This window comes from Cygnus olor, chromosome Z (genome assembly GCF_009769625.2).
Source record: "Cygnus olor isolate bCygOlo1 chromosome Z, bCygOlo1.pri.v2, whole genome shotgun sequence".
Lineage (NCBI taxonomy): Eukaryota > Metazoa > Chordata > Aves > Anseriformes > Anatidae > Cygnus > Cygnus olor.
In genome coordinates, this window is record NC_049198.1 from 16,309,883 (window position 1) to 16,598,240 (window position 288,358).

Below are 288,358 nucleotides of genomic sequence, written 5' to 3' on the forward strand. Positions count from 1 at the left end.
TCATTTGGTGACAGACATTGGATGAGGGAAGGAGGCGGACATCATCTGGAGATAAACCAGTAAGAGGGTTTTGTCTATCAGCAGCTGTGCATGAGCCATCAGCAGCTGTGCACACACTCTTCACTGTTTTAGGATAAAATCATACAGGGAAGTATCACTCCAGATGGGTAAGGCTTATATATGCTAGCCCTCAACCAATCAAGCTGTAAGCATATTCCTTCCCATCCTGATCACTGCCCAGCCTCCAGCAATCCATCTTGGTGCATCTCTGGTTGCCATCCTCTTCCACACTAACACCATGTTAATGTTAACACCTTCCATGTTTAGCAACATGTTAACATCATATGAACCTTATATGTTCCAGTGCGCTGGGCACGAACAGCATTAGAGGTAGAATTGCTGAGAAAAGCTTTTACATCCAGTTTTGAAACACAGCTCCCCAGAACGCCTCATCTGCACCGTGCAAATTGTGTTGTGTATTTTTGCACTTCTCCATACAGTTTAATTTTTTTATTTTATTTTATTTTTTTTTAAAGGAGGAAACCAGATAACAGCACAGTGAAAAATCCTGTTGAAAATAATAGAGCCAAGCTTGGGAGACTTTGCTAATTCCCTATTAACATATTCTTAAGATGCAAAATGAAAATTGTGTTGCGAATGTGTGAAAAACAAACCTATGTCAAGGACCAGATGTGGACCCCCAGCTCTCAGCCACCTGTGCTTAATACACACCTCTGTGGTTTCGCAGATGTGCATAATGTTATAGCTCCCGTAGTACCATCTGCAGGTATCGATCCTCCATCATCATGTAACCCAAGTAAACTCGTCCCCTTTAGGGGTAAATATCAACATCTGCCACTTTTCAAAGCAGAGACCAAGGCGCTCACAGTTTGTAAACAACCACGTACCACTGACAGGTTTGGGAGTACCTGATGTGCTTTCAGATGCTACCTCAACCCACAGCTCCCCACATATTACACACTATTGTCAGTCCGCACCTGAGGTTTTGTGGGATCTTTCTGCCCCTCTGCCAAACATCCCCAGGATAACTTGTGCAGATACCCAAAACAACGTATGTCGTATTTCCTCTTAGCCTACTCTTACGGTATGCTGGAGCTAGAAACACCTCCTGCTTCCCATCCAGCAGCCTCTTCTCTGCCAGCTGCCTCCCGGCAGCCTCTCAGCTACAACTGCAGAGGCAGAGCAAGCTGAGCTCCGGATCCACGGTTACACAGGAACATGTCGACGTCCTCGTGGCCCACGTGAAAAGCGCCCACCTGCACGCGGCCTCACTGCCATTTCACACCTGGCTGGGTACCAGAGGTACCCATCCCAGACCACGCGTGGACACCGTTACCTGGCCGCCCCCAGCCCTTCAACCCACGTCCCGTGGGGGAAATCAGCGCGGAGGGGGCGAGCCCCCACCTCCAGCCGCCGTTTCCCGCTCGGGGTCCCTCTCACCTTTCCCTCACCCGTTACACACGAACCCATGGGGAAGCCCCCCCACTGCCCACGGGAAACCCCCTCGCCTCTGTGGAGAGAGGTAGGAGCCCGGTCGGTGAGGGGGGCCGGTCTGTGAAGTTCGCCGGCCTTGCCCCGTCCCTCCCCACCCCGCCCCGTCCCCTCGTCCCGGCCGCCCCAATCCCTGAAGGACTCCGGGGCGCTCAATGTCAGGCGGGCGGCGCGGCGCGGCCGCCGGCAGGGGGCGGGCGAGAGGAAGCGGTGCCAGCCCTGCGCTGGATCGCGGCTCAGTGTCGGCGGCGCTGGCCATGCCGGGCGGCACGGCGGCGCGGAGCTGAGCCCAGCCGAGCCGAACCGAGCCGCTGAAGGGCACCGGCACCAGCGGCGGCACCCAGGCATCCCCCACCCCCCCCTCCTCCCGCGGCCGGGGCGCGCAGCATGGAGGCTGGGAAGCGCAGCTCCTCTCCCGGCAGCCGGGACGAGGGCAGCGCCAACGCCTTCCCGGCCAAGCCGGCGGCCCCGGCGGAGAAAGCCCAGAGCAGCCCCGGCGGTGGGGGCAGCGGCGTGAAGGAGCATGGCAACTCCGTGTGCTTCAAAGTGGACGGCGGCGGCGGGGGCGAGGAGCCCGCCGCGGGCTTCGAGGATGCCGAGGGTCCCCGGCGGCAGTACGGCTTCATGCAGCGGCAGTTCACCTCCATGCTGCAGCCGGGGGTCAACAAATTCTCCCTCCGCATGTTCGGCAGCCAGAAGGCGGTGGAGAAGGAGCAGGAAAGGGTTAAAACTGCGGGGTTCTGGATCATCCACCCCTACAGCGACTTCAGGTGAGCGCGGCGCTCCCGCAGGGGCGGCAGGCGGCCGGGGCGCCCCACACGGCTCCGCACCGACACCCGCAGAAACTTCGCCGGGCTCCGCCGCGCCCGGCCCGACGGGCGGCGGAACTGCCGCCTTCCCCTTCCCCTTCCCCTTCCCCTCACTCTCGGCGCTCTCCGGCGTGCTGCACCGGGGAGGCCGCGGCGGGGCCGTCCCGGGCCGTCCGGGCGGGCAGGGGGCGGTGGCAGCACCCAGAGCCGTGTCGGTGACACCCACGGCCGCCGGAGGGGCGGCTTTGGTGGAGCTGGAGGGAGATAACTCTGTCCAAGCTAGCGCAGCGTGCCGGGCTGGTGCTCTCAGAGGTACCCCGGTACACGCTGCGCTGGGTTGCTTTGGCGGTGGGTTGGGTGTGTGCAAAATCAGACTGATCTTGTGAAAAGCTGGGCAAATAAATTCCCGGGAAGAGGTATTAAAACTGTGTCTTAAATGAAGGATTATTTCATTTTACTACGCAGGCCAGCTGCCTGTGTGCCTTTATAAATTTACCGCTCTCTGGTATTTGCTGAAGAAATACCAGTGTTGCTAAGCATATTTGATCAAGAGCTTGAATTGACCACTCTGCGTATACATAATAAGTGAACCACACTGGAGACCCTTTTTTAAAAAAGGAAAATCCAGTACTTTCAGCAGTCACATACATCTCTTACACAAAAATAGGCTGAATAGAACATGCTCCAGGAGGAAACGCGAGGAAGTACTCACAAAACCGAGTTTCTGTAGGACTGTTTGGGATGAAGTGCTGGGCAGCGAGCTGTGCTCGCCACATGCTGTCAAGTACCAGAGCAGGGTAGGGCACGCACCTCATCCTGGCTTAAAATCGCTGGCTCCCTGGAGGCCGGGGGCAGCATCAGCTCCTGGAATACCTTTCCCCTTGCCTGCCTGCTATGCTGCACCAGCAGGTGCACCAAGGGGGACAGCCATGGGTCCTCCCGCTGCCTGTCTGCTGGCAGGAGGGCAAGCAGCAGGGCACTGTGGCTCTGGTAGCCTATTGCCTTCCCACCAGTGTGCATGGGTGACTTGATTCACGTCAGGATGCCATTAAAATGAATGAGGTTATTACTGGGAGTCAAGTCTCTTGTTTTGTTGTAAGCTCAGGGTCCAAGCAGGGTACACTGCCCAGTGATGTCTTGTGCAGGATAAGGTTACAAATTGTATTTTGTGCCATGCAGCTCTAAAAGGTGATATATCAAATAGTTGATACACATTTTGATTGTGTCTCATTATACAAATATCTTCTAATGCTGTCCCGATTCTTCCTGTGGGAAGGTTTAGAGATCATAGCATACGTTTACTTCTTTTTTTTTTTTTCTTTTTCTTTTTAGTAGGAATAAGCAACACTGCACCCTTTCAATCATGTCATCCCCATATTCTTAAAGTAACTGTATTTTCGGGGGGGGGGGGGAGGTATTGTGTATTTATTTTATTAGTATTAAAGTGTTTGATTCTTGAAAGAAAGTTCATAGTTCTTCATATTTTTTCCAGACTCAGATGATGTGGGCTTATCCAAACCCAGTTCTTTATCCAGTAGGACAGTTTCAGTGAGAAATGTGAGCTGCTTGTGTCAGTTCTCCTGAAATAATTGTAACCGTATAAAGGTACTACTCTTTTTGGGTGCCAGTATTTATAGACATGAGCAATGAAGTTGTACTATGTAGTAAATTCATCTTCCTATACAGGAATAAGGACAGTGCCAGTCAGAACATCCTGACAGTGTCTCTGTTCCAGAGTAAAGGCATCTATAAGGGTGGAGTTGTTTTGATGTTTTTGCATTTTGTAAGAATGTAATGCTTGTACGTAGACAAGCCTTAAAGCTTCCAAAGAGTCAGAGGTATTCTAGTTTCACTGTGTTAATGTGGATGGCACCAAGGGAAAGAACTAAATTTTCTATCAGTGTAACAACGAAAAGGTAAAAAGACAAATGTTTCCCAGTATCAAAATGGGAACACTTAGGGTAAACTTGTAAATGTAACTATGACTAGGATATTTGTAGCACGTGAAAATGGACATTACTGTAAATTTTGAATACACGCACACTTACGGGAATGATGGGTTATCCACATATGAGATGGGAAAACTCTGATATGGGCTCCTGTGGATTCTCATCTATTTCTGTTTTTCTAGTTCCAAGTGCTTGCATGCATTTGCTGGAGTATTTTGATGCATTTGGTTAGTTACTGACCTCATTCTCTCCTGCTATTTATAAATTTTTTCCTGTTTATTGACACTGAGCAATTTGGCTGCGTGGTGTAGGGGGACACAGGCAGTATCCCTGTGCCCTCATGTCACCCTTTTTGGTGTGTGCAGAAGTGTGCAAATTGTGAAGAAACTCAGGGCTGTATGAATGTACTCTCATCCTTGCTGGGCTTGGTGTCTACTTTTATGGCTCTTTGTTCTGCCTGTGTTTCAGGGATGAATTTGCTCTTTATCACACAGATATATCCTTGGAGAATTGAATACCATAAATATTGCATAATATTTCCACAAGGGAACTGTTTTGTTCCTGGTTGTCTCTTCCCAGTTTTCTGAGGTTAACGTCTAGTGTTAAAGCTGTTACGTAAACTGAGCACCTAATGCACACCCAAGGACCTCTATTTGTCTCTTCCCAGCTGTGACTGCTGCCTCTCAGAACCTGGACAGCAATTCTGTGCAGTTGCATGAGTCACAAAATCTATCAGTGGTAGTGTTTATTGCAGTCCTGCATGCTTGCTGTGAGATACCAGGAGCCTTCAGCTGTACCTGCTTGTGTGTGTAAGAGCAACCCTGGGAAAGCATTGCGGAGCCAGCCACAAAACAAAGCAGCACGAAGGCGGGGGGAGACCCCAGCAACTGCAAAGGCTTCTGGGGCTGCCATAGGGGTTTCATGCATTTCACCGCATATTTATTGTAGACATGGGATTTGGGTGATTTCTTTATTTTACAGACTCCTGGTATCATTGGAAATTAATGTACTGTGGCCATTTTTCCAGATGAGTGCTTGGTGGCTATCACTCAGGCACATCATGAGTTTCATGAACTCTCAGATGGTTTGCATGCATGTGCCTGGCCTGTTGGGTCTGGCCCTATGGCATCTCCCTGTCAATGAGTGCACAGAGAAACTCACCTTATCATGGAAATCTTCCTTTCATTACTACATCAGCTAAGGCATCTGTAGTATGTGCGCTAAAAACAAAACAGAGATGCTACTACCTCCAGAGTCACAAGGGAGAGGAATGTTTTAATGAGAAAGACTGAGTGGTACTAATGTGTGCGAGTAAATGTAGCCTGCATGCTCTGATGGTTACAGTTTTCAATTAGGTGTTTCAGAACAGGCTTTAACTGGAAGTGGGGACTGAAATTTTAATTGGCTTCAAGCTGAAGTCAAGTCAGACTGTGATAGAGAGTTGCCTGATGGTGTGGTGGGTCAGGAGGTGTAATGCAGGCAGTGGTGAAAGTCTCTTTCCTGTGTAAGGTGAATACAGAGTATGAACTCCTGTGCAACAATAACAACAATCTATTGCCATTTTGTATTGGGAGAGTCCCTCTAACTAAGGTCTCCTTTATACAAGAAGCACAAAGCCCTATTTTAATGATAACGGAAAAGAAAAAGCATAGTTAATTCTAGAACTTACAAAAGAAATTTTCAAAAAATAGCGAATGATACAACTATGCCAGATTTGAAACTGGAATAACACATGAATTTCTTAAAAGCAAACAAACAAAGCTTTTTGTATACAAATTTGACAGTTATAAAAACCTCTGAAGTTTATCACATAAACCCTTATAAATCATATAAATTTCTATTGATCGTACCTTGTAACTAAATTTAATGTAAGCTTTTTATGTGTTTCAGTCACAGTGAAAGACACATTAATGTTTGTATACATCTAGTTACTTCCAGAATTGTTGTATGTTGCCATTAAAAAAGAATTATCTTATTTTGTACAGTTTTATCCATCCATGTTGTCATGCACACATGCAGCTTTTTTCAGTTAAATACAAGCCAAAGTGTAAGTCATAATAGTAATGCGCCTCATGGTATTATTATTATTGTTGTTATTATTATGAATTATTATACTTCTGTCCATTTTGAACTTAAATTTGCCTTGTGCATCAGTCTTCTTTTTGGCTTGTATGTACCTTTTGGACCTGCCTCAAATACCAGCAGTCACCCTGATGTGGTGGACTCTGCATGTTATGGGCAGCTCATGTACATATTTCTAAAGTTTGTGTCTGTATTGATTTGAAACTTGTTCTTCTTTGTCTTCGCTCTATGTGTTATACCTACAACATAGTTTAAGAAGCTTAGGGTAAGCACTTTGTCCCTCTCATTTGTCACATGTCTGTAATGTCTCAGTTGAAGCTAATGAGCTTTATCTTTTTGTGAGCTGTTACCTACTTAGGTTTATACAGAGCCGTAGAGTTGGGAAGTAATACGTGATTAAGACAATGTTTTGTGTCATACGTATATGTGATTTGTATAGTTATATGTATGTAAAATCAAGTATATAAATTATGTTGGTTAATATTAAATAGATCAGTTACAAATTAGTGTTGGTTTTAAAGAATATATTATGTCACTGATAGTTTAGGAGTAGGAAATAGCTGTAATTTCAGATTCTAAATGTTTTGTTACTTATGATTAGTGATAAGGTTTTGTTACTATATTGACACTTTGAGTTATTTCCTTATCGTTAATTGAGGATTTATACATTCTTTTACAAACTGATTTTTTTTTAGTGTACTTGTTTTTATGACAGAAGTACAGTTTAGCTGGGGTTGTCTTTTATATATCATTTTCAAATGGTATCATGGCATTAAATTTTTAATATTTGCATTAAAGAAAAACTTCTTCCCATTAAACTATTCCTATTACATGTGTATTCGCTCTTTGTACGTCACTAAACATAGATAAACATTCAGTATTGAAATGATCATTAGCAGTGTATGGCATTTGATTTACAAAATTCAAACATTTTAGCACGTTACTTTTGTAAATGCCCCAAAGGATAGAATGAAAATTTTGTAGCATTAAACTAAATAATTAATTTATAATGTCAGAAAACATTACTTTCCAACAGTAAGTTATATATTAAGCTTTATAATAGTTCTCCAAGTAAAACGCAACTCCCATCAAGGTAGGTGTTGCCAAGTAAGCAGGACCAAAAATAAGCAACAAAATATTCTCTTGGAAATGCTTTGATATAGAATATGGGCCAGATATGAATTTGATTCTTTTTCATCTTCAGTTGCTATTATTTTTAATATTGAATAATGTGTCATCATTGTCCGTCACTGATTCATTTGTTGTGAAATAGGTGACTAAAGCTAGCTACTGGCATTTGGTTTTATACTGGTTGTAAGCATGCATGAGTGAAAATAGATGTATAGAAGTGTGTGTTGTGCCTTTGGGCTCCTGAGGGTCTTGTTTTCTAGTGTCCTTTGTGATTTTCTTCAAGAACCACAACAGAAAGCCTGCTGAATCCACCTGAGGTTGGTGCTGCAGCCACTCACGTTCTGTGCCTCTAGGGGACGTGGGGAAGATTATGCTTCTATTTGTGCAAGGAAAGCAATTTGTTTTACTGATAGATCATGCTTCTGTCTCCGGATAATGTGGAATTATAATGCATCATTTGAGCTCACATCCGTGTCCAACATTTCACAATTTTTATTATGTCCATTCTAGTCCTGGAATAACAGTCCATTTATTGCATTTTCTTTCAAAATTTTAATGTTACATACATGAGAGTACGAAGTAGTATCTACAGCAGAGAAAACTCAGTAACTGTAACTTGAATAAATAACTCCTCCATTCTCTGATATACATTTAATTTAACTAGGGTTGTTTTGAAGTTCATCAGCAGTAGTGCCTGCCTATGAGGAAGTAAACAAGTACAGGATACTTAGTTTTAGAACATTCAACTTCTTCATAATCTAAGTAAAGGTAATTGTGTGTGTACTGACTTTGAGATATGGGTGAAACCAAAAACCAATCCAGTGGAAAACCAGCACCCCAAACCAAAGATAAAACTACCACAAACCAAACCGAAACATTACAGAATTCCTGTGATTAATCTAAAAGATGATGTTTTGGGGAACTTCTATGCAAGTCTTTAACCTTTGACCTGGGCTCAACACCATGAGAGGAATTCTACAGTTTTCTGATATTTTTGTTGTTTTGAGTACAGGGAGAAAAAAAGTACTTGTGTAGAGAATGATAATCTTAATAAAAATTTGGATCTCATAAGATCAAAATCATGCTTGGGCTTGTGGGGAAAAAAGTACCTATTCTGTATTCCCATTGATTATTTTAGCAAGACCACGAATTTTTGAATGCCTACTGCTACTTTATTTGTTAACTCATGAAAATAACCAATGCTTATAATTCTTTTACATCTTTTTGTTGTTGTTGTTGTTTTTGTTTTGTTTTTCTATTTTGTTTCTTGGGCTTGAGTATATGGAGGGAACTGTGAATTAGAAAACTGTATAAAAATGTGGCATAATAAATAAAGATCTGGATCTAGGATTTGTTTCAGGATTTTTAATGATCACAAAGCTGAGTGAAAATGCATAATGTTTGATAAGTTGCTTAGGCTTGTTTGTGCTTACATAATCAAGTCAAAATTTCAGAGACATAGTTTCTGATTGTTCAATTTGGGGTAGGCTTTTTAGGGTACTCAGACACAGGGATCTCAGATAAGATGTCACGTAAAAAGTATGAATATCTACCTGTGCTTTGGTATCTTCCTACGAGCAGTGACATTGCAGAATTTAATTAAACTTTGTTAGCTTTTTTTGAGCAGCTAGGTTTGAAACCAGCAGAAGGCAAAATACTATTCTTAGGGAGGAGGGAAGAATTTGAAAGTTAGATAAATTTGCTTCATTTGGATTTAAATAAGCAATGTCTATTCTCATCTGTGCACTCAACTGAATGCTTGAGAGCTTCTTCTATGTCAACATGTGATTTTTGAGTGAAGAAACTCTTAACCTACTTTGCAATGTTTAATTTTTAACCTGACAGTATAGTTCTTATTAATTGCTTGAAAGTCCTTTAGCTGTCTATTCCCTGATTCTTTCCCAGAGGCGTGATTTAATTTTAAAAGTCATAGTGTATTCAGCTCTAGTTATTGGAGGACTCGTTCTAGACACGTAGTAAGGTATGTTAATGACCAAAAACTGTATCAGCTACAGTCAATGTCAGTACTACTTCAAGGACATTGTCATTTAGCTTCCATAAAATCTCTGCTAATATCTTTTAATCTGATGATAGTCAGATTCAGGCAAGCTGCATGATATTTTGAAATAATCTTACTACCTCGGTTTGCAATGCAGCTGGAACAAGTCTAGAGTAAACATGTGTTTAGAAGATGTTAATTTGATTACAAAAGAAATGCAGTCTGTAGCCATTATATATTTAAAAAAACCCACAAACAAAACAAATCCAAAAAACTGAACTCCCCCTAAAACCTGTTCTTACTTATGCCAGTGAAATCCCTATGATTTGAATTATACCATACAGTTAGGAACATAATTTGGTTCTTATTTTATTAACTTATGTGCTGTTTATGGTTGTCTCACCTAACAAAGCATATTAATTAACAATTTGCTACATTATTGGAATTTAGTGTGTTGATGACATTAATACATTTTGTATCTCTACAAAAATAATTTATTAAAAAATCATATAATGATATTTTGTTTTCTGCTGAAAAAAACACATGTAGCTTTATGCTAACAGTCAATGCTAGTTAAACACAGAAAATGATAGTCCAGTCTGGTATTGTCAGGAGTAAGTGTCTCTTTATTATCTCTTTACTATTTTGAACTTACGTAATTTAAAATAGCCAATCTATGTAAAAATTATTTAGGCTGCATTTTGTTTTATGTGTTATTATTTTTTTCATCCAGTTCTTAGTCTGAAATCCACTGAAGCTTATGCTTGTGTTAAACCTTCAGTATGTGAAAAGCCCCACAGAAGAATAACTTGACTTCAGTGTTCTTGAATCAAACCGTCAAATTACATATGTACCATGTTCCGGTTGCCTCCAGATTTTTTTTCTCCTGTCAGCAGAGTAAATACTGATGCACTGATATTTTTTTGTCTGGTTCTGTTGCAGCTTACAATAACTTCCCAGACCTACACTTCTCTTTATGTCATGACAGCAGTGAGAGACTGTGTTGTTCTGAAGTTACCTCAACCTTGAGCAAATCTGTAGATCGCAGTGAATTTAGGGTAATATATAATAGGATCCTAATGATAAATGATTATTTAAACTTGCTCCAGGTCGCAGGTATGGGCACTATACAGAACCTTTTTAAGATACATACAGTAAGATCTATCCAATTCTACTGTGGAGATGGAGTAGGTGTATGGATGGAAGACCAGGATACAGCTGGAAGACCAGCTTGCAATCAAGCTTCACATGACTGCTGAGAGGTTTTCCATCAGTCACTCTTGTGTGACTTCTGTCTATCTGTTCATGCCAGGAGAACTTCTGATATGTGACTGGTAGAGAAAATACTGTGAAACAAGTAGTTGGCAATACTGCCCTCTAAAACCTCTTAACTGTTATTACCTCGCAACATGTGCTATCAAGCTTCTGGGTTCCCCAAATACATCCTGGGCTTGGTTCCTTGAGATGGCTGTGTCTGTGCTTGTTTGCATTTGATTTCTCAGTGGAGATGACACAGCCAAGTTTGTCTATCAGTCTGGTTCACCTTTGCCAGACAAGCTCAGTAGAAAAGCAGAGATTTTTTTTTATTATTATTTTTATTTTTTGGTCCAGCTAGGGATTAGTCTGTAAGGCAGAAATTCAGAATCAAAACATCAGTGGCAAAATAAAACAAGCATATCCCTCAATCTTCAGCTGTTAATTTGGGACCTTTCTCATTATTCACCTTACCAAGAATATTGTGAATGCCCCATCCCTGAAAGTGTTCAAGGCCAGCCTGGATGGGGCTTTGAGCAACCCGTTCTAGTGGGAGGTGTCCCTGCCTATGGTAGGGTTGGAATTAGATGATCTTTAAGGTCCCTTCAAAACCAAACCATTCTATGCTTCTATGAATATTTCTGAGATGTCTTGTTTTTCAGAGCTGTGTGTCCAGTCTTCTTGGAAACTGCTATCTGGGTGACTCCCTAAATACCACTTCCTGCTTTTTCTGCCTTTTATTTAAATAACTTATTATGGTCTAACTCTCAGGTAGTGAAATTCTGCTTATAGACATCTCAATCTGAAAGGTAGTAGGAACATAGTGATCTGTCTGTGACAGATCAGCTGGGTGATATTGTTTTAATTTTTTTGTTTTTGAGGACAACAACTTCATTCTGTTTCTCCCACTCCATCCCTTCCTTAAGATATAACAAATCATTTTATACAAATGGAAATGACACACCGATGGTTTTATTGACATTTTTTAGCCCTGCTACGTAGTTCCCATTCTTACTGAGTCTTCTAGCTAGGAAATACTGAGCTGTTGGGCTAACTTCTCCCTGGCATTTTGAACTTGTCATTCTTCACAGGGTCTTGTAAGCAAAGAACTTAAAAAAAAAAAAAAAAAAAAAAGTAATTGCAAGCATAGTTCCCATGATAGCTTTCTGTTGAGAATGCAACTGACACAACTGAATGTGCTTTTAAGGTAGACCTAGTAAAAAGATGCATTGCCCAAACAGTCCCTTCAGCCCATCTATTGCCAGCTTGGGAATTCTAGTGTTGCATACATCTATCACATTAAAGATGTAATTATGAGAAGCACACTTCTGTAATGCAGAGGGAGTGTGTTATCAAGAGAAAGCACTGCCAGATGGCAGGCGATCTAAAAGAGCATTTTAAAAGGGTCAAAATCGAAAATGTCTGAAATCCAATGGCTTATTAAGCAGTAGACGTTGCGTGTGTGGGACAAGTGAGAGATAAGAAACCTAATTTAGGTGCCCACATGATCAAAATTGACTTTTAATTGCATACATTCTGTCGGTAAATATCTGAAATGCATGTTTTTATTAACTTGTGAATGTTTATTGAAATTGGAGCAGAATATTAAGTGCAATGATATACTGCTGGGTGTTAAATTCGAGTAGGGTTTTTACATGTATTTATTGAAATTTTGAATTATTTTGGTGGGTGATCTCTCTGAAACAGGTGGAAAAAAATCTAAAAACAATTTCAAAGTATTTGATGTTGGAGTACCTAACGATTTTATTATTTCATGTGCTTTGCTAGATATGAACTAAATAAATGATAACTGAATCAAATTAAACTCTTCGTTTTAGTGACCTATTTAAGGATATAAGCCATGAGTTTTAAATTTCTTGCTTCTCTTTTAAACTGAAAACTGAAGCTGTTCTTGTTTCCTAGGCGTGCATTTTCCTGTAGTCTGCCTTTGTGCCGTCTTTTGCATGCTGGCTAATTTTCCTTTGGTGAGAGGTAATTCCTGTTGAGATGGATATCTGCAAGACTCCTCAGTGCTGTCTGATCTGAAGCCAGTGTTACTCAGTAATTTCCACCACCACCCCACTCATTTCTGAGGACTATATTAACATCGCTAGATGTGACCAGGGATGTTTCTGTTGTTTCTAAATTGCAGCCAACTTTCACATTCTACACAAGATCAACTAAATGTATTTTTTTGTGGAAGGTCTGTAAGAGCTGCAGTGAACTTCCACTCCCATGCTTGCTCCCCACAACATGACAGGGTTCAGGCTTGGAAGGAGAGCCAACTGTACAGCCCGGAAAAGCAGGTACCAGGAGACTGCACATAATGGTAGCAGGTGTTGCTGCTCTGGGTACTGATTGTTACCTTCTTTTTTTTTTTTGACCTAGTAATTCCATTAAGTGTCACTGAATTGCAGCTCATCTTAGTATTGAATGTACATACTGTTTTTCACTGGCAAAATGAGCGAACAGAATATGATATTGAAGTTGGTTTCATGTTTCCAGTACAAAGTTTTCTATTTCTGGAATGGCTTTGAAAATGTAAATTTTACCCAGGGCTCTGAACAGTGTGTGCAAATCTACAGTATGCTAGGTGAAGATCTGTGATGGAGGTTAGGAGCCTATCCATCTTTGGATGTCAAAAGAAGCTGGGGACGCAGGTACTTTAGGCATCTGGACTCTGCAGCTGAATACCTTTCACAATTCTAGTTATGAGGAGCTGTAAATGGCAAAACTGATTTTTAAAAATAGCAACCAATGGGTTTAGTGTATTCTCTGAATTAATATATCAGAATAACTTAAATATGCTTCCTATTTTATTTCATTCAGATTATATATTTTAATTGTGCTGTTTGTCTATCAGTATTTTTCTGAGGTATTTTTCTATCAGTATTTTTATTCTGATGAGAAGTTCTACCAATAAATTTTCACCCTAAATTTCTTTGTTCTCGGCCAATGAATTATTAACATCTCTTTGTCTTTTCTAATTATTGCCCTTCTTTATCTTAAATTTCTTTGAATAGTTCATCACTCACTGTGCTCCAAAAAAGTAAGCACAAATATTTGACTAAATTAAATTTTGTCTTTCTGAGGGAATATTGGATTGTAGCTAAAACATATTCTGAGATCTCCAAAGTAAAATGTTTTAATTTGCAGAAAGCCAGAAACCTATTTATTGTACGTAGACAACTTCATTTTGCTTGAATGTGGATGAAAGATAAAGATGGGCATCTGGCATTTTATTTGTCATGGTAAAGGGAAGCTCTTTCTGTTTTGGTGTTTCAAAGCAATAATCATCTGTCTGCAAGGTAGTAAGTAGCTACGTCGTTACTTTTGCTGTTGGTTATCCTTCAGGTCATAGGTCCCTGACCAAAGTTTCTTATTTAGAGCAGCTTATCAGTGGCTACTATTACAGGCAACTTTGCTTGCAGGCACACACTTTCCCTTGTCGCCCCCAACCTGCATGGCATGCCTGATCTCCAGAACTAGCCTGGGGGCTGCGCAATCCCAGAGGGGTATGGTGGAGTGCTTCGTGTGAACTCCTGAATACTGAAGATGGAGAAGTTCTACACCAAGAGGTTTCAAAGTCAACTGTGAAAAACAAAGCACCCTACCAAATATGAAGCTTGCTGGTGAAGAAGTAGATTATTAAATAATTTCCCTTTTATATTTTTTTCTGATAAATATTTATAAGAGAATGTTGTAAAAAAGTCTATGGTAAAGTTTGAATAATTTTTCAGATCTTAATATTTCTATCAATCTTTTATTTTTTTCAGGCTGAAAATGACATGTTACTCTGCAGCTCAGAGTAACATGTGATTGCCATATTTTAATAAAAAAATAAGGGCAACTGCAGAGAAAAAAAACTTTATCCAATAAACATATTTTTTATAACAACTTTACTTCCGATGGTTCTGTCTCAATCTAGATAGAATAGAAACTTTTACTAATTTATGTAGTGGTAACAAATGTCTTCCAGTGGTTGAAAAACAATTTCATATGACTGAATTAAAATAATTAGCAGATATATTTAAACACAAAAATTTAGTAAAGGTTAAGTTTTTAGAAATGGATCTTGAACATCCACTGCAGTGCTGTGTATACCTGTGAAAAACTGCAATGGAAACTCATTTTTTAATTACATCTGTGGGAATAATATGCCTAGCAGTACTGCTTCTGGCAAAGGTGTATCAGAAAGAGAAAAGCTCTCATTGCATTTCATGTTGAGGCAATTTTTACTGAGTTCCTGATGTTGCAGGTTATCTCTTGTTTTGCAGATTGAAAAATACCTAATAAACATGTGTGCACAGGGAGAATGTTGGTCTTTAAGGGGATGGCTTTTTTTTTTTAATTTATTTTTTTTTTAGAATAACCAAAGCAATCTTATTGAAAAAGAGCCTTCTTTGTTTCCTTATATTGAATTAAATTGCAAAAAAGCTGTTCAGCAATAGCATTGGGTTGCACTGTTCATAAATCTCAGAGATGGATTTTACATACCCAGAAACTTGCTTTGTATTCCAAACCTCTACCCTTGGCTGAGTTTCTTGCAACTGCATTACAAGAGGTTTTCCTTAGGCCTGACTGTGCGGAGCTTGCTGAAGCATTAGGGAGTGAAATAGCATGAAAAGGAGACAAGAGAAGCAGAAGTAAAACTATAATATCATGGTTACTTAGGCCAGTAACTAGAACATCTTTGAACATCCTATATTCTCTTCCTTGTTTGCTTTTCTGTTCTGGATTTTCCTTTTTGTTTTAAACAAGTGAATAGCAGGTCTATCTGATTGATGCTGGTGCTGTCTAGCAGCATAATGAGCTGGCTTATTTTGGTGGTGCATGTAGAGAGCTATGCTGTCAAAAGGATGATAAGATTGGAGCATTAAGTATGTAAATTGGGAAATCTTAAAGAAATGTTAGCGTTGTGTTGCATCCATTTAAATATTATGGAAGGCAAATGGCTAACAGAGGGATCTGGATGCCAGCTGAATAATGAAACAAATGGAGGATTCTGAATATGGTTGGTGTGAGGAGTAGAAGCCTGCACAAGCTGCTTTTCCTGGTAGGGACAGGTGTTTCAATGCATGAAGTGTGAAATTTTGTTTTGAGAGAAAATGGTGGGTGAAACTTGATATTGAACTTCCTAGCTGAGCATTTACCTTCCTATCCATGCATTAGCACAGAACTCGCAAGGTGCGTTGCCCTGCAAACAGGGTATTGTAATGTGGACGCATGGGGAAAGGCTTAAGCTGGCTTGTGGAAGTCTACATCTGTCATTTCTTGAAGTATTTGGTGAGGTATGAATTGTATTTTCAGTTGATTTTTTTAGTGATATAAGTAAATTGATACAATGAATTCGGTTTACAAAATACCAACTGAGACTAATACCATTTTCAGCTTGTTTATTGGAGCTTGTATATGAATGCTTCTGTTCACTGGTCAGCTCAGGAATGAAAACCATCAGCCCAGATGTTGAAAGTATAGACTAGTTTCTATCGTGTGGAGGAGAGGATTTGAACCTTAACATTTACTTTGCATTGCACTTCTGGCATGGATATTTTCAACATTGTTATCACCTCTCATAGTTATTATGCTTTGACAGAGCAAAAAAGTGGGAAGGACTCTCTGACCTAGTGGCTACTTTACCTGGGGAGAGGTTATTGGTTTCTGCTGTAGTTTATATCTGCTAAGTGAAAGGAGAAGATATCAACAGCATACCTCACTCAAGGAGATAACAGTGCCTTTTGAAGCCAATGATTTACTGCAGTGTGATATTCATGGATTACAAGAAACCAACCTACTGATCTTTAGAACCATACTTCCACTTATTTTGAAGGAAAGGTTGAAAATATTGTTTCATTGTCAATACTTGCTTTTGTATTTGAGGAAGATCAGTCATAAATAGCTGTAAAAGTGAATAATAATATAACTTGATATATTTCTCCTAATTTGATTACTTACTCTTGCATTAAAATCTAATACATCTGTGTAGATACATAAGAGGCATATGAATACTGTCAGGTATATTTGTTTTTACTTACGATGTAAGAATAAAAAGTCTGAATAGGTAATCCATTCACTTGTTTCACACCTGTCTGTAGTTCTTCTAAATGCATCTGTTTTTTTTTCCCTTGAATTTGAAGACCACCTCATTTTTTTTAGTTAACATAGTGCCCAATCTCTCCTTCAATTAACTTTTCCAAGAATGATAAACCATGTTCAGCTATTTAAAGTTGCTTGTCAGTTTGTACTGTATCTTTGTACAACAATATGCACAAAGATTTTTTTTTTCACCTGAAAATCAGAACTGAATTGTTAGTATATTTGTCAAATGCCAGAAATCTTGGTGTGTTGTGTTCGCTAAGTTGATACTCATGTCTTGTTTTTGTTTTCAGAGGTATTCACCTCAGAAAAGCTAATGGTCACAATTCACTTGGTGGTCACAAGCCAGTTCCTCACCAATAGTCATGACTGGGATGTGTCAATAACTACTAAGGAATGTTTTCCCTGTCATCTCTTCTCCTGCTCCTTCTCTGAAGATAGAAATGGACTTTTCTCCATCAGCAGAAGCTTTAAACATTTAAATATTACACCGATAGCTGGGAGATTTAATTGGTTAAAAAAATATTAAAAAGCAATATTAATTCTTATTATTCTGACATAATCAGTAGTTAGCATATTAGTTGGCATGTTAGCCATAAGGCATTTGCTGTTTTCTGCACTTTTTTGAGAATCTCTAAGGCATAAAAAAAAATAAATAAAAACGCTTTGACAAGAATTACAGAAGGCTTCTCCCAATTTAAGCCTCTCAACTTTTACTTCATATAGAGGCATCCTAAATGTCATGTTTTTAAATGGCACTCCTAAAATTTCTGTCACTACAAAATTCTTAATTAGTGCAAGTGCTCCAACATGAGATACAAGATCATTTTGCAGCTGAAATATTCTTGGATCTCCATCTCTTTCAGAGTTTTTCTCATTCCTGTGAAGTGGTCCTTTCTAATTTGAGAACACGAATGTTTTTTTCCCTTCTCCCCAGTGATCTGCTACAGAAATTTGCTGACACTTAAAGAGTCAGAGTCTGGCAATTAGTGATTGATTTATCAATGGCAATATGAATTCAAAACACATCAGCTGTAGTGCCTACACAAAATGTTGCTTGATACTGAGAGGCTATGGTCCAACATTATGAACAGAAAGAGTCTGGGGAAGACGTATTACTTGTGAGGCATGTTGGAAGCATTGAACAGATGCAGTTTTGATGATCTGAAATATTTATGGATTGGTCTGGCATACAGGGCAGCACAGATAGGTCCAACCTTTTCCAGCAGCAAACTCAGTTGTGTGTCCTGACTCTTCCCCTGCACTTTTTCCTAGGTGGTAGATGTTTGGACAGGAGCACTAGCCTGTTTTTTTTTTTTTTTTTTTTTTTTAATTTATTTTTTTTATTTATTTTTTTTAATATTTTTTTCGCCAAGGAGTGAGCCTGAAGGAAGGAAGAGCTGTGCAAAGGTGAGGGCATTCCAGCACATTGGCAGAGCTCCTCCAGGAGCAGTGCACTTCTCTTGCCCAAGGTTAGATGGAAGTCAGACTTTAATTCTTTCTACTGTAATTTAATAAGTTTCTCAGGAGGAAAACCAACTGCAAACAGCAGATGTATTCAAGCACTTATGGTAGGGGATTATTGGCTAAAACCAAAGAGACTCATTATTAAATAATATTGCCATGTTACATAAATTTCTCTTTGTCCTCTCCATCCTCCTCTCCGACATGCAGTGAGGGTAATGCTACTCTTCTGTCTTTATTTTTCCATCTCAGAACATGAGACTTAATCTGCTAAGGCCTGTAAAATGCTATGAAAACTTTGGACCAAAGCTATTGCATCAGTACTAATAAGTACAATTCTTTTGATGAAATGTCCCATCCACTACCTAAGTTGAATTCACTAAAAATGTACTTATATAATAGTTTAATAGAAATCAGTCAAATTTACAATCACTGTCTGTGGACAGTACTGCAACTTTTCTTTTCTAGTAATCAAGGCTGTGATGCACTCAAGCTTTAAACTGAATGAAATGCCATAAGCAAAGCCTTTCAAAAGTAGCAAATTGCTGTTCATTGGCTTCATTGGGTTCTGATCAGCTTCCCCAAGAGCTACATTCATCTAATCATTTGCCTTATGCATATAATTGCAACTGAGCTAGAAACTGCAAATCTCCAATGGTAATTGTGTTTTCTTATCCGGTAAAACTCATGAAAAAAAAAAAAAGTTGTATGAAACTGTTCAATTTGCTGTTTTTTAGGTACAGTCTATAGCTGCATAAAACAAAAAAAAAAAATGTGGATTCACCAGTGCTGAATTTTATTAATTTGTCTTTGAATTCATTTTCTTATACTATGCAGAAAATTGCATCAATATTTAAAAAATAACAGTAAAGCACATAGATTGTATCTCCAAGCATATATGGCTAGTCTTGAAGTGAAGGACTTCGGTATTGGTTTAACACCAAATGAAGTTTTCAGACCATCCAAAGTCTTCATTATTATGATTGTAATTAATTTTATTTTAATTGATTTTAGTCTGAAAGAGAATACAGCCCTTGGGCTGGAAGATTGCCAGGTCCAGCACTGCTTGTAATTTGTGCTGTGAAACTGAGTTTTCAGAACTTCAGCCTCATCCTAGACTCACCCTTCCCAGACAGGTAGAGAAGCCTTTCTGGAGCTTTCCTTAAGTCAGTGAAAGTTCATTAAGCTTGATATGTTTTAAATGAAAAAAGAATAGCCAATTTGGAAGATATTTTCAAATGAGACTATCACAGGCTCCTACTTAGTAATAGTATTACTACTTAATATTTTTGCAGTTCAAGATCAGCACTTGAATTTCAGGAGGTGCTCTTAGTACTCTATTCTACTGCTTTAAAATAGGTAGGAGTAAGGCATGAAAGGGACTGTTTCAACCTTGCAAGATTCCTCATTTGCATTTCTTAACAAATTGAAAGCAGTCAGAGAAGAAACAGAGGGAAATAAGAAATATAAATAAAATTTTCAGGAGAATATTTTCTCTTTAAAAAAAGCCAAACCCAACCTTTTGCCTTCCTAAAACTTTGCAGAATGAAGTGTAGTCCCAAAGCTGGGAAAAAACAAGAAACCTTGAAGAATGAGTACATTCAGATGAGAAAAAGTTTTATCCACGTAGAAGAAGAACATAACTGCAGAAGTAACCTGTTTTCCAGCAAAAAAACTGTCAAATCTGAAGAGCAGTGAAACTTTACTAGTTATTTTAACATATTTGCGTTAATGTGATCACAGCGCTAGGCTAAAGCAGATTATATGTTTGGAGAAATAAAAAGATTGCTTCATTTTATATCATCTTTCATGTGATACATCCAGAGGTCAGAACTTGTAAGTCACAGAAGCACTTCACAATATGTTTGCAATATTTAAACATTAAATTCTCCTTCCATGGAAGATATTGAATGCAATATTTCTGGTAAAAAAAATGTAAGGAATTTTATTTACATGCTTTTTTTCCCAGAAGAAACATGGGTGGGTGGACACCTGTGTCATCATGAAAAATAACTCTGGGTCCCTGATGAACACCGTCCCTTCTTCCTCCTTCTGTCCTCTCCAACACATCCCAGTGATTTTCTGAAAGTTGCAGATGGTTTCAGGTGTGTTTAGCTTTGCTCTCTGTTACTAAAAGAATAAAATTAATAGAGCTGCAAAGCAAGAGAAAGATGACATGTCCTGTGAGAATCAAATTCTGATATGACTAATCCCAAGTTTAGTACTTGTTACACTATGCTGTAATAAAGATTTAAATTACTGTTATTTGTACTCAGATTTGTCCTATATAAGATATTGATTTCTCTGTAAGGTGAATTGGTGATCCATGAAGTAAAAGAAATAAAGCTATGTTTGAAGGTGAGAGGAAGATGTCAAGTACTCATTTCACTGAGCATCTGCTAGCTGATCAAAATATTTAACTAAAGAGGAGACAAGTTTTCCATGGAAAACTTGTGAAAATTTTCTACAGTTCTTGATTCCCTGACTGTGTAGAGTGAAATTGTGTCTGGATAAGGTCTGGACTGAAAGATATTTTATAAATAATTTGAATATCTTTTTCATTCCTTCTAACATTTCAGCCTTCTAACATGGCTGATGAGTATTTGTGACTGAATTTCATGAAGTTTTTGTGTTGTTTTGTTTTAATACTCAAGTTTTCATGATCTTTCTGGAAACTAGAAAGCTGTCATATTAAGCAAAGCCCTGACTCCTCTGTAGCCTCCAGTCAAAACACCTAATACCTTGGAGATGCTGTTAGCTCTGCTGCTTGATTTGTGAGACTGCTGATAACTTCTGCTAGGTCAATGCAGGTGTACCATAAGGATAATCATTTATCAATATGCACAGATTCAAGGACAATGAGACCGTGTCAATGGTCAGCATCCAGAAAATAAAAGGAAATGCAAATCTCAATGACTTCTGACACCATTGTATATACAAGTTATACAGCAAATTACCTAGTTCAGAGCTGATTTTTTTTTTTTTTGTTCTTTAAAACACAGCTTTCTCTGGGTTGGATATATAAAGCAGAAAATAAAATTCCTGCTAGAATTTATAGTGCATTACATTATTAAGCTTGATACAAACATTGATTAATTAATGCTAAGGCTTTTTTTTATCACTTCTTTGGAAGGAACTCGTTTTAAACAGACTGTTTGTCCTGTTCTTGAGAACTAGTAGCAATAAATAAACCACCAAACTTTCAGCATGTTCTGGAGATGTAAAAAACACCTTGTCGTCAGTGTGTTTGGAAAGTAGAGAAGATAAATTATGAGTGAAAAGATCAGGGAAAGAGGACTGGATTCAAATAGTTATGTCTGACAATATCATAGTAATTGTGTGACGTTTTCCTATATAAAATGGCTCCTTAAAATATAGAAAAATATTCTTAAAACTGTGCTTTTTTACTGTTTCAGAACTTAGACTTTTTTCACCTATAGATATAAAAACTGTGAGAACCATTTCAAATGTTTCAGTAATAATTGAGTGCAGATTTCAGTGCTGATAACTGTGGTTTTGGTTAATGGCAACTAGCAGTAGCTGTACTGAGTACAGTATCTGTACTGAGCTAGCTTTGAAGGATCAGTAAGCTCTATAGCCATTTGCCATGGGTAGTCTGTGCATGTCATTATGAGCTTTCAAAGTTTTTGTTATGCTAGGTTCTTCTTTTTTGCCTCCTTCTGAACAAGTTTGTGTCATAGGCTTATCACGTCCTCGCTTTTTGTCAACGTGCTTAGTACCTTATATAAATCTGCAACTTTGAGGCTGTAAGCTTTAAAGATTTATAAACATCCTCGTGGGGGTGGAGGGAAGCAGCTAAACCAAATAAATAGTTCTAAAAATAGCTTGAAACAAAGGGTTACTCTGTGTCTCAATAGCAGCTCCTTGCATGGCCTTCTGAAGCTTTTCAGTTGGCTCTCAAATAGGTGAATAGTAGGATGTTCTGAACTGCTGGGCAAGGAACGCATTGTATTACTTTCTCTGCACAGGATACGGAGGGCAAGACAGGGAATTACATCTATTTTTTCTCACCTGAAAGAAAAATATCATATAATGTGGTCAAGAAAATGGCATTTGGAAACATTTTCCTAAAGGAAAACATATGATTCATTTCTAAATGAAAAATGAATCATACTCTAATAAGACTTTTTCTAGCTACATAATCAGATTATACTGCATTGCGCACTAAAATCAAAATACAAAACTGATGCAATCTCATAGACCTTGGCATTAGATTTTATTTTATTACTGAAGCCCTGACTTAACACAACTTTTGCTGACATACAGCATCAGGAATGCCAGTGTGTTTTGTATAACCACAGTGCATAATGATCCTTTAAACTGGATTATTGTAGGATAAAATCAGCTGGTTTGGTATTAGATTTTTTTTTTTTTTTTTTTTTTTTTTGGGTGGGGTGGATGGTTTTTGTGCAGCTTTGGTTAGCCTCAGTTACATAACTACTCTTATGGTTAGGCACTTATGATCTGAAATCAGGGAATACTTTGATTAGGAGAAAGGTACAGATACACGTACATCTCTTGTGATTATTTTCTTGTTATTTCCCATTCATTTTCAGGATTCCATGGAGAAGTATGTTCCTTAAAACAGCTTTGAGAAAAAATTTGGTTGATAGCTTTGTAAAAGCACTTGTGGTAATTTTACCTATGGGTCTTAGTAGCAGTGATATATAAATTTAGTGTCTCCTTCTGTATGGTAATTCTAGATTATTGAAGAGGTATCTAGTACAGCAATAAGCCTATTAGTTAAAGAAATGAGGAGATAAATATGGAAGTCTTTGCTAGTGTGCAGGTATGGTGGGTACCATCAAATTTTGAGCTCAAATACATTTATAGCAGTTAGTCTTCACATTTGTTGCAAAATTGAAAATGTGTAAGACAGAAATCACATTGTTGTACATGAGGAATAAACTTGTAAAGTTTATTTTATGCTATTTCTGAGTGTCAGTTAAGGTACTTTGCTATCTACTCTATCAAATGTAAGTCAAGCTTGGTCTCTGTAGCCTTACCCTGGAATAAAGAATTTTAAAACTGGGAATTCTCATGCCACCCTCAATCCTATGCCACTCTTCTTTTAGTGTGTTCAGTAACAGTTGTTTATTTTGTATTCTTAGGTTAGCAATTTGTGAACTGAGAAATATCTTCAGGATTAAGCTTGAACTACAGGGAATTTATAAACCCTGATCATTTGGAGAATACAACAAGCCATCTGTAGAATCTAATATAACCTGTATGCTGTGTGCAAGTTTTGCAAAAACTAAACATGTGGTTCTACATGTGGTTCTGAAACATTCTGTGGCCAATTAAACTTTTATAATTATCACTGATTGCCATGAACATTTACCTTGTTGGCAACCAGGCAGGCAGTGCTGGATGCTGTGCTGGTGACATGTCCACCACCAAAAACTCACTGCAACTGATGGCCCCAGCAGTCAGGTCCTTGTGAAGCCATTGCTGCCTCTGGTCTTCTAGAAAGGCCACTGAGTCCAGGGGGAACAACAGTTGTTGACTGGTTTCTGTGCCTTTCCAGACTGTTAAGCTGAACAGATCATGCTGCCTTGCTTACTTCAAATGTTGAGTGTGTATAGTTTGTGCTATCTCGCTGTTACTGAATAAGGTATCAGTGATTTTTATGGGGTTGATCTGGAGATGTAGGGATGCTGATGCTTTGCATGGGAATGTATGAAAGTCATAGGATCACAGGATAATTTAGGTCAGGAAGAACCTGTGGGAGGTCATCTAGTCCCACCTCCTGTTCAGCGTAGGACTGCAAAGCTAGATCTTTTCTCAAACAGAACAAGAGGTCATACTTGGGGTTCGTGCTTTCCTAGGTTCAGTTTCAGTTCTTTTACTGACCAAGATTAAATTTCTTTGACAATCTAACATTCAGGAGTCAGCATAATTTTCTTAGAATCTGTTGGGTATATATTACTGTCCCCTGAAAATCTTCCATCAGGATGGATGTGTGTTCTATGTAATAGGCAGTTTTACTCACTGTTATTATAGTAGATGATAAAGATATGAGCCTGGCTTTTTGCCATTCTGTATCAAGCATTGTTAGCATTCAGAGAGGAGCATTTAGGTGATACTGGAGCAAAATAGTGAAATGCAATATCCATTTTATACCATGGAAGTTGCAACTTGTTATTTCAGAGGTAACTTTTTAGCTACCTCTGAAAGATGATAGCCTGTCAGGTTGTAAAAATGCATGGAAGTTCAATTCAGATTTTAAAAGAGGATGAAAGTTTTGTTATTAAGCAATTTTATTCATTTATTTATTTATTAATTTTGCTTCAGCGCTTTTTTTTTCCCTTCCTGTGATTTTATTCCAGCACTGTAATGGCATGAATGCCATTATTCATAGAGGCACTTACATTTAATATGTTATCCGTTAGATATTTGGGTTTCCTTTTTGACAGAAGCCATAAAAAATAAATAAAAATACTGCATTGCTAAAGCACTTGTGATTGGCAAGAGACATCCATTTTACTTATATAAACACGCTACTAATAGGTTTTGACAGGGGTCTGGAGAATTCTATTGAGTGCCACACGCATACCTTTCAGATGGAGTGATAAGCATGGTACTGTCTTTATCCTAGATACATATTCTTGAGAAGGAAGGCATATAATGAAGAGCATTAATTACTTTGTCTTTAGTGACTGTGAATATACTAAATGAGTTAAAACAAAGTTGTATCAGAAAAAAAAAGTTGTCCTAGCATTAACAAGATCAAGCATCTGCCTATATGTAGTATCTCTATACAAAAGCATAGTGTAATTGCTAACCCAAAGTAAATACACACCTAAAATGTTAGCACATTTGGGCAAAACTGACACTGAGTTTTAGTACTGTAAGTAATTTGTACAGAGCCAAAAATATGCCTGAAGTGAAGTTGCTGGTGTGATAGGGACCGTTTTTCGAAGCAAGTTATACCTCATTGCATCAACCATTCTGTTTCTTCCATTTTTTCAGGTTTTACTGGGACTTAATTATGCTCATTATGATGGTTGGAAACCTTGTCATTATACCAGTTGGAATCACATTCTTCACAGAACAAACAACAACACCATGGATTATTTTCAATGTGGCATCAGACACTGTTTTTCTATTGGACTTGATCATGAATTTCAGAACTGGGACTGTTAATGAAGACAGCTCTGAAATAATACTGGACCCTAAAGTCATTAAGATGAATTATTTAAAAAGCTGGTTCGTGGTTGACTTCATCTCATCAATACCAGTGGATTATATCTTTCTCATTGTAGAAAAAGGAATGGATTCAGAGGTTTACAAGACAGCAAGAGCACTTCGTATTGTGAGATTTACAAAAATCCTCAGCCTGTTACGTTTACTACGCCTTTCAAGACTGATTAGATACATACACCAGTGGGAAGAGGTAAGAAATACAAATACATCATTCACTTCTGTTCATATAAAAACAAGAAAATCTGGTCAGGTCACTCTGTAAAGCTGTGGAAGAACCAGAATGGGAATAAAAGCTTTTTACTCACCAGGTAGCATAATTATGTAGACATGCTAGTAGAAAAGCCTTTTTGGTAGAAAGCACAGAGGAGTAACCATCTTCTGTCTGCTAACCACAGAAACAAAAATTATGTGCCATCAGCACAATGAACTTGGATGGTCTCCTACTGAGAACATCAGAAATTTTAGCAGAAACCTAAAGCTGCCTTTGAGTTTTGTGACTAGCATTTAGCCTCAAATAAACACTCTTGTAATCACATAGAACTTAAAATACATGTTCGTATTTTTGTTTGATACGAAAAATTGAAACCACTTATAATTGCGTACATTTCCTAGAACGCTCATTGTTTAGAGGCTGAATACATTGAATATTGACCTTCTTTATAAAAATGGGTATTTCAAATTCTGAATCATTTCCTTCTAAACTGTCAACTCCACTATTTCTAGATGTGACCTTATGCTGCCTGCCAATTTGGTATGGTGACATTTCCAGGAAGTTATGGCATTCCCTAATTTGGCATGCCCATGTCTAGGAAGTGTTTAGAGCTTTGGCACATACCATCATGATTTAAGCATTTCATTTCTTGCCTGTCTGCATTTCTGCAGTTTTAAATATCATAATATGTTTTAAAAGGAAGTGCTAAAAATGTAGGAAAAATAACTGCTGTTATCTAAATTTTTTTTTTGCAGCAAGTGTGATGAGAATTATTTTGTAAAGTGTTTTCACTGAAACACTATGAAGATAGATTTACATAAATTTATTTACTTATTTTAATAAACATTTAGTTAATTAAATAAATATTGGAGAATTATTTGCTACCATTTCTGGTGCTTTTCTGCTATATACTCCCTTTTAAAGTAATATGCTCACTTTGCAGTTTAGCAGAAACCTCAGTGCTACGCCATCTCACAAATAAATATTTCAGATTATATTGAAAACAGCATGAAGCTGAATGATATTAAGTATCAAACGTGTAATAAATTTGTAGTTCTTTCTCAAAAAAATCCTGATATAGGTCATTATTTTTATTAGTGTATTTTCTAAATTCTACTTTGCCTTTCTGTAATGCAGTGTAACCATATTTTTGACACAGAAATGGAGCACTGCAGTTTTGTATTCGATTGAACTAAGGCAAATGATTAAGCATATCTAGCAGTTCTACCATAAAGCTATGCTTTTTTTCTCCTCCGTGCTTTACAGAGAGACAACCTTCTGAAATGCATTCAATGACATTATTTCGTGGCAGCTTAAGTTAATAGCTATAAAGACCTACTAAGCAGACAAATTAGTACTTTTCCCCTTTCTCCTCTGTTGCCAATGATAATCAGGTATTCTAAATCAGAAATAGTTGAACCTAGCACTGAGTGGGAATAGAAGTCACCAGAGGGTCTGGTCCTACCAGCAATAACTGTTTTTTGGCCCTTGCAATCTGTAGCCCGTGGCTGCTGGTTTCTCCTGGCTGCTTGATTGTAACTTCACCTTTTGCTACCCTGGTGAAACTTAGGAGATATTTCTGTATGATATTTTATTTGCAAAGTATTAAAACATGAGTGGAGTCCATCTTTTCAGGTTTGATAGCATATTATAATACTCCCTGGCTGTTCTCAGGAAGGTGGAAGGGGATCTGAAGTATTTTTGTTCCTGGTTTTGAACCTTCAGTGAAGTAGCAATGGGCTTCTTGGCTGCTTTGAGCAAGACCTCTGCTAGCTGGGAGGGCATGTGGGTATGGTGAGATGTATGTGGAATGAATAAGATTCTGATAAATCCCAAAATGGCATGTGTACCAAAAAAAAAAAAAATAAAAATCTGCTTTTCTCTAGTATTTTATGGATATCAGAAATGAAAGCAGTCATATGGATTTTTGTATTTGGCTTCTGTTATCACAGTAGTTGATTATTACTTTGAATGTGGGGTGTGAAACTGTTATGCGCAGTGATCCATTACCACTTTGAAGAAATCATATGTTACAGCACTGTAATGTTTTAAAACAGCAACCTGTTTGGACGAACTGGATGAACTTTGCTGAATTAGGAAACAATAGATGGATGATCCCACAGTGGCAGTCAGTGAGACCTTTGCTGATGGTACTCATCTGTTCTGTATTCTGTGTTCATATGCGCTACAGAGAGCACCTGTTCACAAATCTTTATGACAGAGCTGGAGCCTGTTTGTGTGTGGTTAAATGGATTGAATATTTTTCTCATATTTTCAATGACATGTTGGTTTTAACCAACAGATAAATTTGAAATACTCTGTATTGATATACAAAATAATGAGCATTATGTCAAAAATAGAGAGGATAGTCAGCAAACTCTTTTATCATAAACTGCCAAGTGTAGACTTTCTGGGAAACTGATGAATGAACAAATCAGGTTATATAACAGGACTGTTCTTCCACTGAAGTATATATATGTCCTCAAACAGGTTGAAATTGTTGGAGCTTTTCCTTTTTTGGTATCATTAATTTGAACTTCAGTTGATTAGTTGGTTAGTGTCCTGAACATTAAGAGGAATAGGCAAAAATGTTAAAGATTTTTATAAGATACTTTTGAAACATGGTTTATTTATTTCCACATCATTTAAATCAATTGAGTCAGTATCAAGCTGCGAACATCCTCCATGTGGAGGTAAATATTGTATGCGTTGAAGAAGCTTTCTCCGTAATAGTTATGAGTGAACAGAACTGTAGATTGTAGTGCAATATATGTGAAATGATTGATACATTGGTCGGGTGTGAATAGTTTATCCAAACAAATAACTTGGTGGAAACGAGGAGAAACATTTAAACGAAAGTACAGGGGATGTGTTGGCAGGAATTCATTTACTGAATCTGCAAATACACATTGTCTTAATATTGTTTTTTAGCTACTGGATTGAATATGCCAGTCACTTACAACCCAGATGTTAAAAAATAGCTCATACACTTACTTAAACAAGGTTATGTAATACAACATGCCTGGAAAAGTTAGCTATTTAAATTGCTGATTGCAGAAATTACTGTACAAGTGGGTTTGCTTTGTTTTTGTTTTTAGCTTTGTTTCCAAAAACAAACAAAACCCAACAAAACAAACAAAACAAAACAGAAAAACAAAGCCCAAATACAAACTACTGAATCTAATTCTTATTTACTTTAACTTTAGGTAAAGGATTTCCAGGAATCCACTATGAGAGAACCACTATCAGATTCCTGATCGTTTCCTGATCAGGAAATGAATATGCTGAGAACTAGACAGTGGATAGCTTAAAAGCAAAAACAAAAACAAAAACAAACAAACAAACAAACTAAAAACATATTGCTTGAAATAAAATGGAAATTCTTGAATGGTGAGGTTCATAAATCGTTTTTTGGAAAATACTTCTAAAAGAGATTCAGAGTGTTTAAGTGCCTGACCCCTGAACATTTTATGTAGATTTGCATGCAACTTTTAAGTTTTTTTAGTTACAAATGCTCACAGATAATTGAACAATTAAAAATAAGATATGCAGAATTAAGAACGAATATGCTGTTAAAAACAACTACTTTACATTCTCAAATATAAATTCAACATTTTTTTCTGCTGTGTTTCAATTAAGGGATGTTAAGTGATATACCACTTTACCTTAAATTTGCCTGTGATAAAAGTTTACTTTATTAAATTCTTTATCAAATAATTTTCTCCAAAACTCCTTAAAAACAAAATTTTAAAAGCTTTGCTTAAAGCTATTCTAATCACAGGACAATATCTAGTAGATGTATCAGTAAAAAACAAACAAACAAACAAAAACTCATATTCTTAAAATGTAACCTAAATATTTCATTCTGTGATGCCTGGTATTTAGGATTAGAATAGATTTTAAGGTGACTAAATGTTTTTTGCAAGATGTGCAAAGGTTATGTTTTGCAAACATTCATCCAGTAAAATATCCGATAATGAGGAATTGCATCATTTCTGATTTTGGTTTGATTTGTACTGAAATCTGGTTTTCAATTTGGCTAACATTTTCAATGAGCGTACAGAAGCATTTATAAGCATTCTAACTATTGCTAACACTCAGGTGTTTAATGAAAGATATTCCCGGGATTTCTGAGCATATCACACATAGTGTCTTACCCTACTCTTTACTGTTTTATTTCTAATAATCACAAAAATGCAGAGCCAGCATAGCTTATAGCATTCAAGCAAGCTTGTATTTAAGTCTCACCAAAGTGCTTAAAAATTAAGTAAACGGAAGTGCTTTTCCAAATCAGGTTTTGTATTAATTAAATGTGCTGCTTCCATGTTACACAGTCCTAATTGTCCTCGATCACCACTAGGTGTCCTCTCCTTGTTGTTCTGCTTATTGCTAACTGTACAGAAATATGTATTAACAATATACGATGTTGAGCTATTGATTGCTGCCTAAAAAAGAAATTGTAAAAAGTGCTTGTGTTACCTGGTTGACAGAAGAGGATTAGTATGTGAACAGCATGCTGTTTCTGTGGTAGGTATGCAGATGACATTTGTCCCATCTACAAAATCAAACTGCTTCTTCTTTCCAGTATAGCTTGTAGAAAAGTCAAGAGTTTTTGTCTCTTCTGATCACTGACTAGGGAACTGTGTGGGAAAGGAGAGGATGAGTTAAGTGGGTACTTGGATGTGTTGGATAAAAACATATATGTTTATTATTGGAATTATTCATTTTATATCAACCTAACAGGACTGTGCCTACAAGACATGCCTTTTTCTCTTTCATGATGGTTTTATATAGAGTTACTTACATTTTTAATTAGCAGAAATGGGAGGTGACATAATGCTTTTTCTTTCTTTTCGTTCAGTTTTAATTCCTCTCCTCTAAGGCAATAGTTTAAATTATATACTCAGGGCCCTGTAAAGTTGTGTCAATTAGTGAAGTACTGCAGATAAGGATACCAGTACAGGCTGAGAGCATTTTTAAAAATAAATTAGCATACAGTAGGACATACTTTTTTTTTTTATTATGGATGCATCAATTAAATCTGAGTTGTCTAGCTCATAGGGAGTGGGGAGGAGGACATTTGGTTAAAAAATCTGGAGGAAAAGAAGACATAGGAGAGCCCACCTTCTCTTACTGGCAGGCACAGAGTCTGTGAAATTCACCAAAAAACAACAACAACAAAAAACAACAAAACAAACAAACAAAAACAAACAAACAAACAAAAAACACCTGTTCTGATATTGTCAGCCTTCCTACCATTGAAAAGACTAAAGTAGGAGAAAATTACTATTTCCTGCCAAATTTCTACAGGCAGGAAATAGAAAATCTTTTCGGAAATTTGTGCTTGAAAACTGCCTCTTATGTACAAATTAGTGAACTTGTGTCCTCCTACATAAAACCTGTGGCTGGGAGCAGGTTGTGTGGATCAGTGAGGAGTACCAAATCCCTGAGTTCAGCACCTTTTATTTATTTATTTTATTTATTCATTTTTTTAACAAAGTGTTCCCTAGCAGAGCTATGTAAATATGCAAACCATGGTGAGTTACACATTTTGTTGTTTAGTAAGAAGATGTTTAGTTGCATATATACGTCTTACGCAGTTGACTTCTACTGTGTGCAGTGCTGTATCTGCCATGTCTTCTTGTGACTTCCTCCTTGTTCTGCAGTTGTCCCTACCAGATGAATGCTTGACACGTGCTGAAAAGAAACATGCTATATGTTTGCAGTTTGAATAACAGTCTAAAAGTGCTTCTTGCTCAACATGGCTATGGTAGGTCAACTCTCTAGGTTCATCGTGGCACAGGGGCCCATCCCTATCAGATGGATGTTGCTTTTATCCATTGCATGGTATGATAGAGAGGCCCCACATTTTGAGAAGGAAGGGATTTGAGAAGGTTGGCGCTGTTTTTTAACCAAATGTCTGTCTTGTTCTGAAATGTGTTTATACTCTTTTTATAATGGGACAGGAACAAGTGTTGTTTCACCTGTAGGTTTGATAAAGTACTTGATAAAGTATTTATTTATTTATTTATTTATTTTGAAGATTTTCTTATTTTGGATGTGGATTTCAAGCATGCAGAAAGCATTTGTTGTTGTTGTCGTCCATGCAATGTTCCTGATGGCAACATTTTTTGGCAAAAAAATCTTTTCTGTTTGGATGTGAACTAGCATATTATAGGCACTCAGGACTGGGCTATTGCAGTTTCTAGTTCAAGCCATTCCAGCTGATCATTTAGAAACGTTAAATAGCATGCAGCAGAGGATTGCTTGCCCAGTTCCCTTGGGGGAACACGTTCCCTTTGTGTCTGCGAGTTGCACTGGCTGTTAGGTCGTTACGGGTAGGATTTGCAGTGCTGGTATTCCTCTGTAATTTGATTGGGATGTTACCTAATGGATAGCCTGTCTCTGGCAGCAATTGAGAACAAGGTATTTTATCTGCAGACACTGATCCTATAGAGCCAGAACCCTGCCTGTTAGCCCTTTTCTCTCTCCACTTAAAATTAGAGAGTATAAAGGCTGTTTCTCTGATAGTGTTGAGGGTACTTATGCTGGTTTGACTGTCTAATTCTAGTTTACTAATTATCATTTGCTTACATATGTAGAACTGAAGTGATGGAAAAGATGCACAAATGGTACATAAATTCCAAAATAAAGCTTTATATACTGCGGAAGAATATGTGAATTGAAACATTTTCATAATAGTAAAAGTCAGTCTCATGGTGTATAGATATGCGAGCCTGAGTGCTATTAAATATTTTTTTTTCTCTGTCATGTAGCTTACAAGCCTTTTCTGTGTGTTTTGCTGAACAGGGCACCTAATACAATCCATAGTGAACTAGTGGTGGTTCAAATGGGAAGTTATAGTGGCTCTCATTTCCTGCAAACCTTTATTCTTATATGGAACTATCCAAATTTTAACATTAGATGAGTATACTGTGCTTGGTTCTGCCATGCTTTTTTATGAATATATCATATTTTCATGTATATCAATGAAAATTATTTGAGAACAGTATATACCAGTGAAGCTAAAGCATACATGGATGAAATATCACTGATGTAGACAAAGGAGCATACTGAATTTTTTATTTGTTTGCTCTTTTAAATTCTGTACAACAGTAGGAAAATGTAACTGATAGTGACAATTAGAAGACATTATGATCCATGCTCTCCTAATAATAGAATACTAACTGCCAAAAAAGAACAGCGGATTTGTAGAGCAGGCAATTACTGAAATGCAAGCAAGACAGAATATTTTGTTTTTTAATTTCCTACTTTACGAACTAAGCATAATAACCTTCATAGAAAAAATAATTAATCTCCACACAGAGTAAATAGGAAGTGTTATGAGTGTGAAGTTTCTCACTTCATCTTTTTAAACTGATTTTCAGACTGTGCAAGCAGAGCTGCCTTTCTTGCGTGTGTGCACCGAGTGAATAATTGTGTGCTGCTGGTATTTTCTTTAGGAGATAAACCATGCAGAGCATGGCCTCAGATAAATCTCCCTGAACTGAAATACTGGAAGATAATTTTTTCTTCTTTGTATTGCTTTTGTATGGCTTGTATAATAACAGACCTGTTGCTGCTGGTAGTCTTGGATGTAGATGACCTTTGTCACTAAGAAGATGGGCTGACTCCTGCAGTAGCACTTCTCAGTGATTCCTGGCAATCAGTTTTCACAATGACCTGTGTCAGCCTCTTTGACACAGAAATGTAACAGAGCTTTTTTTTTTTTTTTTTTTCCCAAAATAAGTTTTTTTTAAAGTCAAATTTGTTGTTTATTAATTCTTAAGTCATGCTTCAAATTTGGACAAGAGCCTCTCATTCTTCCATCCTAAGCTTTTAACACAGGTGAAAAGCCCTCTTGGCTTCGGCAGGGTGATATGTGTGTGCCCTGTGTTAGGAGAGAGGAGGGCAGGGGATATTCAGCTCTCAGAGCTGCTGGCTTCTCTCCAACTCATCCCCCTCCTTACCTGGACCTGAAGAGCTGTCAAAGAAGTGGCGACAGCCGAAGAGCTGTTTGGGCTGCTGGCCCCAGCCTGGCTTGCGGTTCATGGCTGGGACATCGCGATACTGCAGGGTCCTTCTGATTGCTCTCACCACAGGCTCCCATTAGTCCCCCATGGTGGTGAGATGGGGAGTCTATGAATTGGAGTTTTCATTTTTTTCCAGTGTATTTTAACAAGAATGACACTTTTTAGTGTTCTGTACAGACAACACAATCCGCTCCTGTATCTCTGTATTCTCAGCTCTGTATTGATTGTGAGCAGTTCAGAATGACTGTTTTCACTTGTTCACATAATACAGCAACAGTGACTTAACTAAAATATATTCTCTGCTTGACACTAATGTCTTGTAAGATCTTTCACTTCTGTTTTTGCTTGCATAATACCAATAGATTTTTGCATGTAAAGAAGTCAGTTAAATAAATACCTTAGATTTGTACCCAGGTTTTCTTGTCTTGGTGTTCTCTTTATGTAGCTGCTAGGTCAAATCATCCTATTGTTAGGGATACGTTATCACTGTTTAATGATGTCTCAAATAGATGTCAATGTCGAAACTGTTCAAATAAAATTTTATAAAACAGTTGGTTTTTTTTGGTTCTTTTCTAGAGAATGCAACAAGATGTCTTTACAAGGCATAGTTACTAATTGAAAGTTGAGGAAAAAATTATATAGGAAAAATAAATGATAAATGTTTACGGGTAGAAGCTGCGTATGAACAATTTTAACTTTTCCCTAACATTTGGCTTTGAAAAGCATTTCAGTTCTTAATTCAAGTAGTTAAGAACTAAAGTGTGGAAAGTTTATGTAGGTTTCAAGGTAATATGTTTGTTTTCTTCTAATGAGAAAGTTATCAGCTGCTGTCAACAGCTTTTTAAATTAAAAATAAAAGAAAACAAAACCAACCCACCAATGTATTCTTCTCTGTTTCTCTGTGGAGAACAGTGTGCTGGTGAAACTGCAGATTTTAATTAAAATGGATTTTGTGGGATAGTATTGCCTCAGTTATCTCAGAAAGGCCTGAGACATCTAGAGAACTTCTGCTGTGTCATGCTGGATAGACTAGCAATGCCCTCTTGCATTCTTCATGCTCTCAGTCTTTTGTGTTCCTTACCTTGTCTGGGCATTTTGTCAAGTAAGAGCAGGACTGAAACAATACCAATTTCACTGCATGTCAGCAGGCTGAGGATCATGTTTTGATTTTGATCAAATTTGACTACCTTCTAACACAATAAAATACCTGGGATGATACTTGTTTAAGAAGGATGCTGCTGTTAGGACTCTCACTGAGGACAATGGAATAGGGGTTTAGTAGTTAATTAGGAGCGTGGTTCTGCTTTACAAGGAAAAAGTGGTCTAAATTAACCACTTAGGGAATAGAAGGCAACTGTGTAAACCTATTTAGAGACTACCGAGGAACTGGGTAGGCAATATAGAAATGCCTTTTCCAACTGAAATTTATATTTTATGAGTAATTTCTAACCTGAATGTTATAGAGTTTATTCCAAATAACCATTACATTATCCCATATGAGTAATATATGACTTAAATATAATTTTGACCTGAAAAGAACAGGCAAATAACCTAATTCAGAGATTGACAAAGCTGTGCTCCTTGCTGCTGAGCAGAAATTAAGGCTGTGATTGAAGTATTGTGCTCTCTTCCCTATCCTGTATGGCAAACGTGCTCTCTTTTTCACTGTTTTCATCATCCTTAACCCAGACACATGCTATGTTGTAGCCTTTCAATGCATCTAGGCTCATAGTGTTCTCCAATTTGTTACTTTTTGTACCTCCAAACAGCTCTTTTTTCCATCTTCTCTGCTCTCTAAACCAATGGCAGCAAAATGAGCTATGCATCTGCTTACCTTGATACAGTGCCTTGTAGTTGAACTGCCTTTCTTTCCAGGAGATAACTGCAGCCGGTGTTACTGATCTGGCAGGGAGCTGCTTCCAGGAGGTGCTGGGTATCATTTCAATCTTTTTTCTCTTTTTTTTTGTGATAAGAGGGTATGTGGTATTGAAGATTCTGCTGTGCACCCAGGTGGTGCTTGTAGGTGAGGAGCTGGAGCAGTAGAGCCCTCTGTGGCAGCTGAGTGGAAGAAACCATCTGTAAAAAGATGAAAGTGGATGAATGGCTGATTATGATACGACTGCTGTCATCTTGCGAGAGCCTTGGGCACCATGCTTCCTGCAGAAAAGAGGAAAAGATGAAATTGTCAAAAAGAAAAAAAAAAGTGGGAAAATATTGGTAATCTGAACAAATATGCATACACATGTTTATGTGAATACATCTCCAAGCGTGTGAGGCTTCTCAAGAATACATATGTTCCTCTCAATGGAAACCAAAGAAAACTGTCTCATCAACAGTTTTTATCTCTTCTGATTAATTCTTCATGCATCATATGCTCAGTTTGCCTTGCTTGACTGAACATATTCAAAGGATTATGACAGAAAAAAAACACACATTTTTAAAAACTGTAAGTTGTGCAGCGGAGTTGATTTTCAGTTCATACCATTAAGATGGTGACATACAAGATTTATAGCCAAAACCCAAAGCTGGAGAGAATATTTCTGTGAATAATTTAGAATGAGTATGTTTTTAAGACTACTCTATTGTGGGATGTCCAAAGTACATTATTCAAAAAATTTATAGTAGTTCTCTTCAAGGTGATCATTTCCTCTCTCAACTAGAGGCATGAATTTGTGTCTTCTTCATCTGTTGCAAAACTGACTGAGCATCCCAGCTAAGAATTGTTTTCATCTTAGGAAATGTAACGTCAGGTATGCTTTTAACAGGGAAGTGGAAAAAACAAACAAACAAAAAACAAAACAAAAAACAAAACAAAACAAAAAAAAAACAAAAAAACAAACAAAGTACAACATCAGCAACAACAACAAAAAACAGCTCAAGTGATTTCAACAGGCAAGGAGTAATTTTTTAGAACTGCTGCATTTTTTTTTTTGATCACCAAGTTTTAAGCTATTGTCCCCAAACAAGTAACTTACATTGTCATACTTTGCTGGAATCAACACTTTAGTAGTTTGTCTGGCTGCATATACACAAGGGTGAGATACTCTTCTTGTACACAGGCTTTCTAATGAAGTAAACCAAACACTGGTTTTCTTTCAGCATTAACCATAAAAACACTCTTTGCACTGTAATTTATTTTGTCCATGGCTAAACCAGTCTAGTGTATCAAAAATGTGGCATTCTCTCTCTTGACAGGACCAGGGGGAATGGTTTTAAACTAAAAGAGGAGAGATTTAGATTAGAGGATAGGAGGAAATTCTTCACTCAGAGGGTGGTGATGCACTGGAACAGATTGCCCAGAGAGGTTGTGGATGCCCCATCTCTGGTGGTGTTCAACGCCAGGTTAGATGAGGCCCTGAGCAACCTGATCTAGTGGGTGGCATCCCTGCCTATGGCAGGGGGGTTGGAACTGGGTGATCTTTGAGGTCCCTTCCAACCCAAGCCATTCTATGATTCTATGATTCCCATGAAAGCCTGTAAAAAATAAAGCATTGGCATTGATGGTTTTCACATTTACTATCTTTTTTTTTGTGTATTAAAATAATTGATTATAGTTCTTGTTGATTCTTGTTCATCAGTTAAGTAAGCTTATACTTGAAGGAATTTGTTTTTCTTTCAGCTGGATGTTTAGAATTGGTAGCTATACTGGGTGCTTTCCTGTGGCACAGCAATTCACATTCAGTCTGCTTCAGACAATTACTATTGCTCTTAAGAGCAATAGAGTCATGTTGATAACTTTGGATTGTGTCTTTGGGAAATTCTCTCTTCCTCTTTTTAGATGTTTATGGATCCTTTCCATAAAGTGAACATGGCCTGAATAGCATAATACAGTTTAATACACAACCTCTTCAGCTGCATGGTAATTTTAAACCTACATGTGTCTCTGACAGCCTAGTTAGAGCTAAGAATTGAAAATTATTGTGACAGTAAAGCAGCATAAATCTGGGGTACTATTTCATATGGAGATATATGAGTGTTTTCTTATTTGACCTCTCAGCTATCTTTCGGTTCTTTATCTAATGAATCAGTTTTTCTCGGTTTTGAACGCTCAGTGAAAGAAAGATGGTCAGTTAAATATTTGGTCCACAAATTCAGCACTGAAATGCAGAAATAAGTGTCTAAAATCAATCTCTTTATTCCATTGTTAATCTGAATAATGATTTTTGTTTCTTGCTTCATTTAGACAGTTTTGAAAGTTACAGTCCCAAGTGAACCATGAGCATGGTCCTGTGGATTTCCTTCCAATTTTTCTAGAATTTTTCCTCTGATGTTACGTGTATCATGGTGCTCTTTAGAAGTAATGATTATGTCATTCATAATTAGAAGGATTTAGCGTAGTGTAGTAGATTACCACCTGAGCAGTGCAAAATAATTCCCCACCAATATAAAATTTTTTTGATGAAATCATGAAAGAGCTCTGGCTTGAGATATTTAAGACTTGAATTTCAGGATTATTATACGTGTTTGAGAAGTCTCATTTTTTTTATTTCTCCTTTTTTGATCTTTTGACAGTGAGCTTTTTGGAGCAGCATTGCACCTCTAGGTCTATGTTCTTGTGCTAAATATACTCAAAAATGTAATAAGATATTAATCACATATGCTAAGCCTATGGGAGAGTAGAAGAGGGGGAAGAAGGAAATCTAGAAAGAGAAGGGACAAGTAACTTCATGCCCCTAAATGACTTTTTTTGTCTATTTCTTGTTAGCTGCTGCTGTCTAGAAAACCAATACTAAATAGTTCAACTGTGGTATTTTCCTTGACTACCCTCTTTTAGCTCAAGCTGTGTTATGGCTGATGGTAACATAGACCTTTTTGAATTGAGTCTGCTGCACGGACATACAGTTTTTGTCTGGAAGCTCATTATTCTTTGCTTTTCCTCTGACTATGTTCTTGTCATTTCAAATATTTGGAAGAATCACTCTGATGAAAAAGAAAGAAGAGTGGTAGTGTCTTACAAGAAGATGTATCTCTGAATTCCTAGGAGATCAAGTATATTCAATGTAACATCTCCTTAGCTGCTGCTAAATAGTGTTTTTATTAATTTTATGAGTAAGTACTTTTTTGGCTTACTGTATTTTCATATTTATTGTTATGGAAAGAATAGCTGATCCTTACAGAAATCATTACTTAGAACTATGTCTGGTCAGTTTAGGCAGTTTAGGGCACTGAGGAAATTTACACTGGAAATCATAATGTCTGATATTTTCCCTCAAGACAGCCTGAAGACTAAGTAGTATTCAACTAGCCATAGCTTAGCTTTTCTTCTATATTCCTTAACAACCACCATGTTTTAATCTGTTTTATATTTTCATACTGAAGTTTTGACTGGCATCTTCACATTTGCGGTTATATTATTATCATGCAATTATTGAATTATTTTGTAAATTACGAAGGAATATTTTTGCTGATTATCATGGCAGGCCAGTTTCTTTGTTCTAATTCTTGGATGCCTGTCAGTCTTTAGTAATTTTGGCTGCTTAGCCAGGTGTAGTTTGGGACAGATACAGAAGCAGGTATATATCTGCCTATAAGGACTTCAGTAGGATCAGGTGCATGCAGATGTCTTCAGGGTTAGACAGCAGCTGAGCAGGACTGTTGTGGTCACTGTACTGACTGCAGTCCCTCACATTCATCTGTGCCATGCTTTAATGGCTCTAATCATGAGTGTCCTACAATATTTGCAGCATTTCATCTCTCTATTTGCATGTATACAAAATTTTGTGTGTGCAGTATTCCAGTTGGCTAGCAGCAAGGGTATATACTATTTTGGGGTATGACTCTTCTTTTTTTTTTTCTGGATAGTTTCTGCTTGAAAATATGATTTAGGAATACAGAGTTACAAATCTGTTGAGTATTTTTTAGCTTTTTCACATTTCTGTTGAGTAAAGTTTATTGAACCACAGTTTACTTTTAAATTGAGCTACAAATGTTCTTGAGTGATCTCTGGCTGTTTTTTCACACCAAGAAATATGCTCCCAGACATTTATTCTGCAGCATCATTTCAGTCACCCATCTTTATCTTGTTGAAGTACCTTAGGAAGACGAAAAGCCTGTACAGTGTGCTCACAGGCAGTGGCTGTGAAAGGTCAGATCTGGTGCAGAACCTGTTGCAGAATTCTAGCTTTGAGTCCATTTCCGTAGCTAAAGATAAAAAACACGTCAGGTTATAGTGACAATTTTTAATTAGATTAACACATATAAGTATACCAAGCAGACATACCCTTATTTATTTGTTTGTTTGTTTGTTTGTTTGTTTATTTATTCATTTATTTACAGTTTGAGGTGAAACAGAGAAAAACAGTTGTCTAAACTTGTCAGATTTGCTTAGTTAAATAGAATATTTTGTACAGGCCATTCCAGATAAACACAAGGAAATGTTAAAGTCATCAAGTTTATTCCCCATTAAACATCTTTGCCTATAACAGCACTACTTTATTTAATAAAGAGAAACAAAAATAAGAAAATCTACCATATTATCTGCTAATGTCTTGAAAGTGAACAGGAAATCTGGAGTCCATCCCTCCTCAGTCTGGTGGACTTACAGCAGGGTTGTCTTGGGATGCTTGGCAAGCTGCCCTACCTGACCATACCCAATTTGTTGGCCTGGTCAGACCGCCTAATGGATGGGAGCACTCACACTGAAGGAGAGGCACCATGGATATATGCAGTTGATGTGGAATGAGTGTTTCATGACACACACAGAAAGGGCAGTGCCTCAGCCTTGACATTTCCAGTCGACATGCTGTCAGCAGATCCATGACATCCCTTATGACACTAAGCAGCACCATCTGAAGCATCCATCTCTTCCCCAAAATTGGGCAGGGAGCCCAGACACACATTAAGCACTGGAGGGCAAAGATATCAAAATATGCTACTGAGGGGCATTCTTAGATTTATCTATTAGAGCTGTTCTCAAGCTCCTAGCCAGTATTAGCATTGGGAACTTGCCTATGTACAGAAGAATTAAGGTGTATGACCTGGAGAGGATGAAAAGATGAAGCTCATTTAATTTTGCCTTATAATATTTTGTATTCAGTGCTCCAGTCTATTCATCTCAATTGAGTTAAGAAAGGCTGCACGGGTGAAAATTTGAGGAGAATTTTCCATATTACTATTGGAAACTCCTGAATCTACTCAAGATTTACCTTGGTGAGCATGTCGACTGCACTGCACAAGCTGGTGTTATCGACAAACTTGCTGGTTTTTCGATTTTTCACCAAAATGACTTTGGGTGCACCCAATTCCACTGTCCATGTCACCAACAAAGATGTTAAACAGTGCTGGTCCCAATACCGACCCCTGAGGAACACCACTCTTCAGTGGTCTCCACTTGATCATTGAGCCGTTGACCTCAACTCCTTGAGTGTGACCATCCAACCAATTCCTTACTCACTGAGTGGTCCATCTGTCAAATCCATATCCATCCAACTTAGAGACAAGGATCTCATGTGGGACAGGGTCAAATGCTTTGCACAAGTCCAGGTAGATGATGTGAGTTGCTCTTCCCCTACCCACCAATGCTGTAACCCCATTGTAGAAATCCACCAGACTTGTCAGGCACGATCTGTCCTTAGTGAAACCATGTTGGCTGTTACCAATCACCTACATATTTTCCACGTGCCTCAGCAGAATTTCCAGGATGATCTGCTCCATGATCTTGCCAGGCATAGAGGTGAGACTGACTGGCCTGTAGTTCCCTGTGTCTTCCTTTTTTCCCTTTTTAAAAATGAGCATTATGTTTCCCCTCTAAGCTTAGCAACTGCATCTGCCAGTTCCCTGAGGACTTGCCGATATATCTCATCAGGTCCCATGCACTTTTGCACTTTCAGGTTCCTTACATGACCTCAAAACTGATCTTCTCCTGCAGTGGGTGGTTCTTCATTATCTCAGTCCCTTTCTTTGCCTTCTGGGACCTTGGCACTATGACTAGAGCTCTTGCTGGTGAAGACTGAGGCAAAAAAAGTAATTGAGTACCTCAGCCTTCTCCATATCCTGGGTCACCAGGTCTCCTGTTTCCTTCCAGAGAGGACCCACAATTTTCCTAGTCTTCCTTTTGTTGCCCATGTACCTATAGAACTCTTTCTTATTGCCCTTGATGTCCCTGGCCAGATTTAATTCTCTCAGGGCTTTGGCTTTCCTAACCTGATCCTTGGCTGTTCAGTCAATTTTTCTGTAGTTTTTTTCTTTGGGAGAAAGAATTAGATAAATTGCTGTAACTAGTGAAAAGAAAATTCCACAACTAAACTCATATATTTTCTTATCTATTAGTAGGGATTTTTTTATTATTATTATTATTCTGTTATTTTTATGTACAGCAATTTGCATAACAGCAGTAGCAACGTATGACCTTGTGTTGTAACACATGCAAGTGGCATGCCAATCTTGCCTTAATTTTGACAGTGGTAGTTAAGACTGTAGGATAATTAGAGGTGGCATTTTATGCCAATACGAGCTTTCAGTAGAGGATGCCAATTCATGGGTGCCAAAACTAATAATAATAAAAAAGTGTCAGGGTACTAATAACAGCTCTTTAGTGATGAAAAACTTTCTCAGATCTAAATATTTTTAATGGGGGGGAGGAAGGGAGAGAGGGAGACAGATGCCAATGAGAACAATGTTCAATAAATGAGAAAACTCATAGAATGCAGGAGAACCAGATGAAGTCCCCACCTGGCCTGTGCTTCCAAGTGAATGGTCCACTGTATCAGATGAGTATCTGCTCCCATTTTATTCAAATGAAGCAGTTCCATTTTGTTCACTAGGCAACTATTTAGGATATAATTTATCTGTTTCTTATCTCAGATATGTGGTCTGACCTGCAGGCTTCTCAATGAGAAATGTGTCACTTACTTTTTTTCTATTCTATTGCAAAAATCTTGGACCTGCTATGGTGCATGTAGAAATGTGTCTGCGTTTTGTCTGAAATTTGTTTGGGATGAGGAGAACTTTCCTGCTCTTTCCTCAAGGCAAACATATAAGCAGGTCTTATGCAGGTCTTATTTCTGTATCCTATTAAAAATTTCAGTATCAAATTTAAGCTAGTTTACTAGCTTACAAATTTAAACTAGTTTACTAGTTTAAATTATCAGATTTAAACTAGTATATTTATTATTTTTCTGCATTTTTCTGCATTGGCATTTCCATCTTATTTCAAATGAAAATTAACTTTTCACTGTTAGCCTTCCTGAGCATTACTCTAAGGTGTTTATAACCACCAGTGACTGAAGAGGTGAAAGCAGTTGCTTTTGAAGTGTCAGCACTGGTAGCTCATGAAAAGATACAGTGCTACAGAACAGCTGCTCATTGCTGCGAAAATGGTCAGTGTTGGTGCACTGTAATAATTCTACTCCTCTTTGTTATTAGCGAACTCTGTGAAGTGACCATACTTCTTAATCTATGTGGTAATGGAATGTTTGCCTACCAGTAGCTGTCAGATGTAAGCAAATTGATGTCTAGATGAATTTAATCATCATATTTTCAGAAGTGTTCTGCAGATAATACACCAGTTCCAATGAGTTTGATATTTTTTGAGTGCTGGTAGAAAGGGGATACAGACGATAAATATACACAAGCAGCTTTTCATAGTCAGAAAAGAGTCCGTCTGCTTTCTTCAGCCTACAGATAGACAAAGAGGATCAGAAAACTTGCTTCAACCTTTAATATTGGGAAACCTGTATTTTCTTGTAAAAATGATGGGCCATAGAACCACAATCCATACAGTAACTTTGACATTTCTATTTTCCTTTTTCTTTCTCTTTTTAATTCCCCCTGCACCCCTCTCCCCCAACTTCTCATTATTGCTTTTTTTTTTTTTTTTTCCTGCCATTTTTCTTGTAGGATTTAATGCAATAGACCATTTTCTTAGCTTGGAAAAATAAATTTGTGTAATTTATTTATCTTATTTATTTACAAGTATTTACAAGTAAGAGACATATATTTGTGTTGTGTGTGTATATTTCTATAGAGCTAGAGTGTAATCCAGTCATGAAGTGAGACAATATGGAAGCAATTTATTTATGTCTCTTGGAAAATGATTGATTTCCCAATGAAGACTTAAGATTATTTATTAGTTCAGCACACTCTGTAGTTACTTGCATTCACTTCTCAAAGCTATTGTTTTTTTTGTATTTAGATGAGGATGGCCTTAATAAATACAGGCCTGCAATTTTCTGTATTCAGGATGTGACTTTGAGATTGCAGCTACAGTTGCATGAGTCTCTTGTTCAACAGTTCTGTTTTGTGAAAGATTTTGTGATTTTGATATTTTTCTTTGCTTCAGTGAAGAAGAAAATATGGAACTGTCAAGTTTACCAATAAGAAGAATAAAGAATATTCTTCAATGCAGCTATAATATTTTAGTTTGACAAAAACAAACAAAAACAAACAAACAAACAAACAAAACATTTGTTTTTCATTTGCATTATTATTTATAAGGTTGTTACATATTTAGTTTTAATTGTGAGACGGGATATTTCAGCAGTGTAAACTTCCCCCTTGCTCCTCCTCCAGAAAACGCTGAAAGAAGTACTGCTCTTTCATTTCCAAAGAAATGTTTCCCAATATGAAACAATTTTGTAATTTTTCATCAGATCTACTACTGAGTCACATATGATCGTATAAACCATAACAGATTTTTATGCAGACTAAGGCAGGTGAGCATACATTTGCTGCAATACAGTGACTCATTTTCAGGAACAGCTAAAACCGTTATAATGCTTGGAACAGTTTGATGCTGTCTGGCTTTTACTTTTCAATTACAGCATACATTATTTAATACTTTTCTCATCTTGACATCTATATACCTTCTTTGCTCTTTGTAACAGGCAAAAGCTAAAAACATGGAAAATATCAAATTTACCACAGAAATGATATTTAGGGAGAACCAATGATGCCCAATATTTATGTCTTAATTGTCCAAGGATTTTGTTGCTTAGAGGTATCTGAGCATGTATAATTGTAACTTAATATGGCATTTTGCTATTTGAAGTCTGGGTGTGTAAATGAGTGTGATTAAGGAAGTATTGTTGTTTCACTTCTTTCATTATCAGAATAGGTTATTCCTTTCCTAATTTCTGGAAACTTTCCATTTTTCCTGTTACCGCAGCCTCTCAGAAAAAAAAAAAAAAAAAAATTATCTGGGCCATTAATGTTACAAACAGGGAGATAAAATAAAGGATTTTCGTACCTAAGGCTTAACATTATCAAGTGCTACTCATTGATATTTATTTTCTAGAATCCAGAATACCTGCTTCAAGTCCCAAGTTCCATGGATGGTGGATGAGGAAAATAAAGCATTTCAGAGCTGCATTTAAAGCAACCCTAAAAACTGAGCGTTCATTCACCTTGACCCAGATGCAGCTGGGTAACTAGTATAAAACACAGAGGACATAGCAGTGCAGGAATCTACCCTTCTATGTAGTCTGTACCACAGTGTTTGAAGCTTGTGTCCTGTGAGATGGAGGCAGATCTTTCAGCCTGAAAAGAGAAGCCACCTCCATCATCATGAAGTCATGATCAATCATGAATCTACTATGCTATTATAGAAAAACCTAGGTATTTACATTTTTAAAAGTATTGCCACTGACAGTCACAGATTAGTTCTGCGAGGAGTTGACTCCTGGTGGTATATATTAGACTGATTTAAGAAGACCTATGAAATTGGCCCTCAGAGAATCAGAAGAAGAAATAGATAGCATTTATTTAAAATACTCAAAATGTTTCAAGTTGAAAGTCAGAATTAAGCTGTACAGGCTGTCAAAGAACCTTACATATCTTGATATTTTATTATTACCTTCAAAGAACCTAAGGAATAGGCAGATGCTTTAGTGAGACTTTATCCACCATAAGTTTATACTGCTGTTTGGCTTTTATATTTTGTTCTTAACCACACTGAATTTTATTTCATTTAAAGCAACAACAGCAGCCCTGCTACCCAATGACTGTATGATATTTCTGGGGCATATTTTCTGTTCTGCTGCTGGTTTTGAATTCACAGCAAATAACACTGGAAATGATTTCAGTTTGGAAAACTAATGTCTGTGTTTAGCTAAGGTTAAATAATGTGTTTATTAACTCGCCCCCCGTGCTTTAAATTCAGTCACTTTCCACTTTTTTGTGCTCTGCTTGACACTAGGTATTCCAACACCTAGATATTATTTTTGCATTGTCCTTTAAATTGCACAATGTTCTGTGTGGACCACAAGAATGCACTAGTGTATGAGCAAAGTATGATTGCATGGAAACAAAACTGGCTGGAGACAGAAAAAAAGCGTAGTGTAAAAAATAGTGTTTCAAAGATGTACATACATAACCAGAGGTGTTGCTCACAATCCTGTCCTGGGTCTGTCCAGGTCAGATAAATGCTGTAGGTGTAGGTAATCCTACCTTCAGACAGTCTGATCCCTTGGAGTGCTTCCAACCCAGGATTCCAGGTGGATCATGAGAACTGTGTCCTCAACCCAAGCTTTGAGTTTACAGCTATGTCTCTTTTTGCTGTTAATCCAAGGTTTACTTTGAATCTTCCTGGTTTCTACAATATTAAATTTCTTCATTTTATTATTGCACAAAAAGAAAATTTAATATTTTATACAGTTTTTTTTCCCCATCTTCCTTTATTTTCTCTTCTCTGCTCCCACTTTCACTTTGTTCATTGCACTTGAAAGTAGAAGACAATGTTTGCTTGTCTTCTGTAACGTTTTGCACAAGCTCCACTGATGTAATATCTTTCTTTGCTGTAAGGCTGTAGGACAGGGTGGAAGCATATGATCTTTGGCTTACAACTGATAAGAGCCAGTAAGAGAGGCTAAACCCATTTCTCAGTGTCTGTAAAGAGTTTTTATAAAATGGACCAGTAAAATGGTTGTAAGATCTTTTTTTGGTAGTTGCATATTCATTTAACATTGATCTCCATTCACTTCTCTATTAAGCTGCTAAACTAATCCTGAAATACAGTTAACTAAAGATTAATATATTCTAATTAATAAAATGGAAGCTATTCATGAAGATAGCAACATGAAAGCTGTGGGAAAAATGCCTTCCCCTGATTTCTCCAGAGTAAGCAATTAGATATTGTTAGAAATTTAATATATATGGGCAAATGTTGTCACATCCATTATTTGAGTCATGATCTTCATCATTCATCAGTTTTCCAATAAATGGAATAAAATCTATGTGTTTTGATTTGTGGCAGAACAAGTGAAATGGATATGAATAAACTGAACACACCCATCAGTATTTTCATAGAAGTAACTAAAAATGTTACATTAGCTCATTAAGAGCCGTTGGAGAGAATCATGTTATTTGGTTTTAACATTGCGTGATTCAAATAGTTAAAGAAAATCTAACCCCCAAGAGGATGATATTATAATCTAATAATGAGCTTAAATACAGTATCACAAGACTGCAAGATGAGAAATAGCTAGTATCACAAGCAGTACAGTTAAATTGCAAAAGCAGGCAACAAAGCCTTGCTTCAATGTCTGTATTATAACGGATAATATAATCCATGCCCTTGTCTCAGCTAAGTAGGGCAAAGACATTCACATCTTATGCAATCCATTCACAAGTTCTTAAGAAATTTTGCATCAAATAGAGTTCTATATTTGTTCATTAATTGTACTATAGCGCTACCTGAAATACTTTATTTGGTATTGGAAGTCACATTGTTTCAGATGCAGTGCCACTTTGCCAATAGCTGCTAGAGAATTAAAAAGAGTGTATTCCAATGAACAATTAAGTTCACTGTAAAGGAGTTTTTCAATACATCCAAACTTAATATACTTATGATATTTCTATTTATACACAGTATTACAAGCTAGACTGAATGTATCAGGTCTATTACAAATACTAATTGTAGGCAAAACTATAAAACACAAGCATAATTATAAAACAGTACAGAACAATTAACAGAAAATGTGTCCCAGTGTACTAGCAGCTGAAATATGTGCATCCTGATAAATTTACTTGTAGAATCAATGGAATGGCACAGATAAGGCCTCGCACCGCTCAGAGGAAATAGAAAAATTATGTATTAATTGTGTGTACATTTTTAATAAGGAATAACAAGCACAAGGTCAGATTCCAGCGACATTGAAAGAACAGTGCCAGTAATTTGCTCTGTGCAAGAGTTATTTTTTTCCACCAGTATTCCATTTAGTGCTCCACTAGAGTGTCAGAAAAATGTAGACTTCTGTTTTTCTGGGCTAACAACAAAAGAGACATAAGGAATGTGACTGTGACTATTCCTTTATTTTCAAGGCAGGAACTACAATGGTTTTCTTAGAAGAAAGAGGAAAAGGGAAAAGTAGGCATCATTCTGTAGGAAAAATTATTTTGTTAGATAGACTTGTCTATCTAGGACATATCTATGACACATTAGAATTTACAAAATTAAGCTGCTGGGTTTTTTAAAACTATTCAAATAGTATACACTCCATTTGGAATACATACATAAATTTTGTCTAAGAATAATGCTGAATACTCTCACTTTTTTTTTTTTTCAGTGTATATACAGAGTTTCCTTTTATTAAATAATATTTCAAATCATATGTGAACTTGCACTATCGATGTTTATATTGAGCTTTCTACTTCTGAGGTTTATGAAACAAAAATGTGACTCTAAAATGTACACTATTGTGTCTGGGAAAGGAAATTTGCTTTTATGATTTTGAAAGTAACCATAGATAATTTTCTAAACAATGCTGAGTGTATAATGAAAAAAAGATGAGTCAAATAACTTAGTAGGATGGCTGCATTAATTATGCTTGCAGTGGGATTCTGTACACTGTATGCTCTTGGCACAGTGAGTTTCTTCTGCAATGAACTTGCTTACTAAACAGGATGCTTGCTGACGTTTGGCTCAGTGGATAAGGCATGAGGTGTGGGGTCTGAAGACCTGCTCCTGATGCTGCTCCATCACTTGGGGAAACAAACTTCACCTTCTAAAATCTGTTTTCTTTTCTCTGCTCATTAAGGTCTTACACAGTAACCAAACCTTTCTAATACGGTAACTCCAGCTGCCAGCCTTTGCTTTCCCTGTTTAACCTCTTCCTTCCTGTAGTTTCAGATTGCCTTGCTGATAGTTACATCTCAGAGGGACACTGTTGCCTTGTGATCAGTACAGGAGTGTCTTACTAGGAGTCGCTTCTGAATGATGAGAAGTTTAAACCTCTGTTGAGTGTCTAGGTTTTTGATGGCCTTGAGCTCTAGCAAAGTGGCCTTGAAGAATTAACCACAAAAAAACTTCTCTTGACACAGCGTTTATGTGAACAGGTAAAGGTGAGGGAACAATACAAGTTCTTGGCTGAACTTCCGACATCGGGGCGAAATATGCATTATGAAGTCGCATTTCCCTTCTCCTGCTTGGTGTCATGGCAATGGGTCATGACTTCCATGGTCTGTCCCTCAGAAGCTCCTTTTGCTCTTCTTCACACTGTCATCTTGTACAGTGCCCAGGATGCAGCTAAGCCCTTGCTTAGACCAATGCATGGCCCAAATTCAGACTTTCTCTGAGCTTATGGAAATGGGAAAAAGCTGTTTAAGATTCAAAAATAACCTAGGGCTTGAGAATGTGCTTTTCTCTGCCTGACTGAGGACAAAGCTCTTCTTCTTCAGATGTTCTTACTTCACTCATAGTGTCTTAATAACAGCAGCATGGATTTCCAAGTTACAGAGCTAGAAATTACTTTTCACCCCTACTGTTGCGTTGTTATATTGTAGTCTGTTATTACCTCAGATGCATTTTATTAGAAACTCGTTTTTTATGTAGAATAATTCAAGGGTTCTTTATTGCTTCCTCAAGTACATGTAAATGAGAATAGAAATACTAATTTCCTCATTTATAAATGATTGCAGAAATGCTAGTTTCCTCATTTAATTCCTGACTGTGCTTAGTTACACTACAGTGCAAATTTTGAGTTACTGAGATATACAACTAATAGATAAGAACTGCTGATATTTGAAGAACAGTCTTATTACAGTGTAAGCACGTTTACTTAATGATTCTGACAAATGATTAGTCCATTCTTCCTAGATTAAGATTATGAGTCAAAATTCATTTTTCGTTTTCACTATTTACATAGCATGTTTCCAGATTTATTGAGTTGAAACTCTTTGGTGGATTATTGCTGAAAGCAATTATTCATCTACAAGAACTGAAAGTGAAGTTGGTCTTCAAATTTCAGCTGATTTTGAACAAATGGGTCGCATGCTCCTGTGTTTCCTGGCCAGTCATATTTTGGGTTTTCAGAGCTGTAAATAACAATTCTGTTTTCCCATGTTCTCTAGTATGAATTTAAAAAGTCGTGCTGTGGAAAATTATCTCTGCAGTGAAAAAAGATGATTGTGAATAGAAGTGAAATGGATTTTATGGAAAAGCAACATTAATATTCACTGAATTTATTTGTCAGTATTCACCTGCTTGTAGGTATAATGTTTTTCCTACAACCACCCATTTGTACTTGTCTTTTGAATCTCGGTGACACCACATTAGCGTGGTCTCTTCACACTTTTTGAAATGGTGAATGAAAGATAAAAACTACTTCCAGTATCCATACACGGATGCCTCCTTCCAAACACAACCTTTGAGAAGGGTCCTTAGAGAAATGGTCTCATAATCCATGTTTCTCTTGCTGCAACATTGTACCCTCAAAGACTCTAGGTGGTAGAGCTGAGGAGGTTACCTGAAGAATTTTTTAAGGCATTTGGGGAAAAACAAAGGCAGTCTGTCCATAGGAGAGTGTTGGAACTACCTGAGAGTACTGGGGTTTTCAGGAACAGGACAGTTCTCTCTCTCTCTCTCTCTCTTTAGACATATATATAGATATAGATGATATAGATAGATATAGATATAGATATAGATAATCTTTTGACTTCTTTTGACTCCATCCTAAACATTTTTTTTTTTTAATGAAAGTAGAAATCTAAGTTTCCAACTACTCTGCTGAACCCTGTGGTTTATTGTGGACTCATCATTTGGGCTCACCTTTGATGTCCAGCATTTTGATCTGTTTAGTTTTCCGTCTGTCTTGCCTAAATTTTGGACCTTGAATTCTATGGAGCAGGGACTGTTTTATTTTTTGTCTGCAAAATACTAGCACAGTTGAGTATTGACATTCAGCTGGGGTTTGCAGAGACTATCGTAATACAATTAGTAACTGCTATTAATAACTTGATCTGCATTCCAATAGCTTGCTCACTGAGATATCACTGTAACCTCTAGGGTTAATAGTTGTTAATATTTATCTTCTATTCCTCTTAGTGCTTGGAGTCTCACGCCAAGAACAGAGTTGTATGGACATGTGGGATAAAATTCATCTGATTACATGTAAATGTCAACTTCTGGGAAACCTTCAGACTGATGTGTTCAAATTATCATAGGAAAATAGTGGAGATTTTGCTGTTTGTCCCTTGTCAAACCCAATACCGTTCATGTATGTCAAACCCAATACCGTTCATGTATTGATATTTTTTTTTAAGCCTGACTTCTATTTGCTTTTCATAACTACATTTGCTTTAATTTAGTTATTTATAAAGGAAAATAAATGAAGTTGCAAATTGTAATGGAAAAAATATGAGAAATATTATTACTGAGTTTTTAAGGTAAAGATATTGTTTCAAAACAATTTTGGATTGAGCGTCTCATAGGTGATTTTTTTTTTTTTCTTCTGTGCTGCTAATAGCAATCCAGTATTTTATTTAGCAAGTCTGACTCTTCTGATAATGAATAGCAGTGGACAGCAGATGTTAGGAAGTGATTCCTGCTAAGTGCTGAGTACTCCATCTCCAGTTTAGGCAAAAAGATGCATGTAACCTGCCAGAAATCCACAAGTTATACCACAGCACAATAAAATTTATTTTGGTTTCCATTTCCTTCTCAATAACTTCCAATGTATGATTTGCTTTTTTGACCAGAACTGATCTTCAAGCTGTTCTTTTCATAAGACTATCATCACCCAAGATCTTGCTCCAGAGATATCAGTTCTGCTCATCATTTTGGATATAAGAAGTTAAGATTTTATTTTTTTCCTTGTGTGTATCTTTACCCTGAAATAGAAGTTCTCACAGAAAGGTCTGATGCTGTCTTTAGCCCCTTCCCAACCCAGGGCTTAACTTCAAGCATGTGAATTAGTTCTATCCAGCTTGAAGGCATTGAAGCAAAGGCTAGGCATGCATGGTAAGTTTTAGGTTACTTACATGTTAAGTTTGGGCTTGATTTTGAAAAAAAAAAAAAAAAAAAAGTTGTGTTTTGTCAAGACAAGACTGTATAGCACTTTGCAAAACAGAGCTGAATGTTAAAAGCCTGGCATAAATTACCATCTTGTTTTTCATACTGTATTTTTTTTTTTCCTGTTTAAAGATTTGAAACATAAAAACTATAGAATCAAGCTGCAGTAGAGTTTAGCAAGTACATATTTCTTTACATAAGCAGTTCTTCAGTATTGCTTAATTTTGATCTTATAAGTTTAGTGCACATTTAAATTTAGCCAATAGCAGTTAGAATTAAGTTGTTTGTCTTCTAACATTGCCGTAGGATCTATGAAGAAGAAACATAATACTGTAGTTACACATGCCTTAATGTTTGACAAGACAAGACATTAATGGCATACTTTGGAAAGTGCATTTTAAAACACAACCAATATTTTTTACAGTACAAGTAAAGAGATTTGCTTAATCTGCCCTATTTTTAAAGTGATTTTGCCGTGTGACATAGGGTATTACTGCTAGAGAACTAGATAAACACATTATAGTAATTAACCTTCCTGGAAAGAGCTAGCTTCTGAAACTTACTGTTCTGAAAAACAGTCACTGTTGAATTATCAACATCTGCTAGATAAAGGCTAATGATCTCAGTATGATTTCTTTTAAGAATATTGGACTGATTTCATTTGGAGGCAAGTGAATTGAACTCAAATGAAATCAAGGAAGCTGAGTCAGTCTTTTTACCCCAGGACTGAATTTGGCACACTTTTTTCCTCCTATGCTTTTTATTAGCTCCCTTACTAAGCAACAATTGCAAACAACTGAGCATCAGAATTCAGTTTCAGACCTCTTAGCAAAAGGAGAACATTGTGCAATTCTTTAGTATGTGATATTTCCAGTCTGACATTTCTGCTTTTTGATTTAGTATAATAATACAACTCTTTACAGCTTTTCCAGCTCAACAGAAGCTTGACATGAAGGGGTTAACATTTTCAAATGTATTCCTGGTCAACATTTTTGTGACATTTGTGATGAACCAGCTGAAGTCTTACCTTGTGTAGTTTTTTGACATATGATGGCAAAGTTTTTAAAATTCCTTGTATTGTTTCACTTTTCTCTGCCTCTTAACAACAACTCCCTTATTTGTTTCTCCCTTTCCTAAGGCTTAAATTGTGTAAAAACTCTCTTGCTGCCTTTGTATTTGTTCTGGTGGCACCTCTTCCCACACCGATCGATTTGAAGCAACACTGTTCTGGATGCCTATCAAAAGAATAAATACTGTGCTGCATGTGAGTGTATTTTAATTGGAATGTGACACAGTAACAACTACTTCAATAACTAGACAGCAGCATAATCTCTCAGTGATTCCTGCTTTTTCCTCTGACTTTTAGAGTGTGCTCCACTCGGAATATTTTACCAGAATCAAAGAAGGTTTAAAATCTTCTCTCCCAACGCACTCAACAGTTCCTTAGAAAGTTGCTTGGCGGCTACAGAAATTTTGCAGCTTCGGTGTCTCATTAATAGAGATTTCTGTCGAGGCTAAGTGAACACTGGATGAAAACTGAAATTGAAACATGCTAATGTGACCAAACTGCTGCTTACCTGGGTGTGAATGCCACATTTCTGTTAAAGCTGTGCCCATGAAAACTATATATATATATGTATATACATATATATTTCAAAATAAAATAAACAATGCTTTACTTGTTTTATTAATTCAGTTTGGGAGGGTTCTTTGGTGATTTTTTTTAAGATAAATTATAATGCCATGGCCTTATTTTAAGCTTAAGGCACTGCTCTAGATTTTTTAGAGATGAGATGTAATTCTGTGCACTATTGATAAGTCAAAACGACCTTTTTCTTTTAAGCTATTAGCACAGCATGGCAGTTAGATGCTCTTAAAAATGCATCATTACTGCTAAATATTAATTGCTAAGATTTCTAATATTGGCAATACTGTGGGCATTTTAGTCTTGGAAACACCTGATAACTTCAGTTTCAGGTTCATCATGAACCTGAGTTATCCAGTATATACACAAACACTCTCCTTACTTACCCTATTCTTATGTGGAAAATAAAGATTCAAAGGGAGTCCATAAATAAAAAAGTAAGTCTTCCTGTCCAAATCATATGTCTAAAGACTTTGCTCATATTTATTCCACATACGTAAATATATTAGAATAGACAAAGGCAGATTTTAATCATCCCTGCTCTGAATCTATCAAATGAATGATACCTTCAGATGCAAAGCAAATTCAAGAATTTAATTGTGATGAATTAGTTTTTGGCTACATGATTTATAAATACAGTAATAAGCATGAGGAAGGTACCAAGTATGAGCTTCTGTGTTTCTTAACAATGTGTTAAAGATGCCACTGTTAGACTTAAAGCAGATTCCAGACAGTGATTACAGCAGATTCTTTTTGATAATGAATTGATTTGAGATTCAGGCTTGACAGGAAAATATCTAAAGCTTTTCACCTAACATGTAGCACACTCTGTTCTGTCTATGTTACCATGGGGAAAATAAATGCAAAAAGTAAATATCCCTTTAGGCATGTTTAGAAGTAAATTTGCCATCCTTTGCTAAAGAAATATATCTAGAGTGTTTTGTCTTAGTAGGATAGGCTGGAACTTTTCTTTAATAGGGCACAGAGCGATGCTTTTCTACTTCCAGTTCAAAGTTAGCATTAAGACAAATTTTGTATCTGTTCCAAATCAAGGTGTTGTTCTAAATGTATGCAAAGCCATTTCTCTCTGGCTACCTGGCAGCTTGCCTCTGAACACGATCTTGGAGACGCACAGCAAGCTCTAAAGAGTCATTTGCCTACTGGGTCTCATAACAGCTGGTACATTCTGAATAGTTAACACATAAAATGTTTTGCTAATGCAAAAGTAAAGGATGCCAGGAATAAAGGATGTACTCCCTAGATGTGTTTATTGCAGTAAACAAACCTGAAAACAAGAAACCCTCAGCCATTCTGCTGAGTTTCTTCCTTATCAGGTTCTTCTCCCAACCTAATGCTGAGGATCTCAGCTGGTGATCATGGATTCAAGAGTGTTCTCTGTAAAAGGGGTTAAATGAGCATAAATGTTTGCTCTGTTTAACTCTTGGCACTTGCTTCATCAGCTCAGAAGAGTAAATATTTGTTCTCCCCATTTATTGATCTTTGCTTTACTTCTCTCCAAGAAGGTGCTTTTTTATTTGGGTCTATCCATAAGCTATGGTTTCACCTCTAATATTTTTAGTTACCAATGTTGATACAGTTTTGATCTTTCAACTGCTGAATATGTTAATTCTGAAGTGTGGTTCTCCTCTTCTGACAGAGTCTTTGTGCATTGCAAGATGTACTTAAACTTTCCCCTCAGCTATTTAACTTTACCATTTAAAAGACACATGTTGCTGCTATGATACCTTGCCGCGTTGCTGCCATGACCAGTCCAGGCTGGATGCTGGTGCTCTGCACAAAAGTCCTCATGGGCCTTGGGGGACAGCAAGGTGCACAGAAGCCTCCCTGGGACTGGCAGCAGTGAAGATTAGCAGCATCCAGTGCTTCTGGAACCCGAGCACAGCAGGAGATGGAGGGAAATAATCCTTCCCCTCTATTCAGCACAGGTGAGAGCACATCTGGAGTACTGTCTCCAGTTTTGGGCTCCCTAGTACCAGGCAGACATTTATGTACTAGAGTAAGTCCAGAGGATTGCTATCAAGATATTTGAAGGGCTGGAGCACAAGTTGTACTAGAAAAAGCGAAGGGCTTTTATTTAAGCTTTGGGGGCCATTATTGCTGTCTACAACTGCCTAATGCAAGTAGGAAGATGAAGCTTTAGGTGCACAAGTATAAAATGAAGGTTAGTGGATGAAAATTGTAATAACAAAGTTGGGTTATATGATTATATATTCGTGTTGTTCTGGTGTTTTTTTGTTATTGGTGGTGTTTTGTTGTTGTTGTTGCTGTTGTTTTGTTGTTGCTGTTTTGTTTTTAAACCACAAGCCTGATGAAACATTGGAACAGGGACCCAGGGAATTTGTGGTGTGTCCATCTCTGGAGATATTCAGAGCTTGACTGGATGTGGGCCTAAGCAACCGGCTGGAAGGATGTGATCAAGGAGTTGGACCAGATGGCCTTTAGAAGTACCTTCCAACTGACGTGATTTTATGAACATTGTTTTTTTAGATTGTTTTTCACTCGCATGCCTTATAATTAATTCCCAGAATTTCAGCTGTTTACTCTCTTAATATCAGTTAAATTTCTCTTGGCAAAATACTTGCTTATACATTGCTGTCCAATTAAAAAAAAAAAAGTGTTGTTTTTTTTTTTTTGTCAGGCTGATAGCAATTTGTCTTCACTAATGCAACAGACATTATGGCAGATGATGTAATTTGGACTTCTTGTTCCTGCTTACAAACTCAACAAAGCATTATTGTTTGTTCCCTTTCTCGCATTTTTCTTTTAAGATAAGCGTCATCTTTTATTCTGCGTTGGTTTCCACAATTGTGTATGCAGTTGTGTGGTTTTGGGTAGATTTCAATTTTGGATTCTAGAGCCCTTTCTTTCTTATTATTTTGGATTCTTTAAAATGTCTGTTGTGTCAGAACACTGCCCACACATCATAAGCCTTCTCTCCTCCTACTCGTTCAAAAATATGCTAGACTCCTTCTTCGGCTTTTAACCAGTCATAAACTCTTCTATGTTTCCATTCTTTTGCTTTTCCTGTTTTTAAAAATATATTGATCACATTTTTTTTTTCTGAGTGTAGTATATATCAAATGTTTCCTGTACAGTTTTCTACTGACCAATTCTTCCTGAGTTAAGTTAAAATTATTAAAAAGTTTTATCATGTTCATAAACGTTTATTGAGAAATATTTTTTCCAAGTCATCCCTTCTGCTGGTATCTATTGCAGTGGATTGTACTTTAAAAAATAAATTGGATAACTTTCTGAATTCAGTATTGGGATGGATACAGCTTGACATGGCTAACTCACCTGGTCACAGTATCCATCTGCATGGATATTCATAACCTTCATGGACTCAGTTCTTCTGTCATCACACAACAGATACGAGAAGGATAGTCCTTGCATATTAGAACACTTCCTTAGCATGAAGAAACATCAGACAACAAATAAATTAAAAGCAACACATACTTAAACAGAACTGTAAAGTAAATTTTATTGTTTGGGTTTGTAAGCTTCGTCTTAAAACCAAATTACACCACTTAAAATCACTCCTAATTGAGCAATCTGATACTGGGCTGTTAATATTCCAGCCTCACCTATTCTGTCTTGTTGAATGTTCTTTTCATTTTTTTTTCTTTTCTTTTTTTTTTTTTAATGGAATAATTTTTCTTAGAATCCAAAATTTAAAAATATATTTTTTAAAATCTCAATGTTTTTGAGGATATCTGATACTTCTGGCAATGTTTTCTGGCCAGACCAGATCTTTGCTATTCTCTGCAATATCTTCTATTCAAGAATGGTCATTCAATACAGTTTATTGTAACTTTTCTTGAGACTTCCTATTTTTGAGAGGATTGTACCAGATCTGAACTCATGCATCAATTCGTATCCAGTGAAGTGAATGATTTCTGTTTTCTCCTCTTTTTCTTCCTTTCTTTTTTTTTTCTTTTTTTTTTTTTTTTTTTCGTTGTAGAAGTGTTGGGCTTAGTAATATAAGAGAATTTGTAAAGTTAAGTTCTGTTACATTGTGGAGTCATGTCCCTTGAGCAAAATGACAGATGTGACAATGTCAATGTCATTTCAATAGCCTATACCAAATACAACCAAAATACATCAAGTCAGCATATGCCCATTAACAAAGAAAAAGTCTATGCAACTTTAGTGCATTTTCTTCCTCCAGATTTCAAGCTTTTATTTCAAGGTGTTAATATGAGAAGACAGAAAGCAAGCTTGAAACTTATGATGATATGATGAAAGTTATCAATAAACAGTAGTGTTCATTAAAAAGAATATTTCTTTTTCCTAAGCATTATAAAAAAATTATATGTGTTGGATTCATGTTGCAATAAAGAGTAGACAACTATAAATAACTGGTTACTTGAGACCAGAACATGTGTAGCAAAGAAGAGTGTACACATTACATGATAGGCCACCTTTGCACATTTCCAGTGTTTGGATACTTTCATTATATATCATTCTAAGCAGTGGAAAAAGATAACCATTGCGTAGTGATACCTGTAAAATATTCCTACAACAGCAATTTAGCAATGGTATTCTGAACAGTCTTTAATCCTGCTTTTTATGAATTAGGCTTTGTTACCCTGGTGATATTGCAGCACTACTTTTGACTAAAACTAGAACTGGTTAGACTGCATTATATTACCCATTCACTTTTTACAGTCCTTAAGCAATATATTTCTTGAGTTTCAGCTGCCACAAATCTTGATATTTAATGGGACAAATTCTCTATAAAGGCTGGCTGAAGAAAAAAGAGAAACCAGTCTATGTCAATTTTCCTTTTTGCTCTCTAACTTCTTTTTTTTTTTTTTTTCTCTATTTTTAAACTTATGCTTTTCTAAATTAATTCAGTATTGCATCTTTGTTGTTCATTTTGGCTGCTCAAATAGATAAGCAATTGTCACCTTTGGCAGTTTGCCCTCTGTCTCTCATTCTCCATCCTGTTTTCTCCGCTGAATTAGCTTACACAAATCATAGCAATTCTGAATTACCTTGTATTCACTGTATGTATCTAGGCATCCACCCACTCCATGTGCTTTCTGCAGTGAGATGTGTTAGAGAAAGGTACGCATATTCTAACAATACCTCAGTTGATCAGCCTGTGGCTCAGCATTTCTTAACTTTGTGGACACAGGGATTTAAGGAAGTAAAGATTCATTCTGAATGTAGGTTTTATACAGCAAAATGCAGACCTGCTAAAGTTATGTTATTGAATTCTATACAGAATCCTCTCTTTAAGACAATTTTCAACCACATCAACTCAGTGCTAATCAGGATACAGTTTAGTCTTAATTAGTATTGCACCTATGAAGCACTTGTCCAGATGTAGAAAACAGAGAATGTAAAAACTGAAAATGATCTGCAAGCTCTACAATCAAGATAATGTGATTTAAAAAAAAAATGTTTTCAAGTGTTATTCCACTGTTATTCTTTACCCAATAATATTTTTGGGGAAAATAAGCATTATTTGCCTAAGAAACATTATTTCTGCTGTCTCCATTAATTTTCATCTATATATATTTTTATTGCACTTCATCGTTTTAGAGTTTGCCTAGTTTATAGATTGTATGCTTTTCTAAAATTATTATTATTATTATTATTTATAATATAAAATGTTCTTGAAGCCTTGTGGTGCTACTTTGACCATTTTAAATTAAATATATTTAGAAACCTGCAATAACACTTCCAGTTGACAGTTGAAGGAAGTACCTAAACATCAAAGCACTGCAGTTTTGAGATGAGACTTCAATTAGAGAACCAGCTTTTCATAACACTTTTTCTGTAACAGATGCTAATGCTATAATCATTAAAATCAGTTCAGTAATTTCTTTCCTAATATGAGGCTTTCCCTGAGTCCAAAAAGCTCCCTTCACTTTATAAAAGCACATAAAGAACAGTGCTGCAGAATTGAGAATTATTATAGTCTCAGTGTTTATGAAGTAAAAAGTTAATTATCGGAAAGGTATTCTTTCAGATTTGACGCTACTAGAAAAGCAAATGTATTATCTCTCATGAGATAAGCTTGGAGAAAGATTTTAAGGCTTCTCTTTGATCTCAATATTGCTGCAAGTCATGGAATCCAAAGGAGTGAGCAGAATTTTGCATATGCTCCTCTTTTTTCGATCTGTGAGTTTCGACCTGTGGTTTTTCGACCTTTTTAGTTGATGTCAACATCAAGGTGAGGTAGCACATCTCCTAAAATCCCTGCTGCTTACATGAATGACCAGTCTCATGTAGGTACAGCAATTGCATGTTTGCTTGAAGACTAAAGCAATGGGAAATATCAAATAAATGCCTGCCCTTAGTTGGATTTTTCAGAACAGTGAAATTCCTTTTTCCTCATCTGCTGTTCTAGGAAAGAAGTAGTGGAAGAAGTGGAAACACAGTCCATGAACATTTTCTTTGCACCCTGTGAATAGTTGCTTCAGAGATTTCTAATTCAAGACACTTGTCTCCCCTCTATTTCACACCGTGTTTCAGGGGTATTGGAGACAAGACGTCGTTCAAGAAGAGACAGGTGATATAGCTGGGGAGTTTTAGCTCAAAATGGCACTTTGAATTTCAGAGATGGTCTTAGAAGGGTTCCCATGCTGTACACAACAGTCATGGATCCGTATGGCTTTCTAATTTTTCTTGCCATTCAGTTTAAAGAAGGGTCATTGAATAAGGGGAACTTTTCGCACTTCATAACTATTGCAACTGCTTTTTTTTTTTTTTTTCCCTTACATATCACAGACTATTTCCTTCAACTTTCTTATGTGTAAAATATTGCTCAAGGGAAGGAGAGCTACAGTATGTATGAACTAATGCCTGCAGCCCCGAGATGCATTATCATATTCATTATCATATTGCTATTAATATGCTAAAGATTAGGTCTTAGTACTACCTATATATCTTTGCAACACATGGGAATCGATATTTAGATCTCAACTGCTTATCCTGTGCATATTCATACTACTCTGTCATAAGCGTTGAAAGTTTTTTTCTTTTTCTAATGTAATTAATCAAGGGTTTGCATTCAGACCTACTGCTGATGAACTGTGATCTTTACCTGAACTCTCAGAATGAAATAACCAAGATAAATTATTCCTCAAAGATAAAGCAGCACACACAGAATTGTAATATTATTTTACCTTGTAGAAAATATTTTCTTATGATCTTATGACCTCTAAATTTGCATTTGAAGTAAAATTGCATGTAAAATGTCTTGTAGCTGCAATGCACATTGAAGTTAACAGAAGCTGAACTGCTGATTTCAATGAACCCAGAAGCAAACTGTATTGTTTACTGAAGGTTAATGAGAGCAGAAAATTGTTGGTTTGTCTGACAGTAGAGCTCTTGCTGCTTCCTTTGTACTTTAGATTTTTCTGTCTAGATCAGATATAGAATAAAAGAGTTTGAGAAATTAGAATAATAGCTGTATGGAATGATCCAGCCTCACTATCTGACACCGTAGAGGAGATATAGGAAATGTGTCAAATTAGCATACTGGGTAGCGTATTCTGAACAAAGATAGATGGAAATGAGAAAGAAATCTGTACTTTTATCTGGTAACAAATAGCAGATAATGCATGTCCAAAATCTGAGTATCCAAAAAATAAGTGCTTGTATTGTGAATGTAAAAAGTTGAAGGAAATATTTTTTTCTTTAATATTGTATTTTAACACTGAATCATGATGGCTTGAAACTTCCTAATGGCTACAGTGAAAATGATGAGAACCCTGCTTCCTCATTCTTTGGCTAAACTCTGGTTGGGTAAAGAAGGGTATATTGAACTTCTCCTCCATATTCTTCTCTGTGTCTTGTTAATATATGTGTTCTCATAAATCTATGCCAGATGGGGGTTTGATATTCTCCTGAAGTTCAAGATCTAAGTTGTTTCTTTCAAAATGAGAATAGAGCTCACTATTTTCTCTTAAATTGTAGCCAGCAGAGACTGTGGTGCCAGAACTTTTCAGCAATAGCCTAGGGCTAGGACGTCTTACCTGGGATCAAGAAGACATAACTGATGGTCTAAGGATCTTTATGTTGGTGACTATCACTTCTCAAAATGGTATTCTCCTGGTTTATGAATGATTCTGTCATGACATAGAGAGAGGTATCAGTTCTGCCTAATGTTCAGATTGATATATTCTTCTTTAACTGATTAGCTTTTGGAATTCAAATCTGAAATCATGATTTCTATGGCTGTTGCTCTCTAAAGAATAGCATGGGGACACTGTAAGTTTATGAAAAATTACTAAATTCTCTGAGACTCTATCTAGATTATTAGGTCTTCAGTACCAAAGTATGCAAGAGCTATTCATATGTGTAGTTGTGGTTGACTAGGGTGAGGTTGTTTTTCTCAAGAATCAATTAATCCTATTCACCTTTAAATAAGCCAGTCCTGGTTAATTAAGTTTATATTTACTTAATAACTTGTGAATACTTAAGTCAGGAGTAAGCACATGTCAAAATGCCATGAAATTTTTTCTTCATCCTTTCAGGACTATAATTGTTTTAGTTGGAGCTGATAAAGAACTGCAAGACACTAAAATTTCACGTTATCTTGCTGTTTATACATTATATTCCAGCCAGGACTAACAGCAACATACTGTGCTATTGAAATCCTCAGAATTTCTACAAAATTCATCCTTTGCTCAGATCCTTGGTTAGCAGGCAGTGTAAAAAGGTATATGTTAAGGGTATCTGAGTAATTAAAAACGTCAATATGCAATACATGAAGACTGTTTGAAATGAAGGATAAAAGTGATAAGCAAAATGATTCTGAATTAGGGTAAGGCAAAACTATTAGGAAATAATTAGCAAACAGAGTAATTGTTAGGGTGCCTTAGGATCTCTGCTTTGGTGTTTACATGGGATCTAACATTTGTGCTAATTAGCAGGTCGAATGTCTTTGTAGAGATATCTCTGGTCAGGATAAGACTTTTCACCAGCTTCTGTCTGCATATTGCCACCACATAACTCAAGCCCACTGGTAATTACTTCTTTCCAATATACAGTATTTAAGCTCATCTTACAAAAAGCTTTAAACAGTCTCCTCTTTTGAAAATATACCATAAATAAATAAGATGGGATTGAAAGAGTAGCTGATCTTTGCTGATCCGATATAGCTGCTGAAATACGTGAAAGTAGAGCTGACTTAAATAGTATTTATTACAAAACAAGAACTAATTTATTAGTTGCATTCTTCTCAGGCTGCTGTCTGTAATTGTGCTCCTGCTATTATCTTTCACGCATCACTCCTAGAGTTTCCTTGACACAAGTATCCACAGGGGCTGCTGAAGATAGTAATTTGCTATTGGTATTAATCAATATTGTTAGTTGCAAGATAGACTTTTTTCTACTTTTCAGGCTTCTGCTTCCTGCAAACCCCTGCCCTTTTCTCAGCACAGAAACAGCTTCTCCCAGCAGCCTGGAAAGCCTTCTCTCCAGCCATTTGACTCATGCTGGTGTCCTGCACACCTGTCGTAGAAAAGAGCAGACACCTTCAGTTTCTTTGGTCAGCCATCACAGCCATGCCTTTAAATGCATTCGGCCATGTGCCAGTGCCCTCTACTTGAATGCCTGGTTCTCAGTTGTATCAGTGCTACTTCTCCCACTAGGAGGGCCTTATATTAAATAGAAACATCCTCTAATTATGGCTTAATTTTTTTCTTAATTTATTTATTTATTTATATTATTTTTTAAGCTATGCCATCTAAAAATTGACAAGTTCTGAAACTACAAAATGTCCTTGAATATTGGGAATCTTTTGCCACTTCAGTTTGTGGGCTGTTTATTGTTTGACGGAAGTCCATTGAAAAAAGCACCAACCTTCCTTTGACTTTTGAAAGCTTTTCGTACTGATAGGGTCTGATAGGTTTGACCCCATCGATACCACTTTTTCAGTGTGTTATTTATTTATTTTTTTGTTTACATATTTTCATGTTAATGATGGTAATATAAGAGCTCCTTTTTATACAATAAATTTTCTTAGGTAATTTGACAAAGTGCGTGTATGTATGTGGTTGACACAGAAGAGTTTATACTGAGAGGGTTGCACCTATTTGATGCCTGACTGAGAGTTTTATTTCATTTTGAATCAGATTTTCTATCTCGATTACAAAATGATGAATGGAAAGCAGCAAATATATTTTGTGTTCAGAAAAAAATGTCTCAACAAGTAAGGATAATTTTTCCCTCTTCTGTCTTCCTATGCAAAACAATTTCAAAATAACAAAGTATTCTAGAATAAAATATTACTTTTTAATCTATCCTGCTCATCTGATTATAGTGGAATTGAGATACAATCACAATAGATTGAAACTCCTCTAGACTTGTTATGGTAAAGGGATGTATTTGTTGATATATACTGCCTTCCATGAAAGAGTACATTTGAAAATGACCACTATAATTTTGATCACTGCATTTAAGAGAAAGCAGGAACAGGCAGAAGTGGTCACTCGGTGAGTCCTGAGCAGAAACAGAACTTTGTAGATAGTGCCCACCGGTCTGTTAGTTATAAGAGAAAGCTTGTTCAATATTGCAAGGATTAAAATTGTATGCATATATTGTACAATTATTATGCCCAGTTATATTAAAACATAGTTCTACTGGTAGAATAAGGAGAGCATGTTTCAGCTTTTTGAATAAATTCTGCAGTTCTTCAATATTCTCAAAGCAAAAGTAAATTTTTATTTATTTATTTATTTATTTATTAGTATGACATGAAGGATTTTTGTGGTGCCTTTATAATTTCAAGACTCTTTCAATGCCAAAGGTGCAAATCTGGAAGATGTAACAGTGAGGATATTTTAGCGAATATTCTAAGTAGCATAAATCAAACATCATTTAAGAAAGACAATGGAAATTGTATTGGAGCAGTGATGGTACGTTAGAAATTCTAGAAAAATCACCTGAGATATAAGAACATATAACGTAGCCTGCATTGGAAAGTATACTGATTTCAGTAAAGTAAACTGAAATTTTGTTTTCTATGACAATTGTGATGGAAAAATAGGCAACATATCCCCAGCTTGCATTTAGGCTGACACAGCTAAGTTTGGAAAATGAGACTTCACAACTAGGACAGATAGTGTAATGGTGATCAAGTACATGATACCGTATAAGCAACTTTTTTTTGTGCCAGCATCATCTGTAAAGGAAGTAAAGTTTTTTTGCTGTGGATTGTATCTTACTTGATAAGGTAATTCTAGCTGCAATGGGAACTCAGCTATTTAACATCTAGCTCCCTTTTGGTATGCCATTTCCTTCCCTTTTTTTTCAGTAATGACTCCAACAGACAGGCTAGACTACTCTGTGGTCAATATTGGGGACCAGGGGAGGAAGGGAGGGGAAAGTTTACAGTAATTGTCTGGGCTACATTTAAAAGGTATGGGTATAAAGGTATTAAAAAGGCAGTTAACAGTTTATTTAACAAAGGGGAAAAAATAATTATAAAGGCTTTTTAAAAATTCCTCTGTTCTCCACAAATCCATATAACTCCCTCCACTGTAGGTGTTTTTTTTTTCTTTTCTTTTTTTTTTTTTTTTCTACAAGACAGCCTAATTGCAACTTTAAGTGGACCTGCCACCTGTTCCATGTTTATTCAATACCAGATCATCCTTTATTTCTTCTCATATGTTCCTTGCACCCAGTAATGTCTTGTGTTTCTTACTTTGAAATGGTCTTTGTACCCATAGTACAATGCACATTAATTTTCTTTAGTCTTTTTGCAGCATATCATGCTGCATTTTATGAGAACTGGAAAAGATCAAACAATTTTGATTTATTTTTAGATTGTCACTCAGTATTGCAGAGTATCAGTTCATAAAGCACAGAAATCATACCACTGTAATTTGATTAGAAATTGCTTTGTTTTCTGTTCATTTAAAATGTTTTTACTCTTTGTGTAAATTGCCTCTTTTTTTGGATTTAGGATCTTTTTGACTAGTGCTTATGGATATATGCATATTCATTCATATAGAGAAAAAATAGCATATTCTAGTAATAAATGTTTATTTGAAACTCATTCTCTTTAAAAATCTCTACTTTTAAAGGCTTCATACTGGGGTTAATTAATTCTCAAATATTTCTTACTGTGTGTTGACAGAATATAATTAACTACATAAAGTTCAAGCACCGCGAATCACTTGATGAATTCTTTACTCTTTTTTATGTTCTAATGTGAGATGGTTACAGTCTAAACTGAAAAAAAAAAAAGCTAGCATTTTCCTGCTCGCTTGAGTGCCCTTGTTACAATTGTCACCTCAGTTTTAAATTTTTATTCCTGCAGTGAAAGGTTGGTCGTGCTGGAGCCAGTGGGTATTCTGCCATCGACTTTGATGAAGCCATGAGGCAGCCTCTTTTCTCCTGGGCCAGAATTCAATCCCTCCTCAGGCTTCCAATGCTATAAAATGATCTTCTGTTAATTAGTTGTTATGTGCCTTTACTCAATGTCAACATAAACCAGTTGCTAAGCATGCAACTGTATTGTATAAAGTTATTTAACACAGCATGAACTAAAATAATACACTTCTCACTTGATACAGGGTATCGTTTTGAGTAATATTTATTGAAGCATCTTTAAATAGTCAGTGTTTGGATAAAATGCTAATTTGATATCAAACACTGTAATCTAGCAATTCCATTAATGACTATTTACAAAATAGCATTCATACTTCTCCTACCTAATGCCAAGTATTTTACTTGGATTTATTTTTTGATATATGTCAAAGTTAATAAAAAGAAATTTTGTCAGAGAAATACATTGCATTGTTGGAATTTCCAGATTTAAAGCCCTGATCCTGTCAGACTGAGACATGTACAGCTTGAGTATGCATTTGTTTTTTAGATTCAACCTTTTTTATATATAATAGGAAGAATAAGAGCAGCAGTTTAGCACTGAAGATGTGATATTGTCCTAAACTCTTTCACAAATGAAGCATATGTTTCTTAGTAGATTTAATGGAGCTTAATATGCCAACAAACATTAATTTAGCACTTACATGAAGAATAACATCACAGCTCCACAGATGTTGCTAGCGACTTTGCTAATGATTTCAGTGAGGTCAGAACGTAGTTCAAGATTGAGAAGTGAAACAAGAACCATTTGACATCGTAAATTTACAGATTTAAAAAATGGTAAATTTGCTTAAGCAAGATTAAGGAAAAATTATAGTCTACATTTCTTGGAAGCTCAAAAATAAGAAATCAGCATCGAAAGGATGCTAAAATATTTTTCAGCTGAGAAGCATCCCCCCCACCTATATCTACCCATTTTATTCCTGCTTGAATCATCTACAGTCATAAGCTTTGTTCTCTAGAAGCTTGGAAAATGAAGGAGGCATACTGGGATTCATATCTGAAGACAGAAAGCTAAAACAGTACTTTTCTCCTGCTATGCACTGGAGTAAGGTGTGTCATGGAATTTCCTGTCATTCTTATTCTTTCATGGTTTGCTTATTCAAAGACGAAATGTTCAGGAATTAGCAATTGTTCATGCCCTGAAGAAAGTAAAAGTAATAATCTCTGTTAGGTGGGTTCATATCCTTATTTTAAATTCCCTAGAAATACAATGTTTTGGAACAACTGGACTTAGGATGGATTCTTTTTTGATCCAACTGTCCAGTTTAAATCATTTTAAGTTAGTGTTCAAATCTCTCAAACTTTATGGTTGTCATACCTAGAGTTTGTTCTGAGCACTGTACATATGTGGTACATGTGTAATACCTTAACAGCATAGGATATTGGTTTGATGATTTAAAATGAAGTTAACTGTCTGAAAGGCATTTTTAAAATACTTATTTGGTAGGCAGTTAATAACCTTTAAAGAGGATTTGTAGGATTTAAGAACAGCTAGTATAAAATTTTTGTAACTTGAGTAGTTTGGTGAGAATCAGAATTATTTAATGTTTTGGTGGTAAGAATTGTTCCACCAGAGCATTATTTGTGATTTCAGGTGTGGTTGGAGTACATTTCAATACCGATTAAAAACCTACCAGAAAATACTGTAGCTTAGCTGTGTTGGTGAAATATCCAGATAGATACCTTTGGCTGAGGACATTTTTTTTTTTTTTTTTTTGTACGCCATCTTCATCCTGCCTTACACACACAGAAAAATTCTAATAGACTAAATCTTTTTTGTGCTTTTCAAACACAAATCTGCAAGATCTGGAATTTCCTGAGCACTCAGTGAAAAATATTTTCATCTCCAAAACCATAATAAAAGGAGCTGTCTATCTAGCCACTCCTGTAACAAATAAAAAACTAAGAAAAAGGCCTCTCAGCCACTCTATAAGCTAATTTACATAACTTTGAAGCAAACTCAGTACTGATACAGGACAGAGAAGTTAGCATATGAAACTGTCACTGACAGAACTTGAAAAGTGTGGATGAAAAAAATCTATGCCAAAATTGTATAAAATGGCATAAAAATTACAAAGCAGTTAGTGAAGACAAGATAGGGAAGGCAAGGGAAACAGCCTTCATATCATATGTGAGGGATCTGGGCAACTCAACTTTCTGAGAACTTGAACTTGCATATCAAAGACAACTTTATCAGTGGTTCTGTCAGTTTTGGAGATGAAAATATTGTAGTTCACTGAGGAGGAAAAAAGTGCTCAGGAAATTCCAAGTCTTGCAGTGGTTCTCGCTGATGACTTATCATCTCAGCAGTAGCACATGGCCATGCCAGTCCAAGAAATCTGCCACTGACAGTAGTGAGGAAGCCTATCCAGGACCCTCAGACTTTTCAGCTTGCAAATTAAAAACTAGAAATGAAGGGCAAAGACGTAACAAATATCTCCATACACTGAGCATCTTAAACATTGCTGAAAATGCTACTCGAGAAATAAAAATTCAGACAACTTAGTGATAACTAACCATAACCTAAAGGATACATGGCCCGACCATGCTGCTGCCTGCTGATCTGAGATACTGTTGCCAACTTACGTAGGAAGGGATAAAGCATGAAGAAGAAAAGCAGATAAAAGCTGAAAAGAAGCAAAGATTATCATTTTAGCCTGATGTCTGTATAGTGGTGAAAAACAGAGAGAGGCAGTTGGTAGAACTGAAATAAAATCCATTTTTGCTGACACATGGGCCAAAAGTGTGATTTTATGTCTCACTAAGATGTGTGTTGACCTATACATTATAGTAAAGCTTTTATAGTGTTGGGATTCTGAGTCAGCTTAAGTCTCCTGGAGAAAGTGAGCAAAACAGAGAATAAAACCATGGAAGATTAAAGGAAGATGGAAGTTTTAAACTTCAATTTCATCCCAAAGCATCTGTTCACTGCAGGAGAATCTACTTGAGATGTCTGAAGTTTTTTTTTTTTTTTTTATGCTATAGAACAGGACAGTTACTTCTCAGTGTGTAATGCCAGGACAATTATGTAAACATCTTTTTTTCTGTACTTTGTTCACAAGACAGTAAGTCAAGGTCAGTTTGGAAATCAACTCACTGTTCCTTTAATGTAGGGTTATTTATTTGAAACCACAGTGGTGGTTTTTTTTTTTTTCTGTGTTTTTTTTTTTTTCTGTGCACATTGGTAACATTGTCTGAATATATTCTTTATGTACTTGTATTTGTAAATATATGGAAACACTCAGAAAAAAAGAAATTCCTCCTAAAATCAGCTAGGGCTCTGAAATGATAAATTTAATGGACTATGCTTTATATAGGTTGTGCATAGAGAGAAATATTTTTGTTTACAAATACCTGGGACCAGCTCAGCTATTCTAATGATAATGCCAAGAAAGTAGATAGATTTCTATATGTCCACTTTGTTCTTTCTGCTGACAGTTGTAGACTGTTAAAATGCAAATCAATAAGAACAATGCTATGGAAAGCTATTAGCATTAAATTCTGATCTTGAAATGCAAAGATTGCACATCAGAATTATTAACAGAAGCATGTAGCAAGATGGATGGTTTCTCCTGCTTCTGGCTGAGTATCATAATAGCACTGAAAAAAGTCCTTGAACCTGTGTTCTTTTCCTGAATGATTATGGTCCTTGTAGGGTAGAGTACTTGATGGGAATACAGATTTACCCCTGCCACTAAATGCCTTCTGCTTTGGGACTGAAGAAGGGAGCTGCTGTAAGCATCTTCTCACATCTGACTTGAACCCAAATAATCCAGCATGGATTGTGATTTGGAGACCCTCTCTGTATAGCAATGGTTGACCAGTCTATAGGTGTATAGCTGTGGTGGGAGATGTAGGAATTTGTTCATTATTTTTACTGGAGCTACCATATTTCTCCCACAGAGAGATGAATGAGTCTGATTAGTATGGACGAGGATCAGGCAAAAAGGAAAGTTCTGTGAGCAATTTAAGAGCAGGTCCAGAGAGGAACAGATAACTGGGTCATGATATAGTGGACTTTTAGAAGAAATGCCTGAAGTGATAGGATGTCTTCTTGATAAACTGCTGTAATACCAAAAGCCTTAGCTTCCATGGAAGATGAACACATTAAGAGAGCTTTGTAATTATAATTGCAGGTATTTTGTGTACTTTGGAAAGAGTGGAGTAAGAGAGAATTAGCTTTTATTTTTATTTTTATTTTTATTTTTATTTTTATTTTTATTATTATTATTATTATTATTTTTTTTTTTTTTTTCTGTAAGAAAAGTGGAAAGATCATTTACGGATACAGATTCTTCCATTCCTGGTTTGGCGTCAGAAATTGTAGTCTGTTCTTTTGCAGATGTGATGAAGAAAAACTGAGTATTTTTCTTTTGTTTCTTTAAGGCAGAAGAACTCCTTATTTGTTCATTGTTGCTAGGGATGAGCACTATTACACATTCTTCATGGAGGGAAAGTGAGAAATAAAGAAAGTAACACCGTATTTGTAAGTGCATAGCACAGGAGAATGTAGGGCAAAAAAATCTTAGTAACATAGCTACATTTATAAACTGGTGATCAGAAGTAAAAGTGCATTTAAAAATGATTGCAAGTAAACGGGTCCTGAAGCAGACAGCTGGATACAGCAATGTGAGCAAAGCAACATCCAGATTTTAGAAGCAGAAACAAAGCTTTACATCTGGTTATTTTTCTAAAACTGAGACAATTCACAGCAATAATAACTGTTCTGTATTTCACTCTTTTTATCTTTGATATCTGACCTCAGGGGCTGAGTTTATAAATCCTTCTATACCCCATGGGAGCATCTCATTGAAGCCAATATGACTGCATGGCATTTCCCTCATGACACTTCCCTTAGGAATAAATGGTGTCATTTATAGTTTGAGCCTCTGAAATTAGTATTTTTCAAGATTTTCCTAATCTCTCTAGAAACTGAGACACTAGAAATGAGACACTTCCAAGGTACGCTATTAGGATATGAGGATTAAAAGGACATGGACCATTAGACTCATGATGACTTTGTGACTTCTGGGAATGCAAATGATTGCTGGGAGAAGGTCATTGGAATCAGGCTGCTAACAAGCTCGATAAACTTCACTGCTCTTCTGTTCTACAGAAGAGTACTAAGCTGCTAATGTAACATCCTAGCATTATTTTTAATATAATAAATTTAAACTTTTAATTGAAATTCTATCCCTTCATTAAAACAAAATCTGTTGTGCTGAAAATTTGTGCTAGGGAAACCTAGGCTATTCTTGTAGACTTTGTCAGATTTGTTAAATCTGAGCTGAACTTAGTATTCATGTAAGTCTCCCATAGGAAATGCTAGCCACCAACTGCCACACTGTTTCTGTTGTCTGCAAGGTAAAGTAGAAGATCTCAGATAGAAAAGAGTAATTGTGCCACAGCTGGATATAATGGAGATGTCAGGTTTAATAATTTGACTTTGCAGGCTGAGAATGTGATTGATTTCACTGAGGCTATTTATAGAATTCAGTATCACTGATACAGAGTTGTAAGAGTTTTGGACATATTTTCCTTGGCAAGCAAGTTTTCTTTTGCATAGAATAACTGCTAAGAGCCTCAGGAGCGACTAATTAAATTGAGGAAGAAATGTCAAAGAAAGGGGAGTTAGAACTCATAATGAATGTCTTCTTATTTGGTTTGGTAATCACTTTTTCTTCCTTGCAGTCTCCCTTCTAGCAATGTCACCTGCTTTATACTTTTATACGCAATCCTTTGAGTACTGTCAATTTTAGGAAAAAAGTGTGGAGAGAAGACAAATTCAGCAAGTCTCCATATTAAATATTGGTTTGGTTTTTCATTTGAAATCTAAACTACAAACAGCTGTTAGCAAGCTTTTCAGAGTAAGCCTGAAGAGACTTTTGTTACAGCCTAAGTCTGTAGTGGTCAGCTTTTCTAATCATCTTTGAGTAACTGAATGGTACCAAAAGAAAACATAGTTGTCAATAATGTACATATGACACAGAATTATGCCATCAGAGCAAGAGGAATTGTCCTTTAGTAATCAGACAATGTTTCCTCATTACTTACAGTACATATAAATATCCATATTCTTTTAACAAACAAGAGCTATGAGACTTAGTTACTTTCTTAAGTACAGAGGCTATATTTGCTTATTCTAGTTGAAAATAGTGATTTTTTGAAGTTTTGTTGAACAAAACATAATTCGTTGTTATCTGTTGTGGATGATTGAGGTTACACAGCACTAAGTTTGAACACCCTGACTAAGCAAGTTCAACACTGAAGTTTACATCTTCATTTTTGCAGTCAATTGCAATCCCAGTTTAAGTACCAAGGATTATCACCTGTTGAAACGAGCAAGTAGGGATGAGTTATTTTTAAAAAACTGGATGGTCACTGGACTGAAATTCCACATTCTCTTAGGGTCCAAACACCTGAAATAGCAGCAATTTTCTAGCTGGGTACTTGTTACTGAAGAACTGCTTTATACTATTCTCATCAAAATGCCAAATGAAATTTCAGAAAACAAATGTTTTCTAACTCATTGTTGGCAATAAAAAAAGGAAAGCTCCATATGTACGTAGGTGCTGCAGAGATCCAAAACATAGTAACCTAATAATCCCTAGTTCAGTAGTTTAATCTAGAGTAAACAGAATATATTAATCTGCAATTAATTGGTAATGTTAATCTATAATCAAAATATCAGGTTGTCCAGAGAGTCAGTAGAGTCTTCATCTTTGGAAATACTCAATACCTGACTGGACACAGCCTTGAGCAACATGCTGTAGGTTACCCTGCTTTGGGCATGGAGTTGAGCTGGGCAATCTCCAGAGGTGCCATCCAACCTCAGTGATTCTCTGATAAATACATAACCTAAGAAAACTTCCTTGGAGTTTCTCAGAAGTCAGATCAACTGTCTCAGAGCATGAAGTTCTATGTGAAAAGGCAGATCTAACTCAGTATTTGATGTGGTTCTGAAAAGTTAAGTGTGTAGTCTCAAGACAGCTACAGTGCAGATTTCAGTGGTTATAATTTATCTTTGTTTTCCAAATGCAAACAATGTGATTCAAATTTAGGCCTGCATGAGGTTAGTTTTCCAAAATGCATGTTTGTCACTATAGGCTAAATCTTTAGAAAAGACAAAAATCTGTTCAGGGACATCTTTCTGAATGCCTAGAAAGCTACACTTATTCAGACCTGAACTGGTCAGAGAATATCCAAATCAAAAAAAGTTATGAAATCAGTGATACATATATATTTCTAATAAGTATTTAAATGAAGGGAAAAAAAGGATAGGATGTTGAATAAAAAATGTCAGATAAGATAGTTGTGAACTGATAAGAAGCCTAAACAAACCAGGGCAAATAGTATTAAACATATTCAATATACATTGAAAAATAAGAAAAAGAAAACCAATGCAACTCAGTAAATTATCAGGGTATTAGAAATATCAGCTCTTTGCCCGGTACTCCTTCGTATATTTATTAGCAGGTTATTAGAAGTATCATCTCTTTGCCCAGTGTTCCTTCATATATTTATCAAGTGTGAATGAAGATATAAAACTTCTGTTCATAAAACTTGATCTTGAAAGAAAGCTGATCGGTGCTATAAAGTTCATTTTAATACAACAGTAAGAAACATAATGGACCTGGAGACAAAGAGCACAGGTTTTCACCCAGCAGTATGGAAGGACTTGTTCTCAAAAGGAGGAGCTGATGGGGTCATTCTGAGAATATAGTTTGTTAGAAAAACTAGTTTGAAGTGCCTGTCTTGACCTCTTTTACCTGAATTCACCCCTTCAGTTGTGCCAATGTGGGTGTTTGTCAGGTCACTCTGTAAAGCAGATCAGGGAAAAGATCTAAGCTCAAAACCAAAATAGACTTTTTATCTTTTTTTTTTTTTTTTTACCCAGTCATTTCCTCTGTCCACTTTATGGCAATGCCTACCACTTCTCTTGAAAGAAACAGTGGGAATATGTAAGTACTGTAAAAAATCTTCCACTTACTGTGTACAGTCCAGGACAAGAGAGGACAGGAAGATTTCTTGAGCTTTTTGGAAGTCTTTGGTTGATAGCGTACCTTTGCCATTATGTATTTCTCGAATTTTTTATCAAAAGCATTGTGTTCAGAGGCAAAATATCTGTAATGTGTCTTTCTGACTTTTTTTTTTTTCCTGAACCTAAGGTAAGGTTCACAATTTGTTATGATAGATCAGTAATCTGTTGAATTCAGTCTCATTTGTAGATAGCTGTGTCATCTGTAATTTTTGGTTTATACCATTATTTATGAACCACATAAATAAAATTTCAGGACTCCAGGATCGATCTCTCGTTTAATTATTATATTTTTCTCTCCTTAGACTTGGGAATTTAGAATAATGTGGTCATGAGTTTCTTTGTGCATATATACAATAACACAGAAATTATTTATAAGTAGAACAATCACAAAGACAGCAAGTTGTGCGAATTGAAAGTGCAAGGAAGTCTCAGAATAGAAACAAGATGCTGCAGCCCTTTTTCAAGGAACATGAGAAAGTGCTGTCAATTAGATCTAACAAGGAAATACTTGTAACTAGCAGTAGGGGAAAATGATAAACAGAATTAACATGGGCTATATCTTCTGCACAAAAAAAGGAAAAAAAGAAGAGAAAACAAAACAACACACACACAAAAAAAAAACAACACATAACTGCCACGTCCACTCCCACCACTGTTAATCTGAATGGATGCACTGCTTTGTCCTGAGCTACTGAGATGCACTTTTTCATATATATGTTTTATACTCTTCTGGAAAGATTTCTGTATGTTCATGGACACTTAGTTCTGCTTCAGTGCAAGTCAGCAAGCTGTCTAAGCAGTTTGTATTTCAGTAGAGTCTCAAAGTGGTAACAGACTGCAGCTTCCCCAGCGCTCCTGCCATTTACGTTTCTTTACACATTAGCTTTTTGTGCAGCATGTTCTGTGTCTCAGTGAAACGTCTTTCCCTATATGAACAGGCTGTGTCCAATCGCATGATATTCAACATGGCTAAGTGCCGGGTCCTGCACTTGGGGCACAAAAATCCCATGAAATGTTACAGGCTGGGGGTGGGGGTTGGGGTGGAGTGGCTGAAAGGCTGCCTGGTGGACAGGGACCTGGGGGTATTGGTCAATAGCTAGGCTGAATACGAGCCAGCAGTGTGCTCAGGTGGCCAAGAAGGCCAACAGCATCCTGGCTGGTATCAGGAATAGTGTGGCCAGCAGCATTAGGGAAGTGAATGACACCCTGTACTTGGCTCTGGGGAGGCCACACCTTGAGTGCTGTGTTCAGTTTTGGGCCCTTCGCTACAGGAAGGACACTGAGTTGTTCAAACTTGTGAAAAGAAGAGCCACAAAGCTGGTAAAGGGACTAGAAAACAAGTCCTGTGAGGAGCTTCCAAGGGAACCGGGACTTTTTAGTTTGGAGGAGGTGGAGGAGAGACTTCATTGCTCTCTACAGCTACCTGAAAGCAGATTGCAGCAAGGTGGATGCCAGTCTCTTTCCTCAGATGACAAGTGAAGGGACACAAGGACATGGTCTCGAGTTGTGCCAGAAAAGGTTTAGATTGGTCTTAGGAACTAATCTGCAAAATTTTTGTATAGCTTCAGACGGAAATAGTGCATGGTATATACATACCCATGGATTCTAAGTTATTTTATTTGCAATTGAACTTAAGTTATTTTGAAGACAGTCTTATGTTAGCTTTTGACTGTCAGTTCTGCTTAGCTCAGCAATATGTACATCTATTTGGTATTTTTCTTCTTTAAGATAACTTTTTATACCTTCCAGCTATTCACAAGTATTGAAAACTTCATGTTCTCTATTTGCAGATCAACTTTAAACATTTCTGCCTTTTCACTTTTTCATCTCTTGCATCTAAGAACTCTTTAGAAAGTTTGAATGAATTAAAGAAGTGAGCACCTGTTGTAGTTTAACTCAGCAGGCAACTAAGTACCAAATGACCACATAGCCATTTGCTCATTCCCCCTGAGTGGGATGGGGGAAAGAAGTGGGAAAAAAGAAGTAAAATTCGTAGGTTGAGATAACAACAGTTTAATAGGAAAGAAAATCCAAGGGAAAAAAAAAAAGAGCAAAACAAACACACAAACAAAAAAGTTGTCCTGGTTCTGTCTCCTGCCAGCTCCTCGTGCACCCCCAGTCTCCTCACTGGCAGGGCAGCATGAGAAGCTGAAAAGTCTTTGGCTCTGTGTAAGCACTTCTCTGCAACAACTAAAATATCTGTGTGTTATCAGCATTATTTTCCTCCTAAATCCAAAATATGGCACCATGGTTAGACCAGATGATCTTGGAGGCCTTTTCTAGCCTTAATGATTCGATGATTCTATGATTTCTTCATGGAGAGGGTGGTCAAGCATTGGAATGGGTTGTCCAGGGAAGTATTGGAGTCCCATTTCCTGGAGGTATTTACTCCCTGGAATCCCACATCTCTGGGGGGATGTGTGAACCAGGCAGTAAGGGATATGTAGACCTGTGTGGTGCCAGGAGTTGGACTCGATAATCCTTGTGGGTCCATTCCAACTCAGGATATTCTATGACTCTATGATATGGTTTAAATGTGGGACTCAACAGGTCAGGCTGATGGTTAGACTTGATGATCTTGAAGGTTTTTTCCAACCTAAATGATTCTGATTCTGTGGCAGAAGGGAAGATTCTCTGGCAGGCTTTAACTTGTATAGAACAGAAAATCAGAGCATTACAAGGAGAAGTAGGGACTAAGGTTGCAGAAGGTCCCTTGCCCTTTCTGAAACTGCCTATTATGGCATGAATTCAATGTACCTGGACCTGGGAGTCAATCAGTTTGCCAGCACAGATCTCTAGGTCTGCCATGATCATTCACAATGAAGTTGCACCCATCTTTCAAACACTCTTTAACGTGTCTCTGAGGTATAATTCCATTTTGAGACCTTAATGAGACCTCCAAATTGAGAGACGTCTCCTAATTGAGACCTCCAAATCAGAGTTATGGGGTCACAAGACAGCTTTTGGCTGCTGCTTCTCTGTTACAGACATCCATGCCAAAACACCTCTGTAAAAGAGCAGCAGTACCCGTGCAAGCTGCCAACTTAAAACAGCCTCATTGCTGAACACTCTCCTTTTTCTCAGTTTACATGGCTTGTTTGTTGCAAAGTCATTAAGCTTCAGCAAAATTGTGATGAGGAAAAAAATGTTATAGGAAATTTGCTTATATATATATATATATAAGCATTATATATATATATAATTGTGAAAAGAGAAGGCACTATAATATTCATGTCTAATGGGCAGGAAAAAAAGGAGTTTTGTTATGAGCATCTCCATGATGTGAGGATGAGAGAGGAGTGATGAAGATTACTTGTCCAAGTCCCTGATGAATAAAGACATATGTATCATGCTTTGATACTCCTGTCAATGCAGTTCAGGAGCTAAAGGAGTGGTTGGTAATTTCTGTACAGACAGAGTTTGTATTTACACACTTCTGTGTGCAAGTTCTTGCTGTGACCTCATCCCTAGCAGCTATTTTCCTACCTGCCTCATCTATCTGGATTGCAAAGCTACCAAATGACACAGAGTCACGCTGGAAATTGATAAGTGAGGACAGTGATACAGAGTTGTCTGAGCTGGCTTTTCCCCTGCACCTCACCATGTGTCCTGTACCCTCTAGGAATCAACCTCCTCAGTCCAAAAGATGTGGTAATGTTGATTTGTTTCCACTGGGTTCAAGCCTCGATGGGGGCTGACTCTGTCCTGCAGCAGCCCTGGGACAGCAGCTTGGGAGCAGTTGGGCCAGGTGTTATGTTGGCTTCTCCCCGCAGCCCTCGTATCTCTGTGTTCCTTTGTGGTTGTGCTTTTCTTGTGTAGCCTAACAGATAAGCACTATAGAGATGTATTATGTTGGGTGCAGCTGCGCACAAAGCTGTGTAAGCTTTTGTATTTACACAATGCAGCTCAGGGTTGTGTGAATGCATGGGCTAGAGTCAGTGCTGCTTTGGAGATCTGTGCCCCTGTGCATTTATTGAGGCCTGTAAAGTGTACCTTTAGTGAAATGGAAACTTTAAGGACAGTATTTTGCTTTGCAGGATGTAAATTATGGTATTTATCTGTCTCTGAAATGGTACATAAAATTCACTTGTGTGTGGTCTGTAATTCCATACAATTATGATGTTTAAAAATGAATTTCTTGCCTCATGTTCATGCAATTTATGCCTTTTTTTCCCCCTTGGACCTAGCTCTGTTGAATAAAGGAGCAAATTTCTTCCAGCTCAGCAAAGTATACATTTGCAACTCGCTGTCATTAAACAGATAAAGCTGAAACATCATGGGGACTTTGCTGTCCCAATCCCCGTCACTATCCTCTTATTCTGCAGCTACAAAGAACATGTTGTTACATAACTAACATAATTTTTACTGTCACAGCAGGCAGCTAGCGAAATGGAAAGCAAGAACTGGGTTATTTTAGTTAGGAAAGAAAAATATATGCAATTATTCAGATTTACTTTATTAACAAATATCAGTGCTGTAATTTGAAGAGCTTTGAAGAGAATTTGTTCTCATCAGCAAAATTCTCATCAGCTCAATTTGGACAATAGTGCAATGGCTCAGGTGTCTCTGTTTCAACTCTTTGGTTTCTGTGAGTTTGTTTACAGTCTTTGTCTAAAGATTGTGGTAGAAGTTTTGGCTATTGTTTTTAAACACAGATGCTTAAAGTAGTTCTGCTATATTCATGTGCAGCTTCCTAAATAGAAATGCCCTGATTTACAAAGGTGTGATCAATTCTAAGTCCTATTGAAATCAATAGGAACTGATGAGTGCTCAGTTCTTTTGAAAACCAGGCCATTTATATATAGGTGCCTAAATATGGCACCCAATTTTGAAAAGCCTGGCTTTAAGATCATATACCATCTTCCTTCTTTTGATATCTGGGTCCCTGCTGCAAGAAAGGGTAAGAAGGGCAATGACAAAACAATTGCAATGAAAAGAAGCAGAGCACCCTTGAATATTTCTCTGCAGTCTGTACCCTGTGATTATAAAAAGAATTTTTAAAATCACTAAAATCAAGTTTCCACAAGTAAAAATTCCTCTCCTGTATTTCCTCTCCTTTGTATTGAGAAGGCAAAGCAAAGTACATGGCTACTCCTGTGCATCAATGTCTGGTAATTACGTTCATAACAAAATATAATTTAGATAGAAGATATAGACAAAAGAAAACAACTGCTGCCAGAACATTACTTCTGTACAGATTTCCTTTTTGCTTTTCATTTCTAACAGAAAAATAGTTGCAGGAGATACAGTTGTGTATAAGCATTCACTTGCTGATTCTTCTGCTTTCACCACTATCATAACAACAACTTTCCTTAAAAAATACTTCAAATTTTCATCAATTTTTGCATTATTCACTCAATATGCTGCAAAACAGCAAAGAATTATGGTCTGTTATCACAATAAAAACTCTGCCAGATAATATGGTTAGAGGCTTTGTGAAGCTCGCAGCATCCTGAGGAACTCATTTCAGTGGTTCCATAAGCATCCTCCTGAGTAAAGCATCCATAGCCTTAAGGCTAGATTCTACTCGTGGTTACACAACTGTCTGAAAAAGCATATAACTGATTCAAGAAATTGATCTCCAGCTGAAGCATTAGAAACAATTATTTTTCATGTTGTGATCATCAGGTTCCAAAAAGAACACACTTGGGATTTATGTCAGGTTTATGAGCCTCCAGGGTTTGTGTTTTTAGGCTTTTCAGTGCAACCATGAAAGTGGGTAACTTGTGTTTTTCAAGCTGCAGCTTGGGAAATGGTGGCATTTATAAAACTAGTTTTCCTGTGGCTTTTTCCATGTGTATAGCTATATTTATTTAATAAGGTGTGATCTCTGAACTTTTGGGGGGTGGTGGCTTATCCTTTAAGGATTTAGAATCACACAGAACCACAGAGTGGTTTGGGTTGGAAGGGACCTTAAAGATCATTTGGTCCCAGCCTCCCTGCCCATGGGCAGGGACACCTCCCACCAGACCAGGTTGCCCAAAGCCCCACCCAGCCTGGCCTTGAGCACTTCCAGGGATGGGGCATCCACAGCTTCTCTGGGTAACCTGTGCCAGTGCCCCACCTCCCTCAGAGTAAAGAACATCTTCCTAAATTTGCAATATTAAATGATGTTTGGGCTGACTTTGTGTTTTTCCTCTTGGTTAAGGAAGAGACAGGAAAAAAGAAGGTGAACTCTCTTCTCTTTCCAGCTAGCTATTTTCCCGAAAGTTGTAGGAAATGGATATACTAAGATCTTCTCTTTTATTCCTTTTTTTTTTTTTTTTTTTTATTTCATTTAAAAGTTCAGTGGCAAAGGGGCACTAAACAATTCACAGAAAAAACAAATCTCTCTTTTTTTTTTTTTCTGCCGAAGATAAAGTAAAATCTGATTATATTATTAGCAAGTGATTCTGGAAGTTGTTGTTTTGAGAAAAAAATGTTACGTTTAATGAAGTTTTGGACAAGGACAGAGAGTGCTTCTTTCAAATGGAGAAGCACTTTTTTTTTTTTTCTTTTTTTTTCTTTATGGTAGAAGACAAATTTTGAGTCTGAATTACAAACCTTTCATGGGCAGAACCAGTAAAATATGTTTAAAATTGAGACTATCTGCAGATCAGGTTTACATGGGCTTAAAGCTTGTAACATTGATGTTGGATCATTGCATTGTGAAGTGCACTCAGGTTTGAAACAAAACCTTTTCTCAATTTGAACAGCATTTTGAAGTAGAGCATGGAAGGTGGAATTGAGTTTCACCTTAGTTTAAGGTGACAAATGTTTCACTTCTGTCAGTGCTTGTGTAGTAATGTAAATGTATTTGAACCATTGCATCCATTCCTGAACTTGTGTAAATTTATGAACTTCAATGAAGTACATGTAATCTCTCTGATTTAGAAGATGTGGAGACATCATTTTGGTGTCCTTGGATGTACTTTGGAGCCCTAGTAAATTCAGACAATCCTTTAGGTTCTTTTAATGGGTTACATGTTTTACTGGGTAAAATATGGAATACTTTCTGGAAAAAAAGTAAAGTCAAGAGAGGTAAGTAATGTAAATTACAAATAATGAAACAATTAAGGTAATACATTTCACATAACCACTTGCACTTTATTCAAAGACCTCAACAGCTTCAAAGACTCTGGCCTTCCCAGTTCCAGAGGGCTGGTTGTGGAAGATGAGTTGGTACCCAACAAATTCTCTGCTTTTCCAGGACACATTTACCCTTCCTCCTCCCCATTCTCTTACTGTTTTGGGCAAATGCTCCTTTGCTTGTCCAGAACAGTAAGTGACCTTGTTGTTCCCATGATGAGGAGCTCTGATCTCCTCTGAGAACTGCTGAGCAGATCAGGGGGAGCTGCGGGAGGTGGCCAGAGCCAACGGCTGGAGGGGCAGCCAGTGGGACACTGCCCCGGTGGGTGACATTGAGCAGCCTGAGAAACTCAGCCAATGCACTTGGGGAAGCCAGGCACCTCTTAGAAATGCAGTTGATTCAAAACTGTCAGCCCTGCCTCTTACATAAAAAGATCTTTTAGTTGGCTGTTTGACTTATTTTTGTGGATTTTTTTTTTTCACCGAGGTCAAGCAGGAGATTCCCTGGTGTAATACTAAATGGAGTCTGGGGGTACGGGCACTGCCGCTTTTGCACTTTTAATGTCGTCTCACTTACCTGCTATGATACACATTGTGATGTGAGTCATGTAAAAGCAAAGTTACAATACCAACCATCCCAAATGCTTTTTTGTGGGGTTAACTGAGAGAAAGGGAAGTATCTGCACATTTGAGAAACCCTGGCAGTGTAGATTAATCTTAGGACATGTAACCATTTTAAGATTTAGTGATTGTCCATGAGGTTTTATTGACATTCTATAACATCTTTCCAGACCACACAGATGCTTGGTTCCTGTTGGCTTTCTCACAGAAAATCTGTTCTCTGTGCTTAGCCTCTCTAAGCCTCTCTGTTGTCATTGTCTTCAGCTGTAATACTGGCCTCACAGCTCAATTAGTTTCAGTGTCACATTGACAGCTTTACACATTTCTGATATGCATTACTTGGAGAAACAGGTTCTCTCTGCAGATAATATTGTTGTTTTAAGAATTATAAAAATACTTAATGACAGGACTGCATGTCCAAAAGCTTGTGCACCTTTCCAGCTACATCAGCTGCAAGCCCTGCATAAATTGTAGCATAGCAGCAAACAGGTTAAGCTATTTTAATTCAATTGGAATAGTGCATAACGCTATTTTTTTTGGAATCCATATTTGTGTCAGTGATATTTGTTAGAAGTTGCCAAATCTGGTAGGCCAAAAAAGGTCAAGGCTGCTGCAGGTCCAGGTACCCAGGTCCAGCCAGTGGTGAGGCTGGACATGTATTCCCAGTAGGTACACATGCACACAGTACTTAAATATATATATACATGTACATACACATACATAAATGCATAGACACACACATATACATACATATACATACAGGCAACAGCTACACAGATCAGTCCAGGCAGAAAACAGTACTCAGTCAAACACAGAATGGCACTAATGGGCTCATCCTGTTCCTGTCTCTTGGAATCTATCTATTGATATCTCCAGCTACTGGGCTCAGATGCCCACTCTGCCCTTTAGCTACCTCTGGATCCTTGGTCTCCCCCTTTTCTGGCACCTGGGCATGCAGACCCTGAGCCCCAGAGCCCTACTCACTCACACACAGACACACACGGACACATGCACACACACGATGGATCCCTGCAATAACTGGGCTTAGAAACCCAGTCTGCCCAGTAGCTGCCCCTGGGTCTCGATCTCTGTTAGCCTGCACCCAAACACAAAGATGTGTACAGGCATGTTTCCCCAGTAGCTGGTCCAGGCTTATCGCACTACCAGTAGTCAAAGCCCTTCCCCACAGTCTCTCCTGTAGCTGTCTGGATCCCTTGGACCTCCAGGAGCCAACTCACAGACCACACGTTCTCTCCAGTATCCAGCACAGACTTAAAGCCTCATTGACATACTTGGTTCTCCAGCCTCCTGTCCTGGTCACCAGCTAGTCCAGCTGGGAGTTTGACAGTAGTATACACCAACATTCACAACCATGAGATGTCTACAACAACTGCGGTTGCTGGCACCATGGACCATGGACATACCTGTGCTCCCACTCCAGCTGCAGGCCCTTAGACCTCCATGCACACATGTGCACATAGATGGCTCTGAAGCCACTTAGAAAAATTAGACATGTAATTTAAAGAAATGGGTAGCTGGTTGTTGGTGGTGATTCCTTCTTTCATAAAACTGCCACCACTTCCAGAAAAAATATATTTGGAAATCACAGTACTAGTGGGAGAGTTGTACTTGCTTTCTCTATTGGCCTCTGGAGAAGAAAAGTGACATTGCAAATGGATTTTTCTACACTCTTCACTTTTCGTGATGGTCACTGAACTGTGAGGATGATGCCTTCTTTCTCTCATTTTAGCCTGAATGCAATTTTCTACAAATCGAAATTAAATGCACCTGAAAGTATCTTCTTCATCATGTTGTCCTCTGCAGCTGGATGGTCATGAATGGTGTGTCAGTTGGGGTCTTCTTATCCTCTGCTATGATGACTGAAAATAGTAAGCAAGAGGTTGTGTAAATAAAGTGGAAAATGCCAAATATTCACAGAAAAAAACAACAAACCAAATCAAAAACAAAAACAGCAAAAACATTAAAATAATAAGCAATGCTGTATATATGTGCAAAATAGGATTTTAGTAAATAACACTTAAAATGAATGATTGCAACATTATTCATGACTGTTCTTGAGAAATTGGATTTTATTAGTTAATACCTTAATGTCAAGCATGAATAAATTACAGTCAAACTTTAGTGCAAAATCATCTCTCATGCACAGAAAGATGACAGCAATGTTACCATCTTGTTACCTTAAGCTGATTGTGAATTCAAACAATGAGACATGATAAAAAGTATCATTTTCAAGTTTTGGTGGGAACTTAGAACAAGACAGAACATAAAATATCAGGCAATGATTTATCAAGTGAGAGTAATGGTGTATGTGATCTTGGATGCCATATGAGATTAGACATATTTTTATTATTATTATTATTATTATTATTATTATTATTATTATTATAATATTTTTAAATCTAAGTTCCATTGTCCTAACAGTCTTAATTTTTATAGATTCGGATGCATATTCTTCTGTCCTAGATATGAAATTCACCCCATAACTACAAGTTTTGAAGTAGAAAATATAACAGAGTTCTTAGACGTAGACTAATGCAGTGTCACAACGATGAGTGATGGCAAATATGTCCAGAGGTCATTTTGTGTATATCCCTGCCTGCAAAGCATTTTCCAGCATCTGGCAGTCATAGTGCATTATGTGGGCAGACAAAGGTGTGCACGCATACCCTGAGCTGTGGGGCTGTGCTGTGTTTTGATGACTGTGGGTGATGTGCATCCATGGCAGCAGTCATCAGGAGGACAAGTTGTGTAATGCATCGGGGGGGTCTGGCTGCTGCCTACCCTGGTTTGCTCTTCTCCTCTCCCCTTTTTGTTTTGTTGGCTTGCAGGAGAACCATGAGCAGCACTGCTGCCCACACGACTTGGCTGTGGGTAGATATGAGGAATTCTCTTGCTGTCAGCTGTTTCCTTGCTTGATAAGATTTATCTCTATCCTCCACTCTAACAATATTATTTGTCCTGTCAATGTGTAAACCTTCTGGATGAGGAGTTTATTCTGATTATTAAATCACAGTGAGGTTCCATGATAATACAGATTATAATAATGTCCTGTTTCAGTGAGACAGACTGCTGATATCTTGTTTTCCGTATTACCAAAGGGACAGCAAGGAGAGAATGAAGTATGTTATGAGCAACTTAGTAGGGTAATTTAGAATCTTATTGTGTTCTGTGCAAAATGATATGTTTCTAAGTGCAAACTAAAAGTCTATTTGAGATTTGTGCTAGGGTTACAGCTGGGAAATATCCTTTTCTTTTTAGCTGCGTGTCTTGCAGCTGGATGTTGAATTGCTTGGAGTCTACTAATTGGCTTTGAGGGTAGACCTGCTGAGAAAGCATTACAGTCGTCCAGGCAAGACATAAAGAAGAAATGTATGGATTAGATTTCTGAATAATTTTTCGACATGGGCAGTATGAATTTGTGACAAACGTTTCATAAGCGTTGACAGGCCAGTTTGACTGTAGCAGTAATAAGCTAAGAAACCAAAGAAGCCAATTTTCCCTTTCCCATTTATTCTGAGATTTGCATTTTTATTTTGTTAATTTTCTTAGGCCACGATAGGAGGATGTCAGTATGATCTTCCACTGTCTGATATCAGTGGTAGATATGTGAACTTAGCTGTGTTTTCTATTTCCACATCAAAACTTGCCAGTCTGCACTACATGGCTTTATATAGGAATATTTACCTGAGTGTGTTTGAGACCATTTTGTTAAAACCCTCGTGAGACCTGTGAGTCCAAATTCAAGCATCAAAACTGATTTAGATACTGGATTCTAAATATAATGTACTCACATATAATGTACAGCATTTGGACTGGTTTTATTTTATTTTATTTTATTTTATTTTATTTTATTTTATTTTATTTTATTTTATTTTTTATTTTATTTTATTTTATTTTATTTTATTTTATTTTATTTTATTTTATTATTTTAGTTTTATTTTTTTTTTCACCATATTTTGTAGATGTGCTAAGGACTTCAGCATAAGAGAATGGAGATGAGGTGCGGGTATGCAACCCCATTTTCTCTCCATCTGCAGCTGTTTGAACTGATGGCAGGAAGAAGGGATCTGCCTTCTGCCGCCTGAGACAGTCGGCAGCTTTCTGCCATCCATGCGGAAGGGGGGGACTCCTTGTAGCTTCCTGTGAGAAGCTGTAATTGCAAGAAGTCCTTATTTTGCTTTGTGGTTGGCCAGGGACAGGCTGCATCTCTCCATGTGAGAAAAGCAGTCCAGGGCTGAAACTTGGTGGTAAAGCTCTCATTTCAGCCAGAGAATCCTGAAATTGGTACAGCACGAGAGCAGCTGTTTTCATGAAATAACAAAATTGTCCTTTAGCCACATACCAGTCATCGTGTATCTTCACTGACTCTGCCGTCATCTTAGCAGATTGCTGGTTATGCTCAAAGCATAGTCTGTAGGTCTGAGACATTTGCTGGTCTCTGGAGAGAGCTTGCTCAGAGACTCCTCATGTATTTTGCAGGATGAATTAAGAAAAGCTGTGTTTATTTTTGTCCTCTGATATTCCTTTTCCCAATCAGAAAGCATATTGATACCCCTAAATGCCTTACTACCACCAACATGTCATGTAGAGTAATCTACCAATCCTTGAAAATGTTTATTTGGAGAGGCTTATCTTGACTCCTTGCATGTTTTATCTCATCCTGCCTATTATTGTACAAATGTTTTTGCTAGGCTGTCCACAGTTGTTATTTATAGACGTTTGTTGTTTGGTCCCTGCTGATTTGCAAGATTCACTTGCTAACTTTTGCATTGCCTTCTGCTGCTTCTCAGTTTGGTCTGAGTGTGTGTCCCACCGAGAGTGATAACAAAGAGTTTATAAACAACAAAGCTCACAAAGCTTTTAGCAGGGTCTTTTCTATGTTGTATGTGGAAGGAGAAACTCAGTTCTGAATTTCTGGTATAATCACTGCCATGGAGTGTCAGAGAACAGGCTCTGAAGAAATAAACAAATAAATGTGTAAAATGCTTCTAATAATCAAAGTAGTCAAAAAGGAAGTGGAGGTGATGAAGAACACTGCTTCTGAAACTGTTTTTCGGTGTGATTGCTGTGCTATGCTACCTTTGCAGAACAGAAGAAGGGGCAAACAGGATGCTAAGCAGATCTACATTGTTTTATTTATTTTATTTTATTTTATTTTATTTTATTTTATTTTATTTTATTTTATTTTATTTTATTTTATTTTATTTATTTTATTTTAATTTTATTGTATTTTAAAGAAAGTCTAAAAGCAATGTTTCAAGGATGGGTACTTATTTAGTTCGAATTTTTAGGTGTTTGTATAACGCCAAAAGATTAGCTCAAGAACATATTTTCCAATATAGTTTTCCCTTTGTCATGTAGGGTAATTTTAGTTGTCCTTAGCTGTTTTCTTCCCGTGCAGGGGCAAAGCTGCCTAGAGTACAGCAGAGAAAGGTTATTTCAGAATAATTGATTAAACCATTCCACTGGAAAATCAAACTAGTTTAGAATGAAATTCAGCTATGGAAATGCCATTACTTTGGTGAATTATTTGGTGATTTGCAGGATCTAGGTGCAAAAGTACTGACTAACTTCAGAGAAGAGAAGTAATGTAATTGAGCAGGCTCTCTGCACTGGTAGGTGATGTAGAACTGAGTCCTCCCCTGAGATGTAACAGTGAACCACAGACAGAATGGATCTACATTCTGAGAGGTGACAAAAAAAACTTTCCAGTGATGCTAACCTGACTAAACATGGTTAAAATGATGGAGAGACCCCTCTTTGTTTTGGCTTTTTCCCACTGAGTTGAGACAACTGCTATTACGCTTAAAATAAGGTGCTTAGGTGCTTGCTAAGTGCTTTCCTGGATTAGGATCAAGGAACCCACACAGCATTTCCAGGATTGGTCTCCAATATAGTCTGTGAAAAATCCAGTATTGCCAGGGACTCTCAGTTAACTAGTCTTTCTTTTTTTCTTCCTTTCTTTTTTTCTTCCTTTCTTCCTTCCTTCCTTCCTTTCTTCCTTCCTTCCTTCCTTTTCTTCCTTTCTTCCTTCCTTCCTTCCTTTTCTTCCTTTCTTCCTTTCTTCCTTTCTTTTCTTCCTTTCTTCCTTTCTTCCTTTCTTTCATTTATTTTTATTTTTTATTTTTAGTGGTATCATGGTTAATGGGATTTTATTGCATTAATATTGCTGTATCATCTTTATGCTTAATAACATAGTATGACAATATGAACACTTATAAATGTCTCTGCAGTCCACACTAGCATTGACATTAGTACTTGAAAGTAAGATTTAAATCCCCCGTCTTGTATTTATGTTACTGGTTCTTACAGATTTCTAAGGGAAATGTTGAATAAATTCTTTGGAGAAATCCATTATAATACACTGTTTCTGAACAGTGCTTCTGCTTTCTAGATAATTTCACTGATTCCTCCAACCTCACAGACATTCTGGTAGCATCTTCAAATTACTTGAGTGTGGAGATGAGTGGGTGAGCTTGATAGTGAGGAGGAAGCTGAGAAAAAAATACCTGCTATGTGGAACATAGATCATTTTTTAAATTACTTGCCTTGTTTTCTTGTAGTTAGCACTGAAGAGGCTGCCACTCCTGCATATGGAAGGTGGTGTGCTTTTTTTTTTTTTTTTAAGGTTGTATCCAATAGAACTGAATGATTACTATGATTACTGTGATCCAATATGATTGAAGCATCAAGTAAAATGATAATCTAGGATAAAATCATTTGTGATGGTCATTCAGGATTTGCAGTCAAAACAATAGAAAGAAATAGACCTGGACATGTATTATATTCGCTATAGTATTTTCTATAAAAAATCTGCCTAAGAAATGAATCAATCCTTATCTGTAATCAGAGATGTATGGTACATGGCTTCTTTTGGTAGCAGTGCACTTTTCATGAATTCTCTGTGTCTGAAAGTAGCTTTAAATAGATTAATCAATTTTTCTATCCACAGTCTTTCCAGAGTAATGCCAAATTATCCCTTATTGACAAAAAAGAATAAGGAAGAGGAAAAACAAAACAAAAGGAAACAAAACAGGCCAAGAATGAAAAACTGATACAGAGTGAGTAAATGCTGTGCTTGACTACCACTTTGGTTGCACGCCACTATTGAGGGGACCTCCCATCTAGTCCATCTAATGTTGGACTGGAGGACATTAAATGCAGACTCAAGCATCAGAAATTAAGTTTCACACGTCAGATAGACCCAGTTAAAATAACGCTTAGTTATTTAGGTTTTTTGTTTTGTTTTGTTTTGGTAAGGTGGGAGTTCAGATGCAGGAGAAGGTGCTTTATTTCCTTCTAATATACTTTTTTTTTTTTTTTTTTAATATTCTGTGAGAGCAAGTTTCTTGAGAGTTACTGGCTGAAACAGAAAGAAGTTAATTTCACAGTGTTCCTGAAATTAGCTTATGCTGCACAGTCCAGCTGATAAAACTGAATTGTATAAGCCTCCTTTAAGACAGATTGTTATTCCAAGGCACTCAGTTAGGAAAAATAAACATAATTCAGGATATTTGAGCTGTCAAAAATTCAAATTCACAAGCTTATGAATACCCCTAGGTGGCACCACATGCTTTTTTTGTTCAAAAGTAAATCAGATAATTCATATGTAAATAAAAGAAAATCATAGCAGCTTAATACACATGATTGTTGACATAAGATGCCATATTTTCTCAAATAAACATGTCTAAAAAGTTTTTTTTTTTTATATATAATAACTCATGGAATAAAGATGAAGTTTGCCTGATATTATACTAGAACTTGGAATTTTGTTATGAAATATATTTACAAGGACTTGAGTTTTTTTTTTTTTTTTCTTTTAAAAAGTATAAACGCTTCTGTAAAATATACTTGTATTTTTCATTTATATTTTAATGCTTTTTAAAACTTCTCTGGAACATCTGTGCCAATAGGGAGAGAAGAGACAAACAGGGCCAGGCTGGTCATGAACACAGGGTCTTACAATAAAACTCAGATATAACAAATTTAAAACATTATGGAGAAATGGTGTTCTTTTTCTACATCAGGTGTCTTAAGATACTAATGAGTTAACACATTCAGTAGGATTTGAAGAAATGTAGATTTTTAAAGGTAGATTACAAGAGTTACATAAGACAAGGTTAGTCGTACTATAAAAATCAATGGGGTATAAACAAACTTAAATTGTTAATCTAGAACAAAGCTAGAATAAATTATCCCAGTTTTAGTTTTATTTATATATTTCTATACATCTATATGTAAGCTCTTTTAATGGTCATTGGCATATCATGAGTGGATTAATTCTTTCTGTCACTGTTGGTGACTGGCTAGGGTTTCACTGTGTTAATTTCTATGTTCTTGTGTTTCCTCTGTTGGCTAGCTTTAACGATGAGCTATCCTAAAAAATAAAATCTAGTCAAGACTGTCCTGTGGGTTTGTGCAAAGACAGATGACCCCTATAAGCCTCTGTCATCTTTGCACACAATGTGAGCACCAGCAATGCAACACCAAGGCATGAAGTACTCAGAAAGATTCATTGCCTGCATCTGTGTGGCATGGGTCCAGGTGTCCAAACAGAGTCTGTCAACAGAGAAGAGGAACTAAGCATGTTATTTCCTGCCCTCTCAGTTGCCCACAGCCAGAGGCAATCCCCATGTAGGTTAGTGCCAGCGCTCCTTTGGGCCTCTTGGTGCATGGCAGTAAGAGCCTGATTGCAAGTAGAGAGCAGACAGCAACCAACTCAACTGCTTTAGTAAAACAACCTAGAAAAACCTCTGTAAGAGTATTGAGGTGCTTAGACTAGAACATGTCTTCCCAGGTGTCTTTTAAATTGAGTGGAAAAGGGAGACTCCTCTTGCTCTAGCAACACCAGAGGACTTTTCCGTAGTGTGTACCCTGGTTCTTTTTTTTTTTTTGAACAGAGTTCTCCTCAGTATGAGCAACCATTATCACTGCACTCTAATTGGTATATTATGTGTACAGTCATACTTATATGTCTGTATTTACATGAAGGCTTTACAAGATGAGCACAAATATCTACTGAATTAATAAGCTTCACCATGTAAAGCAAGACAGCTGAGCTGCTAGTGAAACCAAAGCGCAATCTCTGTGGTAGCACCTCTTAATGGTTATTAGTAGTGGTGATACTGGGCTATTGCTGAAGTAGCACTGGGGAAGGTGGCATGCCCTTCAGTCCTCTTGGCTTGGGTATAAACATTTCTGTGACATTTGGAGTAGAAGAATTGAAATAACTAATGCTGAAAAACACAGAGGGTCTTTCACTGTGTCCTGAAATGGTTAATATTAGTCACAAGCCACTTTTACGTCCAGTGGAGTCTTTCAAAACAGTGTATGTAGGACCTTTGTCACAGCAAAAGCAGTAAAAGAAAAAAATTCTAAAAGCTGATGTGGCTGGAAAAAATAATAATTAAAAAATCACCCAAAAGGCTACTGGATTAAAATGAATTAGGCTATGTTGGAAGACTATTTAGTCTTAGATTATTTAGACTATGTATGGAAGAACAAAATGTTCAGACATCCTGGGTGTTCATTTTATGCATTAAGCTTCATGGTATTTTTTCTGAATCTTTAATTAGCCAGGTCTAGGTGATGTTGCAACTTGCTTAGCAGGGCAGTTTCTATACTTTTGTTAAAATTAGTGTAAAACAAGTAATAAAAATACAAGAAAACTTTGTAATGGGATTGTGCATCCTCTCTATACTGCCTTTCAGTACTCAGCATTTTAGTCTGTAAACTCTGATGTGTATCCAGAAATTTAACTGACAGCAGTGTCCCTTTCCTCTCATTTTCCTTCTAAACAGTGTCTAAGTCCACAGCACATATGAAACAGCATCTGCATATTTTCTCTTAGGTCATCATGTAAGGACCGAGGAGTAATAAATACCCACATGATGATAATCTTTAACTGTTTAGATAAAATTGAGTCTCCCCGTTAATGCTATGTAAACTGCAAAGGTTGCAAAATCTGCTATGTCCCTAGCTTGGTTTTCAAGAAATGACATGTTCCCTGGCATGGTCAATTTTTCTGTCACCGATACAATAAACGCAAGATGAACATCCAATACAGACTGGTGTAGTGTTGCTGTCAGGTGGTAACAAAGAGGTGTGTGTTACGTGCCAGTAGTAGAGACACAGAAATAAAACTTGAACTTACTTTTATTTTGATGTAGAAGATATATGAGGAAATGTTAACGGATCCTTTTGCCATTTCAGACATAAATAAAGTGTGTGATGTGATAAAATGGCAAATAATACTAACAAATTAAAGTCCGTATGAACTACAGCTCTTATGTTTCTGCTGCCTGTCTGGATACTTTCTGGCATCTTACCATACAGTTGTCTCTCCCCCTTGGCTGTCTGTCAGATTCATCCCTCCCAAATCCTTTCTCCTGTAATGGCTGGGATATACTAACAACCACTTAATTTAATTCAGCCATGAGAGGACAGGGAAAATACAGTAAATCTAGGATTCACTGAAGGCAATATCAAACTCTAGGAGCCAAGGGTTTCCCTAGGAGACATGGAGGTATATACATCCTCCAAAGGAGCTCTGTAAATTCTTCTGTAAAAGGCTTTTTGAAAGTGAAGAAAAAGCAGAGTGGGGGGAAAGAACTGTATCCGTGCATGGAATCAGTACTGCCTTTGTACATAGAAATGGTGCTTTGGTGGTGAAACCTTGTTGAGATTGTGATAAAGGTAGAAGATGGGGCTGAAGAGCATAAGGGGTGCGTAAAAACCCTGGTGTTAGTTCTGGCAAACATCACCGTCATAACTCACCTGTATATAATTATGTATATCTATATATACATATATATGTCTCTCTCTATATATGTGTATCTCCAGATGATATATGATATCACAAACATGTTAGTACGTTATATCCAGCATCAGAAAACAAATTGTACACTCTTCTCCCATTTTAACGATTATGCTTGAATGAAATGAAAAGATCTAACTGTACACTAATGGAGTACTGTTTTGCTTGTATCTGGCAGGGAAATACTGAGAGAGCAGATAATTGTTTTATAATTGTGCTTCCTCTGAAAGGAAGAATCAATAATCACTGAAGTGTAAAGAGAAGACAATTCAATTGAAAGGAAAACTAAAAAGTTTGAAGGGAAGATGTTGCAGAGATCTGACTGTGGTATAAGAGGATTTTTAGTCTGTGATTACAAATCCTTTTTCGTCTTTTGAGAATAATGATGCATTTAGTTGGTTAATTATTTTGTTTTGACTTCCAGAGCTAACATTCATTTTACCGTTAGCCTGATGGAATGAATTCTTTGGTTCCTGGGGAAAAAAAAAATAATTAATTATTTATGGTCTTTTATATAAATAATACTTATCTCCATTTTCTAAGACCTCATTCAGTTCTCCACATAACTGTCATGACACCATGACACCACCACTACCACTCCATACAAGAGTAAAGGAGATGGATGAGCATTAAATGTGCCACCTCCTTGTGCTGAATGCACAGGACAGGGTATAGCATGTATCCCCTCCATAGGGATGCTCTGCCTGCTGCGCAGCTCCTCTGCCCTCAGAGAGTCAGCAAGTGCTGTGGTGCTCCTGCCTCCTGCTTCTCAACAGCAAGCAGTTCTGCAATTAGTCTTGTATGGGTATGTGACTGAGCAGGGTAAGTGGAGGTCTTAATTGTAATGTGCAGTATATCACAGGGCGTCCGTTAAAAAAGACAACCTCTTCATTTATTTTTAAGGTGTTTATTCCAGAAATAGAAATCAGATGGTAGCGGTCAAACCATAAAGGTTTTCCCAGAATGATCATGACGTTTCTTTTTTTTTTTTTTTTTTTTCTATTTAGCAGCAGACATTATGACATTTTAATACCTAGAAAACATGTGGGTGACCCAGGATTGATGGCTATTTGTTCTGGGCATCAAACAGGGAATGGTTATAGGAAGAAAGAAAAAAATATATATTTGGCAGGTTGATTTATAAAAAAACGGCAGTTGTTTATTGCTTTTTCTGAGGCTGGGAGTATTAGAGTAAATTCCAGGCTGATGGACTAGCCAAGTGACAGGGTCATTTAGGCAGGTGATAAATTGTCCAGAGTAATTTCAAAATTGTACTTCAGGGAATAATGCCTGATAGAGTAAGTGCTACTACACATCCAGAAGTATTTCAGAAAACTCCCTGCAGCCTGTTTGTATTTCTCAAAGCCTGTCTCTGCAGAACTTGGTAGGCAAAGAGTTTTCTCAGCTCTGTAAAATCATGGCTTCTCCTCTCTTCTCTTTTGCCCTTTTGTCTTATTCTAGTGGTCCCATGCACATGCAGACCCCCAGCTCTAGAGTTTTTGAAATGTTTGAAGCACCTAGTGGTTAGCTGTTTCTGCCAAACCCAATGGTAAAAATAGCTCTCTGTTTCACTGTCACTCTGCAATTGCGTAAATGCTGTTCTTGCTACTCAGCCTCCGTCACAGCACTGTCCCAGTGATGCGAATTACAGCTCTGAGAGCACACAGGATAAATATTTCCAGGATTTTGCCTTCTGGAAACAAAGTATTTCTGTAATTTAGGACTGAGGTAGTAAAGGTGGGATGATTTAAATGCCATTGCAAATTTTGCAAACTCTTCCAACTTTATTGTAGACCTTACAATATTAAATAGCCTTACAATATTAAATATTTTTAATATATTAAATAGCCTTACAGGCTTTTCTCCCTGAGTCTCAGTTCCTGGAGTTGTGGGACCTTGTAAACATCTCAAATTTATTACTGTTTTCTTTTCTTATATCTATTTTTAGTCTTCCACCAATTTCTGGGAGAATTTCAATAGGCATGCAAATATAACTACCCAAAGTATATTCAAAGCGTATTTTTAAATTATTCTCAATGTTTATGGCGTTGCCTAAATCACAATTGTATTTACTTGGAGTTGGCAATATTGCCATGATATGGTAATTGATATGAAATATTGACCTTTTAATGTCAGCCATTGAATGCAATCATTCTGAAGAAGGATGGACAGAGTTGCCTTCTCTAAATTTGAAAACCTTTTCTGGATTTTTTTTGGATGTAATGTTTATGTCTTCTGCGGGAGCATAAAAAAAAAAAAGAATAGAGAGGATATGGCACAGGGACAGGGTTTAGGAAAATAAGAACATTTGGAGTGGACTGAAAATGTACTGTGGGAATACTCTGAGGAACGAGAATAAGAAAGCACAGAAACGAGAGGGAAATTTTGGTCTTCTTGCTGAAAGTAAATCCTTTTCCTCCAGACATTTAGTCACAGAAGAATTTGCCTTTAAAAATGGAAGTGAGTGAGAATCTCACCATCAGTTTGGGATTGCTTATAAATCCATGCAGAGAAAGTAAGGATGCAATTTTCTTCTTAAAAATTTTTACATGATCCTGCTTTAGCAGCTTTTTCTTGTTTTAAATTCTAAATATGAAAAGCAGAAGGTGAGATGTAGGGAGGTTATAACTGTACGAAGTATGGGTGAGACAGAAACAGACTGACAGTGAAAGCAATAGATTGCAACCTGTGTTGTAGAGGAAAGCACTCAAACAGCAACAAGTATAATCTCCATCTTTTAACAGCAATATAAAGGGACTAGAAACTAAAACTATTAAATGTCCCAGAGGATTTTCCCCAAATTTTCCTGCTGTTGAAGGAAGAATAAAAAAAAGAATTTAAAAAAAAAAAAAGGAAAAAAAAAGAAAAGGGCTACATGGGATAACTGGGACTTTCAGTGAATAAGAGTATGTTTGCCTCAAGTTCTTAGGCACAACTTTTGCTTTGTTATGAACCCTCTTCAGTGTCTGCTTGTCATTTAGCTGTCGTCTGTGAGCTATGCTTTAGCTCAATATTCAGTCTGATTCCAGCTGCTCCAGGGAGTCAGCTTCATTGTCAGCAGACAGACAAGGCAGAAACATGGATCTGGAAAAAGGCTGCACAGGGGCTACGGTATGCTATATCAATCAGAAACCAACAGGCAAATGTGGCCTGTTCTTCGAAAATATGAAGCAAAATATGATTTTGCTTTTTGAAGTTAACAAACACAAGTATTGCTCAGTGTTGCACAGCAAGGCTGTGTGCTTGATCTCAGTACAATACTGAACATCCTTGAGGTGAAGAGAGGAGACTCGAGGAGAGGAGAGTCGAGGAGAGTCGAGGAGAGTCGAGGAGAGTCGAGGAGAGGAGAGGAGAGGAGAGGAGAGGAGAGGAGAGGAGAGGAGAGGAGAGGAGAGGAGAGGAGGGGAAAAACTCTGAAGAAGGAGAACTAAAAAGAAGAAATTATTAGGCCTGTAATGAAGACTCCATGTTTTACATCTTGGAAAGAGCAAGGGTTATCATTATACAGTAGAGAGAAGAAAACCAAGCTGCTGACCACAGCATTGAATTGCAGTCTGTGATATCAAGGAAGAGGTAGTGCTAGCAGCAGCCTGCTCTACCTACCATGCTGCAGAAGTGCTTTAATTGCCTAGTATAACTTAACCATGTACAATGTGGAGTTGGGTTTATTCATTAAAAGGCTATGTGAAACGCCATTCACAGACAAAATTCCATCACTTTTCCTGTTGTAGATAATAAGACTTAAGAAAGCATAATAAGGTAACCATAGGTCATCTATGTGACTGCAACCTAAGTTACTGAGCCTTCAGCAACATGTTGTGAGAGTAGGACGTACCCAAAGAAGGCTCGCTGCTGCTGGGCTAACATTGAAGGCCCTTTGCAGAACACTACATGGTATATCTGTATGGGGCAACATGCAGCTGATTTTTTTAACGTGCATTTCCATTTGTAGCGAAAGGCTGCAGGCAAACTGACAGACAAACCTCTGTCAGTAAAATAATCCAAGATTGCAAAGAATGAGTGCACAGAAAGTTTTTCCTGGTGCCGAGTGAAGGATGGAATGAATACTGTTCTGCAGGAGTGCTGGCAATAGCATTAGTTATCAGAAATGTTGATATACAAAATCAAAATACATAAGAGGACAGAGTTATTCCTGGGATGAATGAGGAGGTATGTTGTCTACCACAACCATGAATGGCCAATGGAAGGCATACCCAGAAATTAGTGGAAGACATACCTAGAATTAGCAGTAAACATGTAGACGGTGTTTGCTTGTACTGTGCCCAACATATCTCTAAGGAATCAGTAGCCTTAGAAAATTTGAGTACAAAGATTAAATGTTCAGCTCAAGACTCTTATGGCTGACAGTCAACAGCTGGGGTGACCGTGATTTCAATGAGCTGTAGCAGGGAACCTAAGGCAGCCTATGGTGGCCTAGTGGGGGATTGTGTACTGAAAATGGGGTAAAATATTCTGCAGTAAAGCCTAAGTTTTGATCTTCATCAGATCAGCTAGAAAACAGCAGGAAGCCACTGTTAGCAGCTAGGTCAGCCAAGAAAGACAAGTGCAGATCCATATCTGGAAATGAGAGCCATCACAGTGCACCCGCAGTGGTCATAAACCTAAGGTGGTGATTGCAAGGTTGGAGCCAACCCTGCCGGGGAGATGGTGAGAGGTGAGTTGTCAGTGGAACTCTCAACAGGCTCATCCCATTGCTGTGGTTTATGGTGTGCTGATGATGAGGTTCAGTAAGTGATTGTTCCAGTTGTATTACTGACATTTAGTATACATTTCGGTATAGGCTGATGTCTTGTGCCATTTATAGGGCAATCTGTCTTGTTTCATTATTTGTATGGAAAACTGAAGATAGACAATGAGGTATACGTTAAAAATGTATATTACGAACGGTAAACTCAAAAAATAATTTGAAAGAAATCAATCAGGGGGTGAAGACCACATTTCAGCTCTTCATCATTATAACCAACAGCAGTGAAACATTAAGTCTGAGATGATTGTGCATTAAATCCTGAACAATTTTACACATCAGAAGTATGTATTATTTTAATTGTTATTGGAAACAGACAAAAATCAAAGAAGCCAGATAGGACCATAAATTGTACTTCTTTCCTCATACTGTAGTTCCTCTTTTCTGATCATATTTGTATGCATTTTTTGTCTCTCTCTCCCTCTCTCTCTCTCTCTCTCTCTCTCTCTCTTTTTTTTTTTTTTTTTACATAGACTTTCAATCTGGAGGGACTTTTGAGTGTTCAGACCTGCGTGCAAATTATGTTTTTGGATATGGTTGTATAGACTCACTTTTCTTAATAATAACAGTCATATATTTATTAAAGTTGAACACAGTTATGAAAATAGAATAATTTAGCATCTGAAATTTCCGATCAAGGTAATATATTGTAAAATAAGAGTATATTGTATGCAAATCTTCAAACTAATTTGTTTAAACTGGTGATATACTTCTGACAACCTGAAGTTTTTAACAGGCAACCGAGTTCTTAATTTCTACTGACAAATTTTGATATAATTGTAAAGACTACGATTCTGGTATGCTCTTTCTACTTTCTCAGGCATTAGGATTTTTTGTTTGTTTTGTTGTTCTTTTTTTTAATTAATATTTTTTATTTAACCTTTAAAATTGCAAAAGAGGTCCTCTATGTGATTTTGAGTAACATCTATGTGATTTGTGATTGTAACTGCAGGCTTTATTTGCACTTCCAGGAAAAAAAAAAAAAAAAGTTTTTTTATAATGCAGTTCAATTAGCCACATAATTTTAAGACAATTAATCAATACTGTGAAACATTGACTCACAAGTTAATTTGTTGATATTAGAATAATTATTTATTCATATGTATATCTTTAGATGTTATTCTTTCGATTTTTGTGTGTGCATGTGTGTGAGTATGATATATGAGTGGTTTAATCGTGTTTTCTTTTAGCAAGATTACCAAAATTTTCAAAGGAATAAATGGATTTTCTGTGTTTTGGGTTTTAAGCATCTATCTGAAGAGTTCTGATTTTTGCAAAGTATCATGCACTAATCTTCTGAGTTTATTATACTGAAAATTCTAGATATAACCAGTCTTTCCAGTCTTTTTTTTTTTTTTTTTTAATAAGGATTGGCCTTCTAGGTCACTATAAAAAAAAGTTTCCAATACATTACGGAATTTCAAATATTTTATTCACAGTTTACATTTAATCTTAATAACCCAAATATATCAACATTAAAATGTGACAGCTGTGCCTCATAAAACAACATTCTGGGGCTTTTTTAAAATGAAGGTATTTCCTGCTATTAAAATGAAGCATTCTTAATCAAATTGGTTTCAGAACTCTTATTCCACAAGAAATTTAACATAACAGCTTTTATTTTCAACTCCTTGCCCATTATTTCCATGTTTGGAAGATTAACCTCAATAGCTTCAGTGAGACACCAATTTAAAATCCTCTGGAGAAATATTCCTCATTATTTCAGTTGTTTGCTATTAGATCATTTTGTTGCTGTATTATAATTAGGAAAATAAGTTAGAAGCTCAAAAATGCAGCAGTGTGGTTTAAGGGGTAAGCATCATGTAAAAAGAACTCATGATTTAGGAACTTCAATGAACCATCGCCTTTAATCTCAAATGGATCCTTTTGGGGTTTATGATGATGGTGCTTCTCCTATTTTCAGAAGAAATGTGTTTTCATCCTGTTTGCACAGAGCCTGGAAATTAAAACCTTTATAAAAAGTGAATGATGCTGAGGAAAATGCTGAGGTTGAAAGAGGTGTGTTATAGGTGTCCCATTTATACGATGTCAGTTGTAAAACCATACTATTCTGGGATATGCTGTTACTTTGTTTGTATTTATAAGTTCTCTCTGCAGTCTATCATTTTTGTGCCTATTCATTTTTATTGAATTTCAGTAGAAGGCTTTCTTCTGTTACGGTTATCCCAGACAAACCTAAAACCATGTGATTCTATAAATGCTTTATGTACCTGACTCCGTACATGGATATATACTGGGATGTTTTTAATATTCAGTTAACTCAACAGACAGAAGAAAGAAGCCTGAGTGAGATCATGGGAAGCAGTTTGTGCACTGTTTTGTTGTTGGATCTGTGAATCTGAGAGTCCAGTTTGTGTTCCACCTGTTTTGATGGTGGGTCCAGCTGGCACACTATCCCATAACTCTACTGTAAATACATATCTGAAAGGAAAAGACTTCAGCTTGTTGGGGGTAGGATGCGATTGGCTCTGAAGTTACACTTCAAAAATCGAAATTGGAAGGGTCCAGGATTTGTGAGACTTGAATAATCAAATATGGTATAAAACAATTTTATTGAACATGGCAATTTTTGTGAAGATCATGGTTCATCCAAAGGGTATCCTGAATTTGTCTCAGCATTTATGATACATTTTGTGGTAAACTTCATTATAAAATACATTTCTGATATTTATTGTTTAATTTCACATTTAATAAGGATGACAACAGCTTGTGTAAGCATATTAAAACTAGAGAACTTAGGCTTCAGAAACTCATACTAATTTCAGAAAAATGGAATCAGGTACCTAACTTCATTCCCTTGTATTTGAAATGCTGCAGGCAGTGATAATTTTTAAGATTCATGTTGGTCATTCCATTACCCTTTTGAGAGCTGTGGGAGTCCTGCTGATGGTGAATAACTTACTTCTCTAGTTCACACCGGAGTACATCTGCACATTTATATGAGAAACAGTACCTCTCACTCAGCTGGGAAGATAAATCATAAATAATATTTCGGGCCATTTAGATACTGGCTGTATCTTACAGCTGCCTTCTTTGTAAGATATGACTAATTATAAAAGATAATACATGAAACATTCCTTCTAGCTCAGCTCCACTCACAGAGGTTGAGTTCAGTGGGGCTGTCACTTGAGATACTTTGCCCATCAAGAAGCTTGAGCTGAATGTCAGGCGATGCTGATGCTTGAATTATTGCTGGGAACTGAGCCATACTTCAAGCCAGCCAGCAAAACTCACAATCTCTGCTCATGAACGATTCAAGTATTTTTTGCCATACAGTCACTCTCAATTTTGTACTATAACTTAAGGAGAATAGCTTCAGCAAACTTTTGCAATGGAGATAGCTGTTAATACGGTATATTTGTGTCTTTCTCACAGCTATGATGATATTATTATTTATTATTGTTGCAGTTATGTTTTGCTTCTGTTTTTTTGCTTTGCTTCACTTAATGAAGGTAGAGGCTTAGTCTAACAAGGTATATCATCAAAATAACTGCTGAAAGAGACCCACATCTGTGTAAAAACACAGTGAAAATTAACACTGTGTTTTTTGTTTCAGGATCATGAGATTTGTCAGTCTTGGCATGTTTTCTTAATTGTAGATCTCAAGTCCTCTCTATTTTGATGTCAGAACAGGCTGCACACATTAATCACAACAGGATAATAAAAATACACAGTTTGACAGTGAAGTTATGCCCTCTGTATGAGAGGTAATATATTAATATGGCATTGGCAAATTTATAGTAGAAAATGTGTATTGCAGAATTTATATGGAGTAAATAAATTTTGCTTCCTGGTTATATGTGACCTTTCCAAGACTTGCCTAATTCTTTCAGCAAAGCAGTTTTGCTAATGCTTTCAGGTTTAACCTGGACTCAGCACAATGTCACATTTCTATATTGTTGTGCTGTTTTTTTTTGCTCCATGGAAGCTGGCTGCCATTTGTACATGCCTTGAAGAGGAATAAATTGGAACGTTATTATAAAACCTAATGTCAGATTGACTCCATCTAGAAAATAACAATTTTAAAGGTCACATAAAATAGGCCATTCTCAGCTCTTTTTTTTTTTTTTTTTCTGGATATGTTTGATTAAAAATAGTTTGTTCTGTTTATTAAATCGCTGGTGTTTTCCCTCCAGGGCCAAGTAAAGCAGAATTAGATCTTTGCATTTGTCAGCTTAAGGTCACAAATACAACTAGACTAAATAGTGCTATATACCTTTCCCCAATACTGAATTACCAGTGTTGAATTATTTATTATAAAATTAAGCACAAGCATCAAGAGTCAGTTGAGTGTAAAACATAACCCCAAGGGCATAGCCTGGCATTTCAATCAATGGGCCTTTACATCTACTTTTGCAGATATATTTTCCATATAGATTGTAGAAATGGCCTTTAGTCAGAGTTGGATCAAGCACATAGCGTCCCAAATGATATTTACAAAGAATGTCTTTTGAAATCAATTTGTTGAATATAACGTGTCTAAAAAGTCATAGTTGGATTTCGTTGTTTGAAGTGTATGGAGAGACAGATGCACCAAAAGAGGCATTGTGCACTGTCTTAAAAGTGAAAATTTAGCTCAGGTAGGAAAATTTGGATCCTACAGTTCATAATCTTTGTTTAGTTGCTGCTCTGAGGCATAAACCTAATAATTTTGGACTGACCTAGAGAATGAACCTAAAAAACCCTTGTCATTTTTATAACTGTTATTTTGCCCTGCAGTCTAGCCTGAACTTCCACTGTTGTGCTGAATGCTGCTTTCAGTCTGCTTTCAGTGATTGCCATACATGTGCAGCTATTTCAGTCTCCCTACGGTGGTAGTTAAATATTCCAGGCTCCACACAGCTCGCTTAGTACAAGTGTCATTTCATATAGCCCAAGGCATGATGCAAATCAGAATTTGAAGATTAAACTCAAACTAGCTGTATGATAGCAAGCACTTCTGGTGCTTGAGGTGCAAAAGAAGAAGTATCTGGATCAACTCAGTGATGAAAGATTTTAATATTTTTTTCAGGACATCCGAAGAATTTTTTTTCCCCTCCTGTGGCGGTTAAATTCTGGTAATTTTTAAAAGTTCATTTTTATGTAAGCTGAACCTAGAAGTCAAGTTGAACTAAAAATCACAGCTGAAGGAGTATTACATCCCAATTACCAGAAGGCAGAAGAGATAACTTAGTACGCTCCATAACAGCAGTTCAACAGATTTTTTATTCATTTAGTTAAACTATGTATGCACTATTAACTTAATACGACAGGCCTCAAATACTATTAAACAAGTGTGTTGGTTGGACTGGAACAGTTTTTCTGTCTCAGACTCAGAAATCAGAGCCAGCAAGATCAATTTAAAGCATACACTCCATTATAAGTGTGAGGAAAGAATAGGCAGCTTCCTGCTTCACACATGGGAATCAAGAGACTCATTAATAAAGTGTGAGTAAAAACTGAGATAAAACATGTGAACTCAAACTTTTTGAGCAATTTCTTATTCTTTGTGCGCAAAATTTTGTTAAAATATTAAAGCCAGTTAATCTGTGGTTACATTTCAGCCACTGTCAGGGACATTGTCAGTTCTTTAGGGAAAAATTCAATGTTTCCATGGTATTGAGAAAAGGCTATAAAAATAATATAGGAAGAAATTATGAGTTTTCAGAAGTGAACCAGAATTTATTATTAAGCATATTTTTGAAATGTGTGGAAATTATGAGCAGTATTACTAAAAAAAAAAAAAAGATAAAAAGTATAATCTGAAACTGAAATTAAACTGAGTAGTAAACAAAAAGTGTTATCTATAAAATATTTCCTGATTTCCTGTTATGTGGAATAATAATATAGAAAAGGTTAGTCCTCAAAGGATTTTTTTGTTTCTCCTTTGCAGTAATCTCATGTCTCTCAAGTCATTTTTTGGAAATCTTTTATCTAAAGTTTGCACCTCTTGGTGGTTATGCCAAATATTCAGGTACATACTTAGGAGTCTAAACAAAGTGACCAGATATCCAAATGTGTTTTATAGCTGCAAATCCTGCTTGTTTATGGATGGTGAATGTTTAGTGATAACCTGGCTACTAATATTTAGACACTTGAGTAATGTGTTTAAAAGCCTAACTTTTAAACGCTTACAAGTGTTTGAATACATTGGTTATGAACATTGTCTTAGTAAGGCATCCATTCAGACAGTCAGATATGACTGAGATGTATAGCACACCTGTGCTGTGAAACCAAGCTGAATCCATCTGAGGTCTTTACTTCTTCTGCCCTGCTGGACGATATGCAGATGGGCAAATAAGTGATGTTACCTTTCTGTGCTCCAGTTCCTTTCTTAAAAAAAAAAACACATTTTCCACATCTCCTAAGACTTTTAGGAAGGATTAAATCATTAATGTAGGCACTGTACTTTTTGATTACAAAAAGAAATTGTGTTAAAAATATCACAGAATCACAGAATCGTCTAGGTTGGAAGAGACCTCCAAGATCATCTAGTCCAACCTCTGTCCTAACACTAACAAGACCTCCACTAAACCGTATCACTAAGGACTACATCTAAACGTCTTTTAAAGACCTCCAGGGATGGCGACTCAACCACTTCCCTGGGCAGTCCATTCCAATGCCTAACAACCCTTTCAGTAAAGAGGTTCTTCCTAATATCCAACCTAAACCTCCCCTGGCGCAATTTTAGCCCATTCCCCCTCGTCCTGTCACCGGGCACGTGGGAGAATAGACCAACCCCCACCTCGCTACAGCCTCCTTTAAGGTACCTGTAGAGAGCAATGAGGTCTCCCCTGAGCCTCCTCTTCTCCAGGCTAAAGAACCCCAGCTCCCTCAGCCGCTCCTCGTAACACTTGTTCTCCAGACCCCACACCAGCTTCGTTGCCCTTCTCTGGACTCTCTCGAGCACCTCGATGTCCTTCTTGTAGCAAGGGGCCCAAAACTGAACACAGTACTCAAGGTGCAGCCTCACCAGAGCCGAGTACAGGGGGACAATCACCTCCCTAGACCTGCTGGCCACACTGCTTCTTATACAAGCCAGGATGCTGTTGGCCTTCTTGGCCACCTGAGCACACTGCTGGCTCATATTCAGCTGCCTATCAACCAGTATTCCCAGGTCCTTCTCTGCCAGGCAGCTTTCCAACCACTCATCTCCCAGCCTGTAGCGCTGCTTGGGGTTGTTGCGCCCCAGATGCAGGACCCGGCACTTGGCCTTGTTGAACCTCATACAGTTAAACATATGTTTATACATATGTTATGTATATGCATATATACATATGTTATATGCATATATATGTTATATATGTTATGCATATATACATATGTTATGTATATGTACATATACATATACATATAGTTATGCATATGACTTACTACTTGTTTCCATGTATCATGATCAGTTCGTCATGGAAAAATATAAAACAGTAAGTATCACTTCAGTCCAGAGGTTAGTTTAACTATTAGTTTTAACAAAGAGCCCTCCCCCTTCAAATGTAGAGATGTCAATACATTACCATGAACAAACGTTACTGTTTACTTACAGTGTAGGCTTTAGGTATTTAAATTTTTTAAAATTTATTTATTTTTTTAACCAAACACATATTTCCATGGTAATTTTCTTCCCAAAAAAGAAAACAGGTTTTATTTACTGAAGATTGATTAGAATATGAAGAGCTATTGAAAGGTTATTTCAACACACACAAGGTTTTTTCTTAGGATTTTTTTTTTCTCTGTAATACAGAATTATCACAGTTATTAGAATGGGCTACCTAACTATTAGACTATATAAGCAATAACTATTGGGCTATATAAGCAAAAGAAGAGCTATAAAATGCCACAATTAATTGTTGGTATGATGGAAATGCTAATATCATGTTACCACATTAAGCAATCCAGATAATATCCATAACATGTTCCTGCACTTTTAATAATACCTACTGATCCTCATGCTAAGCTGCAGAGGAGATATTACTTGAGTGAAAAGGTGTCAGAAGTGTTGGAAGATGTTGGTGTCAGACGCTGACTGTTACAAACATTTCCCTTACTAGATGTGGTTTCTCATACAATTTTCAAGAAGTTATTGTTCTTACACTGTGATCATTACTGCAAAGGCATTCTAATAACAAAGAGGCAGATGCTGCTTACTTTGAAAGAAAAATGAGTTAGTCAATCATAGACTGCAAGATAGCATAGTCCTTGCAAAACCCAAACCCATCAGAAGACCTCATTGATTCATCAAGGCACTTTAGATTGAACTCAGTGCTCCAGCTACTTTGTTTGAATTTTAGTCTTCCTTTGTCTTCCTTTAGTCTTTGTTTCTTTCTGTATCCTCATTCTAATGGCTCATTTGGGAAGCTTTACTGAGTCATCACACAGTTTCACAGGGTAGGCAGGAAGTAATATATCCATAACAGATAGGCAAGATCCCTGAAATTCTGGAATAAATACATATACAAATCCATTCACCCGCATATTATTTTTTCAGTACACATTACCCAATTAAATGGTGTGAAGCTTCTAAAATTTGAAATAAAAATGTACCAGCACAAAATGCCTTAAAATTATGAAAATTCTATATGAAGATAGGCGCTTCACAGATCATACCATCTCTGCAATCTGAATTGATGCCAAAAACTGGGCTTCATACAAGACAGAGCGATCATTTTTATGCAGCTATGATCACAGGATACTTGCGCAATCTGTCATCTTGCCTAAGCGTAGGCAAGTTACAAGTAGTTACAGAGGTAGGAGAAGGATGCAGGAGTCTTTAAGTCTGTGCAAGTGCTATTTCATGGACTTTGGGCAGTTTTACAGAACCAGATCTTTCCCTGCTTATCACAAACACTTAGGTGCATGTTTTCAGAAAAGTCCTCTAGCTAAACATAGAAATGAAGTTGTTTATGCTCAGCTTAGCTCTGGTTGTGACCCATTTTTATAAAGCACTCAGTATCCTCTTTCAGTACAGTTAAGTGGGAAGCTTGAGGCAATTTGAGAATGCTATGGGGGGAAACTGAGATGGCCTTTGATTTTCACCCAGCCATAAACTACAGGTAGTATAACTTGCTTTTCTGGAGCAACAGAAAATTCCTGGTGAAGTTATGCTCTCTGTGGAAAATATGTATTATTTCTGTCTGGTCTTCTAGAGTTTTGCAGAAAAATATTCAGAAAAAAGCAGGGGAAATCCTGCTTTGCCTGACAAAACCTCTGTGGCTTTTCATGTGATCAGGACTTTATCTGCTCTTTGAACATTTAATAAAATAACCATGTGAGTATAGTGTAACCTGAAAGAAACTCAGAGTTAGTTAGTGTTCCAAATCAGCAGTACTCCCTGTTATTTGTTTCAGTTCTTCTGAATAAAATTACTTCAGTCCCACCACCGTACTCTCTTGATTGGTATCTTGCTTTTGAAAGTATAGCTATTAAAATAGCTGTAACATAAATACTTTTCTAAACAATACAAATTTGTAATGGTGACACTTTTCTGTTTATTCCTATTTACATGTTCTCCTAAATATCAGTTTAATCTTCTCAACTATGACTGGAACTAGATGGTGTTTGGATAAGACATAGTATTTTAAATAATGCTAGAAGCATGTGTTTCCAAAGTGTATCAAGCTGGGGTTTGAAATATTTTCTCTTAAAATGCCCTAGCTTGAAACAACGTTTTGCACACAAATTTAATGCCTGATCTATGTTTCTACTATGTAAGTTTTGCATTTGGGGATGCAAAAATATGCAATCATTTTCAAAAAAAGACAAACTCCCACTAACAGAAAATGACCTTAACGTGCTCTCTGTATTTGTACTTGCACTTATGTGCAGTGTGGGTACTTAATTGCTGCTTTCATTTTAGCTGTACAGAAGGATACAATAATTCCCTCTTACATACATGAATTTTTGTGGAGTTTCAGTTTTGACGATGCATGGTTTGTAAAGGCAGAGAGGAGGGTCATGATTATACAAGCTGATCTCAAACTGCAGTGCCTGGGGGTGCATTGCTGTGTCATCAATGAGATGAGAGACTGAGATGGTGAAAGAAGAGGATCGTTTACATTATGAAAACAGACAGGAAGCCTAACTGGAACAGCCAGTGTTGCTGCAGATCTGCAGTTTTATTATTTGATCCAATAATAACATCTAATAATTTGTGCAGCCCATCAGTGTTGCTGGTGATGTCTCTTCACATACCTGGGGAATACCAATTGGTCTTCATCCTTTGGGTTGTTTTGCTGCCTTTTCTTCACACATACAATGGTTCAGGCTGTCTGCCTCTAGCAATCTGATGTTTTTAGCACGACAGGCTCTGATTTCATTTGTCTATCTATACAGTTAAATGATCATTTCTGCTTAAAATTCCATGAAATACCAACAGAACATTCTTCATCTTCTAAACTAAACACCTGAGTGGTGACATTTTATGTTTATTGAAATAAATCATATTTACTCTAAGTTAACTGACTTCTGGAATAAGTAAAGAGTATGCCTGTATTTCTAATTTGGAAGTGCTTCAAAAGCAATGCAGAAGAAAAGTGCTAAATACAATGTTTTTTCTCCATTCTATTTGGAAACAGATTGTTGCAGTTCATGCCAGTCCTGTACAACAAACATGCCCATGACAAACTTGAAAATGTCTGTGTTGTTTTTAAAAGTCTATATACATATATTAGTTTTTACTGTAAGAGACCATGCAGATGCATCTTTTTTTTCAAGAATGGAAAAATCCAAATGTTAGTTTGATCTAATGTTAGCTACTACAGGTGTTTCAGGATCCTCTGTATTTTAGGAAAATTGCCTGTGATTAGGAGCAATGAGATACTTCTATGTCATTTTGCATGGCAAACTGGTATTTACAGTGCAGAAGTCCAAACAGATGTAAAATTATTTATATTGCTTCTTCACACAGATTGTGTTGGTTTTAAGAAAACAAGAAGTGCGGAAGTGAAGCTATTCTGAATGGGTCATTGAATTGATATCTCCCACAACTTTGTGAATATTTAGACATGCAATTAGTAGACATGCAATGGTTTCACTACCTTTACCAAGCTTCCCATCATTTATTTATTTATTTATTTATTTATTTATTTATATGTGTGTGTGTGACATTTGCTCAACTGAAGGAAGTTACGGGCTTCAAGAAAGTACTTTAGTTGGTGACTACTAATCCAAATTAAGCACTTTTTACCAGCTTATGTAACCATGGCATGCAGCCAAGTGTCACGTGTGTCAGTACAACTCTGTGCCCAAAATTCATGTCCCCAAATTAGTGGGCCTTACTGAAAGTTCTCTACCTCCTTAGAAGTTCAGGATGATGCTTCTTTGTGTTGATGAGAAGTGAATAATTTGCATTTCTGATTTGCATCACATCAATCATCTGTAATTTTTGTCTACAGATTTTCCATATGACATACGATCTGGCCAGTGCTGTGGTGAGAATCTTTAATCTGATTGGAATGATGTTACTGCTTTGCCACTGGGATGGTTGTCTTCAGTTTTTGGTACCATTGCTCCAGGATTTCCCACCAGATTGCTGGGTGTCCCTAAACGGTATGGTTGTAAGTATTGTTCATTTTTCATTGTGCTTTCTAAACTTTATTTATCTAAATAGTTAACATCAGGCTTAAGTGTAAAAATACATGCCCAATAATACACTGCTATGCAACTTATTCAAAGTTATTTTATTGGTTTTCTTGCTAGTTGATGAAGGTTAGTTTTGTAGCCCTCATCACTGACAAAATTATGCTGACTCCTTGTCAGTAAATGAAACAGAAAATATTTTCAGTTTTGAGGGCATTTAATTTATTAATCCTCAATCCTCAAAAAAGCCACCAAAAGAGATTTAGTAACACTCAGTTCACCAGTGCTTTCAGCTTAGGTTCTAGTTTCGTAATACTCCAGAAAGTATATTGTCTATTTTGATTTAATCTAAAGGTGTTCTCAGTTTGTTTTGTAAATAACTTCTGGGTTAATTAAACCCATTACCAAGTTGTTCCAAATGTAAACATGATTTTTTGTGAAGTAAAATAAAGGAAATACAGATTTACTTCTGTGGTACTTTTGTGTGTGCGTGAACAGACAGTTGAAGATGTGGAATTTGTCCATGAGAATTTATAAGGAAGGGTAATGATATTCTGCTTGTTTGACTTGTGCCATAAAGATCAGTGGCTATGAAGAATTAAATGTTTTTTATTAAGTCAGGTGAAGAATCAGGTAGACCTTTTTCTTTGGAGGTACACTGAATAACTTGTTGAAATGTGCCTGTAACAAACAGGAAAAGTCCCAAGCAACTGTCTCATTTACCTGCTGAAAACATGCATCTCTCCACTTACTACAACTTTATAATACATAAAAAGACATCTTTACTGTAGATGGGCAACTTGCCCGGTGCCACGTATTTCTATTGTAGAAACATAACAGTATTTATTCCTTTAGGAAAGCGATACTGCACATTACTGTGGGAGCTTGGTGACTAACATTGTCAATCATACAGACAAGCATTTGCAGTCATTGAATGACAATCTTTAATGATAAGCAGCATGTTTGCTGATACCTCATTGTGCAGCTTTTCTAAAAAAAAAAAAAAAAAAAGCGACATATCTTCAAAAATGGAATTGCTACAATAAAAGTAGGTCACCAGGATGCTGACTGGCGTGTCTTTGCATTCTGCTGCATCCTGGGTTCTGCTTCATAACATCTTTCATTCAGTTTCAGAAAGGGTACATTTTCTACCAGCTTGCTAAAAATCTAGATAAAAATCATGCTAGAGAGTGAAAGGGAGTAAGCCTTGGATTATGGTTAATTGAAGTATTTACTTTTTAAAGGTACACTTGCAGGAACAGTTAGCTATTAAATTCTCACTCTTACGTAAGAGCTACATTTCACCTTAGAAAGCTGTGCACGTGCTTAGGGAGATCTTTCTGCCTGCCCACACTCTTTTCTTATAGAAACAATATGGTCTCCTTACTGGCCACATATTCTCGGAAAGATCTTTTTTGAAAGTTGCACTTTTTTTTTTTCTTCTCCCCCCCCAGCAACTGAATCTGTTGCTATTAATGAATACTGTGGTTCAATCTGAACTGGTGGTGATGGCCACGAAGAGACAATATTGTCAGGAAGAAGGAGTCATTAGCTAGCTCCATCTAATACACCTTTCTGTCAATACATTCTCTTTTACAGATTTTACTCAGAGATTTCAGCACAGTAGTTTGTAAAGAAAACTGTAAATGCATTTGGAGTTTGGTTCAAACTTCTGATTGAAAGAACTCTGAAATGCAACTGCTCAGAAAAAGGCAAAATTACCCGTCTTTGAGTTTCAATATTCATTTGAGTAAGTGAAGTTTTGTGTGGGAAATTCCAGGGGTTCACACTGTTGCTCCACTGTATGTTCCTCAAAATAATATCACATGGGCTAATCTCAGGCTAATGTACCAATTTAGCTCTGAAGTAGAATTTTAATGGTTACCAGTGCTGATTATTGGCTTGAAGACTAACTCAGGAATGCATTTAGTCAGAAGTCCACTTAGCCAGAAGATGTTAGGTTTCCAATATACAGCACAACCAGCGGTCAGTTGTAACCCAAAGCATTTACAGATAACTGGATGATAAAGGAAGTAAGGATGCCACGAGGATGACATGCTGTTTCCTCAATCTACACAGCCCAGCATACTCTTCCAGCTCACAGTTGCTTCAGGTTGCAGAATACAAGAACTTCTAAAAGCTTTCCTCTGAAATTATTCTCTTCTGTAAGAGCTGATATATGAAAGGTTCAAATTCTACAGCAAGCTCACATTTTACTTTGGAAGTACCAGAAAGTGAACATGGGTTAAATTTAATGTCAGAAAGCACTAGGATGTTGAAATCAAGCTACATGTTGCTTACTGTTGCCCTGAACAATGAGACTGGACAAAATAAAAGAAAAACAAGCCAGTAGACTATGAAATGAAGTGGAAAGCCCCCTCTGTTAAAGGGAAGAAGGTGGTCATTGGCTGGTACTGCACCAACCTGCACCCGAAGTAGTTCATATCAAATTGGGATGTTATCCTCACTAATAATCATGAACTCAGATTAGGTGTTTACACTTAAATTGGCCTTCTTGGCCACTTCTTAACATTGGTCTTCCTGTTGTTATGAAAAGAAAGCGTGAGCTGCTATCTTCCTTTAATTTTTCCAAATGTGATCCCACTTGCCCACTTTCACATCTTCACTGGCATTTCATTGCACTTTGTAATGCTTAGTTACTGTTGGCCAGCAGGATCTTATGTTCTTCCACAATATTTATGTATTTCTCACCAAAAATAAGAAAAATGGTAAATACAATATAAAGGTGAACAGGTGCTCTTTTTTCCTTATCACTATAAGTAATTTTCCAGGCAATCCGTTCTGGAAAATGTAACAGTCAGTTATTTCTGCAAGGCTCTATGGTTCTCTAAGGTAGTTCCTAGATTTTTTTACACTAGTGCTGTGTGTTTCATGCCTAAACAACGTCTTCTCTGAAGAAGTTTCACAAAGTTTCCTAATGGTACTGCTTAATTTTGCGTTGGCTCAGAAAACCTATTATCTGTATTTCCTTGTGTTATTTATCCTCAGCTTTCTGATCTGCATTGCCTCAGACTAGTGTACTTCCATAATGACTCATAGACCAAACAGATTTATCATACCTCAGAGTCAGAGCCAGTAGTTCTGTAGAGAATTAGGAGTAAAACTTTCAACAGAGTCCATGGGAGGCACAAAAACAGAAAGCTGCAGAGATCCTCTCCTATAATCAGTCTGTAAAACCCCCGATTCTTCATTTTGTATTTGCTTTTACCTGAAGTGAATTACAAAAAAAACTGTGTAAAAGTCCCAAATGATGAGCAGTTATGGCCAGGTTTTATATGGGACAGAGTTTCTAAGGAAGTAGACATAAGAGATGACGTTTTTGCCACTGATGCCATCTGGCCATTTAAACACGACATGCCTGCAATAAAGCATCCCTTGCAGTAAATGAGTTTTTGTTTTATTGAAAGTTTGCTCTTGCTTTTCCTATCACCTATGGCAAAATCTGAAAGGCATGTTAGTCCTTCAGTAACAGTGTCTGAAGGTCCACAACCTCTGTTTACTTGTCTATATTTGCAATAATCAGATGTATGGTTAGGACATGTAGTCCTTTAAGCAAGGTATTTACATGAGATTGCCAGATTTTTCATGTGTAAAGTTGGTTTAGTCAAGTAAAAATCTATCAGAGAAGTATAGAATTTCACTTGAAGGCTGAGTGTTTTAAAAGCCAAAAGTAACTGTAAAGTTTTTGGAAAGGGCTTGCTTTGCTGGCATTTCTCATGGCAGTCAGCCAAGTTTGCTCAGCAAGAATGCTTCAGGTACTCTGGTTTCTTTGGTTTGGCATCTTCTTACTGTCCTTGCCATTGAATTGCTTTGAATTTGGTTGTTGTCTTTTTAGGTTTTAGATTTGGAGAAGAGGGGTTTGCACTATATTAACCCCTCCTTGTGTTGTATCATTTGCTCAGGGGCAAGGAAAATCAGAAGTTAAACTTAAGATCCTCATCTCTGGTAGTATTACCATTGAAGTGAAAAGAATTTGGAAATTTCTTCTGTAGAGTCTGTAGGTCCTTCCCATTACAAAATGAATGGTTTAAATGAATGCTTAATAGGGAAATTCATAAGTGCAGGAAATGGTCGTGAATTCTAATGCTCTGAGAATTATTCTAACATATATATATATAATATACACAAAAACTATTTAGTAATAACACATAGAACTAATTATCATCATTTTTTATTAATTAACACCATTTTCAATTATTTAGTTTTCAGCAATACTTCAGTAAGATCTCTGTTTTACTTAGTGGAGCTTAAGGAATGGATTGCAGTCACTTGATGAGCGACTGTATTCAGCATTCAGTTTTCCTCTTTTTGATAATGTATCAGTTTATCACCTTCAGCCCTGTGGTTAGCCATTAGGAGAGATAATTTTCTCATGATTTTTTTCTGCATTTGATTGTTATGTGGTAATTATCATTTAGTGCTTCAAAAATATTTTGAGTAACTTTTTATTGTGTGGCAAGATTTTGTGGAACCATGTTCAAAGCACAGATTCCTCTGACTTCATTTGCAGTGACAAGAAATAAATACACATATAAATCAAATCCCACGATCTTAACTTGGGTGCCTAGTAAACATGGAAGATATGGGAATCATCTGATTACTGGAGGCACTTAGGATCTCATGAGGTATAATACTACACTAATGTATTTTATAGTTATATATTTATGTATGTCTATTGATTTAGTTATAGCAAATGCTTCTAGGAACAGTTAAAAGATCGAAATTACCGTTCTGAGATTTACTCTGATTAAAATATTAATGAAGTAGGAATTGCCCAATTCAGATAAATTCTCTATTTACAATATAATTTGGAAATATGATAATACTAATAGTAACATTATGTAACTGACATTCTAAGGACTAAGTTACCCATGTTTTGGGAACGTACATTGAATAATAATACTCTTCCAGCATGTGCCATTGTTCAGTACTCAGTCATTGCTCTCTCTTACACACAGCCCTGACCCAGTTTTTGAGGTCAGCCCACTTCTTGCCTTCTTGCCATATCAAGACGACGGGATAATGCTACTGCTTGTATCCTGTGCCAGTGGGTGAAACAGGTCATAAAATCCAGCGTTAGGCCTAAAAATATATTAGCTCAGGAGAATACATTAGTTAATGTGATGTGACTCTATCAGAAACTACAGAGGAAAATGTTGTAGACATGCAGTGCTAAATGACAAGGTATGCTTAATGTAGACTGAAGCCATGTGTTAACTGCAGTACCAAAGTTTTACACCAAGCTAGAAAGTACTGGAGAAATGGGGTAGCTGAGGACACTGTTGATTTAACTTAGTGTGCCACGATCAATGAAGAGGAAAGCAAATCACATTCTCATTTTAATAACAATGGCTGAGGCTTTAGGAAGATCACTTATGTTTTGGAATATTTTTTTTTTTTTTAATGTTCTCTAATAGGTTAGGAGGTCATCCACCTTTGCTGGGTTAGAACACCCATACTAAAGGAAGTAATAATAACTTTTTGTTCTTACCTTCTTGCCTTGGTGTAAAATCTATAATTTTGCTTATGTCTTTAGTACTTTTGGACTGTGTATTTTTGACAGTAGATTTCTGTCAAAAAAAAAAAAAAAGTTTTCCTGTTGCCTCGTATTTAAAATATTTCATTATTTCTATTTTGTTCATTGTCTTAGTTCCTGCTGACAGTAAATTGATTCTGAGTAATAGGCAAGTTACTGTGGTCCAACCCAGCATCTGCACTATACACTTTAAAAGTTATTTCCATCATGGCTGCTGTTTTTTGACCCAAAAATTGTACTCATTTGTTCCACTACTTCCTTCTTTTTTTTTTTTTTTTTTTTTTTTTTTGTTTTTATCTTCTCATTCAAGTTATATTATCTTCATCTTTCAAGTGGTGTTTGTTTGTAGCAGAAGTGCACTGGTTTACAATTTCAGATTCTGTGAAACTGAAGCCTCACTGGTTTGCTAACCTAAAATAACTTACGACATTGATGGGTTCCCAGGTTATCACCTGGAGCTCATTGTGGTAATATCATGAGCTAATTGAAAAGTAAAACCTTCACATTTTGAAAATAAAGGTGCAAAATCATTTCCAGGGTGGCCTAAAGCTTCATAAAAATTTAATACTAGTGCAAGTATGCATGTTATCCATGAATGCTTGGATTGTAACTGAGACAAAACTAAGAGTAGTCCTTCAGAAGAGGTTCCCCGAGCAACGCCCCCTCTTCCCCCCCATCTTTGGAAATTGTTTAGCATTATGAACTCAAGTACTGTCATAAGCTCTTCTACTGTACTTTTTTGTCACTGAAATACTTTAAACTCAATGTTGAGGTATGGTAGTGATAGTTATTTTAGTAGATACTGAAATTCAGTGCTACAGAGCAAGGATCTAAATTAGGACCTATGTTTTTAGGTGCTAACAATGTGCTACTGATGTATTAACAGGTTCTAAAGAGGATGACTTCTGTAATGATTTAGTTGGCTACCTAATGTGCTTCTGTTTCATTCAGATAGAAAGCTGGTCTTTCTTATACAGGGTAAGAATAATGAAACAGTTAGTTAAAAGAAGCATGCAAAGTCAAATTGATGAACCTAATAGATACCAACTTATTTCCACACTTTTTCTTCATTGTTATGAAAGCTAGTAGGAAGTTATCCAGATGAGGATTCAAGGAGAGACTTACCCATTTATCATCAAGATTTAAGTCCCATGTTTTCCCCTATGAAAATCAGCCCAACTCATGAGTGTTAATTCTGTTGTATATTGTAATGGGATTTGTGATAAATTGTATATTAGGAAATATTTTATTGAAGCCTTCATTTTGAAAAAATACATGAAACAGCATGCAATATGGTTAACTCTATTGTTGCATTCAGTAGACATTCTAGGGAAAAATAATAAACATCAAAATGCATGCTTTAGCCATTTCTTTTTTTCTTGAAAAAAATAAAAATAAAAATAAATGAACTAAAGCAGAAATGTAAGTTGAACCTGTCATATTTTAGAACCTTGTACCTGACATGTGCCCCAGAATAAATATTCAGGCAGAATTATATGCACCTTGTAGTCAAATGCAGCTTCTATGTTGTAAAAGAGCGCACTCCCTTTGTTTCAGGGTGGCAGGATCAGGCTATTTTGACTTGTCTGTATAAATTTGACAATAAGTGTTTATCTCCATGTGGTAGTATTCCAGGCTGAACAAACATATCATTGTGTAAAGGTTATTCTGAAGTAGCTCTTCATGGGTTGCTGGAATATCCAAACCCTGAACACTTGGAATATCTATGCCAGAGAAGTTTTCCCAGAATAAATCCAGATGTAGATAAAACCAGATGAATATTATTTATATACATCTGCTCTTCAGCATTTTTTTCCATGTAAATCTATGTTAATATGCACACTGTAACTTCTTGATCTTTGTGTTTTAAGATTGTGTAAAGATAATTGGCTTTGCGCAAGCTTCATATTATTGCCAAGGGGTCATTTTCAGATGTATTACAATCAGGTTTTCTCAAGAGTACTAATTTTGCTGCTTCTAACTGAGCATTTTTTCCATATCAAATTTAAACTTCCTATACATGACTATTCAGCACTTGACTCATTCTGATAAAAAAAGTACATCTGGACAGAAGTCCCCACTGAGATGCAATTAGAGAGAAATAAAAATTGGCCACCTGAAATTGTGGCATTTAGAATGCCTACATTTTACTTATTTAGAAAAGTCAAACTGTTCTAATGTTCTAGCTCATGTAATTCTGAACTAAAGCACTTTCATGCATCAGACACTTGAGATTTTGTCACTTGTCCACATATCACTTTTTATAATTTTTGTAATTTAGAGTTTTTTTGTTTTGTTTTGTTTTTTTCTCTCTCTTGTGTAGGAAGAACAGCAATCTTAGTATTAAAAAATTGCTGAGTATCTGTTGTAAGGAACTACTATAAAACTGCCAGAAAGTATTATTGAAATTACCTTGGTATCTTCTTTCTCTTTGTTTTGAATGGCTGGATTTTATTTTAAAAGTTTATGACCATCTCATGTGTGTAGTATTGGAGCAGAGAGAGATGGATACTGTCAGGTCTACTTCATTATCACAATTTTACCTAAGTTTTGCAATACTGCTAATACAGTACTGTCAGATAAATGCTTTGAAGCAATCTCTTTGGTAAACATCAAGCTAAGATATTCTTTGTCATTTGAATGAGACAAGAAAATTGTTTCCATGTTCTTCACAGATGACTCATGTACCTTTTCCAGTTCATCTCATGTATCATTTGAATCTAAGGTGCCTTAATCTGTAATAAAGTAAGAGAATGTAATTTTTGTATTGGATTTCCATAAAATATTTTTGTCATTTTTCAGTATTTTTGAGCAAAAACCCAATATGGTGTGTTATTTCATCTTTTGTATTTGGAGGAGGATGAACTTAGCTTGTGTTTGAGGGTAGCCTAGCACTTTGACAGTAGTATATATTATCAAAAAGTATTATCTAGATTGATATAGGCAGAAAGAACTTTGCATGATACTTTTTCAACAGCCTTCTGTTTGAAAGTGTTATTTCTGAGCAGAGTCTATTCAGACTAGTAGTTCAGTTTTACCGAAAGTGCCTGAGTAGTGGTCAGGAGTAAAGACATGTCACCAATTTTTCATCATCCTTGGCAGTAATCCCCAGTATCTCTCTGCTTATCCCTAATGGTAAAAATAGATAAGTTAGATAGTAAAAATAGGAAAGTTATGCCAAATTTAAACTCCATTCAATGTTGCTTTTAAAACATTGACAGAATGATATATGTGGGAGTTTGTGATATAATTTGAACAGCCTTTTCCAGATGTTCAGAAATAAATTTTATAGTGTATGATGGAAATCTTCAGTGGGAATGAAATATGAGTTTAATTCGGATTCATGAGAAGAGAAGATCACACTGGAATGGTTCACTCATGGGCAATAAGCACAAATGCTAGATTTTCACTAGGTAAGAATGGATTTGGCTCAAGAATTTTTGGACCTATTTAAGCATCTCTTTGTAAGCTCTCATGACCCATACAATTCACCTACTGTCTTTCTGTCCCTTACCCTCTGTATATTAACCGCAGATACAGCACAGAATATGTTAAATGTGCTTTTACTTGTTTTTCTCTAATATTGATTACTGTGGTTTTACCACTGCAACAATACCTTCCTGCTGCTGCATATTCTTTCACATCTAACTAAAGTAGTGAAAGACCTATTCTGACAGACATGAGTTTATGAATATGCATGGATGAGGTCCCCTTAGGCTTTTGGAATCAGTATCTTTGCAAACCAGCTGTTTATAGAAAGGATAACATATAAATGCTGATGAGGAATTGCATCCTGGAAATGACACGTGTCTTCAGATATAACAGTGTAACTGCTCATAACTGAATATATTTTGCAGATCAATAAATATACTAGCCCTAAACCACAATAGTTGAATGGAGAAGGCAAAATAATAATAATAAAAAAAAAAGTGTGAAGGAGAAAGAGAATGAGACAGTTTTAATAGAAATACAATAACTGAAACAGAAGTGTTTATTTATTTATTTATTTTTTAAACTATGACCCAGCACACCAATCTCAACATGATTTGAAGAAATACAAAGTTGATATATACTTGATGTATACAAAGTTGATGTGAATAAAAGTTGAAGGATTTCTCTGGTGTATCAAAGCTTGCTGTTTTCTTACTTTTAAAATTCCTCTAATATAATTCCTTGCATAGACTGGTTTTGTTCCTTAATTCTAAAGGTTGGATCTGAACAACACAATTATACATATGTAAAGAATTGTGTTCTTTGCATCTGGGTGTTTCCAGCTGGTGTTTATATTATATTTCTAAGGAAGACTTGCATGTCAGCTTCAAGAAATTCACAAAAAGGCTGTACTGAAACTCAAAAGTAGTCTGTGTTTTTTTTTTTTTTTTTTCCAGCACTGCAATCACTAATGCACCTATTAGTTTCTTTAATTACAAAGAACAGAAATAAAACTTGTCCTCTTAAAAATAAATATTAAGGAACTTCAAGTGTAAAGTTCAGAAGGAGAAAAAAAAACGTTATACGAAAGTGGATTCAATTTAATTCCATTTTAAAACTAATTTCAGTGAAATAAGAACTTCAATCTTTGTAAGATTTTGGTTGGAATTATGCAACTGTTTCTGTATGAAGGTAAGCTAAAACTTGTCTGTATCTATGCACTTGGAGCATGCAGAATATGCTGCAGTAGAAATAAATTATTGCTTATCACTATTACTACCTTGTGCCATGCATAATGCTTTTCTTTTTCTGAGAGGGATGTGGCTGCCTAGATTTATTAACACAAATATTAAAATCAAATATTGACATGGTATTGGGGTCAAGGCAAACTGAACTGAATTTCTCTTAAGCGAATTGTTTGATTATTTTGTTTCAATGGAATAAGAGTAATAAAGACTTCATTTGATCATAAATAAATGTACAGTAGATATGCAGACTGTGATCAGATTTTTCAGATAAAGATTTTTTCAGATTTAGCAGGTGTCTAGCAAATATGAAGCTTCCAGTTAAGAAATGTTTCCAATCATGTGCAAGTGTTTAAGTTATTTCCAATTTAACATCCTTCTCAACCTTTTTAGGCAGAGTAATTGCCATGCCTTCAAGATGCGAATACTATGGCCCGAGTCCAAGAAATCTTATTGTGTGTTGTATGCCGTGTAATGCCATAATCCCTATAGTGGAGCAATTTTTAAGTTTGTGTTTTGAGCACTCTTGTGTTCTCATTAGATGCCTTTTTTGTCTTGCTCCTGTATGTGGTTTATTATACCGTCTGACTATAATATGCTTACATTAAAGCCACTGTGCTAGAACTGAATTCACCTAGACAAATTTCGAGCCAACCCCACAGAGCCCAGCCGACATCTCTGAGCCATTACCCATACTGGCAAACTTGATTCCCAATCCAAACGTCAGATTCAATTTTAAGAGCAAAAACAAAGTTTATAAAATAAAATCATAGCTTGAGAGAGAAGAGTGTTTTGAGGAATTTTAGTTTCTCCACTGGGTAGGAGCAAAGAATAGATGTGGGACATCTCCGTCCATGAAAACAAAGGCACACTCAACAGGGGAGCTCAGGGAGCTAATGGAGGTGGTTTTAGCTGAATAGGTTCCTGATACAGTTGGCTGAGAGAGAAAAAATCTCCCCTGGAGGTGATAAACAGCACCTGCAGTAACCTCCTACTCTGAATCACCATCTATAGGAGTCTAATTTTTTTTGCTGTTTAGGGAGCCTAGGCAGACTCAACAACTGACTTAGCCATTGATGTTAAGTAACCGAAATCAGGTGATGTTAAATTTTATTATGCTTTCTTCTGTTACTGTTCATTCTCTCTAGAAAGACTCAGGACAAATGGGCCACGGGTCACTGTAGATACTTGAATATAAATAACAGTCAATGAAATGCACCATTACTAAGCCTGTTCATCGTCCATTGCTCAGGATCATGGTGTTCTTCCTGTTCTTCTCTCCCTCAAATATCAATCACAGCCTCCCATGACTGACCTCTTCCCAGGGTTTCTCCTTTGGGCTGGGTCATCTGCTTCGTTGTTACCCGAGTCAGAGCATTTTCATCCCCAGAGCAGATGTCTTCGGAAGATCAAACCAAAGCAAGCACAGAGCAGAGAGTTTCCTTTAGCATCTTACCAGCTTTCAGGAATTTGCAGCTAAGAGACTTCTGGAGCCAGAGCTGGTATTTAACAGCCATCAATGTGTATTTCTTCTGATTTGACCAAGTGCTTTGATGTTAGGCCAGAAGTTGGGGGACAGTGTCATCATGTTGTGACTTTGCTATACTGCTGTAGTTTCAGAGCCTGCCTCACTGCCCACAGTTTGGAGTCCCTCCTGCCGTGCCCTGCACTGAGAGTGAGTTTACCAGAGAGTGCCCCAAAGTGCTTCCATGGGCATGGGCTGCCAGCTCTATGGAGACACAGTAGCCACACTCCCTCCCCAGGGCATGATTTCTCATGTCTTAAAGCGAGCTCTTAAAGTGAGCTGAGAGGCATCTATAGAGCTATACCTTGAAACAGAAAAAGGAAGCTACCCAGACATTGGACAGAGTGAAAAGGAAATACAGCTTTCTCCAGAATTTAATTCACTGTACTGGGTATTCAAACTCAAAAGTTTATGAGTTTTGGTCTTCAGTGTTGTGACAGGGAAGGCAAAATAGAATGAACATCACTGGCCTACTTATTAAGGCTCCCAGTGGATTTCAACTCATGATTGTCTCAGAAAACAGACAAAAACTGTTTTTAGAGGCAGGACTGGGGCATGGAAACTCAGCACATCTTAGGAGAATGCTATGAGGTCACTTGGGTGCTCTAAAAGTCCTTCAAGTGCTATGGAAGAGCTTTAAAAGACGAGGAATGTTCCCCTTCCCTCAAAGTATGAATACTTGGTACCCCAAAGGTAGGATTTTTTATTTTTTTTTTTTTTGTTATGACTCAAGTTTACCTCCCTCTTGTAGAGGAAATGAATTATTTTTAATGAGTCACTAAATCTTTTTTTTTTTTTTTCCAATAGATCAATAGACATCATTTTGTGTGTTTGTTATAGGCTGCTAAATCATTTTTTCTTCAAGTTTTTTTATTACCTTAAAAACCTTGCGAACACCAGTAAGCACCTGCAGTTTTAGGGTATTTGAATTTAAGAACAGGTCATCAGTGAAACCCATCAGAGTTCTCAGAAAAAGAAAAGCATCTGACCTAGATCCTTCCTGTTTACTTTGACACCAAGGTTTGTTCTCTTCATAAAGACAGAGTAAGACATCAGCTGCAAAACTCCTTTGCTTCCTGCTTTCACTCCCTAACAAAATAATGCAAAGCTATTTGTTGGAGATAGTACTTGTTGTAGGACTGTGATTTACCAAACGCACAGACCAGCCCCTCAAGGGATCAGATATTTAATAACTTAATTTTCTGAAGAACTATAAACTAACAAGATGTAACCTAAAGTCTCAAAGGTATCAGATTAGGAAATAAATTGAAAACTGACAGGAAAAGTGCTGTTTTCAACACCAGCTAAGTATAGAAAAATGCTTAAAAACACTGCATCTCTACCTTAAAAACTATGTTACTTAAACAGAAAAGAATTTATGATAAAAGCTGTAGACTAAGGAGAAAAATATTTGAATTCTCCCATGTGGAACTGAATTCTTTGCCATGGAAAGGCTATTCTTCAAAGCACTGGAACTCCTGAATCCTAGTACAAACTCTTATGCTGAATCTCAGAATGAAATAAGCATTGATTCACCTTGATTAATTTTTAAGCAGATTAAGACACTCAGGCCACATGTAGACACATTTGCCTTTGTGAGTAGATTATATCAGTGTCTTTCATTCTACTGTAATCTGCAATTATATATACATATATATTTATTTTTTCTAAGGTCACATTCCTTAAATACTTACAAAGGGAAAATATTTTGCTAGAGCATGCATGTATATAGAACAAGAATGAAAGTATTTCTAGAGAAGTATTTCAGACAGTATTTTGAGATGTTAGTGAGAAAGTATTTTGATACTATGATTTTATGCATGTCTGTCTGTCTTCCTTTTAATTTATATATCAAGTTTTCCTATCCTTTTCTAAGAATAGCTCTGTCTGCTACCTACTAAGTTAGTCTTTTTTTTTTTTTCACTGTTTTCACACAGCTTCAAAATCTCTGATTCAAAAAGAATGGTAATAGCACTCAGAATGCTAAATATCCACTGCCAAAAAACATTTTATTTTCATTTATCATTTTATTTGGGATCAGATGCTTCACATAATTTGCTGTCTAGTCTGAGTTGTTCACAGAATGCAGACATGCAGTTCCTTCTGCAGAGTTCCTTTTTCTGAATTAGTTGCAAATACTGTCTACGACAATAGTGATTCTACTTAACAGTTTTTTAGTAAAGCAGTATACTGTGGAGTCACAAGTCAGGTTTGTATCACTTCACTCCTTCAGCTGTCTTCAAGAATGGTGCTATATTAAGCTCACATTATCATCCGTCTGTTCCTGACTATCAGATAACTACTGTGGAGAATCCAAAGCTTTTCTTGGTGGTTGCATTATAAAAGCATTTAATAAATCATTTGATTCAGTGCTCGAGGCTTGTTAAGTAAATATTGCATTATATCCATCTTTCACCAACTGAAAAGAGCAGAAAAACAGATATGGTGTCTTTACCACACTCTGAATTTTTAAGTCTCCTCACCAATTTTATTCCATGAACTTCAGTTTGTCATTTGGAAAGGTTTCTTGTAGGATTTATATATTTTCTCATTATTGTTTTGACCTTTCTTTTTCTTCTTTTCTTATAGTAAAGAGAAGCCTTGTTTGCCCAGTTAAATCATATCTAATAGAAACCTGTAGATGTACTTATTTGTTGTAGTCACTTACGGTGACTACATAATACTTACTGTGTATTTACTGTAATTGGAACATATTGTCCCCTTGGTGGACACCGTGTATCTGTTCCAGTCAGTCCCTTGCTTAAAGTGATGATGCAAAGTTTATTTCAGGATCAAAAAATGGCGTGACTTCATCAAACTTTGAATGTGCTGTGAGAGAGCAGAGCAAAAGCCAAAGCTCATTGTCACATTATTGGATTATTTTAAAAATTAAAAAAAAAAAAAAAGAAAAAAAAAGAAAAAAACAGATTTCAAAGAGCAAAATTCAGCGTGGAATAGCATGGAAACTGAAACATCTTCAGATAAGATCAAAAAAAAATTGGAAAAGATTTTTGGCTATTTTAGATAATAAAATTAATTCAAAGGAGAGAAGAGGAAATGCTCTCCATTGGTAGTAAATGCTACTAAAATTCATAGAATCATAGAATCATTAAGGTTGGAAAAGACCTTCAAGATCATCTAGTTCAACCATCACCCTTCCACCAATGTCACCCGGTAAACCATGTCCCTAAGCACCACGTCCAACCTTTCCTCGAACACCCCCAGGGACGGTGACTCCACCACCTCCCTGGGCAAACCATTCCAATGCCTGACTACTCTTTCTGAGAAGAAATGTCTCCTAATTTCCAACCTGAACCTCCCTTGGCACAACTTGAGGCCATTCCCTCTAGTCCTATCACTAATCATCTGTGAGAAGAGGCTGACCCCCAGCTCCCCACACCTTCCTTTCAGGTAGCTGTAGAGAGCAATAAGGTCTCCCCTGAGCCTCCTCTTCTCCAGACGGAACAACCGCGGTTCCCTCAGCCGCTCCTCACAGGACTTGTGCTCCAGGCCCTTCACCAGTTTCATAACCCTTCTCTGGACACCCTCCAGTGCCTCGATGTCCTTCTTGTACTGAGGTGCCCAAAACTGAACACAGTACTCGAGGTGCGGCGTCGCCAGAGCAGAGTACAGGGGGACAGTCACCTCCCTGGGATGATCACATCCCTGCTCCTGCTGGCTACACTATTCCTGATACAAGCCAGCATGCCGTTGGCCTTTTTGGCCGCGTGGGCACACTGCAGGCTCATGTTCAGGTGAGCATCAGTCAGCACCCCCAGAGCCTTTTCCTCTGCACAGCTTTTGAGCTACTCTACCCTAGACCTGTAGCACTGCATCAGGTTGTTGTGATCAAAGTGCAGGATCTGGCACTTGGCCATGTTACACCTCAACCCATTGACCTCTGACACTACCTAAAATTATACCACCTAAAAAGTTTGAAAACAAATGTATACAAAAACAGCCACAAGCGATAGGAAAGGTCTAGGGCACCCAGATGTCTACCTTGCAGAAGCTGTTCATGTTCTGCATGAGTACTTAAAGAAGCTGAAACACAAACTTGTCAAAAAATCCAAGTCTCTGCACTGCATTCTGAATTCTGTTTCCATGAGGAACAGCCACAGGTGGGGTAGCAGTTACATTTTGGGAAATTCTTTCACTTGTATTTGTCTCTGAGTTTATCTCTGATTAGTTGGCATGGGAGCTCTATGAATACTGGTAGATACATGCCCAGGTCTGTTTTCTCTCCTGACAACTGGACTTCTAAGTAACCAAGACAAGATGGCCACAAGATGGCTGTGTGGAAGAGTATTAATTGACCCCAGCCAAAACCACCAGCTTCTGAAAAATTACAAGTCCACCTAGTCAGATTCCATGGTGGGAGAATGTTTCATAGCACTGTTACCTTTTCACGTGGGAAAAACAGGCATAGTCTTTTAACATTTTATTCTGAACTTTGTAAAATCTTGGGTGCAGATTCTGTAAAAATTCTTAATAAAATAACTTGAATGAGATACTTGGAATGAGAGATTATTTAAAATGGAATTAACACATTAAGAACTTTCTTCAGTCTTTTGGGTTCAGTTAGGATATCATAGTGACTAGATAAAAGGATGAATCAGAGTGGGCTGACAAACAGGCAGAGTAGAGAAAAGAGTAGAGAAAAGTAGAGAAAAGAGTAGAGAAAAAATATTTTTAAGGTTTAATTTTGTGACTTAAAGTGTATACAGCTGTAAAAATTTATGATTGTATCTCTGATTAGATGCAGATTATCAGTGCTAAGAGCAGCACTGAGCAATATACAGGGAAGCCTGCCCTATGAGCTTTTAAAGAGATGCATGTCTTACGTGAACCATCCTTTTGAATGCAACTGGCCTACGCATATGAACATAATAAGTCAAATATATGTGCAAGACCAAAGTGTGTGCTTAAGAAAAATTTTTGCACTTCTGTTGCTTTTTAATAAATAGCTATGCTGATTCCACAAAGAAAATAATGAATCCCTACCACAAAAAGGTAATCACAGGGGGATATTCTTGCAGCTTTTTTAATGGGGAAGGTATTAGCAGATAAATACTCAGTGATTTCTTTTGTGTCAACAAAAATAATCAAAAGAAAAACAAAGATCTGTTACACTGCTGTGTTTTTGTTTGATGGCTAGTTCCAAAGACATAGCACCAAAACATGAATAAGCTGTAATGACAGTAGTCACATAACAACTTTGAACAAAGTAAATATGCAATATTTAGTCATTGCTCCTCCAGTCAAACCTGTTTTCCTGTGAAATGCAGTACCAAACACTTTTAAAATTTTATTCTGCCCATATTGGTCTTGAAACTATATGCTGAGTCATTTGCACCATCTGTTATCTGTGCATGTATCAGCAGAGAGAAATGCTGACAAGATTCTGAAGACATCTGTTTATTCCACTGAGCTTACCAATTCATTTTTTCCTTATATCATATATATACACAAACTTCCTAAAATATACTCGTCTTCCTGGCACTTCTTAAGATTTTTAGAATAACAACAAAATTTTTAGTCTTCCAAATCTGATACCACCTTGCTTTTGTTTACTAGCTTTAGGAATCAACAAGAGAGTCTTAGCAGTAACAGCTGTGATAAGAAGTATATGTTTTGCATGGCAGTACATTCACCACTACACAAGTTTTGAAAAAATAAGCATGGCAAAGCTTTTCCACTGGACACCTTGGTTATTTGTTGTGGTATTCAAGCAGCATTTTTAAAAACTGAAATGGTGAGATAGTATTTTGCTGTGATTTGATATCTAAGATTTTAAGCAAACTGTCATTCTAAGGTACTGTTGAAGCCAGATGCAGTAAATTATGCAACTGACTGATGGACAACTATGAATGCTATGTATTCATACTAAAATGTATAGATGGATTTATATGACAAGTTTTATTTAAGGGCCCAATTCTAGTGTGATGTCTGAGTAACAGGCATATAACTTAGTTGACACGGGTAAATTACTGCCAATGGACATAGCTTGTATTCTGAAATGTGAGAGCAGATCCAGAATTTGAAGAATCTCCTCAAGATTTTAGGGCAGTGTTTCCTTGGGGCCACTGCTACATTATTTTGTGTGCTGCCATGCTATCAAGGATGTTTCATACTTTCTTCAACCTTTGAAGCCCTATCCTGAATTTTACATTTGTTTTATGCAATTGATTTCTGTGACAATGTTAAAACCAGAGGGTTTATGTACTGTCTAGCTTCCTTCACTGCTCCCAGGTAGACCTGGTATTGCCTGGGAGAGTGTTTATGTGGCCAGCTCCATGCAAGAGCATTTCTAATAAAGTTCCAGAGCTTTGAAACACTTTCTAATACTTTATAATTTACTAGTATAGACTAGTATAGTGTATTTCCTGTCAAGATTTATAGCTGTCTTTGCTCCTTCAGAAATCACTTGCCTTCAGGAGAAACCAAAGGGAATGGTGGCCATGAATGAGTGTCTATTACTGTCTACAAGGCAAGCTCTTCGAGTTATGGACAGGCTACTTCCCCATTCCTACTGTGGCTTTGGGGGGGACAATTAGAATTCTGAGTCCAAGATCACTGTAGGAATCATTTCACTTAATGCCAAAGTCAATCTTTGCTCCACAATTATAAAGCATCCCCCTGCAAACTGAGACACACACAATTTCTGTGATACACACGGTATCTGTGATGTGAAAGGAGAAAGGAACTGAGTCAAAAATTTGGAAAACAACACTGTCTGTGCAATAGTCTACTTGTTATGAGATTTCTAAACCAATTTATATCTCAATGCAAGGGTATAGCTGAGGGAAGATAAGCTGTGCCTAAGGGAATGACTACAATGTGGGCGTGGAACTGATTTGCCTGATGACAACAAAATCTCCTCACGAAAATCTCCATAGTTTCCAGTAAAATAGAAACCCTTTTTTAATCCATTGAATAAAATAATTTGCCTTTTATTTTTGTGCCTTAGAAGATGCCACATGACCTTTCTTACAAGCTGAAAAGTTAATATTATACAAAGATATCTGAAGCAGATTTGAAATTATGAGACAAAGGTGCAGGAAGAGGCTTGGAAACAGATCTTTAAAATCAGGAGTGCTCAGTGATGAATATATATTTTAGGATAACTGCTGAGTATATACTTACAAAAATAATTGCAAATGATGAGTTATAATGGTTTCCACAAATGTGAAGATTTCCTAATGTTATCAAGCTAGATTATGTAATCAATCCTTGGATAAACAGCTTTGGTATTTTTCACAATTACAGTCTTTAATAGTTTTTCCAAATTAATGTCATTTCATTTAAAACATTTTAAACCGATTACTGCTAATCTGGAACCAGTGATCAGCCCATTGTCAACTAAGAAATTAAATACCCTTTTTTACTGATTGGTTGAAATTTTTTTTTTCCCCTAATCTATACATTAAGAACAAAATGTTACCATTTAGGGAAACATTTAATTAGGGAAACATTTAATAAAAAGCTGAATTTATAAACACTGGTCTATTTTCTAGGATAGACTTTCATTAACTCAGAGATATTATCTGTGAATGTAAAAATTGCCTTATGATGTAAGTGCAAAAATGCTTCTTAATAAAAATGCATGCAAGCTAGTAGCAGAGGAGTGGTCACTATGATTTACTTTTGTACAGTGAAGAGCAGCAAACCTGAATCTAGTGGTGAAAATTCCAACCTTTCACATTGAAACAGTTGTTCCTGCCAAACCCCGAGATTATACAACACAAATTGAAAAATAGTGAAATAATTATTATTCATTTTTTATTTAGTAACTTTAGTATTAGCATTCATGATTTATAAAATTTGACATTAGCACCAGTGTTCTTTTTAAGTGGTTTCTACATTTGGGATACATTAGTGAACAACATGAGTAACAGTACTGAAATTTGCACCTTCCATAATGATATTTTTTCAGCATCGTCTTTAAGAAAAAAAAACAAACCATAGAAACTAAAAAGACCACCATTTGAGACTGGTTCTACAAGAGCTGACTGATTACTAAGAAAAAAAAAAAAAAAAAAAAACATTGGCATGCATTTTCAACAACAAAATGTTCAGACAAATCCAAGTTGAATTTTTTTTTTTTTTTTCCAGACATTTTCACCAGGTCTTTTTCTCATTCTGCTAACCCCTTTTTACCCAGCTGAGGACCAGCTCCTCTGGACCATCCTGTGACAAATGTCTGATATGTGCCTTGCCTATAACAAAGTCTATCACAATCTTATCAGTGATGTCCAATGCTAATTATTTAACAAAATGGCTGTTTGAGATGGTCTTGACTTCTTATCTGGATTCAGATGAAATCATGACTGTTTGAATTGTTGGATCCTACTTTGGCTTATATATGTAGGTAGATATATATGGTTTATTTTGTTGCACATATTTAGTTTCTATTCTGTCACTGCAACTGCTTAACTCCTTCATGGTACTTCTTCTCAAGTGGTATTTTATGTACTTTTCATTCAACCTCTTACATATTTAGTAGAAGGCCTATTTCCTAAATTTCCATTTTATTATTTTTTTCTTAAAGACATTGGTATTTTACTTACCATTTAATTAACAGACTTTAAATGGATCTCAGTCAAGAAATAAAATCAGCAAGCTTTAGGTTTAAATCAAAAAAAAATAAAAATATAATTTTATTGAAAGAACTTTGAAATTTGTCACACCAAGAGTATAATAGAAAAGATCAAGATCAAGACAGACAAGATCAAGATCAGCATTTGTTTTTATTTAGTATTTATTATAGTTATGCTAAAAAGTACAGTTTAGGACCAGGATCTGCTGCATACAGCCCTGCAAGAACTGTAGAGGTTCTGATCTTTAAGACTCTTTGACACTGTGTTTTTAATAATACTACATGTAGCCTTATTTATTATTATTATTATTTTTATTTTTTTTCCCAGCAAGTAGTTTATTTTCCTCAGTATAGTCTATGTAAATCTATAACTGCTAAGGAGTTTGGAATGGCTCTTTAAAAATAATGGTATCAAAAATGACTGATACCAGCTGGAAGTAAAGCCCTTCAAAATGGGAGATGGAGAGGAAAGCACCTGATCTTCTGAGCATTTGTTAAAGCCCCAAAATAAAACAACAAAATCTGATTTCCTCATTATTCAGTGAAACCCATCAATGATCAACAATGTTACTCCTCTAATTCTTTTTTTTTTTTTTTAGTACAGACGTTGAAAACCTATTGCTTAACAGAATTTACAGCACAAAAGTTTCATTTGTAGAGAAAGAAAACTTCACAAATATGAAAACTTTTAACTTATATAGAGAAACAAGTGTAAAAGTAGAAATAACTTTATTTTGTAAATTATTGTATTACTAAATATATGATACTTTTATTATCTGCAGTCAAAGAATGGTTAGCTTATTTCCTATTACCAGCTATTATAGCTCATAGGGGTCTAGACAAAGCATTTGAAAAGATGAAAAATAAGATCAGTCAGTAATCTTGGCATTTAAGATGGCAAGAGAGCAAGCTGCATATCTCTGAGAACAAAAGAATATTTCAGGAAAGCTTGCATGAGTGAAAGAGAGACACAGATATTGATATTTCATATGTAAGTTTTATATAGAAATTTTACCACTGATTTAGATGTTTGCTTGTTTACAGAATTATTATTTTTGGTCCTGTATGTTATACACAATACTGCATACCTGCCTAATCTTATTAATGTCATCTCAGTTCTTCCTTCTTCACTTCATTTCTGAAATTATTCTGAGTTTTTTGTGAGAAAACACTGTGTTTTCTCATGTACTCTGTGTGCCTCCAAGCACAGTTTGTTTTCCTGGGCAATGGATGATCAACAGCTATAAAACAGTTCTCATTTCATTCCTTTGGCAAGGAAAACAGAAAAATCTAACCAAGACTCCTCAGGCTTTTTGAACATGGTAAAGTGTCTGCTATTCTCTGGGAATGCTCCCTTTGGCTGTCTGTAATAATATATATATAATAATCTGTAAAGCTACGGATATTAAAAGCCTCTGAAGGAGCTGCCAGGTCCTTCTAATCCCCCAGAGAGAGTTGGAAGAGGTAGCTATATATCAGAAGTTCAGTACTCATGCAAATCTCATGAAGTTTCAACAATGGCAAAGTGCAAGTTTGTTCACCTGATCTGGGACAATCCCAAATATAAATACAGGCTGAGTGATGAGTAGGTGGAGAACATCCTTCAGGAGAAGGAATTCAGGGTATTGATTGGTGAAAAACTCAACGTGATCTGGCAATGTGCGTTTGCAGCCCTGAAAGCCACCTGTATCCTGGTCTGCAATAAAAGAAGCATGACCTTGAGGGAGGTTGAGGGAGGTGATTCTCCTCCTCTGCTCTGCATTTGTGAGACCCCCACATGGAGTCCTGCATTCAGCTCTGGGGCCCCCAGCACAACAAGGACATGGAAGTATTAGAATGAGACCAGAGGAGGGCCAGGAGGATGATCAGAGGGCTGGAGCACCTCTCGTAAGAAGACAGGCTGAGGGAGCTCGGGTTGTTCGGCCTGGAGAAGAGAAGGCTCCAGGGAGACCTTAGAGCAGCCTTCCAGTACCTAAAGGGGTCCTAGAGGAAATCTGGAGAGGGACTCTTTGTCGGGGGGTGCAGTGATGGGAGAAGGAGTAATGGCTTTAAACTGGAAGAGGGTAGGTTTTGATTAGATATAAGGAAGAAATTCTTTATTCTGAGGGTGGTGAGGCATTGGAACATGTTGCTCACGGAAGCTGTGGATGCTCCATCCCTGGAGGTGTTCAAGGCCAGGCTAGATGAGGCTTTGAGCAACCTGGTCCAGGGGGAGGTATTCCTGTCCATAGCACAGGTTTTGAAACCAGATGATCTTTAAGGTCTCTTCCAACCTTAAAGATACTAACCTTCCATTCTATGATTCTATGATTCTGTGACTCAGGAATTCATCTTTTTTGAGCCATGTGGCTATGAACACAGGTTTGCTATGTTTGCCAAATAAACAGAGTTCTTTTGAATTGAGAAGCTGCTGGTATAAACAGCAATTATGGGAATAAAAAGGATAAACAGGAGTATAAAAAATACTCTTTTTTTTTTTTTTTTTTAATCTCCTTTGGAAGCCAAACAGCTGATAAAATGAAATGTGGTTGTGTGTTAAAATCAGCAAATCTGAAAAGAAAGAAACGGGGCCCTAGGAATATTTTCATATATACTGAAACAGAGTACCACCTTGTTGTGGTTGATAAGTCTTCATGCTCAGATCTTTCTAATCCTTCTGCCATGGACTGTAAAATAAAATTGACCTTTAGTCTCTTTGTAATTAGGTTAACTCCCAAGTTTGAGAACACAGTCATGTTTAAAATAGTCAAATGTATTTCACATCACTGTGCTAAGTACTGCCTGGCAGAATCTCTGACACTTTATCTAAAAATTAATTTAGAAGGAATATTCTTTCTTGTGCACAGAGGATACATTACTAGACCACTCTTTCAGAGCCAGTAATCAGTGACTCCACTATTCATGTAAAACATATTTTTAATTTCAGCTGCTTGCTGGCTCAGTCACCTGTCTCTTTTCTTGCAGAATGATTCCTGGGGAAAACAGTACTCATACGCTCTCTTCAAAGCCATGAGCCATATGCTCTGCATTGGTTATGGAGCCCGTGCCCCTGTCAGCATGTCCGACCTCTGGATAACCATGTTGAGTATGATAGTGGGGGCTACTTGTTATGCCATGTTTGTTGGTCATGCTACTGCCCTCATTCAGTCTCTGGATTCTTCACGGCGACAATATCAAGAAAAGGTAACTCCTTTTTACGTACCTTTGTAAGTTTTGAAGTAGTTCAAAGAAATGTTTTAAGTGTGGAAAAGCGCTTACAAGTTTACAAAAAATGATCTAGTATCTGAATCCTGCTGTAAAGATTATTGAACACAAAGGAATTCAGGAAACACCATGGGCTAACCATGTTCCTGTACTAGACCCTATCAGTACTTAGCCTAGGTAAGTTGAATGGTGGCCCTGAGGTTGGTCACTTAGGTATATCTGTACAACTTCCTGTTATTCCTTTCAACTGCAGTTTAGAGATGAACTTCAACAACAAAATAATGGCCTTTGAATGAGGACCAGTCCCTCATAAATTAGTTTTGTCTGGAACCACCTCAAGGAAATGCTAAAAGTAAGTCTTTGTCTGCATTGTAATGACACTGTTTACACTTTAATCCATGATCTATTAGGACTTCTCCAGAGGTAAAAGGAACAGTAGTCATGGGATAGAAAAGTAGAGAGAATTTAGTGGAAGAAAAAGAGTTCTTTACAAAATAGGAAGAAAAAGTGTGTTCAATTCTTTGTTAGTTTCCTCATAGGTATGACTAGAATTAAAAAGAAGTAAATGGGTACAGAGTCAGGAATGAGCACAAAGATGCACTAATTAGCGCTGCCAGTTGAGCAATAAAAGGCAGAGGCAAATGTGAGTGAAGCTATGAAACCTGGTGATGAGGCTAGGAATGTTGTCATAAGGAAGAAAGAAGCAGAATCAGTACGGAGATCCCTCAGCAAGGGACAATAAGGATGTGTAGAATTAATGAGATGCTTAAAAGAAACCAAAGTAGGATATTGTAGTAAATGGGGAACTGGAGAGGTTATGCCGGGAGAGAGGTCAGCTAAACAAAGCAGTGAAATCAGAGTGTTCAAATCAGCAAATAAGAAACATGGCCTGAGCAGTATTATTTGGCATGGGTCCATAAGAAAGTCCAGAAAGGCAAATTGAGCAGAAATTCTAGTGTAAGGTAATATAAGCCGGGGTGAGAAACCTGGCAGAGAGTGAGTAAAGGAGAGGGTGACTGTGGCATGTGCTGAAGATGAAAAAGAATGGGCTGAGTTTGATGGGCAAGAAAAATGGAGAAGTCCAAAAAAGACCTGTGAGTAGAACGGAGTAGGGTGTTTTCCTTACAGGCAGGCAAAGAGAAAAGAAGGTGAATGTAATGTGGAAGAGTTTACATTCACTTCTGTTCAGCTCAAGTTGCAACAAGACAACAGAGCCAATGTATCAGAGACAGGCAGAGATAAGGGATGTGCTAAAAGTCCAGTAATAGAAAAATTAGTTGGTGGCTGATACATTAATCTCACAGCAGTTTAAAAGAGAAGTTTGCAAGCAAGAAAGCCCACACAGTGTTACCTTGAAACAGAAGTGAAGACAAAAGGTTTAGAAGGAGAGGATGAGTGAGCATGACAATCTCTAAAAATTTCAGTGCTGTCTGTGGGCACATGAAATTCCCTAATCCATTTCGGTACAGGGTCACAGGGCTTTTCCTGGTTTAACCCACACTAACTGTCTTGTTGGTGCTAGCCAACATGATCCATGATCTCTTCTGCCTGCTGAAAGGGAAGCAATTTTATCAAAATGAGACATTTATAGGGATCTGTGGGACAGAAGTATCTTAACAACAGACATAAAAGGAAGGTTAAAGAAGGAAGTCCCATGCCTAGTATAACTGCAGTTTCATTAGAGGTTAGTATATACACACATATACATGTACACAGATGTGTCAAACCAGCAGAAATGTCACCATTCACCTGGAACCTCATCATAATCATTATCCTCAGGCCTTTCTGGATGAAGCATGATATCACAGTGTTTTGAGCTACAGAAATACAGAGCATGTGTAAAAATATTCATAATTTAAAATATGTTAAGTAAACCCAGACTGCAGTCTTTATTAAACATTAACATAGAAACACATGGTATTTTTCAATCCCACAGTTCTGGACATTTTCATTCTTTATTCATTTGTTTCATGCTTATTTTTTTCCTGACATCAGAGGCACGAGTCTAACATGGCATTGACAATGAGGAATGAAAGAAGTGAGACAAAAATAGTATATTTTTATGCTTTAGAAAGCATTTCTCTGTCTTTCTGGCAGCCATTTGTATGCCAATTATTACACGTTAGAGTTAAATGATGTCTTAACTAAAGAAATTTTCTGCTGACTTATGAGGCACTGAAATCATGTGTATCATCAGCTATAACAACTATGCTGACATGATTGCCCATTGCTTTATCATAGTTTAATATAACATATTTTGAAAGAAATCTTTGATTATAGCCTAAGAATTATAAAACTATTACCAAAGTATATTACATATATATATATTTATATTTTTTTTCACTCTGTGCTAGATAAATAGGTATTTCAAGGACCAGTTTGTGCTATCTGTTTTGTCAGCATATTTTTTAAATTACAGGCAGATAAAAATAGCTTATATTTCATTTAACTGAGACTCGAGAAAAAGGTAAATCAACTCTCTAGCCACATGTTTTAGGGTTTTAATAAATATACTGTAATATCTACTTTTACCTAATGTGTTGCTTCTTCTTTTTCCTGGAATTCAAAAGTTGGAAAAATCATAAGAGAGTGTGACTTATTTATATATATTTTTTGTGTGTGTTGAAATGATAAAATAATCTTTTTATTAGTTTTACATATGTAGGAATGTGTGTTTCTAGTCTCCATTGTTTCTTTTTTAAGAGATACTGAAAATAATGGAATTACCACAAATTGCTAGGCAACATAGAATGATAACAGAGATGACAAAAGAGCTTGTTCTTAGGTCTGAGTAACATCATGCCAGAATCTTATCCTCTTTTCTTTTTTTTTTTTTAATGGTCTTTCTGCTGTAGTGCTGTAACTAAAATGACATTTGATCCAATTAGTGGAAGGAGAATTCTGAATTCTGGTCCTTCTTAGACTGAAAGCAGCTAGAGGTGACAGATTTGCTGAGATCACCTTATCTTCCTCATTCAGATCCTCCCAAAGCTCAGGGCATGCATAACTAGAACAGACATAATTCATAATGGAAGAAATAAACACAGGAAGACAAGAGAGAGTTTTCATTAAGCCAAATATGTCAACCACCATCTAAGAGCACCTGCTAAGAACTTGACCTGTGCCAAGCACTGCATGCTGAGAGAAATCAAAGTATGGTGAAGCAAATATTGCTCCACATGTTTATTGTTGTGAGCCAAAGACATAATTTATCAGAGGAAATTAACAGTGATTATTAGCTACCAAACGTAGAAGGTGGAAGATGAAATCACATACCAAGAATTGCTACCAAAAAAAAAAAAAAAGGCTACATGGGTACATTCTGGTTACTTTGAGGAACAACTTCATAGTTTCTTCTGCTGAAGTAAATGGAACTGTTCTCAGAAAAAAATCACCTCTCAGAGTGCATACGTAAATCAGAACTTGATTTCAATGACTGAAGTACCAAGGCATGTCAGAAGAGAAAGATGTCCAAGCCACATATACTACACATGTATTCTCTTTTCAGTAAGAAAATCTGACAAATCATTCTACCTTATGAAAGGACAGATTAAATCAATGGCATCTTAGCACTTTCCCTTCCCAGTCTTTGGTGTATGTTAGAAATGAATGCAGTAGTAAAGAGAAATCATATTTTAAGTAATAAATCCTTTGAAATTTTCTAAAATCTCTGAAGTCACCATATCTAAAAGATGTTTGCCTCTGCTAAGGCCATAAAAATATCATAGGAATAATAATAATAATAATAATAATAATAATGATAATAATAATAATAAACAGCTCTCTCAATATACTGAATGCTGTCCTAATCTTGAGAAGATATGTTAAATCATTATTACAGATATGAAAGATTTCTGAGCTTGCCATCAACTTCAAATACCCCAAAGGACATCTTCTAACCCTATACTCTGCTTTTATCTTATCTCTTAATTTATGGTCTTTTAGTAACTTCAGTAAAATTAGTCTAGTTCAAAGACAGAAAAGGACCTAAAAGTATTTTCTAGAGAGAAAAAGCAGTAACTGCATAGGAAGATAATTTAAAAGGAATTTGCTAATTGGTTTTAGGTGTTGTTATATAGAAAACATCATGATTTGAAGCACAGATTTCTCATTTTTCATTTTCTTTTTAGGTATCCAAAGAAATGTTTACAAATGAATAACAGGGTTAGTACAGGAGGACAGCTTTAGATTGTGCAGCATCATGCCTTTCACCAGCTTTATGAGTCTGCCCCTCACTGCACCAGTTTAGATATCTAAATTCTTGGTGAAGTGCATGGAGAGAGACACACCTGATGTGCACTTTAAAGAGCAGCAAGCTCTTGGGCCGGTTGGTGACAGCAGTGGCTGAGGTGTATCTCCAATTTCCCCCTTCCCCTATGGGCTGCAGCATGTACTCAAAACACCTTGTGCCATGAGACATCTGAGCTCCTTCCTTCAAAAGCAGGGAAGAGGGACTACCTTTCCTTCCTGAGGCAACCAGCAGAGCAGATGATGCTGACTCCCCTGCCCAAGCAGCAGCTGGAGCAGAGGACAGTGCTGGAAGGGTGAAGGCAGGTTCAGAGCTGACCCGTGCCTAAGCGCTTCAAGCAGAAGCATGTCCCTGCTGCCCACTCCAGGCTTCTTGTGCTGGGATGAGGAGCAGCAGGCAGAAAGAAATGTGAAAAGGACTGTCCTCACCTCACCTCAGCAGCTCAAACCACATTGCTTTGCAGAGAGGAATGGAAAATTTGTTGCACCCAGAGGTTGAAGGCAAATGGCTGTGACTCCCTGGGGAATAACATGCTTAGCCCCTCCACCTTTTCCAAGGGACGTTTACAACTGGTAGTGAGAAAACCCACAAGCACTGCTGATAGCTGGGACAGTAACTTTTCTCAGAAAAACAACATAAATGCTGGGGCAGAGAGTTGTGCTTCTTTCTCTGAGCAGTTACTGTAGTGCGCAGGGCTGAAGGCAATGAACTGGCTGTACCATGGAGTAGATCAAGATTTGGTCACCCTTTACTCAGCTGGTGATGCCTCTGCATTTTCTTATGAAGAAAAGAAGGCATGTTTTCCACTTTTTCTAAAGTGTTAAGCATGTTGTGGTTAAACTCAAGGTGGAATAAGGCATATATCATGTTCTTAGTATGCTCATTAATAAAGCTAGGAGACTTTTCTGGAAAACTTTAGACATCTGTAGGTATCCTCCTTAAAGATTACTGCAGAAAATTTCAGATTTCTGATGGACTTTAGGAAATGGTACTGGTATTAGGTGGTGCAAACACATAGGACAGTAAGAGCTACAGCAAACAGAGGACCACATTACTGTTTTAATGGGCTTGTACCAGCTTCTGGTATATGTTTAATTAAACTAAATATACATATACAACTAAGTGAAAATGGAAATACAATCTTTTTGTCAGCTTTTCTGGCTATCCTTGCTGTAGTCCACAGACAGACGAGGTACTGAAACTGTTAACGCAGAATTTCTGATACGTACTATATATACCATTCATGAATAAAAATCTTTGAATTTCTAGGCACCCAGTGGAACAGGAAGTACAGGGGTTTTACCGTATAATTCTTGGGTCTGATCTGATCACCAAAGTTTCTCATGAAATACTGATCTGCGAGTTCAGTAGCTTTTCATGGTGCTCACATTTTATTTTTATTTACAAAAAAATATGCTGTTCTGGTGCTGCTAGTGGTTTTTAGAAAGCCTGAAAATATGGTAACACAAAAATGTTCTGTAATTGGTCTCAGTTCCTTCTCTTTACTTAACAATAGCACATTTTCACTTATACAGCATAATTTTAACAATAGGTCATGTCATGTTTAGATTGCAGGAGCAGGTGAGCCATTTTGCAGATAAATCTTATCTTTTCTGTGCAGTTGTGCTACACTATACATACCACCCCAGAAGAGTTACTTATTTTGCAGGGATGGTTCGCTTCTTGCTGAGGTAACATATATTCCCCAAAAAAAACAAAAAAAAAAAAACAACAAAAAAGAAAAACTAAAGTGAAATCTTGTCGCTGAATATCAGTCCATAGTTTGCAAGTTTTATAAAAACCTCATTAACTTGCAGTGGTTTATATCCTACAGATTTATATCCACAGAGCAGTATTTTAAATAGTGAACCATTTTTGAAGTGTGTTATGAGAGATCGGGTACAAGGGTTGCTAAAAGTTTCTTACAGTCTCAGACCTTCAGGACCTAGTATTGACTGTGAAAAGCGTTATAGTCATCATAGTATTGAGAAACAGAAAATGTATTTTTTCTCTAAATATTTAGGAATGAATGAAAGTCATTTCTTAAGCCAGCATCTGTGGTTTAATTCTGGTAGTTATAAGTCTTGATTTTATTATTTTATTCCAAAGGCCAGGGGATCTTATAGTTAGAAAAGGGTCTGAAAGTCTTGACTTTTGGATTATTTCTGACTCATTTTATTGTCTTTTGCTGTTTTTGCCACCATCAGATGACAAGCTGCTAAACAGATATAGTATTCCTTCTTCTGTGATCCTTGCAGAAGGTGCTGAGATTTCTTAGTGTAGAGCAAGTTATTAAAAAATATTTGGTATAGCAGAGTGGCAAAATACTCTGAAAGAGAAGAAACATAAGGGTGCAGTTCAGAAAAAAATATCGAGATAGTTTCAAAGGGTGCAACTGTAATTCAAAACAACATGCTTGTACTCATAAATGTCTTAATTCTTTTATTTGTGTGCATTCTTTTAAATATCTTGATGCATAATTACATCATCATGAATTCAACCCTCTGACATCTGAAGGAATGTGTAAATGCAGCCTCTAGAGCTCAACTGCTAGTGTGGACTGCACAGAGAGAGACTTATTTGTTCAATGTGAAAATATTTGTCACGTCAGGATAGGGCCTTTATTAGCATCATTAGATTTCTCTTTCTGTTCATTTTATTAATTTTCATTTCTTATAATTACCTGAATTTTTGCACATAGTTGTGATATTTAATTTGACCTTGATCTTACCTGATTTTGAACTGCAAAACAATAGGTATTATTACAAGAAAACAGGACAAAAACTATTCCCCCTCTCTCCCTAAACAAAAATCAGAAAATATTCACCTTAAACAATACAGCATTGACAAAATTATTATGTTGTGTATTTTCATGTGCAACTGATTAGGGTAAGACTTCAGGAGAAGAATATAAACCGGAATACTCTCACTAGACTGCTCTCCTGTTTTGTTCTGGTACTTTGTTATTGTGGTTCAGGTTCTTGTTATGGTCAGTCTTGCTCAGGTAATTGGTTTGGTTATTTTTGCCTCGTATCTTTAAAAAGGCAACTGATTCCTCCCAGTAGCGTGTCCCGTGCAAGCCAAGTGCTATCCATACGGCTGCATCATACCTGTGCCAAGCTATAATAGACTCCCACTGCTTCTAAAATGACAGACAGGACTTCCTTTGATTTATTGCTGTGTTGTGGGTAATTTACCTATAAAGTGTTCTGCTGTCTTGCATTATGGATTAAGTTTCTAACAGCTTTCCATATGAAAATTCAGAGCAAGCTCATTACAATTTAAGCCATGCTCATGACAACTATATAAAATTAGCTGTGAAGATATGCAGTTTTTCTAGATCTGGATTTTATAAACATCCTGCTTTTTTTTTTTTTTTTTTTTTTTTCACGGCGATTATCATAACTTTTTTTCATATATATATTCTTTTTACTTTTAAAAGGAAAAAAAATAAGGAACTAACTTCTCTTTTTCAAAGTCTCTGTTAGAATATAACACAAATTACCTTTTAACAAGAGACAACTCTGTGATTCACACAGGAGAGATGTAACTAGCAGCAGTTATCCCAATAACACTAATTTGATTGTGTTTGTGTCCTGCACATGCAGAAGGAAATAGCACGCAATCTAATATGATATTATGAGTGAGAAAATAGTCTCTGCTGTGTAGATTCTTTTGTTTCCTTGGCCGTGCTAGAGAGGAAGGAAATAATTTTATCTTGACTCTTAAATGATAATTCTGTCCTGACTTCACCCTCGTTCCTGATGTCTGAGTAATTAAAGCATGTCTTCCTTGAAAACATAGTTATTTCTATAACTAAGATGTACAGTATACATTTATAAAGGCCGTGGGGTGCATGGAACAGCAGCAGGACTGAAACCTGTTCTCAGCAAAAGAACATTTTAAACAGTCTTTTGCATTGTGTTGTGTGCTAAATCATCATTTTTTCCAGGCAGTTAGTAACCTTGAAACAATTCTGTAACACTAATTCAAGAAGTTTCTATTTGAAAAGAGACAAGCCTCTATTAAAATAGAAACTCAGCAATAATATGAAAGTAAAATGTTTTTATCTCCACGTTTTCATAAAATGTACTAGACTTACCCTTTACAGCAGATTTTTGCAAGCTAAACACTAAATATTTATTAAAAGCACAATGAAAGCAGATCTTTTCATAAAAATCCCCAATGCTTTGAGCTAGCATTGTATAGTTTGGGGTTATGAAAATGTCATTTTCATGTAAGCATCTGTAAAGTCTCCTTCTAGAAAAAAATATTTATTTATGGGCTGCTCTTTGTTATAGACAGAGCTGGCTAAACATATTCCTTCGCTGCAGAATTTGATGAAAATGTAAAAATAATATTATAATGTTACAAAACAAACAAACAAAAAAAAATTGAGCATTTTTAAAAGAAAAGTGAAGGCAACTGGTTCTTTGGTTGTTTCCTATTACGCATTTGATAGTAGCTAGTAACCAGAGTTTAATTGAGTCTGTTCTCCTAATTAAGACATTTCCCTACCCTATTTATTTATTTATTTATTTATTTATTTATTTGATATAGGTCTTTTCTTCTGACCTGTAGAGAACATAAGAAAGAGGAGGGTGATCACATGCTGAAAAGTCTTTATGAATGCAGAGTATCAGGAGTTTTTCAGCCCTCCTTTGGGCAGCATCAGAAGATAAACATGGGCTAAACTCCTGAGGAGATATCTGAGGAGATAAACTCCTCAGCCAGGAGTACCAACACTACCAGAGGCAGCCCAAAACGCTGACATGAAGGCAAATCGAGCCAGAGAAGAGGAACTGAGGTCTGATCACTGTAACAGAAGTAGTAGGAAGGCATCTTTGACTTTCACCTATGGCATGCTGGAAAGGAAAAAAAAAAAAAAAAGGAACAGAAAGCAGTAGGAGCCAAAGGTGGAGTGGGAGGAGTGGGGTTATGAGGAGGCGGAAGAGCGGGAGTGCACATGGAGAGAGTCTTTTGATGTATTTTAAGGAGGAACTATGATAGGCACAGGAGACTATAGTGGAGGATTTATTGATGGGCCTTGACTTCATCTGCCGAGTAAAGCCTCAGATCAGACAGTAGATAACCTTCTCTGGAATAAATTCAGAAAGCATTTGTCATGTTCTCCATTTTCTTGAGCAAAGAGGCAGAGATGAGACTTTTATTTCCATCTGTGTTATCTCCACTTACTTTGAGTGCTAGCAGCTTCTGTAAGTGGATAGTGCAAATAAGATAACAGAAGAGACCCAAGGTGAGAATTACCAACACAGTGGTCAGAGTGACTTGATGCCAGCAAACTTGGTCATCAGGTGGTGAGATTCTGGATTGCATATGCAGAAAAGATGTGATAGCAATTGATAGTCCCTGCTCTATCAAGTGGACCTGTAAAACAGAGAACAACATTTACTGTTCAGACAGCCTTACTGAAAAAAAATTAATCTGCAAGTAAGTAAAAGAAGAACTATAAAAAGAGAAAAAGAGATTAAAAACTCTAATGAGGTATATTGGACCATTGATTTTAGAACAAAACTATTAAAATCAGTGAGTAACAGAATAAAAGCAATGGCACAATAAAACCACTTCTGTATGTAACTCAACAAATGAAAATATAATTCTTTACTATCAAAAGGTCGTGTTTTAAATTGTTATTTCCAAAATATTTAAGAACTCAGCTTCCTCCTCTGTAGAGTGATTCCCATGATTTGGGGAAAGATAGGAAAGAACAGTGTAAGCTGGCCACTGTAAGCTGGGTCAAACAGTGCCAGAGCCAGAAATGATTTAGGACAGCAGGAAAACATCATCTTGTCTCGTACATCAAACCTAGGAGAAAAATTTTTCTAAATAATCTTCCTTTTTTTTTTTTTTTTTTTCCCAATCCAGTCTCTGCCTTTGGCAGAGAACATCCGTCCTCCTTTTCCTCAAAATAGGAAAGGGCCCTGATGTAAACCTTCCATCAGACTTGCTATGGCAGGAAAATAAAGCTTTCACTCTTCTGAAGGATGCTGTGCCAGTTATGCCAATGAAGTGACAGCTTCCCAAGGGAGGGTGCAGCAGTGTAATTACATAGAATGATGTGACAAAGCAGGAAAAAAATAATTAGAAAAAAGTGAATAATGAAAGCATTGTTCTGTGGCACATCTATTAACATTAGGTGTATGCCCCACTACATGTGACAGTTAAATTTGCAGTACAGTTATGAACAGAATAAGGAATAGTCCTGTCACAGACTGAGAAAATGACCTGTCTTTCTATCCACAGTAACTGAAGGGAATTCCTCAGCAAAGTGGCTTGGCTTTCTACTTAGCACCATGGCTTCTCTTAGCACCAGTACTTCTCTATTGGGGAAAAAAAAAAAAAAAAAAAAAAAGAAAGGCCATCTTATGCTAGCCTAAAACCAAGCAAAAATCTGCTAAAATTTCTGATGCTGAAGAGAGTTCTCTGAAAAATATTTAAGATGGTAAGAAATTTATATATATATATATTTAATCAATCTTCTTTTAAGCCCATCTCACTCCTCCCCCCTAAAAAAAGAAAAAAAAAATCCCTGGTTCTTTTTATAAGTTATATAAGTTTTATACCATAAACAATTCCATTGCTTATGTAAAAAATTCCATTCTTTATGTAATTTTTCAGAACCCTTTCACATTTTTTCATAGCCTCTTATAGATGTTTTGACATTTCCAAAGTTCTCTGTATTGCACATGCTATGGAATGAGGGGAAATAAATTATTTGACAGAATTTCCACTATTTCTCTTTAGTAGTTAAGGCTTTTTGAATTTACCATTGGATAAACCCAGCAATACTGAATAAAGCACTTTTCCTGAGTGTCTCTGTTAAAATGATTAGCGCAGAAATATAATGTGACAATTTCTTTCAGAGCTAGATCACCATAGAGATGTGGGAAGTAATCCACTATTATTAAGAATTTTTTCTTTGCCTTTATTGAGATTAAAGAATGTGACTTAGCCTGGTTGATGCAATGAACAATTTCTTCACAACCAGAAATATCCCAAGTATTGTTAGTTTATCTCTTTGAGTAAAGTTATAAACCTTAAAATTTTTTAATCATGGAATGGTTTGAGTTGGAAGGAACCTTCAAGATCACCCAGTTCCAACCCCCCTCCTATGGGCAGGGACACCTCCCACCAGACCAAATTGCTCAAAGCCACATCCAGCCCAGCCTTGAACACCTTCAGGGATGGGGCATCCACAGCCTCACCACCCTCAGAGCAGAGAATGTCTTCCTAATGTCAATTTACCCTCTTTTATTTTAAAGCCATTTTTCCTTGTCCTATCGCTCCAATCCCTGACAAAGAGACAAAGACTCCCTCCCCAGCTTTCCTGTAGACCCCCGTTAGGTGTTGGAAGGTTGTTGTGATAAGGACTCCCTGGAGCCTTCTCTTCTCCAAGCTGAACAACCCCAACTCCCTCAGCCTGTCCTTGTGGGAGGGGTGCTCCAGCCCCTTGATCATCTTTGTGGTCCTTCTCTGGACTCAATCCAAGAAGTCCATTCCCTTATTTTGGGGGCACCAAAGCAGAACACAGTATGTTAGAGGTCTCATGAGAGGAGATCAGAGTGGGAAAATAACCTCCCTTGACCTGCTAGCTATACTAGGAGATATTCATTGATGAATACACTGCGTTGGCTATTCTGCCCCTGATAGACTCCATTGCTCTCTTAATTCTCATTTTCATTCAAATTAGAGAGCTATTATTAAGTCTTAATAAGACTTAGTAAGTTTTTCTGTACCTAACAAATAAGATCCATAGTTTTAGAATACAGGGAAAAGCATGCTGTAGCTCACAGGCTTCCTCTACAGATACCAGATCTATAATGACTGCTGTTCCAGAAACTACAAAAGGTTGCTGGGAATAATACTATACTGACATAACTCTAGAGCTGTTGTTTCTCAGAGAAGCCTTCAGGTGCCGTAAGTTCATTTCCCTAAGGATGTCTCTGAAGTGTTCACACTTCAAGACTAAATAAATACAAGTTAAAGGGAAGAAGAAGAAAGGAAAATTACAGATATTCTGTAAGAATGAATGAAACTCAACACCAGGGAACAAGGAGAACAGTTTGTCAGGCTGTTGGATGGAGGCTGTTGCAATCGTTGTTGCAGAAAACTCAGAATTGTGGATGCCAGGTGTTACTGTTTGTTGACCCCAGTGACTGAGGTTAAGCTGGAGACTTGAACAGAGTCTGATAAAACACTGAAGATGATTTGAAAGAATCAATTATAACCTCACTTTTATAAGCGGAAAGGCCCTTTGCATCATGCAGTGACAAACTGTATGCTCAAATAACATACACAAGAAGGTTTCAGAAAGTATATGTTAATCAATAGATCACCAAGTCATAGTATTTATTATTAGTGAGTTCAGAACAGAAGCTTTCTGGTCTCCTCTAAGCTCCTGCAGGTTCTTAAAACAAAACAAAACAAAATAACAAAAAAAAATCATTGCTGCAGATAGCACTTATTCAGGTGCTTGTGTTAAATGAGGTGGATTAATTGCAGCTCGTGGCCCTGTGCAGTCTTCTTACCCAAGAGTAGAATCTGTATAGCATGAACCTCTGGATGAGTTTCCCACTGCCTAGCTTCTGTATAAGTCATTATAATGTATTGGAAAAACAAAGTGAAATATGACTTCCTACATCTCTGTTTCTATCTCTATGAAGAAAAAGAGAAGTTTCTTGCTCTTTTTCTAGTTTGATATGTGTTTATTATGTAGAAGAGACACAGAGATGCCCAGCATAGAAAAGCCATTTTCTCATCATGAAGACACTGCTGTGAAGTGAGGGAAGATCAGTTTCAGGTCTCTGGTCAGAAGTCAAGAAAATCAGTACATCCTATAACTGAGTAACTGGACTGTCTTTGTTCACCAAAGAATCTCTTTTGTCTCTCACTTTGGCTTTGTACAGACCTTCCTGTGCATGATAAACTTACTGCCATGCAAATTTCCTTGAAATGCACCCATTTAAATGCAACTTCTTGTTGATGAATTGACATTTTCCTGTAATTAATACAAGAAAACTGGCGAGCCATAAGTTCTGGCTTATCAGAGCCAGAACTTCCAGGATCAGCAGCTGTAATATGTCAGTGTTTCTATCTTACTCATGCTGGTGCTGCTAGGAACGCAGATGTTGGCAAAACACCAAGCAGATGTAACAATTACGGTGCTAATAAAACATTATTTTTTTTCTTTTCATTACAGCTATTTAACAATACATATAATGTAACATAATTTCAACCTAATTATTCCCTTTTCTGTATTCCTTTTCTTAATTACTGTTTCAAATTGCTTTTTGAAATAACTGGATTTCATGTGTGCAAGATGCTAATCAATTAAGCATGCGGATTTAGCTGAATACATTGTAGCACGTGCTGAATTTAGCATTATGCAATGTTTCTGTATTGCAGGATCAATAGGGTGAGATGAAACATGTGCCATGGGAAACCACTGTTCCTGAGATTCAGACATCATAGGCATTGCTGGGGAAAAAAAAAAAAATCACACAAAAGTAGGTTATTGACACTTGACTTGCCACCCTGTGGTCAGAGTCATCATCAAAGAGATGTGCAGTGTGCATTCAGTGGCTATGCACAGGTATCTCCATCACAGGTACTCGGGCTGGCCCAAAGTTATGTTTGTGCCCAACACTGAACTGAAGGAGTGACGGAACAGAGATTAACTGCTTTCACATTTTTGCTTCCCCTGGAGCAGTACTCCTGTCTCAGATCCCTTCACTCCAGGCACTTTTTTAATGTATATTCTTTTCTGTCAGCACAGGCAAACTGAAAAGTTAAATAAATAAATAAATAAATAAATTCAAAAGATAAGGAAAATTGTATGAGATGACTGGATAGGATAGGTATTAAATTTCACTTCAGAACTGGCAGCTTTGGAGGAGACCATTATGGCATATCTGATATTTTGAAATAAGCTGTCATCTGTACAGTATTTTTCTCATTAAAAAAGAAAATCATCCCGCTTTAGACTTGATACAGTTTCATCTGTAGTAGCATAGAGAAGAGAGGCTTTTCTTTTCATTCCTCAGGGCTTTGATAGTTGTTTCATCAAATCAGAGTTCTGTCATTGCGTCTGTGAAGAGAGGAACTGAGCTTGGTTTTCATGATCCTTCCCTCCCCCTTTTAAAATAGGAAAACATAGATTTGCACAAGATAATGAAGAGAGTAAGGAAACAAAACCTCTTCAGAAAATTCACTATAAATTAATTTATCTCTCAATTAAACTAATTGAAAAGAACAATAATAAGAGATTCTTTGTTTTGTGGCAATTGAAAGGAAATGTTTAATTTCTATGTGTAAGTAAAATGACAGCTTGAAGCATTCTTGCAAGCAACAATTCTCTTTGGGAGTTAATTAGTGACAAACAGATAGTAAATAGATGATAGTTTTTTAGCCTAAACAAAATCACTTTGGTTCCCACCAATGTTAAAGAATTATAAAAGTGAACCTATCACACCCTTCAGCAAGGAAACTTAATTTTTAGCTTGATCTACCATTGACTATAAACTAGGTTGTCGGTGTTTTTTTTTGTTTGTTTGTTTGTGTGTGTGTGTGTGTGTGCGTGTGTTTGTTTTATTTTGTGTGTGTCTGTGTCTGTGTGTGTGTGTGTCTGTTTGTGTTTTCTGTGAAAATATCTGTATGCTAACCAGAGTAGCAGTGTGGAAAGCAGAAGATAGAAATAACTCTAGCTTCTTTGTGATTTCAGCCATTCAGGTGACTGTGATGGATGGGTAAGCTTATTGCTTTGCTTGTACCAAAATATAAGTAATAGTTGATTTGCAGCATCAGCATCACTGTTTGGTATTTTTCTGAATATGATCAGATTCCTGATCACTTGAGAAACCATTTAACAGACCATCTGTGCTTACTTATTTTTTGGTATTTGTAGTTATTATCACAGATAATCATCATGGAAGTGACTGTTGAGGTTAGTGCTAACTTTAGATTTTACCTAGTATTCTGTTAGAGAATCTGTGCCTTGACAGACAAATCTAAATTTCACTTTGCTCATGAAAAAAACTGCAGTTGTAGTCCAAAGAGAAACGGGAGATGTTTATGAAATGCAAGTCATTACTTCTGCAAATTTTGTTGGAGGAAAAAAAGATTGACAGGGATATGAGACTTGTCCCCAATTGAAACATGCAGATATTTCATCGTTCAAAAGCTTTCTTACTTTTCTCCTGTCTCAGGTTTTAATATTCACCTAATAATCCCAGACAAAGCTAGGATGAAAAGATGAATTTATAAAATGTGCAAACAATAAACTTAGTATTACCCTTGAAAGTGGCATAGCAATATTTATTGATTCCTGGTAGATTTTACAGTAGAGGAGGTAGGATCCCATGGCCAAGCGCAGGAAAACTGTCTGCAGTCATCTAATAAATATGAAGCGGGAACCTAAAGAGATGCTTTTTAGTTTTAGGACAGATCTGATGATTCTACTCCTATACAAATAAAAAAAAGTTGTTGTGATATGGAAGAGAATGAGCACTGCAAATTGCAAGCGTGTAGTAGCAGCTACTTAAGATACTACTTTTAAAAGCTGGCAAGACTGAATAGAAGTTGAGTTTAAACACTTTAGGAATTCCTATCAAGAATACTTTACGGTTTACAAAGATATTTTTAACCTTTCTCTTCTATCTGCCCTCCAGTAATCTAAAAGCTGTTCAGGTGCTCAATCAAGTACAACAGATAAAAGCTTAGACAACGTTTTGTTTGTATAACATGAGGATCATGTAATAACAGGGAATACTTGTTAGCAAGGTATGATTCCCTTCCTATAGAAGAGAGCTGATCAGTGAACATTCTCCACTTTAATCTACCTGCTGGTAACTGAAGCTTCAGGGCAGAGGCATTGGCACAGCTGAGACAATGCAACAGACCCAGAATATTATTGTTTGGTTCTCTAACTATGGATCAAGGCATACACACAGTGGTGAATGACTGTTGACAGAAGAAAGAAGATAATAACTTTGGAGACCCAGCAGATGGGTTTATTACCTAGCATCATTTGCACTATGAGATGGAAAAACTGCATGTAACAGTATCCCTGAGTATTGATAGGACCTGACTGGACTGCTACTGTCAAACAGTGGATGGGCCAAAATTAGGAGTCCCTATCTTTTCTAAGTAGGAATACTGGTTTTGTCTCCTTTACACCATTGTGTGTCAGGAATAATGCTTGCAGTTGGTGACAAACTAAGGAGTTAAAGGAGAGAAGAATATCAGGTCCTCAGAATAAATGCGAGAAGAGAAAATTGAATTGAAAATATTTTAAATGTCCATTAATAAATATAGGCTATACAATTCTTCTTGTTCATTTCCCATTAATCCATAATTTAATGCCTTTTATTATTATTTTAACATAGAAACCACTTATAACATTACACTGGAAGTTCTTGCAAAAGGAAAACAACACATAGCCTATGATTATCTTCTAGGCTGTCTATCACTATCCCATGTTATTCAGATGATTTCTGGGAGAATCAAGCCTCAGGAATTTTTTCAGACATCATTTTTATTTTTACAGACTAAGATTATTCATGCGGCTCAGCTCTAGTGACTTGGAAGAATTGAATATCTGAGTTAATAAATCATTTTAAAAGTTTGTAAACAATTTACTATCAAATTTCTCAAATGAAATGATTGAGTGAAACTATCGAATGTATTACTTCCTGTGACAGTGAGACAGCTATAATGTCTATAATGGAGGGGAAAGTGCCACATTACACATGAAATTACTTATTTTTTTCTGACATAGTTTGTAAATACCATCTTAAAGGTAATGTGTAATAGAACATATAGATTTTAAATCGAGCTCCTTATGAAGAATTTTAGCAAAGTGATTCAAAATATTCAATTTCTATATTCACAATAGTGTAGTTAAGTGGAAATTACATATTTTCCTTTTATGGTCTTTGCACAGACTTTTGCCAATCTTTTTCTTTTAATCTTAAGAAACACACTTAGCTGAAAGATTTTTTAAAGCGATCTTGCTCCCTTTAGATAAGGAGAAAAAGCGTTTCCCCTTTATATTCATTCAGTGCACTCATTCATTGAACTTAGTTATCCTTCTGCTGTAGATTGAAATCTCAACAAATTAAATATAGATGTGTTGCTTAAATATTAATTGCCTGTGAATTTTTGGTCTGATGAAACTTCAGTTTGCATTTTTTAAAATTCCTTCATCAATGTAATTTGAGTGTTAAGGTTCAACTGAATACCAAATTTAAGTATAGTAGACATTACAGATATTTCAGTGAATTTTAAAACAATGTTAATTTGTTATGTTTCATTTTTAGTTGGCAATTGAAGTTAACTGAATATTTCATAGTTTCTGTAATTCTATGATTGTTTGCTTTCCAAGTCCACTTACAGATTTAATAATTTTGAGAAAGAGGCTATAAAACCACTCATGGAGTTAATATGGCAAAGCCTCTCACTTGCTCTGTCTCTTTGCAAATTCTTTGTGGTTATTTTTCAGTTCTGTCTGTGTCCATACAGCTGTCTTTATCTCTAGAGCTGTGTATTAATGCTGCTTGCTGGAAGAGGGTGTTTTTTAACATCCAACTGGCTTTCCACAAAGCAAAATTTTCCACAAACGAGATCAACCTCTTCACACTCCAAGGAAATTTTATCCACTTTCCTAAAAGTGGCATTTTCCTTTTTCTAATAAAATAAAATACAATAAAATAATATATATATATATAATTTCTTGTTGGCTTCAATCATTTTACATTTCATTTTGGATAGCTGCAATATTAAAATGTATTTGCCTAAACCACCAGTGCACATACCATGTTCTGTATCTGGGGATCCCTCCTCTCTTTTCCTGAAAAGTCATCTGCCTGCTACATCTCTTGTAGAAGCAAGGGGACTAAAACTCCATGAATAAGCAAGTTAATATCAAACTGAGACAGCGTTAAGTGTTTAGATGTTCTGAATCAATTCTGTCCTGCTGCCCCATGAACCAGTTCATAAAGTCTTTCACATTTTCCTTCACTGAAAAAATAAATGAAATTTTCTATATGTAGAAAATGCAATCTTGTGACCAGCAAAATAAAGGATAATAGGAGAGGCAAAACTCCTCAGTTCCTCCAGCTAAATTTTCAAGGACCTACAGCATCACACCACAAAGAAAATGGATTGTGTTATCAATGATGCATCCTTATATTTTGTGGAAATCACAGGAATTACATATGAGTTCCTAAAGTGTAAAGCCAGTGAACTTTCACAGGGATTAAAAAATGTTGGAGAATTGTTTCATAAAACTGTAAACTGTGTGTTTGCAGAAATACTCTTCCAAGAAAAAGCTGTTTGAATAATATGTAAATACTTGGCTGTGTCTTTTTAGTCTTACTTGAAAACCTGTTAAGATGAGCTAGTGTTTGAAATGTCATACACTCTGACAGGTACGATAACTGACAGACATCTGAATCTTTACTTCAGTCAATAATAAAAGGTTAGACAGAAGAGAAATTTTATATTTGTGTTGCTTTATTAAAATGAAATCTTTAATATCTCATACAGCTCAGTAGTTTAGTTCATTTTGTCAGTAGTTATTTGGTGAAGCTTTGGCATACTAACTTAATTTGCCTCACGTTGATTCAGAAAGAACTTCATTTATTGCCCTCCCAATGTAGAGCATCCATCTGGTTTGAATTAGACACGACTTCTAGAAAGTTGAACATAGGTATTGCACTAATAACTAATAACTTCCTGATCTTTGTTGTCATTTCGCATTTTCAACACTGTTTAGCACAGAAAGAGGCCAGTCTAAGTTTTGTAATTCTAAATGTCTGTTGAATGTCCTGTTTTGATGATAGGCAGATTCACTGTCTTTTGAATTGCTTGAAAGTAGAATTAGATGAAAATTTTTGAAGAAAATCATCCAAGTATTAGTATGTGTAAGAAGTCTTCAGGATATCTTCTGTGTGCCACCTGCTATGTAGACCATAACCTGTTATCTACACGAAACTGATTTGCTTTAGGTAATATAGACCTCATCCTGCTCTTGCAAGAAAAGCTGTTTTAAGACCATTTCCTCTGCTTTTTCATGTACTGCTGCCATTCATTCTCCCAATGAGGCAGTGGGCCCATCACAGATTTTTCCAAAGGTCAGGCTGGAGCAAGTCTTTCAGAAAAACACCTAAAAGAATGGTGCTGTCACAAGGCTTGCATAGTACCTCAAGAAACACTCATCAAGGTGAGCTCAATGACAATATAAAGCTTAGAATGGTGTAAAGCTTCAGATTCTAGTAATACAGAAAAGTCAACATACTTTACAGTATCAGTACAGTTTTGAGGGAATCCAGGTGATGAAGCTGATCGCAAAATGACTGCAAACAACCATCTGAAAGCATCATAGTCTTTTGGTGTTCCAGTAGGTAGCAAAGAAATACAGGTACAATCAGTGAGACTAAAATAGTATGTATAGTTCTAGTCATTAAAGGTGGAGAAAGATGCACTCAAGCTAGAATGGATGAAAAAGTAGGGGTCTAGTATGCTGACTTCTGAGCAAAAAGTAGAATAGACTACATGGATGAGGTTGGGAAGAGATTTGATTCCCATCTATAAACACTCTGGGGAGAAATACCAAGGGACAGCAGCTTTCGGAGCTGCTGCATAAATTTCTCCTAAGCATTCATTGATTTACACTGTCTCTGCGTACATTTAGACTGAAATTTAGGGGAACATATAAAATTGGTGAGTTTTTTGGAACAATATTCTTAAAGAATTGATGGAGAGAGAAAGCCCAACTGTTTTTGAGATGATTTGATTTGTTTATATAAGGAGCTAGATGAAGTGAGGTTTTGCAATGGCAAGGGAATAAATTCATTAAGTCAGGGGACTTATTTTTCCTAATGCAGTTTAGAAGCCATGCAGAATTCTGATGGTTCTTCACTTGATGTTCATTATTTAGAAAATCTTCATCTTTATCAAATTGCCTCCTCTCACCTTCCTGCTCCCTTCCAGTAAGTTAAATCTGTATGTTATCATGCTGCTTAGATTCTTCTTTTATACATCAGTCAGTCACTTTCAAACAATTTTCAGAATACCAGTGAATTTATTGTATCCAGATTGTGGGACAGAACTTGCTTAATTCAGCAGAAGAATTTCACAAATGATCTCTGATTTTCTTTTACAATTTTAATCATTACATAGTTTTTTTTGTTTGGTTGGTTGGTTTGGTTTGATTTGTTTTTTTTTAATACATCTCATGGAAAAGTTTGTAATGCTGTGGCTTTGACTGAATATAAATCTCCAGTAAAGTAAAGCCTTCTTTGATTTTTTTCCTATCCTGTCTGTTTGTGGTTTGCTTAGTATTAAGATCTAACGCAGTATTTTAAAAATAAAATTAATTTTCTGAAAATATTTTAATAACATACTTCAAGGGTCATGATTGCATTTCTGGTATAAACAATGAGACCTGAACAAAAATGCCTTTACAGATGTAAATATAGGTTTCCTGGAGAAGGTTTTCTAGGAGAAATAAGGTGCAATTGCTGAGGCCAAAGTCGTTTCGCTAAGTGCAAAAGCCGTATCATTCAACCATGATTTTTCAAGTGAAGATACAGGAACTTAGGTGACTTGAAAAACTAGTCAGTGACTGGAGTTGTTGAGTGTTGACATTGTGGAAAAATCTGATATTTTCACTTATTGTTGAAAGGAACTGAAGTAGTTTTGGTCTGACCAGGTCCAGGTAACATATAAGCAACTACATACTTATTATCATGTAGCACTGAAAATATCATTAGTTCAATGGTTTTCGACTGGTACTGTTCGTGTAATTAGCTGGTTGGTCACACTCAAAGAGTTGCAGTCAATGGCTCAGTGTCCAATTGGAGATCAGTAATGACTGGTGATCCTCAGGGATCAGTATTGGGATCAGCACTGTTTAACATCTTTGTTGGTGACAGGGATATAGAGTGCACCCTCAGCAAGTCTGCCGATGACACCAAGCTGTATGGTGTGGTCAACACGCTGGAGTGAAGGGATGCCGTCCAGAAGGACCTGGACAGCCTTGAGAGGTGGGTCTGTGGGAACCTCATGAGGTTCAACAAGGCCAAGTGCAAGGTCCTGCATCTGGGCCAGGACAATCTCAAGAACCAATACAGGCTGGGTGGAAAATGGATAGAGAGCAGCCCTGGGGAGAAGGACCTGGAGGTGTTGGTTGACGAGAAGCTCGACACGAGCCAGCAATGTGCTCTTGCAACCCAGAAGGACTACCATATCCTGGACTGCATCGAAAGAAGCATGGCCAGCAGGGCAAGGGAGGTGATTCTCCCAGTCTACTCTGCTCTTGTGAGACCCCACCGTGAGTACCGCATTCAGCTCTGGGCCCTGCAGCACAAGAAGAACATGGACCTATTAGAGTGAGTCCAAAGGAGGGGCACAAAAATGATTAAGGGGCTGGAGCATGTCTACTATGGAACACCTCTCCTCACAGGCTGAGGGAGTTGGGGTTGTTCAGCCTGGAGAAGAGGAGGCTCCAAGGAGACTTTATAACAATCTTCCAATACCTAAAGGGGGCCTATAGAAAAGCTGGGGAGGGATTCTTTATCAGGGAGTGTAGTGTTAGGATAAGAAATAATGTCTTTAAACTGAAAAAGCTATTTATTTTAAATGAGAGTATGTTTAGATGAGATATAAGGAAGGAATTCTTTCTTATGAGGGTGGTGAGGCACTGGAACAGGTTGCCCAGAGAAGCTGTGGATGCCCCATACGTGCAAGTGTTGAAGACCGTGTTGGATGGGGCTTTAAGCAATCTGGTCTGGTGGGAGGTGTCCTCACCCATGGCAGGGTGATTGGAATCAGATGATCTTTAAGGTCCCTTCTGACCCAATCCATTCTAAGATTATATGATTCTTTGATTCTATTTCATATTGCTATATGGTTTAAAGTGTGTAAGAATGAATTATGTGCTGTAGAAATTGTTAGAACTCTGAGAATTTTTTCAGCTAAAAAGATCAATCATAGTTAAAAAATACTAAAAGGAAAGGCCCTGGCAAGCTCAACTTGCCAGTTGAGATAGGTATATTAAAATACCTTGTGAGAGATGAATATTCAAGTTTCTGTTACACTGGTTTTATGTGGATATCGCCTGTATTGGGATACTGTCTTCAGCTCAAAATATTATTCCCACTTCAGTTGCAGATCAATATTAAAAAGACCTCGCTTCTCTTTGCCTGTGACAGGGAGGGTTTATTTTGAAAGCATAAATGTATCTGCTAAGAACTTCATGTGATTGATATATCATAATATTCACAATTTGCTGGAAACAAATGTTTTGCTATGTACAAGGATCCCATGAATATTTTTATGGCTGAAACAGCAAGAACCAATTATTAGTGGATGGTGCTTTTCAGTATAAATATCTGCGAAATATTACTTAACTTTGAAATCCACTTTGTTCTTGCCTATTCCAGCAATTTTATTTGTTAACTGTGTAGCATTTATGGACATTTTCATTTCAGGGATGAGTTTAAAACACTGGGATAAAAAATACTGAAATTATGGCAATGTAATATATAAATCAGATTAATATATTTACTTATTTTGGGACAAACAATTCAATATTCATCTTTAAAAAGAGATAGGGATGGAGTGGTCAGACACACAGTATTCCTTCCATTCAGTAAGGTATTGAAAAGACCAGTTAGTTTTAACACGTATGAAAAACAGCATTCACACTGAAAAATACTATTTACTTTTCTCAGCATATATGATAATATGTAAGGAATTTGAGAGAGAGGAAATTTAAATTGCAAAAAGAATATATTCTTTGCACATGCAAATAAAAAAAAAAGTGTAGAATTTAATGAGGCAAGATACTATAGAAGTGCAATGAGATAGAACAATATTTCATAGAACCATAGAACATCCCACGTTCGAAGGGAACCACAAGGATCCTCAAGTCCAATTCCCGGCTCCACACAGGACCCCCCAAAAATCAGACCATGGGTCTGAGAGCATTGTCCAAACTCTTCTTGAACTCCAGCAGCTTAGTGCTGTGACCACAGCCCTGGGGAGCCTGTCCCAGTGCCCGACCACCCTCTGGGTGAGGAACCTTTCCCTAACACCCAGCCTGACCCAACTCCATGCCATTCCCTCAGATCCTGTCGCTGTCCCCAGAGAGCAGAGCTCAGCGCCTGCCCCTCTGCACCCCTCGTGAGGGAGCTGCAGGCCGCCATGAGGCCTCCCCTCAGCCTGCTCTGCTCTGGGCTGAGCAAACCAAGGGACCTCAGCCACTCCTCATACATCTTGCCCTCTCCCCAGGGCCCATCATGGGTGTCAAAGACAGAGGCAAGAAAGCATTAAATGTCTCTTCCTGTCAGTGATATGACCATCCTCATCGAGTAATGGTCCAATGTTATCTTTGGTCCTTCTTTCACTGTTAACATATTTTAAAAACTCCTTTTTTTGTCACCCACAGTACTGGCCAGTTTCAACTCTAGTTGAGTTTTTGTTCCATGAATTATCTCCCTCCTGTGGCAAGCATCTTCTTTTGTAGTCCACCAGTGCTTCCTGACCTCACTTCATGTGTCCATACACTGTCTTTTTCCACCTGAACTCCAGAAGAAGACCCCGGCTCAGCCAAGCTGGCCTTCCTCACCTGCTTGACTTACGACATTTAGGAATTGCCTACTCCTGTGCTCTTAAGAGGTGGTACTTAAAAAGTATTCGTATGGATAACAAAATCATTTAAAATTACCTGAAGTAGGATATGTAAGGTTTGTGATCTCTGTAATTCAGATAAGCCAACTGTTATGGAGAAGACAGAAAGGTTGCAATCTTCTCCTTTATAGCAGTCAGTTACATCATTATGCATTAACAGGTTTCCTAAAGCAGTCTGGAACATTTGATTTCAAGAAACCATATTGAAGTCAACTGTACCATGTTTAGGGTTTATGAAAATAAATTCATAGTTGGGTATCGCAGCACAATACAAAACGATGATGGTCTAATCTTGAAAGTTTTATCTGAGCTTTCCTTTGTCTTTCCTTGTCTTCATCCAGCACAGGCTCTGGTGAAGAGCCTGGATTCCTGTTGTTTCTCTCCCCTGGAATCAGAGGTAGTTTGTCACTGTGTTTTTGTCTGACATCCCAATAGAAAGATCGTGAAGAAGAGTCTGCTGGACAAATGCACACATGGGTAATCCCTTATTAAATCATCTTCCCTTGAAAATGTAGTCCATGTCAGGCTCCTCCATGTCAGCATGTCACGCAATTTGAGATTCAAGGACGAAGTTTTAACACAGTCATTTCTATATTTAATGTAGTCAGTGGTTGTTGTGTGGCATAAGAACAACCCCCAAAAGAAAAATATAGTCAGGTTTGAAGGAACTTGCTGTGGTTCTAAAATTTATTTCACACACTTGTAAGAAAAGCACCTGAGGTGCTTTTTTTTTTTTTTTTTTCCCCTGAATAAACCAAATTAAAACAAACAAACAAGCCAACCAAAATTTTCAATCTAGAAGGAAAGAAATGCAGTGTGATTCAAAGAATCATTACAAAGAAATTATTCCACTCATAAACAGGATGATTTAGGTGTCAGATGGAATGGATTATTCAGGGTCAGCTACAGCTCTTTAAAATGCAATACGAATACAAAATTTTGACAAAATTTAACATCACTGACAATTTTATACTACTTTAGGTGTGAAATCCCACTTAGACAAACCATGAGAAGCTAATTAATATACATATTTATTCAAGGAATTCACAGTCCTAATATGAATTTTTAAAACTTTTTTTGATATTATTAAAATAATTAAATTATCTTGATGTGATCTGGGTTGATCTCATGAGTATAAATAAATAAATAAATGTTTAAAAGTTGAAGCGCCTACATTTCTAACCAATATTGATATCTGTGGTTCCCAAAGAGAAACTTCTTCAAAACTAACTTGGACCAATTTTTTTTTTCTTTTTCAGAAAACGACCATATTATTTTTGCTTTCTCTTTGTATCTTCATTTAAGCGCATATTTTTACAATTAAAATGTGGCAAGCCACAGTGACAACTAATCTTGCAAACCCGCAATATTGCCAATAACTTATAGCAGGCAGAACTAAAAATAAATGTGCTTTCCTGACCAGGAACAATATTATAGAAATAAAAAATAAATTAATTAAATGAAAAAAAAAAACAAACAAAAAAAGCAATCATGAGATATAACTTGCTGAAGAAAGGAATAAGTTAAATGTTTTGATGGATCACTTCATGTGAATACCAGGATAGAATGTCAAGAAGGGAGGAGTAGTAGCATGAGTGATGCAGAATAACACACAGAAAAAGATTGGAAAAAGGTTTATTACAGAGTGATAATATGTTGTGCGCTCACAGGATCAGATTTTTTGACAGAGAAAGAAATGTTTTAGATGGTTAAATATCTCTGTGAGACTTTAAATTTCTAATTGTAGATACTAAGAGTAAATGTTTCTAATATGCATATGTCCCTATTACGCCGTGAGTTATTCCATTGGAAACATTTTAAGAGAAGGTAGTGATAAGCACTACATTCCTACTAGTTTTATTTTTTTTCTTTTTCCCTAAAATTCTCATGTGTAAGCATAATTCCTGGTAGAGAAAAGAACTAGTTTGCGTGGGAGAAAGGACCTATTCAAATAACAGCACTAATGACAGGGAGCAGTATAAATTGCTGGCAAAGCAAATTGTTTTTAGCATAAATGTTCTCTTCTTCAAGGTTATTCTGATACAAATGTCCTTTGCAACTCTCTTACGTTATACCCTGCATATCTGAAATGAGTTTACATTTTTGATTAGCAAAGATAATTCCTTATTAACGTTGCTCAAGTATGTGAGAATGAAAATAAGACTGGGTAGAAGAGTGAAGCCCTGTGCTATGGAGTATGGTGAATTCATTTCCCTATCTATGTGTTATGACGCATTACATATTCTTCTTGTATGAGGCCACAGTGATAGAGGGCTGGACAGTGCAGCCTCTTCTCTCTGGCTTTGGAGAAAATGCAGAAAAGCCAACACAGCAGCCCTCAGTGAGACACACAGAGCATTGGGTGATCTCCTCTCCCTTCTCTCCCAATAAATCCATGCCTAGAATGGCTGCAACTGATTAGTAGGATGATTTTATTAGCAATACCTTGTTTATGTCAGGACATGACTGTCTTCCAGTGTCCCAGAACTCTGATTCATACCCAGAATACATGGATAAATTTTTCCTTATCATTGCAGAAAACACTGATGAGCATGCAAATTTTAATCTCATTTTGAAGGATGGGGGGAAGAATTCTTGCTTCAGAGGTGCAAACGAGATGTACAGAGCTTACTTCAGACTTGCGTATTCATCATACATTGTTAAATATTTTCATGCAAAGTAACTTTCTTCTTACTTAGGAAATGTGTGTTGTACATGTGACTCCATCTAATCTTTTGCCACTTTGGAAAAAAAAAAAAAAAAAAAGAAATTTCAAATCCAGAAGAGACAACAGTGTTCAATTATGCAAGTTAAAGGATGTATGCTACAGTTCATAAGGAGTGCATGTACATTGTAAATTCATTTAATTGGTATACAGAGATGCTGGTCCTAATTAAGTCTTCATTGACTTTTTCATTGAAAATGGTTAAAATTGCCAAATTAAGAATGAAAAGATGAATTAAAAAATAAAATAAAAGAAGATTGTATACTCAAGGAAATAAAGTTTCTGCCAAGTTTTAACTCACCTGTAAGTCTGGGAGGTGTTTTCTTCTGTGTCATAGTGTCTTATCCTCTTCAGCTGTGCCATGGATGGCGATCTGATAGCCAAACATATTGGAGAGGACGTACTTTTCCATTTGTGGTTTACACAGTTTCTCTGTTTTGTGGGTCTCAGATACATCGTACAGCTTTGTATAGTACAACTCTGAATATGTCAGCTCTGGGACTTTCTTTACTGAAAATTGTGCTATTCAAAAGAGATTTTGAAGAAGGAAAGCAAATGGTCCCACAGTATATTCTAATCTCTAAATTGGAAAGATATGGATTTGAAGGGTGGACCACCCAGTGGATAAGGAATTGGCTTGATGGCATCACCCAGAGAGTGGTGGTCAAAAGTTCTATGTGTAGGTGGAGGCTGGTGACAAGTGGTGTCCCTCAGGGTTCCTTCTTGGGACTGGTGCTTTTCAATAACTTCACAAATGACATAGAAAATGGGATTGACATAGACAATAGGATTGAGTGCACCCTCAGAAAATTTTCTGATGACACCATGCTGAGTAGTGCAGTGGATACCAAAGAAGGAAGAGATGCCATTGAAAGGGACCTGGACAGGCTGGAAAAGTGGGCCCATGAGAACCACATGAAGTTCAATAAGTCCAAGTGCAAAGTACCACACCTGGGTTGGGGCAATCCCAGACACAAGTACGGACTGGGAGAAGACCTCATTGAGAGCAGCCCTTTGGAGAAGGGTTTTGGGGTTCTGAAGGATGACAGGCTTGACGTGAGCCAGCAGTGGGCACTTGCAGCCCAGAAGGCCAGCTGCATCCTGGGCTGCATCAAAAAAGAAGTGACCAGCAGGTGGAGGGAGGTGATTGTGGCGTTCCTCTGCCCTTGTGAAACTCCGCCTGGAGTGCTGCATCCAGGTTTGGGGCCCTCAGTACAGGAAGGATGTGGCCCCGTTAGAACGAGTCCAGAGGAGGGCCATGAGGATGATCAGAGGGCTGGAGCTCCTATGAAGAAAGGCTGAGTGACCTGATGATGTTCAGCCTAGAGAAGAGAAAGTTCTGGGGAGACCTCACCACAACCTTTCAACACGTAAAGGGCTCTTATAAAACAGATCAAGAAGGACCCTTTACTCAAGTAGATAATGATAGGACAAGGGTGGATGATCTTACACTAAAAGAGGATAGATTTAGACTAGACATTAGGAGGAAATGTTTGCCCAGAGAAGTTGTGGATGCCCCATCCCTGGAGGTGTTCAAGGCCAAGCTGGGTGTGGCCTTGGCCAACATGATCTAGTGGGTGGCATCTCTGCCTATGGCAGGGGCGTTGGAGTTAGATGATCTTTAAAGTCCCTTCCAACCCAAGCCATTTTATGATTCTATGATTCAAACAAAGCAGGAGACAGGGCAGAGGACTAGTAAAAGCAACAAAACCTAGCACACAAGGTAAATCAAGTCAGGTCCTCTTAGTCTCCCGGATACTAGCATCTCTGTCTTTCCCCACTTTCTATTTCCTGATGCCATGCCTATTTTACGAGTTTACCTTTCTCTTCTCTTCCTTCCTCCTGAGGAATACTTTTACTTTATTCTCTTTACAGATTTTTTTTTCTTCAATCACTTTATAACCATACACAGCATTAATATGTTGTATATTAATGCAGCATATCCAGTTTCTGAAATTTCAAACTTTAAGCTGTCTCTGAGTGTAACACTAGAGAATTAGACAGACACTACACTTTCCGTCTGCTGCATGGACTGAGCTAGAAATGATGGTGGTGCAGTTTCACAACTGTACAGCTAGGAATTTAGGGAACGCAAGACAAGTGTGAGGGTTTGTATTCTAAAACTGTCCTGGTTTTGGCTAGGATAGAGTTAATTTTCCTCCTAGTAGCTGGTATGGTAGGATGAGAATAATGTTGATAACACGCTGATGTTTTAATTGTTGCAGAGCAGTGCTTACACCAAGCCAAGGACTTTTCAGCTTCTCACTCTGTCCTGCCAGTGAGGAGACTGGGGGTACAGCAAGAGCTGGGAGGGGACAGAACCAGGACAGCTGACTCAAACTGGCCAAAGAAATGTTCATACCATATGACATCATGCTGAACAATTAATATGGGATGGCTGGCTGGAGTAGGGAAACTGGCTGCTCGGGGATAGGCTGGGCATTGGTCAGCAGGTGGTGAGCAATTTCATTGTGCATCACTTGTTTTGTACACATTACCAGTAATGCTATTATCATTATTATTATTATTATTTTCCCTTCTTTTCTATCCTAATAAAGTGTCTCTGTCTCAACCCACAAGCTTTCTTTCTTTCTTTCTTTCTTTCTTTCTTTCTTTCTTTTTCTTTCTTTCTTTCTTTTTAATTTATTTATTTTTACTTTCTTCCCCATCCCACTGAGGGAAGGAGGAGGGTGAGCTAATGGCTCTGTGGTGCGTAGTTGTTGGCCGAGTTAAACCACTACAAAAACTTATATATTAATATGGATATTAACATCATGACTAAAGGCAGTTTCCATTATTTTCAGCAGTTGTGCTGTCACTTGTGCAGCAGTAATACTAAACTAATTTTTGTGTTAGGGTCCTCTGGCAAATGTAATCATTATAAAAGTATATAAAATGTAAGTGGATACATGAATGAGTTTTCACTTTTTAGGTTCCTGACAGAGTAAAAAGCTGTGGAGATTGCTAATTCCTATTGTTTTCTTCTCCTGACAGTATAAACAAGTGGAACAGTACATGTCATTCCACAAGTTACCTGCTGAAATGCGCCAGAAGATCCATGATTACTATGAGCACCGCTACCAAGGCAAGATCTTTGATGAAGAAAACATTCTCAATGAGCTCAATGATCCCCTTAGGGAGGTAAGATTTAAGTATTCAAGTGTTTTTTCTTGGTATGGAAACTTTCACGGTTTTGTGGTTTCTGTGTTAAAATGCTGTTTCTAATACTGTTCTATAAAAATTAATCTAATTTGACCATCTATGTACTCAAGGACCAGAATAATGAACTTTATATTAGACCAACACAAAGAGTAAAATTTTATTCTTTAATTGTTGAGAGAAACTCATGGTCTTCTGCCATTCTTTAAGACACTGGACTAGAATGGTCTTGGGTTAAAGGCTTTTCTTGCCCTCCTACTTACTAACAAGGTAGCTGTGCAGGCAAAACCACTGAAAGACACCAGAGAAGGGAAAGATTCTCTACTTCATTCTGTGAAGAAGAGTCCTTTGTTAAGATGCTCTTAAACTGAGAAGAGGAGGAAAAAAAAAAAAGTAAAAAAAAAAAAAGTAAGAACTGGATGGTTACAGTTAGGGAACAGATTTCCCAATGAACCCAATGAATCTGTCTGAATTCTGGCAGCAACTTCTGCACCGTGCCCTGAAAACACCACTTGGATGTTTGCTTAGTTGAGCAGTTTCAAATTCTATTTTAGTTACCACTTCAGTATGCATAGTTTTGTAGTGCATGTAGTGACTTTTTGGTGTTACTAATGGATAATAAATTAGACCCTTTTAAGGTCAGAGCACTTTTTTTTTTTTTTTTTTCCTAATTGGACAGAATATACCATCTTTCATCATGATAACAGCACAAAGCTATAACATCCAGGTGATAACAGAGATACCCTAGTTGCATTATTGCAAGAACAAATCTTTGCTGCATTTCTTAAGTTTTTTAATGAATTCTGCATTTTATTATACCTTGAGTTTAGTATAGGGTAAGAATTAAATATTTAGAATCTCCACAGGGCATACTTAGCATGATGGAAGTAGCTTCTTATGAAGACATTCAACTAAAACCCTTATTTCCTCACTTAGAGTAAGCAGAAGAGAAACCACACAAAATACTGCATAGCTATAGCATGAACATTATCAAAAGCAATGAAAAAGTTGCAGTGCTTTCAATTTCCCTTGTTTTCAACCATTCAAGTTTAATGTACGGCATGAAATTTTTTACAGTTAAACTTTCCTTAAGGGTAATGACCTTTTTTCAGTCCATGTTTTGAAAATGTCTGACTTTTTTTTTTTTTTTTTAGCAGAAAAATAGTTATGCAAGATATAAATTTCATCATTCAACTATTACAAAGTAGCTAAAGGGTATACAATTAGGAATACAAATCTGGTGTAAAAGTAATTCTTACATGATAAATACCACTAATAAGGTTGTATTTGCTTATAGTAAATGTAAGATTTTTTTTTGGCAAAAAAAGGGTGGATGTTCATTTGACTCAACTTCTGAAAACTTTATATGGAGTATTTGTAGCAAATTGGATGAGTAGAATAATGAAAAGCTAAGAAATGTTTTCCTGTATATGGATGAATGGTGGACTTTTTTGGATAGCAGCAAATAGAGTCATGTTCACAGAATCATAAAATCTCATAGAATCATAGAATGGCTTGGGTTGGAAGAGACCTTAAAGATCATAGGAAGGGATGCCACCCACTAGATCACGTTGGCCAAGGCCACTTCCAGCCTGGCCTAGAACACCTCTAGGGAAGGGGCATCCACAACTTCCCTGGGCAACCTGTTCCAGTGCCTCGCCACCCTTCTACAGTGAAGAATTTCCTCCTAATGTCTAGTCTAAATCTACCCTCTTTTTGTTTAAGTGATATGGTTTAATGGAGGACTTGTTAGTGTTAGGTCAGAGGTTGGACTAGGTGATCTTGGAGGTCTCTTCCAACCTAGATGATTCTGTGATTCTGTGATCCCCCCTTGTCCTATCATTATCTACTCGAGTAAAGGGTCGTCTTGATCTTTTTTATAAGAGCCCTTTATGTGTTGAAAGGTCGTGGTGAGGTCTCCCTGGAACCTTCTTTTCTCTAGGCTGAACATCATCAGGTCACTCAGCCTTTCTTCATAGGAGAAGAATTATTGTGGGGAATTACCTAGGGCTACATACTAAAAGCAAGAAAAGGATCCTGAACATTTCTGAATTTTCCAAAGCTCTCCAAGCGTTTCATATCTGAGTAAAGCGATTGATAAACCAAGTGGAAGCTGACCTGTACTGTTTAAAGCTTATATGAACAGAGATTCACTTCAATGAAAAGTAACTAAGACATTTGTTAGAAATTATCTTCACCCTGATTAAGTTAGCTACACTATTTTGGTATACTAGATCCATGGTAATGTAACTATTCTCACCTATATAAACTCTAACTGTTTTAACCATACATTGTTGTATGTAGTGTGCTATTAGCTGCTCATAAGGAAAGGTGCTCTCTGAGTAAAGTAAAGAATTAAAGATCTGTTTTCATTCAATGCAGAAATTTCAGTAGAAAGCACTGAAGAAGCACCCTTCTTCACAGGTAGAGTTATCTGATGGTAGCTGTCCAGCCTTCTGGGGAATCATAGTCAGAAGACTCCTGGCAGTTACATTTCCTGTAGAGGTGGAAAATTTTAATTTGCTTCTGCCAGGTCACACAGGGTTGGATTCATATAACCTGTCTGTAGCTCTGTACAAGTTCTGCATCACATCTGAGCTAATCATCAAGCTCCCTCTGCACCTACGCCCCTCCCCCCCTCAAGATACTCTCATAGAAAAAAATCTAACTAGCTTAGAAAAAAATAGCTACATCTTCAAACAGCTGTTGCCTTGCAAGATAAGCTCCACTTTTTATATATTTACAATTACAATACACATTTACAATTTCCACCTTTCCACACATTTACAAACTATCTCATTTCCTCATTTCTTGAGGTAGTAATTAATTAGCAAATGGTATCAATTAGCATGCTTCCCATTGGCTCTGGTTCCTCAGCAGATAGAGATGTGAATTTTTCTAAAGTTCACATTTTTAAACTCAGATAAATGCTTGAAAATCTTCTGTAATGTTGACAAATTAAGTATATTTTTAGAGAATGTAATTAGTACATTTAAAACATTTAAAATTAATTTTAAATACAATCAGTTCAGTAACTTTACTGTTCTTCCCAGTTGTTAACTTTCTCCTTTACCCCACTGAAACTTTCTTCCTTTTGTAGTGTCTTTCCTTCTATTTCATATTTATCTCTAGAAATCACAAAACATTATATTCTCATTTAGAGTATACTGTAATCCTGTGAACAAAGGTAGAAACAACTCTAATACTAATAATATGATGCCAAAATGTGGTATGATTAGAGCATACTAAGCTTCACTACTTTTTAATGGTATAGTCATTATGAGTTTTTGGATACAGGCCATCAAACATTAGCATGATACTAAAAAATCAAATGAGTTTATTAAAAAACAATAAAGTATCAGAATCACTATTAAATAATTGGAGGCTCCAAGTATTTTGCTTCCATATCAACATATGTCCATAAATTTAGGGTTGTAAAAGATGGAGGGGTAATCATTTCATTCTAATCCACTGTCCATAAAATTTTATGCATTTTTATAAGCACTGCACCCTGGTATGAAGTTTAAGGAGGGGAACAGGGGAAAATACGTAAGAATTATAGATGTAGTTGTACAGGAAATCATGTAAGTATCCCTTTTTATAGCTATGTGGAAAGAGCAATTGCCTCCTTATTTATTGCATTAAAGAGCTTTTTCACATAGACATGGAGAAAACATAACTTTGGTTCCTACTCTGGAGTACTGAAGTCATGAATAAATTATGCAGCACATCAATCTACCAGAATAAATGCTGGTACACTGGAACATTACTTATTTGACAGATGCTGGGGAAAAAAAAAAAAAAACAACAATCACTGCTATTTTTCACAAATCTACATAAGGTATGTCCAAATAATAGTCAGTCTAATATACAAGGCTAAATCAAAGCCCTGAAAGACATCTTTGAAAGGACTGAAATTAACTTTTGTAAATTAAGAACAGTAATAAATAGGCAATAGTTAGTGTTGGAAATGGGCAGGCAGTCAGCAGGTGACTGGATTATTGTGTTTTAAGATACTCTGCCTCACCAGATATGACATGGGAAGAGTCTTTGTACACTCATATCCTAGGGATGCGAGAAAATGTAGTTTAATAAAATGTAGTTTAATTTCTTTCCTTCATGATGGGGAGTGTGTTTTCTCCTCGATGTGTTCACGTACACAGGTGTAAATGCCATACTTGACACAGATTTTGAATCACCAACCACTTTCATCACTGTTTCATGTTTCAAAAACTCTGATTAAAAAAAAAAAAAAAAAAGCTGAGTCCCTTTGCTTTGTTAGCAAATCCATCCTGAGCTGAGACATGTTTTGGCAAGTCCAAAATGTAACTGCTTCTAATAATACAGACAATAATATACCAGCAGCTCTCAGTGATTATGATTTTCAACAGGCTTCTTACTGCACCTACGAGATTCTTTTGTAATAATTGTTTAATAAATATTTCAGACATGACAGGTATTTCATAAGCTCTTCAGATATACTAATCCAAATAAAATCCTCAAATCTTATTGCAGTAGTTTTGTTATGTAAAAAGATAAGTTATTTGAGCAAAATACTAGACTATCTGGTTGCAAACTAAACACTTTGAGAGACTTTGAAAGCCAGCTATAGAAGAGTAAATCCAGTCTATACCTGCTCCTATCTGAACTGCTATTCGAGCATCTGGAGAGCAGAATCAGGAAGGTTTTTTTTGGCACCAGGTCCAGTTCATTGAGAGAACATCATCTAATACAACAGGTGTGCTGTCCTGCAGAGGATAATTTCACACTACTGCCCAATTCAATCCAAGATCACAGTTCCAAGTACCTGTCAAGTCTCAATTTTTAATGGAGTGAAGGATTGTTAGGATTGTTCTGCTAATTGATACCTGGGTAGTACTATGGGAGAGAATGTAAAGAAGCTGAAACAGGCTTTTTTTTTTTCTTCTTTTTTTTTTTCCTTTTTTTTTTTTTTTCTTCCCCCTGTAGCTTCTGCTAAAATCCAGGAAAAGTTAATGTACATTAGACAATGCTTCATTCCTATTACGTCTGAATATGTTATTGCAATTATAAATTGAGTTGCTGGTTTTTAGGAGGTTAAAAATAATAACAAACCACTTCAGATGACTTCTCAGTTAGTTTTTCATATGTAAAGACATTCAGTTTTAACACAATTCTTGCTTTGGTTTGGATAATGTTCTCTCTAGTAGGTTTCGGAAAGCTTCAGCTTGTTCAGCAATAACTGAATGAGCTTTCGCCCTAATCTGTGAATTATGTCCATGAGTCCTTCATGTTGAAACAGAGCAGAAGTTAACAAATATTCCTTTGAACCCTCTAGAAAATATATAGAGCTAAAAGAAAAATTAAAAAGATTAAAATTCTTGATCCAGAGTTGGAAACTATGTAGTGTGATTTAATTCAAGATTAGGAGATGGAGGATTGGCTACAGGAAAACCATCTTGTATTCTGTCACTGGTACCTGCTAGTTCTCCATTTTCCCCCTTGTAAACTTCTGAAGTGAAAGCTCTTGGTCCTTACATAAGGAGACCATGGGAAAGCAGAAGGCTGTATGCAGCCCTGATCCATGTGGAAACTGCAGTGCAGGTGAGACAGGGAGGCATTGTATAGACCTTCCCATGTCCCTTTCCCATAAATCTCTTCCTTGGCAGTGGTGAGAAGGAACATCTGTTCCTTCAATTTTTACTGTGGAATTTAAATTCTGGATCCAGAAGCAGGCTAAAATCTTTTGAAGCCTATTTGTTTGGAATTGGTGAAAATTGGTCCACGAAAGTCCCACAAATACAGATTACTGTTGTGTCTAATCAGCAAGAGGAGATAACTACATCCTGAACTGGCAGATGCAGAAGCAAATGAATGTGCCTATTTTTATGAACTCAGTTACACACTTGGAATGCTAGTAACAGCATATAGAAGGGTGCAAGACAAGGAGAACAGAAAACTAACTACAGAGCATAAAATCTGCTTTGAATGCACACCTATGGATTTATTTTCCATTTGGTACACTGGTGATTTAAGAAGGTAAATCTTGTTAGAACTATGAGAGAACTCAGGTTAAAGCTCTGCACATAATAGAAATACTAGATCATTATTTGTTGTTAGGCAGTTTTGTTTGTTTGTTTGTTTGTTTGTTTGTTTGTTTGTTTTCCGAGTGCCACTTGAACAAAAAAATAAAAAATAAACTTATATTTTTCTGAATCCTGCACAAAATTCTGTCTCGACCATAGTTTTGGAGTCTTGCTATTATCCATTAAATACTATAAACAAATACTTATATTTTTCCTCCAAAAACTGTCTTATAGGTAAGCCAAAAGTGAAATACTGATTTTTTTTTTTTTTTTTTTCTGAAGTCTTACAACCTGAAAGAGTGGGGTTCTTTTCATCTGCAAACTAGTCCACATAAATGTGATGTCCATATAAAAACCATTTTTCAATGAAGACTATTTAAGGGAGATCACATGGAAATAGGAATTGGAGAAAAAAATATTTTTGTTTATTCATAAGCTGTTCCTCTGATAGTGCCTCTTTGCTTTTCAATGGGCTGGTCTGTGTCCTATATTAGTGCCTTAAATGACATACAAATGGACAGATAATGAAATAAATCATAGATATGGATGCAAGAGGTGTTGAATTACACTTCTTTAATTTAAAGATAAACATCTAACACTGGAAGAATGTACTGTTATATATTTTTGGTGATTAACAAGAATCTTCCTCATCTAGGGATTAAACTACTGTGACATGAGATTGCTAGACATGAGTGGAGTTAAAAGCTGGCTCAAAATATGGAGTCAGGCACTGTGTGTGCAGGTGCAGACTTCCCATTGGTTCATGAGTTGAGTTCAAGGTAATGGTTTTTATCTGTTGTCTCCATCTCTTTCATGATACCTTCACAGCCCTGCTCAGCGGGAGTACTGGATCTCATTCAGCCTCAGTAGCAGTAGACTACTTACTGCTGAGGACTTTCCCTAGGAAGATTTTAATCTCCCAGCTGTATTTTTTAATTTTATCATGAATAAATCCATTTTTCATTTCCCTCATTTGTGAAAAATTAAAACTCTGTGATTGGTTGAGAGGAGATTAATAAAGTTCCTAAAGCTCATACAGTTACAAGTCTTATAGGCTGATCATTGTATGCTTGTGCACTCTGATCACTGCAGTACATTTGAAGTAGCAGATTGTGCTTTGAAGTAGCAGATTGTGCTTTGATAGAAGGCTGAACTATTCTGTCGATAAAATAAATACCTATGTGAGTATATATATTATATAGAAAAGCCATGTCCTTTGTAACTAATAGTTTTCATTTTAGTTTGGATTGTTTCAGGCAGTCGTTATCTAACTGTGCAACTGAAAGCTATTTAATATTTATTTCTGTGATCTTGTGAATGTCACTTTTATTTGTATTTAAAAATAAGTTTATCTCATAGTAGGGAATTTGGTATAGTGAGGAACTGAAAATCAGGAGGCAAAAGTGGACCGGTATTTAAAAAATAAGAAAAGAACTATTTTGAATAATTTCAAAAATGTTCCTGATGAGAACATTATGCTGTGCTGGTTGGACAACAGGTTATTCAGGAAATGCAGTGGCTAGTACATGCATCTAGAGAACACAAATGTCTAGCTACTCACTGTACCATTCATTGCTAAACATTGTATTTACACTTATGGTATTTATGAAAACACTGCTTTTCATAATCATCCACATTTCACCAGGAGTAGAAAGGATCCCATTAGTAGGAGTTAGATATAAAATTTCTCATGCTTTTTAGCATCTGGCACAAAATAGATGTGCTACTGAGAGGAAGAGAAATGCTGTTGGTGTTATGTGTAGACAGCTTAATATATGACAAACATTGAAGGGAATTAAGTGGCAATGACATCCATAATGCTTCAGAGCAGAACTTCGGAGGATGTAGTTTGCTTTGTCATTCTGTAGCATAAGATACATTCTCCATAATATTGATACTTACAGCAGTGTGAAAAACAGAATGTGAGAAAGAGGTTAATACCCTTCTTGAGCCATTATATAAAGTTCATAGCTGGCCTATTTTTAGGCTACCATGTGAGAAGATGTTGGCTGAAAATAGATACAGATCATGTGTCCTTGCAGAATATAGAACATCAGGACATTACATTTCCAAAGAACATAATTTGGACTGGGAACAGATTCTTCATTCCTCTCACCTTTTGCTTGTAGATTATCACATCAGTTATACAAGCACATGCTTTTACGCAAGTTACATTAACCTCTAAATATTTAACTAAATGTGTGTGTGTGTTTACATTCAAGGCACACATACATACATCTGTAAACATATAAGTACGTTCATATATATATATATATACATACACACACTTTCAGGCACTTACATACAGCCAAGTGTCTAAAATGTATGTATGAGAAAAGTACTATATAATAATCTATTGCTACCTTTACATAGTATTCTTTAAGTGCATATGTTTTGTGTAACAATACGGTCTTTATGTTTCTCATTGTTATTCTGTGGTATAACTCAGTACATATTTCCTATGCTGCCAGTCTATGGTTATATTACTTTAAAATGGACTGTAATGACAAGGCTTTTAAGGGCTCTCATATGATATAAAATCATTATAGATTAATTTATTCATCAAAATAGAGATTAAGATATAGTCTTAAAATAATTTGAAAATCTTTCTGATTAAGTTATAGGAATGTATTTCTTATGGAAATAATCCTCAGGTTATATTTAATTCATAACATAAGTAATGCACTTACATGCTATTAATGGTTAAATAAATGTAACACTTTGGGCAAGCAGGTGAACTGAAATTGTTTTTAAAAAATAATATTTAACTGTTGTAAAGAGTATGCCACAGCATGTCCACCTGCTTCCTGTGGCTGCTGATAGTTTTATGCGCAGATGCTAATGGCAGCTTCTGGGAGCCCTGCTGTCATCAGGCTCCCTCACTTCTGCTGTGTGCCTAATCCTGGAAAGAAGGCACAGGCACAAATATTTAAGGCCTTAGTGACTGCATGCAGAGAGCAAGAACGGCATAGGTACTAAATGTGGATGATAGAAGGTTACAGGAGTCTCTCCTGGCTTCTTGGATGTATTATTTGCATAGGCACTTCTTTTCTGTGCTCCCTAGAACAAATATATTCAGTATCTAGAATTGGTGAGGATGTCCTTTGTATCCTTGATCTGTCAAGTCTTGACTATGATTTGTCTCCTAGCTGTAATATGATTCTTTCTTACTGTGATGCCATGCACTCTCTTTTATCTTGTTTATGTTACACACTAACTGGAGTGAGTGGCTTGAATACTGGCCTAAAATCACTTCAACATTAATATTCTCTGAAGGACCTATTTTTTTAACTTCTGATTTAGTTTTTTTTTTTTGTGTGGTACCTATTCTGCAGCTGATTTCCCCAAATTACATATCTTTTTTCCAAGGCTAATTGACCATTCCAGGGTCTACCATTGCTATGCATGCCTGCCTACTGTATATTTAAAGAGCCTTATACATTACTTTTACTCTAGCTGTTATTACTAATGCACATAGACTTGTCCACTCCTGCCAGTTTGCTTTCTCTTTCCTCGACATAATCTACTATCAAATCTGTTCTTCCTGTCATGCTTCCTACTTGTAGTCCTCAGAATTTCTTGCATTCTTCACACCTCCTGTGCCATTTATGCATCTTTTCCCCTGCAGCTATCAGTATTAGCCAACGTGGCACTCTCAAGCAAATTCTAACTTCAGGGCTGTCTGGCTGTCAGTCTGCTGAGTTACTCCCAGAGATTTCATCTTCATTTTTACCACCTGATGCTATCTCTTCAGAAGCCTGCTCTCTGTGTCTCACCCTTTTGTTTGTAGCTGAGCAGCATCCTCATGATTCACTGCAAAATGAGGCTCCAGAATCTCTGCTGTTAGTATTTTTCTACTTCTGCATGGCTTGCACTCCAGCCCCGTGGCCTGAATGTGGGTCATAAGCTCCTTACACTTGTGTCACATGTCTTACAGTGTAACAACACTGAGTCCCTGTGCCTTATCCTGCTCCAGCACTCTTTGCAGTAGTTTCATTTAGAAGGCAAATTCAAATGACTTTATAATTATCTTGACCCTGTTAAAATAGTACAGCAGTGACGATGGCTGATTCAGAATTAGAAAGGTAATGGTCATCCTCCTTATCTTTCTTTTTATATCCTTCTGTTAAATATAGACGTATGCTTACATAGTTGACAATGTAAATATTCTAACATACACAGGCATTCAGGGTTCCATCACATATTTCTCTAATAAATTGAAATAAATCACCTCATTTACAAATGCTCTTTTTCACCATTTGAAGATGCTAAAAGAGATAACATAGCAATATTTAAATTTTGTGTGTTAAAGTTAGAAGCTGGCTGTTTATGCTATATCATAATGTACATTAGGCCTTCATTGAGTAGTTACAAATAAAATTATGTGCATACAAAAATGTACTTAAAAACTCTGAACGTAGTTTCAGTGTGAAAATTTCAAGCTAAGCTAACGGATTTATCTACTAATATCAGTAAGTTTTAATTTAAGCTACTTAATAACTTTATAGAGTGTGGCTTTGAACCAATGGGCTTTTAATTTCATAATAAGAGTAACTGTTAACCTAGCAATTAACAAGATATCAGTATTTCTGATCCAGACCTCTTGGAGAGCTTCAAAATAACTCAGTGAACAAACCACCACTGCTTTTTAAATAACTGTTTTCCTGGTTGTTGTTGTTACTGTGTTGGCTAGGCTGTATACAGAAGGTGTGGATAAAACAAGTTCTCTTGCAAACTACCTCTTGTCTGACTCATTTGTTCTGGCCATTTGGGTTGTGGTGCACAGGGGACTGGAGGAGGAAAGAGAGGGCAAGAAAGGAGGGATAGGATGGCAGAAGGAATTTCTTGCCTGTTCTGGAGCTCATACCAAATTTGCAGGGGAAGTATTCCTGACATCAGATTTCTGCTCTTGACTAAACAAGAGCAGATCAGAAATAGTCAACACACAGATATATCTCCAGGACGTAACTTTCTATTTCTCCTAAGGCATGTTGAGTTTTTTCTGCCACCAAGTTCAATACTTCGTTTCAATACTTTGTTTTAGCCCTAAGCAGACCCCTGCTAGCTTCAAACACAGATTTTTTCTCTCTGCCTTCATCTACAAGTTATTTTCTTCGAAGTCCTTCTTCCTTCAGTGGGACAAGATGTATTGTTCAGCCATCACATGCTTTTCTGCATTCCAACATATATTTTACATAACAAAATACCCAAATCAACACATTTTGCCTAATAAGTCACACAAATGTAAGTATAGCTCTGGCTGCCTTTGTGAAATTCCACTCTCCATTTTCTCTCTTGCACTGTTCTTCCCTCTTTCTCTTGTACACAGATACTCTTCCTTGCAATCAGGTGAATCAATCACTGTCCTGAGAATAGCAACATACTTTCCAGCACTTTACTAAAACAAAACACTTTTATGCCAGCAATTAAGTGAAATCTCATTGCATTTGGTGAATATAAGAAATACACTTTATTCAGAAGAGCTACATGTAGCATTTGAGCTTCCCCCCCCCATCCCCCTTTTTTTAATAATATAGTAGGGAGAAAAAAAAAAAAAAAAAAGTAGCTGCCACACAGATCACATACGAGGTCAATTACAATTTGTTAGTGTTAGCAAAGTGGCATCACTGTATGTTCAGTACAAAAATACAAGGATTAATATGGTTTCCAGAATCATCAGGTTACCAAATGGAAAAAGGGACTGGAAAAGCAACACTATAATAAGTATTAACCTGTAAGCAAGCAGACTAGGAAGAGTTTTGTAATTATTAAAAACAACAAAACTTTCTCCTGTTTCTTAATCATTATTTTAGAAGGATTTGAGGTTTGCGTCATTCATTTGTACAAGAAATGTAATGAGTAATTTACACCACTCTTCCAAGTGGTAACACAAGTTCCTGTTATAGAAAAATACAGATAGGATTTTATAAACTTCACATCTCTTGGAATTCTCTTTTCTGTCACAATTTGACAATACATATGTTTAAATCTGTAGGGTCACTGACATAATAGGACAACTTAAATATTTAAAATGCCTTACTGAGCTAGGACTTTGGTCTTAAATGCCACCTGCCCAATATATTGGACATATTTTAGTAAATATTATAGTATTAGTGAGTATAACACACAAAGAGACATGAATGAGTATGAAGAGATTTGGTTATTCTTGGACAGAAAACTGAAATATTAATTGTTAAATACATTTGTAAATTTCAGTTTATTTATTCAATTAATAAAAGGGGACAGTCTCTGTAGCAACTGCTGTTATTGTACAGCATTAATTTTATATTACCTTCTGTAATGAACTGGCGGTTATTTTCCTCTAGAAGCACTCAGGAAATTTTTTCAGCAATTGTCACTCTTAGCACTACAAATGGTGAGGGAAAAAGCCTTCAAGAACTAGGAGCTGGTCAACTGGATCAAACTTTATATACTTATCTCAGTACTTATCAGGACTTTCCAGGCTTTTAAAGTTAGACCAGCTATCTCACAACTACAGATTACCTTAAAACATTGCTGTATCTCTGTTCTCCTTTTGATGCATTGCACCCAGCTGGAAACCAAAATTAAAAGGCATAGAACATTTCAGAACACTGAAGAAGATTACAGCTAAATTCACTTAAAAAGTAAGTCAGTTTAGGAATGAATGGACTGTTTAGTGAATGAAAGGATAGAGAGAGAACATCTTTCTTCTCTCTTTCCTTCTTTCTTTTACTCGTCTTTAATCTTTCAATATAATAGAAGATCTAGAGAAGAAAAGCATGAGACGCACAGAATTGGTCTCCCTTAAGTTCAATTAAATCAATTAACAAGCTGGGAAAAAAAGATGGATAACTTTCACCAAACTGACTTTATTGGGGGTTTTGTTGAACCAGATGCTCTCAAAAGGATTATCCTGTCTGCATTTGAATTTAATATAATAATAATTCTGAGGCGTAAAAAATGCATACAAGGAGCTGAGTAAAAAAAAAAAAACAAAACAAAGCAACAAGGTAATGATAGAAAAGTATGCAGAAAGCCAACATTTAATCAAAGAAGCCAAGAAAATATAATTGGTCAAACCTATATCCCCGTTTGCAAATGCATAAAAAAGATTGCTTTCTCTTAGGAGACAGCAATACTAGCTACCATATGCACTTTTTAAGGCTGGCTTATCTTAAAATGAGGTGAACAGAGCCAGACAGGAAAAAAAAAAAAAAAGAAAAAAAGAAAAAAAAAAAGCACCTGCACCTGCTTCAACTCAGTCCTGGCAGATCCAAGCAGGGGATTTCGTTCAATGTTTGGCTGGAAAGCATATTTATTTCTCTCTTCCTTTGGCCTGCCTAAAGCTCATCTTACAGCTGGTTGGGAAAACAAAAAAACAAACAAAAAAATGCATCTGCACAACCTGTATACAGGTATGTTGGAGGTCTTGGGGATCTGAGGGGTTTGGAAATTGCAGGTTGTCCAGTGGTTTTCAAGGTAACCAAGATCATCTTGATTGTCTTTGCCCTGGAGATCAGAGGTTTTTTTTTTCAGTTTTTGTGCTTTGTGTATATGTCAAACATGTAGGTTACCTCAGATCAGAGCATTCTTGGTCTTCTATAATATATAGCCACAGGGGCTGGAGAGCAAGGTTTTCCAGAGCTCACACACCCTTAATATCCAGCTGTGTTAACAGAATGGCAGGATATCAAAGTCCTGAAGAAAAAAAGAATTGTGTTTCTCAGTGTAGCTCTAGCCATAAATGACAGTGTCCAAATTTACCCCAAGAGTAAAATTTAAGCAGGGTCTCTGTGGTAAGAGTGCCTATTGTTCCAGTCTGCAAAGACAAGTTTTATGTCAGACCTCAACTGGGTCATGAGTGAAGCACTAGGCCTGTATTTCCTTGCACAGAATGCTAGACAAGGATGAGTGTAATTGAAAAATGGAAAGTGGAATGGAGTGGAATGGAGTAGAATGGAATAGAATGGAGTAGAATGGAGTAGAACAGAAATCCCAATCTAACACAAAAAATGTACATAGTTATTTTCACTTATATGGAAGCCTCTGAGCAAAATTTATTTTTCAGGGAAGCCCTCTATATAAATAATTAACCACAATGTGTCAAAGCAATTTGAATAATTTCAGGTATAACAGAAATAATGTTGCATCCCATTGTCACATGTAGATTTTCTGACATTTAACTTGTTGTGAGCTAACTATGTGACTAATAATGTAGTCATTCCCTCAGTGGGGTAGCAATTCTATTCATCCTTATTGCCTGCTGTCATAAAACGTGTGAGAATTTAATGTCTGTTAGATGCCTCCTTTCTGCCAAAGTTGAATATAATTGACCAACAGGTTAAAAAAATTATAGGCAATTATGAACACATACAGAATAAGACTTCTTAAGACCCAGCTTACATATTTACAACATCCTAATACAGCCCCAAATCCCTAAGCATCATGCTTTTCCCATAGTTCTCCCTCAATCACTTGCTCAGTAATTTTCTTCATGTGAGAAAGAGAAAATAGCTTTCTCAGTATGGTGACTTTTTTCTTTCCATGGTGGGGAAATTAGGACTGCTTTTGTTTCTTACTCTTTTAAAGCAGAGTATAAAAGAGAGATATTCAGAAGAAAAAATTACATTGTTAAAGCTGTACACTAGATTTTTACGATAGTGTGTAAAACTGACCTAATGAAACTAAGCAATACTTCAGTGTAGCCATAGAAAGACTTCAGCGGCCTCCACATAGGAAAGACACAGTTTGTGGATGGAAAGGAAAAAGCAAACAACCTTTCAGACATAAAAGTTTTGACATAAAAGAACTTTATTTATTTATTTATTTTAGCAACAGCTTTTCCCAGTCAGTCTAACTAAAAGCACTGCCTCTATCTAAAAAGTCTTTAGAAGTCTTCTCCTGGGAAAACATCCTAAAAATTCTACCTGATACCATCAGAGAAGTAGGCCACCTTTGTGTCCCATTCACAGCTAGGACATTTCCATAGCAGCCTCTCTAAATGTGACATCTCAAGATGCATTGGACCAATTGCACAGAAATATTGAACCCAAGCAAATGATAATATCTGATGACTTAATATGAGTTTCAAAAACTGTCCAGGAGGGCCAGGACAAGTAATAAGACTACTACAACATAAAGCAGCAGGAGCCAGTGCAATTACCTAAGCAATCTCTAATATAAAGCAGACCATTGCACCTCAAATTTAGTCCTTTTGTAACAGAGACCAATACCTGAATGAGATCAACACTTGCTCCATGTGCGTCTGAAGCACTCTTCCCCTTTAACCACCTTAGCCACATAAAATGTTCTTAAACTTTTCCTACAGTTTCATTTGTTATTTTCTTGGCATGGAGAAAACATAAAAGAGAAAACAATTATTCTTTCTTCTAATAAAGATATATTGTGGAGTATAATCTGGTTCCAGTCTGGCTCCAAAGAAATAAATCAAAAATGTGTGAAAGATTTTTATGGCTTTTTTTTTTCTTAGTTACCTTTGTTTTAAAACACAGCACTGTTTCTCTTGATGCCTTCTGAATTACATAAGATGCTTTCATAATCTTTACTGTTTCTTTCTCTCCAAGATGATATTTGAAGTAATATACAAGAATCTGAAATTACAGCATGGCCTGTGATTAAGGCTCACAGAAATGTATTTTACTTGTTCTGAATGATCTCATATTTAAATAAAAGAACGCTTTATAGAAAAACAAAGCACTTAAAAATGACATATTTCTTTCTTCCTCAGTAATTTTCCACTTTCTAACATCTTAAATAAGGAAAGTTGGTACTTTAGCATAAACTTTCACAGAGAACTAATCAACAAAATGAATGCATTACTAGGATGTAAGAGCTGAAATTACCACAGCAGGGTGGTTTTGTAGCTATGTTGGTACCTTCATTAAGCAACTCAGACTGAGCAGATAAGCTGTCTGTATGCATGGATATATACAGATATAGATTATATATCAAGAGAGAAATGTGTGCAGGAGATGGAGCCATAAGAGGAAATGAGTTTCCAAAGGTGAAAATCCTGCAAGGGGGTCTTTTGCTGTGTGTCCCAAGAAGAAATGAAATCATTTCCTATTAGGCTTGGTTGGCTGTGTTCAGAAGACCCATGTAGTCCTTAATTCTCCCCTCTGTCTATATCAACTCATGAATCTATGAAGGTACATTACTTAACACTTTTCTTCTTTTTTCTATATATCACAGAATTACAGAATGGTTAAGGTTGGAATGGACCTCTGGAGGTCATGTGGTCCAATCCCTCTGCTTAAACTGGGATACCTTGGGCAGGCTGCCCAGAAACACATCCAGACGGCTTTTCAATATTTGCGGTATTCCACAACCTCTCTGGGCAACCTATGCCAGGGCTCCATCACCCACCCAGTGAAGAAGGGCTTCCTGATATTTATACAGATCCTTTTGTGTTCCAGTTTGTGCCCATTTCTTCTTGTCCTGACACTGAGCACCACTGAAAAGAACATGGCTCCATCCTCTTTGCACCCTCTGTTCAGCTCTGTTCAGATATTGATGAAATCCCCCTTGAGCCTATCCTCTACACTGAGCAATCCCAACTCTCTCAGCCTCTCCTAATAGGAGAAATGCTCCAGTCCCTCAGTTATCTTGGTAGCCCTCCATTGGACTCTTTTCAGAGTGTCTAGCTCTATCTTGCACTGGGGAGTCCAGAAGTGGACACAATACTCCAGGTGTGACCCCACCAATGCTCAGTAGATTGGAAGGGTCATCCCTCTTGACCTGCTGCTGGTACTTTGCCTAATGCAGCCAAAAATACCATTAACCTTCTTAGCAGCAAGGGCTCATTATTGACTTATATTCAACTTGGTGTCCACCAGGACCCCCCTTTTCTGCAGAGCCACTTTTCACCAAGGTGGTCCTCAGCATGTACTGGTGCCTTGAGCTTTTACATTGGGACAGTGTAAAAGGCCTTACTGAAGTCCAGGAAGACAATATCCACTGTTTCCCTCTCATCCATCAGGCTGGTCACTTCATTATAAAAGCTTGTCAGGTTGGTCAGGCGTGACTTCACTTCTTTGAACCTATGTTGACTACTTCAGATGATTTTCTTCTCCTTTATGTGCCTGGAAATGGTTTCCAGGATTAGCCGTTCCATTACCTTCCCAGAGACAGAGGTGAGGCTAAGAGTCCTGTAGTTCCCTGGGTCATTCTTCCTGACCTTTTTGGAGATACGAGTGACATTTGCTTTCCTCCAGTCTTCAGGCACTTCTCTCAGTTACCACGGTTGAGCAAAGATTAGAGCATGGCACCACAATCATATCTGCCAGCTCCCTCAGCACTCATGAGTGCATTCCATCAGGGCCAATGGACTTGTGAATGTCCACTTTGCTTAAGTATTCCCTGACCTGATCCTCTTCCAGATAAATCTTTGCTGGCCTGGCCTCTGGAACCTGGGATTTCTGAAGGCCAGTCTTGCTGTTAAAGACTGAGCCAAAGAATTCATTCAGTACCCCAGCCTTCCCACTGTCCCAGGTAACCAGGTCTCCTGTTTCCTTCAGGAGAGGGCCCCCATTTTCCCTAGTCTTCCTTTTGCCACTGAAGTACTTGTAGATGCCCTTCTCTCACTTTTTCAGGATTTTCATTTTCTTTTTCAAAATCGACCTTCCAGACTCCTTTTTTTTCCCTTTCTTCCAGATCCTTTGTGTTTCTTCCTTCTGTTTTACTCTTGTTCTCTCTTTCCTAGTACTGTTCCACCTAGTTCTGTTTCTTTCTTTCTGATAATGACCATAGTCAGACTTTTCACTCTCCCAGCCCCTTCTGTGCTTCACTACTCCCACCATCTTCTGTATCATTTCAAGTCATTGTTTGCTTTATTTAATAATTTCCTTTCTCTATCTCCCAAACGTGCAAGACAGAGCTATTCTCTTTCAGAAACAGAAAACAAGTGGCAAGTCTACTGAAATGTCCCTGAATAAAGCAAGAAAAGCAATAGTTATTTCCAGCTTTCTAGCATCAGCCAAGACTGCAGTATGGCAGTTTAATACAGAGCAGAGAATGTAGTCTGGGACTCCTCATGTGATGCCACCATACTGTGAGCACTGGGAGCAGAGAATAACTTGCACTTGCCAGGGAAGCAGAGACTGCAGCTTTACTGAGAAATGAGGCTCCTTATTACTTACTTAGATGAAAAGAACAGGCTTTTCCTTATTCCTTGGAAAGACATTCTGCTTGGATCTTTTTTTTTTTTTTTTTTTCCCCAATATTTATTATATAATAGAGCATATACTTGAACAGGTGGTCTGGGATTACTCCTTATGATGTAATGACTCAGCAGGATTCACTGATATTGAATGCCAGTGACATCTGTCTGGTAGTTTACACCTCGCAGTGCTGTTACTTGATATTTTCAGATTCAAACAATCAACACCTTACATCTAATTTTTCAGGTGCTTTTATAAGCACAACTATTTTTTTAAATTACAATTTTTTTTTTTAATCTCTGATTTTGATGTTTTTTGAGTAGATAGTGTGGTTTATGATTAGTCATGGAGCCCATACATGGTGCAGTGCTTCAAGTGTGTTAAAGCACACATAAGAAGGGGACCTATGGCAAACAGAGAGAGTAAAGAGAGAGGCAGTACAGTGAAAAGTGAAAGGGGATTGTTGTTCTATTTCCATTGCTCATAAATAATTCTCAGATGGAATGTTATTAGTGGAATCATATCCCCACTGAATTCAGTTGGGGTTTAGTGATTGACTTCAAAGATGTGGCATCTTACTCTTCATTCACTCTATCTTAAACCCAGTAATTCTGGAATTAAATCTGTATGAAATGTTAATTATATAATTTGTATATGTCCTTGACGCATTCCAGAAGAAAAAAAAAAGTATAAAAGGAATATTTAGTGTGTGTCTAAGTATAGAGATGTGATGCTATTGAAATGGAGGTTAAAGAGAATCACTGTACTGCTCCTTGTAGTGTTCATTTTTTTTTCTCAGATTCTTCTATTTCTAATTTGCCATTATATAATGACACTTTCTCGTGGGATTGTCAGAAGTCTATCCTAGGAATAGCATGAGGAAGTAACTTTTCCCTGTTTTTGTTTGTTTGTTTGTTTTTTCCTATTTCTTTCTTTTTTTTTTTTTTTTTTTTTTTTTTTTAATGAAAAGTAAGATATTGCTGGAGATAACAACTTTATTTATTCCCAGTATCTGGTGAGAATTTTTGCTTCACAGTATTTTTCCAAGTTCCACTGGATTTATTCTGAAAGGATGTAATTTCTTTGGTAAATGTGGTTGTTTCTTTACTCTGTGATCATGCCCATGCCTCTTAGCTGCCTCAGCAACCATTCAAAGTGAGATCCCCATCTCCTTCCCAGATGCAAGATGATTTGAAGATCCTGCTATGGTTTTGATTCTTATACTATGGAAAAAGCTGAACTTTTCCATCGTGTCTACAAGCAGGATATCAGAAGATCGGGGTGAGAGGAAATTTTGTCTGTACTTGGACAAGAATATCTGAGCTTGCTGCCCAGATGGCAGGCTTCCATGTGAGATGGAAGTATGAAGTAGCATATGCTTAGAAGATTGAAAGAGCAACAAGAGTTGAGTCAAGGATGAGAGCACTGGCAGGTCTCCTTACATCAATCATGAAGGCTTTGCTTGGTGTTAAGAAATGCTAGGGGTTCTCCATTGACATGCAATATTTAGCTTTCCAAAGCAAAGGTGACCGCTGGTTGTGTGCTTATTTTATTTCTTCTCTGTGCATTTGTGTATGGATAATTATACATGCTCTTCCTGTCATGTCTAGGTTGCTAATTCAGTAGTTGCCTGCCTAAGCCCTTCTTCACATGTGGTACTGATTAGTCACAGTTCAATACACTGTTTAAATCTGTATAACTGACTGTGTTCATTTTCCTCAGACAAATAAGGCTTGCAAAAAATAGCTTGAAATTTTATGAGGAATTATCTGGGTTTTGATTTAAAGCAAGTAGGACACATCGCTTTTTGATACGTTCTCGTGTAGAAGTGCTCATTGTTGGCTCTGTAAATATAAACATTCTTGGTGGGAAACAGCCCACCACAGGCGTGTAGTAGTCTTAGGGAAACAGTAGCACTTTCCACGTTTAAAGGGTCTGTTGTATATGCATTTTTTTGAACAGTAGAAGTGTATGCCTCTCTGTTTATAAGATGAATTAAATTATAGGGAAGAAATTTTATTATTGATTTCAGCTACCTCTTCAGCCAACCGTAGTGTGCATCTATTACTACCAATACAGTTCTTAAAATCAGAGAGATATTACTGGTGTAATATTGGCGAACACAGGGCTAAACTTTTGGTGGCATAACGTTATCACTTAATAAAGTTATTTCAGCAGCTAATTTTGTTGCCAGTCTTGTTGTGTAATTCCTATATAAGTTTTATCTTTCTACCCTATCTCTTCCCACTTAAAAGTCAAGGAAGATATCATGCGAAAATCACTTGAAGACAACATTTGTAATAAAGAGTAATACAAATTGGTACTGCACTATTGTTTCCATCACTTCACTAGAAATAGATGAAAATGTAATGAAAAGATTAAAAATTAGACATAGCAAGAAAAACAGAAGTGTCCAATAAGACCATAAAAAAAGTTTTTTAATGAAGAAAACATAGTTTTTTTCAATACCCATTATGATGAATATATTTGCTCATTGTTTTTATCATTATGTTTCCTTTCCATTTAGGAGATTGTCAACTTCAATTGTCGGAAGCTGGTGGCTACAATGCCTCTTTTTGCAAATGCAGACCCAAATTTTGTGACTGCCATGCTAAGCAAACTGCGATTTGAGGTGTTCCAACCTGGAGATTATATTATCCGAGAAGGGGCTGTAGGTAAAAAGATGTATTTCATTCAGCATGGTGTTGCTGGTGTCATCACCAAATCCAACAAGGAGCTGAAGTTGACAGATGGCTCTTACTTTGGAGGTGAGTAGGACAAAAATTAATGATAATATCGGAGTGAATGTACTAGCATCAAACATATTTGATATCAGACATATAGAGACATCAGAATAAGTCTATCGAGTATCTTTTGCCTAGACAATTCCAGTTTCAGGGAAGTGCACGCAAAGTATTCCTGAGTAATACATTCATATTCTGTTTACTGTTGCCAGGATAGCTACTGAAGATACAGAATGACCTTCCTGAATTTGAAGTGACTTTGAATGAAGAGCACTGTTATTTAATAGACAGTATTTCAATGAAGATATAATAATTTGCATAGTAATTTTCTAGATATTTAAAGGTAAAATAACAGGATTCATCTTCTTTAAAAGGGGATAGAAAATTTTAGTCATAGATGTAAAGTATTTCTAAAAGGTAAAAATCACTGTAAAAACCAGAAAAATAGACAGTTGATAAATGATCATTATTATTATGAGATTTTGCTGTCCTTCATGAATATTTCAGGCTGTTATTAGTGCTTTTTCACTGAATTTCAGCATGCAATATTGATTAGCCTTCCAGTATAAAATATGAGAAACTGGACTTCCTGTTTGACTAGATAGATGTCTAACAGATGCATATTAATAAAAAACAGACATGAATTTTAATCCAAGTTAAATTCATTTGGTAATTCTGATGAAAAATGGATATTCATTTAAATGAAGGCATATGAATATTTCTATTTGGATGAAAGCATTTTTTTAACATATACTAATCAATCAGTATGAAGATTTTGTTCCTAGTGGCTTTAAATTTTCTTTGTATAATAAAATAGGTGTCTGTTTCTTAGAGTAGAGAAAAGTCTGGTTTCCAGAAGCTGATTGAACATTTGTGTATGCCACTGTTGCCCATGACCATTACAGTTAGTTGGTTATTGTATTAAATTTCTGATGAATCCCATGAATCATCTGGGAACTGAGTCAAAAACCTTTCAGAAAATGTTGAATTGAAAGCCTAATCAGTGGCATTTAGCTGGTATACAGAAGTGGAAAGCTTAGAAAAGTGAATTGTGCTCAGTGTTTGAATTGGGCTGCAGAATTACTTAACTAATCCCATTTTAGAATAATATGCTAAAGCATCTCCTACTGATGGGGCCAGCAGGCTGTGTCACCCTGCAGTACCCATTGCAAGGTGATTTGTACCAGTATTTGTGGAAGCACTTCAGTAAAGCAGTTCTGTGCTTATCCCATGGGCTTAAACCATAGATGTCAAAGACAGGAGATTAAGGATAGAAAGAAAAGGTAAATGCTGAGTGAGGATGAAGAAACCGAGCAACCTTGGTCTTGGTCTTCTCTGCTTAGCAGTGCCCCAGTTTATGAAAATGAGTTTGCAAGAGCCTGTGTGCTGAATCTGGCCATAATACTCTTCTGAACCAGCAGAGGATCAGAAGAGATTGCACATGGAAGTATTTTACATAACTGTCAGCCTGTTGTTGCAGTGCAAATGACTCTTTAGCTCATCCTGTTCATCCTCTACCCTTCTTAGCAGGAATGCAGAGAAAAAATAAGCTGTTTGCACTATCTGAACACCTCAAGAACTTGTTACACTGCATACCAAAGCACAGCTAGGATGAGGCAAGGGGTAAAAAAATGGGGGCAAGTGCATCTGAACCCTAACAGCTGCTGGGACAAATGTGAAATAATAGCTGCTGGTGGATAGACCGAGGAGACTCGAGGACAGGAGAGGAGACTCGAGGACAGGAGAGGAGAGGAGAGGAGAGGAGAGGAGAGGAGAGGAGAGGAGAGGAGAGGAGGAGAGGAGAGGAGAGGAGAGGAGAGGAGAGGAGAGGAGAGGAGAGGAGAGGAGAGGAGAGGAGAGGAGAGGAGAGGAGAGGAGAGGAGAGGGAAAGGGAAAAAGGACCTGGGAAAAGTCTAATTTATGATCACTTATTTTCATCCCACCTATCTACTCCAAGCCCTAGTATTAATATGAAAGTAATGTGGGGTACTGTCCCTATCCCTTGTATTTGTATCCCTGTACCCTTCCCACCACCATACTTCTGATGGAATATACCAAACATGCATAAGGGAATAAGTGAGAAATACTCACCCATCTGCACTGTCAGTTCTGCAGTCAACCAGTCAACATACCAACAAACAAACCAACAAACAACAACAACAACAAAATGTTGTCACATTATTGGAATATCAAAGTAGATAGAAAATATATTCAGAAAAAAAGTGTGGTTTGAGGTTGACTTTGTTCTTTCATACCTTTCAGTAATGACCACTGAGGGAATGTTTTAAAGAAACTGCCATAAATTATTTCTCGAACAGATGCAGATGAGTGGAAAGACTGTTTCATAAAGATTCAGGACAATCAATTCTATTTGTCTTTTCCTAGCATTTAATAAAAATAGTAATTTTATTTCTTGGCTGTCCTTAGAATTCCTGAGCTCACATGGTGCGTTTGTGTGTGTTTTTAGAGAAGGGAAAGGAATATGACAACGAGGAATGCATTAAAGTAATTTGCATATATTGCTCAGTTATATGATCATTTCTATGTCAGTGAAATGATGTAAGCTGTGGCTATGAGTGCAGAATTTCAGGGGCTTTAGTACTGCATTTTTACCTGGTTTAATGGAATTCTCCATGACGATATACTGTTATTCTAAATAGACTGATAGTCATTATTCCTAAATATCTGTGGATTTTCAATGTCTTCCAGTGCTTTTTTCCCGTTTGTTAAAATAACTTTCTATTCCCCATTATTGGAGATAGGATTACTGCTTCTTTCAGCAAAGCAGTAAATATGTCTTTTCTCTTTCTAAATAAAAGAGAATGGAACTTCTCCCACTGAGATTGACACAGTTTTCATATAAGGGTAAACAAGGTTGTCCTCAATGGAAATTATAGTTGTCTCCTTCTAGCTGCTTATAGAGAATGGGAAGTGACAGTAAGACATGAATGAAAATGGTCAGAAGAGAGTGGATGACCAGAAGGAGGTGAGCTACGTTAACAAATAGGATGAAAACATGGTGGAGGTCAGAAGAATCTGGGAAGCCAGACAGAGGTCAATAGAGAAGACTTTGTGCGTAGGAGTCAGGTAGCGAGGGGTGTAGAGAAATGCAAAGAAAATACTTAGAAAGTGTGAGTTCATGGGAACGTCATGGCCATGAGATTGGTAGGTAAGGGGCATGATGATGTTTGAACGAGACTGAAGCATTTTTCAGAAGCTGGACAGACAGCAGGAAGGTATTCACACCTATCGCTTTTGAACAGCAAGTAGGGAAGCCTGACTGCATATGTGTTTGCAACTAAATTCAATTTGAGATGAACACATTTGCATTCAGTCTTCCTGGAATGGAGAATAATAATCAGGAGGCAGTTGAAAAAGGCAAGCGATATTATTTTGAAGATGTTGTGATTGCTACATTTTTTAAACTTTTTTTAAAAACTTTTTTTTTTTTTTGGGGGTGGGGGGCAGGGAGGGGTGCATCTAGTCCATGGTTTTGAATATCTACAGTTTGTAATACTGAAAACATAAATTATTTGTCAAGTACACAGCAAAGGAATGAGAGACCTCCCTAACTTTTTTTTTCTTCTTTTTTTTTTTTTTTTTTGTCTCAGTATGTACTTGTGTTTCTCTCTTATTTAACACCTCAATATTTCAGCCCTACTTATGATATAATCCCTGTAGTAAATGGTATGGAGGAAACTGCTGGTTTCAGACCTACTGAACCTTTTACTCTGAGTATTAGATGATTGTATTAGAATTTTCTCAAAGACCTTTTTGTGCTAGGAGGAGTTATGGGACAGATTGTGCATTTCTTCATCACTAGACACATAAAGGTGCTAAAAAGTAAAGATATTTAAATGTTTACAGATGAGGTACAAGAACATGAGTCATTTACTTATAGAGAAGTATAGTTCATCATTTACTGAGGCTTTACAGAGCAGAAATAATATTTTAATGTATCTAATGAGCCTAATACTAATCTAATTTACATTAAAACAATGTATGTAGGTATAAACTGGTGTAATAGCCCTGGTACAAGTGAATTCTGATTTTTGCTGGAGTAAATGATATCACAGTCACTCCATAATAATGTTATATGTTGATATTATAAAGGTCTCATGATTAATAACAACAAACCTGCAGGAGTATGGTAAACTAAATGGAAGTTTGTTACAGTACAAGAGCTACTTTCCAACAGCTGACTTCCTTCTTCTTGGTTGGTTCTGCATGTGAATCTTAAGGCTTTTTTAGCCATCACGATAAGATCTGTCTCTGACAGATCTCCTTACCTCCTGGAAGAGAAAAAATATAAATATAAATAAATAAATAAATAAATAAAACCTTTTTCTCCCTGGTATCTTGAGACCCTTCACTTCTCTGCATATCCCTAGCCCCAGCCATGGAGTCTGCTGGTGTTCACTGACAGTCTGGTATGGACTGCAGGCTTCTGTGTGGGAAGCAAAGACAAAAAGGAACATTTTGCCATTTTATAATTCAGAATATTCCCCCTCCATACATAAAGGTTAAAGTTGTCCCACAGCTACTGCAAAGCATGTTGATGAGCAGGAATTTCAAGATGTCCCATTCCCCTCCAGATGCCCACTCCAATGCAATCAGAGCAGATACTCTGGGCATGCAGTCCTGATCCACCTAAGCATGTGCTGAACCTCATTTTGCTTAAATGGTGTGCTAGATTGGAATTGACATGCCTACAAAGAGTGAAAAATAGGAATAAATCCAACACTACCCAACTACTGATACTCAGCAGAACTATCTGAAAGAGGATTTCTGGGAACACGTTCAGAACTCTGCTGTTACTTAATTTGCTTGCTTGCTGGTTGATAAAGAACTGATTACTCACTGTGGTCCCATCCTGCTCTTGCTGAAGTCACTGGCAACATTCTGCTCAACCTCAAAGGACAAAAGATAAGCCTTGTGTTCCTGCTATCTTTTCTTTCCTCCATCTGTTTTCCCACCTGTGTTTATACAGGCTTTCCTTCATTCAGCAACCCAGACGTATGCTCCAGGAAATTATAAACCCGTTTTTCTGTTTTTAACAGATACTGTGTTAAAGCTTAAGGAATGTTGATATTGCTAGGGAAATCCAAACTGAGTCTGTAGGATGTGTAGGTATATATTTATGAATTATGTTAGTTTGGGCGTCCCCATGGAGGTTCTCACTGTGTTTGCAGTTGGAAGGAGTTTCCTAATTCCAGCAGGCAGGTGTGCAATAATTCATGCTACCCAATTTGGGATGTGTCTGTTCTGTTGTGGTTCCCTCTCCACACTGTTTTTTCTGTTTTGCTTTATTTTGTTTTATCCATCACTGAGGATCCCAGTGGTATTATACCACTTAGAGTAATCAATAAGTCAATTTGTAGACTAGAACTCATATTGCTTTAAAAGATTTTTCTTTTCTATGAGCTTCCAGATATGTTGAACATGATGAAATACACAAGATTTTCTAAAACTACATTTATGATGCATGTTGATTTATGATACCTGATACATGTATGAGAGTTGTTGTGTGTGAATTTCAATATATAATGATCTACCTCTTGCAATGTAATAAGAGACAAATACATGTTTTATTTTATTTATTCAATGTCAGATATAAATAACTGCCAGATAGCAGTAATTTTAGCGAAATTACATATAAAGCAGATTTTCATCCTCATCTTCACAGAATTTGGAGACATCTTCAGGCATTGTTTCTTTTTTTTTTTTTTTTTTTTTTTTCCAGTTCTATAACACTCATACGTCCATGTAGTTTATGGTATACTTTATAGTTTTAAAATATTTTATTTTGCTTCAGTTGTTTAGTACTGTTTCAACAGTTATCCTTCCACACTTTAAATTGTTATCAATAGTATCTTGCATTTGCTTCAGCTACCAGAATTCCAATTAGACAGAACTACTTTGACCTACCTTTTATTTATGGACCTTTTCCCCATTTCAGAACAGCAACTGTCAGTATATTTTAGACCAGTGCAGTGGAAAATAATACCGTGGGAAATGTTGAGTCACTTTAGATTATATTTTGTCACTTTCTTTCTGGGTACACTCTAGGTACCTCCTTTTGATAGGCTACTTTGGATTTGCAGAATAGTATTAATTATGAATAGAGAAAATGTTGTTAAAGTGCCTGACTGCTCGCTGCTTTATATCTTCTAATTTATAACTGGACAATATGATATGATACAGTTTTACATTTTGCAAAAATACTGAATATGGCTACTCATTATTCAAGGTAATGGTGAATTTAGTCCCAGTATTCATACGCCAATCTAGCACTGCACCAAAATACATAATGAATTATAAGTAGCCTCCCTGAGGTGCAATTATTCATATTCTTAATGGCAAGTACACAATTAAATGCTTGAAGGGAGTCCAGATCTCCATACCAACTCATTCATAAAACACTTTTCACGTGAACAATATAGACCATTTTTCTAACAGCACTGCTTGCAAGAGGCCATAAAAATGAAATGTCCTTTTTGGCACAGACTAGTCTGCCATTTTGAGGATGTTTTCCTCATGGTATAACATAACTCCTTGTGCTATGTTGTTCTTTTGACGCTGCATTTTATGTAGAAAATGCTATGCAGACAGAAGAGCTTCTCTCTATTTGGACAGAATGTTATTTTTAAGTGTATGGGACTTTTTAAGGAAGTTAGAAAGAAAATGAATTACTCTGCAACCCTGTAAGGTAGAATCGTATTTGGGTTTAGGATTTTTATTAATTATCAGTAACTAGGATGTGTATTTAACAATATCATTAATAATAATGCTAATAATAATCCCCACTATCTAAACAACATAGTCTTGAACCTAAATGATAGTTCTAATTCTTCAAATTCATTAATAGTGTAACTAATTTTTAATTTTTTAATCATTCTATTATTCTATTTTTTCTGATTTCAGTCATTCTATAATTCTATGATAATTTTTAATTTAGTCCGTATAAGCAAGAGAAGTAGCATACCCAAAATGCCACATCAGCATGCCTTGCAAATCTGAGGTGACAAACAGATAAACCAGATGATAATTTTGCAAGTACTTCACAGTAGAATTTAACTCAAATATTTGAGTGTAGGTTAAATATTTAATCTAAATATTTAATTCAGAACTGATAGACTCTGATAATTTATTTAATAATTTAATAGGAGGAGAAAAAAAAAAGAAGTACAATATTTTTAGATTCCACTTAAGTTCGATTTGAACTGCTTAATTTGCAACTGTTATTTTTTGCTCAAGATGGCAAGAGCATAACACTGAATACAAAAGGATTTCTTTCTTTCTTTCTTTCTTTCTTTCTTATTTATTTTAAGAGGGAACAGGCCTCCATCCAAACAAGAGTCATTTCTGGACTTTGACCTAGCCAGTATGAAAATTGAATTTGGACTCAGGCACATTATCTTGATATTGTTGTCCTATTTGTTTTCAAATTGGAAATAAAATGAATATCAGCCAAATTATGAGCTTTTAAAAGATAATTACTAGCATATCATAGTCTCTCTTGGTATAAAAAACACTTTGCTATAGTACAGTAGGAATACGTGGATATTGTCTTATGAATAACATTGAAGACAAAGTAAAGGCTTGCATTTCCATTTTATGTAACAATCCTAAGCGTCTTTTCTATCAAACAGCTTTCTCAGAAGACTTTGAGTTAAGAAGAGAAAATAGGCAGGATGTAAAAAATGCTGCCTGAATTTGCTTTATTCAGGAACCTTAGCCACAGCTATTTGCAGTAATTTCAGATAGAAAAAAATAAAAGGTAAGGGTGGGACATAAAATAGCTGTCCAGGCAGATAATATGCCATTTTTTATGAAGGTTGTTATATTCTAACCCTGTATATTTGGCTGTCCTTTTTGATGTAAAATTAATTATGACTAACAACCTTTCTGAAAAGAATTAAATTGTTCTGCCAATCTATATTAAGCATATAACATTGAAATAGGCTTAGTAGTATATCAGTATTTGTTACAGGAAGTATGAGGACTTACAAAGATCCACTTGTATACCAGTCTTTTAAAAAATTACAAAAGTAATAAAAAGAAATAATAATAATAGGAAATAATAATAACAGGAAATAATAAGAGGCCTGCTCTGAGTAAGTCACAAAAGATCCGAATTAATAGCACATTATCACACTGCTTTTCTCAGAACTGTTTTGAAGTAGTATGTTAAGACTTATTCAAGGAAATGGACTGAGATAGAACAAGAGTTGTTTGAAGAAAAAGATTTCTCAGAGGTAGAGAGCATAAAAGACAATTTCAAGCTTGTTGACACACCTTAATAAATGTGAAAGTTCACTTGCTTAGCAATTAGCAAAAAATCTGCTTCAAAAGTTTGAAGATTCTACTTCAGAAGTTGGCAATTTGAGTCTTGCTGGTTATGGCACTTTTTCTATTTATTTTATTTATTTTTATTTTTTTTGTCATTAAATTAAATTAAAAATTAAATTAATTAAATAATGAACATGATGAGAGCTCATGTGTCAAGGTCTCCAGAGACGGATGCTCCAAACAACTGGAAACAGGCAATAAAAGTGTGGAAAAAAAATTTTACTTTCTTTTCCTTTCTTTTCTTTTCTTTTCTTTTCTTTTCTTTTCTTTTCTTTTCTTTTCTTTTCTTTTCTTTTCTTTTCTTTTCTTTTCTTTTCTTTTCTTTTCTTTTCTTTTCTTTTCTTTTCTTTTCTTCTTTTCTCTTTTCTCTTCTCTTCTCTTCTCTTCTCTTCTCTTCTCTTCTCTTCTCTTCTCTTCTCTTCTCTTCTCTTCTCTTCTCTTCTCTTCTCTTCTCCTTCCTTTCTTTCTTTCTTTCTTTTTCTTTCTTTCTTTCTTTCTTTCTTTCTTTCTTTCTTTCTTTCTTTCTTTCTTTCTTTCTTTCTTTCTTTCTTTCTTTCTTTCTTTTTCTCTTTCTTTCTTTCTCTTTCTCTTTCTCTTTCTCTTTCTTTCTCTTTCTCTTTCTCTGTCTCTTTCTCTTTCTCTTTCTCTTTCTCTTTCTCTTTCTCTTTCTCTTTCTCTTTCTTTCTTTCTTTCCTTCTTTCCTTCCTTCCTTCCTTCCTTCCTTCCTTCTTTCTTTCCTTCTTTCTTTCCTTCTTTCTTTCCTTCTTTCTTTCTCTTTCTTTCTCTCTTTCTTTCTCTCTTTCTCGCTCTCTCTGTCTTCTTCTCTTTTTGTCTCTACCATCTCATGTTGCTCTTGTAATGACAAGGGCCTTACAATTTCAGAAGAACCCTCTCTCTGTTTGATGAGCTCTTCTATTTGAAGGCAGCTGTATGGACAATCACCCGTGACAGATTTAAAATCAAGAGTTCATGTGTGTCTGCTATTGCTCACCGTGGCAAAAACGCAAACTGTCCTGGGTACAAGCCTGTATTTACTGTAAGGAAGGTGGGAAAAGGTATAGTTTTTGTATACAGTTGAGATTACATACCCATACTCTCTTTGACAGTTGAGATTACATACCCAATTGTAAAAGGCAGTAATTGTCTCCATTTTCTTTCCTTCTGAAGTTCTGTCCTTTGCTGCATTAATGGTTCTGTTGAGCACTGACTATATTTTAAGTTTTTTTCAAACATAGGACCAAATGCAGTAATGTATTTAGCTCAGTGTTACCTGAGTCTTTTCACTTCCATCCACTCCACAGATTTGGGTTTGGGTGATATTACTCACTCTGCCCCCTCCTTTCTCTCCCTGCAGTCTTGACTACTATGAATGTAAATACTGTTTTGCCACATAATGGTAAAATAAAATCTACATAGCTATCTGGCATACCGCTTAATCATTATTTTGAAGATAATAATTATAATCATTTTAATTGGTGCAATCTGTAGTCTGACTAATCGTAAGACCTGGTGTTAGTCATTTTAGTATCTGTAACAAAAAGCATCATCTCCCTGGGTTGTCTGCTTTGTGCACTAGTGACTACATAATGAAAGAGACAAAAAAAAAAAAAAAAAAAAAAAAAAAAGAAAGACTAGTAAATATTAAGATAGATGCAATTGATGTTTTATAGAATTTTAAAAAGAAAAAAAGGAACAGATGTACAGAAATGCATGTTAAAGCAATCCCATATTTACCATACCAAACATTTTCCCTTGGTTTTCTGTATTGGAGACACTCAAATCAATACAGAAATGGAAAATTGTTCCATTTCTTAAGGGTGTGGTGTCTTAAGATTTTTTTTTTTTTAGTTGCTTTAAGTTTAAATGCCCCTTTGCTAAAGGAAAGGTGTCATTCATTACCTGTTTTGAAGTAGGAAGCAGCATGCCCCAGGCTGAAGGCTGCAGACCCTAGCTGTGACTAGCACACCAAGATGCCCACTGTCTAGTTTCTGGTCAGTGGACAACCAGTCTTGAGAGAAATCAAGAACTGTTTGTCTTAGCACCATGACAGAGTTGCTGTTACGAAGAGTTGGATTAGAAAGGGAGAATAACCTAAACTTTGTTGTTCTTGAGAACATGTTTCAAAGACTTCACACAATTAAAAAAGATTACGAGATTAGCTATAAAAAGTTATGAAACTACAGGTGGATGGAAAGAGCTGTCACACATCTAAGTTCTGTCTGTAACAGTTTAGTAACTCATTACTCTCTATAAAATAAAAAATATTCTAATCTGCTGTCCCATTCTCATAGAGTATTCCCAAATAAGTTTGACTGTCTGACCCAAACATTTGAATAGCTTTGATTTTCTATCTTTCTTCCGCTGCTGAAAGTTGCCAGATGGTCTGAATAGCTGCTTGCCCATTTTCACAGCAATGTATATGCCCACTACATGATGAAACAAGTTTCCTGCTGAGGAACAGAAGCAATAGTCAGCTGTCCTCAGCTGGAAGGACACTTCATCAGATCCTGTAATGTTTAATCTGACAGGTGAGGGGAAACCTGTTATAGCTTTGGAAAGGGCAAAGCTGTTAATAAATTTCTGTAGTTCACAAATGCATAGAAATTGCTAATTATTTTTACTTTATTATAATATGAAGAGCAGTATATTGCTAACATACTAGTTATCTAAGTTGCTCATTACTACAAAAATAAATAAATAAATAAATAAATCTATGTACCTAGTAAATTGAACTTTTGCTTTAATTCTGGAATCTCTGTCCTTGCAAAACAAAGCTATGCATACAATATTAATTCATTATAGCTAGCATTGCATTTTCAAATATTACTATATACTACACTAAAGAAAGAAATATATTCCATCAAGACGGGACCAGACTGGTATCCTTTAATGAACCGGGTAGCCACTTAATTCCTAGCTGTTTCCTTTATCACCACAGTTTGTCTGATAGTGAACACATTTTTTTTTGCAAGGCAACTTTTTATTGTTATTTGAATTTTTGAATTTTATTTTCAATCTGTAATTAAATGCTAAGGTGACATAAAAATTTGAGCATTATATTTGGAGTAAAATTTATGTGCAAAATGAACTGACAGTTAATGGATAAGTGCCACACTGTCAGCTAAGCTTTACTGATTCCCAGAGAGAAAGAAAAGAGTTTTTATAGGTCTGTATAAATTGGAAACAGGAATTTATTGGTAGAGTATTGTCCATGGACCCATCCAACAAAGAATAGGAAGGATGCAAAATCACAATTAATGCTAGAGTTGAACTGCTCCCACAGTCTGTTATTTGCTTGAAGAAAAAAATCCCACAGCAAAACAGGGGAGGGGGGGAAAATAGCACCTTGATATGTTGATATAGTCTAAAAGAACTGTGAACATGACCACAGTGAGTGCCAAAATGTGGCTCTTACAAAAGGTTTACTAATCCTAATTATTTAAGAATCATCTTACTGGATGAGTCACTCACCCTAAGTCATTCAGGCTTTCCCAAAATCAGTCTCCCTTAGTGCTGTCTTTCGGGTGCATATAATTTCCTGTACAAAGTATTTTGTTACACTAATGGAAATATAAAATACTATATACATGTGCCCTATTTTAGTTACATTTTAATTAAATATGGAGTGTAAGAACAAGCGAATGTTTTTATCATTGTTTAGTGCTTTGAAATAGTAATTTTGCATTAGTATAGTGACTGACATTTGTTTTAGACTGTTCTAGGGAACTGTTGTCCACAGAGGCTAAAAAAAAAAAAAATCATTACTAAAAGTAAAGCTTCAATTAAATTTAAATTACAGGTTAATTATACCTAATATATAACTATTAATTGAAATGGAATTAATTCTTGTGTTTGGAAAGGAAATATAGAAGTATTTAACACTTTCAAAGTGACAGCACGAAGGCAATGCACAATGTCAACTGCAGATGTGAATATTAGTGAGTAATATACTGCAGCAGCTTTCTTTTTATGCTAATAAAGAACTTTGTCCAAACCATTTGAAAATAGTGTGTGTCCTTTGTGTTCTACTACACACTCCTTTGCTATTGTTTGTTTTTCATAGACCATTTAAATCAACTAAACATCAAGGAGAGTATGATTGCTGAGGGCACCTGGTGCAGTGATGTCATTAAGACACATTTTTAATAAATCATGGATATTTTCATTACATTGTTCTGTTGAAGTCTCCTGTTTATGAATTCATTAAGGAAAAAAAAAAAAAGTTTCTTATTTCTTATTTATTTAAAAAAACACAAGTGTTTCATAGGAGCAAATTTTTACATTGTGTTTCTGCTCTCCAGTCCAAATAAATGAGATTTCATATTCTAATTGTTTTATTATGCTAGAGAATTTTTTCCAAAGAAATACCAAATAGATTAAATGAACTCAAATACAGGACACATACAATTAACATACACATTAGTCTTGTGGCCAGTGTGGAAATGATGCCATCGACATGTATATCAAAGCAATACAGATGATATATCAGTGACTATAAAACAACTCAAATCAGTCAAGAAACATTGTTGGAAATGCATTCTGTCCATCACATGAAGGTTGAACTACAATTCTGTAGTTCATCTTTCGAATGAGACTGCTCACCTGGAGCTGAGAACATGAAGCTTTTCCTGTTTCATGGAGCAGCCAGGCTCCATAATGGCACTCCTTGATCCCTTCCAGACTGCAGGACATTTCTCCTATCTTTTCTTTCATGCTGTATCTAACTAGATGACTTCATTATTGATATGAAGAGCCTTCCAGAGAGATGTTCTTCAGCCAGAAGTTGTGGGTTGACATAGGATTTGCAGAATAAGTTGTACAGTTTATATAGTGGTTCTTTCCAGTCTTCTTACTTGGCAAGAGTAACAAGAGGAAAGAAGGGCAGAAAAAAAAATATTTAGAATGAAAACATATATTTATTACAATAACATCCATGAATTCCATTGCTCCATTGTCCTGTGATGAAATCTAACATTGTTTGTTATGGTGTCTTCCCATTGTTCTTGTTGAAGTAATCTAAAATACAGTGTTCTGCCAATAATGATGAAAGAATTATTTTTACACTCTTCAGAATACTTAGTATTCACAGTCAGTGTTTGTTTTGTTTGGGGTGTATGATGCTTCATACGCTCAAGTATTTTTTTTTGTTCAGTATGGTGGAAGAGATCTCATCATGCCTTTAGTATTGTTTGAACCTATTTTAAGTGAAGAAAGCAGAAAATCAAGAGGTAATCAGAAATCACACATTTTCCAGCCAGTTAAGTTATTTATAAATTCAACCATATATTTAAAAAATTCTGTGTGATATCTAAAGTGTATCTTAGGAAATGGAGTGGGTATTCACTGCATTTAACTACTCCCTTTGGGCAAAGTGTCCTTCTCGCTCATGTAACTACAACGCAGTGAGTGCAATCAAAGGAGAAGGGGTCAAGATGCGTTAGGAGATGGAAGAAGAAAGGACTGACTTCTGTTTGCTCTTTACAACAAATCGTCATTTTTCTTGGGTAACAGGTCTTCTGAGGGACGTTGGGTCGAGACTTTTACAATAGACATTAGTCTATAAATTCTCCCCAAAGCTATAGGGGTTCGAGTACATTCTATGCTGGATACACATTAACGTCCTTTGGTTTATCCACTGTTATTTAAGCATCTTAGCCCCTAAGCCTTCAGGGTTAGGTAGCATGTGGAAATTCTTCAACAAGAAGTATCAGACCAAAAAACATCAGGGTTCTTTAAATTCAAATGAATTAAAAAAATGTGTTTTGTTAAAGACATCCAGCAAAAGAAATAACTGTACTAGCACTTTGTACATTTGAAGTAATGCTGCAGAATTTCTTATTCTTACTAATGAAAAATATTCGTATTTCCACACTTCATTGAGAATGCTAGTTTGTGATTAATACACAAGCATCTACAAACAGTAGATTCAGTCCCCTCTCTTCCAGAACGATGAATTTCTGTTGGAGATACTCTCAAAGCAAGCCTGCTAGATTAATCAAGTGGAGTAAAGAGAGGTTAAAAGGGATCTGCTGTTCAGCCAAATAAGAAAAAAAAAAAGTCTAAAATCCTAACTTTCATCTCCCAAAATACCTATGACATAAAACCAAACAGAAAGCATTTTCACGTTTGAAAGATTTTTTATTAAATCAGTTCTTACATTCATATATCATGTATTAAAATAGTTTAGAAAGTCTCCTGAATGATTAAAGGAATTGATTCTCTCTGTCAGCTGAATATTTCAAAAATAATAATAATATAGAATCACTTGTGTTAATTGAGTCAGCAAGCTGTGTTTAACAGTTGATGGATCATTTTTTACAACTTGAAGTTATTTTTTTTTTAATGGCCCAATAAAATCAGAGTGTAGACTGAGAAAACCTATAAGCACAGCTTTTAAAGGAGATTAGTTATTTTTTCATAGTAGCAGAGATAGAATCAAACACCTTCAGAACTGCCCATGCAACCTTGTACAAATAGCAAGAGAAAAATTGCCACTGAGTACTTGTTAGCATTGAGTCACTTCCTAGCTGTTAAGTTTCTCATGGTTCACTAAATTCTTTGTTTCCTGTGTGCAATTAATGTTTCTCTCCCCAGAGATTTGCCTTTTGACCAAGGGCCGTCGAACTGCCAGTGTACGAGCAGACACGTATTGTCGCCTCTACTCCCTCTCAGTGGACAACTTCAATGAGGTTCTGGAAGAGTACCCCATGATGAGAAGAGCCTTTGAAACAGTGGCAATTGATAGACTCGACAGAATAGGTATTATTATTTTTTCCATATTTGAAATTCATAAAATCCTTCTACCTTTTCTTTTCCTAGAGTTGAAGGATAATGTGCCGATTAAACCTTTCTTAAAAAAAAATCATTTCTGTTACATTGAAGTAGATGTTCTGTTGATCTATAAATAAGATGTGATAAGAAATTCTGAAATTACACTTTTAAGTAATAAAAAACTTTGAATTTTAGAGAGCTCTCAATCTTCTCTGAGGATTATTCTGTATAGTTTAATTATCATTAGCATTTTTTATTAATCCTGTATATTTCTTTTTCTGACTTCAGCAATTCATGGGATTTATGCAGTTTAGGGAGCAGTAGATGACATATTCATACATAAACAGTTTAGAGACGGCATCTATAGTGCTGAGAAGAGCTGAAGTCTCTCAGCACTCTCAAAACCTGTGTTTGTTGAAGCGAGCTAATCCTTTGCAGCAGGGCTCTCATTTTCCTCACAACATGGGCTCTGGTGGCATTGATGGCTGCACACTGGAGTTACTCAGATCAGCTTGTAATGAGAAAAGCAGGCCAAGGATATCTGAGTGAAAGGTGGAATTATATGGCAGATCATCAAAACAGTGTTGCTGTTATGCAACCAGCCATTCTGGACCTCTCTAATAAAATATATTAGGTAAAATATATGGCCTTAGGTAGAAAGAAATGCATTCTGATCATCATTATCGACACTGGTTTTAAAATGCAGCTATTCATATAAAATCATTTATCCTCAATGTTGTTTCCTCAACCTCACAAGAAAATTCTAGTGTAAGATTTTATCCACATCACTCTTTTTCAATACAGATAAGTCTGCAGTTTCTTCAAAGGGAATAGGGAACAACTTTCAGTGCATTGTCATTGTGCTATCTATTCTAAGCTGAAAATGTGATTTGGAAGAAAACATATTTGTGTTTTCTTTAACATAGCAAGAGTAAAAAAATGAAATACATATATATAGTTTTCTAATATTGAATAGGTCTATTTTATTATTTTGCAATTTGTGAGTACTCAGTGCATTTATTTATCTTATTAAGACTTTACAAACTCACAAAATTTGTCTTCCAATGCTGTCTGAAAAGGTAGTCCAACTCTTAAGTGATATGTGCTTCAATAATACTAGCAGTAAAGTGCAGTCTGCTCGAATCACTAATCCAGTCTGAAGTGCTGTGTTTACAATACAAAATCTACACAGAACAAAAGATAAAATGTGAATTGTCTTATCTAAAAAATAAAAAATAAAAAAAGCAGTTCAGTGCGGTTGTATTCCTATGTATCCAATGACAAAATCTGCGTTTTGCAGACACTAAAAGCATCAAAGAAATGTCAGGACACAGAGAAGACATCAGTACACAGCATACAACATGCTTTATTGTGTAAGCAAATTTCACATTAGCAGTGAGATCGTATCAGTTCACAAGCATTTGAAAACATGATTTCTTGTAAACTAGTGGTCACTGGTTACTAATGGCTAGTAATTAGTTCCATGGAATGTACTAAATGGAAGATGTATTTATAACTTACATAAGAGTTTAGTGGGAATTAGGACAGTTTTGCAGAAAGAAGAATGTTATTCATGCAGAGCCTGGTGGCCTTTTCAACCCTGTTGTTCAGTAAATTACCATGGTTACATATTCAGAATAATTGCAATAATGGCAATGCACTGCAAGTGAAGGAGCACGGAAAGTTCAGGTGTCTCTGAACATGATGGCACTATTAAAGCTTGCAGTTCTTGTGTAGAGAGGGGGAACCATGTCTGGGTGAAGGCGATGTTCATGTGAGCCTCAGCAAAAGAGCTGAAATGTAAAGTATGTCAGGCTGGCTAAGTCTTCTGCTTGTCTGTATAGGGAAGAAGAACTCCATCCTCCTCCAGAAGTTCCAGAAGGACCTCAACACAGGGGTTTTCAACAACCAGGAGAATGAGATCTTGAAGCAGATTGTCAAGCATGATAGGGAGATGGTGCAGACCATCGCCCCAGGGAGCTTGCAGCAGATGCCTGTGCTGAACTCCAGCACCTCTGCCACCTCCTCATCCCGCGTCAGGACACAGTCCCCTCCTGTTTACACCGCTGGCAGCCTGTCCCATGGAAATCTGCACTCCCCCTCGCCCAGCACACAGACACCCCAGCAAGCTGTCATCCTTTCGCCCTGCTCCTACACCACTGCCGTCTGCAGCCCGCCTGTACAGAGTCCCCTGGCTGGCCGAACTTTCCAGTACGCCTCACCGACAGCCTCACAGCTTTCCCTCATGCAGCAGCAGCCACAGGCACCCCAGCCGCCGCCAGGTGCTGCACCCAAGAACGAGGTCCACAAGAGTACCCAGGCCCTCCACAACACCAACCTGAGCCGGGAGGTGCGGCCCCTCTCCGCCTCGCAGCCCTCCCTGCCCCATGAGATCTCCACCCTGATCGCCAGGCCTCACCCCACCGTGGGGGAGTCCCTGGCCTCCCTCCCGCAGCCTGCCCCCGGTGCCAGTGTGCCGTCAGCCAGCCGGGCCACTGTCCCCCAGCGGGTCTCACTCTTCCGACAGATGTCCTCGGGAGCCATCCCCCCAAACCGGGGGGCAGTGCCGCCCACAGCACCCCTGCAAAGGGATTCTTCTGCAGTCTTAAGCACAGAGTCGGAGGGAGACAAACCACGGTTCGCGTCAAACTTATGATCCCTGGTGACTACGAGAAACAGACTTGCAGCAAACTGAGAGCCGTCCCAGGAACTGTTTTAGCCTGTTTCCTCGGTATCCTAGCAGTCTACTTGTGAGAAAAAATACTTTAGACAGCTTTGCCCTACATAACAAATGTAAAAATTATGTGTATATATATATATATATATAAATGGTATATATATATATATATATATATATCAAAAAAGGGATTAAGAAAACTTGTTTGAATTTGTGTCTTCCTTTCTTGCAACCATTAAAGAAGTCTAAATTATTCTGTAATATTATTTATTTATAACATGTTGACTTTAAAACCAGTCTAACAGATTTCTTAGTTCACAAGGTTTCCCATTTTCATGGGAAAATTGTCAACATAGTAACAAATTTCAAACAAGTATAAAACAAATAATCAACCTAACTAAAACATAGCACTGACCAAGTGGTATTCTGAAAACATTGTTATTTCATTTACTCATATACATTGTTAATAATTTTCCATGAAGAGTTCACTTATTTCCAATTGCAATTCCTATTTTTTGTGCTTTCCATTCAGAATTAGATTGACAAACCAAGGCTGGCACTAGCACTCCTCTGGATAGATTGTAACCTCACGCCATGTCAACCCTTCTGTTGTTTCAGTAAACTGGGTGGACTTCAGTCTTCATATTGCTAAAGACTTTTACAAAGACTATAAATATTGCCATTGTAAATACCTTTTTAGACCCAAATAAAAATAGCTGCTGTGTGGTGTACCATTGCAAGGTATTTGTTTAGGAATTTAGGTTCAGCTCTTCACCTCAAAATTTACAGTTTTAAAATTTGTTAAAGCTAAGTGCAACACAACTGTTGAATTGTAATGCAACGGCTTAAAACCTATACTGTTACTTTTACATGCAATGTTTTACGCAAAATTGTACGCTTGATCCTGCAAATCGCTTGTACTTCACCAATACCATCACTTTTCTTCTCCTTGCCCTAAATAGCATCCAAAAATATTCCATGCATGCTTTGGGGAAAAAAATAAAATAAAATAATAATTAAAAAAAAAAGTAAAAATAAAAATAAAAATAGGTTCAGTCAGCTATTGTAGGAAAAGACTTTTATGGTATCTTAGGAAATAATAACCATTCATTGATTATGTCTACCTTAAAATTCCTATAATGCTGACTTTGAACCTCTGGTTTAAGTCTAGAAGTGAGGTCTTTCATTTAAAGGATTATTTGTAATCCACAGCTTGATCTAGGCTTTCAGGTGCTTTCTGTGTCTTCACTGTAGTTTTGTAGTTGACTGTGGTGTTAATTAAAAATAAATAAATAAATAAATATAATATAGCATCAAGTCTGTCTGGAAATGCACGATTTGCTCTGTGTATATTGTAATTAAATGGATAGTGTATCCTAAGGCATGTAGTGTCAAACATAGCCCATAGGTACGAGGTTTATTATTTTTTACGTCTTCAAAACAGAATGGAAATTGTGACAGAAAGCAGGGTTAAAGCATACTCTTTTGTGAACGTTTTGTTTTGTTTGCTCAGATCTTCACATTATCCACACACACAAAAAAAAAAAAAAAAAAATTCTTTCATAGTCATTTGTGCCTGATTTGTCACATTTAATAGAGATTGAAACTAAATGTGTAATAATTTAACTCATTGAAAAATCAGCATTATGGATATGATACAAGCATATATTCTGTTCCTTAAAACTCAGCTGATTCATGTTAAGGAAGTGAATGCAAAGGAATTTATCTTTTCCCATTAATGCTGAGTTTCACAATGCACAGAAAAAGTAAATAACATCACAAACTACGTAATGCAGTGAATCCAGATGTACTTGAGAGCCAAGTAAATATTCTAAAGCTAACAGAGCTTGAACCCATGCTGCCTGTTATGCCTTTTACTAAAGTGGTACATCAAATAAAAAGTAAAAATAATATATATTTTTCCAGTTTCTGCTGACTCCCACTCACCAGTGAAAATCAATGTAATTAACCCATTAACATGCTGCTGCCATTAGTCTAAGTGGCCCAGAGTAGTATACGAGGAAGCGGTTGTTTAAACATGTTTGGAACATTATGGATACGCTGCAAGACCATTTATTTCTCAGTACAATACCCCCCACATATTATTTTAATACTAACAAATTTTGTCAGTTAATTAAGATCATATTCTGATCTTTCAAACTGTTTAAGGTTTACATTTAGGAGAAATGGGGTTAGTAGTGAAATATTTTTATATATATATTTATTTTATTTTAAGCACTATGAAGAAATATTAATCACATGGTCTTTCAGTGAAACCATAAATAATTTTTAATGACTTTGTAATAGAGTGGACAATATCTAGGCTTTGTATGTTAATTAAAAAAAAAAAGTGGTACAGGGTATAAAATTATATACGTATATATATAATGTATGTATGAATGTGTATATACTTAGATTAAGAACCAAATGACTCACATTCCTGTAATATAAAGGTCCATTGTTAGTTTCTGAACTGACCTATTTTGTCTGTACATACCTAAGCCCATAAATATGAAATCTCACATCTGTACAGGATGAAATGTATTAATGAAAAAGGTTGGATCTTACTGCTGCTGGGAAGACTATAGATCTGATTCTTACAATAACTCTATGATTGGGGATAAGTTAGACTTTTTTCTTTTGTCTTTGCTCAAAGCCATAAATAAATATATATTAAAAATTATTAATAAATTGAAGAAAATATTTAAAAAATAAAGCCATGAATGTTTTTTTTTTTTTTTTTTTTTTTTTTTTTTTTTTTTTTTTTATTCCAATATGTTCATAACTTATCAGGTTTTTCTTTACCATGAAAGAAGAACTGTTTGCTTTTCCCATTTCTCTGTTCCTAGTCCCAGAATTGATGTGCAGTATGGGGAAGTGGGGAAAAGAATGGGTAATTATGTGCACTGTAAGAAGAGGTCTTAGAAATCTGAAGATGTTATATGAGGTACTCAATCAATTCCTAAGCAATATTTCCATGGTAGATTACAGGAATTCATTGTGCTAAAAATGTGATCTTCACAAAACTCTTGTTTAAGCCATTACCACTAAATGGTAATGTTTCTTGAGTACAAATATTTGAAACTGAAGTTTGCTTATACATAAACTTTAAAATATCCTGGTGGAGAATCCCAAGTAGTTGTTAGTGTAACTTATGAAAACTGTATTCTGTCATACCTTCAGTTTATCTTACTAACTGTGCCAGTCCCAAGTGATATACCTCTGAACTTGTGTGTAATAGTTGAGATTTCAAGGGACTATTGGTATGGAAGTAGTATTCATTAATTACACTGTTGGTGATTGTAACTGAAGATACAGAACTGGAACCGAAGTGAGTTTTATTTTAAGCAACAAAATTTCAAGTAATGGTGCAAGTCATTATGAGTTGAGATTAATATTTCTGTTTTCAAAATTCACTCACGAGTTTTCACACTGATTTCAGTACGTTTATCCATGTAAATTCTATTCTAATTTATAGATGGAAGAAAATATTTTAAAAAATAAAATATTGGATTTTTAAAATAACCTGCAGCTCAGCTGCTCTGGCAATACACAGTCACATTAATTATTTCTGCTCTTCTGAAGTCCTCTTTTCACAGAAAAATGTGAGTAGGATAGGATAGGAACATAAAGATAGGAACACAAAGTGTTTGTCTAGAAATCCTGGATCTGAGCTATAGTGAATTATGTGGTATATTCTAGGACACGTTACAAGCATTGGGTGCACACAGTTTATTTATTTAGTATTTGGCCTTTCTCCTGCATTTTTTTTTTTATTTTTTTTTTTAAGCAGGGAAGAGGGAAGAGTAAGAACAGCGTAATTGCTTTAGACCATATCCTCTGAGAACTACATCTTGTGAATTTAGAATCTATACATTTTTACTAGCAGTAAAACAGCACAATTAAGAGCAAAACCCAGTGCTCTTTCACATAATTAGCACTTTTAGTCATTTACTTGATTGATGCAGTTGGTCAAACAGGCTAATGGCATAATTTCTGGTCCATGATTACATTTCCATCACCTCCATGAGCAAATGCAATATCTTAACTTACGCTAGTACTGGTTTTCAGTCAAGATATGGGAACATTAGAACACAGTGGTAGAACACAAGCAAGGTATCAACCTAAATGAAGTGAATCTGTCCATGTACAGTCTATGTACATTTTCAAATACTGCTACATGTATATGCACCCCCTTTTAAAAAGTATCTTTTTTGATATAAACAAAACATTTGGTAGATCATTTAAGATGTATACAATGGCTCAGATAATTCTTGCCTCATGAGTTGAAAGACTCAGAAGAGCATTTGCACTGAACTAAACTTTGCATCATCCTTGAAAGTGTTCCAGATACACGATGTTCTTTCAACTGCTTGCAGAAGATACCATATTTCTTACTATTCTCCAGTTTTATATGATATATTTGCAGCGTGGTTCCCCCTATTAAGGTCCCACCCTGGTTAGTTCTTGCTGAAAGGTCATTGGAAAAATTGGATTGAGTAGAACCACACACAAAAAAGAAGAGAAAATGCCAAATGCTGGGTTGCTTCTCTAACCAGTTCAAATTAGCCTGTGCAGGAAAGGGAATCAGGTACTCTACAGCATTTCATTGGAAAGTCTGTAGAGACCTGCAGGGATTCTGGTACCATTCATCTCAAGAAAATCAGATTCCAACCTGAAAATATGTATCTGACGCTGGCTGCTTCTGAAGGCTACTGTTACTGAAGAGTTTACATGGACAGGGACGAATAGTTTCTATAGCATTAGCAAAGCATTTTGCCTATCCTCTTTTCAAGGACTACTCTTTATAGTTTCTCCACTGCACTAGTACCACAAAACCAAGGCCTTCTGTGAACAGCATAACAGAGCATGACCATTGCTCATGGATCTACTTGCACCTATTTTTAGGGAGCAAAATGTGTGCAGTCCTGTTTTGTTTTTGCATGGAGGAGGGTGGGGTCGGGGGGGGGGGGGGGGGGGGGGGGAGGGCAGGGGAGAGAAGGGCCTGAAAGGAGAGACCTCTTTTTGAAGGCAATAAATGACAGAGGGCAATAAATGGAGCCTTCAGTCTTTGTTGTAGATATATAGGCACTTTAGGGTCCTGGACCAGGTTCTGTTTGGATGGGATTTTTCGTTTCTTCACAAAATCAACACAAAAAATGGAGCTGTTATGCTTGTTATACCACAGATGTAGTCTGCATTGTTGAGGACAATTTTAATTAATAGTTTTTTTTCTAAGATCTGTGGGGGAGTGTGGCCATGGAAGTCGACAAGCCCCATGGTTGGTGATAACATTGAACTCTTGATGAGGCCATCAGGAATGTAAAGAGTTTAGAGGGAACAAAGAAGGGTGATTCAGGAGACGCCTTGCTGTCTTGGACTGCTTGTTCTTCAGTCCTTAAGAGATAGAAGTTTCTGGGTGTTTGCTACTACCGGGCAAAGTTGTTGACCAATGAATAGTTAGTGGAAAAGTACTGCTGTGGAGCGAATGGTATAAGAAGGGAGCCTGTCCTCAATATGAGAGTGGAAGAGTGTTGAAGTTATGTCATCAATAAAGTGGTAGCAGTTACTGATTTTGAAAGAACCCTGGTGTCTGTGTGGTCATTACGCCACAGATCTGGAGGATTTAAGTTCAAATTTATGAGTTCCTCTAGTCTAGTCAAAAGGCGATGTGAACAATAACTGATGCCAGGTCAATGTCCACTGCAACAGGAAAGGAGAGAAGATGGGCAACAGTATTTGAGTTGCTCTTACAAAGGACTATAAATATTCCTGAATATGGTCTGGTCTGATCAATTCACATCTGAAACGTTTATGAAAGTAATCATATTGTCATTGCAAATTTTGCCTTTTTTTTTTTTTTTTAATTTAATTTAATTTTATCTATCAATCAATGCCCTTTCTGCCTATGATTTGTTTTCAGCCAATGCTAGGTCATCTTGGCAACAAATTACCAAAATTTGGAGGCAGTGCTGTATCTCTGAAATATTTTTGTTTAGCTGGTAACTGCCCATCAATGTTCAAAAAACATTAAGATTTTTTGTTGTTGTTTTTAAACCCTCTAAAGGAAGTGTATTATGTGCATTTTACCAATTGGTATTATGTTAATGCCTTCCTCCAAGTAGAGCTTATGAAATATTAATGATTCACTGGACCTTTGTCTCACAGATCATGGTGTCCTGGACAGAAATAGTGAATACTGTGGAAAAGTCCAAGAGAATGGTTATGATATTTCCTATTTTTCTCCAGTAGCAAGACCATTCATGGTGGATTATCTGTCAGATCTACCAGGTAAATCAGATTCTAGGTGCGACAGTCCAAGGCTTTGGCTTTTGTTTGTCTTTTGCAAGACAAAGAGATGTAGACACAATTCAGAACCGTCCATCAAAGTCTTGATTGAACTAATGATATTCACATAGAGAGATAAACTAGACCATATAATAATGTAATGTCATCTGGCACATAGCATCAGTAATGTTCAGCATGTTTTGTGAAAGAGGAGACAAATTTTTTTTTGGTCTTTTGTCTTTTTTTTTTTTTTTTGTGCCTTGCAAAGAAAAGGAGAGTTGGTATTGTTAATAGCTGCTGAAAATTGATGTATCTAGGGTGAACTTTCATAGTGTAGGCAGCAGTATTATAGAAGATAGCACTGAGCATAGAGCACCATATGTCACAGTCCTGGTTATTTGAGGTCTGTGTTGTCAATGGGGTTATTTATTGTTTATCGCTACACTCTTCTGAGTCACTTCTTGCTCTTATCCTGTCCTGGATATCTAGAACACACAGCGGTGTATGTTAATAGTTTCAGCTGTGATAGGTGTTAAAACACGTTATGGAAAGTATTTTGTGAAAGTGATTGTTCTCTTATTTTGTTTCTTCTCTGATTTTTTTTTTTTTTTCAGGAAAATTCTCAGTAATAATGAGACATACTGATGTCATTAACAAAGAGCAGTAAAAATGGAAAAAGCGACAATAAAAATGAGTTGAAGAAAGGCAAAGTGAAGTGCCATAAGCAGAAAAAAATATAGATATATATTTGAAATAAACCTTTCTGTTAAGATTCCCTGAAGGACATGAAAAAGACAGGAGAGGAAAGATGACAATATGTCAAGTCCTATTGAAGGCTGGAAAGCAGTTCCATCATGAGAGTAGCAATGAAGCAAGAGGAGAAGGAGAAATCAGTCTCTCTTGGTTTTCTGTCACAAATCCATTACTTCTTTTGGGTCATCTATTTCATTTCTTCTGAAAAATGAAGCCAAATAGACTCATGTTGCTGGTTGCTACTTTTGATATCAGACCTGGGCCTATTAGAAGAGTGTAAGAGAGAGTATCTGGAAAATCATGAAACTGGTGTGTATTTTGGGCACTTTTGTCCTGGATCCCATGCACCCTTTTAGCAATCACACATTAAAAAACAATATAGTATATATATATATATATTTTTCATATTATTATAGCATTTCACTCTATATCTAACAGTTAATATTATGAACATGGAAAATACGCACAAAATTTTTCAACAAAGCTAATTAAACTTCATGTAGGCTGAAGCAAGCTGACTAGGAGTGGGTCCAAAGTGGAAACCACAAAAATTACTATTGATCAGGATTTGGTGGAGGCTGTGACACAACACAACCAGCACGTAAGACTTTCAGAGATATTCTTTCCAAAGATATGTTCTAACTCAGACCAATTAGACCAATTTTTACTCTCCCTCATTTTCTGTGTACAGCTTATCTCTCATTTCTTTCTTTCTTTCTTTCTTTCTTTCTTTCTTTCTTTCTTTCTTTCTTTCTTTCTTTCTTTCTTTTCTTTTCTTTCTTTCATTTTTTTTTATTTTTTTTTCTTCACATTGTGTAAGTCATTTGTTGGCATCTGGGACTGAAGCCACAACATCATTGTACTAGTGGTGAAAGGCAACAAATCGCAAGAGTACCCCCATGAAACTACGATAATCTTCAGTCTTTGGCAGCTAGAGAGTATAATCAGAGAAGGTTACTTTTTTGCTGCATCATATGTCCCGCGAATATTAAGGGCAAAAAGAGGCATGGTTTATTTTGAAATCCATCTAGAAGAAAGTATCCAGAATATGATTAAATTCTATCTATTTGTACATTAAGTTTTGTATTAACATTACAGCTGGGGAAAAGGGACTGCACTATAAGTTGTAACAGTAAGTCTAGGATAAATGAATATAGTATCTAGTGACTATATTTACTGCCTCAGAAGAAATGAGTATTTGGAGGGAAAGAGGTGTAACTCATTTAATCATTAATATCTAAGAACAATCATACAAACTGTATTTCATGATAGAACACATTATTTAAGTAAAAATCAAGTATATTTGTCAGAATTTTATTGGCACTGCCACTTTGAAGCTATGCCCTTAAAGCAAAATAATAGAAAGTTATTTGGTAATGTATATATAAATAAATAAATAAATAAATAAAAGTTTAAAACATTATGAATGCAACAAAACTAAAACATATTCAGTTATCTCCGTATATCTAACACTCCTGCAATGTATTTTAAGTGGGACACAACGCAGCCCAGCCTTCTATACCCTGAATGTAAAGAATAGGCATTGGATGGTGAGTTCATTACAGACATCTGTGATCTCCAGCCATGGCTAAGTGGATGTAATACCATGCTCAGTATCTGACAAGAGAGTTAGTTTTTCAGTCAGCAGGAGAATATTGAGAGTTGAAACTATTGCTTTCAAAATTTAGGTCCAGTGAAATGTTTTAGCCAAACATATTTGTTAATCTTAAGCTGCTACCAGCTATTAAAACATTACATATAATACTTTAGTCACTTTGTTTTAGATTGCTCAGCAAGTAGTATCTAGAAACATCATTCACATCCATTTCTAAAATTAAAGTTCCATCAGAATAGGTGAATTTTAACTATTACCTTTATTTCCTGTATTTTCAGTTGGCACTAGACACTAGCGAAAATGCAACAAGAGATCCTGACCCAATAGAATTTAACAGAGGGATTTTCTTAAAGGTCAAGTCCTGTGGACTGCAAGGTGGACATGAGCCCAGTCTGTTCCCTGGCAGCAAAGGGAACAAATATCCTGCTGGACTGTATTAGCAACGCAGCAGCCAGCAGGCTGCAAGAAGTGATCCTTCACCTATTCTCAGCATTTGTGGGACTGAACTGGGAGTACTGAGTCCAGTCCATAAGGAAGACTGACCAACTTGAGCGAGTTCAAAAACAGATCAAGATATCCATGATGTTAGAGCAAGTGACGTGCATGAGAGATTGAGAGAGCAAGGCTGATGTGAAGAGACTTAGGAGACCTTATTGCCATCTCTGACTACTTGATCAGAGGACACAGAGGAGGGGGAGCCAGACTCCTCTAGCTGGTTCACAGCAATAGGACAAGAGGTGATGGACGTAAGTTTTAACATAGGAAATTACAGTTAGATATAAAAAAAAAATATGATAGTATGTTTGTTTATTTATATACCAGTGAAGCTGTAGGATCTCCATTCTTGGAGCTCCTTCTAGACTCAGATGGACATGGCCCTGAGCAACCTGATCTAATTAGACCTGTGTTGAGCAGGTTGTTGTACAGGGTGGACCCAGAGGTCCCTTCCAACCTAAATTATTCTATGATTTTATGATTGCAGTGTCACCACCTGTACACTCTCCTATCCTATCCCCTGGTACCAGCCTGGTACTCAATCTGACCAAAAGTGGATGCAGTGGCCTGTGTCATAAGTTAAGGCTACCACGTCTGTGCTGTTCATACAGAGCCTTTTCCTGGCATGGAGGTCGTACAGCAGCCCTTGTATAAGGAAGGAGATTTAGTGGAGTTCCACAAATCAGATCTCTAGGTAAAAGAGAGAGAGGAAGGAAGGAAGGAAGGAAGGAAGGAAGGAAGGAAGGAGGGAAGGAAAGAAGGAAGGGAGGAAGGGAGGAAGGAAGGAAGGAAGGAAGGAAGGAGGGAAGGAAGGAGGGAAGGAAGGAAGGAGGGAAGGAAGGAAGGAAGGAAGGAAGGAAGGAAGGAAGGAAGGAGGGAAGGAAGGAGGGAAGGAAGGAAGGAAGGAGGGAAGGAAGGAAGGAAGGAAGGAAGGAAGGAAGGAAGGAAGGAAGGAAGGAAAGAAGGAGGGAAGGATGGAAGGAGGGAAAGAAGGAAGGAAGGAAGGAAGGAAGGAAGGAAGGAAGGAAGGAGGGAAGGAAGGAAGGAAGGAGGGAAGGAAGGAGGGAAGGAAGGAAGGAAGGAAGGAAGGAAGGAAGGAAGGAAGGAAGGAAGGAAGGAGGGAGAAAAGTAAAAGGCAATAAAAAGTCACAGCTAATATAGCACCCTTCCTGATGGAAAATGCTTAAATAAAACTGTGAGTTGTTTCCTCATGCAGTGTGCTTTCTACATGCATTCAGGTCTCTTCCATTCATGCTACTGACAAGTATGTTTACTATCTCTTGTACTTAACACAACAGGTTGGGCTGCACTCCCTTCTGTCTCCTGTTAAAAACCAGCACAAAAATTGCCAGCAAAATTGTGATTATAAAGCAAAAACTCAGTTTCCATTTGTGGCAGCTGTGCAAATGGAAAAAATAAAGCTGTTGTAAGGATCTTCCTTATACTCCTTCACGGATGACAGCCCAGCATCCTCATCTATAACACAGAAACCAGAGTGGACTTATTTTGTATTAGGTGTCACTGTTTGCACAAGTTGAGTGTAGTTCTGAATGTTCACTCTGTATTGGAGGAAATTAACTATTTGTGTGTGTACAATGGTTGTTTGTGGTCTCCCACAGTGTTCCTCTAGAGAAGCTGGCAGCCCATGGCTTGGACAGGTACACTCTTTTCTGAGTTAAAAACTGGCTGGATGGCTGGGCCCAGAGGGTGGTGGTGAATGGAGTGAAATCCAGCTGGCAACCATTCATGAGCAGTGTTCCCCAGGGCTGGAGTTGGGGCCCATCCTCTTTAATATCTTTATTGATGATTTGGATGAGGGAATTGAGTGCACCCTCAGTAAGTTTACAGATGACACCAAGCTGGGGGGAAGTGTCAATTTTCTGGAGGGTAGGAAGGTTTTGCAGAAAAACGTGCACAGGATGGGTAGAGGCCAATGAGATGATGTCCAGCATAGCTAAGTGACAGGTCCTGCATTTTGATCACAACAACCAGATGCAGTGCTACAAGCCTGAGGCTCAAAAGCTGCGCAGAGGAAAAGGCTCTGGAGGTGTTGTTGGTTGATGCTCACCTGAACGTGAGTCGGCAGTGTGCCAATGTGGCCAAGAAGGCCAAGAGCATCCTGGCTTGTATCAGGAATAGTGTAGCCAGCAGGACCAGGGAGGTGACTGTTCCCCTGTAGTCAGCCCTGGTGAGGCCACACCTCGAGTACTGAATTCAGTTTTGGGACCCTCAATGTGAGAAATACATCAAGGCCTTGGAGCGTGTCCAGAGAAGGGTTACGAAGCTGGTGAAGGGCCTGAAACACAGGTCCTATGGGGAGCAGCTGAGAGAACTGGGATTGTTCCGTCTGGAGAAGAGGAGGCTCAGGGGAGACCTTATTGCTCTCTACAGCTACCTGAAAGAAGTGGGGAACTGGGTTTCAGCCTCTTCTCACAGATAACTAGTGATAGGACTAGAGGGAATGGCCTCAAGCTGCATGAGGGGAGGTTCAGGTTGGAAATTAGGAGACATTTCTTCTCAGAAAGAGCAGTCAGGAATTAGAACGGGTTGCCCAAGGAGGTGATGGAGTCACTGTCACTGGGGGTGTTTAAGGAAAGGTTGGACATGGTGCTTAGAGACATGGTTTAGTGGGTGATATTGGTGGTAGGGGGATGGTTGGACCAGATGATCTTGGAGGTCTTTTCCAACCTTAATGATTCTATGATTCTATAAGGAGAACTGATATCTGTAAACACTGTTACATGAGGAGACATGTCTTCAGCTGGTTGTATGCTTCTGCTGGACATGCCTAGATTTTATTAATAATATTGATCTTCATCCACGCAGTGAGTTCAATTTGGGTTCAGAAAAGCTGATTATCAACTTCGTTTCATTTTTGAGGATAAAAGCTGCCTTCTGGTTGATATCTGAGCAGTACACGGCCTTCTCTGGCTTTGCTGGCCAAGTGGTATCCCAGAGGTCCCTACTGCATGAAGTAGTCTTGGTTACAGAAATTGTTTTCTCATTTCAGAGGACAGACTCATGACATTTTGGAACATTTCCTTCCAGTCCTCAGACCTCGCAGCAGGAATCATGTGGTAGCTAACAACATACAAGATGATTAAGAAGAACCCCCGAGATGGACTGCTACCTAATGCAGCTGCAAATAGCTCTTGGCAGCATCACATTTAATTAAGGAATTAAATATTCATTGGTTATTATCATCACACACTGGTGTACTTCATCCTGTTGCAAGTTTATTATGTGTCTCAAGTTTGGTGGTAGATTCTCTACATCAAAGGAGGCCTTAGTCATTTTTATTTATGCAGCAAAATTCAAGGCTCAATGCTCAGTTACTGAGCATATAACCATGATAACTATATAACCATGTTAATACCTACCTTCAGCAAATCTAATTAGCCATGTGAGGAGCTACAGAACCATTCAGAGTCAGCTCTGAGTTGTTGCACCATATCTAGAGATTTTCTACAAGTAGTCAGTATTACAAGAAATTTCTTTTTTCTTTTTTCTTTTTTCTTTTTTCTTTTTTCTTTTTTCTTTTTTCTTTCTTTTTCTTTTTTCTTTTTTTTTTTTTTTTTTTTTTTAAATTTCCTATTGGCTTGCATATCATACTCAGAAATATGGATTCAAATGAATCATCTTTATGATGATGATACATAAAACCTAGGAACACATAAGAAGTTTCTTATCCCAAGGGTAGCCTTCTAGCCAACTTTTTGGAAGGGAAAAAACAGCTTGTGCTTTGGAAAAATGTGATTTACAACCATTGGGACACATGAGATGCAGAGTCTTACAAAGCTGATTTTTATGGACACTTTTGTAGAGTGTAGCTACTTTTCTAAGAATTTTGTTCGTGCATAGTTACATCTTGGACTATGTGGAACCTGTATTTATTATAGGACATCAGAAATTGCAGAGCACTGTTAACACTCTCTCACCCCATATAACAGTTTTTCATTTCACAGAACCCAGAGTGGTCAGTTTTTCTTTATTCTGAGCAATAAAAAATATATATATTTAAAAAAAAAAAAAGGGAAAGAAAGAAAAACTCAGAATTAAAATATTAACATGTGTCTGCCACTCCCTTATTTAAGATTTCTTTTTCCATGCTCTTCCCTATGGTGCTTATCATCCCTGCATTAATTTATTTTTCCCTTCTGTAAGTTAGTAATGATGTCCTTTTTTATTAGCTTTAATTGCTTTATTTTGTTGTTAACTGTTATTTTTTTTTTTATTATTTTTTTTTTACACCTAATGAATGGTTTATTCTATTTAAGGGTAGCCTTACATCTTTAAAGATAATTTGTGAGCCTTAGTAATTAATTAAACTTTCAGGTCAATCTGGTAATTTTGCTAATTACCATTAGGCTACTGATTCTACTTAGCCTTAAATACATTGCCAGAGCACTGAAACTGAAGCAAAGACATCTTAATGCTCTATTGGTTCCTGTGCAGACAAGTAGAATCTACACCTGAGCTGAAGAAAAAATAAAAACAATTGATGCTCTGCAGGAAAAAAGTTGTTCTGTTATGTAGGAGCTGCCTTGTGACTTTTGCTTCTCTAGTTTCTATGATATGCAGTGTGCTGAAAGAAAGTCCTGTGGATTATGCTGGTACTTATGCAGGCTTGCAGAGGGTCTTGTAGGTTTTTTGCCCCCCCCCCCCCCCCCCCCCCCTTTTAATGTTAAGTTTATGAGATCACCGTGGTTCCTAAAACTGAAAGAAGCAATAGAAAATATATACTGAAATATATACTGATGCTACTCTTTTTCTAACACAGATGTGAGTGGATGTTGTTGATAGCTATACTGAAATGTATATGTGGTTTCACAGATTAATGCTCAAGCAGGAAAGATACAGGTTCTGTCTATACAGTCTGTGGAGTGTTCATCCTATAAATGAAATAAAAGCCCTGTTAACAGTAGAGCTCTGATCTCCTTTTTTCTATAGGAGAGAGAGGGCCTGCAGCTTAGGGACTCCATATATCCCTGTTGCAACTGTGTCAAAGAAGCCTGTAGTGAAGGCTTATGAAAAAATTGGTGCATGCAACTTTAGCAAGGGCTTTGGATTTGCAGGGTTAATCACTTGAATGAACCTCCTAGCAAAATAATAATTAGAATAATAAAAAAAATCTCCTGAGCTAATCTGTGATCTGAAGATATGCATAGTGTCTTCCAGAAAAAGTGTTGAATATATTTGCTATGAGCTGGAGATCTTCATTGTAAGAATCATATAAAACTTTGTGAAGAAAGGAAAATTGTGAAAGAAAACAAAATTATAGTGTTTGTGGTGGGAATTGTGTTCATTCTAGTCGAAACAGAAGTCAAGCAGTGAATTAATTACATTATCAGGCACAGTTTGTGTCAGTGACAGAATAACTCGGTGTTGAAAAGTAAGTAAGGACCATCAGTAAGGACCTGCTCGTGTGTTGGAAACTGAGAAGTTGGATGTGATTATCTTAGGAAAGATTGCTGTCCATTCCTTTAATTGCTATGTCTGTGAATTGCAGCTGGATCAAATCTTCAGTGGTTTTTGTAACATAATAAAAGTCTCTATACAGAAGTAAGTATGGGTACAGGCTCCAGTGATATGGCAGACAATATTTAGATATGGGAATTCTAAAATTTAAAGGAGCTGAGTTGAAAAAAAAAAATACTTGAATTTATTCTCATAAAAAAAAAAAAATCTCTTTCAAATAACAACAAGAAAAAAAAAGTTGTTTGGGAAGTCTGTACTACTAACATATTCTGATAGAACTTTGTTTGTCTCACCCAAAAAAAATACAGGAAGAGATATAAACTTTCTCTTTTTTATGCCTTTTTTTTTCCAACAAACGTAATTCTACTGCATTAGGTAGCTGACAGTGGTGTCAAAAGCATGCACTATCGGTCTTATAAGACCTTCAGTACTGAGTGCAGGTTTGGGTGCTACAATATTAGAAGAACATAAAACTATGGGAGAATGTCCAAAGGAGGGCTACCAAGATAAAGATGGTGAAGCGTGCAGAGGTAAAGATGTAGGGGGAGTTGCTAAAGTCCCTTGGCTTGTTCAGCCCAGAGCAGAGCAGGCTGAGGGGAGGCATCATGGCGGCCTGCAGCTTCCTCACAAGGGGAGCAGAGGGGCAGGCGCTGAGCTCTGTTCGCCGGGGACAGCAACAGGACCCGAGGGAACTGCCGTTCCCTCTGGAGCTGGGACAGTGGAGGGTCAGGCTGGGTGTCAGGAAAACTTTCTTCAACCAGAGGCACTGGGTCAGCACTGGAACAGGCTCCTGAGGGCAATGGTCAAGGTACCAAGGCTGCCTGAGTTCAAGAAGTGTTTGGACAACACCCACAGACATAGGGTTTTATTTTTGGGTGATTCTGTGTGGAGTCAGGAGTGGGACTTGATGGTCCTTGTGGGTTCCTTCCAGCTCAGGATATTCCACAAATATTTTTCTAGCTAGCAAACATAATTATTGAAGATATTAACAATATATAATCACTTCTCAGAATAATCTGGGAGACAAGAAAACATCACTCTCAATTTACAGAGGGTTAGTGGAGGTACAGGGCTAGTAGTTGTTTGACTCCTGACTCTGGCAACCATATTTTTGCTTTTTAAGAGAGCCCCAAGTTTATGCTGCTGCAGACTTTTCAGGCAGCCTTTACTATAAATTTTCCTAACCCTTCTCACACATCTCACCTGACCCTAGCTGTTGTCTAAAACAAAGCAAGTTCAAGTGGTGCAAATCCTGGAAATTGTCCTGCCTACTGCAATGATGATATAGGAAGCCCCAGAGATACTAGATAATAAAGTCAGACTTTCTCAAAAGGAGTTCTTTGATTTGAGGTACAATTTGACTGAAATGTAAAGTCACCAGGCTCCAATATAACTTGCTACAAGGAAGAATAACTCACTGAGTGTGTGTACGTTATGCACTTTGATTAAGAAATAAATTTTCAGTGCCTGTTAGGAGTGCTTCTGCCTAAATGTAGCTGGAATTATCTCCATGTAGGTAGCTGTTTACCTCTAATCAAACTGAAGTTCCTGTAACTAGACAGCTTATGTTAGAAAATTCAGATTCTGATGTCAACTGGGTACCACATGTGACCTGTGTTTCATGGAGTTGTGCTAAGGGGAAGGGACAGCTTTTGATATTTCTCCTAAATACACGTGTCTACTTGCAGCAGTAAAGGGAACTCATCAGGCCCTGGTGCCCCTCAAGATTCTAATACTGGACTCCAGTCAAAATCAGCTGAAGAGGCAACAGGTAAAGAAGAGGATTAGGAGGCAGTATATTCTTGTCCCTCAAATTAACTTGCGTGTTTAAAGACCAAGGTCTCCTTTACAGGTATTCCTTGTTAAGCAGAGAATTTAGCAAACCCATTTGAGATCTAGCAACATGAAAAGCACTGGGAAAACAGCTGCAGTCAGTCTCCAGTGGTGTTCTGCTGTGGCAAGTGTTAATTTGTTTTGCCCCTCTGCCCTGGGTTTAGGCTGCCCACTGGGAGCATGCAGACAAATGAATTGCTTGTAGGCTTAAACTGATGTGTTAAAACTACCAGCTGCAGCCAGGCACATCTTGCTTCCCTTGTGTGTATTGGTTTTACAGTTTGCATTTTAGGTTACATTCTGCAAGTGGTTTTGGTAATGAGGAAGGTGAAAAGTAGTATTTCAACAAGAGAATAAAGAGCTGTTCGGAAAATTAATTAATGATTTTAAAAATATTTTATGCTTAGTCAAAACTTTTTCCCCATCTTTAATCTTCCTAGAGAACTAGTGCCAGCTGAATATGCCTTTTGTATACCTAAATGGATTCCTTTTTAATTCAAACAGAATCTAAATGGGTATGAAGCACATAGTTATTGGAGATTCTTTATAAAAATTTTACACAAGCAACATTGGCCAGTGGTGTTTGTTATAATCTTGTTAGTATTGTTCAATGTTACCAGTACTCAGTAGTTCCCTGTGGTTCTTCTGATATTTCATACTTTACCAGCTTTGAAACTACACTCATGAACATGTCATTATGTCAACTGAAAGAAAAACAAATCAATTCTTATTGCTCTGAAGCTAAGCTGGGAATATGTGTAGGATGTTAGGTAAACAAACATACAAACAAAAAACACACACACATACACACAAAAAAAAAAGGAGCCTTGAATGTGTTACAGATAAATATCTTGTTATTAATTAGATTCTAATATGTGTGGGTTTTGTTGTTGTTTTGCTTTGTTTTTTTTTAACCAAAGTTTGGTACTGTCACTCCTCTTTGAGGATCACAAAGATAAAGCTTAATAGACATCTGGGTGCCTAGTCACTCCCTGGCTGTACTGAGACTCATGTAATCATGGATGGGGTGCTAAAAGGCACTTTGGCTCTCATGTTGCCACCTGACTGCTTCATTTTGGTCATTGGCTTATACTCAATGTGGTGCATCCTGAAAATTATTACCAGTGGGCTATTCTGCAATACTTGAAAGTGCTATTATTATCTGAATCCTTATACCCCCCATTATGGTCTCGTAAAAGTTTGGTTATATTTTTGTGCTATCTTGGGCATATATTCAATGAGTTGTTGCAATATTCAATGCTGCCATGTTCAATGAGTTGCTGCAGAAACTTGATTAAATGCATATTGCTGTAGTAAGAGAAAATTTGTCATTATTAATGGATTACAAAGAAAATTCTTAATTGATTTCTAAGGCAAATATGCAGCTGATAAGGATGTAAATATCGACAGTTTAAATTCAAATCATTTTAATAGTCTAAAGAAGCAACATATGTGAAAAGTAAAAATGTCTTTTAATGATATTCATTAATTTGATTTGCTTAGTTTTCATTTAGATAAATTTAATCTTCATTACTACTTGATGAGTAATGGGAAATTTTAATAGAAGCCTAGTCTACATAGTTGTTACATACACAGTTTACACAGTATCAGACATGAAAGCTTGTAAAACGTGATTTATTTTTTTGACATTATTGCCTTGTTTTATCCTATTTAAATCAATGACTTCCAAGACAATATTAATTTTCATTGATAGCTATGTCACTCATGCAAGGTATCCCAGGACTACAAATGTTGTGCTGTGTTCTAATATATGCGTGTCATCACATGTTAACTGAATTGACCAGGCCAACTCTCAGTTAAGTCAGTGTTCAACCAAGACTACAGAAGGAGCAGCCCCGCAGAGAGGGATCTGTGGGTTTTGGTTGATAGCAAGCTGAATATGAGCCAGCAGTGTGCCCTGGCAGCCAGGAGGGCCATCCGTATCCTGGGGTGCATCAGGCACGGCATTGCCAGTCTGTTGAGGGAAGGGATTGTCCTGCTCTGCTCTGCACTGGTGTGGCCTCACCTCCAGTACTGTGTGCAGGTTTGGATGCCACAGTATAAGAAATAGATAAAACCAAAGGAGGGCTACAAAGATGGTGAAGGGTCCAGAGCGGAAGACGTATGGGAAAAGCTGAGGTCCCTTGGTTTGTTCAGCCTGGAAAAGAGGAGGCTGAGGGGAGACCTCATCGCAGTCTACAGCTTCTTCACGAGGGGGAGTGGGGGGGCAAGCGCTGATCTGTTCTCTCTGGTGACCAGTGATAGGATCCAAGGGAATGGAGTCCAGCTGCAACAGGGGATGTTCAAGTTGGATATCAGGAAAAGGTTCTTCACTGAAAGGGTGGTCACACACTGGAACAGGCTGCTCAGGGAGGTAGTCAGGGCACAAAGCCTGTCGGAGTTTAAGAAATGTTTGGACTATGGTCTCAGTTATATGGTCTGAATTTTTGGGTAGACCTGTGTTGAGCAAGGAGTTGGACTCAATGATCCTTGTGGGTCCTTTCCAACTTGGGATATTCTGTAATTCTGTGAAAATGAGATTTACTCATCTGAGATACAGAAGCAAAGGGATTTACATGACCCGCATTTCGTGAGCTTTTGGAAAAGACAAAATTTATACACCTGTGCACATGCACTTATATCCGCACGTAACTGCTCCTTAGATATTTCCTAACAGTCCTATTCTTCTTGTCCTCCTCAGAAACTAATTCCTTATTCCTAGAGAGAAATGAAGTAAAAATGCTAAGGACAAACAACTTTGCTCCCTCACAGGCTTTAGGCTATTTTTAAACAATGTATTCTGAAAGGATACAACCATTTCTCTTTCTATACTCCGTGTTTTAGTGCCTGTGTTAATGTTTTGTTTCAGAGCAGTTGTGGTTTTCAAGTGAATCCACTGATCCTCCTTTGCTTGTAGGAGGGTTTAGCTGCCTTAGCAAGATGGATTGTGCACCTCAGCACCAACTGTTTCAATTTGTTGATCCACTCCTACTGCATCAAGTTACTTGTTGGAGTAGATACAACTTCTAGGGTGAAAAATGGTGAGGTGTTCTCTGTTGACTTTTCAGTCTTTTAACCTTCTATGTATTAAATTTACATATAATTGTATACCTGTCATACTGGCAGGCATATTCCTGTTCTTCAGTCTTGGAAGCTAAGCAAGTTCAAGATTGTCTAATCCATGTACAGGATACTACCTAGAAGTATGAGGGTTGGTGGGAGTAAGTCAGTCACAGAACACCAGACCACAGTAAGTGAAATTTGTATTGAAAGATAACAATTTCTAACAACTAGCCGAACTGATATGTATAAGATTTATATGGTAGAAGACCCGATCAAAGGCTAGATTTTTACCACTTTGCTTCATTTGTTTAATGCTTTGCCATTCATTGAACATGAGATAGAGCCTTACTTCAGAACTGGGACAAACCCTGTTTAATGTCTTCACTATTGACCTAAATAATGAGACAGTACTGTCAGCAAGTTTTCGGATTGTACAAAATTGGAAGGAGTTGGTTGTGCCACCATTTGAAGGGACCTTAACAGACTGGAGAAATGAGCAAAGAGGAAAGTCATGGAATTCAATATGGGGAAATGCAAGATCCTGCACTTGAGGAGGAGTAACCCCAGGCACCAGAACGTACTGTGAGACAACTGGCTAGAAAGCAGCTCTTTCAGAGAAGGGTCTGGTAGCCAATGAGGTGACCATGAGCCAGCAATAGATTTTGTGGCAAAGGCCAGTAGTATACCATGTTGCATTAGGAATACTGCCAGCAGGTCAAAGGAGAAGATCATTCCTCTCTGCTCAACACAGGTGAGGCACATCTGGAGGGCTGGGTTCAACAGACTCCCTAGAACTAGAAAGATGTGGATGAAAGTGCTGGAGGATCAAAAAAGCTAAGACAACGTGGGCATGGCCACAGCTACAAGATCTCGCTCCACTGTGGAAAGAGCACGCCTGAGGATATCAATGCGGTGGTTCAATTCACATCTAGTGACCACTCATGACAGCACATTTGTGTGCCTGTTCCCCATGTTGCTGCTTGCACCATGGAGGTGCACAGCCCAGAGTATCCTGCTTGTTTTCTTCCTCTAGTCTGCTTGTGTGAGTGCACGTGAGAATAGAATCATGAAGGTTGGAAAAGACCTCCAAGATCGTCTGGCCCAACCATCACCCTTCTACCAATGTCACCCAGTAAACCAAGTCCCTAAGCATCATGTTCGACCTTTCCTTGAACACCTCCAGGGATGGTGACTCCACCACCTCCCTGGGCAACCCATTCCAATGCCTGACTACTCTTTCTGAGAAGAAATGTCTCCTAACTTCTAACCTGAACCTCTACTGGCACAACTTGAGGCCATTCCCTCTTGTCCTATCACTAGTTACCTGTGAGAAGAGGCTGACTCTTTACCAGTTTTACCAAAGAAGCACTTTCTAAGTATTAATTATGTACAGCTTCACATGAAATCACTCCATGCTAGCTTAAACTAGGTCTATGCCATTAACGTGCCTCGATAATGTACAAAGATCCAGGAAGAGAGAATTTCTGCATTTAAGATCACAGAATCATGGAATCATCTAGGTTGGAAGAGACCTCCAAGATCACCTAGTACAACCTCTGACCTAACACTAACAAGTCCCCCACTAAACCATATCACTAAGCTCAACATCTAAACATCTTTTAAAGACCTCCAGGGATGGTGACTCTTCCACTTCCCTGGGCAGCCTATTCCAACGCCTAACAGCCCTTTCAGTAAAGTTCTTCCTAATATCCAACCTAAACCTCCCCTGGCGCAACTTTAGCCCATTCCCCCTCCTCCTCTCACCAGGCACGTGGGAGAATAAACCCCCACCTCGCTACAGCCTCCTTTAAGGTACCTGTAGAGTGCGATAAGGTTGTCTCTGAGCCTCCTCTACTCCAGACTGAACAATCCCAGCTCCCTCAGCTGCTCCTCGTAAGACTTGTTCTCCAGACCCCTCACCAGCTTCGTTGCCCTTCTCTAGACTTGCTTGAGCACCTCGATGTCCTTCTTGTAGCGAGGGGCCCAATACTGAACACAGTACTCGAGGTGCGGCCTCACCAGAGCCGAGTACAGGGGGACAATCACTTCCCTAGCCCTGCTGGCCACACTGTTTCTTAAGCAAGCCAGGATGCTGCTGGCCTTCTTGGCCACCTGAGCACACTGCTGGCTCATATTCAGCCGACTATCAACCAATACTCCCAGGTCCTTCTCTGCCAGGCAGCTTTCTAACCACTCATCTCCCAGCCTGTAGTGCTGCTTGGGGTTGTTGTGCTCCAGGTGCAGGACCCGGCACTTGGCTTTGTTGAACTTCATACAGTTGGCCTCAGCCCATCGGTCCAGCCTATCCAGATCCTTCTGCGGAGCCTTCCTACCCTCGAGCAGATCGACACACGCACCTAACTTGGTGTCATCTGCAGACTTACTGAGGGTGCACTCAATCCCCTCATCCAGATCATCGTCAAAGATATTAAAGAGGACTGGCCCTAGTACTGAGCCCTGGGGGACTCCACTAGTGACTGGCCTCCAATTGGATTTAACTCCATTCACCACAACTCTTTGGGCCCGGCTACCCAGCCAGTTTCTAACCCAACGAAGTGTACGCCAGTCCAAGCCAAGAGCAGCCAGTTTCTTGAGGAGAATGCTGTGGGAAATGATGTCAAAAGTTAGAACAATAAAGGATATATGTCTACACTGGGATCCTAAGTGAGACTCTTCTGACGCTGACAAATATTAGTCCATATAATATACTACTGAGGCCTCCATTTCTTAGAACACAGGTTCATTTTTCACTGTACTAGCAATGGCTGTTTTGTATCACTGGTTTTCAGTGTCAATGTGTCTTATGAGAAAAATATATGCTGTTGGGAGCAGTATTGACTTAATGGAAAAAAGTTGATTAAAGAACAAGCAATGATTCAAGGTGTTGGCTGTAGGCAGTGTGGTGGGATCCAGTAAGTAGTTTTCTGAGCAAACAGGAATTGCTGAGGAACATTTTGAAAGATAATGTGGTTGGTTTAAAGTAAGTGAAATCATAAATAAACTGACAAAAGGGAATGGTCTTTTTTAATTCTAAGATTGCAAAACTGTAGCAGGCAACGGGCAGAAAACTGCTTTCAGGGCAATACTGGAAGGAGGCAGTTGGAAGGTAGTGAGTTATCAGCATTTCTGGTGTTTTGGATGCTGCTTCCCTTGGGCTTGATCCGCAGTCAAAAGGAAATTTCTATTGACTTGAATAGACTGCACATCCGGTTCTCTTTTAACAAGCTACTGGGCTGTTTGATTCTCTATATGGGATCTTAATAACCAGATCACTACTAAGAAAGCTCAGAAATTGTATTAGGAATTCAGCCACAAAATTAGATGCAACCAGCTATGTCAGAAGTAGAATAGCAATTAACAAAATATTGGTAAATGTAAATCACAAAGAATCTTGTAATACTTTTATACACTGCCAAGAGCAAAAAATCTTAATTTATTTTTATTAAATGCCTCTTGTGGTAAACAATTAAAACAACACCAGCAATTCTTTTACTCCAGCTGTCATTCTGATGATATGAATGCATAAGCAACTGGCATCTAATTTCAGTGCCATCCAACTGTAAATAAATTGTGAAGTCTTTGTGCCTGTGTGGTAATATATAGTCATCTCTGTGTAGGCACATACGCAGATTGTGTGCATCTTGCCCCTTTAAAACTAATATAGTTTAATCCATAGAAGAGTATGGGTGGGGGGTGGAGGGGAGAATAGCTTGACAGGAATTTGAAATGATTTTTCAATGTTTCTTTTCGGGGCGGTAATAACAGCTTAGAGTTCTGAGTATCAGAGTGAGAATAATAAAGCTGATTCTCAGCATTCAGTCTTTTTGTTTGCAGCTTTCCCTCCACGCCCCCCACCTTGTAACCTCCCCCCTTCACTCAGCTTGAACAAGGAAAACAGATTGAGCAGCTTTGTCATGTATGAATGTGAGGCTACAGGTAAAAGCAAAATTTTCTTGATTTTTAATGTCCATTCCAGGTTGCCTATTTTGTGCAAGGAATTGTTGAAATTTCCCCTGCTTGTTCCTTGTTACTCAGCCTTTAATGTTCTGTCAGTTAGAATTAGAGGTTTTGAAAGAAATGTTTGATTTCTATCGTACAGAACTGTTACATAGCTACAGCTTTATAGTCTTTTCTGAACTTCAATTTTCAAACAACTGCCTACCTGAGATATCCTAGTATTTGGGGGATTGTCTTCTCCTAGCAGTCTAAAACTCATTTAAATATGCAAATAAATAAATCTAAATAATGAAAGTCTGTTTACATGAGGTGACTTGGTCAAAGTCAGATTCTGTCCCTATTAGAAATATTTCATGCACATTTTTAAATATCAGTTATCCTCAAATACGCTTGGAAACCATGCCTTGGATAGGCTAAGAAAGTGTGATACTCATTGGCATTTATTTCATTAGCAATGTAAATCACTTTAGGTGACATATTTTCGCAGTCTGTCTTGAAAAATGCTTTGGATAAATGCCCTCAGAAGGCAGCAAGTGCTGCAGACTCACTGTGTACTCCCCAGTTTTTCAGCTGTCCTTCACAAAATTCACCTTGGCAAGGCTCCCTGGTGCAATCCATGTGAGGATTTGGGTGCCTACCAGATAGGCTCCTGTTTGGCCCACAGCTGAGCAGGGAGAGGTCTGACTCAGAAAAAGACTTTGAGGAGAAAAGAGAGCCAGAGCCTTCTCCAGAGGAAGTGGTGCTGAGCCACATATTTCCCTCTGAGCCAAAGAGAAGCATTTTCCTCCATCCAGGATTCAGAGCTGAGAACTCTCATCTGGTGCCTAAGCAAGGCCAGGCTTTCATTTCTGTCTAAAAGCTAGGACTTTTTGCCAAATAAATGAATAAAAAATTAAAAAATAAAATCGTCAGGGATATAAAGGACTGCAGCTCAAATACCCACTCTCAAATTGGGCAGTGAGGATGTGGAGGCATCATGAGTGGCTCTATCACCAGGATACTGCATGGGGACATTTTTCTTAATACATTCAGTTGAAAATGGCCCAGTGTGTTTATCTCACTGCCTGCTGGATAAGGCATTTTTCCAAGGAGGTGAAGAGTCTGGATTAAAATTCAAAGCAAGCAGAGCCTGACCACCCTTCATCACAGGAAGGTGGCTATGCTCAGTACACAGCTGAACGCATGTCCAGGGAATTAATGTAAATCTCCCTCCTCTGTGGGAGGAGGAGGTGTGGTGGTGACCCACATCTTGGACAGGGTCATGCAACCAAGTTGCAGTCATATCAGGGGTTTAGTGTGAGTTGAATGCACAGTCTTCCTGTTTGGTCATGGTTGCTGTTAGGTCCCAGATTTCCCATCACCATTTCCTGTCACTCAGAGGTCAGTACTGGGACTAGCAATATTAAACATTGTTATCAGTAACAGGGTGTTGTGGTTTAGCCCGGCTGGCAGTCAAACACCACACAGCCGTTCGCTCACCCTCCCCCCTTCCTCTCCGGGATGGGGGAGAGAAACGGGAAAGTGAAGTCTGTGAGTTGAGATAAAGACAGTTTATTAAGACAGGGAAAAGAATAACAATAATAATAATAATAATAATAATAATAATAATAATAATAATAGTATTAATAGTAATAATGTGTACGAAATAAGTGATGCACAATGCAATTGCTCACCACCCGTTGACCGATGCCCAGCCTATCCCCGAGCAGCCGGCCCCCCCTCCACCCCAGCTAGCCACCCCTATATATTGTTCAGCATGACGTCAGATGGTATGGAATACCCCTTTGGCCAGTTTGGGTCAGCTGTCCTGGGTCTGTCCCCTCCCAGCTCCTGCTGCATCCCTAGCCTGCTCGCTAGCAGGACAGAGCGAGAAGCTGAAAAGTCCTTGGCTTGGTGTAAGCACTGCTCTACAACAATTAAAACATCAGCATGTTATCAGCGCTCTTCTCATTCTAATCCAAAACATAGCACCCTGCCAGCTACTAGGAGGAAAATTAACTCTGTCCTAACTGAAACCAGGACACAGGAACAGTGGGATTGACTGCACCCTCCGCACGTTTGCTGATGACACCAAGCTGTGTGGTGTGGCTGATTTGGTTCAATCTTATGACTGCTAATAAACTGTTGAAACTGAAGAAGTTGAGTTGGTGAAATGGTTCTTTATAATAGGGAATGTTGATGTTTGCACAGAACAGTGCTTCCCACAAAGAATTTCATGCATCATGATTTCTAGCTGAAGTGTAGGCAATGCCTATTACTGAACCAGACTTGGAGAAGTGCTCCAGACAAGTTTCTAAAAGTATGGTGCGTAATGTCTGTACTGCATCAATGTGAAGCACATGCTCCCAAACAGAGACGCATCACTGATTATTTGTCCTAGCATCAAGTATGTTACCACTCACTTAAGCTTATTGGCTTGGGCTGTCTAACAGAACTGAAGTGACTGAGGTTGGAGTGCAGGAATCTTTGGGAGTACAATGACACAACTGCGGCAATGCTACAGAAGACTGTCTGGCACTCAGAAGCTGTGAACAAACAGCCTTTGTGTGGGCTGGCACAAATGGCGTTGTGGAGACAGGCAGAAGCATGAATACTGCCTTGGTACTGTCCAGAGAGCAGTACATGGGCTGTCCAGACAGCAGTACATGCGCATCAGCTCTGCTTACAGGGTGCATGGGCTTGGGCTGGGAAGTGGTGGGGTCTGTTGGTGGTGGTCATTTGAACAGCAAATGCTGTACAGCAAGCGCTCAGCCTATCAGACTCCATTTCCCACAGGTTCTGGGGTCTATAGCCTATGGGCTGGGCTAGGAAACAAAACCCCAAATTCGTTAAGGACAAGCTCTGTTTTAGAGGACTGGATGATCTTGGAGGTCCTTTCCAAATTTAAAGATTCTATGATTGATTGCTTCTATGATTGATTCTATGAAATAGTAACCTGATGGTACTCTTATTTTTCTTCCTCCCTTATTGTCCTGGTTTCAGGTAGGACAGAGTTAATTTTCCTCCTAGTAGCTGGCAGGGTGCTATGTTTTGGATTAGAATGAGAAGAGCGCTGATAACATGCTGATGTTTTAATTGTTGTAGAGCAGTGCTTACACCAAGCCAAGGACTTTTCAGCTTCTCGCTCTGTCCTGCTAGCGAGCAGGCTAGGGATGCAGCAGGAGCTGGGAGGGGACAGACCCAGGACAGCTGACCCAAACTGGCCAAAGGGGTATTCCATACCATCTGACGTCATGCTGAACAATATATAGGGGTGGCTAGCTGGGGTGGAGGGGGGGCCGGCTGCTCGGGGATAGGCTGGGCATCGGTCAACGGGTGGTGAGCAATTGCATTGTGCATCACTTATTTCGTACACATTATTACTATTAATACTATTATTATTATTATTATTATTATTGTTATTGTTACTATTTTCCCTGTCTTAATAAACTGTCTTTATCTCAACTCACAGACTTCACTTTCCCGTTTCTCTCCCCCATCCCGGAGAGGGAGGGGGGAGGGTGAGCGAACGGCTGTGTGGTGTTTGGCTGCCAGCCGGGCTAAACCAAAACAGTCCATTTGGCGACCAACGTGGGGCTCGAAGGGTTGAGATATCGACAGATTTGACCAGAGTGTGTTAAACTAAAATTGGTATAAGTATTCGACCTGCTTAATAGTTGCTAGTCACAATGTTGATTGCCTTAATCTCAAGTCTGCTGTGCCTGTTTCCCAAATTGAGTTTTATAGCAAGTTACTTTCTGTATGGGCTCCTTGTCGTGCTGTTTATCCTTTCCGGGCCCTGGTTTAAGATTGTTATGGTACTGTGTGGTGTAACGATGGCTTATGAAATGATGAGATTTCTGGTCATGACTCTAACCTGGTATTTGTACTCAGCACTGTCGTCGACTCTATACTTCGGAAACCATATCTCAGAAACTATTAGCAATTACACCTATTGCCTTTTTTCATCAGGGAGTCAATCTGTGGAGGCGACAGGGGAAGATATTTTTTCCTACCTGTTCACTCTCCCTTCCTCCTTCACCACCCTCTTATCCCCCGAGCTAGTTACGGTAGCTCTCCAAGATGTTGAATATCCTTGGGATACTCAGAACAGCATGTTCTTGTTGTTATGTCTCCTGAATGCGCTTCAGGTTTTGTTTAAGGTTAAACAACTACTTAGGAATCTCATCCGGGGTTAAACAACTACTTAGGAATCTCATCCGGAGATCTGTCTTGAGGCGGGATATTTGCGAGTGGCAGGGAGTGTGGGAGGATATGGGCAGGTTTCTAGAGCAGTGGGCACCTCCAGTGTTTTGGACATTCACCCCTGAACAACTGCAAAATCCTAAAAAACTGGTAGAATGCTTGAAAAAAAGGTGTCATGACTCTGGCAGTTCCAAAGTGACACAAATTACTGTGGCGTGCTGGGGTCTGGCTTGTGCCTATCGAGCTGCAATTGATGCTACTATCAACCTAGTGACAGACCCCGCAGCCGTTCCAGCTCCAGCTCCCGCAGCCGTTCCAGCTCCAGCTCCCGCAGCCGTTCCAGCTCCAGCTCCCGCAGCTGTTCCAGCTCCGGCAGCCGTTCCAGCTCCAACTCCCGCAGCCGTTCCAGTTCCAGCTCCCGCAGCCGTTCCAGCTCCTGCAGCCGTTCCAGCTCCAGCTCCCGCAGCTGTTCCAGCTCCCGCAGCCGTTCCAGCTCCAGCTCACGCAGCTGTTCCAGCTCCAGCTCCTGCAGCCGTTCCAGCCCCTGCAGCTGCTCCAGCTCCTGCAGCCGCTCCCACTCCTGTGGCTGGGTCGGAGAAACGAACTGTAGCAGTGCAAGTTGCCCCTGCAGAGGGTATTCCAACCCCTGTGGCAGACCCTGTGTCTGGGTCGGAGAGGCGAGCTGTAGCAGTGCAAGTTGCCCCTGTAGAAAAGGTGAAAAAATGGTATAGAAACTCAGGTCGTTTAGAACGCAGAAAGTCTTCTGCTAACTCTGGGTGTGGAGAAGACGAGGCTGGGCCATCAAGTGTGCAGGAGGATGAAGATGAGGATGAGGATGTCAGAAAATCAACAGTAACTACCCGAACCCTATACCAGCGTGAGCTACGAGATGTGCGAAAAGATTTTGGTCGCTGTATAGGTGAACAGCTTGTCACCTGGCTGCTCCGGTGCTGGGACACTGGAGCCAATGGTGTGGAATTAGAGGGCAGGGAAGCCAGGCGGTTGGGATCCCTTGCTAGAGATGCAAGCATTGACAAAACAATTGGAGATGGAGCACGATCTCACAGCCTCTGGAGGCGTCTCCTGTTAGCTGTGAAGGAAAGGTATCCCTTCAAGGAAGAACTTGTATGTCTACCAGTCAAGTGGACCACCATGGAGAAGGGAATTCAGTACCTGAGGGAATTAGCCGTACGGGAAGTAATTTATAAGGACCTAGACGACGCACAAACATCCACAGATCCAGATGAAGTCCAGTGTACTCGACCCATGTGGCGGAAGTTTGTACGGAATGCACCATCATCATTGGCCAGCACATTGTCAATAATAACCTGGAAAGACGGTGAAGATCCCACAGTGGGTGACATGGCTAAACAACTCCGGGAGTACGAAGGAAATCTCTCCTCTTCCCTACAGGCCTGCGCCTCGGCTGTGGAGAAACTCTCTGAAGATTTCCACCAACTTAAAGAGAATTTATCTTCCCCCCCACCTGAACAAACCAGTGGCCACCAACTAAAAGAGAATACTTTGGAGAAACTTTTTGAAGAGGTCCACCAACTTAAAGAGAGTGTATTTTCTTCCCCACCTGTACAAACCAGCGTCTCGGCTATTAGGGGTAAACGTGCATCCGTGCAAAGAAGACAATATGGTGGGTACACACCCCGCGCCACCCTGTGGTTTTACCTACGTGACCATGGAGAGGACATGAGAAAATGGGATGGAAAATCTACTGAGACCCTAGAGGCACGGGTACGTGAGTTGCAAAAGAAAACAATCGGGAGAAAGGGGTTCTCTGAAAAGTTTGCTGCTCCAACTTCTAGCAGGCAGTCTTTTAAACACAGAAACGAAGATTTTGACCAGGACTAGAGGGGCCCTGCCTCCAGCCAGGGGGAGGAAAGGGACAACCGAGTTTATTGGACTGTGTGGATTCGATGGCCTGGCACGTCTGACGCACAGAAGTATAAGGCTTTAGTAGACACCGGTGCACAATGTACTCTAATGCCATCAAGCTGTAAAGGGCCAGAGCCCATCTGTATTTATGGCGTGACAGGGGGATCCCAGCAGTTAACTGTATTGGAGGCTGAAGTGAGTCTAACCGGAAATGAGTGGCAAAAGCACCGTATTGTGACTGGCCCGGATGCTCCGTGCATCCTTGGCATAGACTATCTTAGAAGAGGATATTTCAAGGACCCAAAAGGGTTCCGCTGGGCTTTTGGCATAGCTGCCTTAGAGACAGGTGACATTAAACAGTTGTCTAGCTTGCCCGGTCTCTCAGAGGACCCTTCTGTTGTGGGGTTGCTGAGGGTTGAAGAACAGCAAGTGCCAATGGCTACCACAACTGTGCACCGGCGGCAATATCGCACCAACCGAGACTCCCTGATTCCCATCCACGAGCTAATTCGTCAACTAGAGAGCCCAGGAGTGATCAGCAAGACCCATTCACCTTTTAATAGTCCCATATGGCCAGTGCGAAAGTCTAATGGTGAGTGGAGACTAACAGTGGACTATCGTGGCCTGAACGAAGTCACGCCACCACTGAGTGCTGCAGTGCCGGACATGCTAGAACTCCAGTATGAACTGGAATCAAAGGCAGCCAAGTGGTATGCCACAATTGATATTGCTAATGCATTTTTCTCCATCCCTCTAGCAGCAGAGTGCAGGCCACAGTTTGCTTTCACTTGGAGGGGAGTCCAATATACTTGGAATCGGCTGCCCCAGGGGTGGAAACATAGCCCTACCATTTGCCATGGACTGATCCAGTCTGCGGTGGAGCAGGGGGAGGCTCCTGAACACCTGCAGTACATCGATGACATCCTTGTGTGGGGTGACACTGCAGAGGAAGTTTTCGAGAAAGGGAAGAAAATAGTCCAAATCCTTCTGAAGGCCGGTTTTGCCATAAAACAAAATAAAGTTAAAGGACCTGCACGAGAGATCCAGTTTTTAGGAATAAAATGGCAAGATGGACGTCGTCAAATCCCAATGGATGTGGTCAACAAAATAACAGCTATGTCTCCACCAACTAGCAAGAAGGAAACACAAACTTTCCTAGGGGTCGTGGGGTTTTGGAGAATGCATATTCCAAATTACAGTCTGATTGTAAACCCGCTCTACCAAGTAACTCGTAAGAAGAATGCTTTTGAATGGGGCCCTGAGCAATGACAAGCCTTTGAACAAATTAAGCAGGAAATAGTTCATGCAGTAGCCCCTGGGCCAGTCCGAACAGGACCAGATGTAAAGAATGTGCTCTACACCGCAGCCGGGGAGAATGGTCCCACCTGGAGCCTCTGGCAGAAAGAACCTGGGGAAACTCGAGGTCGACCCCTGGGGTTTTGGAGTCGGGGATACAGAGGATCTGAGGCCCGCTATACTCCAACCGAAAGGGAGATATTGGCAGCATATGAGGGAGTTCGATCTGCTTCGGAAGTGGTCGGTACTGAAGCGCAGCTCCTCCTGGCACCCCGACTGCCGGTACTGGGTTGGATGTTCAAAGGAAGGGTCCCCTCTACACATCATGCAACTGATGCTACATGGAGCAAGTGGGTTGCACTGATTACTCAGCGGGCTCGAATAGGAAACCCCAGTCGCCCAGGAATCCTGGAAGTGATTATGGACTGGCCAGAAGGCAAGTACTTTGGGATATCATCAGAGGAGGAGGTGGTCCGTGCTGAAGAAGCCCCACTGTACAACAAGCTACCAGAAAATGAGAAGAGATATGCCCTGTTCACTGATGGGTCCTGTCATATTGTGGGAAAGCATCGGAGATGGAAAGCTGCTGTATGGAGTCCTACACGACGAGTTGCAGAAGCTGCTGAGGGAGAAGGTGAATCGAGTCAGTTTGCAGAAGTGAAAGCCATTCAGCTGGCCTTAGATATTACTGAACGAGAAAAGTGGCCAGTTCTCTATCTCTATACTGATTCATGGATGGTAGCAAATGCCCTGTGGGGGTGGTTACAGCAATGGAAGCAGAACAACTGGGAACGCCGGGGCAAACCCATCTGGGCTGCTGCATTGTGGCAAGATATTGCTGCCCGGGTAGAGAACCTGGTTGTAAAGGTATGCCATGTAGATGCTCATGTGCCCAAGAATCGGGCTACTGAAGAACATCAAAACAACCAGCAGGTGGATCAGGCTGCTAAGATTGAAGTGGCTCAGGTGGACCTGGACTGGCAACATAAAGGTGAATCATTTATAGCCCGATGGGCCCATGACACCTCAGGCCATCAAGGCAGAGATGCAACATACAGATGGGCTCTTGACCGAGGGGTGGACCTGACCATAGACACTATACCACAGGTTATTCATGATTGTGAAACATGTGCTGCAATTAAACAAGCCAAATGGTCAAAGCCTCTCTGGTATGGAGGACGATGGCTGAAATACAAATATGGAGAGGCCTGGCAGATTGATTACATCACACTCCCCCAAACCCGCAACGGCAAGCGCCACGTACTTACAATGGTGGAAGCAACCACCGGATGGCTGGAAACATATCCTGTGCCCCATGCCACCGCCCGGAACACTATCCTGGGCCTTGAAAAGCAAGTCCTATGGCGACATGGCACCCCAGAAAGAATTGAGTCAGACAATGGGACTCATTTCCAAAACAACCTTGTAGACACTTGGGCCAAAGAACATGGTATTGAGTGGGTGTATCACATCCCCTATCATGCACCAGCCTCCGGGAAAGTTGAACGATACAATGGACTGTTAAAGACTACACTGAAAGCAATGGGTGCTGGGACATTCAAAAATTGGGAAACACATTTGGCAAAGGCCACCTGGTTAGTCAATACTAGAGGATCTGCCAACCGAGCTGGACCTGCCCAATCAAACCTGTTACGCACTGTAGAAGGGGATAAAGTTCCTGTAGTGCACGTAAGAAACATGCTGGGTAAGACAGTCTGGGCTACTCCTGCCTCAGGAAAAGGCAAGCCCATTCGTGGGATTGCTTTTGCCCAGGGACCTGGATGCACTTGGTGGGTAATGCAAAAGAATGGGGAGGTCCGGTGTGTACCTCAACGGGACCTAATAATATTGGGTGAGAATAGCCCATGAGTTGAATTGTAGTATGTTAATTATCATATAACACTGTATGTCATCACTACCATGGTTGCTATATATCGTAGATGAAAATGGTGATTAATTAGAAGGTATTGGAAAGAGTGTAACCTGAGCATGACATAAATGGTATGGAATAAGGGGTGGATATCTGTCCTGGTTTCAGGTAGGACAGAGTTAATTTTCCTCCTAGTAGCTGGCAGGGTGCTATGTTTTGGATTAGAATGAGAAGAGCGCTGATAACATGCTGATGTTTTAATTGTTGTAGAGCAGTGCTTACACCAAGCCAAGGACTTTTCAGCTTCTCGCTCTGTCCTGCTAGCGAGCAGGCTAGGGATGCAGCAGGAGCTGGGAGGGGACAGACCCAGGACAGCTGACCCAAACTGGCCAAAGGGGTATTCCATACCATCTGACGTCATGCTGAACAATATATAGGGGTGGCTAGCTGGGGTGGAGGGGGGGCCGGCTGCTCGGGGATAGGCTGGGCATCGGTCAACGGGTGGTGAGCAATTGCATTGTGCATCACTTATTTCGTACACATTATTACTATTAATACTATTATTATTATTATTATTATTATTGTTATTGTTACTATTTTCCCTGTCTTAATAAACTGTCTTTATCTCAACTCACAGACTTCACTTCCCCGTTTCTCTCCCCCGTCCCGGAGAGGGAGGGGGGAGGGTGAGCGAACGGCTGTGTGGTGTTTGGCTGCCAGCCGGGCTAAACCAAAACAGTCCATTTGGCGACCAACGTGGGGCTCGAAGGGTTGAGATATCGACAGATTTGACCAGAGTGTGTTAAACTAAAATTGGTATAAGTATTCGACCTGCTTAATAGTTGCTAGTCACAATGTTGATTGCCTTAATCTCAAGTCTGCTGTGCCTGTTTCCCAAATTGAGTTTTATAGCAAGTTACTTTCTGTATGGGCTCCTTGTCGTGCTGTTTATCCTTTCCGGGCCCTGGTTTAAGATTGTTATGGTACTGTGTGGTGTAACGATGGCTTATGAAATGATGAGATTTCTGGTCATGACTCTAACCTGGTATTTGTACTCAGCACTGTCGTCGACTCTATACTTCGGAAACCATATCTCAGAAACTATTAGCAATTACACCTATTGCCTTTTTTCATCAGGGAGTCAATCTGTGGAGGCGACAGGGGAAGATATTTTTTCCTACCTGTTCACTCTCCCTTCCTCCTTCACCACCCTCTTATCCCCCGAGCTAGTTACGGTAGCTCTCCAAGATGTTGAATATCCTTGGGATACTCAGAACAGCATGTTCTTGTTGTTATGTCTCCTGAATGCGCTTCAGGTTTTGTTTAAGGTTAAACAACTACTTAGGAATCTCATCCGGGGTTAAACAACTACTTAGGAATCTCATCCGGAGATCTGTCTTGAGGCGGGATATTTGCGAGTGGCAGGGAGTGTGGGAGGATATGGGCAGGTTTCTAGAGCAGTGGGCACCTCCAGTGTTTTGGACATTCACCCCTGAACAACTGCAAAATCCTAAAAAACTGGTAGAATGCTTGAAAAAAAGGTGTCATGACTCTGGCAGTTCCAAAGTGACACAAATTACTGTGGCGTGCTGGGGTCTGGCTTGTGCCTATCGAGCTGCAATTGATGCTACTATCAACCTAGTGACAGACCCCGCAGCCGTTCCAGCTCCAGCTCCCGCAGCCGTTCCAGCTCCAGCTCCCGCAGCCGTTCCAGCTCCAGCTCCCGCAGCTGTTCCAGCTCCGGCAGCCGTTCCAGCTCCAACTCCCGCAGCCGTTCCAGTTCCAGCTCCCGCAGCCGTTCCAGCTCCTGCAGCCGTTCCAGCTCCAGCTCCCGCAGCTGTTCCAGCTCCCGCAGCCGTTCCAGCTCCAGCTCACGCAGCTGTTCCAGCTCCAGCTCCTGCAGCCGTTCCAGCCCCTGCAGCTGCTCCAGCTCCTGCAGCCGCTCCCACTCCTGTGGCTGGGTCGGAGAAACGAACTGTAGCAGTGCAAGTTGCCCCTGCAGAGGGTATTCCAACCCCTGTGGCAGACCCTGTGTCTGGGTCGGAGAGGCGAGCTGTAGCAGTGCAAGTTGCCCCTGTAGAAAAGGTGAAAAAATGGTATAGAAACTCAGGTCGTTTAGAACGCAGAAAGTCTTCTGCTAACTCTGGGTGTGGAGAAGACGAGGCTGGGCCATCAAGTGTGCAGGAGGATGAAGATGAGGATGAGGATGTCAGAAAATCAACAGTAACTACCCGAACCCTATACCAGCGTGAGCTACGAGATGTGCGAAAAGATTTTGGTCGCTGTATAGGTGAACAGCTTGTCACCTGGCTGCTCCGGTGCTGGGACACTGGAGCCAATGGTGTGGAATTAGAGGGCAGGGAAGCCAGGCGGTTGGGATCCCTTGCTAGAGATGCAAGCATTGACAAAACAATTGGAGATGGAGCACGATCTCACAGCCTCTGGAGGCGTCTCCTGTTAGCTGTGAAGGAAAGGTATCCCTTCAAGGAAGAACTTGTATGTCTACCAGTCAAGTGGACCACCATGGAGAAGGGAATTCAGTACCTGAGGGAATTAGCCGTACGGGAAGTAATTTATAAGGACCTAGACGACGCACAAACATCCACAGATCCAGATGAAGTCCAGTGTACTCGACCCATGTGGCGGAAGTTTGTACGGAATGCACCATCATCATTGGCCAGCACATTGTCAATAATAACCTGGAAAGACGGTGAAGATCCCACAGTGGGTGACATGGCTAAACAACTCCGGGAGTACGAAGGAAATCTCTCCTCTTCCCTACAGGCCTGCGCCTCGGCTGTGGAGAAACTCTCTGAAGATTTCCACCAACTTAAAGAGAATTTATCTTCCCCCCCACCTGAACAAACCAGTGGCCACCAACTAAAAGAGAATACTTTGGAGAAACTTTTTGAAGAGGTCCACCAACTTAAAGAGAGTGTATTTTCTTCCCCACCTGTACAAACCAGCGTCTCGGCTATTAGGGGTAAACGTGCATCCGTGCAAAGAAGACAATATGGTGGGTACACACCCCGCGCCACCCTGTGGTTTTACCTACGTGACCATGGAGAGGACATGAGAAAATGGGATGGAAAATCTACTGAGACCCTAGAGGCACGGGTACGTGAGTTGCAAAAGAAAACAATCGGGAGAAAGGGGTTCTCTGAAAAGTTTGCTGCTCCAACTTCTAGCAGGCAGTCTTTTAAACACAGAAACGAAGATTTTGACCAGGACTAGAGGGGCCCTGCCTCCAGCCAGGGGGAGGAAAGGGACAACCGAGTTTATTGGACTGTGTGGATTCGATGGCCTGGCACGTCTGACGCACAGAAGTATAAGGCTTTAGTAGACACCGGTGCACAATGTACTCTAATGCCATCAAGCTGTAAAGGGCCAGAGCCCATCTGTATTTATGGCGTGACAGGGGGATCCCAGCAGTTAACTGTATTGGAGGCTGAAGTGAGTCTAACCGGAAATGAGTGGCAAAAGCACCGTATTGTGACTGGCCCGGATGCTCCGTGCATCCTTGGCATAGACTATCTTAGAAGAGGATATTTCAAGGACCCAAAAGGGTTCCGCTGGGCTTTTGGCATAGCTGCCTTAGAGACAGGTGACATTAAACAGTTGTCTAGCTTGCCCGGTCTCTCAGAGGACCCTTCTGTTGTGGGGTTGCTGAGGGTTGAAGAACAGCAAGTGCCAATGGCTACCACAACTGTGCACCGGCGGCAATATCGCACCAACCGAGACTCCCTGATTCCCATCCACGAGCTAATTCGTCAACTAGAGAGCCCAGGAGTGATCAGCAAGACCCATTCACCTTTTAATAGTCCCATATGGCCAGTGCGAAAGTCTAATGGTGAGTGGAGACTAACAGTGGACTATCGTGGCCTGAACGAAGTCACGCCACCACTGAGTGCTGCAGTGCCGGACATGCTAGAACTCCAGTATGAACTGGAATCAAAGGCAGCCAAGTGGTATGCCACAATTGATATTGCTAATGCATTTTTCTCCATCCCTCTAGCAGCAGAGTGCAGGCCACAGTTTGCTTTCACTTGGAGGGGAGTCCAATATACTTGGAATCGGCTGCCCCAGGGGTGGAAACATAGCCCTACCATTTGCCATGGACTGATCCAGTCTGCGGTGGAGCAGGGGGAGGCTCCTGAACACCTGCAGTACATCGATGACATCCTTGTGTGGGGTGACACTGCAGAGGAAGTTTTCGAGAAAGGGAAGAAAATAGTCCAAATCCTTCTGAAGGCCGGTTTTGCCATAAAACAAAATAAAGTTAAAGGACCTGCACGAGAGATCCAGTTTTTAGGAATAAAATGGCAAGATGGACGTCGTCAAATCCCAATGGATGTGGTCAACAAAATAACAGCTATGTCTCCACCAACTAGCAAGAAGGAAACACAAACTTTCCTAGGGGTCGTGGGGTTTTGGAGAATGCATATTCCAAATTACAGTCTGATTGTAAACCCGCTCTACCAAGTAACTCGTAAGAAGAATGCTTTTGAATGGGGCCCTGAGCAATGACAAGCCTTTGAACAAATTAAGCAGGAAATAGTTCATGCAGTAGCCCCTGGGCCAGTCCGAACAGGACCAGATGTAAAGAATGTGCTCTACACCGCAGCCGGGGAGAATGGTCCCACCTGGAGCCTCTGGCAGAAAGAACCTGGGGAAACTCGAGGTCGACCCCTGGGGTTTTGGAGTCGGGGATACAGAGGATCTGAGGCCCGCTATACTCCAACCGAAAGGGAGATATTGGCAGCATATGAGGGAGTTCGATCTGCTTCGGAAGTGGTCGGTACTGAAGCGCAGCTCCTCCTGGCACCCCGACTGCTGGTACTGGGTTGGATGTTCAAAGGAAGGGTCCCCTCTACACATCATGCAACTGATGCTACATGGAGCAAGTGGGTTGCACTGATTACTCAGCGGGCTCGAATAGGAAACCCCAGTCGCCCAGGAATCCTGGAAGTGATTATGGACTGGCCAGAAGGCAAGTACTTTGGGATATCATCAGAGGAGGAGGTGGTCCGTGCTGAAGAAGCCCCACTGTACAACAAGCTACCAGAAAATGAGAAGAGATATGCCCTGTTCACTGATGGGTCCTGTCATATTGTGGGAAAGCATCGGAGATGGAAAGCTGCTGTATGGAGTCCTACACGACGAGTTGCAGAAGCTGCTGAGGGAGAAGGTGAATCGAGTCAGTTTGCAGAAGTGAAAGCCATTCAGCTGGCCTTAGATATTACTGAACGAGAAAAGTGGCCAGTTCTCTATCTCTATACTGATTCATGGATGGTAGCAAATGCCCTGTGGGGGTGGTTACAGCAATGGAAGCAGAACAACTGGGAACGCCGGGGCAAACCCATCTGGGCTGCTGCATTGTGGCAAGATATTGCTGCCCGGGTAGAGAACCTGGTTGTAAAGGTATGCCATGTAGATGCTCATGTGCCCAAGAATCGGGCTACTGAAGAACATCAAAACAACCAGCAGGTGGATCAGGCTGCTAAGATTGAAGTGGCTCAGGTGGACCTGGACTGGCAACATAAAGGTGAATCATTTATAGCCCGATGGGCCCATGACACCTCAGGCCATCAAGGCAGAGATGCAACATACAGATGGGCTCTTGACCGAGGGGTGGACCTGACCATAGACACTATACCACAGGTTATTCATGATTGTGAAACATGTGCTGCAATTAAACAAGCCAAATGGTCAAAGCCTCTCTGGTATGGAGGACGATGGCTGAAATACAAATATGGAGAGGCCTGGCAGATTGATTACATCACACTCCCCCAAACCCGCAACGGCAAGCGCCACGTACTTACAATGGTGGAAGCAACCACCGGATGGCTGGAAACATATCCTGTGCCCCATGCCACCGCCCGGAACACTATCCTGGGCCTTGAAAAGCAAGTCCTATGGCGACATGGCACCCCAGAAAGAATTGAGTCAGACAATGGGACTCATTTCCAAAACAACCTTGTAGACACTTGGGCCAAAGAACATGGTATTGAGTGGGTGTATCACATCCCCTATCATGCACCAGCCTCCGGGAAAGTTGAACGATACAATGGACTGTTAAAGACTACACTGAAAGCAATGGGTGCTGGGACATTCAAAAATTGGGAAACACATTTGGCAAAGGCCACCTGGTTAGTCAATACTAGAGGATCTGCCAACCGAGCTGGACCTGCCCAATCAAACCTGTTACGCACTGTAGAAGGGGATAAAGTTCCTGTAGTGCACGTAAGAAACATGCTGGGTAAGACAGTCTGGGCTACTCCTGCCTCAGGAAAAGGCAAGCCCATTCGTGGGATTGCTTTTGCCCAGGGACCTGGATGCACTTGGTGGGTAATGCAAAAGAATGGGGAGGTCCGGTGTGTACCTCAACGGGACCTAATAATATTGGGTGAGAATAGCCCATGAGTTGAATTGTAGTATGTTAATTATCATATAACACTGTATGTCATCACTACCATGGTTGCTATATATCGTAGATGAAAATGGTGATTAATTAGAAGGTATTGGAAAGAGTGTAACCTGAGCATGACATAAATGGTATGGAATAAGGGGTGGATATCTGTCCTGGTTTCAGGTAGGACAGAGTTAATTTTCCTCCTAGTAGCTGGCAGGGTGCTATGTTTTGGATTAGAATGAGAAGAGCGCTGATAACATGCTGATGTTTTAATTGTTGTAGAGCAGTGCTTACACCAAGCCAAGGACTTTTCAGCTTCTCGCTCTGTCCTGCTAGCGAGCAGGCTAGGGATGCAGCAGGAGCTGGGAGGGGACAGACCCAGGACAGCTGACCCAAACTGGCCAAAGGGGTATTCCATACCATCTGACGTCATGCTGAACAATATATAGGGGTGGCTAGCTGGGGTGGAGGGGGGGCCGGCTGCTCGGGGATAGGCTGGGCATCGGTCAACGGGTGGTGAGCAATTGCATTGTGCATCACTTATTTCGTACACATTATTACTATTAATACTATTATTATTATTATTATTATTATTATTGTTATTGTTACTATTTTCCCTGTCTTAATAAACTGTCTTTATCTCAACTCACAGACTTCACTTCCCCGTTTCTCTCCCCCGTCCCGGAGAGGGAGGGGGGAGGGTGAGCGAACGGCTGTGTGGTGTTTGGCTGCCAGCCGGGCTAAACCAAAACACTTATGCACATGAGCAGTACCTATATATCTTTCTAAGACATTTGCTAAGTTTTTACAAAAACTTAGCACTTAGGAGACACTTAATGTTGTTGATTCTTAAAAAAACAAACAAACAAACAAAACTTCTTATTCACATCTATTTTCTGCAGCAGTGATTTACGTTTTACCTATTTTTGATCCTTCTTGTTTGAACATATACTAACTTTTCACTCTCACATATGCGAAATTATTTTTCTTACGATTTTTTTTCCACCATCTTGGTAGAACAATTTGTTCTATCAGAAAGAACATACTGTCATATCTATACACACAAGCCATTTAAATAAAATGACACTTTCTTGCTGATAGTATTTATGACTCATTTTTATCCAGTTCTTCCTGATGTTTTATAAAAAGCACTTATATTCATGACACGACCACAGAAAATGCACTCTTACTAATGTAAGCATAAAGCACTAATGTAAGCATAAAGCTTTGCTAGATTTTTTGAAATGTCTATTTCCTCATCTTATTTTTAAAATCTTCCATTATTATATCAGAGAGGAAACAAAACAGATTTAGATGGCAAGTACTTACTAGAACATAAAAGTAGCCAGCAGTGATTTTTTTTTTCTTTTTCTGATGAAGTTTCCTTTGAATTTCTTTGATATTTTAAGAATGGCCCATTTTCCAGAACATTTCTCTTCATGTTTATTCTGCTGATTTACTGTCAGCAGAATAGATGCGACCAAAGGTAGCTTACATAGCTTTAATTCTCTATCAGCTTGTGTCTTTAATGCTCCAGAAAAAAAGAAAAGAAAAAAAAAAAGAAAGCGACCATCCTTGTTTTCTCATGCCGTAACACTTTAAGTTATTAAACTGTTAAAAGTGAAAGACAACTACGTTTAATTGGAATAGGGAAAAAAGGCAAAGTGAGTGTCACTATTATTGTCAAAATTGTAAGAATGGGCATCCAGGGAACTACAGGACAGTCAGCCTCACCTTGATCCCTGGTAAGGTGATGGAACAACAAATCCTGGAAAACATTTTCAGGCACTTGAAGAACAACAATGTCATTGAGAGTAGTCAGCATGGATTCACAGTGGGAAAAGTCATGCTTGAACAACCTGGTAACCTTCTACTGTGAAATGATGGTTCATTAGAATGGATTTTCCATTGGAAAAAGAGCTTTCCTTTTAGATTACATTGTTTAACACATATTTATACTCTTTATACTGTTCTAATGAGGTCAAAGAGATTATTAGTTTTCAGAAAAGTTGGAAGTAGAGAAAATCCCATAGTTTATTTTTGAATTTTATTTCAATATACTTAGTAGGATTTTAATTATCAAGTACTAGTTATCTCAGTAAAAATTGCACCTCTGTCATAGGAGAGAAGAAGCTCAAGATAAAATTGCATTTAAGTGTCTTAGTGAAGTTAAAATGTATTTTAGTGTAAAAAAAAAGAAAATCTAAGAATGGCCTGAAAAGTTCCTCTTTTTTTACTTGGATTGATGAAAAATTGTGCTAGGGATAATCTACTACATTACGTATAGTCAACACATTCTTCTTCTAAGAAAAATAAGGAAAGACCAGAAAATGGGGAAACTACACCTCCTCTAAAGTTTTTGTGAGTCTTTGACATTAATAAATTTTTTTTCTTCTCATGAGTGTAAACATGAACTGCATGGTTTGCAAGTTCAGCATTTTCTGTGGATTCTTTGTATATATTATATTTAGGCTGCTGAAATCTATCACTGACAGAAATGATCTAAGATTGAGATCATGAGATTTTCCTGTTTCTTTGTCTACTGCATTTTACTAGATTTGTTTGTTTTTCCCCGTTTTTTTTTATTAGTCTGCTTCTTACCGTGAAATGAATCTCTACCTTCAGACATATCATGGGGAGAGGTGAGCAGCCTGACAGACCCCTTAGCAGTGGAAGTAGTAGAAGCCATTTGGTGACACCGTTGTTCTAATTCCTGATGACCTCCTCTCTCCCCTCTGTTGTTTTTATTACATCTCTGCCTTCCAGTGGCCTTGAGAAGCTTTAGGAATTTATTATATAAGAGAATTAGTATGAACCTGAGCCAAGCACAGGGCAAGGGGAAGAAGAGAGACAGGTAAGTGGAGAAGAGAGTTACTCCAAAGGCAGCTATAACCAGTAAATCTGCCTTCAATTCATTTTAATTTTTACAAAGACAAGTGTTTTTTTTTTGTTGTTGTTGTTTGTTTGTTTTGTTTTTAATGGTCAAGAAATATGCAGGAGAATGATGCCTAAAAGGCTGCATCAATAATCTGTTTTGTCTTTCAGGTTTGGTGTGGCTAAATAGGTTTTCAAATGGACCATCTTAAAAACTGTCTATGGTGAAGAAAGACCTGAACAGCTCAGCTGGTCTTCAGTGAAGATTCCTGTGATGTCTGATTTAGCCAAACTCAGGCTTTCCTGCTTGAAATAGGACACAAATGTAGTAAGTTAATAACTAGATGTCCTTATCCAGGAAGCACTCAAACATGAGCAATGCAAATGCTTAAAGAGACTGGGGCTAAAGACACAGTTTTTACATATCAGATGATGTGGCTCAAGAAAAACAATGAGCTAAAATAATAACAGTATTAAGAACGAGGTCTGGCTTAGTAATTACTTCTATCTTTCTATAAAAATTATCAAGGCATGTATTCTCCCTCATCTCTTACCGTAATGGGCCAAAAAATCCAGAGACCATGTGGCAGCTTCACAATACATCCATGCTTCAAATCAGCCACCCAGTCTTTTACTGAGCATCTGGTTCATCCATAAAATTAATAAAATAGTTAAATTTCCTTGAACAAATGACTCCATGGAATTTTATTAAAACAATTCTAATTACATATTTCTTAAAGATTTTGAGCCTTTGAATTTCAGCCCTCTAGCCTAGGAGGTATTGAAAATGTATGCTTACAAAAAATATTAATGATTTAAAAAAGTTAGAGTAGTTAACATTTTTTTCTCCAGCTTTTGCATGCACCTGCCTTTGATATTGTACTAAGAGTCAGCAGAAAAAATTGCAACACTGCAAATATATTTTAGCATGTAAAACGACACATTTGGGACAGTGCACACCAGTGTAAAGTATCAAATGCTGTGAGACTTCCAAACGGCAATACTTGCAAAACTAGAAATAGAAATAGGCTAAGATCATTAAACAGCAAAAATCTCTTAAAATAGTTACATGGGTATGGAAACATTACTTTTTTGCTCACTGGGCATTTATTCATTAGTTTATCATGCTTTTTAAAAGTACATTCATTAGCCTTTCACCAGCATTTCCGGGAATGAGTTAGATTTTTTTTTTTTGTCTCTAAACTGAAGATTGCATTTATTAGGATAAAATTAATAAAAATATGGTTGCTTTTGCAATTTGCAAATCTACATCATTCCTCTTAAGTCTTACTGAGTGGTTTGGATATGTATGTATGACCCTGTGCTGGTCTCACATACATTACAGAGGTAATGCTCCATTATTAGGTGGTGCAGCACGGCATTGAAAAACATTGAGCCTTCTTGCTAGAGGTTGTACTATGCTTTTAATCCATGCATAATCCAGCTAGCATTAGCACTATTTCTAATTAATTGAAATTAAAAGCACAGATGTAAGAAAAGATTTGTGGTGCTTAAACACAGGGTAACACAAATACATTCATACTCTGGGAAAAGTATACATATTAATGAATGCCTTAAATTTTAGAAGGTCATGGTGCACTGTGCCACTCTCCACTGTGAATATCCAAACCTACAAGGAGACAGTATGGGCATTATGTCCACTTCCCTGAATTTGCAGTGCCACACAGGAAATGCAAATCCCCTGACTGGTGCAACATTTTGCTTTGAAGTAAATCCCTGTAAAATACATAGATAAGAAATGACCAGCTTTAAAATCCTTCAGCTTGGAGATTGCTCATTGTAATCTGTGGGACTACAGCAGCAGTAACAGCAACAACCTGGTTCAACGTGCAGTCAGTGTAGAGGCCTGAATCATATATTTGTGCTTCCCTATATTTTCTGGGTTATTCTGCCCACCACTGGGATCATTCTGCCCTCTGAGTGGAGCATCTGCTCATCTGACCCTCATTCAATTTCCAAAAATAATTTCTGTAGGCTGTTAATACCATATCATCACATACAAATGCTCAAAACTCATAAGTCAAAGATGATGCTTAAAAAAAAAAAAAAAAAAAAAAAAAAGTATAATTATGAGGTTAACAAAAGTAAATAAATCTGCAAGCAGTACTGCAGATTCTTGTGAAGGATTAGTTAGTTCTATCGCAAAGTGCTTCGAGTTGCTGGCCTGCTCTGTTTGGTCCAAGAATTGCTAATCTACCTGCTTGTGGGGGATATTCACTTGAGCTGCACTAGATGGATTAATCAGTTCACTTGGTTAACTTCCCCAGAGAAAATTTTACAACAGCAAACAAGCACCATAAGAAATCCCATATAGAGAACTTCAGCTAATGCCTTGTCCTTGAGAAGGGACGTAAGCATTGAAGCAAAGAGCTTGAATTTGAACAAACTTTGTTACTCCCAGAGACTTTGCCTACTTCCAGTACATACAGTACACCATCTTAGCTCATTCCCATGTTATGTCTAGACCACAAAACAGGTTATCCACTGAAGTATGTTAGCTGAAATACTTCACAAAATACATTTTTTCGAAAGGATTTTATACTAAGTGTGTTTAAGACAACCTACATATAAAGGTGTTAGCTTTTATATATGTGGCTTTTATAACAAGCAATATTCAGAGGTGTTCCTCTCTTACTTGTTGAACAGTATCTGTCTTGCCTGTAGTGCCTCATTCCTTGTTTCATTCTCTTTTATTCGTCTAGGAATTAATTGTTACTATTGCACCTTGGTCCTGCATTGAGGCAAACCTACTGGCAGGTTTATAAGCGATAAAGGGATCTGCAGGGAAGGGAAATCAGTAATGGAACAGCCATTAGCTTTGGAAAGACAAACTAGCAAAGAAAACTCTCTGCTGCCATTTCATTTGCCTTTACCAACAAATTATATGCTGTGTCAATTATACTAGAGCAAACAAACATTTTGGACTTTTAAAAATCTGCTCTGTGTAGCAATATCTGCTTTAAGGTTATGCTACTGGCATCCTTCCAAATACATTTGTAGCTACTGTAAGCAGGAAAGCCAAATTTATTACATTTCATTTGAGCAGAGGTCATTGCAACATTGCTGTCATGTTCTGGAAGTCTCTTAAGCTCTTTGAATGCTAAATGAAGTTTCAGCGAGCTGGAACCTCATGCTGGATCTTATTACGATTCAATCAGTATTGCTTCTAACTTTTACATATCTAGCAGGGTCAAAAGTACATACTGAATGTGAACATGTTTTTTTCTTTAAATTATATTCCAAATTAGACTTTCATTTTCATTTTTCACACCTAAAGCAGAAATATTCTTGTGACTGGTCCACAACATTTGTTCTGAGCACAGATATTAATGTAGCACCAATGCTGCATTTTATGCAGAGTTCTCTTCCATATGGAAGTTGCAGCCCTAGCTGCCTACAGGGAATGCAGAGTGCAGCTTTCTAACTGGGCAGTGTGAGGGTCCAGTTGTAGAAGACAGCATGAAGTAAATTGCCTCTTCCCCTGGAATTAGTGAGTCTCCAAGACTGTCTATTTTTTTGATCTGCTGAGGACATTGAATTACAAAAGCACTGACTGAGATAATATTATTTGCTTCTGAGAGGGTCTGCTCATACTTTTACACTACCACCCCACATCATTTCATAAGAAATTACACTAGAATAATGTTTATTTGATTTCACTTCTGGAGGTAGTAGCACAAAATCTATTTTGAGCAATTTGAGCTGCTGAAATTTGTAATGCTGTGGATTCAAGGTCTGTTAAATTTTACCTTTGTAACCTCTACCATTTTTGGATTTATTGGGAGGCATTTGCCCACAATTGCTCTTTGAGTTAAACTGAGAAACTGTGTTTGCAATGTAGCTTATTTCGCTGCATCTTATTAATTCATTTATTTAATTTACCATTTCCTTCTCCCTTTTGGTAACACTTCCAAAACACACCTGAGTGAATGTAGCATGCGTTTTCTACTGAGTACTCATTCTTTCCAGGGGAGCTAAAGATGAAGAATGCATGTGGGAGAGAAAAATTTTGTACTGGATTTACATGGCAAGGATCTGGTAGTGGGGGGCTGCAGGGGTGGCCTCTGTGAGCAGAGCCCAGCAACTGCCCTATGTCAGATCAGAGCCAGCTCCAGCTGTCTCCAAAAGGGACACATTGCTGGCTAGAGCCAAGCCAGTGAGCAATGCTGGTTGGGCCTCAGGGAGAGCAGATTGAAGAAAGGGAAAAAAAAAATGCTGTGCTACAGCATCTGGGAGAAAGTGAGAACCAGCTGGGCAGACACCAAGGTCGGTGCAGCAGGAGGGCAGGAGGTGCTCCAGGTGGAGAGTGCCTGTGGAGAGGCCCCTGGTGGACCAGGCTGTCCCCCTGCAGCCTATGGGTCCCACATGGAGCAGATCTCCACGCTGCAGCCCATGGAGGAGCCCCTGGTGGAGCAGGTGGATGTGGCCTGGAGGAGGCTGCGGCCCATGGAGAGCCCTCGCAGGAGCAGGCCCCGGGCCAGAGCTGCAGCCTGTGGAGAGGAGCCCACGCAGGAGCAGGGGTCTGGGGGGAGCTGCCGCCCACCCGTGGGGGACCCATGCTGGAGCAGTTTGCTCCTTGGGGATGGATGGACCCCGTGGTACGGAGCCATGTGGGAGCAGTTCTTGAAGAGCTGCTGCCTGTGGGCAGCCCCCGCAGGCTCAGTTCAGGAAGGATGGCATCCCATGGGAGGGACCCCACGTGGAGCAGGGGCAGAGAGTGACTGTGAAGGAGTGCCGGAGACTGACCACAGCCCCCATTGCCCCATTCCCCTGTGCCACTCGGGGGCGGGCGGGGAGGGGAGGTGGAAGAGGGTGGATGGGGGTATTGTAGTTTTAGTTTACTTTTAGTTTCTCACTGCTCTAGTCTGTTGGTAATAGGCAATAAAATTTATTAATTTTCCCATGCTGATTTTTTTTTCCTGTGACAATAATTGTTGAGTGATCTCCCTGTCCTTATCTAAATCCTTGAGCCCTTTGCATCACATTTTCTCAATGTTTATCTTGGAGGAGGGGGAGTGAGAGAATGGTTGTTGTGTAGTTCAGCTGCCCAGCAGAAGGACTTTTTTGGTTTTACCCTGTGGCGCAGCTGAACTCCACCGCAATGGCTCTCTCAATTCCCCCCCTCAAAAGAAGAGGGGGAGAAGAAAGTACAACGGAAAGAAAAAGGCTAACAAGTTAAAATTAGGATGATATAATTAAAGGGAAAAGAAACAAAACCAAAAGCAAACAAACACAAAAAAGCAAAGGCCACGTGGAAGCACAGAGGGAAGGAAAAAAAAATATTTTCCTGTGAAGCAGGGCCTCAATACATGTAGCAGTTGTTCAGGAGGACAGATGTCTTCACGACAAGAGCCTCCCCCCCGCTTCCCCTTTCTCAGCTTTTATTGCTGAGGGTGCCATCACACGCTATGGAATATCCCTTGGTTGGTTTAGGTCAGCTGCCCTGGTGATGTCCCCTCCCCACCTCTTGCCCACCCCCAGCCTGCTGGCTCTGGGGGGTTTGGAAGCAGTCTTGGTGCTGTGCCAGCACCACTCAGCAATAGACAAAACACCAGTTCTGTTTCTGTATCAGGGCTGTTCTAGCTACAGTTGCAGAGCACAGCACTGTATGGGCTGCTGTGGGGAAAGGGAACTCCATCCCAGCCAGACCCAGAACACATTTTAGTTGGATTCATTTAAAGGAAAAGATTGCTCTTGTGTAGTTTCTAGCACTTTCTCCAATTTCTTAGTGTGCAGTGGTAGTCAGAAAAGTGTGTGCAAAATGCTGCCATCATGTGGCTTCGTATTTATGATCTTTTTTCTTTCTTTTTTTATTAGTAAGTTTTACATATCTTTTGTTCCCCTCTCCCTCCTGCCACCAACTCACTTGTTTGGAGCAGTAACTCCCAATGTGAGTGAGCACTGTTATGAGTTAGGTCAGCAATCTCCTCATCTTCCTGAAAGATGTCACAGTCATTGCTCACTAAATAAGGAAGTAAATATTCCTATATCTAGCCACTCAAGAAACTATCAATATGCAAAATATCGAAAACTGGAGTATCTAAACATGGACAGTGCTCATGCCTGCCTTCTAGGCCAAGAGATATGAAGGTAATAAAACAAACAAACAAACAAACAAACTCAGAAGGATGGATTTGCTCACAGCTGCATGCCTGATTTCCTGGAGGATGAAGTGGCATGACCACACACACAAACACACACAAGCTACAAAAGGTAGACATGAAAATGTGAAGCAAAGGATTAGAAACTTGGTTCTGAAAGAAAGCAGAGGCAGAGCTTTTGTCTGAGCACTAGCTGGAAGGCCTTTTGGATCTTTTAGCAAAGAAATGGCTTGATCCCTGCCATTTTCTAAGATCCATAGGAGTGGGAAAACCACACAGGCAAGAGTTGCAAGTGTCATGGTTCAATCCTGTGCTCCAAGTCAGAATCAGCTATTCCAAGAGCAATCCTCACATATTTTAGCTGGGTCTTAAAAATGCACAGAGATAGCATTTCCCCAGCCTCTTTTGGACTAGTAGTCTTGACCAGTGTTGAAGTACCTAACTCTGCCCGCTGCTTTGTAATTACCAACCTCAGCTTCCTGTGGTGCATTTTAAAACTGTTGCCTCTTGTCCTGTCTCCAGTGATATTTATTCCCACATTTTCATTCTCACCTTTGTTTGATCACCTCTTCTCTTATTAAACTACTCCAGCATTTTCAGTGTTTTCTTGCAGGTCATGTTGTAAAAGCTCTTTAACTCGCCTATTGCAAAATTATGGTCCCTTTGCAGGAAGGATGTTTTGTACAGGCAGTGTAAATAGACAGTTTAGTGGTAACAGCTGACATCCGTACCAACACTTATTCCTCACATATCTGAAAGACCACACACTGCTACTCTGTTTTCCATTGAGCCAACATTTTCTCTTAGCAAACATTTTCTGTAGGGTGTAGTTTGTGGCTAATTTAGTTCACAAGAGATGCAGAAATGTATGATGCAAAAGACTGGGTATGTATTATGAATACATACCCTCAGAGGACCTTCTAATCTCTAGTGCATGTCAATGTGCAGATCAAATAGCTTTTTGCTTATACTGGGAGAACTGGAAAAACTGAAAAATAATAATGTGTTGAATTTCCCTTCCAGCTATACAATGGCCAACCTACTATCTAGTTCTAAGAAATTTTGATATCACTTAGCTGTTAATATCCTTTATCTGTTTTTATTCATTTATTTATTTATTTTTATAAAAGCTCAACCTTTGGTCTTTTCATCTTACCCTCATTATAAAACTCCACTGTGATTGTTGGCACATTGATGCTGGGTACACCTTGATTAATTAAAAAAAAAAAAAAAAAAAAAAGAGAGAAAAAAAAGAACAAAAAAAAGCACTTTTATATTTTCAACAGTATCCTAACAGTAACCTAGAATATGCCATGCAGCTTCACCTCACCCTTTTTGGGAGTACAGAATCGTGAAAATATTATTGTAAAGTAAAGTATGTTCCAGTGGATTGGGCTATGTTCAGTCTCCTCCCTCTCGCCAAATATAAGGCCTCCTCCTATTCAATGCTGAGAAGTAGAGGTACTTTGTACATAATGAGTCCGCATGTGTTTTTTACTTATCAAGTGCTGCATGGATCTGATGTTGTAACTTTATCAGTAATTTATAATTCTGTATTGAGTTTGCATTCAGCACTTGATTCATCATCCTTTCAAGTAAATAGATGTATCCTGTTGGGTACTGGCCTTGACCGTGAGTACACTGCAGCTACACTTCTCTTATCCTGTGACTCTCTCAAGCCATCCTGGATTATAGCCAGACAGTTTTAAAAATATATGCATATTTTTCTTTGGAGCCTTAAATGTAATCCTTGATTAAACTTTTGTTTTCTTTTCAGATTCTACTATAATAAATTGACATGTATGAGAATGCTTTAGGAGGCTGTAGAATTTCCATCACTGGAGGATTTTAAGGACATTCTAGAGAAACATCTGTCAGGACTGGTTAGGTATAGTTGATGTACCCTGGAGGTAAAATAGGTGACCTTCTTAGTCCATTTTTCCCCTTTTTTCTATGATTTTATAATTGGCTGCTGAGTATACCTTTGGAAAGTCAGTGACTTTATTCTTCAGTATAAACTCTTCTTCCCAAACTAAGCTAAAATGCCATCGTTCATTTGTTTGTATTTCCCTATGGGTAATTTGAAGTGTCAGGATATTTTGTTCCAGCATTTTTCAATGAAGAACTCTACCTGGGATTTTTTATTTTATTTTTATTTTTTTGGCACAGGCAACCTTTTCCAAGGGGATTTCTCACCCTCATATAACATGGGCAGAGCCAGTTTCCACGTATTATTGTTTTGCAAAACACTGCAAAAAATGAGGACATATTTGCTTATACCTTACCTTGCTGGATCTCATTTATATTATAAAAGTGGAAATAAAAGTCAAAAGAAAAAAAAAAACAATTAAAACAAACTGAAAGCTACCTCAGCACAAGCCTAATACCAAAGCAGTAAGTGCATACACATAACCTAGGGTAAAAATTAATGCTGCTTTCAATGCACTGAAGAGTTTATTTTTATGTATGAAATCTTGAGTTGCTGTGTGCTCACCAGCTTTAGGGTTACACAAGATCAAAGTAGCACCTAATTTAGGGGGGCTTCACTGCATTTGCCTCAAGCTTAGGCCTTTATAAAATAACATATAGAACAAGGAAGATGACTACCTCTTGGTAAGAAATTCAGGACTGGAAAATATGCATTAAGTATTTGACTGGGAAATTAAGAAAGACTTTTTAAATTAAGAACTGACTGTTGCTGATTTTACTCATATGCTGACGATATTCATGGACATTCAGTGGGTTTCTTCCCAGATACTACACAAATATTCTGATCAGTCCAACTGATATGGAATCATAGAATGGTTTGGGTTGGAAGTGACCTTAAAAGTCATCTAATACCAACCCTTTTGCTATAGGATGGGATAGCTCCCACTAGTCCAAGTTGCTCAAAGCCCTCTTGAGCCTGGTCTTGAACACTTCCAGGGATGGGGCATCCACACCTTCTCTGGGCAAACTCTTCCAGTGTCTCACCACCCTCACAGGAAAGAATTTCTTCTTTATATCTGATCTAAATCTACCCTCTTTTAGTTTAAAGCCATTACCCTTTGTCCTGTCACTACACACCCTGATAAAGAGTTTTGCCCCAGCTTTCCGGTAGGCCCCCTGTACTGGAAGGTTGCTGTAAGGTCTCCCCAGAGCCTTCTCCAGGCTGAACAAACCTAGCTCTCTCAGTCTGTCTTCATAGGAGAGGAGCTCCGGCCCTTTAATCATCTTTGTGGCCCTCCTCTGGATTTGTTCTAATAGGTCTGTGTCCTTCCTGTTCTGGGGGCCCCAGAGCTGAACACAGGACTCCAGGTGGGGTCTCACGAGAGCAGAGCGGAGGGGAAAAATCAACTTCCTGAACAATGCTGCTTTTGATGCAGCCAGGATACAGTTGGCTTTCTGGGCTGCACACACACATTGCTGGCTCATGTTGAGCTTCTCATCCACCAACACTCCCAGGTCCTTCTCCTCAGGGCTGCTCTTAATCCACCAAGCATGTATTTGTGCTTGGGATTGCCCCAACCCACATTCAGGACCTTGCACCTGGATGCAGAACCTTACATTCGGAAAGTGCATGGATATCTTGAAAGTATCTTGAGATATCATTTATAAAGTAGTAGTTATATTAGGACTGTGCACCTTTCTACATATGTTTGTTAAAAACAAGTTAAGTTAATGTCACTATAATGGAGGATTATAGGAAAAAAATGATCATTTTTGACGAGTCTCTAATTTAAATGAAGTAGGAGTCCCTTTCGCTGAGTGAAAAAACACCAGTTTCTCTCAGTCACTTGAAGCCAGACTTTCTTAGGTATAGTTATACTAGGAAAAAAAAATACTTTTTTGAAAGGAAGAAAACTGAATCTTCATGGTGAAAAAGCTTTAAATGAAAAGTTTCAAAGCAGATCTCCTCTGCCTGCTGTCTGTACTTTTATCCTTGATCTTAACCCAGCAACTTTTTCTGGCTTTCTTGATTGCCTGAAACTCTGCACAGTTCCCTCTGGGTCACAAAAGAAATGTGGGTTTCACAGAATGAATCATAGATTTGGGGGTGTTTTTTCCCCTTCTCTCCTGAACTTGCAGGCATACCTGTTCCTGCAGCTCAGGCATGCTCAAGGTGGGCTCAGCATTTCCCAGAACCAAACCTATTTTCTCCTGGTTCCCATGCTTCTGCCTCATGTGTGTCCCCACAAAGCAGCCAAGTAGGCAGCCTTGTGCTCCCCTGCCCTGCCACATAAACAGATCCACCAGACATGGTACATTATGATTTTTTTTTTTCAAGGAAGTTTCACTTTATTCCCATTTATGTGTCTTATATTACAGAACAGATGCTTCTCCTTAGCAGGTGAATCAATAATTATTTGCAGTGTCTGCCTTGCAATTGAACACTTCTCTAGCTAAAAAAGAAAAATAAATTTCAATTGGAAAAGTCTTTCTGAATGATCATTTGCTCGTCGTAGGAAATTGATAAAGTGTAGGAATTGTTTCTGGTTTTGTATAAAACAGCATATCAATTATCAAGTATGGAATCAGAAATCAGAAAACAGTTTCAACACTGAAAGCTTTTGTGTCATACTCTCAAAAGATAATGTAATCATTCATTTCAGTGTTATCTAAGGAAATATATTATTCTCTTCTGGTGCATAGAGTTATATTACTCTGCACTGGTGCAGCCTGAGTTCGAGCACTGTGTGCAGTTTTCGGCAGCACAATATAAGGAGGACATGAAAATATTACACAGTGTCCAAAGGAGGGCTACAAACATGGTGAAGGGTGTAGAGGACAAGATGTACAAGGAGCGGCTGATGTCCCTTGGTTTGCTCAGCCCAGAGCAGAGCAGGCTGAGGGGAGGCCTCATGGCGGCCTACAGCTCCCTCACAAGGGGAGCGAAGGGGCAGGTGCTGAGCTCTGCTCTCTGGGGACAGCGACAGGACCCGAGGGAACGGCATGGAGCTGGGTCAGGCTGGGTGTTAGGGAAAGGTTCTTCACCCAGAGGGTGGTCGGGCACTGGGACAGGCTCCCCAGGGCAGTGACCATGGCACCAAGCCTGAAGGAGTTCAATGAGTGTTTGGACAACACTCGCAGACACATGGTCTGATTTTTGGGTCGTCCACGAGTTGGTCTCCATGGTCCTTGTGGCTCTCTTCCAACTTAAAAGATTGTGTGATTTAGTAACCTGCTAGAATTTATTAGCAGTTTATCACATTATATAGTTTACTTCATGTCAATTAAAAATGTAACTTCTGATGGCCTTGATATTCTTTAATTTAACAGAAATAAAAAATCCCTCTTAACCAAGAAGAGTGAGCACCATACTAAAATAAGTGCCTAAAATAGATAGGATGAATCACTGCTTAGACATGATGGTTTTACCTCTGTTGTTGAGGGCGGGAGTTTCTTTAGACATGTCATGTTAGTTGAGGTGAATACTGTTCTAGATGTTCCTGTGAAACAAACGCAGTTTCAGGTTTGATTTCTCTGGGTGGAATATTACTGTCATTCTTAATATAAGGATGGAAAGGTAGAGGTTTGGAGTTCCATGACAGAGCTTACATTAATACAATATAAACACAAAACAAAACTACAGCTTTTCATTTGCAGAAATGCTTAAGTGCTTTTTCTTTCTTTTTCTTTTTCTTTTTCTTTTTCTTTTTCTTTTTCTTTCTTTTTTCTTTTTCTTTCTTTTTCTCTCTTTTTCTTTTACTTTTTTCTTTTTCTTTTTCTTTTTCTTTTTGTTTTTCTTTTTCTTTTTCTTTTTCTTTTTCTTTCTTTCTTTTTCTTTTTCTTTTTTTCTTTTTTTCTTTTTCTTTTTCTCTTTTTCTTTTTCTTTTTCTTTTCTTTTTCTTTTTTTCTTTTTTTCTTTTTTCTTTTTCTTTTTTTTTTATTTTTTTATTTTCTTTTTCTTTTTGTTTTTGTTTTTATTTTTATTTTTCTTTTTCTTTTTCTTTTTCTTTTTCTTTTTCTTTTTTTTTCTTTTTCTTTTTCTCTTTTTTTCTCTTTTTTTCTCTTTTTTCTTTTTCTTTTTCTTTTTCTTTTTCTATTTTTATTTTTATTTTTATTTTTCTCTTTTTTTCTTTTTTTTCTTTTTCTTTTTCTCTTTTTTCTTTTTTTCTTTTTCTTTTTCTTTTTCTATTTTTATTTTTATTTTTATTTTTCTCTTTTTTTCTTTTTTTTCTTTTTCTTTTTCTCTTTTTTCTTTTCTTTTTCTTTTTCTTTTTCTTTTTCTTTTCTTTTTCTTTTTCTTTTTCTTTTTCTTCTTTTTTTCTTTTCTTTTCTTTTTCTTTTTCTTTCTTTTTCTTTTTCTTTTTCTTTTCTTTTTCTTTTTCTTTTTCTTTTTCTTTTTCTTTTTCTTTTTCTTTTTCTCTTTCTTTTTCTTTTTCTCTTTCTTTTTCTTTTTCTCTTTCTTTTTCTTTTTCTCTTTCTTTTTCTTTTTCTCTTTCTTTTTCTTTTTCTCTTTCTTTTTCTTTTTCTTTTTCTTTTTCTTTTTCTTTTTCTTTTTCTTTCTCTTTCTCTTTCTCTTTCTCTTTCTTTCTCTTTCTCTTTCTCTTTCTCTTTCTCTTTCTCTTTCTCTTTCTCTTTCTCTTTCTCTTTTCCTTTTCCTTTTCCTTTTCCTTTTCCTTTTCCTTTTCCTTTTCCTTTTCCTTTTCCTTTTCCTTTTCCTTTTCCTTTTCCTTTTCCTTTTCCTTTTCCTTTTCCTTTTCCTTTTCCTTTTTTTTTCTTTTTTTCCAGACAGACACAAGCCAGTCTGAAAGTGGACAAAGTGTAACAAAGGAGAGAAAGCACAAGCAGACTTCTAAATTAATGCATTTTCTCTCCAGCATGCCTTGACAAATTTTATGTATAAAGTTTCCATGGAGCTAAAGGAGACATCAGAAAAGGCCAGACAAAGAAGTTAAACCACCCTTGAATGAAATACTAGAGAATCCTGGAGACAACAATATGGTGTCAATGCAGTATCATAGACAAGAAGCTTGTGGCTTCAAGTTTTGAGCAGAAAAATTTAGCAATTGCTAAAAATATCCTGGGATTCTGGGATCACTTCTTAAATAACTTATCTTGCCTATTTCGGCTGCTGGAGTTTTTTAATCATTCATGGGTCAAGCATTCAGTTCAGCACAGTGTGTTTGCTATTGATCTTAGAAAAATCTTACCAATTAGCCAGAATCTTTGTGGAAGCATATTTTAATACATTTTCAACATTAGCATCCATGCCCCTGGGCAGGAAGGCAGATATGAAAACCACCAGAGGCAAGGGCAGATCAAGGTCAGCCTTTATAACTTCTGTAATGCATTCTGGAACTTGCACCCAGAAATCTTTAACCAAGGGGCAATCATAAATTAAGGAAGTTAAAACCTGAAAATAACTTATGTCCAACTAAAAGGCCCTTGATAACTTGATTCATCTTTAGGGAGCAGAGACTGTTACATAACAACAGACTAAGATGTTAAAAGAAAGTTTTTCCAAACCAATTTTGCAATAGCCTAGCAAGCAATCTGATAGCTGTGATTCTGGTCATCACTTTAACACTTCCTTTATAAAATAGTATGAGGCTCATATAAGTCTTTGAGCTGCTATGCAAATACAGAAGTTGGACAAAAGTGTAAGAATCAAGTGCTGCATTTCCTTTTTACTGGGGGGGGGGGGGGGGGGGGGGGGCGGGTTGGAGGGGGTGGTGGTGACACCAGTCATTTTAGATGCATACTATTTGAGAGAGTGCAAGAAAACTCAGAAGAGTTTCTGACCAAGGAAGAACATTATTGCATGATTTGAGGCAGAACATTCAGAAAGATCCAGAATATGCCTCTGACAAAATAATTAGATCTGGCAAGCAAGGGAATTTGCTTTGTCCGGTCTGATGTTTATAGGGATGCATAGTGGCTTTGCAGTTTGGACATGAGAGAGAATACAAAATGAGAATGAAGAGAGACCTGCGGGAGAAAGTTGTGTATTGTTCAAGTTCAGTATCGACAAAACTAGTACATAGAGTTGTTCATGCTTTAGCATAAAATGCAAGATAAAATGATGCCCAGAAGCACTACTGTATGATGGTTTATCTACCACAGTATTTGCAAAAAAGAGTTGCAATATATTCATACAGAGAATAGACTTTGGTTTTCAGGCACTGACATAAATAATTTTCACTATATTTTCAATATTAGCTAAATAAAAACCACTTATCCCTGTAGCTAAGAGGAGCTTAAACAAGAAAGAACCCCCAGAAGGAATTTAATGCTTGTTTGTTTGCAGAAGCAATTGGGTGGTTTGCAGATGGGGTGCAAGCCTGGGGAAGATTCGTTAGATCCTGACACACTTTCCACAGCAAGTAGGGCTGCCTGCTGGGGTAGGCAGAGGGCAAGGGGCCTGTGGAGGGCTCCTGGCAAAACACCATGATCCTAGCTGCTGTTTGAGTAATGCTGTTAAACAAAGATGTTTAATGAACTCACACAGAGGTTGTTTGGGAGCAGAAAATTATGAAAGCAGGGTTAGTTTTTCCGAATATTTGTCAATATTCCTATATATTTGAGGCCTGCATAAGCTACATTCACTGTCTAATGAGTCAGTTCATGCACAAGACTGTATCAGCTGGAATCAAATGAAGCAGTTGTTCATGACATTTATATAATTTTCCTGATTTATGTTGACTAGTTTGTACTCTACTGAACAGGTCACTGTGGCTATTACACCTAGTTTCATAAGGTAAACCTTTCATTTTTATGTTTGACAAACCACATACACAACTTTAAGCTGCACACAGTTAGACTGCATGTACATCCATACTGCACATCCTAGCCACCCCAAGTGGTCCAAGAGGCTGGTGGAATGCAGTTATAAAGCCTCTGTTTACAAGGTAAGAGTGTGTTCCTGTCACACATTGCATGGACAGACCAAGAAGGATGGGATGCAGCATAGTTTTCCTGTCTCTGTTCTGTCAAAAAATTGAAAATAAGACTTGCTAGCATTGCTGCTGCTGGGTAGGAGGTCCACTGTGGACTTGCAGATATAAAAGAAATCAGAGAAAATACTTCCAACTTATTACCTGGAACTGACACAGCTTCCTAAAAGAAGGCAGTGTGCATGTTTGTGGGATTGGAAAGAATGGCTCAGCCCCTGCAATTTGAAAAGGGAAAGTCTTTCTTTCCACAAAAATGTAAAAAAAGTGCAATACCTTCTTCTAGCACAATAATAACAGGATAACAGAGGTCTGAATTTTTTGTTTTACCTACAGAGACTCAAGCCAGCAGCAGCTCAAGCAACTTGAAATAGCTGAGCCCTAGGGAATGCCATCACCGCAGTCAGTGCCCAACTTCTTCCAGACATCTGAGCTGTGGTGCTGACCAACCTGGACAGCTTCACTGCACCATGTGATAGCGTGAGACAAAGGAATTGGCATATTTGGCTATTTGATCAGCTATTTGATGCTGAGGTCATTAACAGCACTAAGTAACAGTCCCTGTTTTTTAACAAATATCTTAAAAGTATCCTTCTATCTTTATGTGAGATGTGTCTGTCATGTAACTTTTAAAAATAATACTGTGGAAATGTAGCCTCCATCCAGAGCTGATGTAAATTCCTGCTTAGTGCACTGAAATCCAACTTGTGTCAGCACTGCTGCACATATGAGATAATTAGGCAGTATGGGGTAGGCTGCAAAGTGAAAAGAGCTCTAGCCTCCAGTTACCCACTTTGCTTAGTAGTCATGGTGAGGTGGAAAGGTCAGAGACAGTTCTCATTAAGTCAGCATGGTTGAGGCTGCTCTGTACAGGGGCACACAAGATGTGCCAGGAAATTCACCCATAGGCTGGCACCTTCCCTGACGAGGTTATCTACCCAAGCATCCCTTGTGTCTACTATCCCCATGGGTGCTGCCTGTCATTGCAAGGCTGGACAGCCACTAGATCACTGTTACAAAGCTGATACACCATAACTAAAAGGTATAAGAGGTCTGTAGCTCTCCAAAATGATGTTGGTGCTGTTTGCTGCAACACTTCCTGCACAAGATCTTCCTTCTTCCCACAGATCCCCAGCGCCTAATGAAGTTAGGCTCATCCTGCCCTCTGTTATCCACGTGTATTGACCCTATAAATCTCACTGTCTCATCAGATTTATGCTATCATATGTGTTCCCATAATGAGTCAATGATGACCACTCTTAGATTGCATATATTAACTGCCAGATAAAGCATTTAAGCAATTTTCTTAATGAGTTTCTTGCTTTGAGGCCAGGGTAACAATGGATTGGAAGTGCAAACTTTGCCAAAACACACTCTAAAGCTACAATATTACACAATGGTGATAAAGCATTTATGGAGTGATTTTAAATGATGATGATCATAATCTACTTTGTTCAACACATTTATTGGAATTACTGTTCAACCATTAACTAGCTGGGTCTCTGGGACAGAAAGATAAAGATTCATTTAAACATTAAAATGTTGGAATGAGGTCATAATGACCAAGGAGCAAGCAAAATCCTATACCTACTCAAACCATGGTGATAAGAAATATCTGAACCTACATGGTTATTAAGATGTCCAATAGGTGATTGTTTTTCAGCTGTGCTTTCACTTATTGTGTATGAATGAGAATGTTTAATATTTATCTGTATTTACGAAGTTTGAGGGCAATCATCTGGAAATAGCCATTTTTTTCCTTGGATTGTTTTACCAAATTTTAGGTGATTAAAATCTATTGTGGGGTTTTCTGTTTCCTCGAATTTCCTGCTGCTCAGTGCCATCTAGTAGGTAGTGGAGAATATAATTATTACTAGAGACTGCTTGAATGACTTCTGGTAATTGGAATTTCAGTAAACCTTGCTGGGTCATCCAACAATATTAGGGAAGCATCTGAGTCATTGCTCTCTTGACAATCATCTGACTTTTTTCAGATGGCGAAGTCACTAGATGAGTTCACATGTTGTTTTTTTTTCATGCTGTGGTAAGGATATCTTATTTTAAATGCTTGAGGTGCTGACTGTTTCATGCTCCTATGACTGTTAATGCATATAGCAGCCCCATAAACCATGTGGGAGTCTGGAAAATACTTGAATATTTCTACCTTACATACATTTTCTGGAGTATATGTAAGTCACCATATATAAATGACGCCTTTATACAAACAGTCATTTAAAACAAGTAATTATCTTTTTTAAATGTCATTAAAACAAGCAGAACTCCATCCATGTGGCCTAAGGAACCCTTGCTCAGGCATTACATATCTCTCTGTTAGCACAGCCTGGTCTCAGTTCTGTTGCACTCCTTTGTAGCTCAGACCTTCTGATGGGTGGTGGTAGCTCAGGCTCCCATGGGTCTGGCTGCGTATAGCTTCCCATGGTCCTGATATCATGTACCTCCACAGCTGTTTTTTCACTTGCCTGTTGTGTGAGGCACTATGTGGAAACTGGCATGACAAACTGGTGTTCCACTCATAGCCACAGAGAATTTATCTGTATTACCGGTGTGTCTGAACATCGAAATAGGGGTGCAACAGTGGCATGAATGAGGTGGGTTTAGTCTTTATAACTTGTGGACACTGTGGCTTTAATGCGATATGGCTTTCTGAGGATAATGCTTACATATTCATATGCCTAGTCTGGGTTTAAGACTGTGCTGAAATTTCCTTGTACTGGAATTATTACATCATCTAGCAAGATTTAAATTAGCACGCTTAAAATCCATAGTCTCACCTTCATTCTGTGCCCTACAAAGGGGTAAAGAAAAAGTCTTAATGCAATTCATTCATAGCTGAAATTAATTCAAATAACTATTTCCAGTAATTTGGATTCCCTTTTAGTTTTATCAAATGTGTAATAGCAATTAAAAAAGGAGGTTGTAGCAAGGTGGAGACTCAGCTCTTCTCCCAAGTTTCAAGTGATAAGATGAGGGGAAATGGCCTCAGGTTCTGCCAGGGGAGACTTACGTTGGAAATTAGGAGACTTTACTGAAAGAGTTCTGCAGCATTGGAACTGGCTGCCCACGGAAGCGGTTCAGTCACCATCCCTGGAGGTCTTCAAGAAATGTGTAGAAATAGAACTCAGTAGGATAGTTTAGTGGTGGCCTTGCCAGTACTATGTTAAAAGTTGGACTAGATGATCTTAGAGGTCTTTTCCAACCTGAATGATTCTCTGATTCCAAAAGCAAAAGCTTTCAGCATTTATCTGAATCTCCACATTGTGCTGCTCTGGTCTGAGAGTACATTTCTGTACTTTTCCTTCCAATTGCTTAGACCATCCTTGTGGATGTGAGCTGAAAAAACTCACACTGGTAAACGTGTAAAGCAATACAGGAACCACATGAATTCTAAAGAAACCTTGGGCTTGATTTATATCCATTTTCTGATCATGTTATTTGTATGCTGTGTTCTTACATGTATCCTATACATACGGTAAGTATGTCAAAATATGTCAAAGATAAAAATTAATAAGTATTGACACAAAAATATAGTACTTTTTTGTACCAAAGGAACACGATATATAAATAGGATATTTATAACAAACATAGTCAGAATGTATAATTTAATTTTGTACTTTTTCATGTCAATTAAATTACAATGAAAGCTTCATTCTAAACTTACCGTGATCTAAGAATGACTACAGATGATGTAGCTTTATTTTTTAATTAAGGCAATTATGTTTGAAGGTAATTGACTAATTGAACCTAAATTCTGTTTCTGTGTCATTGCATAACTTATTTCAGATGGTTAGGATAATCAGAGTATCTTGGTCAGCATAATATGTAGGCCTGTTACAACTCACAAGCAAAACTGGTTCTCCTTGGTGTGGTGGTTTTACCCAGGTGGGCAGCCGAGCTCCACCACAACCACTCTCACTCCCCCTCCTCAAAGGGAAAGGGGGAGAAAATATGAGGCAAAGGGCTCAAGGGTTGAGATAAGGACAGGGAGATCGCTCAACACTTATCATGACAGGCAAAACAGACTCAGTGTAGGGAGATTAGAGAAATTTATTGCCTATTACTAACAAACTAGAGAAGTAAGACACATAGAAAAATTAAAACCCCCCCTCCCCACATCCACCCTCTTCTATTGCCTCCCTCCGAGTGGCGCAGAGGAACAGGGAATGGGGGTTTCAGTCAGTCCACAAGTCTTCGTCTCTGCCACTCCTTCATGGTCACTCTCTGCCACTCTCTGCTCCACGCGGGGTCCCTCCCATGGGATGCCGTCCTTCCCGAACTGAGCCTGCAGGGGCTGCCCACAGGCAGCAACTCTTCAAGAACTGGTTCTGTACCACGGGGTCCATCCCCCAAGAGCAAACTGCTCCAGCACGGGTCCCCCACGGGTGGCAGCTCCCCCCAGATCTCCTGCTCCTGCATGGGCTCCTCTCCACGGGCTGCAGCTCCGGCCCGGGGCCTGCTCCTGCAAGGGCTCTCCATGGGCCGCAGCCTCCTCCAGGCCACATCCACGTGCTCCACTGGGGGCTCCTCCATGGGCTGCAGCATGGAGATCTGCTCCATGTGGGACCCATGGGCTGCAGGGGGACAGCCTGGTCCACCAGGGGCCTCTCCACAGGCCCCAGGGGAACTGCTGCTGCCTGCCTGGAGCACCTCCTGCCCTCCTGCTGCACTGACCGGGGCTCTTCCCAGATGGTTCTCACTCCTCACTCTCACAGCTGCTGTTGTGTAGCAGGTTTTTTCCCTTTCTTCAATCTGCTCTCACAGAGGTGCAAATAACATTGCTTATTGGCTTGGCTCTGGGCAGCAACAGATTCCTTTGGAGCTTACTGAAACTGGCCCTTACCAAACATAGGGCAGATTCTGGATTCTTCTCACAGAAGCCTCCCCCTGCAGCCCCCTGCTACCAAAACCTTGCCACTTAAACTCACTACACTTGGGAATCCTGCTTTTTGTATTTGTTGTGCATATATGATGAGAGGTCACTTATGACAGCATTTAGCAGCATGGAGAATTGGATCTTAGGACCTCATCTCTGTCTTCTAAGATATAAGCTTTCCTCTTCTCCTTTGGTTAATAGTTTGCTCTCCAGCTAGACAGCTAGAACAACTAGCCCAGAAGGTATAGCATTAGCAGTATGTTAAAAACTGTAATAAATTCTGTAATAAATTGCTTGGGGGGGGGTGGGTGGGGGGGTGGGGGGGAGGGAGTTGAAATGGAGAGAGGAAGAGAGGCTTTTGCTGTGAAAATTACCCTCGTATAATTACCTGAAGTGTCTGGCCTGCACTGGGTGCAGCTGACTAAGTGAGATTAAGGCAACTGCTTCTAGTTCCTTGATCCTAAACCTCTATATTTGCCACAGTGGAAATTACAGCAGCTTGGGTCTCCTCTGAATTAATGAATACCTTGGCTCTGGTCCCATAGGAGCCATCTGGGTAGACCTAAAGCACAGTATACTCTGTCTGTAAGAGTCTGTAAGAGAAAAGACATGGAAGACTTGTTTAAGGGGGCATGACCTACTGATATTTGGGGATTCCCAATCACAGGATTTGTGATCGACCAGGGCAGCATGGAAACTAAGATGATATGTAAAGACCACAAAAGTTAGGTTACATGTTTGATTCAAAAATCTGACTACTCTCTATTGTTCTCTTGCTTATTTTTCAGTGGACTAGAAATTACATTTTCCAGTCATGTAATTTCTCTTTTGGTTGTAGCAGGTAAGCTGTGTTCGAGCATTATTTGGCTTTTTCTTTGTAGGGAGGATGGGTAAATGGATTTTTATTCTTCCTTGCAAGGTGCATATATACCTTGCTTTGAAGAACAGCAGGGGCAGTGAGACCAGTTTGAGATACAAATATGCCATTGAGAAAAGACAACTCATTTATTGTGGAAATAGATAATTGTATAAGGAAGTTCTATAAAAGTGAAAATTGATTATTTTGAAGCTTTTGGCCTGTTTTAAACCAAGATGTTGCATAAAGAAAGCAATTTAAAAATCAAAGGACATTTTCACAATGTTTGAAAAGTATTTGAAAAATTAGCATTATCTATAAATATATTTAAAATATTCTGCAGAGGTTCCAGTAACAAATTTATATATATATATATACATATAAAATATGTACCTTTAAAGAAAACAAACAATAAGTGTACATGAGTGAGTTCTAGCAAACATGAGAGTGAGAAGATGGCCTTCTGGCCATGGAAAATGAATAACTGCCTGGCAGGGATTCAAGGAGTTACACAGCAAAAGCTGTATGTGGTGTCCTTAAAAACTACAGTATTTGACTATATGGTTATGCATTCTTCTACTTATACAAAGATCATAGATTCATAGAATGGCTCAGGTTGGAAGGGACCTTAAAGATCATCTAACTCCAACCATGGCAGGGGGGGCATAGGCAGGGATATGCCACCCACTCGATCAGCTTGGCCAAGGCCTTATCCAGCCTTGGTGATTTAAGACATGGTGAGCACCAAGTCCAGTAACACATCTCCTCTGTTTGGTTTGTCTAAAAGATATGATGCAGACATTTGAAGAAGGACCCCAGAAGGACTGGCAAACTTCAGTGGCCCAGGTTAGAGACACTTAAATCTACTTTTAAGATTTTAATCCCAATTAAACTGGAGGCAGATAAAGACTTGGAGCAAAAGCATATAAAGCATTTCATAAAAATACTTTGTGAACATCTTATAAAGCATTTCATAATATAAATGCTCTTTTTGGAAATTTCTCTAATAAGAAAACTATCTGAACTTGAATGCCTATTAATGTAATTGTGACTAATGATGCAAGAATGTTTAATGTCTTTACTAGGTACCTGCAAAAATGTCTTTTATGAGCATCATTGGCCATAATGGAAAAACTTTATCAACTAAATAATATTCTTACCAGACACATGCACATGAAGCATTGAGATCTTTTTATTAGATAATGTGTCTACGAAGTTTGGTGTTTTCAAGAACAGTAGTGAAGCCATTTTAGTACATCACAGTAGATACACTAGTTTGCAACCATCACACAGTTAAACACACACCATTTTTTCAGACTAGTTAGCAGGCAAGGTTTATCTTAGGTTGCTTCTGTTCCCTTTTCTGGGTTAGGCACTATCTACCCCTGCCTGGCTCTATTCTGTGAGTACAGACAAGGAACATGAGTGTAAACACTCAAGAGTACATCATATCCCAAAGAAACAGGAGTATGAATCCTCAAAGTTACCACTTTCTTATCACCAAATCAGCTGTGTTCAGTCAGCTTTCATAGAAGAGAAGTGGGACACATTATGTGATTGTTCTGGGCAATATAAAATGAGATCTTTTATGCATAACTGTGACCTTTCCAACATGTGTTAGTAAACTGAAAGTGCTCTAGTGGACACTTGTTAAATATAGGGGAAATATATGGAATTTAGGGAAAACAAAACAAAACAAAACAAAAACAAAAACAAAAACAAAAAAAACCTAACTGCTGCCTATATATTTGCCTTTTTTTTTTTTTTTTTTTGGCTTCCTCTCCCCTGCAACTTTTAAGAACCAGCAAGCTTTCAGAAAGTGCTGACAGCTTTTGAAAGGAAAGATTCTTCTGAATGTGGCATGATGAATATGCACAAAAGCATATGACAGGAATAAAAGATCCTTGATTTCAATGTGAGTAGAAAGGTTCTGGGACTTAAGAGACAGATTCTTAGTGGTGCACATCACCCAGAGTCCAATCACTTCAGCAGAGGTATAGGACTTAATGCCAGCATGCCATAAGCAAGTGGTGTAAATACTATTTGACAAACACAAACCACAAATGATTAAAAAAGAAAAATACAAAACATCCCTCCTCCCTCCCCCCAACCCTCCAACCCCCCCCCCCCCCCCCATATTCTAATATGGGTCCAGTATCATGTTTTTTAACTGCCTAGTGGTAAATTTTTGCATTGAAAAACAGTTCTGACTCAGAGCAGTTTTAAGAACTGTACAGAAATCTAACCTGTTTTCCACTGTTCAGTGTTTTTTTTTTTTTTTTCTTTCCACAGGGTGGAAGGAACTGCTAGCAGAGATGCAGATCTTTTTCTTGGAGTGCAATTAATTAAACCAACATTAACATTTTAGGAATTTCTTTTGTAATAGCCTATATCAAATACCTAGAAATATAATGATAGGTTAGCAATGAACTTGTGGTTGGTCTGGGCAATAAAATGGGGGAAAATATTACTCTAACAGACTGTTCTGTTGGTATATGAGATATTGTGCAGAGATGATAACCCCTGCAGGGATCTGGCTAAGTAAAAATGAAATCTGAGAGCAAAAGGTGTTAAACATTTATTTGGGGGGAGTGAGGGAACACACACATATCACTGGCTCTCAGTTCAGTCTCCCTCTCAGACAGAAGAAGATCAAGCTGTGTGAGGCTCAAGCAAGACCTGAATTTGACTTGTTATTCCTAAGGATACTTTGATAAGGTAGTGGTGAAAACTGACTATACACTTCACAAATGATCTCTGTGACCCACCTCATATTTCTGAAAGCTTTGTATCAAACTCTCAGGTAGATTCCTTTATTGCATTTCCTCCTTTGAAGCAGTCTGTAAGTATTTCCTGAAATACAGGTAGATAGATAGGCTTTCTCCATCTAATTAAAATGAGTGTCTTGGCTAGTGGCCTCTTTTCTTTCTACCCTTCTTATAACTCAGATAAAAACATTTCTATTTAGTGACATGGAATTGACATTTTCCCAGTCGGACTTTCATATCGGGGCTTTTAAATGTCTGGATAACCCAGGCAGATTTAGGACCTGGGCATTAAATTAGATGAAGCTTTGTCTGTCCATCTTAGTTTAAAATCAGCCTAATGCCAGGAGTCAAAACATTGTTTCCAGAAAGCTGAATACATGCCAACATTTGCTGAGGTTCTTTGCCCAGGAACAGACTTTATTTAACATAAGAATCGCCACTTCTGCACTGAAAAATAAGCTTTGCACCTACCACAGTAAATGATACTTACTGTTACAAACAAGAAGAACCCAGAGGAAGAAGGAGCCCTGGAAATCCTACTAAGGTCAGAACAGATATGGGCCTCAGGTCTCGCTCTCTTATTAACAAGAATCTTCTTGCTATGTTGCCTGGTGAGTAAAGTCAAACCATATTCAGATCTAAAAATGCCCTTAGCTGGTTGGCTATATTCCCAGGTACAGCATACTCATCAAAATTTGCCTTTCACACAAAAATAATGGATATAAATAATTTTAACTTTTAGTGGATTGCCTTCTGTTGGTGATGGTCTTCTGGCAAACTTGTCAAGGTCAACAAGAGTTCAAATACTTAAATAAAAGTTCTGCTTGAAGTTTCTTGATGTTTGGCTCTAAAAAATTTGCAGTCTTCAAGAATTAATTGCCTATCAACTAACCAAAGGAAAAAATAAAAGAGTAAAGAAACAAAATAGAGAAGAATTGTAGTTTATGTATGGCTTTTCCTCTGTAAGATAAAAATGAACAGATTTTTTTTTTCCTTGAATTGCTTTCCTTTCAACTTAAGGAATGTACAGCTTACACAACGTGAATTTCCTTTTTGGAAATTTCACTTAAGTAATGCAGCTGATGACTTGACCAAACCCAGAGTGATGAAGAATTAAATTTAGAAGGATCACATCTCCAAAACGTTGTCTTTCAGTCCATCTGTTTCATTTAGTAAAAAGCAGAGGTATGCTGAGGTTTGTTTTCTTTACCCACAAGCTCCTTAAGAGTGCATCTAGAGACTTTATTTTATTTCATTTTATTTTATTTCATTTTATTTTATTTTATTTTATTTTATTTTATTTTATTTTATTTTATTTTTAAGGTGATACATACAGTTATTAATTTCATAATCCAGAAGACTTGGGTCACATGTAAACTTACACTATGATTTGTACTGGAAAAAGTGAGAGTGGTCTGAAAATTCATGTCAAGAGACCTTATGCACAGCATATGGATATTAAGAACCAAACCAAACCAAAACAAAGACACCAACAACTAACAACAAGTTGTTTGGAGCACAGCTAAAGATACAATCAGCAAGGTGGAGGACTTTCCTCTTTTGACTGCTCCAAAAATCCAGGATTCCTGTGAGTTTTGCTTTGCAACCACACCTCTCTTGGATATTAAGATAACTCCAGCCATAATCCTAGCATTTCCTATAAACTATAAGTCTACAGCAGTGACAAAATTCAGGATTGGACTTACAAATTAAAGATAGCAGCTTGGCACCAGCAAATCATGGTGGATGAAGCCAAATTTCTTCTGTACTAGAGACTGTTCAGTTGTGAAACTGATGTATGTCTCATTCATATCCTTTGAATTTGACCTCCTAATTACTTGTTTTGGGTTGTTTTCTTTCTCTGGATATGTCTGAATTTTCTTTTCCTTGAGCGAAGACATGACCTTGTCACCTACATGATATAGTCAGAAGACTCAATCCTATGCATTTTGTGGCACCTTTCAATTTTCAGGTTATTGTTCAAAATATGCTCTTTGTGGGATGAGCCCTTCCAGGCCTCTTCCTGCAGTGGGAAAAGACGACTGTCCATAACAGCCAAGTGGTTGGAGATGATGTTCAAGGCACATTATGAGTGTACTTCCAGAGTATAATACAGTAACTTCATAAAGCTTCCTTGTGCTGAAGGTCTGTTCTATAATGATTCAAGTTCAGAGCTGTAGCTCTGCTAAGCTGGTGTTGGAGCATTTTCTGGAGAGTAACACATTTTCTAGGAGATGGGAAAACTCTCCTGTACAGGAAAGACAAAGATGAGTGGCTTCCTTGGATTATTTTGAAAAAGTGTTGACAAGTACTCCATCATATTGAAAGTGGTTGGCTGGTTAAAAACAGTTATGTTCGAGACATAGGCTGTACGGGGGAAAAAAAACATTTTTAGGACGATGATGGTAGACAACTCACACTGAGCAATGTAGTGACAAGAGGTGATTCTATTTATGTATAAGCTGGTCCCAGAGAAGGTCATCAAGTAAATTTGGGGATCGTCTTGATATTGAGATGGAATGTGCCTGTCAAGCAGCTCAGTGAATTGTGGAATATGTGATGTGTGTGTTTTTTCCATCTGTTTCTGTTCTCTCAGGTCAAGTGATCTGTTGTAAAAGCCCATGTTCCTTTACACAGCTTCTCTTGTCACTGCCTCACAACTACATGCAACTATGAATCATGTACAAATGAATGGTTCTGTATACATCAAAAAATGTAAGATGCTGGGGATGCACATGTAAGTGTATTGCTTATGTTCAGGAACAGTGCTGAAGACATTTCTAAAACTCCAACAATCTTACTTACCTGCCAGATAGCTACAAATATTTGTATCTATGTCTATGCTTCCAAACAGAACATGGATCATTCAGTAACTACAAGAGGCTAGGTATAATTAGTGGTATATAAAAAATTCAGTATTCAGAAAAAATATTTTTAAAAAATTAGAGAGTGTCTGAAAATATGTGGTGTGTACTAGTCTGCTGCTAGGAAGCTATAAGAAACATATATAAGAATGGGTGTATAAGAACTAATATTTTAGGTATAGAGATGTTTCCAAATGGAGAATACTAATAAAAATATCTTTTTATATTTGTATGTGCAATGATAACAATGTACATGTGTGAAAAATGAAACTATTTTTTTAACTTTTTTTTTTTTTTTTTTGAGCTAATTGATATGAACTAGACTTGTAAATAGATCTCATATTTGGTAAGTGCTTGGCATTGCATAATAGCATAATAGAACAAAATTCCTACAAGTTCCTAAAGTGATGAGCTTGGATTTATCAGATTAGTGCCCCAGATTCTTCAAAAACTGTGATTCTCTGAGATAAGAAATCTTTTATTATTATCATTATTTTATTTTTCACTATTTTTTCCACTGGCTTCAGTTTCTGATAATAACATCTCTCCATATTCACCCAAATCACCAAAGGCAATTTCAACATGCCTGTAAGATTAAACAAAAAATGTCAACGACCATCTGTTCCTGTATGAATTCATAAATACACGAATAATCAATAGCCAGTTACACAGAGTTCTAAATGTTACCGCTCTGAGTTCTAAATGTCTCAGTGTTAAGACTCCTAATGGAGGAGCTTGCAAAGATCAAGTCTTTTCATGGTCAAAACAACTAGGATTATACTGCATGTGTTGCCAAGAATAGGAATTTTCAGTGTTGAAATTGATTTGTGAAGTCATTATTGCATGGTAGGTATTAAATGAATAGATGCTTCCAGATACTTTTCCTTGAAAATACAATTCAAATTGAAGCAGTTCACTGAAGAAGTACTTTCTAGCCCTCCTGTGGTTAGGGAGTATGCTAAACCTCATTATCAGGGATTAAGGCTTTAAAATGACTAGCTTCAGATAAATTGAGCTTAGGAACTCTAGAAGCCATGTAGTCCATCCCGACCTGCTTTTATATATATATATATATATATATATATATATATATATATATATATATATTTCTTTTAAAGTAGTAGAAATGCCAGAAGATTGGAACAATGCTGGCATTACCAGAGGGCAACAGGATGACCCTGTAGGCCAGTTAGGGGAAATTTATTCTAGGAAGCATAATGAAAAAGATGGTATGGGTTTCATCTAATGAAGAATTGCAAATAAAGAATATAATTAATGTCAATTAATTGTTTATTTTATTTTATTTTATTTTATTTATTTTATTTTATTTTATTTTACTTTATCTTATTTTATTTTATTTTATTTTTATTTTTATTTTTAAATAGACCTCATTCTCTGGTAAAGGTAGCCATATAGATACTTAGGACACTAAGTGTGAAAGGATAATATCCACCAAAATATTCTGCATATTTAATGAAGTAAAAGCCAACTGACTTAGAGATCTTAGAAAGGAATTGTCAATAAGAACAATAATCATGTGAAATATTTAAATAGAATTTGTCAAAAATCAGTTTACACTAGAAAATGGTCTATGCTAGAAAAGAGGAAAATATAACATTAAAAATAGTAGAAATGCTGCATCAGAGGAACCGGAAAGATATGTTTTTATTTTAATTTTTAACAATACCAAGCAGCATTTGCAATTTGTCTGCAACAGAAAAAATGATTGATTATACAATCATAGAATGGCTCAGACTGGGAGGGACCTTAAAGATCATCTAACTCCAATACCCCTGTCACAGGCAGGGATGCAACCTACTAGATCAGCATCTAGCCTGGCCTTGAAAACCACCAGGGATGAGGCATTCACAGCTTCTCTGGCAACCTGTTCCAGTTCTCACTACCCTTACAGTGAAGAATTTCCTCCTGATGTCTAATCTAAATCTATCCTCTTTTAGTTTAAGACCATTCCCCCTTGTCCTATCATTATCTACCCAAGTAAAGAGTCCTTCTCCATCTTTTTTATAAGACTCCTTTAAGTATTAAGGTAAAAACTTTGTATAAATTAAGGACCAGATTGATTTTTGACTTAACTTGATTAGAAAATGCAGTTACCTTCAAGATGATAAAACAGCCTCTTCAGTCTCCTATAAAGGCAGGTCTCAGGTAAAATAAAGAGGCTCCAAGTAAATTCAAATGGAAAATAAAACACTTCTAAGAAATCAGGTGAACAGTCATTAGAGCAATCGGGGGTGGGTGGGGGGATGTGGCAGGGTAAGGATACTTTGTCAACCAAAAATAATTATACTTTACATAAATGTAAGTTACTGGATGCAATACAGAACTATGTTAAATATTAACTACCTATAATTCTGTGATTTACAGAAAGACAGGCTAATGGCCCTAGTGGTCCTTTTGGCTTCGGAATCCATACCTCCAGTCATCTATTTTATGTCAATATCCAGAAGAAGCTGCTTTAAAAAAAAAAAAAAAAATCAGTTGTTTAACTGAAAGAGGTAAAAACTTGTGCAAATTATATTTTCTTACTTTTTTTTTTTTTTTACTCTATCTGGAGATTAAGATCTTCACATGGAATACTTTTTATTCTTTTCCAAAATGGGGAAAGAGGAGGCATCTCATTTTGTAGACTCAAGGTCATATAGTACAGAAAATGACAATGTAGTGAAATCAGTTTAATTCAGTGACAAAAGGACCTAAATAATGATCATTATTTCACTCAGAAAGATGGAATATTTAAAATGCTTTCTAACCTTAGTTCAATTTTGCTGTTGATTGCACTTATATCATTTGTGAGTATGTCTATGTTTCCAGAAAAAATACAAAAGCTTTAACAACAAAAGGAAAGAAAAAAAAATCATATTAATTGGAACAGCTGCTCTTTAGTTCTAGAAAAAGAAACCATAAATAAAGCACTACAAAGTGTATTTTACTCTTAGATGCTCTGATCAGTTCCTGTGTAGTTCCCCTATGATAATGAACACCTACTGTATCTTTGCTGCTCATAGAAATTGTGAGGAAATGTCAAGAAAGTTGAGAAGTGTGGGAAAATATATGCATCCGTAGTCTGACTTCTTGCATAGAGAGCTTCAGTGTGACAGTTTGTTGTCCGTAATAATATTTATGTTGGTGCAAAGCAATACAGGATCAAAGCTCCTGAAGACTTTATGTATATAACTACTGCAAAATCGTTACAATCCTTTGCAAAAATTTTTCCTCAAGCCTTGTGAAGAAAAGCTACATGCTTATGTTAGAACTTCTTCCAATGCTCTTTCCCTTACTTCCATCTTCTTGTTACCATTATTAAAACATAAATTCTATAATAGTAGTGGAATTTGTCCACTAATAAAAGAAGTACTTATATACACATGTTCAGTATATTTTAATTCATTAAAGTTTGCTGAATATTTAATTAGGAAATATCCAGACATTAAAGTTGGCAGAGTTGAGGTGAATAACATATGGACAGATCCAAAAAATGTTAAGTCAAGCAAGATTGTCTTCAATCCAGTATCCATTATTCTGGATTCATTTAATGCACATTTGATGAAGAAGGTGCAAGGATCAACATTGGTCCTTCTGCAGCTCCATGAGACCTTCACACAAGAAGCAGGAATCTACTAGTTAGATACAGTCTTAGGTAGTGTAAGTTTTCCCATAACCACTACAATGGGAACCTCCTTTCTTTCCCTAGGAATCAATCACCAAACTTACAATTCATGAACCGATCGGCATTATTATCCCTTTCCAATGGAGGGGGACTGGAATTAGTTGATCCTTAAGGTCCCTTCCAACCTAAACCATCCTGCGATTCTATTATTATTTATTTATATTTTTTAAAAGAACAAAATAACAAGAGTCTCATCTCATTTGTCTACAAATTTTGGATAGTTGGGCAAAGCATCTGGGAGACAATGTTTTCTGATATTTTAAGATTTTTAATTTCCTTTGTTATAGTATGCATGTCTTTCATTTAATATGTGTGTGGGTTTTTTGTTTTGTTTTTTATTTTTGTTTTGGTTTTCATTAAATATATATACTAGTAGTAGGAAATAGAAAACAGTCAGATTAGAGATTCTTTGGAGTGGAAGTCATTTCTTCCTCTCTGCATGTATTGTTTGCAGACTAGATTAGGGCTGAAGGAGCATATTTTTTCCAGTTGGCTGGATACAGAAAACTGAAAATTTGAAATAATTTCAACCCAGAAATATCACTGTGAGCCACAAATAAAAAAATGCACTGTTTTATGGTCACCCCCTGCAAGCAACCCATTTTAACTGGCCTGGTACAAGTAGTAAGTAGTGTACAATTTAGAAAAAGACAAGTGCTTTATGTTAAGGATGATCCTTGTCTTCCCGGTGCCTATACCTCTTACCATGAAATTACGCATTTTTAGTTATTGAAAAATATGTATGGCTAAGAAAGAAAAGAAAGCATTCTTTCCTGAGCCTTAGTCTCCCACTGTCAACTTAGAAGGCCCATCATTGCCTCTTTTACACCTACTTACCATTTGTATTTTATGGGCTATCAGCCACCAGAAGGATAAGGGTGCTCACAGAGCACCCATGGAGAAACCAAAGTAGAGAGAGCATTATATTCTGTCCAGCAGCTGGAGCAAGACTAATTTTATTCAGACCCCAGCATTCAGCCAAGATGAACACAATCTGTATAAGCCACATCTGTGAAAAGCCTTTCTTATCAGTCCCTCTCTAGACTGAAGTGCTTCTGTTTTACTGTCTAAAATATACTTTCTGTTCTCGGCAACCTGTGATGGACTGCAATGTCCTTTTCTCCAGACATACACTGATAAACAGTGAATAACATTCTTCCTTTCAAAAGAGGCCTTCAAAATATACTCCTGAAACTATCAGTTCATTAGTTACCATTTGCGCCTGAAGCATCTGATAAATTCATTTCCAGGTATTTTCTTCCAAGGACTTCTGTTATATATTCTATAAAGTGTACAAGGGTAATTGATTTGTGTTATGGCAAATTTAGGACTGAAGTCCTCACTGTGACTGAAGCTTAGGAAAAAAGCAACAGCAGTGTTCCATAAACTAGCAAAAAATAAGCAAATGTGAAATAATGTTATTAAAATGAAACCTATCATAAATATCTGCTAAAATGTATATGAATTTTTGTTTTTGACCTCAGGGCCAGTCTCTGAATTGGAACTGGAGAGAGAAATGCAATAACTGCTGGGGAGTGTTGAAAATTACATGAATCACAAAATGTTAGAACAAATCGAACAGATCTGAGAGTATGTGCTGAGTAATCAAGATTTTACTTCAGTTTGCAATGAAGGTACTCATGATAATGAACATAAGTAAAATATTTTCCATCCTCATCTCCATTACTGCTCCACTGCCATGCTCATCGTACAGGGATTTTGGCACATACACTGTAACTCCAAGCAATTCTTCAGGTAACAGATTGCTGCCATAACTTAAAGAGAGAAAATGAAAATAAAACCTGACATTCATTTCTTCACTGCTTCACAGTTGGGCTATTTTGCAGATCCTGGGAAAGTTATGTACTTCGGAAAAGGAGTTATGGAGCAGGAAAGGACTGCTCCATACTGATCAACAAGAAACAGGGAGGAAAGAGTGTGTTTTGAAATCCAATGTCTCAGTGGAGCTTGGATACTTGATCCAGTGTGTCTGCGTGTTTGGGACTTCACCCTATAGCTGTGTGCTAAAGCTGTACTCTCGAACCATTCTTTTCATGAACATGGGGTGCATCAAGCACAGCATTGCTAGTCATTCGAGGGAAGTGATTGCCCCGCTCTACTCTGCGTTGGCGCAGCCTCACCTCAAGTACTGTGTGCAGTTCTGGGCATCACAGTACAAAAAGGATGTAAAACTGTTGGAGGGTGTCCAGAGGAGGGCGACGAAGATGGTGAAGGGCCTAGAGCGGAAGACATATGAGGAGCGGTTGAGGTCACTTGGCCTGTTCAGCCTGGAGAAGAGGAGGCTGAGGGGAGACCTCATCACAGTCTACAGCTTCCTCGTGAGGGGAAGTGGAGGGGCAGGTGCTGACCTATTCTCCTTAATCACCAGTGATAGGACCCACAGGAATGGTGTCAAGCTGAGGCAGGGGAGGTTTAGGCTAGACATCTCATCTTCACTGAGAGAGTTGTCACACACTGGAACAGGCTCCCCAGGGAAGTAGTCACTGCACCAAGCCGGTTGGAGTTTAAGAAGTGTTTGGACTGTGCACTTAGTCACATGGTCTGAATTTTTGGGTAGACCTGTGTGGTGCCAGGAGTTGGACTCGTTGATCCTTATGGATCCCTTCCAACTCAGGATATTCTGTGATTCTATGAACAATGCAAATCTGCCTTCTTTTTTTTGAAAGTTTTTTTTGAAAGTAGTTGTTTTATTTTTACAGTGCTAAAAATTCTGCATGTCATTTTTGGTCTTAAAATTAAGGTGAGGAGGTGAATAACACTCAATTATAATTTTGTTCCATTGTAATTCAGAAAGAAAATAAGGTGATGTAATAGTTGAGGTGATACAGTGAGAATGCAAAGAAACAGCCTCAACAGTGGCTTAAACCTTAAATCTGGTTTAAATCTTTAAATCAACATTAACGTTTAAATCTTCCCTTTTCATTACTCTACTACAAGAATCATCACCAGCTGAAATTATTATTTATGTATCAGCTATCAGTAGAGATTAAATATGTAGAGAAAAGAAGCTGTAAGTCTTATTGTCCTGATTGAAAGTCACTTGTGCATGTGGTACTTTCAGTAGGTTACAGTTTCTATGTATAAGACGAATCATAGAAAATCCACTGTTCGTTGATTTACATCAGTAAACTGCTGAATACCACGCTGTTTTACGCTGAAAACAGGAGGGGATGGGACGGGGGGTGGGGGAGGTGGGGTGCAGAATCTGTTACTCCTAGAATATAAAACCTACCAGTGTTTTATTTTTGACACCTTTGGGATCAGGCAAACTGGCTCATTGCAGAAGACTTTTGGCTTGGGGTTGGTTTGGCATTTTTGCTGTGATTTCTAGAAAAAGCAAAATCCTAGTGCTACCCCTACTGGCACTGATGTCACAACTTGTTTGGTGCAGAAGGTGCAAGACTTAATCAAAAAGGCAGAGAAGTGATGAATATCTTCATCTAGTATTGAGATTTAATTGCTGAAGAAAAACTAAATACAGCTCAGCGAGCCTATATTTTATTTTAAAAGGATGCATAGTGTGTTCTTTGAAAAAGTAATTCTTCATGTCTCATGTATCACATATTTTAAGTGCTAACTTCTGATACTAGTAAAAATAGATTATATATTGAAGTTAAAAAACAAATATAATACTTAAAGTACTTGAATACTCATAAAATTTCATTATGTACTAATGCTGGAACAATTAAGCTTCCTACTCTCATAGCCCTGATCATACATATATATATATATTTTCTTTAACGTTATACCAAAAAGAAAAAAAACATTATTTCAGCACTGTAAAACAAAAGTAGAAAATATATGAAGTTGTGATTTCTGTATGCCTGCAAACTGTATACTGTTTTCCTAGGGTTTTGTACAAGCCAGTTTTAAAAAGGATATTTTTGAAAGATTAGTCATGAATAATTAGTAAAGAATATCTAGGTTAGTCCTTTGTTAATATTCTTTTCTTCTTCATAGCTTTTGAAGGTTGTATTTCTGCATCCATCCATGCTGTAGACACATCATTAATTTCCTGTAACCCAGGCAACCTTTCCATAAACTACATCATATTGTGAAATTTCTGCTGAGTGATGCTCTGATTCTTACTTACATATCCTTTTTTTTTTTTCTTCCTTTTTTTTTTTTTTTTTTTTTTTTTTTTGATACCAAGATGAATAGTTCACAGTGTTTAAAACACAAAATCTGCACTTTTGATTTTTGATTTGGATCAGTGACTGAGGGGGCGGGGGGGTGGGGGGGTGGGGGGTGCGGGGATGTAATTGCTTCTCCATCTCAAATGACTTCTGATACACGAGGTGTTCCTGAGAATTCCTCTATAATAATTTATGACAGCTCTGACAGGAAGATTCCCAGCTATTGTCTCCATCATAGGGACTACAGGAACACATTTCTATGCTACCACTTGTGTTCAATTGTTCTTCTGTCACGTAGATTTTTTTAATCTACTTTATTTATTAATCTTACTTTATTAAAAAAAAGAAAAGAAAAGAAAAAAGAAGAAGAAAAAAAATTGCTTGACTCACGAGCTTTCTGAGACATTGTAAAGGAGGATGAAATAAAATTTACTGTAGGTGGGTCAGTGGTCCAATATTTACAGCTATCACTCAGAACATATATAAGGCAAAATCAAATATCTCAGTATGGTAAGTGTACAAGAAGGAGCAAGGTCAGATGTTTAATGAATGAGGTAGTTGGAAGCAGTACAGATGGTGAGAGACACTAGGGGAACCATTAAACACTAAGGTGATGCAACCATTAAACAGGTTAATGATTCTACATTGTTTTAGAAAAGATGCTCTGAACTGCTCTGAGTTTCTCTTTTCAAATCCATGAAACCAAAGCCTAAGAAGGAATGTAACTATAAACACATCAGCATTATTATTACTGGAGAAGATAGAAGAATATTAAAGTTAAAGGCAATGCTGGCACAATTACAAATGGTTATAAACTTCAGCTGAGTATATCTAGTCTGAGGATTAGAATAATTTTTCTAATCATCATAGTAGAACCACCTTTTAGTGCAAGTACTGGGAACACAACCCCTAGTTAGTTTCTACAAGCAACTCTAATAAATGTAGTCCTGGCATTATACAATACAATGGCCTATCATAGAGGTAGCTTGGATTTGAAGTGCTAGAGGAGATGGAGGGGGGAATTTTCTGCAGCCTTCCTGGAGTGAAATGATAGAGAAGACAGAGGAAGGCTCTTCTCAGGGATGCACAACAAAAGGGCAAGCAGCAGGCTTATGGTTATAAGCTGCAAATCTTGCCATCTGCCCACTAGGTATAGCCATTTTATATCTGCTGAGTAAACATCTTCTTATAGATAATTCAGTTGACGGGACTTAGTAGAACTTTGTGGTCAAGTTTGATAAGATTACACAAAATAAGCATCTTGGTGATTTTAAGATTTGTTTATCTTCTTAGATGGTGTTCAGAGTGCATTTAAAATTCACCAGAAATGCTGTTTCCACATTAGTAGTTGCATGCAAGGTAGCTGATAAAATACGTTGAAAAACAGTAACATATTGCAAGTCTCTATTTGTTAATTCATTTCAGTGTTAGATATGTGAAAGAAACAAGAATATTAATTTGTAGCAAAGAGGAACCTAGCTTGTTCCTTTGGCATGAAGGGAAGCTATGTCACCAACAGTTGTTTTTCTTGGAATAAATTGTTAAAAATCTACCATAAAACCTAAGAGAGAATCAGCATTATTCCTGCGCCTTCATTCCTCTCATGTTACGGCAAATCCATTCTTACGACTCTGTATCTCACAGTTATACTCTGAAAACGTGTAGTTTTACATTTGAGGTTTAAGATTGCAGAAAATGCTAGGTATTAATAATAAAATGTTAAAGGAGTATGTCGAGATTCTCCAAAATATTGTAACTATCTGCTATTACCAACTTATAGGTACTGTAAGTACTGTCAACATGTCACAATAACTTGACTTGTTTTCCCCAAGAAAAATCTGCAGTCTGTTGAAGTCAGTCATCCATTACCTTTTGTGGAAGTCAGTCAGATTTTGACTGTGGTGAGTACTCTACTATTTTAATATGGTTTCATTTGCATAACACTGAACATACACAAATTTAAGTTGTAATTGCCTCAAAATATGTTATCAGTTGCTTTTCTCTTTCTTATTACTCAAAACAGTTCAAACCTAGCAAATGTACACATTATGACATTTATTCTGCGATACCCAACTCACAAAATCAAATATTACATGTCAAAGTTAAATCATTTATTCACTGTTAAAGCTTGCAGTGCACCAGGCCCACCCATCAGTTTTCAGACCTGACCTCTTCCAAATTCCAACAGTTACTAAAATGAAAAACTTAAAATGTAAAAAGTCTATCTTCATATCTACCAAAAATCTAAGAAAAATGTGTCTGCTTTTCCCTCCTTTAGTAGGGAAATACACTGAAGTGGATCTTAATCAGCAGAAATTGCTGCAAGTAAAAGCTTCCTTCCACCTACTCAGATTTACAATCCATGCGATTGAGCCTGACATTGTCCAAAGTTTGACATTGTTGCTACTTTTGTAAGTACGAAATTTTGGATATGTTTGAAGAAATGAAATAAAGGAAGATATTATTAAATCAAACTGAATGTTACTGAGTGTATCTCAATGTGACCAAAGAAAATTGAAGTTAGGTTTGATTTTCACTGTCAGTGTGACAGAACTGGTAATGGAAGCAAAAGGGGTAAATGGATTAAAGTACTAGAAATGGGATGATATCATCTTCTGAAGCCAATAGCTTGGCCCCACTTGTACTACCCAGGTGAATGTCTTCTGAGCCTTCAATCAGTTCATTTTGGAGTGTTCAGAATATGAATTTCACTTCACTGTCCTACAGCTGACTTGGATTCATGAAGGTTCTTTACTGCTGAAAGACACTTCAGGCAATCTGCAAAATGGCAAAATAAACCCCATGACAAACATAGTGATGGAGTAAATTTTGCTTGAGATGATTCAAAGCCCAATGATCTAAATGTACACAAAGCTGTATTATAGGGTGTTTTTTTTTTTTTTCTATTTTTTTTCTGGGTCAAAAATAAATAAAAGACTATTAGCATGGCACTGACATTAACAAGAATGAAGTTCTTTGAGGAATGTCAACATGTCAAGTCTCAGTTAAGCTCTATTTTATAAACTGAGATACAAATAGTGCATGGAATTAAATGTCAGATTTCTTTTGACCATATAGATAGAAATTTGTCTTGTTTGCTTAAATAAATAAAATGTATACTGCATTTACAGCAGGACTATTTACAGCAGTTTACTATTACAGCATGTAATAGTTACCTAGACTAACCAGACATTAATTACAATAGAGAACAGCCAATTTTCTCTCAGAGAAGTGCATTATCTCTAGAATACATCCTTAGCCCCTCTCTTTGGTCAAATGAGCAAAGCACTTGTGAGCAATTTACAAAGCACTGCAACAGGTTTCCCAAAGAGGTTGTGGATGCCCCATCCCTGAAGGTGTTCAAGACCAGGTTGGATGAGGCCCTGAGCACCCTGATCTAGTGGGTGGCATCCCTGCCTATGGCAGAGGGGTTGGAACTAGATGATCTTTGAGTTTCCTTCCAACCCAAGCCATTGTAAGATTCCCTTTAGGCACACAAGGTGTTAATCTGATGAAAAGATTGAGGCTTGAATCCTTAAGAGTTGTGTAATTGCTGCAAAACACTGAGTACAATTGTTTGCTGAACTGCAGACTTTGCTCCTAATGTAGCTGTGCTTTGTGAAAGTCCTCTTTGTCAGTCCAGTCATCAGGATCAGGGAACCTTTGAAAAATCTCACTACCTAATTGCTTCTTAGGCACTTAAATGCCTTTATAAATTGAGTCCTCATGCTCTCATCAAAAGCAAAAGTCCATCAGGAGGTAGAAACATAACTGTTACAGTTGTTTAGCCATATTTCTTTGTTATAAGCATCCTTCTTAAATATATTTAAAATTGAGAATAAATTTGACTTTCATGGATATCCTAAGAAATTTGGATAAATCTGTTCTTAATCATCTGACTCCTGGTTGTTCATACCTCAGATACTGCTATTGCTTCTGGTGGACATGAATTTGAAGTCTGAGCAAGGTCTTATTTAATATATGAATAAAAAGAGTAGATTAATTTAAAACTCATTTTTTCTCCTTCTGAAGTTACTAAGAGACTTAGCAACAATCATAGTGCAGCCAAGTTGTGAAAACCCTCAACCTGTGTATCAGACTAACTTTCCCAGTATCAAGTAATTTACCTCTCACCTCCACCCCAACATTTTAAAATTATCGTGTCATCACTTGGTGCCAGATTTCTGGTGCAGATATTCCATGATCTTTCTGTTACAGTCTTCCCTTTTTCCAGAATTAGTTTTTCTGACTTTAGATCCTAAATTCCCAAATTAGAAAACTTATGCTAAATATCTTGACTAGACCAGGAAAAAACTGTGATTTTACAAAGCTGATAAGGTTTCTTTTTTTCTGTCACTCAAACAACACCTCAGTATTTTACGACAGTCCAGATTCATTCACCATGAAAATCAAATCTGCCAACATGCACTCAAGTTTTAATTCAAGACCAAAGAAACAATGAAATTCTGCTTTGTGAACATCTATGTCCCTTGTGGCCAGTCATGATTTTATACACATCCTAATTTTGCATTTGGCTGCTCCAGAACATCCAAGTTAACCTGCTCAGATTTTGATAGCTTAGTATGAATATCAAATCAAATCAAATCACATATTGATTCCTCCAGCCCATTTTAAAAATTGTATTGTGCTATTCCTATGGGCAAACAGGAAACTAATAGGTAGAGCCAGGAATTTATTGCTAGTATAAATGAAATCTTAATAATATAATCAACAAGATATTATTAGTGAAGATCCATTTTTTTTTTTTTTATGAAAAAAGGAAAACAAAATATAGAAAACACTATTACAGAAAATAAGCTTCAAAATGATAAAATTATATTGCTATATCCAATGTACACAATTACTTCCTCTTATCTATGCCTTTCTATGGTGTTATCAATTTCCTTTCCTTTCATTGCCTACTGTGATTCTAATGTTGATGGTGTCCATTTGGTGGTGCTAGTAGAGTGTACATCCTGGCAACATTTCCCTGTGTCCTTCTCCAGGTGGTGTCTGCTGTTGTTACTTATGTCTTCTTCCTCAGTCTAGGATTTACCAGGGGTAATATCTATTTTTCCTAACATGTTTTTTACAACTTGCTCTTTCTTCACTGGTCTGTGAATCCATGTTATTTCCAATCTGTTATGTATGGTGTTTTTTAAATATGTTAGCTTCTCCAACTCTTTCTGTGTTCTGTATTTCTATTAACCCTGCTCTGCCCAGCTTCAGAGTTGCATTTCTTTAACCGACCACTACCAACACCTCACAGACAGGAGGAATCCAATACCAGACTGTGCCCCAAGTCTGTATGTTTTGTCCTCTGCCCCAACTTCTCAAGGCCTCAGATACCATACCATGCCTGTGCTTTTCCACAGTATATAATTATATCAGACTCATCATTATCTTACTCTACACAGAATAGGTCCATTTCTACTATCTGTATAAAAACATGATTACTCTGTGAAGAAAAATTAAATAAATTAGACATGGCAAACTAGTCATTATACAAATTGCTCTTACAGATAAATAAACAAAGCTTCAGGTATGTCAAGGCAAGTTCAGATGAATCAAGCCTGACAAGCCTCAATGCTGGGGCCTTCCAGACTCCATACAAAACTTGTGGTCTGCTACAAGCAGTGGCACTGCTGCAGTTACTGTACTGTAACACTGCTGGATCAAGAAATGCTTGCAATCAGAAACATAAACTTTAGCACTGTACAAGTACGTATATACATATATATTTAAATATTAATTTAATATATAAATATTTAAATATATTTATGAAAATGTTGCCATCTCTGTTTCAGAACTTTGTAGAATACGACATTATAGTTTCTCTATTTTTTACATGCCTAAAGTCTTTGCTATAAACAGTTCATGCACCTTGATACCTACTGCCAGCTTTACTCTGCCTTTTGTTCTTTGAACAGTGCCAATAAAGCTACAACGGAGATCATGCTGCAGTTTCTGAGCTGGGAAAGTACAATGCTACTTCTGAGTAGTATCACACCTTGCTTACCTGACCTGAACAGATGACATTTGTGAAACACTTATTAGAGGAGACCATGTTGAGTAAAACGGGAATTTGATTATGAATCCCGGTGGGATATCACAGCCAGCATCAAACCTTGTTCATACTTAGCATGGACAATTATACAACCAACATTTGGCAACAGGTCAGTCTTTTATGACTGTTTGTACAAAGATGCTCACGAAGATTGTATAGATTGGTTCAATGTCACTAAATTTTGTGTGGATACTTTTTCACAAAGAGCGGGACTTCAGATACGTCCCACTTAATTTACACTGGAAATAACATAAAGTGACTTTAGATTTGGATGAGAATGTTACACAGGGGACCTGATGATGCTTTCTTTCTTTTTTTTACACCTTTTGTAGATTGCAGGTATCTGTCTCACATATTTCAGTGTTAATGACCTATAGGTCAGGTGACTTATATCTTCAAATTTGACTGGATATCACCAAAACATTACAGCATTCCCGTCTGTAATTGAACTCAGAAACTGTAATTGAACTCAGAAACTGTTAAAAGTACCTAGTGACCTAGCAAGTACTTCATTATTTTCACCTTCATGGGTCATCACAAGTCGTTTACACATTAAGGACAAAAATAATGGAATGTACAACTAATTCTGGTTTTCCATTGTCTAATCATAATTGATTCTTATCTAAGATATTGTATATGATGAGCTATTCAGAAAACAATCATTAGTTACATACTTGTCAGAATAAGTAAAACATAGCTTTACATACTTAATGGTAGTGACCTGGGGCTATGAATTCCAGATTTATTTTGGGACAGAGGGCCTGGTAAATGTTGTTTGTTTGTTTGTTTGTTTGTTTTGGTACCTAAAAATGCCTTTTTTTCTTCTTCTTTTTTTTTTTTTTTCTTTCCTTACTGTATTACCATTACAGTAATAAATAACACAATAATTTCTTTATAGTATTGGTGGAAATTGTGTGTATGCAATTATGAATCAAGTACTATGCAGCTAAAATTGTTCACAGTCACACCTGGACTTACTTAAGTGGGCTGGCTATTTTGGAATAAGTACTAACCCCTCATCAGGGTGCTTACACCATTATACTGACAGGGTGCTTACACCATATACTGACAAGGATAGCACCAAACATTAATTTAAAGTGCAGTGAAAGTAGACAACTGAGACATTCAAACCAGTATTAGTGACTAGATAGGTCTGAAATAGCCGTAAGTGCTCGGTTTGAAAAAGAATATGAGTTAAATACTATCCTGCTATAAATAGTAGCTCTTAAATAGCCATTTAGCTTGGCCAATTAAATTATTCATTAGGGACTTGTGAGGTATTGATGAATGAAATATCCATAGGAGAATACAGTAGAGACTTGGTATCGTTATTGTAGCTCAATAAATTTGGGCTTACATACTTAACTAATTTTCTCTCATACCTCCACCAAAAACAACTTAGATTTCAGAGCTGTATATATAATGGGATTTTTACCCTATTAGTGCAGATTGTGTTAAAAAGTTGAGAAAAATGTTTTCAAGCACATGAGATTTGATTTAAATCATAAGACTTCTGCAAAGATATCTCAGCAATTACAGTTATTTCTACACCAGTGGTTTGGTTTAACTATGAGAGGGTACAGGTTATGAACACTTTACAAAAGAAGCAGAAAAATAATTATTGTGTGCAGTGTCTTCTTCAGTCCATATGGGAATGTGCTACCACTCATGGGATATGCAGTACTTCCCTCTAATGGAAATTCAACATCAAAAAGAGCTATTTGAGGGCTAGTATTCACACTGACTAATATTAGGCAACTCAGGAGACTAGTTTTGAGTTGCAGTCATACAGGCAAGATGTTAGTGGGAGCACTCAGAATTCCTCTCTGAACAAGTTTTCTTTTTTCTAGGGAGTCTAATAAGAGCAACCTCCCTCCTCAAGTGCTAAAAGGTAGGCAGGGTGAATTCCCATAGCATTGCACAATATATTCAGGATCTCCACAATCTTCACTGGAGTTTGGTGGTGTCCCTCCTTCCTTTTTTCACATGGAATCTCACATCTGTGAAGAAATGAAAATTTCCACAACCTGTCCAGCATTTCAAAGATTTGCAGTGTAGTTGGACCATGTTTTTAGGCAGTGCCTTATTTTGGTTACCCATACTCCCACAATGCAAAACTGCAGAGTTTCTTCATCAGATAATAATGCTTCCTGGATCTTCATGAGACAGGGTCTCATTTCAGCAAGCTGGATTGGACAAAAATGAGTTAGCAGCAGATATAAAACACCTTACATTAGTTTAACAAGGTGATAATAACCAGGTCAAATAAGTGTAAGCAAATCCGCCTCCCTAAGGTCATATGAAAACACTCCGTACCATAACATATCAGTAGAGACTGCTCTCCTGGTGAGCTGTAAACTTTCAGACGCAAATTTTACCATTTCTTCCTTCCTGCCATGCAAAAAATGTACCGAAAGACAAAGAAGCTTGAAACAGTTTCCTCAACCATGCAGACTGAGGACAGCATATTAGGATACTGCAAGATAATACTCACACGTGGTCTATTAAGCTTCCAGGAAGAACAGGTCCAAGCCACATTTTTGAACTACAGTTTAATGATACTGTACTAATATTTCTTTTAAAGTAACGATTTGAGTAAAAACACCTTCTAACTTTCCCTAAGAATCTTTAGTGTTGTGGATCTAAATTGGAGGAAGGAAAGAAAGAGGATAGATAAAATCAAAACTACTTTTACAGCAGTATAGGGGCTTAAATCATACCATAGTGAATCATAGAATGGCTTGTGTTGGAAGGGACCTCAAAGATCATCTAGTTCCAACCCCTCTGCCATAGGCAGGGACACCACCTACTAGATCAGCTTGTTCAGGACCTCATCTAACCTGGTCTTGAACACCTCCAGGGATGGGGCAGCCACAAGCTCTCTGGGCAACCTGTTCCGTTGCCTCACCACCCTGTGAGTGAAGAATTTCCTTTTAATCTATAATCTAAATCTCCACTCATTTATCTTAAAACCATTCCCCCTTGTCCTGTCATTATCCAATTGAGCAAAGAGTTGCTCCCCATCTTTTATATAATTGCAATGAGGTTGCCCCAGAGCCTTCTCTTCTGTAGGAAGAGCCCTAGCTCTCTCAGCCTTTCTTCAAAGGAGAGGTGCTCCAGCCCTCTGATCATCCTCATGGCCCTCCTCTGGACCAGCTCTAACAGCTCCACATCCCTCTTGTGCTGGGGGCCCCAGACCTGGACACAGCACTCCAGGTGGGGCCTCAAAAGGGCAGAGCAGAGGGGCACAATCCCCTCCCTCCACCTGCTGCCCACCCCTCTGTTGGTGCAGCCCAGGACAGAGTTGGTCTTCTGGGCTGCAAGCACACACTGCTGGCTCATGTTGAGCTTTTCATCCACCAGAACCCCCAAGTCCTCCTTTGCAGGGCTGTTCTCAATGAGTTCTCCCAGTCTGTGCTCTGGGATTGCCCCAGCCCAGGTGCAGCACCTTGCATTTGGACTTGTTGAACCTCATCAGGTTCACATGGACCCACTTCTCAAGCTTGTCTAGGTCCTCTAGATGTCACCCCCTCCTTCTGTTGTATCAACTGCACCACTCAGCTTGGTGTCATCTGTAAATTTGCTGAGGGTGTACTCGATCCCAATTCTTAAAACTGGAGATTCTTAAACTGGAGAAGAAGGTCCTGAAAAGTATTTGTTCTCAGCAGTAAAGAACATAGCAAATGACCTTCTCATAACATGGTGATTCTTATCTTTTTGATCTGCAATTTCATTCTAGTGACCCGTTTATAAACATATTTAGCCATATTTATTCACAGGTGTAAAATCTCCACGTATTATATCATACTGTCCTGGTTTCAGTTAGGACAGAGTTAATTTTCCTCCTAGTAGCTGGTAGGGTGCTATGTTTTGGATTAGGATGAGAAGAGTGCTGATAACATGCTGATGTTTTAATTGTTGTAGAGCAGTGCTTACACCAAGCCAAGGACTTTTCAGCTTCTCGCTCTGTCCTGCTAGCGAGCAGGCTAGGAATGCAGCTAGGAGCTGGGAGGGGACAGACCCAGGACAGCTGACCCAAACTGGCCAAAGGGGTATTCCATACCATCTGACGTCATGCTGAACAATATATAGGGGTGGCTAGCTGGGGTGGAGGGGGGGCCGGCTGCTCGGGGATAGGCTGGGCATCGGTCAACGGGTGGTGAGCAATTGCATTGTGCATCACTTATTTCATACACATTGTTATTATTAATACTATTATTATTATTATTATTATTATTATTATTATTATTATTATTATTATTATTATTATTATTATTATTATTTTCCCTGTCTTAATAAACTGTCTTTATCTCAACTCACAGGCCTCACTTTCCCATTTCTCTCCCCCATCCCAGAGAGGGAGGGGAGTGGGTGAGCGAACGGCTGTGTGGTGTTTAGCTGCCAGCTGGGCTAAACCACAACACATACTAACCCGTAAGATAACTTTGTCTTCAAGTACAAGTTCTGTAAGATCCTCGAACTAATGTTTATACACATAGACCATTTCCCATAGTGACTATTTGTTAAAAAAATATGGACTCAGCTCTTCACTAGGATATTACCACGTACAAGATTTATTCAGAGAAAAGAAACTTTCAGATGGCATTTCAGGTAACCTCTGCCCCATTCTGTAATGTACCAAGTTGCAGAAAGCATCTGACAGATCTGTGAAGCAGAAGTGCAATCCTCTTTAGAGATCAGAAAGGGATCTGAAAGTCAAGGGACAGAGATTTCACAGCTGTCTTTGGGGTGCAGAAGCCCAGCTGAGCCATCCTTGCCCAAGCTGAATGTCAGACGGTTGTGTTCATCTCTGACATTTCCCTGCCTCAGAGTGGTGGTGGTTGTCTCTTCAGTGGCTGAGAAATTTCATCTAAAAAAAAAAAAAAGTGAGTAGATTGAAAGAAACACCAAGCATGGCAAACACCGTCTGAGTCTGTGTACCTTACAAGATCAGTGAAGACAGCTCTCTC

At 37.8% G+C, this 288,358-nt stretch overlaps 1 protein-coding gene across 1 annotated transcript; it reads left to right on the forward strand.

Moving 5' to 3' along the window:
* Positions 1-1,649: 1,649 nt before the first annotated feature.
* On the forward strand, positions 1,650-201,265 carry HCN1 (hyperpolarization activated cyclic nucleotide gated potassium channel 1). Its single transcript, XM_040541693.1, has 8 exons — positions 1,650-2,282; positions 25,290-25,713; positions 108,733-108,894; positions 132,238-132,456; positions 162,159-162,305; positions 183,077-183,317; positions 198,240-198,404; positions 200,261-201,265. Exons 1-8 carry the CDS (start codon positions 1,900-1,902, stop codon positions 201,070-201,072), a joined length of 2,553 nt encoding a protein of 850 aa, XP_040397627.1. The 5' UTR covers positions 1,650-1,899; the 3' UTR covers positions 201,073-201,265.
* Positions 201,266-288,358: the final 87,093 nt, after the last annotated feature.

Bases quoted from the DNA above. Each gene is read 5' to 3' on its own strand.
- HCN1 (XM_040541693.1), top strand. From the start codon at position 1,900: ATGGAGGCTGGGAAGCGCAGCTCCTCTCCCGGCAGCCGGGACGAGGGC. The intron at 132,457-162,158 runs GTAACTCCTTTT...TTCTCCTGACAG, and splicing joins GGCGACAATATCAAGAAAAG to TATAAACAAGTGGAACAGTA. The intron at 198,405-200,260 runs GTATTATTATTT...TTGTCTGTATAG, and splicing joins TGATAGACTCGACAGAATAG to GGAAGAAGAACTCCATCCTC.